The 288,358-nt window shown below is 39.6% G+C and overlaps 1 protein-coding gene and 2 long non-coding RNA genes across 56 annotated transcripts, besides 16 other annotated features; 1 reads left to right on the top strand and 2 right to left on the bottom strand.

The window, feature by feature from the left end:
- Window positions 23,616-24,231: an enhancer, noted in NCBI's record as "NANOG hESC enhancer chr9:82380198-82380813 (GRCh37/hg19 assembly coordinates)". NCBI's record gives its function as "activates a minimal SCP1, AML or CMV promoter by ChIP-STARR-seq in primed H9 embryonic stem cells {active_cell/tissue: H9 hESC(primed)}" and the evidence as "EXISTENCE:reporter gene assay evidence [ECO:0000049][PMID:30033119]".
- Window positions 57,763-58,264: an enhancer, noted in NCBI's record as "NANOG hESC enhancer chr9:82346165-82346666 (GRCh37/hg19 assembly coordinates)". NCBI's record gives its function as "activates a minimal SCP1, AML or CMV promoter by ChIP-STARR-seq in naive H9 embryonic stem cells {active_cell/tissue: H9 hESC(naive)}" and the evidence as "EXISTENCE:reporter gene assay evidence [ECO:0000049][PMID:30033119]".
- Window positions 62,632-217,549, bottom strand: TLE4 (TLE family member 4, transcriptional corepressor). Of its 51 annotated transcripts, none has more exons than XM_011518952.2 (24): window positions 216,679-217,549; window positions 215,728-215,825; window positions 214,578-214,641; window positions 213,337-213,381; window positions 176,796-176,858; window positions 162,066-162,140; window positions 139,656-139,694; window positions 138,528-138,611; window positions 136,720-136,924; window positions 135,439-135,455; window positions 84,612-84,731; window positions 83,572-83,625; window positions 82,615-82,767; window positions 82,296-82,391; window positions 81,264-81,396; window positions 80,728-80,921; window positions 79,815-79,891; window positions 71,443-71,517; window positions 70,543-70,792; window positions 69,221-69,468; window positions 67,626-67,773; window positions 66,913-67,063; window positions 66,479-66,555; window positions 62,632-64,477 (listed from the first exon to the last, which is right to left on the bottom strand). In XM_011518952.2, the coding sequence occupies exons 1-24, from the start codon at window positions 216,721-216,723 to the stop codon at window positions 64,370-64,372; spliced, it is 2,619 nt and encodes an 872-aa protein (XP_011517254.1). In that variant the 5' UTR covers window positions 216,724-217,549; the 3' UTR covers window positions 62,632-64,369. The 51 variants fall into 51 exon arrangements, 50 of the variants coding, with proteins under 50 accessions (XP_011517254.1, XP_011517255.1, XP_006717327.1 ...); XM_011518953.3 differs by lacking the exon at window positions 216,679-217,549 and adding an exon at window positions 216,144-216,337; XM_006717264.2 differs by lacking the exon at window positions 71,443-71,517.
- Window positions 125,895-128,309: an enhancer, noted in NCBI's record as "VISTA enhancer hs1360". NCBI's record gives its function as "enhancer in: hindbrain (rhombencephalon)[4/11] | midbrain (mesencephalon)[8/11] | forebrain[5/11]" and the evidence as "EXISTENCE:transgenic organism evidence [ECO:0001131][PMID:17130149]".
- Window positions 136,521-137,280: an enhancer, noted in NCBI's record as "H3K27ac-H3K4me1 hESC enhancer chr9:82267149-82267908 (GRCh37/hg19 assembly coordinates)". NCBI's record gives its function as "activates a minimal SCP1, AML or CMV promoter by ChIP-STARR-seq in primed H9 embryonic stem cells {active_cell/tissue: H9 hESC(primed)}" and the evidence as "EXISTENCE:reporter gene assay evidence [ECO:0000049][PMID:30033119]".
- On the bottom strand, window positions 165,780-176,789 carry LOC124902329 (uncharacterized). Its single transcript, XR_007061903.1, has 2 exons — window positions 175,970-176,789; window positions 165,780-174,438 (listed from the first exon to the last, which is right to left on the bottom strand). It is a non-coding gene; the product is annotated as an uncharacterized LOC124902329 (long non-coding RNA).
- Window positions 177,672-180,344: an enhancer, noted in NCBI's record as "VISTA enhancer hs1078". NCBI's record gives its function as "enhancer in: neural tube[7/8] | hindbrain (rhombencephalon)[7/8] | midbrain (mesencephalon)[7/8] | forebrain[7/8] | cranial nerve[7/8]" and the evidence as "EXISTENCE:transgenic organism evidence [ECO:0001131][PMID:17130149]".
- Window positions 205,444-205,543: a silencer, noted in NCBI's record as "silent region_19974". NCBI's record gives its function as "represses an Ori minimal core promoter by ATAC-STARR-seq in GM12878 lymphoblastoid cells {active_cell/tissue: GM12878}" and the evidence as "EXISTENCE:reporter gene assay evidence [ECO:0000049][PMID:35858748]".
- Window positions 215,938-216,177: a silencer, noted in NCBI's record as "silent region_19973". NCBI's record gives its function as "represses an Ori minimal core promoter by ATAC-STARR-seq in GM12878 lymphoblastoid cells {active_cell/tissue: GM12878}" and the evidence as "EXISTENCE:reporter gene assay evidence [ECO:0000049][PMID:35858748]".
- Window positions 215,938-216,667: a biological region, named in NCBI's record as "H3K27ac hESC enhancer GRCh37_chr9:82187809-82188421".
- Window positions 216,008-216,620: an enhancer, noted in NCBI's record as "H3K27ac hESC enhancer chr9:82187809-82188421 (GRCh37/hg19 assembly coordinates)". NCBI's record gives its function as "activates a minimal SCP1, AML or CMV promoter by ChIP-STARR-seq in naive H9 embryonic stem cells {active_cell/tissue: H9 hESC(naive)}" and the evidence as "EXISTENCE:reporter gene assay evidence [ECO:0000049][PMID:30033119]".
- Window positions 216,198-216,667: a silencer, noted in NCBI's record as "silent region_19972". NCBI's record gives its function as "represses an Ori minimal core promoter by ATAC-STARR-seq in GM12878 lymphoblastoid cells {active_cell/tissue: GM12878}" and the evidence as "EXISTENCE:reporter gene assay evidence [ECO:0000049][PMID:35858748]".
- Window positions 216,778-216,937: a silencer, noted in NCBI's record as "silent region_19971". NCBI's record gives its function as "represses an Ori minimal core promoter by ATAC-STARR-seq in GM12878 lymphoblastoid cells {active_cell/tissue: GM12878}" and the evidence as "EXISTENCE:reporter gene assay evidence [ECO:0000049][PMID:35858748]".
- Window positions 216,998-217,117: a silencer, noted in NCBI's record as "silent region_19970". NCBI's record gives its function as "represses an Ori minimal core promoter by ATAC-STARR-seq in GM12878 lymphoblastoid cells {active_cell/tissue: GM12878}" and the evidence as "EXISTENCE:reporter gene assay evidence [ECO:0000049][PMID:35858748]".
- Window positions 217,348-217,437: an enhancer, noted in NCBI's record as "active region_28491". NCBI's record gives its function as "activates an Ori minimal core promoter by ATAC-STARR-seq in GM12878 lymphoblastoid cells {active_cell/tissue: GM12878}" and the evidence as "EXISTENCE:reporter gene assay evidence [ECO:0000049][PMID:35858748]".
- Window positions 217,478-217,527: an enhancer, noted in NCBI's record as "active region_28490". NCBI's record gives its function as "activates an Ori minimal core promoter by ATAC-STARR-seq in GM12878 lymphoblastoid cells {active_cell/tissue: GM12878}" and the evidence as "EXISTENCE:reporter gene assay evidence [ECO:0000049][PMID:35858748]".
- Window positions 217,538-217,667: an enhancer, noted in NCBI's record as "active region_28489". NCBI's record gives its function as "activates an Ori minimal core promoter by ATAC-STARR-seq in GM12878 lymphoblastoid cells {active_cell/tissue: GM12878}" and the evidence as "EXISTENCE:reporter gene assay evidence [ECO:0000049][PMID:35858748]".
- Window positions 219,028-219,077: a silencer, noted in NCBI's record as "silent region_19969". NCBI's record gives its function as "represses an Ori minimal core promoter by ATAC-STARR-seq in GM12878 lymphoblastoid cells {active_cell/tissue: GM12878}" and the evidence as "EXISTENCE:reporter gene assay evidence [ECO:0000049][PMID:35858748]".
- Window positions 221,562-271,641, top strand: LNCARSR (lncRNA regulator of Akt signaling associated with HCC and RCC). 4 transcript variants are annotated; one of them, NR_184112.1, is made up of 4 exons: window positions 221,562-221,882; window positions 257,180-257,297; window positions 260,343-260,510; window positions 271,066-271,641. It is a non-coding gene; the product is annotated as a lncRNA regulator of Akt signaling associated with HCC and RCC (long non-coding RNA). The 4 variants fall into 4 exon arrangements; NR_184110.1 differs by having other exon boundaries at window positions 221,562-221,886; NR_184113.1 differs by lacking the exon at window positions 260,343-260,510.
- Window positions 271,642-288,358: the final 16,717 nt, after the last annotated feature.

Here is a 288,358-nt window from a genome sequence, read left to right as displayed (position 1 = left end):
TCAATAGATTTTAAAATTGGTATTTTTAAAATGTTCTTTTTTCTTAATAAGCAATATAATTTTTATCTCAATTTGATACATTTATCCTAAGAAAATGAGAAGAACTTTGCCTTTTGGAATAAACATCTTTATAGTTGAAGCTGGGCACCTGTGAGTGGAATATACTTAATTTTTTTTAGCACACTTATTCTACTTAGGCCCAGCATTAGGAAGACCCCAGAGACCCTCTGGAACAGAGCTTTATAGATGCTGTAGATCTACTTCCCCAAAGGCTGGAAAGAATTAACATGCACCCAGCAGTATCCAGAGCAGTGATTTCAGCGCTATTGTCTTCGTTGTGCAACATTCAGAAGGTGGAAATTATTTTAAATCATTTTGTATAATTTTTAGCAAACTGTCAAAACAGAAAGTACTAATGCAAAATCTTGGAAGGCATTTTTAAGCAGAGTCATAGAGGGAGCATCATAAAACTAAACAGGCACTGAGAGATAAATATACAAATGAACAATGGCTGGACCATAAGTAAAAGTAGAATGCTGACCCACAACCTGAAGCAACCTGCCCAGGAAACCAACTCTTTACCTATCAAAAGCAATCCAGGAAGCCAGCCTAATATAAATCAGACTTGTAGGAAGTCAGACTCCTATCTCTAGTAACAATCCAAGAAGCTTAATGATAACTTCTATAACAGCAAAAAATGGCAAGAATTTGGTTAACCTGACAGCTTCCCTCATTTCTGTCCCCATTTCTAACTTAAGATCAACCAGACAAAGCCAAATACGTACCCCTAACCAATCACATAGGATGCCCCACTTCTAGTTAGCCTGCCTACCAACTTCCCCATGCCAACAACCGTCAGTCAGAATATACCTGAACCCTTCCCTTTTTTCCACTATAGAGCTTTCCTACCCTTCTTCCTGCCTTTAAGTCTTTGCTAAAATGCAGGCAATGGTAGCTGACTCCCTTGCTATAACAATCTCTGAATAAAGAGTCTCTGCTTTTGGTTGGTCTTCACATATTTCCACACCATGGAAGAACAGAAAATTCCATGACCAACCTGTAGAAGAATTCATTGAAAGGCACAGGAATTTAGCAATTGCAAACTGTGTACATGAAATTTACACCTAAATATGACATATAAGGTAATAAACACACATACACTTTATAGAGCACTCCTTGGGGAATCACTACAGCAACTCTTTTTAAAATGCATTCTCACATACAGTGATCTTCAAGCATTTTTAATTCAGCATGCCATCAATAAATGTTTAGCAAGCATTCCAGAAATATAGATACTTATTTATACATCTTATACGCAGCAAATTTAGAAAATTTAAAAGATGAAATAAAGTGTGTGTTAGTTCACTTGTGTGTTGCTATAAATACCTGAGGCTGTGTAATTCATAAAGAAAAGAGGTTTATTTGGCTCACCATTCTGCAGGCTGTACAAGAAGCAAGGCACCTGCATCTGCTTCTCATGAGGGTTTCAGGCTGCTTTCTTTTATGACAGAAAGCAAACAAGAGCAGGCATGTGCAGAGATCACACAGCAAGAAAGAGGGAGCAAGAGAAGGGGGAGGTGGGGCCTCTTTTTAACAACCAGCTCTCTGGGGGACTAATAGAGCAAGAACTCACTCATCAACCTCAAGGACAGTACCAAGCCATTAGTGAAAGATCCACCCTCGTGACCCAAACACATCACATTAGGCTCCACCTACAACAGTAGGGATCAAATTTCAACATGAGATTTGGAGGACTGAAACAAAACAAACTATAGCAAAGTTAGATAAAACTACTTATAAACATTCTGCCAATCATGACGACTTCATACTATTAGTAGCTAATACCTTTGTTATGGGTATAAATTCACATGTCAAAAGGTCTTCTTGAAAATTTTGCAGCTTTATGTCTAAGAATTAGATAATTAGATTCTCATTGCTTTTACTTCTTAAGTGGCTAACCATGAACTCATATTGTAGGGGGTAGCAAAAATGTCAGCTCTGTCTCCTTTTTTTCTGATGCTTGCCTGTTGCTTACATCATTGTTACTAACATATTTTATTTTTGGTATCTTTGCAAGAAGCTTTTAATCCACCTCGCCATCTAAAGGTTGAGATGCACACAAGGTAACATTGTCTATAAAACCACATAAGGCTGGGAGAGGTGGCTCATACCTATAATCCCAGCATTTTGGGAGGCCAAGGCAGGAGGATGGCTTGAGCCTAGGAGTTCGAGACCAACCTGGACAAGATGGCAAGACCCCATCTCTACAAAATTCAAAAAGAAAAAGTTAGCCAAGCATGGTGGCACATGCTTGTAGTCCTATTTGGGAAGCTGAGGTGAGAGGATCACTTGAGCCCAGGAGTTTGTGGCTGCAGTGAGCTATGACTGCACCACTGCAGCCTAACCTGGGCAACAGAGTGAGACCCCCATTTCTAAAAAATTAACTGCTTACTTTTACAAAATAGAATCACTTAACAGATTGGCTATAAAATGTTGCAAGATGCTGAAAGCAAGCAAATCATCAATCGTCTACCAACATCTCCTCTTTTGTGGAACACTGAAATAAATATATCCAAGCCAACCAATAAATTAAATTTCAGTAAATTTAGTTCATTTCTCATTTTGGAGAATATATTAATAGAAGTAGAAGATTAAGAGACAAAGAGAAGCACTACTGTTTTTCTCCCATATTTCAATTGATCCCTCTGTGGAGACATGCTTTGGAGACTAGACAATCTTCCATATTATTTCCCTGAGTTTAATAAATGAACACAGCTTTTTTCTCTTTTTACAAATAAGAAAGAGAATGAAATGAGATGAAGAATGCGCCTACATTTTCTTAGCTTAAATTCACATCAGATAAGGGATTATGCATAATCCTTTTCAACTATTGGCCTTCTGAGCTAATAGTGGAAAGGGGTCAATTTAAAGAGTAAAACCATGGAGCTGGTGCCTTCAAATATTTGTTACTCAAATTTCCCTCCTTTCTTTCTTTGAAAATTGGCAGCTCCAGAGTTCAATGCATTTAGATATTTAGTTCATGTTAAATCAGCACAATTATCTTATAAAAATTATGCATCATAAGTAGTTTGGTAAACACAGTAGCTAATTCTCGTATTACCCAAGAGGAGGCATACCAACCAGATGTGCTGATATATCTAAGTTCCAAGTACAGACTGTCACTTACCTGCATTTTTGGCAGCCATGTTTGTAATTTTCTTCATTATTCATCAGTGGTCTAAACTCTCCTTCTTTATTTCTTTTCATAATTACAGAATTTAAACACTAGAAGCTCAGCCATTTTAGAGTCATTCATGTTATGCCCATCTCTACTGATTATTGAACTTTTTTAAAACTTTTATCTATTTCTTCCCTGATATATTTGTAAAAGTCCCATTATCATTATCTCCCTCTGCTAACAAACTCCATTTGCATTTTGGCTATTATCTTTTCCTTGTCAGTCATAACTAATGGGGCAGAATCTCGTTTGATTTTTTTCCATCTATTCTATTCCTGTCATGCATTTATTACCCCCTACATATAGATCTTAAAATAAGTCAAAGGAACCAGTTCATTAAAAAATTATTTGAATGCTTCTCACCGCACACAGGCTTTCATTTTGGTGTCAGTTCAGATTCCTTACCTCATTCTTATTCTCCCAATTGGGTCTTTCTCTTACCGTAGAATACAAGGAAACTCTTTAAAATAATCTTTCTTAAAAGCTGATATCCAATGTTATAATCTGTAAAACCAATCTGTATGATAGTCAGCACTGAGTTAGCCATGGTAACTGGGGAAACATTGGCCTGTCCTAATTAATGGAAAGCTCTCAAAAGAAGCTAGAATTCAGGTACAGTATAGCTCTTTACCCTCCACCAAACCTGCGCTAATATTCACATAAATATCCACATTCAAGAGATATCATTCTAAATGTGTTCATCTATTTTCCCGTAGGCATGATAATAAATATTCAATTAAGTAAAAGAAGGTCAAAAACAATAGCTGAAAAGGAAGTATAGACCACTGACATCAATTCTTAAATGTGGTTACTTCTGGGTAAGAGTGTGTGATTGAGGAGTGAGAGAGAAGATAAAAGAGGATGTTCAATTTCTATTGTATCTTCTTCTGTATCAGTGTAACATTTTACAAAAAGCATGTATTTTCTATAATTTAAAATAATATAAAGAAAAAGAAGGGGGTATATGAAAAATAATTACCTGTTTAAATTAATTACCTGTATAAACAATAACCTTAGAATATATTGTCAGCAATTTCCAACAAAGTATATACGACTGTGTGGCCAGCCACCATCCTCTTAAAGGTAGCAGGACTGAGAAGACAGCAAGGCACCATGAGCAGCTTGGGACACATGGAAGTGAGGTTGGGATTGGGTTTAGAAAAAAGCAAGCTAAAATAATAACCAAAATGTACCTGTGCCAAATGTTTGTGACTTGGATATTTTGCTAAAGGCCAACCCTACTGGAGACTTGCTGCTATATATGCTTCCACACAGTCACCAGTCACCCAAATAGACATGTCATTTTCTAGACTTCCTCTCTGCCTCAAAGGAGACAGGCACATATTTGGATCAAGCCTGGTGGGAGATGTGCTATTGCTGGTGAGACTCTGCACACTCCAGGAATTAAAGACAGGATATGCATAGCTCTTCTGTAAATGCTTTATGGGCAATTGGTATAATCACCAACATCACAGAAGGAATTTTTTTCTTATGATTTCCCAAATGAGACTATTCTCTCTTCTGGAAAAAAAAATGTACAAAGTAAATTCAGATGGAAGAGACAATGGCAGAGGTGGGGGTGAGGAGATAATCTCCTGTTGATAGTGGAGGTTTTGGAAAATGTTCTCAAGTCATACTTGGCCACAGTCCCCAGACAAAATCCTTTGTCATACGCTTCTCTCAGCAAGGTAAAAACACAAGAACAAAGTGTAAGTCAGAAGCACAGTGGAGCAAAGAGGGAGGCATCTCCTGCTTCACTCAGAAAAATTAAGTTCTGGCAATTCTGTAAATTCATCTTAAAAATGACATCTTTATTTTGATTGAGTGACAAATAACATCTTATGACTTTAAGCAGAAATTTACGTATATGCTCCCAGCAGTCAATTCTTCAGGGTAGAGCATTTGAGAATAAAAAATTTCCACTGCAGCCCCTTGCTCCTTACTAATACTGTTGCTAAGTTTGGCAGAAATGTTCCTTAATGTTCTTAGGTAACAATGGGGAAACTACACAGAGGAGCATCAGGAAAAAATGATGGGAAAAGTGTTGGGCTACCCTGATGGAATAATACAGAAACTGAAACAATGTCATCCAAGCCACAATCAAAATATCCTATCTATCCAATTGAGTTACCTGAGAAAGGGACACTCATGATTTAGACAGTATTTAAAGCAAGAAAGTCTGTAAGAGTTGGAAGGTGGCAAAATTTGATGATGATCATTTGAGTTGAGATCACTCGAAGAGTAAAAATATCTGTCCAATGGAGTCTCATCATGAAGTTAAAAACAGCCACAGCCTGGGCAAGTATGTGCCTTCATTCTCTCTTTTAGTGAATCAGTTAGTCAACATACACCACACCAAGCATCTGAATCCTTACAAATAAACTATAAGATAGGTTTGGTATCCCCATCTTAAAGACAGGAAAAATAAAACCAGAGATGTTAAAGCACTGCTGTAACTGGTTTCTCAAATGGGACAAACTCAAGAAAGACCATCTTAAATACCATCAGCTTTTCATTCCCTGTTCATTGACAATACCTGAGGTAGATTCTACAGATTTTCAGTCATTTTTAGGCACTGAAAGAGTTTCATTTTCAGATATTGAAAAGTCCAATCCAGCTGGGCACGGTGGGTCACACCTGTAATCCCAGCACTTTGGGAGGCAGAGGTGGGTGGATCATGAGGTCAGGAGATTGAGATCATCCTGGCCAACATGGTGAAACCCCATCTCTACTAAAATACAAAACATTAGCCGGGCATGGTGGCATGTGCCTGTAGTCCCAGCTACTCAGGAGGCTGAGGTAGGGGAATCACTTGAACCCAAGAGTCAGAGATTGCAGTGAGCCAAGATCACGCCATTGCACTCCAGCCTAGCGACAGAGCAACACTATGTCTCAGAAAAAAAGAAAAATCCAATCCAGTCCAAATCAAAACTTCAATCTCTTTAGCAATTAAGAACTTCTCCCGTCCTGTACCCCTAATCTGAACCCACCATTTCTCAGACCATGAGTGGACAGTAGAGGAGGCATGGTCTCTTCTCTCCCTGTCCTTAATCCAGCTCCTCACCTACTCATCCTGTTGGCTGTGGCTCCTCCACGGTCAAGAGCAGTAAGTGGAATAAGCTTTTTTCTTGGCTGATGCTTTTTTATAGTTCTTTTTTATATGCCTAATAGCTCTTGCAAAGCAGTCATTCAAACTCTGGCTCTTCTGTGGGGTTCACTGTAAATGTTTTCATCTCCTCCTCAGAGATCTCCCCACTAGACCATTTCCCCAGTGTCAGGGATGCAATTTCAAGCTTGTTTCTTTCACTCCACCTCAATCCTTACGCTCTATTTGTACACCATATGCAATCTCTTTCTGTGGGGACCCCGTCGTCCCAGCAAACATTCCTCCCGGACAGCATTTTTCCAACAGCGTTCACTTTTGATTGTCCTGCTCAGGGTCAATTAGCCTCCAGGAAACACTGTGAATCCTTGTCCCAACAAACAATTCAAGTGCAGGCCTCTGCATGTCTTCGCCTGAGTTCCCTAAAAGTAGGGCCTGAGACAGAGGCTTGCATGCAGGTAGTTAACTTGGGATTACAATCCTAGGAAGCAAGAGAGCAGGTGAGCTAGAAAGAAACAGAAGGAAGCAGAGCCACGGCAGGTATGCTTTATGAAGTTGACCCCAGTGAACGACAGGGGTGGTCATCCTGTCATGGCCAACTATGGACCTTTCTGAAATGCATCTCGGAGCTGGTTGGATGGTGGCCAGGGTTTGGGGGTGGCGGGTAAGCAGAGGAAAGCGGAAAACATTTATCTATTGTCTCTCATTCCTGGTTGACCACGTGTGGCCCCACTGGTATTAACCCCCTACATTTCCAAGTTGAGTATAAATGAGTTCAGGGTCACTATATCAGAGAAACCGAAGGCCAGGAAGGGAAGGGGATGCAGTGTGGGCCTGAGGCCAGGACCTGTCTCACTGCACCTGTAGGAAAGGGCAGCAGTGATTGGAGTGAGAGGTAGGTGGCCAAGAAACATCTGAAGTGATGCACAAGAGATGCCCAACACACTTTCTCTGTGTCCTCTCTCCTTTCCTGGCTATTAAAGAATAATTGCTTTCAAAAGGATAAAATCATCAGGCACAGTGGTTTACACCTGAAATCCCAGCACTTTGAGAGGCTGAGGTGGGTGGATTGCTTGAGCCCAGGAGTTGAAGACCAGCCTAGGCAACACAGAGAGACCCTATCTCTACAAAAACTATTTAAAAAGTTAACTGAGTGTGATGGTGTGCACCTGTAGTTCCAGCTACTTGGGAGGCTGAGGTGGGAGGATGGCTTGAGCCCGGGATGTGGAGGTTGCAGTGAGTCAAGATCACACCACTGAATTCCAGCCTGGATGAAATGTCTAAAAAAAAATTAAATAATAAATAAAAGGATGAAATCATGACTCTCACATAAATATAAATGAACATGCATAGGCCAGGCGCAGTGACTCATGCCTGTAATCCGAGCAATTTGGGAAGCTGAGATGGGCAGGTCACCTGAGGTCAAGAGTTCGAGACCAGCCTGGCCAACATGGTGAAACCTCATCTCCACAAAAATACAAAAATTAGCTGGACGTGATGGTGGGCACCTGTATTCCCAGCTACTGAGGAGCCTGAGGAGGGAAAATCACTTGAACCCGGGAAGCCGAGGTTGCAGTGAACCAAGATGGTGCCACTGCACTCCAGCCTGGGTGACAGGCTGAGACTCCATCTCAGAAAAAAAAAAAAAAAAAAAAAAGAGCATGTATAAAGATTATCTGCAAGTCATTAATTAATGAGGGAACCAGTAAGATGTTAGAATCAGTTCAAAAAAGAATCCAAAATGCAGATTTACACTTAGGCCCTTAATAATGCTGAAGTAAAAATAATTTCCTTAGATATAAAACTTGCTTCTTTGGAGAAGGGAGGGAAATCAAGCGCCTCTCCATTAGACAAAGTTCACTCGCATGTCTATGGACAGGAATAATTTGCATTACTCAGTTTTCTATAAGTTACAGCATTGTAAAGCTACTCAAAGCGGATGAAAGAGACCCCAGGAAATCACACAACTATGGAGAATGTTCTAGGAAATGTCTAGCTTTCTATTTAAAAAGACCCAGTTATCTTTTTTGCTCCTTTCAAAACCTTTTACAATTTTTCCCAACAAGGCCATCATAAGATACTCTAGTCTTTATTTTCCCATATACCCATCAGACATTCTTCCAGGAATTCATTTGTGATCCAACCAAAAGAACTAAAGGATAAATCTGTAAGTCAGGGGTCAGCAAACTATGACCCACAGGCCAAATCTGACCAGTCTATTTTTGAGGATAAAATTTTATTCGAATACAGCCATATTTATGTATTATCTATGACACCTTTCACTCTACAACAGCAGAAATGAATAGTTGCAACAAGGACCTAACGCCCACAATACCTGAAATATTTACTATTGGGCTCTTTGCAAAAAAAGTTCGCTGATCTCTGCTCTAGTCCATAAAGCAAACAACAGGATTGTGAAATGTCCATTTTTCTTTCCATCAGATGGCCCTTTTCTCTAACAATGGTTTTCCAGAGATTGAGGCCAAGAAGGGAGTACTGGAGAAAAACTCTGACATTTTCTAAGCCTGTTATGCCCTTCAATGAATCCTCCTCTTCTCTGCTGTATCACCTAACTTTTTCTTTTATAGAATGAAGCTGGGCAATGGGGACAAATTGTGAAATGATGAGTCTAGCTGCTTCCTAAGGAAGTCTACTTAGAAATGTCAGCATTTCTTGCAAAGTATGGGCACTTACCACCCATTGTTTTAGTTTATGAGACTTCATTGAAATTCCTAGATCTCAGGAAAGGTCTTATGCTACACTGTGTTCCATAACTATGCAAAGGCAAAGCTGCTTAATTAAGGTATTAGGACTGAGATTCAAATCCAGGTCTGACCTAATTCAAAGCTTGCCCCGCTCTCAGTATAGGCACAATTCATAAATAGAGAGCTCGTAGGGACCGACCTCAGGCTGACGTCATAGACTTTCAGAGCCATTTTGCTGCTATTTTAAAAGACATTGGATATGGCAAGAGCATTAGGGTGAGAAAAAATGTTTTGGGTGGAAAGCTTGATACCTCCTTTCTGCTTCCTCCGATATTCAGCAGAGGGAGGAGACATGGGTCGGCTTCCACACCAGCCTGGCAGAGGAAACAGACATCTGTCTCAGGACGGTATTTCTTACTGTCGATAGCAGCCAGGAGTGCTTTCTGATCCAAAAGAAAAAATGTGCCTCAGCTAAGAAATGTGAGATTAAAATTCAAGCATACTGAAACTAAACTTTGAATTAAGTTTCTTTCCTTTTTTTTTTTTTAAGAACTGCTTAACAACAACAACAAAAAGAATCTTCACATTTTGAAAGCACCAGGTAGAGTGTTTCTAATTTAGACTTAGAGAAAAAGCTTCCGGAAGCCAATTAGTGTAAGGTGAGGGGAGACCCACAGCATCAAGGTGCAGCATTTTCACCTTTCTTTCCACACACAGAAAAACCAGCATAGTGATTCCCTTCTAAAATTACTATTATTGTTAATATTGTTATTATTATTATTATGGTTATAATAGGAGAATGAAAGACATGGGTTTTGAGGCAATTTTTTTATAGTGCAAATAGGGACTCTCAATCTGAGTGTCAAGACTGTATCTTGGGCTGACATTCGAAAACCTTAACTTGCTTTCCTGGTTTTCTGTGAGGGTGTTTCCTCTGGTTATTTTCACCTACGGAGGTCAAATGTCACATTTAAAGCACTTGTGGGGATGTCTTGACCCACCCTTTCTTGAGTCATCGTGAAATAATCAGGGGATACCATATAAAGTACGGTGTTTGTAGAGCGGGGCAGAAAGGTATGGTGCCTTTCCTTTCCCATCAAAAGGGTCACAGCTGACACTCCTACAACAAAAAATAGATTAATACAAGAAAAGCATAACAAATGTATTTAATCCAAATTTTATGTAGCATGGGAGCCTTTAGAAATGAAGACCCAGGCTGGGCGCAGTGGCTCACACCTGTAATCCCAGCACTTTGGGAGACCGAGGAGGGTGGATCACCTGCGGTCAGGAGTTTAAGACCAGCCTGGCCAACATGGTGAAACCCTGTCTCTACTAAAAATACAAAAATTAGCCGGGTGTGGTGGTGGGCGCCTGTAATCGCAGCTACTGGAGAGGCTGAGGCAGGAGAATTGCTTGAACCCGGGAGGCGGAGGTTGCAGTGAGCTGAGATTGCTCCAGCGTAGGCGACAGAGTGAGACTTGGTCTCAAAAAAAAAAAAAAAGAAAGAAAGAAATGAAGACCCAAAGATCAAAGGAGGTTGATGGGGGGGCAGGTGGGGTGCAGAATCTATCTGTTTTTAAGCTTAGATTCGAAGAAGAATGAACAGCATGTAGAAATGTGATTGAACAGAGGGTATAATCTAATGAAAATAGACTGAGGAAGGAAGTCTGGCCAGGCCTGTCTGTTCAGATTCTTCTTGGCCTCTCTGTGTAGCATTCTTTCCCCTAGGTATGGGCAGGTCCCCTATGGAATAAGAGTCTTCAAGGGACAAGAGAGAGAGTGACCTTTCTAGGTTTTATGGCTTGCTTTGTGAGAGAGAGGTTCTATCTTCTGTGACCTCCTTGGGGAAGAGGAATTTTGGTTTCCATGTCTTGTTTTGGGGGAGAAAGACAGCGAAAGACAGGAAAGCAAGAGAAGGTTCAAGAGAACTTTTCTTCTCAGGCTGCTTCTCAGGCCCTCCAATCCGCTTTCAAAGTACTCAGGATGCCAAAGCACCATACTTTGGGGTATTTTTTTCTGAGCCCTAACATTAGTAAACTGGAAACAAGTTAAGCTTTTAGATTTGAATTTGGGGTCAAATCCTGGCTCTGCCATTTCATATCTTTGAACTTTAGTTTTCTCATCTGTGAGTTAGGGATAATAGTAACGTCTTAGTTTTGTTGTGAGATATAAATGAGAAAAATTAGGAAAATCTTACCACAGAGACTGTTACATGGTAGGTGTTTGTTTATTTGTTTGTTTGTTTGTTTGTTGAGATAGGGTCTTACTTTGACACACAGGCTAGAGTGCAGTGGTGCGATCACAGCTCACTGCAGCCTCAACCTCCCTGGACTGAGGTGATCCTCCAACCTCAGCCTCCAAAGTAGCTGGGACTACAGGTGCATACCACCATGCCTGGTCAATTTTTGTATTTCTTGTAGAGACAGGGTTTTACCATGTTGCCTAAGCTGGTCTCAAGCTCCCAAGCTCAAGCGATCTACCTGCCTTGGCCTCCCAAAGTGCATGGTAGGTATTTCTGTAAGAGTTTGTTCCTTCTCTCTCTTGCTACTCTGCTATACTCAGAAGTTATTATGCCTCAGAGAAATTTTATAAGTTTGCATATTGCCATCACCCAAAGATGCACTCCACTACATTATTAATTTCTCCTATTTTCTATCCCATTCCTATCACAGATGCATCTGTATTTCTTCTCAGGTTAGCTGGCAACTTCTTGACCAAGGAAAACAAAAGGAAACTCAAAGTAATGGCCCATAACAAAACCCATCACCAGGGTTGGGTCTGATTGAGAAATTTTTCTGTAGGTTTTAATACCAAAGGGCCCTCAAGAGAGTGACACAGTTGAAGACAATTAGTAACGACTGGCATTTGAGAACAGTGCAGAACATGGATGTAAGAAGAGGAGGCTGAGCTTTGCAAAGTTAATGGCTCTTTGTGTGTGCAACAGACCACCAGCTGCTTTCATGGAGGGTAGTTTCAGAACAAGGTCCTTGGGTGTCTTCAATTCAAAAGGAAAAAGAGTCCTAAACAGCATGATAACAAAACATATCAAATATGCAGAAAGTCTAGAAGCAAACAGTCTATGAAAAGATGTTGACTGTTTATTTTGGTTTAGATGGACTTTTCCAAATGGAAAAGTCACATAGTCGAAATAATAAATACATAGCACTGATGGGGTATAGCTTTATGTTGATTTTTCAGTTCTTCAGTGGATTGGAAATAAAAGCTACATAACAATTTAAAATGTGATTTTCTGTATTTTTCCAAGACAAATAATTTTACAAATTACACTAGGGTTAGAATTTGCTGGAGGCCGAGAATGTCCTCGTACATAACCCAAAATAAGGAATAGTATATACTCAATATAAATAACACCAAAGATGTCTGCTTTCAAGTGTACAAATGGCTTCATGGTATTTTTTCTAGTTATTCCTCTCGAAAGTCTCTATCAATATTACCAAACAACCCCAGACCAAGAAAAAAGTCTATCAAAATTAATCTAAAGTCCAGGAGCCTGGCTCACAGTGATCCAGTTTAACCAGCAACGCAGGTATGACAGCCAAGCAGACCAAACAAAGTAAGGTGATACTTCCTGGTTATTTTCTCTTGGAATCTGCTTCAAGCAGATTTTCTGCCATTAATAGCTGTCATCATAGAGGACTTCCCAATTGCATCCTACTCAGTGCAATATGTGTCAAAAGGGAAAATTATTTTCTCATCAATCATGCTACCTTAATTCCAAGAACAAAGAGCTACTCTCTCCAAGTCAAGAGACGTGGGAAATGTCTGTGGCTCAAGCTGCTAATAGTTACTCATTCTTTCCTAAACACTCATCTTCAGAACACATACTTTATGTTAATATAAATATATACAATGATACTTGAATTTTTCTGGTGATAACTGCCAGTTGAAAATAAATTTCACAAGCATAAAACCACTAAATAATTTAAGCTATAACTGTATCCCTAGCTCTTAGAAGAATGCCTGGCACACAGAAGGCGTTCAATAAAAGTTTGCAGTGTTAATGGCTGCTGGCAATAAATAGTAATTAAGCCAAAGGAGGGGATAAGCTCACCCTTGGAGAGTGTAGGGAAAGAGAAAGGAAGGGAAATATGGGAATAAAAAGGAAGACAAAGGAAGGAAAACAGGGCCTTCAAAGTAACCATGGAAACCATCAAAAAGTAAGTTAGAGCAAAAAGAGACTACCAAAAAAAAACTGAGTAAGGGAAGCCTAAGAGATGGAGAAAACCCCCAAAATACAAGACGTTGTGGAAGAGTAACATTAGACTCTTTTACGGTGGTGCACAATATTTCCTCCCTTTTAACTAGCCTTTTCCTTTCTCTATTGTCTTCTAAATAAACAAATATACCCATTTTCAACTTCAACTTTTATTCTGATCCTTTGTAATAAAAAATTTTACGTATCTATAATTTTACTGACAGTAAAATAAAAAATAGTAAAATAGAATGAATTGTGATAGAAACACTTTTCTCTCACATTGATAAAGACAGAGAATAGATAGATGAATATGTAAACCAAATTAAAATTCCAAGACCCCCCCCAGCCAACTGAATGGACCTCCCTCTCAGCCAAATGGATTCTAAAGAAACCTGAAAAACTAGCTCAGGCCATGTCAGGAAGGACGGGTCAGACATGCCTCATTATACCCTCTCCCTTCTGGATTTCAGACACAACCGATCAATATTAACATTAAAATAGAGACTCTAAGACTAACAGAACAGACTCTTTGTAGCAATAAGACCACCAACTCCAACCTGATGCTGGTATAACATCACATGACAGATAATAGGTCCTAAAGGAAATCAAAGTATTTTACCCCTAAAATCTATTTTTTGACATCTTTTGAAACGGCCCTGCAAAGCTATCTCTTGTCAGGGACATCTACGTTGTGTAGAGAATTCCCTTCACTTTCCCAGTCTTTTCCTGAGTCAGGAGAGAATTAACTAAGAGTCTGACACCTTTTAAAGTCCAATAAGAGACATTCACCATCTATCTATTCTGTCTGAAGCCTGCTATCTGGAGGCTTTATCTACATGACAAGAACCTTGGTTTCCACAACCAATTCCACCCCTTACCTTAACTCAAGCTGACTTCAACTCTTCAGGCCGGGCTTAACTCTTTCAACCAATTGCCAATTAGGAAATCTTTGAATCCACTTATGACCTGAAAGTCCCCATTTCAAGATGTCCCACCTTTCTAGGCTTAACCAATGTATACCTTACATGTATTGATGTATGTCTTTGCCTGTAACGTCTGTCTCCCTAAAATGTATAAAATCAAGCTGTAACCCAACCACCTTGGGCACATGTTCTCTGGATCTCCTGAGGCTGTGTCACAGGCCATTGTTGTTAACCTTGGCAAAATAAATCTCTAAATTGAGACTTGTCTTGGGTACTTTTTGGTAAATAGATAGGCACATAGATACTAGATAGATTATATAGATAGATGTGATATATAAATGGTTTAGCTCCTCCTTGATGGTACCAGTTTAATTTTCATAGAAAGTACCCTGAATAAAACAAGAGTGTTCTAACAACAATGCAGAAGCTGCCTCACCTTTTATGACCAGCCTTGGAAACCACACAGCATCCCTTCTGCATACTCCATTGGTTAAAGCTGTTACAAGTCCACCCAGATTCAAGAGGAGGAGAATCAGACTCAACCTCTTGATAGGAGAGGAGAAGTTCACATTGCAGAAAAGCATGAGAGACAAAAGAGATTGTAGTAGCTGTCTTTGGAAAATGCCATCTGCCACAATGGCATTCTGAAATTCCAGGTAGGGTCAAAGTTCGGGGTCCATCTTTTACTACAGGACTTAACCCTGCTGCCTTCTCTGGGAATGCCCATTACTCTCAGACTAAGAATTCTTTAATTGCCACAGACTTTCTTGCTCAGCTGGAATTGTATTCAAAACCATCAACTTAATTCCTCAATCATTCAGTCTCCTGACCACAGAAAGAAGAATTACTCTTTTATATCCAGAGCTTGTGAAATATTGCCATGGACCAAAACTCCTTCTCCTAAACACAACAGCCTGAACTCCCTTCACCCCCATCCTAATAGAAATAGGCCCTCCTTCCCTTATGCCTCATTCTGTAGCTCTTAAGATTGTTCTTATCAAATCGTATTGCAAAGGTCCTGGCTTTCCTGTCTCCCAGATGAACCCCCAAACAGCCCTTGAAAACAGGGAAGATGTCTCATTTATATTTTATATTGGTATATAATAATTGTACATAATTATGGGGTACATTTGATAAATTTGATACATGCATACAATGTGTAATGATCAAATAAGGATATTTATTAATAGAATATCCATCACCATAACTATTTATCATTTCTTTGTGTTGGGAGCATTTCAAATCTTCTCTTCTAGCTATTTTGAAATATACAACAAATTATTATTAACTATAGCCATTCTACATAGCTATTGGACACTAGAATTTGTTATTTATTATTAACCAACCTTGATTTCATGGAGGTAGAGAATAGAATAACATCTCATTTGTCTTTGTATCTCCAGGGCTAGCCCTAACTATTCATTTCTATCTTGAAAATCATAATGCTGTAACACAGAAGTCAGGACTCAGGTAGAGAACATCTGGGTTCCTAAACTAGTTATTCAGTATACCAGCAAGATGATGCTGGAAAATTCACTGAACCTCTCTGAGCCTCAATTTTCTCATTACTAACATGGGGATAAAAGAACTTGACCTGCCTGTATCACACAAGGTTATTCTGAGAATCAACTGAGCCTCAATTTTCTCATTACTAACATGGGGATATAAGAACTTGACCTGCCTGTATCACACAAGGTTATTCTGAGAATCAACTGAGATGATAAACTTTGAAATTACAAAGCATTGTTTTCCAACATTAGTTTCTAAATAAATATAGGTCTTTACCCTTTATTGCCAAAGCCTGTAAAATTTCAGTACTTTGCACTACATATTTTCTCTGCCCCATCAACCATACCAGACTTCATACACTGTTGACTTTAAGTGTTTAGGGTCATAAATCTAAGCTGCACAGACTATAACTCTTAAATATGCATTTTAATTAACTAAATAAAGGTTTAAACAGATACAGAGAGTAATTTATTCGTGGAGTATTTCATTTCAAAGCAGAAAAAAATTCTAAGTATATAAAGAAAGGATTCCTAAGAAGCACAGAGGAAATGGAAGGGGTATACTACATGGCTAGGAAAGTACTAAAGCAATATGGAGATTGCTCTTCTAGGGATTTTGCTTGGCATTTTGCATTTAGAAATAGTCTTCTTGAAAGTACTTGCCCCAAAAAATACATCATCATCATCCCTCACTCATTGTAAACTATAATTTTTAGAGAAATAAAACAATTCACCTTCAAGTCAATGAATATGTCTTACTTCAAAAGCAATAAAAATTAAGTCATGCTAATAGCTGCCCTCTCTTCTTCCAACTCCCAAACCTTATTTTCATAAAACAAATACTTATAGATCATAAAACTTTTAAGGTTACTGCATTTAACAAAAGGGGGAACCAAATTCTGAATATCCATGGTAATAAGGAATTGGCTTGATTTATCTCTGGGGGGATTTGCAACTCAAAAATGTAAGAGAATATATGATGAATCAAATACAATGTTTTTACTCATTTTCTCTAATGTCAAGAAATGTTGATTATAAAATTAAAATGCAATTGAGAAAAACAGAGATTAAATAATATTTATGTGCAATTAGTTCTCACACAGGAAAGTTTTCCAACCAATTTTCAATCTACCAAGGGGAGCTATCCCACTCACACTAACATGTATCTAACCTGTAAGAAACCCAGCTGAGGAACTGGATTGCTGTCTCTATAGCTGATATGAACCAAAAGTTTCCCAATCCTCACCGGGAACTAAGGAACTTACAATGTCACCAGGTGACAATCATACAGCCTTGGAAACCATGGCTTGAGCTACATTCCATTTCCAACCTCCTTCCTGCCATTTCTTCTGTCCATCTTCCCAACTCTCTAACACCCATTTAGCAACCTGCCTTGTTCTTCCAGCTCACCTTGTCACTCTCTCTTTCTCTCATATGTGATTTAGGTACCATAACATGCTGATATTCTCAAAGTTAACATTTACAGTTTTGACTCTTTGGAACCATGGAGTGCCAGCAAAAAGGCAAAGAAATTTGTCATGTTGCCAAAGCAGAAATTTGAATCCTATGTATTGCAAAGCCACTGTGAGGACAGAAGTCAGTTTAACAGGGGACTGTGTTCACTTAGCATCTCTGCATGGCTCTCAACACATCCTGTAGGCAATAACTCTGGTCCTCAAAAAAAATCCAAAGATTACTGCCAGTAACACAGTGAAAAGAACATGAGGAAGATTCTTATGTATTGTGTAGGTCCTTAGCCAGAAAACAGAAGCTCACCAAACATCCATGTAGTAGATTGGCCACATTACTATGTCTCTAGATCTTCACCCTTTGCCATGTAGCTTTGCATGGCTTCTGATGGTGAACAAGGTGATCTCCCTCACCCCTTCACTCTGAGCTCAGCCATGTGACTTGTTTCAACCAGTAAAATGAAGTGTAGAGTTGCCAGATCTAGCAAATAAAAAATACAGGACATCCAGGTAGAAATGAGGTGTGTGTGCTCCAAGCCTAAACCTCAAGAGTCCTTGCATATTTTATATGAGGTTGGGCACTATGGCTCAAGCCTGTCATCCCAGCACTTTGGGAGGCTGAGGTGGGCGAATCAATTGAGACCAGGAATTTAAAACCAGCCTGGCCAACACAGTGAAACCCCGTCTCTACTAAAAACACAAAAATTAACCAGGCATGATGGTGCATGCCCATAATCCCAGCTACTTGGGAGGCTGAGGCAGGAGAATCACTTGAAGCCAGATAGCAGAGGTTTGCAGCAAGCCAAGATGGCACCACTGCACTCCAGCCTGGGCAAGATGGTGAGACTCTGTCTCAAAAAATAATAATAATAATAAATAAACAAATAAAATATATCTATGGAACAGAGCGAAATCTCCACTGTCGCTACAGCTAAGGTCAGCCTCAATCACCTGTCTAATCTTTATTCAAGTGAGTGAGCCCAGCCAGATCAGCAGAACCATCTACTTGAGCCCCAATTGACCCCCTGAATCATGAGCAATACATATTGCCTGTTATGTGCCACCAAGCCTGTGGTCATTTGTATTGTAGCATTATTATATTAAAAGATAGCCAAATAGCCCATAAGGGAAATATGTGATAGTGGAACTTGTGAACTTATTGATTAGAGAAGGAATCTAGTGATTTCCCCCTAAATACAATGAATATGCTCGTCTCCCTTCCTACCACATCTCGTACATTGAAACACTAGGGAGAAAACATCCTCAAGTTTTCTGTCTCTCCCCTCACAACGAGCTAAAACCCTTCCTAAGCGCTTATTACCCTCCCCACCTCTACCTCCAAGAATTGGGTAGAAATGCTGGCATTGCCTTGTGTTTTTTGGTTTTTTTTTTTCTTTTTTTTTTTGAGATGGGGTCTCGCTCTGTCACCTAGGCTGGAGTGCAATGGCACTATCTTGGCTCACTGCAACCTCTGACTCTCAGGTTCAAGCGATTCTCCTGTCTCAGCCTCCTGAGTAGCTGGGATTACAGGCGCTGTCACTACACCCGGCTAATTTTTTTTTGGTATTTTTAGTGGAGATGGGGTTTTACCATGTTGGCCAGGCTGGTATCAAACTCCTGACTTCAGGTGATTCGCCTGCCTCTGCCTCCCAAAGTGCTGAGATTACAGGCTTGAGCCACCATGCCCAGCCGCCTTTTGCTCTTAATAAAAACGACTGGTCACCATAGTCTATTCTTCTGTGGCTTCTGAAGTTGGCAGACCCAAATGGCTTGCCCAATATTGCTGGGCAAGGGCAGAGTTAAAGGCCCATCACTTTCTAGTCAGAGCTACTTTGGGTAACATGTGCAGCCATATGTGAGAACTGAATCCTTCTAGCCTCAGCTTTGACTGGGATAAAACAACAGATACTGCATATCAAAGTGAATAAAACAAGACCTTCACCTCCATATACAAATGGGAAAAGAATATGGCCTCAAAACCTTGTCCCATGAATCTTGAACCTTCTAGCCAGATCAAAATGATAAAAGGACATCAGAGAAGGTACAAGAAGAAAACTGGCAAGGGCTTTTTTGTTTGTTTGCTAGAGGTGTTGCTGTACTGTGAACCCCCATTCTCCCTTTCTTGGGAAATTATGAGGGGACCAAGGTATAGGATGACAGGCTGGTGAAGGAGATGTCTAAAACCCCACAGTACATTTTGAAATATGTTCTCTGCAGTTGATAGAGGACCGGTTCCTGACTCATGACTGAGAAAGCCAAAGTGAACCATTGTCTAAGACCTGCCCTCCAGTGGGGAGCAAGGCACTGTGCTGGGAGCAAGGAACTGTCTCACTCTTTCATGACAAAGCCAGGAGAGTGCTCTGCATGGGGTCAGCCTGCACGCCCAGGACTTGTTGGGTAAAAGATCCTGGGGACTGGGGTGAGCCATGCCCCTGGAGAGAGATCAAGCTCATCTTGTCTTGGGTCCTGCCCAAGAGGGTAACACAGAAGGGTGGGAAGACCTCAGCAGGAGTTCAAAGGGTACAGCCGGATCCTACAGGCTGATAGGGAAGTTGCAAGTGGCCACCTGAAAGAGAGAAATCCACACAGGCAAAGGAAGCCACAGGAGAAGGAGCTCAGCAGGATACATCAAAGAGGCCAAAAAAGCATCCATGGAGAAAGGGTCTGTTTTAATCATCTTCTTATCCAAAACCTACCTCAGGACAGCAGCCTTAGGCCCAAAGATAACAGAGCTACCCAGCCTTGTAAAAACCACAATGCGCCCTTATCTCTCCTTCTCCCACCTTTGACCCTGGCAAGGAACCAGAAGGAAGAAAAAATGTATGGGAAGAAGAGGTGAGCAGGGAGAGGCAGTTGAGAAAGAGTCAACCAGAGGATGGAGCCCGATGCAGGTCAGCACTGAAGAAATGGAAATGATGCAATGCTATCACGTTCAAAGTTTTGATGAGCATCTTTACCATGACATTCTAATTACTGAATTGAGAGTGTGTTTGCAACCTGCAGTGACCTTGGAGTACCTTCTGTATAAGAATGGAGGCAAAAGCAGTAAGATCCACAGAGCTGACATCCCAAGCCAGGGGAAAATTAATCCCACTTAATTGAGCTTCAAGATATGCTGGATGAAAGACTATAATGCTGTGTTTTGCTTATAACCCAATTGATGCTTGTAAAACCCACTGGTTACATATGCGTGAAGCTGTATTTTCTACTCCTGATTTATGCTTACTGTTTTCTGATGTCTTGCCAGCACTTAGGGACAGGTGAAATTCTTGTGCTTTCAGTTACTGAATGCTGGTTGTGATCAGAAAGAGACTAGAGATGATGAAAATTCTTAAAGACCAAAGACCACTGGGGCCTGAAATATCCAAGATGGATTGGAAGGACTAGGGGACATTTCATGTCTCCTTTATTGCCCCTGTGGCCTGATTGAGATGTGTTGGATCATTCCATTCACCTGCTTCCAAATGCCTCTCTTCTCCTGCGTCTTCCATAGCCCAGACAGCCCAGCTGAGTCACCAGGAGCTGAGGAGAAACTCCTTCCCCAAGCCCTCAGACTTCCCTCTCTCTCTCTCTCTCTCTCTCTCTCTCTCTCTCTCTCTGTTTCCCTCTCTCCCTCTCTCCCCCTTCCCCAAATCCAGGCTCGTAGAGATGGGAATTATTCTCAAGAAAGAAATTGTCTAATATTTCAGTTAGGGGGCCACTGCAGATATAGAACATCCCCTGTTTTAAAACAAATGGCCCAAAACAAAATGAAAACATTAGGGTAGGAAGAGAAGAATTTCTGTATCAGCTTTTCATTTGTGAACTGTTGCGCCCAGTCCTTAAGATATACAAAAGCAAGCATAGATTATTATTTTAAACAGCAAAGGCAAGCTTTGCCTTGGGGCTGGTGAGGCTAATCCCCAACCAGCTGGTATGAAAGGAAACTTGTTGCTTACATTGTCTTATCTTCTCCTGGTGCCAAACAAGTCCAAGCCTGGTGGCCAGATGAGATTCTCCCTCACAGGGAAAGGAGGTCAGCGCTGCACTCCAGACTAAGAGAGAGGAGAGGCAGGAGAGCAGCCCTGCAGGAGCCCAGAGAGCCCCTCCCCTCCACTGGCAAAAGAAGCTCTGCTATAACCCAAAGAGAATGCCAGAAAAACGAATGCTCTTCAGTTAATCTCTGAAAAAGCAAGAAGAACAAACAGACCATATAGAAGAAAACAATGAAAATGATAGATTGCTTAGGGAGGAAACAGATCTACACGGGCTTGGTGTAGAAATCAAACTTGCAAATGTGTCTACTCCCTGGGGCCTCATCTATTTCTGCCTCAATCCACCACCCAAATCTACACATTTTCAAAAATATTTGATGTTTTCACTTCAACCTGGACTATGGCAGATTTTTAACCTGCTTCAATTCAACAAGAAGTCATTAGGCATTCACTTTGTACAAGGCACTATGAAGAGTGATATGGAGGCAGCAATGAGGAGGAAAATATGAATCCTACCATCAGGGAGCTTTCAGTCAAGGTAAGATGTGAACACAAATAATGAAGATAAATACAAGATAGTCTTTGGTGTGTGCTATAATACAGGAAGCACGAAAGAGAGAAAGACTAAATCCAGCTCCAGAGAGGAGTAAACACTATTGGAGAAGCCTTGTAGACTAGTAGCCTCTGACATGCACCTTGAAGGGTGTAAAGTATTTCAAGAGGTGGGAGAGGGAAAAGGAGGATGGAAGAGGCTGTTTGACTGCCTGAGAATAGGTGAATTCCCAATACTGCCAACCTGCATTGGACTAACCCATGCTAAGGGGCCAAATGGATGGAATTCCTAAAGGTCATGGCATTGGGGGAAAATTGGAAACACACAATGTGTTGTCACTAGACTCATGGGGTAAGAACAGAGCAGAGAATCAGACCCTGCTCCTTTTCCATCCTTAAAAACACCTGTTGTCACAGATAACTCGGCATTCTTTGGCTCATATGTGAGCAAATCCAGTGCTGTCTAGCCTGGCTCCCAGGTGGCACTTCACCTATGCCAGCTACTATAAAAAACAGCATGGTGACCACACTTGCCTAGGGTTTGAATCACTTGCCTTCATCAATTTTACCTGCCTTCCACATTCTTTCTTACTCACTTTACTCCAATTTTTCAATATTGTCTGCCAGCATCCTGACAAGAATCCCGGTTTACCATTCTACTACAGCAGATCACCTGCTTTGATCATCCCATCTCATTTCAACCAGACCCCAGCTGTAGGCATCCTACCCTGGTCATGTTGTCAATCAAATTTGAATCAGGTTCTTCTGGGTTCAAAGAGCAGGAGTGGATCCCAAATGCCGTGCACGGGCTGTTACCATGCTGCCCAAATTATTCCTAATTGTCTATGGAGTAACTGGATGTTTAATTCCACTTTTTAAAATCTTCCTTTATTTTACAGTAATGATGTGTCTTAGTCCATTTTGTGTTACTATAAAAGAATACCTGAGACTGAGTAATTTATAAAGAAAAGATGTTTATTTAGCTCACCGTTCTGTAGGCTGTGAAAGAAGCATGGCTCCTACATCTGCTTGGCTTCTGGTGAGGTCTTCTGTGATGAGTCAAAACATGTCGGAGAAGGTCAAAGGAGAAGCAAGTATGTGCGAAGAAGGGACAAACCTGGGGACACCAAGCCATTCATTAGCGATCCATTCTCATGATCCAAACACACCCCACCAGGCTATATATCTAATATTGCCACACCAGGGATCAAATTTCAGCATAAGATTTGGTGGGGACCAATAAACCATATCCAAACCAAGCACCATTCCAGAAGATATAATACGCAATTTTGGAATTTGCTTCACAAATGTATTCAAACTGGATAGACTATCAAGAGTGCTTTCAAAATCATTTGAGAAGAAATGCACATTGGTGCCTTTGCTTTGGAAGGAAATGTGAGATGTTTTACAGAACCACAGGCATGAGGTCAGAGGCTGAGAAAATATCTTAAAATTACAGGTGTACTCTATGACCGTCCAGGCCATCTGCTCTATGACATACAGGATCTAGTATCAGCGATGCCTCCCGGTGGTACTCTCCCCTACTGTCCAGATTGTCTGTCATTGTGTGAAACAAACATACTAATTGCTTAGTGAGCAAATGGTGCGGGCTAGATCATTTAGGAAAAATTCATTGGAAACTGAGACCTTCAAGTCAATAGCCGTACAACATAAAGGATCCCTAGCAATAGAAGGGTGCTAAGAAAGCTTTGCCTCTCTCTGCCTCTGTTTCTTCCTTTGTGCATTAGGGATAAAAATGCTGCCCACTTCATGGAGATGCTGTGAGGAATAAATGAGCTAAGACCTGCAGGACACTTGAAAAAATGTGTCACGTAAGTACTCAGTAAACATGCACACAGGGCAAACGAATCAAAGGCCGGCCATCAATCTTTCCAAGGAAGCCGTACTATCGGAATTAATACCAAAGGCATTAATTTCAATAGTAAGAGTGCCCCATCTGAGTGACATGGGAGTGATGAAAGCTGAACAGAATTTGATTCCAACCTCTTTTCTGCCCCAAAACCACACATGAAGAGAGATGAGAAGCCTTTCTAAAGAAAGAATTCCTCTATGGTAATAGCCTCAGCTCTCCCCTTCACATCCAAACCGACCCCCTGCACCGTGACTGCCTTATCCACAAGTATGGTTTTTTAAATGACCACATACCCCAGGAATCCCTTCCTTGGCTGGTCAGGTACCTCAGGCAAGCTCAGACTCTGCCACCTCCGATCACAATCAATAAGGAGACTGGGAAGTTAGAGAAGCCTCACCTCGAGGCACTTACAGACCTTCAGCGATCACTCCTGAACAGAATCAGATAAGTGCTATTTAGCTTTACGATTCTGCTTTAAGAGAACACACACCAACAAGCTCGCTCTGTAAGAGAAAATCTAACAATACCGAATGTCTTGCAATGAGGATTTAATACTTTTCACCTCCTGTTCCTTGATTTCCTAGGGATTTCTGCCTGGAATCTAGAGTGAAAGCATATCCATCAGGTGCTGCAGGGGACTGCTGTAAAGGCAAAGAGTGCTAATCCCGCTGAATCTCCACTATATATCAGACTCTGCTGAGCTTTTTTCTATCAATTAGTAGTCTCTAGATTTCGATATTGGCTTCCATTTGTACTTTCTCAAGTGAGTCTGGCTTTTGGCTATTAAACAGAACACGTGTAGTAAATCCTTAATCATATGGAGATTAAGTCTGAGGGCCTGAGGAAGGGGTTTCTGTTAGCTCCTGCTGACTCAGCAGGGGCTTTCGTGTATCCATTTTACTGGTGAAGAAACTGAGTCTCAATTAGGTTAAACAATATCTGAAGGTTACACCAATGCTAAGTTCACAAGCCAGGAGGATCAAAACTGCTGTCTGCCGGCTTCAAGTTCAGCACTGTCTTCCCTCCACTCAGCCGAGCAACTGTGGTTCACACAGGAACAAAACAAAAGGCAGAACAGAAAGTCGCCACCAGAGTTCATCTGCAGGGGTCTGTCATGGAGAAGAATTCAAGCTGGAAGCACCTGACCTATGATTAGGTGGGGTTCTGCTGATCATTTTTGATGCAGAGAGACTTTTTTTTAAATGTCTCTGGTGTCTGCTTGGTCCAGCATAGAGACAGATGGAGGTAGATGATAGGCCAGCAACAGTGGCAAGAAGACAAAGTGAGTCACTGCTTTAGGAATGAACCCCCGAGGGTTCTCTCTGCTTTCTTTCTCCAAGTGGAGTGACTATAGTTCAACAACCAACGTGGGGAACCTAGAAACAAGAAAAGCAAAACTCCTAATGAGCACGCTCCATTGGAATCTTGGAGAAGTACCAGGGGACTCCAGCCAGATCAGAGCTCACTGCCTTGGTCACAGGGGGAACCCCTAGACAAGGCAGGCTTGGATGAGGAGCCCTGGAAAGGGAGCATCCTGCTTTCCAGAGGCAGAGAATAAGGATGGACTGTAGAGTGGATATTCTGGGTGGAAGCCAGATGTTTGTACAATAATGATAATCATGTATGGTCTGTATCTGTGCGTGCCTTTCCCTCTGCTAACTGAATTTTGTTCCATAAACTTGTACTTAGAATGCTGGTAAAAGATTTGCCAGTCCCTGCCTATCTGGAGCAGGCATTCCCGGGGAATGGAAGAGGAGATAATAAACCTAATCCAGGGCTCTGACGGCGGTTCACAATGGCACACTTGTGGCGGCATAATCCTGTAGAGATGGTACTCAACACTTCCCAAACTTTGGTTTTGTAGCCTGGTGTGTGGACTTGGATGCCTGCCAGCACCTCTCCTCCTCATGAAGTTGCAGTGTGAGCTGCAAATGGAACTGGGGCCGCAGAGCTGATGAGTGATTTAATTGACTGCTCATGAAAAGTGGACTTCTCCATAGATTCATGGGTAAAGAAAGATGTTACATTTAAACCCAGAAAATTTTCTGCCTGCTAAGAAAAGCAACAGAATAGATAATTAAAGTAGTCCTTTGTAAGAACTCAGAAGGAAAAGACAGCCCAGATGAAAGGCTGGCTTCTCATCCTAGGCTCTTTTTCTATCCCTCTGTGTTATTAGAGGTTCAAGCTGTTAGGCATGAAGTCTGGCCCACTTCAAAAGCTGGAGGTCTTGCCTTAAGGGGTCATGATTATTTTAGTTCCAACCTTCTGTAGTATCAGCCACGGCATAAGAAGTGAAAATGCCTAGAGTTGAGGCTTTTTTTTTTAATGACATTAAAAACATACACGGTATAAAACTGTAAAGTACACAAGGCATGAACTCTAAAATGTGAAAAAAAGGTGTGTCAGAACTATGATAAAATGTAATGGAGAAGAAACGTAGAAAGCTTGATCTTGTGTGAACACCGGAACACCACTTTACTTTAATTCCCTTACTATTTCTTTAGAATATATTTATTTACTATTCCTTCAGGTTACTCATACTGCCTACTTAATGTCAAAGCAGCAACACTGAAAAAAAAAGTTAGATTGATAAAATTCCATCTATTTTATCCAGACCCAGGATGGGTGTTTGAGCTGGTCTATCTTTGTGTAACAGATGCAGTAAGAGAACATTTTCAGTGAGCAAAATTTGGGCACAGTACCGTAAATTTGTAAGGAAATGCTCCTATTTACGTGTATTTAGGTCTTTAGCAAACTACTAGGTTTTCAGTAATTATTTTGTAATGGGATCCGTCTTTTTGTAGAGGCATTATCATTCTACATATATAAATTTTCACATGCTGAGAGTTCTTACAGTGAGGGAGGGCTGAGTTTTATCATCTTATTACTTCTGATTGGCTTGATTTTTGTAAGAGTCTTGTACAATTTGTACTGCTAGTATAAAACATAACTATACGGGGCCTGACCCCATAAGTGAGAAGAGAATAAATTGGAGGCCACTGGGGTACAATTCTGTATATTAACTCACCCCTGATTTAAATTCCAGCCTAATGGAATGAAGCCATAGCTGGGTGGAGAGAAGAACGGTTTCCTGCCAGTCCATGGGGCTGCCCAGGCAGGACGAAAAGTGAGAGGACCGGAGCATCCTGGGCAATGGCTAAGGCTGAGCATGCGCGGAAGAGTTAAAGCGCTCCATGCTCACCTAGAGCCACACAGGCGCGCATGTGCACCAGCTGGATTGTAGTGCTTAGCGTAGAAATTTAGCCGTGGGCAACAAAGATCCAAAAAGAATCAGAGTTTTCAGAAAGAAATTTATTTCTCACACATAAACAGGCAATTCAAGATTGTCGGGTAGCTCCTCCTTTATCTGGGACTCGGGGTGCTTCTGTCCTTTCTCTCCTCCGTCACTGGGACATGATTACCAACCTCATGGTCCAGGATGTGATACCAGCAATCATTCCACTTTCGAAGCAGTATTACAGAAGAAAGTCTATGGGAGGAACTTTAGACTGTTTTATCTGTTCTCCTTTCCCAAGCTAATGGAAGCTGCGTGGCCACCTGAACTAAAAATCACATTCCCGGTGCTGCAACTAGAACTTCTGGCTAAGGGGACATGAGGGAGTTTCCTGGCTGTTTCATTAAAGGCAGTGTCTGCGGGCAGCTTCTTCCCGCCTTTACTCCATCTTGGACGATGAGGTCAAAGGCCCCTGGGACCTCCACTGGAGCCAGGACACCAGCCCTGCTCTGCCTATAGTAAGGCTTTTGCATGTGCATGAAATGAACTTCTATCTTTTTAGCCACTGTCCTTGAGTCTCTGTTGAATGCTGTGGAATTAAATCTTATCTAATACACCCATCTTAAGGGAAATTTCGTGAGAGGAGAAAAATCAGTATTTTAATTTACTGGAGTCCAGTTAGCCCCATAATCTGACCACTGGCCCTTTTCATTTGTGCATTTAATAAACATTTATCTAGTATCTGCAATGTGCCAGGCCCTTAAGGTGATGCAAAATGAGCGTGCCCTGATCCCTTCCCTCAAGGAACTTCATATCAAATGGAAGACAGAAAGAAGGGATTACTGGATTGAATACTAGTGATATGCCAGGTACTGCTGTCACGGTTTTCACATGGTTGTTTTTTGTTGTTGTTGTTGTTGTTGTTTTTGTTTTTGTTTTGCATTTGTATCTCATAAAATGTCTGTGTGATCCTCATCTGATAGGAGTGGACATTAAAGCTCCAAGGGGTTATAGAATGTGCCTAGGGTTACACCTAGAATAAGGTATGGAGTCAAAATTTAAGTTTAGATTTCTGACCCATGAGTCAACGATTGCACCAGGCTGCCTTATGGACATGGACATGAAAAACAAGAATACATGGCTCTATGTGACAAGTGCCCAACACATCTAATGCCTTAGCTGATGTGTAACTAACTCGTCTGAGAGGCCACTCAGATATTATAGTTTTTCCAATGTCACTATGTGTCTTACATCAAACAAGTAAAGTCTTATTCCTACCTACTCTGTAGAGAAGAATAAATTCATGTAGGATCACCATGCCTACATCATGGGCACTAAAGTGTCACCTTACAGGTTCCATTACTATGACTACAATCTGCAATTTTATATATATTTTTAATGTCTGCCAAACAAAATCACTGGAAAACTCCCCTTCTGACCATCATTTTTGCCTGCTCATTCACTTTGGTTTCTAGCCTTTTTCCCTTGGCTCATTTCTCTCCCCACATTCCACATACATAAAATAGCATTTGTGGCCTGTATTTCCCCTCATCCAATGGGTTTATTATGTGTAATCTACCCTGAAGCATAAAAAGTAGCCTGTCCAGACTTTTGCAGAATTATTATGCCATCTCCTAAATCATATCACACCTTCTGCTAAAAATACCCAGCAATTATTTTACCATTTGCAAAGGTAAACCAATGTTCAAAATTCCAGACACCCAAAAAACTCTAAATGGGATCCATTGTTTTAATCAATCAAAGCATTTTTGTTTGCCAAATTATAATACCAATTCTGAATGATCACTCAACACATGGGCAGAGCCTGGCTTGCCTAGCCACTTTAAAGGTAGTGAGAAAAGATGACAAGCCTCTTTTTTATACCAATGAGAAAGATTTGTCCTAGAGCATTATCTGAATTCAACCCAGCACAGTTCCTTGTCAGAAGTATCTTTGAAGAAAGGAACTATGATCTTTTATATTTTTTGATAGTTACTAACACTAGCTCATGAAACTAACAACCTCCAAATCTCACTGACTTCATAAAATAAAGGCTTATTTCTTGCTCACATCATCATCCAATTGGGTTTTCAGTGGCCAGCCTTCAATGTGGTGATTTGGGAACACAGGCTCCTAACATCCGGTGGCTTCTCAGAGTGGTTCCTCTGCATTTGGCTAAAAGAAAGAGACATAAGAAAGTATGAAATATTAGGCTGCTGTTCCATCATCAGGCTTGGACATCACATCCCATGTAACATGTTCCATTATCCAGAACTTAGACCCCGTAGCCCTAACCTAAGTAGCCTTGCAGTGTGCACTGGACAAGGAAATGGGGCTGGAAAGCAAAGAGCCAGTTTCTGCCCCACCTTTGGGGACAACACTGTAGAGGTTGGCTTCACCACCCAGGTCAGATGATTGGCATGTGTTTTCTCACTCCCTCAATTGCCTGGATGCAGGTGTGTCCAACAAAAATGATTGGCCATCATCCTCTGTGAAACACAAAGAGAAGGGGAGGTCCTGGGCATAAATCTGCAACCCCCAGTGGCCATGTTTTCCAGTAAGCTTGGATTTCTGTTGATATCCCTGCCCGCCATCCCCTACCCATCTTAAGTGCCACCCCAACATGACTTTCTACAATTCTGGGAAGTAGAACAGTGAGCCTTTCACCCCTGCAGATAACAGACAAAATCCATGAACTTTTATCCAGATAAGAGGCTTTTACTCCATGAGGATGACTTTTGTTTGGACTAAGAGTATCCTATCTTCAGAAGGAACTCTCTCCTAAGACTATCAAGATCATCGAGAAAGAAGCCTTTTTAAGTCAGCACTTTGTATCTTTATTAGAGTTGTAATGGAAAATAAGCACAAATGTGTGTTCTTCTAGAGCTTGGCATAGAAGCAGCAGCAATGAACTCAAAATTTGGCTGTGGTTATACGGTAGTCATTATGGCCTTTAAGTCTGTCCACAAATATTCAGGTTCTCTTTCTACAGACACAGTGAGATTGTACTTTTCTGACATCTTTGAAGTTAGCAGGGCCTTAGGGCTTGACTTGGCCAATGCAATGTGAGTGGAAGTGACATGTCATTTCCAGATAGAAACCTGAAGAGCCAGTGCTTGACTCATCATGTTCCTGTCCTCCTTCCCTGCCCCAACCCTGTCATGATCTGGTGATAACTTTACCCACAGGCAGTAATCACAGAATTTCTTTTCCCTATAAACTCTTGAGTCTGGGTCCCTGAGTTACCACAAAAATCAGAGGCCCCTGATGACTCTCATTGGACATGTAGCATGAAAGAAAAAAAAAATTTTACTTCATTAAGTCACTGAGAATTTGGAGAATAAACTAATGAGACATACAGGTCCCATGTGATTTATTTTTAGTCATACTCTTCTTTTCCATGTACTCATATTTTGTTATAAAAATTTCACACTTGCAAATTATATATAACATACCTGCCTAATTTTTAAAATGCACACATGAACCTACCACCCACTTTTAGAAATAGAACATGATCAGTTCCTTCAAGCTCCACTGGTGACTAACCTCCATTGATTGCCCCCTCCCAAAAGATGACCCAACTCACCTCCATTGATTGCCTCCTCCCAAAAGATGACCACTATTTCACTTTGTGTTAATAATTCACTTGCATTTCTTAATCATTTTATCTCACATATAGAATCTTTTTGTTTTATACATTGTTTAACTTTATGCAAATGGAATCTTCCTGTATGTATTCTTCTCAAACTTGCTTTTCAATCTAATATTAAGATTCATCCATGCTGATGCATGTAGCAGAATACTATATTGTATGAGCGTAACAAAATGAATTTACTTTTTCTCTTATTAGATGGTCATTTGGATTTACTGTTTGGGATTTTTGCTATTAAAAGCTACACTACTAAGAATATTCTTGCATATATTCTAGCGCATATATGCAATAATCTCCTTAGGGTGTACACCCAGGAGGGAAAATGCTGAATTGTGTAGTATTCAGATGCTCTACTTTATGAGATAAGATAAAATTGTTTTCCAAAGTGGCTGTGCCAATTCACACTTCCACCAGCTTGTATAAGTGTCTTTGCAACACGTCCTCACCAACACTTGGTATTGTTGGCCTTTTTCTCTTTTTGCCTCTGTGGTGGCTGCAAAATGGTATCTCACTGTGGTTTTAGTTTGTATTTTCTTTAAGGCATAATTTCATCATATATGAATTCAAGAAACCAAAATGAGAAACATTTTGCCACCTGTATCCTTAAAAACCAGAAAAACTTCACAAATTAGGCCCCTTCTTAAAGGAGAGGTTGAATAATTGGAAAAAGCACAATTATTCATTTTCTGGACATTAGAAAATACCAAAGGGCTTATGCTACTGTTTGTGTCGTAGGTTAAACAGCTGTTTCTTAAATGGCTCCTCCTAGTGGGTATTATCAAAAGCAGTGAGAAAAGCAAATACATTTCAGGGAAATCATAAACATTCCTTTTATCTTACCAGATAAAGAGATTTAGTATAAATCCTAATGCACCCACTTGGCTGTAGACAATTTATAGCAGAGGAAGAGTTTGAAACACTTTCATGTAAATAATCCTAGATTTTTTTTCCCTGAAGGTTGCTAAAAGGCTGTTTGACACTCTTTGTAAGTGGGGAACATCTCAGAGTAAGAACCAGTTCTGGTTAATATCAGAACTCATTTCCCACTAGCAAAGCAGCTCCATTAAGCACTGTTTTCATCTCTGCAGTCTTTACTTTTATGTAATGTTTACATCATTGACACCTTCTCTTAGTGAATCCCTAATATAAACAAGGGGTATATTTTAACAAGATTTAAATACATTAAGCCCTAATGTATTTTAACAAGATTTAAAAGGATGTGGCCTTGGGATGAGAATAGCCAAATGGAGTACAGACTAAAGCAAAAGTTGTATAATACTTCCATCTCTTATGACAAAGACAGCTCCATAATTTAAGTCTGGGAAAAAAATAGTCTCCTGTGTTTATTCGTCAATTATAATTTGATGGCCTCCAAATGTCATCTGACCAGCCAAATTTCGCAACACAACCTTTTAACAGAAAATTATAAACTCAGCTCTATTTGGAAGAGAGACATGAAAATAAATTTGCTTTGCTCCATAATATCTACATACTCATGGGAACTGTGAGTTTCATGAACCACAGCAGTAATACACGAAGAGCAAATCTTTGTAATTCATCATCCTAATGCAATGAGAGACAAACCATCCACCTGATCTATTTAAGCTGAGAAGGGTCATTTGAAAGTGTGTTTAGTAACTGTCTGACCAATCTAGATAGAAGAAGTGGCTTCTGATTAACTTGCATGTCCATGTCTTTATTCTCTATAAGGCTCTTGGTGTTTCCCTGGCAAAGATCTGTAAGTTCTAGGCAGCAACAGTGGCTATTCTGGATCTGAAAGGCCAGTGAACTGGAGAGGTATGGTCTGGATGAATGCTACTCAAATGTGGTCCATGGACTGGTACCAGCCCAGGGACTCATGTTACCAGTGTCCAGTAAGAAAGGTACACAAGTTAGAGTAAGTTTTTTTTAAAAAATGTTGTAGCAATTGGACATTCCTTCAGCAGGCCAGTGAGTGATCACTGGATTTGTCTTGCTGCACAAGAAGTTTTCTAAAATAATGGGTCAGTAACAAACTTAAAACAAAAACAAGAAATTTAGCTCCTTCTCCACAGATAGTTTAGAAAGCACTGGTCTGACTCATCTAGAGATCTTGTCAAAATGCAGACTCTTTACTTGACAAATAATTGTATATATTTATGGGGTTTTATGGGGTACAATGTGATGTTTTGATAAATATTTACATTGTGGAATGATTAGATCAAGCTAATTAGCATATCTATCACTACACATACTTATTTTTTGTGATTAGAACTTTTAAAATCTACTCTTCTAGCAATTTTGAAATATGCATTATTATAACTAAAATCATCATGCTGTGATGATTCTGAAATCATGACTCTAAGTTTAGATCTCTAAAACTTACTCCTCCTGTCTAACTGAATCACTTCTTTCCCTCCCTACCACTCCCTCCCTAGCCCACAAGTTCTGGTAACTATCATTCTACTGTCTACTTCTACCAGCTCGACTTTTTTCAGATGCTACAGATAAGTAAGATCATGCAGTATTTGTCTTTCTGTGCCTGGCTCATTTCACTTAACGTAATGTCCTCTAGGCTAATCTGTGTTGTTGCAAATGACAAAGAAGAATTTCTTTCTTTTTTAGAGCTTAATAGAATTCCATTGTGTATATAAACCATATACACTTTTCTTTACCCATTTATCTGTTGATGTACACTTAGCTTGATTTTATATCTTGGCTATTGTGAAAAATGCTGCAATGAACATAAGAACTCATATATCTCTTCAAACAGCAGATTTTTTTTTTTCAAATCACCAATCCCAATAATTCTGATTCACTAGATTTGGAGGGAAGCTTGTGAATTTGAATTTCTTTTTTTGTTTGTTTGTTCAAGACACAGTTTCACTCTTGTTTCCAGGCTATAGTGCAATGGCACAATCTCGGCTCACTGCAACCTCTGCCTCCTGGGTTCCAGCAAGTCTCTTGCCTCAGCCTTCCAAGTAGCTGGGATTACAGGCGTGCGACACCATGCCTGGCCAATTTTGTATTTTTAGTAGAGATGGGGTTTCACCATGTTGGTCAGGCTGGTCTTGAACTCCTGACCTCAGATGATCCACCCGCCTCGGCCTCCCAAAGTGCTGGGATTTCAGGCGTGAGCCACTGCACCGGGTTGTGAATTTGCATTTCTAACAGGATCCCAGGTGATGCTTCTGGTGGGGACCACGCTCTGAGCAGCACTGGTCTAGAGTAAACCAAATGCAAGGTGCTCCACACCATTTGTCACTGATGATTAACAAACCTGGATATTTTAATTTTGTGGTTTCAGAACATAACACCTTTTAGATATTTATATTTGCCACCTTCTGTGCTTTTAGGAGAATGCAGGAATTAGCATTTGTTATCCTCAGTGTTCTGCTCTTCAAGATTCTTCCATGTTACCACCTTCTACCCTCAGAGAATTGACGCTATGGTGGCATATTTCCTGTATTTACAAAGCTCCCTGTTTTATTTTTATTATTTGAAAGATTTGCCAATGTGTTAGCAGCATAGAGCATGCTGGGTCTAATGACCATAGCAGGCATTGCCTTCATGCAATAGACATAGATTATAACTGGTGTCAGCACTGACCTGAACTTTTAAGACATACTCATAAAAGAAGGGTAGGGGTTGATCTCTCACACAGAAAACCAATCGTGCCTGCCTATCCAAAATGCTTCAGTAACTTAAGACATCTTCTCTGAGTTTCTTTCCTATGGTTTCTAGAACACTGGCCAATCGAGGTTCCCTTCAAAATGAACAAAGCTTAGCACTTAGAAAATTAACTGCCTCGGCCGGGCGCGGTGGCCCATGCCTGTAATCCCAGCACTTCGGGAGACCAAGGTGGGCAAATCATGAGGTCAAGAAATCGAGACCATCCTGGCCAACATGGTGAAACCCTGCCTCTACTAAAAATACAAAAATTAGCTGGGCGTGGTGGCACATCTGTAGTCCCAGCTACTCAGGAGGCTGAGGCAGGAGAATCACTTGAACCCAGGAGGTAGAGGTTGTGGTGAGCCAAGATCACACCACTGCACTCCAGCCTGGCGATAGAGCAAGTCTCCATCTCAAAAAAAAAAAAAAAAATTAAATAAACTCCCTCGGCTGGGCGAGGTGGCTCACGCCTGTAATCCCAGCACTTTGAGAGCTCGAGGTGGGCAGATCACCTGAGGTCGGGAGTTCGAGACCAGCCTGACCAACATGGAGAAACCCTATCTCTACTAAAACTACAAAATTAGCTGGGCATGGTGGCGCATGCCTGTAATCTCAGCTACCCGGGAGGCTGAGGCAGGAGAATCGCTTGAACTCAGCAGGCGGAGGTTGCAGGTGAGTCGAGATCGCACCATTGCACCCCACCCCGGGCAACAAAAGCGAAACTCCATCTCAGAAAAAAAAAAAGAAAACAAAATTAACTGCCTTAGGATGGTCACCTTCTCTCCTATGTGAACAGACATCTAGGAAGTGCAACCCAGCTCTTCCCCAGACTTCAAGTCTTCCATCAGTATCTCTGGCATAGAAAAGCAGGAGCTTTCTTCGAGAGCAATTCCATTGCTAAGTCAATTACCACAGGGTGTGGCAGGCTTTTAAAAGAGATTAAACTACTCTTTCTACTGAAAGAAAATGGTGAATTCTCAAATGGGACCCCTCTAATAATCCATTTGCTCAGATACAATGTACTCCTCTTGGCCAACTATCTAGTTTCATCTACATTGTTTGAATAAATGCCTTAGAATTCTGGGAAGGGATGTACAATTCAGAAAGCAGCTTGCATACAAAAACGAGGCCAGTGTCCTAAGAGGATGAAAACATTCTCAGAAGTCCAAATAATTGAAACCAAATCTCTAAATCAAAGCCATTTAAAGAAAGTTCTGAAAGACTAAGTTTTAAATTCTGTGTATATCCCAATTGCAGTTGTTCCTTTAATTTGATTTAGCGGCTACTAAATATGTGTACATGCCTCTATGCCTCAGTTCTCTCATCTGTAAAATGCAGATAATTGTATCTACTTTATAGGATTGTGGTAAGGTTAGATAAAATAATAAATGTCAAGTCTTGAAAAACATTCCTGGTACATAATAAGCATGATACAAAACTTCTGAGGCACTAAGTTACGAAGAGTTTTATGACTTAGTGCACCCCGACCTCACCCCATACCCACACCTGGTAATTGGCATGCCTAGCCTGTGTATGAACACAATCCATGCTGAGTACAGTGGAAAGAGTGTAGATCAGCTCTGTCAAATTATAGAAACACAATGTGAGTCACCGATATGTTTTGGCTCTGTTCCCACCCAAATCTCACCTTGAATTGTAATAATCCCCATGTGTTGAGGGCAGGGGCAGGTGGAGTGGTTTTCCCAATACTGTTCTCATGGTAGTGAATAAGTCTCATGAGATCTGATGGTTTTATAAATGGGAGTTCCCCTGAACACAGTCTCTTGCCTGCTGCCATGTAAGACACAACTTTGCTCCTCATTCACCTTCTGCCATGATTGTGAGGCCTCCCCATCCATGTGGAATTGAGTCAATTAAACCTCTTTACTTTATAAATTACCCAGTCTCAGGTATGTCTTTATTAGCAATGTTAGAACAGACTAATACAGTAAATTGGTACCAGCAATGGGGTGTTGCTGTAAAGATACCTGAAAATGTGAAAGCAATTTTGGAACCAGGTAACACGCAGAGGTTAGAACAGTTTGGAGGGCTCAGAAGAAGACAGAAAAATGTGAGAAAGTTTGGAACTTCCTAAAGACTTGAAGGGCTCAAAAGACAGGAAGATGTGGGAAAGTTTGGAACTTCCTAGAGACTTGTTGAATGGCTTTGACCGAAATGCTAATAGTGATATGGACAATAAGGTCCAGGCTGATGTGGTCTCAGGTAAAGATGAGGAACTTGTTGGAAACTGGAATAAAAGTCACTCTTGCTATACAAAGAGACTGGTGGGTTTTTGCTCTGCCCTAGAGATCTGTGGAACTTTGAACTTGAGAGAGATGATCTAGGGTATCTGGCAGAAGAAATTTATTTATTTATTTTTTTGAGACAAAGTTTCACTCTGTCACCCAGGCTGGAGTGCAGTGCTACAATCTCAGCTCACTGCAACCTCCTCGTCCCTGGCGCAAGTGATTCTCATGCCTCAGCTTCCCCAGTAGCTGGGATTACAAGCACGCACCCCCGTGCCCAGCTAATTTTTGTATTTTTAGTAGAGATGGGGTTTCACTACGTTGGACAGGCTGTTTTTGAACTCCTGACCTCAAGCAATCCTCCCGCCTGAGCCTCCCAAAGTACTGGGATTACAGGTGAGAGCCACCACATGCAGCCTTTTTTTTAAACCAAGACTGAGTCTCACTCTGTTGCCCAGGCTGGAGTGCAGTAACATTATCTCAGCTCATGCAACCTCTGCCTCCCAGGTTCAAGCAATTCTCCTGCCTCAGCCTCCTGAGTAGCTGGGACTACAGGCACGTGCCACCATGCCTGGCTAATTTTTGTACCTTTTGGTTGAGGTGGGGTTTTGCCATGTTGGTCAGGCTGGTCTTGAACTCCTGATTTCAAGAGATTGGCAGAAGAAATTTCTAAGTGGCAAAAACCTTCAAGAGGAAGCAGGGCAAAAAAGTTTATAAAATTTGCAGCCTGACAATATGATAGAAAAGAAAAACTCATTTTCTGGGGAGAAATTCAAGCCAGCTGCAGAAATTTGCATAAGTAATGGGGAACCAAATGTTAATCACCAAGACAAGGGCAAATGTGTCTCCAGGGCATGACAGAGACCTTTGCAGCAGCCCCTATCATCACAGGCCTGGAGGCCTAGGAGGGAACAATGGTTTCATGGGCCAGGCCCAGGGCCCCCCTGCTCTATACAGCAATGGGACATGGTGCCCTGTGTCCCAGCTGCTTCAGCTCCAGCTGTGGCTAAAAGGGGCCAACATACAGCTCAGGTCATTGCTTCAAAGGGTGCAAGCCCCAAGCCTTGGTGGCTTACATGTGGTATTGGGCCTATGAGTGCACAGAAGTGAAGAATTGAGGTTTGGGAACTTCTGCCTAGATTTCAGAGGATGTATAAAAATGCCTGGATGTCCAGGCAGAAGTTTGCTTCAGGAGTAGGCCCCTCATGGAGAACTTCTACAAAGGCAGTGTAGAAGGGAAATGTGGGGTTGGCGCCCCCACACAGAGTCTCTACTGAGGTACTGCCTAGTGGAGCTGTGAGAAGAGGGCCACTGTCCTCCAGACCCTAGAATGGTAGATCCACTGACAGTCTGCACCGTGCACCTGGAAAAGCTGCAGACACTCAATGCCAGCCCATGAAAGCAGGCAGGAGAAAGCCATAGGGGCAGAGCTGCACAAGGCCATGGGAGCCCACATCTTGCATCAACGCACCCTGGATGTGAGAATGGAGTCAAAAAAGATCATTTTGGAACTTTAAGGTTTCACGACTGCCCTATTGGATTTCAGACTTGCATGGGGCCTGTAGCCCCTTTGTTTGGGACAATTTCTTCCGTTTGGAGCAGGCATATTTACCCAATTCCTGTACCCCCATTGTATCTGGGAAGTAACTAACTTGAACTTGCTTTTGATTTTACAGGCTCCTAGAGAGAAGGGACTTGTCTTATCTCAGACAAGACTTTGGACTGTAGCCTTCTGAATTAATGCTAAAATGAGTTAAGACTTTGGGGCACTGTTGGGAAGGCATGATTGTTTTGAAATGTGAGGACATGAGATTTGGGAGGGGCCAGGAGTGAATGATATGGTTTGGTTCTGTCACCACCCAAATCTCACCTTGAATTGTAATAATCCCCATGTGTCAAGGGTGGGGCCAGGTGGAGATAATTGAATCATGGGGATGGTTTTCCCAATACTGTTCTCATGGTAGCAAATAAGTCTCATGAGATCAGATGGTTTTATAAATGGAAGTTCCCTTGAACACACTCTCTTGCCTGACACCATGTAAGACATGACTTTGCTCCTCATTCACCTTCCACCATGATTGTGAGGCATCCCCAACCATGTGGAACTGTGAATCAATTAAACCTGTTTCCTTTATAAATTACCCAGCCTCGCGTATGTTTTTTATTAGCACTGTGAGAACAGACTAATTCAGTCACATATATAATGTTAATTTTTTTAAAGTAAAAAGAGGTGAAACTAATTTCAATATTTTAAATTTTAACCCAATATATCCAAAATATATCATTTCAACATATCATCAATGTAGACATTATTAGTGATATATTTCACATTCTTTTTTTCACAATAAGTCTCAAAATGTGTTTATTTTACATGTAAGACACATTATGGTTTAGATGTTAAGTTTTCATTAGAAATACTTGATGAGAGGCTGGATGCAGTGGACTCATGCCTGAACTCAGCATTTTGGCCAAGGTAGGAGGATCCCTTGAACTCAGGAATTCAAGACCATCTTGGGCAATGTAGTGAGACCTTGTCTCTATTTTTAAAAAAATTACCTGGGTGTGGTGTCATGTACCTGGAGTCCCAGCTACTTGGGAGGCTGAGGCAGGAGAATTGCTTGAGCCTGGGAGGTCAAGGCTGCAGTGAGCTATGATCACACCTCTGCACTCCAGTTTGTGCAACAAAGTGAGACCCTGTGTCAAAAAAATTTTTTTTTTTTTTAAGAAATACTTGATGAGGCTAGGTGCAGTGGTTCACACCTGTAATCCCAGCACTTTGGGAGGCCGAGGATAGAGGATACTTTGAGCCCAGGAGTTTGAGACCAGCCTGGGCAACAAAGTGAGAACTTGTCTTACAAAAAAATTCTTTTAAATTAGCCAAGCTTGGTGGCACACTCCTGTGGTCCCAGCTACACAGAAGGCTGAGGCAGGAGAATTGCTTGAACCCAAGAGGTTGAGGCTGCAGTGAGCCAAGATCATGCCGTTGCACTCCAGACTGGGCAACAGAGCAAGGCCCTGTATCAAAAAAATATATTTAATAAGTACTTAGATTTCATAAAATTTACCATTGAAAATGTAGATTCACTTATCCAAGTTGTTGCAAACATACTTGAAATTTTGCAGTAACTAAATTGAGTTTTCCAATAACTGAATTGAACATTGTTTTTCTTATTTAAATTAAATTAAATTATAAATTCAGTTATTCAGTCAAACTAGCCACATTTAAGTGCTCAAGAGCAACATGTGGCTGTGGGTACCATATTAGATAGCACAGATGCAAACTTTGCAAACAGATAGGCTTGCCATTGAATTGTATGGTCTTAGACATGTTAGTTGAATTGTCTTAGTCCCAATTTCCTAATTTACAATTTACAAATTTACTAATCCACAAAAAATATATATCCGCCGTGAATTATTCTCTTCAGTAGGTGAGGTAATGTATCAACCCTGCATAGCACAATAACTAACAAATTTTAGTAAGTCCTCAATAAATAGTGACTACTTTTTACTTAATATTTTAAGAACAAAACTGAAACACCACTAAAGCTAAAGAATTATACAATGAATGCCCATACACTAATTTTCTGGCTTCTATAATTGTTAACGTTTGGTTATATTTGCCTTATTATTTATGTATCTAAATATCCATTCATCAGTTCATCTTTCTTTTTCATGTATTTCAGAGTAAACTGCAGACATCAGTACACTTCACCTCTAAAACTCCAGCATGTATATCATTAACTAAAGTTTAATATTTGGTTTTGGTTCTTTCTCTTCCCTTCTTCTTTCCTTCCTTCCTTGTGTTTATCCTTTCTTTTCTTTTCTTTTTTTCTTCCTTGTTTTCTTCTCCCCCTTTGCTTCCTTCCTTCCTTCCCTCCTTCATGTTTTCCTTATTTACTTTTAGATCAAATGTGTGTCTAGTGAAATGCAAATATATTAAATGAACCACTGGCTAAGTACTGCCAATGTGCATATCTGTGTGAGCCAAATCTCTATCAAGGTATAGAACATGCCCATTATCTAGAAAGTTCCCTCACACACCTTCCTTGTTAATTCCAGCCCCACTGCACTGCCCCCCGCCCCCTGGCAATGATTGTCCCAGTTATCCTCCATAGATTAATTAAGCCTAATGTAGAGTATCAAGTAAATGGAATCATACAATATGTAGCCTTTTGTGTAAGGCATCTTTCACTCAGCATTATGTTTTTGAGACTCATTCATGTTGTATATTTACATCTTTTTACTACTGAGCAGTAATTGTGTCTATTTTTAATCAAGGGATCTGATGACCTGACCCCCCCAAACAGCTCATTCCATTCTTTCACAACAAAAAAAAGTTCTTCATCCAGTCAACCCAACATGGATCTCCCTAAAACTTGCAGGTTTTGATGCTGGCTCAACTCCTTAGTATTAATGAAATAAAAGTACTTTTTTCATGTGACATCCTCTAAAATTTACATAGAGGTAAGAACTTCTTCTGAGCCTTCTATGAAAAAGACAACTATCTTCCTAATTCCTTTAGTTTTTCTGTACACAATTGTGTTTTAGGTTCTTTCAGTTTCCTTATTCTCTCTGTTCACTCTCTTAGCACAATTTGTAATTTATATTAATTGTTTTCTTGTTTATTGGATATCTTCCCCACTAGACTGTAAGTTCCAAAGGAAAACACTGTGTCTATTTTATGCACCACTGTACACCCAGCACCTAGTACACCTAGTACAGTGCCTGGCACTCAACAAATATTTGTTGAATGAATAAGTGAATATATGAAGGAAGGAAGAAACTCACCTGTGAGCATGTTTAATTTTTGTCAATATGTTAAGTGTGTCTGGAGCAGCAAGCAGATCTTCCAGGGGCCAGAGGCTGGAATTTGTAGGAAACACTAATTCCCAAGAGATACACCTTAGGGAATACACCAACCAAATGCACTGACTTCATTCTTGACCAGAAGAAGAACCTTGAGTCGCTATCTCCATTGGTTTTTTACTGAGCTGAATGAATAGCCTGAACCAAAACCTGAAATTTCACTTAAAATCTAAAATCAATCATAATTATCTGGGCCCTTACTTTTATGTTCCAACCCCCTCAGATCTCCAGAATTAAGCAGACACTGTTCAAGAGGGTTTCGCCCACATGCCCAAAGTCCAAATGTATGAGATGATTTTCTAAACCATCGATTTATTTTGCTCTTCTTGTATTTTTCCTTCCCCTCTTCCAAGAACATAGCCAGACCTTTGTGTTCACTTTCTTGTTTGTGATCCATAAAAGCAGAAATTGTGTTTAGATAATTTGACTCTGGCTTGTTTTTCCAGAATCACAGGACTCCTGAAGGAATTATCCTAGGGATGGGGAGGAAGGAGGGATTTCAAGGTGGTAATGGAAGTAGAGATATTGCCCCCAGACTGGGAAGGGGTTGGGGTTGTCAGATTCCTCAAACAGTGTGACCCACACTCACCTCCCCCCTGCACCATAGAGGGTGGCAGGACCTCTGGAGGCTATGGATGTGGGGTCTGGGAGAATCTGGACTCCCACCACCGGGTTCTCAATGACAGACAGAGTCCTAGCTTCACAAAAAAGCTGGAGAACTGACCACCTTCAGTGAGTTACCTAGCTTGGGACCCAGGATTTCAGTGTTCAGTCTGATGTCCTGAGTGAAAGAGCCTTCTCCTGATTTCAGTGTAAGCTTTCGGATTTCTTATATGGCCCTAGAGAAAGAGAAAGAGGAAGAGAATCCCATTCTTATGCCCTCCTCCATAATGACTGAAATGGGCATATTTTTGCCATTTGAGAGAGATAGAGACTCCGAGATTAATTTAATTTGATTTTTAAAAATAAAAAACTAATTAAGCACTTGAGATTGTGGAGTAAAATTTACAAGGACAAAGAGGAGAGAAGAGATGAATACAAGGGAGAAATGGAGCCACATCTGAGGGAAGAGAAAAGAAAAGAAGGGAAAATGAGGGAAGAAAGATGGTGAAATGTGGCAAGGGTATGAATGGATGCTGCGTACCACAGAGCTAAATAATTATGAGCTAACAAACTGCCATGTAATGGCTATTCTATCCTTTTTTTGGACAAACACATATTCATAATGATAAAATGAAAAAAATTTTAAAGCTATGGTTTTTGCAAGACTGAAAGTCAACAAACTCTCAAATATGACTGGGTTTAATTACATTGTGTGTCTAGGTGTTTTCTTGATAGTCCAGCAGTGTTTGATAAGTAATAAAACAGGTGTCATTAATTCACAAATACAGTTCACAAAGTTGGTTTTTCTTGCCATTGTTTCAACAGAACACTAATTATGTTGTAATCAACACTTTCACTTATTTTGTATTCTATTGACAGTAATGCCAAAATAGATGCTTTTCTTAAAATTTTATTGTCCTAAGGTAGTTTTTTTATTACTAATTTCTATTTGGAGAACATTTACTCTGCTAACACAGTAGCAACTGGAGTTGTCAATAAAATTCCTTTATATATCATGTTCAAAGATTGTATTTGGATTGTCCATCATAGATTATTTTTACCACAGACAATATTACCAAATATTTTCATTTTAATATATAGTCATATCACAATTTTCACCATCTCTTAAAGCAACATCTAGAGCCATATACGAAAAATGACCACTTCTCACAAAATGTCTAGATGTGCAGCTATAAAGATGTAGGAGTAATTTGGATGATTTCATTTCAGAATATGCTCCTCGAACTCCATATGCTAGTGTTCTGAATGCTGCTCTAATTTGCAAATACCTGTGGAACTACAAAGAGAAGTAAGAAAGTAGTTGCTCAGCACAACTGGGAAATGATACTCGATCACACGAGGCTCTATTGCATTCATGCTATCGGAGAAAAATGATTTGACAAGTTAATTAATTTGTCTTTTCTCTTACCTAAGTGCTTCTGCCACTCAAAATCTTTTCACAGACTCTAAAGTAGTGTTCATCTCTTATGTGAGTAGCAGCAGGACAGCCCATACGTCTTTAAGGCATTTGGATAGAGGACAAGGATAGAGAAGTATTTACCTAGGGCCTGAATGGTGTTAGTCATGAGGGTGGGTATTTACGGTCACACTGTCTCAGCACTGAACACTGGATCCCAAGTGACAGAGGTGCCCACATATTCTTTAATTAATCTGTGTCTCTATGTGATGTCTAGGGCTCTCTAAACTATGGGGCAAGGGCTGGGCCGCTCTTGCCTGGTCTAGCTGAGTACTCAGAAGGAGAAGTGAGAATGAAAGAGGGAAAGAGGAGAGAGAAAAAAGGAAAGTGGATGAGAAAGAACCTGAAGTTACCTCCCACACCTCCAAGAAATTAAAACCTCTAACCTTAATGATCTCATTTAAAAAAAAAAAAACCTTCAGCACTGGTGCACCCATGAAAGAGATTCAGCTCACCTGCATTCAAAGAGTGTCTACAAATATACTTAAATATGTAAATATGAAATATATATTTACTGAAATTCTTTAATAAAATATATTGGTTAAATGTATCTATGTCCCCTTCTGTTTTTTCTATTGCAAATTAGATCATTTTCTTCTTTCCAATTCCTTTTGCTTTACTCTTCTTAGACTGTCTCCACGGATGAGTTTGGGGGGTGTAGGTGTAGGATGGTAGGGACAATAAACATATTTCACATTACAGGTTGCCACATTTAGAATTTCAGGGAACAGTGGACATTTTTTGATAATCTTGGGTATCCATCTGGAATTGACCATTTGCAGAAGGGAGAAGGTAAAATAGGTCATTGAAAACAAACATCAACCATCTGAAATCTCCATCAATTCTTGAAAAAGACATTTCTAATGCACATACAGACAATCATGAAAATATATACTTAGACTAAAGACTATTTGAATGGGTAGTTTTTTTTAAAAGAAAACTTACTTATTACACTTACTATTCATTTCTTTGTTTGTTCATGCATTTGTTGCCACAATCTGTTGAAAGTTTTATGAAAAACATGACCCTGTCTTTGGTTTATCTTTTGGGATCTGGTGCCTAGGTGTGTTCACCCAAGCAGAACCAATGAAGCTCTTACAAGTTCTCCACTGAATGACATGGCAAGAGTTTTGATACTGCAGAACACATTGTGCGTGTGTGTGTCTGTGTGTGTGTGTGGGTGAGCAGTTGGTGGGGACTTTGTTTCCAAAATTGATAGAAGTCTAGCAATGATTGAATATCACTCATTACATTGACTTTAAAACATCCCTAAGATAGTGGCCCCGAACACATCAAGCCATCAAGATATTTTTTGTTTATTTAGGCATTAAGCATAAGAAAAACAGTAGTATATACCTCTAACTTGAACCAGAGTCTAGAAAAGAAGAGAGGGAGAAACATAGACGTCACTGTGAGAAATATGGCCAGATGAACGGCACAAACTCTTGCACTCTAAATGCCCAAATGACAGCTGGATGACAACAATCCTCGGAGGAATGAATAAGGACTTTTTCCTTGCCCGGAAAATTGAAGGGCTTACAGGGCGCTGACAAATGGCTGATAATCCCCACTGTAAAGCAGGCCTGGTGCTGAACTATCCCATGTAGTCTCTCAAAAGAACTGCCCGAGAGTGGCTGGCCACTGCTGCTCACTCCCCTCCTCAGTAGAAGTTCAAGGACATAAGTGACACCCAGGCCACAGGACAAGGACTCATTTTCCCTCTTGGATAATCAGGCTTTTGGTGCAATTCACAGGTGGGCTTTTCCTCATAGGAGGAAAAGGTGGAGCGGCTGATGATGGGCGGTGAAGGTCCAGTTGAGTAAACTGATCACACCACTTACTAGTTATGAACTCTGCGCCCACCACTTTGCTTCCCGGAGCCTCGATTTCCGTGCATTTAAGCAGGGCTAGCACCACCTACATAATTGTGTTACTGTGGGCCTTTGATAAAATGTTGTAAATGCATAACCTACTCAGCAGATAGTTATCACTTTTCTTTTTTTCTTTTCTTAAAATTTATTTTTCAAATTGACAAAAATTTTATCATTTATAGTGTACATGTATTGTAGAATGACTAAATTGAGCTCATAATATACATATTGCCTCACACACTTAACTTTTTTTGTGGTGAGAACACTTAAAATCTGTTCTCTTAGCAATTTTCAAGTGTACAATGTTGTTATTAACTATAGTCAGAATGTTGCATAATAGATCTCTTGAACTTCTCATTTCTAATTGAAATTTTGTACCCTTTGGCCAACATCTCTCAATCCCAGTATCACCCCCCAGGGCCTGGTAACCACCATTCCACTCTCTGCTTCTATGAGTTCAACTGTTTTATATTCCCTATAAGTGAGATCATGCAGTATTTGCCTTTCTGTGCCTGGATTATTTCATTTAAGCATAATGTCCTCCAGGTTCATCCATGTTGGTGCAAATGACAGGATTTCCTTCTTTTTAGAGCTGAATAACACTTTTTAGAGCTGAATAGCTGAATAGTATTATATAATAGATAATAGATAATAGATATATATATTTAATATATATAATAGATTATATAAATATATATATAAGATATATAATCTATATGTGATATATTATATTATATATAATCTATATGTGATATATTATATTATATATAATCTATATATGATATATTATATATAATCTATATATGATATATTATATATAATCTATATATGATATATTATATTATATATAATCTATATATATGATATATTATATATAATCTATTATATATGCCACATTTTCTTTATTTATTCATCATTCATGGGCACATAGATTGGTACCATTTCCTAATGATCGTGAATTATGTTGCAATGAATACAGGAGTGCCAATATGTCTTTGACATACTGATTTCATTTCCTTTGGATATATACCCAGCAGTAGGATTCCTGAATCCTATGGTAGTTCTATTTTTATTTTTTTAAGGTTTTTTTTTTTTTAGAGACAAGATTTGGCTATGTTGTCCAGGCTGGTCTTGAACTTCCTAGGCTCAAGTGATCCCGCCACCTCAGCCTCCTAAGCAGCTCATACTAGAGGCACACACTACCACGTGTTATTTTAAAAATTTTAAGGAAACTTTATACTGTTTTTCATAGTGGTTGTACTGTTATCTCTTTTCAAATATTATTTTCCTGTCTGAATATGAATATCCCATGAGCCTTTCAAATTTTCCATAGGCCTATCGTCTTATAAAATGACTACCACCATCAAAAAGGGAGGAAGAGGAAGAGAATGCTTGTCACTGGGGAGGATGCATCATCGCGGAATAGCTATGGGCGTTACAGAACTCCCTAGGCCTTCCTGATAGAACCCTGAGCCACTTGCCAGCCCCCAAGTCCTGACCCAGGCATGAGGATTCCTGCTACAGGAACTATCCCAACTCCTCAAGGAGCACATTCAGAGAATGGCTATTTGCTGGGCCCTCTTCTTCTGTCACTACTTGCTGGCTCATGAGAGCTGAGCCGTCCTGTCAAATACACACTAGCTTCCTTCACACACATGCAAAAACTCCAATGGAAGCTCCCCCTCTATGGTATGAACCAGATTCCTTCTATTTATAAGCAGCAGCCCAACAGGCAGGCTTCGTTCTGTAACTTGCAGTTCTCAGCAAGCTGCACCAGAATAGAGATGTGTTCATACTTTCCAGTCACCCAGATTGCCACTTCAAAAAGAGAGTGATAGACAAATACGCTGCAACCCGTTTATAACATTTTCCCATGTTTAACTTCCAAATTGGAGAGTCTTAAGCACAGTTGCCAAAAGCAATTTTTTTTTTGAAATGCAATACTCTTTTTTTTTTCTTGGTCTCTTAGTAAATGGTAACTGAATTTTCCCCCCTACTGTTTCTTTTCAGAGGCCAAGAGTTTTTCACTCTCGGTCTGCAATACCCTGCCTGGGCTATCACCCAAATGGCTTTCACACTTAAAGTGAGAAAGAATTAAGTGCTTCTGCAATTGAAAAATGGTTCTGTCTGCCTTGGAGCCACAAAGCTCTCTTTACTGAACTATTGCTTTTAAGATTCCAAAGCTAAGTGTACCAATGAGCCTATGATGGTGCCAAGAAAGAAACTAGAGAATGAAGAAAATCCCATCAGTTCTCTGTCTGGAGCACATCTGGGTATATTCACCTAGTTTTTACTCCCAGATGTTTTGGAGGAGGATATTTAACAGCTGTTCTCTGGTTTTCATACAGTGAGCCTAGTACAACCTCAAAGGTTGTCGTCTTGACATAATTTCCACACAATAACAGTCTAAATTGGTTGTGGACTACATTTTCAAATTCAGTTGGTTAGAAGGAGATTTTTCACCTATGCTTCCAGTACAATACAATATTGAACTTACTCGAATGGCAAGAAAAAGCAAGTAAGCTATCTCCAACGATGATTATCCTCTTCAGAGGACTAAAGAAATCTCTTTACATCTCAAAAGTATATATTATCCTGTAATCTGTATATGTCTTTTACAAAGCAGGCTTGCCAAGGGGAAGACATATTTGAATCAATTTGCTTTAAACACCTTTAAGCATTTCACTAAACATTTACTTATTGTTATGCCCCTAAACAGAATGGCAATCTTCCACCTTCTAGCTAGCATTTAAGGCCAGCCTTAGCTCTGTGAACAGTGGCCTAGCAAATCCTCTGGGAGTTTGCCAGTTTGTAAGAAGCTCTGTATTACAATGCTTATTATCATGTTTTCTTTTCTAAAATGGACTGTAGATGTTCAAGTCATCGTTTCCTTTAAGTGTTTTCTCTTACCGAACTTTGAAGCAAGGCTAACAGTGTTTTTCAAAAGCAATTTAAAAAATTCGACAGGGATCAGCAAGGACACTAAAAACCAATAAAAAGTAGAGAGATCTATATTTGAAAAAGAGAAAGGGACAGCCCTGAAAATCATAGAGCAGTCAGTTTAGTTTTCATACTTGGAAAATGCTAGAACAAATCATCAAAAAATCAATTTGCAAACACCCATAAGATCACAGAATACTAGGTAATAATCAACATTGCTTTGTGAAGAACAGTCTTGTCAGAACCATCTAATTTCCTTCTAAAACAGAGTGACAGGCCTAGTAGATCAGAGGGATTAAATAGATGTAACAGAGCTTGAATTTTACAAAGCTCTTGATTCTCTCTTCCATGATATGCTCATCAACAGATGACTTCAGACCAGAAGAAATTTGCTGTAAAGGTTTACTAAAAAGCAGAGCTCTCAGTGTTTCGGCATTAAATTGGCAGGTGGGGATTTGGACAGGAGGATATTTGGTGTGATACTACTTGGCACAGGAATAAGTGGCTCCTGGACACTTTAACATGCCCATCAGCCCCAAATATAGTCTTAGCACATGCTATGTCCTCAATCAACATTCGTTCAATGAAAGAATGATTGATCAGATAGCAGCTCCTTGCTGAACTATCATGACTCTAAAATGAATGGATAGGCCTGGTGCGGTGGCTCACGCCTGTAATCCCACCACTTTGGGAGGCCGAGGCAGGTGGATCATCCAAGGTCAGGAGTTTGAGACCAACCTGGCCAACATAGTGAAACCCTGTCTCTACTAAAAATACAAAAATTAGCCAGGCATGGTGGCGGACGCCTATAATTCCAGCTACTCAGGAGGCTGAGGCAGGAGAATCACTTGAATCTCGGAGGTGGAGGTAGCAATGAGCCAAGATTGCACCACTGCATTCCAGCCTGGGCAACAGAGGGAGGCTCTGTCTCCAAAAAACAAAAAAACAAACAAACAAATAAATAAATAAATAAATAAATAAATAAAAATAATAAAAATAAAATAAAATGAATGGATAGATCAGCATTTTGTGGAGGAGTGTTTGTCTTTCCTCTATGAAGAGCCAGCTCACTACAGGCACTGGAGACTCTATTGAGTAAGGGATTTACATTGTTTGGGATAGGTTTAGTTACAGATTACTTTGACAGGTTTTACAAATATGCAGAAATGATGTGAAGTTCATATTGGAGAAAATTAAACGACATAAACTCAAACTTTATAAAATGCAAAATGAATGGTATATGAAATGCTGGTTAAGTGAAAGGTATGCCATATCTTGAAGACATCTTGGAGTGAAAATTTTGAAAAAGGTCAGGGGATACAAGGAGCCAGCACATCAAACGCAGAATCTCAAAGGCTTGGCCACTTACCAGTTGTGTGACTTTGGAAAAGTTATTTAACTTTTCTCAGGCTTCTGTGTCCTTGTATGTACAATGGGCCTCCAAAGTCTTGTAGACTTGAAGTCAGAAATATATGAAATATATATATTTAGGTAACTAGTTAGATAGGTACCTCCCTCAGAGTCAGACATTACCGGAGGCATGTAATAAATATCAGATTCTTCACTTCCATTCACACCCACATGTGAATTGGGTGATGATATTTATTACCTGCCTCCAGTATGCCAACTGAATTTAGCTAAATCTTCCTCAAGAAAGTGACCTATCAGTAGATTCAGTGACGCAGCTACCAAGTTCCTATCTTCTGCCATCATTCTGAAGTCATGGATGGCTCTCTGCTGTTCACCATGTTTCTCATCCCCCATCCCAGTTTCCATAATTTAAACACCATACCGCATCTAGCGTATGGCTTATCATGTGAAAAAGCAAACTTTTCCTGTGGGTATCTAGGGGGTTGCCTGCCCAACTGGTAGACCCTTCCCCTCCTCCCAGATGCATGGCTATGCATTTTCTGGTATCGTCAACATCTGGGCCACAGTCAAGTCATCTGCAGAGGGCACCTGAGGCAATCCAGGCCAATCATCAGCATCACAACAGACTGTTCCATGGGTGGCCATCTGATCCTCCAGACTCGGCCTTCAGAATCTCTTCATAGAATTGTTTTTGAACTAGAACTCAGAGAATTTAAGAGGAGTCAGCCTTTCCTTTGTTGATACAGTCCGTTGGACCAATGGTGATGTTTCCTACCATGAGAAAAAGGCAGTCTGTAGTAAATATAAAAGACTGCTCAAAGAGCAGCAGATGACCGTGAAGGGTATGGCCTGGAAGCCTTGGAACCCCAATTCCAATTGTTCCTGAGGCCCAGCTGCATTCCAGCTCTTCTGTAGCTCAGTTCTTCAAACCTTTCATTTCCCCCAGCCCATCAACTCTTTGTTTTTGTTTAAGACTTTTCACGTTGGGTTTCTGTTATTTGTAATTATATTTAAAAAAAAAAAGAATTCAATTAAAATCCCTTTTTTTAAAAAAATATTTGAACATACCCTGAAATATTTAGAGTAAAATGATAGAAACTGCATTGAGTCAAAGCTTATGTGCATTAAGATGATTGAAACACATTTCCAAAAAGTCTTTCAGGCCAGGCACAGTGGCTCTTGTCTGTAATCCCAGCACTTCGGGAGGCTGAGGCGGGTGGATCACTTGAGGCTGGGAGTTAGAGACCAGCCTGGCCAACATGGCGAAAGCCCATCTCCACTGGAAAAAAAAAAATACAAAAATTAGTCAGGTGTGGTGGTGCACACCTGCAACCCTAGCTACTGGGGAGGCTCAGGCACACACAAGAATTGCTTGAACCCAGGAGGCAGAGGTTGCAGATCGCACCACTGCACTCCAGCCTGGGCAATAAAGTGTGATTCTGTTTAAAAAAAAAAGCTTTCAGGATAGTTTTATCAATTTCAACTTTCATTTACAATATATGAGAATTGAGAATGTCTGTTATCCACTCTTTCCTAACACTGGAATAAAAATAATTGTTGTGGCTAGTTTGATAGGTGAAAAATGCTATCTTGAATTTGTACTCATTCAGTTATAAATTCTAATAACATTTTTCATCTTTGTTGAATAGTCCAGTTGTGTCATTTGGTACACTTTACTATTAGTTTGTAAAAGGCACTTACACATAAAAATATTAAAACTTCGCTTGTCATATGTGCTGCAAATATTTCATGCAGTTTTGTTATCTGCATGGTTGCTGTGCTTTTCTACATAACAGTCAGTTGAAGGTCAAATAAAGAACTATAATTCCCATACCTTTTTCCAGAAATATTACTACAGTTGCTTTTTTAGTGAATTCTCCAAACCAATAATACCCACTGATTCTTAAGTATCATTGAATTATTTGAATATAATCAGAACATAATCAACACTTTCAAGTTTTCTTAACTATTCGAAACCTTAGATTTTATTTCATTTTCCACCCTTCCAGGGAAAAATGTTGCAGTTGTCCTTAAAGAGTTGACCATTTTTGCAGGGAGGAAAAGCTCAAGTACTATTAGCAGCTCTGCTCAATCTTGACATCTTGACATCTCTCCATCTTGTCAACTTTTGTTCCTTCTTTCTGGCAGGTCAATTTCCCGGTCCTTTCTTTTCTCCACTATAACTTAAGAAAGTCTTCTTCATATAGTTTACTCCTTAGATGTTAAAAAATCTGGCTGGGCACAGTGGCTCACATCTGTATTCCCAGCACATTGGGAGGCCAAAGCAGGTGGATCAATTGAGCCCAAGAGTTCAAGACCAGTCTGGGGAAAATGGCAAAATCCTGTCTCTACAAAAAATACAAAAATTAGCTGGGTGTAGTGGTGCACACCTGTAGTCCTAACTGCTTGGGAGGCTGAGGTGAGAGGCTTGATTGAGCCCAGGAAATCAAGGCTGCAGTGAGCTGAGATTGCACCAGTGCACTCCAGCTTTGATGACAGAGTGAGACCCAGTCTCAAAAAACCCAAAAAACAAAAAACGATTTAATCAATCCCAAGAAGTTACAGTTACAAGACTACTAAAGTAACAGAAAAAAAAATCTAAAATTTCTGCATATGGCTAGAAATGATTTTAAGTGACCCTGAAAGTCATTGTCGGTTTAATAAGAACTTGGAGGGAGATCAGAACCAGACATGTGACGAGAAGAGCTCTGGATGATGGATTTCTCTTTCAGTGCTGGGGAAAAAATGTCAACTAGACCTGAATTACGGGTAACCTGTGTATTAGTTATCTATTGCTGTAAAACAAATTACCTCAAAACTTAGTGGTTTAAAACAGCAAAAATTATCTCAGAATGTGAGTCAGAGATCCAGGAGCAGTTTAGCCAGGTGGTTGTGTTTCAGGGTTTCCAATGAACGTGCAGTGTGTGAGGTGGGTCTGGAGGCACCACTTCCAAGCTCGCTCACAGGGCAGTTGGCCAAGCCCAAGATCCTCATCACAGGAGACTCTCCTCAGGATGCTCACCACATGGCAGGTGGCTTCCCTAGAGTGAGTGACGGGAGGGGTAAGAGACAGCAAAGCCGAAACTGCAGTCTTTTATAATCTGGTATAACCTAATATACCATCACTTTTGCCACATCCCGCTGGTGACACAGCTCAATCCTGGTACAATGGAGGAGGGCTGCACACAGAGGTGAGTCTTTGGCAGCAAGGCGGGGTCTTTGGCAGCCATCTTCTTTTTTTTTTTTTTTTTTTTTTTGAGACTGAGTTTCGCTCTTGTCGCCCAGGCTGGAGTGCAGTAGCCTGATGGCGGCTCACTGCAACCTCCGCCTCCTGGGTTCAAGTGATTCTGCTGCCTCAGCCTCCCAAGTAGCTGGGATTATAGGCGCTCGCCACCACGCCCAGCTAATTTTTGTATTTTTAGTAGAGGTGGGTTTTCGCCATGTTGGCCAGGCTGGTCTCAAACTCCTGCCCTCAGGTGGCTCGGCCGCCTCGGCCTCCCAAAAAGTGCTAGGATTACACCGCACCCGGCCTAGCAGCCATCTTATAGGCTGGTGACTACAGCCCGTGGCCCAATTATTTTAGCTCTGTTTTCTCTTCTCTTAGATCTGCCTATCTTAATTCTCGGGATTCTGTCCAAGCCTTTCCTCCCCTCACTACATACTGTGAGGCCATCTCCTTCATCCCCACGGCAGTATTTCTATGGAGATACTGACAACTATCACCTCTGCCTAGACGTTCTTCTCATGGCTCCAGACTTAATTTTCACTTTCCTCCGAGACCTTTCATGTGTATGTCTCATGGTAAATGCCATTCCCCACACCTCACTTATCTCAGAGTATGACACTGCCAGCCATTCAGCTGCCCAAGCCAGACACCTGGACCTAATGCTTGACTTTAATACGGGTGGCCATACACATCTGATGGTTTGTGTATTTACCTAGACATTAAAATATGGTCTTTCTTAGAAAGCATTACAGTAAAAACAGAATTTGCCTTTTAAAAAACTTTATCTGCCCCCAATCTGCATTGTAAAAAGTTGTGCAACTTTTCTAACCAATCTGTTTGATCGTTATCACATTTTATATGACAACTTTTATACATATTAGTCGAGTAATGGTTCCAAGAACAAATATTCACTAAGAATTCAGTCTTAGCTTAAGAGGAAGGAATCGAGGGAAGACCTCATGCTTATTACTGCCTCTGTGCCCGCCACTGGCATTGCATGCTATTGTTATGTCCAAAGCAAGGATGGAAGGAGCAAGGGGTCAACTTTCCATTCTTACATCAATCATACCTCCCTGGACAGTGGAGGTTTCAGGAAAGATTTCTCAGGAACTACAGATGAATAGGATTATAGTTTTGCAACGTCCCGAAAAGATGATCTCACTTAAAACACTCATAGCTGCCCAATTCTCCTCTAGGGAGCCAATTATGCACTCATCTAAATAGCTATGAATCCTGCAGTGGCTCTGGCAGCCCTTGTTTTTCACAGGAAAGCAATTCAGACAGTAACTTAACTGGTCCAAGTTCTGTGATGAGATCTTAATTAAAACTCTACAGTCATCTCTCTGAATTCCCTAAGTTCTTGGCAATGGGGAGAGAGTCAGCCTTCTTTAATACATGTATGTGACACTGAGCCCTCAGGCCACATAATCAGACTGCCCTCAGACTTGAGCAACAGATTAAAATGGCTTTGTGCACCCAGAATTGTGGCAATCAAGATTTCAAGCAACCTGTGTCCTTTGCCTTGAAGCCCATCAATCTATTCTGTGAACGGGGCCTCCTGTTATCTTAGTGTAACTTTAACATGACTGTAAACAATTGTTTAACCACCATGGTTGGGCCTTTATGGGGTCATGAATCAAAACACACAAAAGTAATCAAGGAGAAGCTTCCCTTGTGGCCCATCTATCATACAAGAATGTACATGTTACAAAGTACTTGTTTTTAAGAAGAAAAAAAAAAAAAGAAAGAAAAGGAAAGGAAAGAAACCAGGCCAGAACAAAAAGCACCATGTTTCTAAAAAAAAAATTATCACAAAATTGTTTATGTTTTAAAAAGCTAACCACATTTTATTGAGGATTTTCACATCGATGTTCATCAGGGATATTGGCCTCAAATTTTCTTTTTTTTGTTGTGTCTCTGCCAGGTTTTGGTATCAGGATGATGCTGGCCTCATAAAATGAGTTAGGGAGGAGGAGTCCCTCTTTTTCTATTGTTTGGAATAGTTTCAGAAGGAATAGTACCAGCTCCTCTTTGTATCTCTGGTAGAATTCAGCTGTGAATCCATATTGTCCTGGCCTCAATTTCAGAACTTGTTATTGGTCTATTCAGGGATTCAACTTCTTCCTGGTTTGTCTTGGGAGGGTGTATGTGTCCAGGAGTTTATCCATTTCTTCTAGATTTTCTAGTTTATTTGCATAGAGGTGTTTATAGTATTCTCTGATGGTAGTTTGTATTTCTGTGGGATCAGTGGTGACATCCCCTTCATCATTTTTTATTGTGTCTATTTGATTCTTCTCTCTTTTCTTCTTTATTAGTCTGGCTAGCGGTCTATCTATTTTGTTGATCTTTTCAAGAAACCAGCTCCTGGATTCATTGCTTTTTTGAAGGGTTTTTTGTGTTTCTATCTCCTTCAGTTCTGCTCTGATCTTAGTTATTTCTTGTCTTCTGCTAGCTTTTGAATTTGTTTGCTCTTGCTTCTCTAGTTCTTTTAAGTGTGATGTTATGGTATCGATTTTAGATCTTTGCTGCTTTCTCCTGTGGGCATTTAGTGCTATAAATTTCCCTTCAAACACTGCTTTAGCTGTGTCCCCAAGATTCTGGTATGTTGTCTTTGTTCTCATTGGTTTTGAAGAACTTATTTATTTCTGCCTTAATTTCATTATTTACCCAGTAGTCATTCAGGAGCAGGTTGTTCAGTTTCCATGTAGTTGTGTGCTTTTGAGTGAGTTTCTTAATCCTGAGTTCTAATTTGATTGCACTGTGGTCTGAGAAACTGTTTATGATTTCCGTTCTTTTGCATTTGCCAAGGAGTGTTTTACTTCCAATTATGTGGTCAATTTTAGAATAAGTGTGATGTGGTGCTGAGAAGAATGTATATTCTGTTGATTTGGGGTGGAGAGTTCTGTAGATGTCTATTAGGTCCGCTTGGTCCAGAGCTGAGTTCAAGTCCTGAATATCGTTGTTAATTTTCTGTCTCATTGATCTAAGTTTGGAGGAGAAAAAAAATAAAACATGGATTGAGACGTCTCCAATCAGAAAATTTTAAAGATATTTTTGATGCTGCATGTTTTTTGTTGATGTTTTCATTACCATTGAAATATACAGTTGCTGGGTGCAGTGGCTCATGCCTGTAATCCCAGCACTTTGGGAGGCCGAGGCAGGCATATCACCTGAGGTCAGGAGTTCGAGACCAGTCTGGCCAATGTGGCAAAACCTCGTCTCTACTAATAGTACAAAAATTAGCTGGGCGTGGTAGTGCCTGTCTGTAGTCCCAGCTACTTGGGAGGCTGAGGCAGGAGAGTCGCTTGAACCCAAGAGTTGGAGGTTGCAGTGAGCTGAGATGGCACCACTGTACTCCAGCAGGGGCAAGAGAGAGAGACTGCATCTCAAAAAGCAAATAATAAAAATAAAATAAAATTATCTATATATATATATATCTCTATATATATATATCTCTCTCTACACACACACACACAGCTTTTTTTTTTTTTTGAGACAGAGTCTTGCTCTTGTTGCCCAGGCTGGAGTGCAATGGCGCAATCTTGGCTCACTGCAACCTCCATCTCCTGGGTTCAAGTGATTCTCCTGCCTCAGCATCCCAAGTAGCTGGGATTACAGACGCCCGCCACCATGCCTGGCTAATTTTTTGTATTTTTAGTACAGACCGGGTTTCACCATGTTGGCCAGGCTGGTCTTGAACTCTTGACCTCAGGTGATCCACCCACCTTGGCCTCCCAAAGTGATGGGATTACAGGCGTGAGCCACCGTGCCCAGTCAGCTTTTAACAATGCCTCTCATCTAAAGATTAGATGAGTCACATATAGCATCAAATTAAAAACCAAGTTTCGCAGGGCCAAGGACACACGGTCTGTATCAAAGCCCATGCCTTACTTTGTTTTTTTTTTTTTTTAAAGAAGTATGGATTTTTTTATTGGGCATAGTGAAAAAGTAATTTTCAATGACCGATTAGAAAAGATGCAGAGAACATATGGAAGTAGTATGTGGGAGACAATACAAAACAGGGAACCAAAAGAATATTCTAGATAGTGTTGTCATCCCAGTCCCTGAGGATGACAGCACATACTGACAGTGGACAGATGCTGAGACACCAGCTCTGGCATCAGAGCAAGCTTCTGTCATTGTCCCTTGATCAAGTCACTTAACCTCTGTGAATCTGATTCCTCATCTTCAAAATGAGAACAAAAACATAGATCCACAAACTCCTTTTCAATTCCAAAATAAAAAATTCAGAGGAAGCTAGAAGTTTCTTCGTGATGCATTTGGGGACAAAACCAACCTAAACGGAGTTGTATATGTTTATAGTCATTACCTACTCCACTGAACATGAACATTCAGACGCTTTGCCCCGGAAAGATGAATGTGCTTCATTATGGGGTGCTACTAAATGGGACATGTTTGGTGCACACACAATCTGCATTACTTGGCCGGGCGCGGTGGCTCAGGCCTGTAATCCCAGCACTTTGGGAGGCCAAGGTGGGCGGAACAGTTGAGGCCAGGAGTTCAAGACCAGTCTGGCCAACACAGTGAAACCCTGTCTCTACTAAAAATGGAAAAAATTAGCTGGGTGTGGTGGCAGGCGCCTGTAATCCCAGCTATTTGGGATTAAAGGTAGAAGAGAGTTCAATACATATGAACATTTTTCAATCAAAAAGCTTGTTTCAGTTTTTCAAGGAGTAAATATCAGTTTTCTAAAAAATTAACATGCAATTTTTCACTTCCTGAAAATGTTGGATGACAGAGGTAAATTATGATGTGACAATTGTCACCATGAAAATAAGAAAATTTTTTAACAATTTAAATAGATGAAACTTTGTAAGCTTGGACAACACCAGATTGCCTTATCTTATTCTCTCCTGCAGGTCTGAGGTCAGATTATAAATTTAATGAGTTCTAGAAACCTAGTGGTATGAAATATGAAAAAGACACCATAACGCTGTATTCTGTAATTTGTGCATGAGCAAATCTTTGGCAAGAAAAGTGCACACACACACGCACACACACACGCACACACTGCAAATGCTGTGTGCTGAAGTTGGAAGAGCTGAGCTGGAAGTCTGGTTGCTAAGTCTCCTGCTCGAAGTCTATGCTGCATACAAAGCAGGATGTCTGCAAAGCACAAGCCAACCACCTCACGCAGAGCCTCTCAAGGTAAATGCAAAGGTGACTCAAAAATGTGTAAGTCTACCCCTCAGGGATTGTAGTTAAATCCTTTCACTTTCTGTCAGCTTGAGTCACCACTAACCTTCTTATTAGGGGCACTTTATGCTTTGTTTTTAAGACCATCACTCAGGAACAAGTGTCTGCAAATCAAGGCCTTTGTTCTCAAAGTAACCTTTACAACCTTCTTGTGCCCAGGAGGCTGTTCTTGCCCATACTAAAACCTGGATTCCTACAGCTGCACAGGTGGTGGTGGGATAACCATCAGCGTGGAAACCATAACTTTGAATTTCCTGACTCAGCCATAAAACCTGAAATCACATTTCATTAACACTGATTGCCTACTCAGAGGAAACATGAAAGGGGCTATGAATCTCTGACGGAGATTTAAGAGCAAGGTTTAACGGTTGATTTCTTCAATTACTCCAGAAACAAAGTCTTGTTTTCACGTATCTGGGAAGGACCAGCTGACTTCTGAGAGGGATGCTTTATTCTCGGCAGTAACAGGCTTCTCTGCATTTGGTACATTATCCAAAGTTGACCCCTAACAGGTGTTTAAGTGAATAGGTATTTGTTTAAACTCAACTCTTCTAGGGCAAAGAGGCGTCCAACTGAAGTTCTTCAAGCAATGGGAAGTCATCTTAAGGAACAGTGCTTGCAGCACAGTGGTCCTGGAGTCTCACTCCTGCCCTTGTGGTGCCTCCTGCTAGTATCTCTCCCAGTCCCTGTGCTGCTGGGACGAGGAGGAAGGACACAAGCTTGGTCTGACAGTCTTCCTTCATGGAGCCCTCATGGTCACAATGCCTGCATTTCACCCTTGACTCAGTTCCCACCACTCATTCATTCTCCTGCAACTTCCCAGCCTCCTGAGAATAAAAAGTTCCCTAGCTCATCTCATACTTTCTGCCACATAAGATACAGCCAGGGTACCAAGTATGGTAGTTCCTCTTGGAAGAGGCAGGGGGGGTGTCTAGTGGAGACTGGGTAATGGCCAACTGCTCCGTAAGTCTAGGGAGAAATGCAGGGCCATCCAGAAACACTAGGGCATGAGTTTCGTTAGATCCTACCTAAACAGAGTCCCAAAATTCTGCTGCCTAAATTTTCAACAACTTAACTACTTCGTAAGTACCTTCGTGTGTGTATTTTGCTAGACCCAAGTCAAATATGACATTTATGTGAGTTTAAATCTTCTTCCAAAATAACCTTCCCAATGTTCTCATCACCCCGCAGGGTGAAGTTAATGGGCTCCCTGCAGCAGATGCCAAGGGTCGCGCATACAGGGGACATCTACTCACACGCGAGTGGGTATCTGCATTGTACGTACCACATTCAGTCCACAGTGGGAACACACAGCACAGGAACAAAGAAGACAATTTGTGATTGATTTCAAGAGTTGTCAAAAGGTTCTGTGATGCTGAAACCAGAAGCCAGTTAATTTGTGTGAAACTGAGAGACAAAGAGCAATGAAGTGTCTTGAATCCTTCATTTCGTGTTCCAACCTGCCATGCTGGACAGACAGTACAGAATTCTGGACCACAAGTCAGGAGCCTTGAGCTTGTACCCCCGGGAGATAACGGATTTGGGTAAACACCTTTCTCCTCCGATCCTTGGTGCTCTTGTGTGTAAATTCAGGATTCTAGCGTCCACCCTGGCTAGGCCTGCAGTGAGATCAAATGGGACAACTTTCATGAAAACACTTGTGCTCATCATTTTCCTCTGGACTAAAGGCAACCCTGTGGGAACTCTCTGCAGGCCAAATATCTGAAGTCTTAGCCGAGAATTTTCTTTCCCTGAGGACAGGTAAACTAGAGTCTCCTGTGAATTCCTTTCTGGGACCCACAAGATTCTATCACAGGCTGCCAAAAATGCAAACTAAACTGCTTGCAAGGTAAGAGTTCTATCTTGATAGCATTACTCTTAAAATGTTCTAATACATGAGAGGTTTTCTAATATGCTCAGGTCATCAAAAATAAGCCATTTTCATTGTTAGTTCTGAATGTAAGTTTCAACCAAAAGGCAGATAAATGCAATTAGCTCAAAAGAACAGGGGTCGTTATGAGCTGCTGCCACAGTGAGAAACTGTTGGGCGCAGGACCTTGGAGCTTGTTGAATGCCTCTTTGCAAGTTGCAGCAGCTGGTGGTTTTGGATATGAGCATCCAAGAATATCAAATAAATAATTTTTTTGGCACTGACATCTTCATAATTTTGTAATTGCTTACTCAACACTGGACACGGAATCTCAGAACAAATTTCCATAAAACTGTCAAAAATATCAATCAACAAATACCTTAAGTTGGACACTTTGCTTCTAGGACAGCACAACTGTAAAACTTTCCAGATTGAGGCATGTCTAGAAGTAGATAAGGTGACAGTTGAGGATATTTATAAGGCTAGCATGCGCACAGCACCTCTATCCAGAATACTACTTCTGGCTGAAGAACATCAATTTCCCCTGCTTTTGGCTGCAGGAACCCAGAATTACATGGTTGTGTGTGATGGTTTGAAACCAAGTTTTTGGATATCCCAAGGCTGTGTAATTTCCAACCACTTGCAGGTATTCTGAGGCTGCAGCTAAGGTTCCAACATACACTGTTTTAGGACAAAGCTGGATCTCTTGCACCTCAGACTATGAAGCCATATTGCTAAAGAGTGGCCCAAAGCGAGGTGTGTATCCATAAATACTCTAAGGACTTAGGTTCTGTCACTCTCCATTTGACCCGCCAATCTTAGGAAGGTCATGATGCTTTCCTTACTCTGGGTTTCCTTGTAGTGTCCTGAGAGTTCTGCTGTCTTCTCTCATTGAAACTAAGCTTTCCCTGGTTCAGGGAGATTCCCATCTTTGTTCTTCTTCAGACTCTGCAAGACTACATTTGAAGCAAAAACTATGGTAACCTAAAAACCAAGTTTAAGCAATTACTTTTAACATTATAATTACAACATCAAGAACATCAAGACTGTGCACATCAAGCCAGGGCTGAGCTTTATATATAGACCTAAAAATTTAATTTGGTAATACATTAGCAGTGAAAGGAAATAGATGCCCACTTGTCTAAAAAAGTTAAATCTATGCATTCATCTCAGTTTTTTATTCCATTCAACAGCCAATGTTTTGGATTTCTCTAAAGATAACTAAAGGCATCACAGACTTCACCCATCAGATACCCAAAAGGAATTCCAACCCCTTGAGACAGGCACGTTCCACCTTCTAGAGGTGCACTGTGCATGTGTCATACTTTTGTGCCAAAGCTATTTTACTCCAAAGCTCTCTCATCTTTTAAACATTTTTAATAACGTTACACAAGAATTAATGGAGGAATACTTTAAAAGTGGGAAGAACTTACATTTCTATGCTCACTACCCTCCTAATCTGCCCAATTCAGCAAAGATTACTACTATATATATATGCTACTACTATATATAGCTGGGCACTAGAGGAGAAAGTTCACACAATCCCTGCTGTCGGGAAGGGGATGCAGTGTCTCATGTGGGGAGGGGAATCCAAGCTCTCGGAGGCCAGGTGATGCTGCCGTCCAGACCCTGGGATTGCCACTCTATGAGGGATCACCAGCTTTTCCTCTCCAAAGCCACCCAGAGCTCAGATGTTATTAGGACAATGTGTGGTCCACTGTGTCGGTCCACATGGACAACTCTGCTCTGTGCCTTACCTAGATAATCACCTCCCTCTTACTCCAGACGCCCCCAGTCTTCCAGTGTGTACAGATATACTCGATGCATTAGTACCTTCCTCAGACTTGCTTTTCCCTTAGGGTTTCCAAATCTTTGGACCATATAGGTACACAAGCTGTGAAAAACCTGAGATAATGGGTAGGTGGCTAATATTGTATGTATATATTATATATACGTATATATATAAAATATGTAATATAAGCCAGTACAGTGCTCTGTACATAGCAGATATTGAAGATTATTCCTTCCCAGTCCAACATAAACTCCATCATCCTGTCTAGGGACACATCTTTGAAGATGATCACTTACCCCCATGTTTTTTATGGTTTTTAATTTTTCAGCCAGCCTTCAATGACTTGTGTGTCATCATTTGATGTAACAACGCACATGGTATCACAATGGAAGTGCGGCTTCCAGTCCAACTGATGAATACTGTACTTAACTCAGCAACCGAAGTATCTCTTATAGATGATCCCTCCAGACTACTGTGGGGCTTCCAATCCTCCTACTTAGTAGAACCTTAAAATGTCGGATTTTTGAGTCCCAGCACTTTAGAATTCTTAATTTAAACTCCTCTTTATACTGAATCTTCATACACCCAACCAGTAGCAGCCCAAGAAGCCTGGTGTAAAGACCTCAGTGTGTTATGCTAGAAATGCTTCCCAAATCCACATGGCTGGCAATGGTTTACATTGGCTAACTTAAAGCCCGTGTTGATGTGTCTAGTCCAATACGGTAGCCATTAGCCACATGTGGCTACTTGACACTTGAAATGTAGTTTGTGTGACTGGTAAATTAGATTTCTAGTTTTATTTAACTTTAATAAATTTAAAGAGCCACAAATGCCTAGGGTAACCATATTGAACAGCATAGCTCTAAAGCATCAAGGGTTTGAGGGACATGATAACCTTTTGGTAAGCAGTATTTTTATAAATCAAAGAGGTACTCAATAAATATTTAGCACCAACTGGTCACTGTTAACTTCTATCACCTACCTTTTCTAGCTCCTCTCAAGTAAAGACAAAACCAAAACAAAAACAGCAACAGTGAAAAAAACCCACATTACTTTAACAACAAAAAAAACCACTTTACTTTAACAACAATCTCCCTTGAAAAAACTAGGCATTTTTAATATATAGGAGTGGCACAGCCAAAGATAAAAAATAAACTAATGTCATCAAGACAAAGAATTAGAAAAATAAGCATACTAGAAGTTATTTATGTTTAATGCTTAAAAGTCTGAATTCACAAACAATCTACCATTATAGAAGTACTGGTGGTCAATACAATGCATTAGAACTATGTACAACGCACAGTTTAGTATCAAAATCTTTCTACACTGTAGAGTTTTACGAAACTGTTAATGACATCAAACACTAAGCACTTAAGACACCATTTTTTTTTTTCTGCTACCACATTAGGAACGTCAATGGACAGTCCATTTCAACTTGCAGCATCCATCCATTTCTAGTATGAAATTAAGTAATTTTCTACTTATACAATAAAGTATATCTACACGGTTCTTTTGATTTTGATCCATAGCAGCAAAGGCACTGTACATCAGCAGATCCACAGACTTAAAAGATTTTTAAAGCATTCAAACAAAAAATAATAAAAAAAGAAGTCACATATTATAGTTTAACAGCAACAACAACAACATAAAAGATAACACAATGTTTCTGGCACAATGGCACAGCCTGTGTCCATTTCAGGGACATCCAACTAAGACATGGAAAGAACCGGAGGTAAAGAAAGCAAGTCCTCATCCCAGGAGAGAGTCCATTCTTTGTGTTTTTCAGAGGGAGGTCTCTGCAAACCCTCCTCTGCTGTCCTTGTTTTGTAAAAGACTTAACTTGCACAGCAGTGGGAGTCCTCCCCATAACTGTGCAGCTCCCAAAGAGCATGCCACAAAATAACCCATAATTTCTCATAACAACAAAACTGACTAAAGATATATATATCTCCTTTTGCAAAGAAATGTGGCAAAAATATCCAGAAGGGAGTAAGTTCTCTCTTTGAGGCCAAATTTAATTTGTTCATCTGCCTATAATACAACAAAAAAAGGGAACTAAAAACATATTACAAAGACACTTGTCAACGAGTCAAAAAAAGAAAAAAAGTCCAATTACTTTTATCGAATATAATCTAAAGCTATAGATATATTGGTTAACGTTGTCTAAATAGATCCAAATGAGTATGAGTTGGCCTGTTGTGTTCTAATTGTTCAGCCAAATTTCCAAAAGTCTTTAAAAGATGTAGAAAACAAAAACAAAAAAAACCTAATAACAACACAGCAACATATTGCTTCCATGTGTAATTATACATTTCACATCTCTATACAGTCATCAGTCTACACTTAGTGACATTTTAAATCAATTATTTTAAACCTTCCTTTCCCCTCCTTTGCCAAAAAAAGGGGGGGAGGGGTATCAAATACAACGCACCTTCATTATCAATGCAGGAGCAGACAGCTTTATTTAGTCAGTCATTGTTAGAAAGCCTTCTTTAAACAAAATAAATATATTACAGATATAATACATAATTAAAGATTCTTTTCACTGTTAAGTATGCTTATTCCATGTTCTTCCAAGTAGACAGCTGAAGATTTGGTATCACAGGTTTTTAATGACTATTCACAATTCAATAGCAAGTGGGAAGTGAGGTTAAGAAAGGGGATTAAACTCCACAACTGCAATGAGTATCTGAAATCCTTGGTTTTAGATGCGGGGATGGGGGTGAACAAAAAGGATGACAGAGCAAAGTGCTACCAGGAGGAGAAGTCCAGTCTGCATGAAGATTTGTCTTTAATAAATAACTTCATAAACTGTGGCCTTCTTATCCCCAGAGCCAGTGACAATGTATTTGTCGTCCACGGAGATGTCACAGCTAAGCACCGATGAGGATTCTTTGGACTAGGAAAGAAACATATAATCAAAAATGTTAAATACTGAAAGAAAATCCCATGAGTATGGAGGACTTAGAGCAAATGCAAATGTAATGTGCTCCTTGACCAAACAGAAAGCCCAGTCAAGGAAAGGTGAAAGGTGGTCATGGACAGTACTGCTGCTTTTTTTTTTTTTTTTTTTTTTTTTTTTTTTTAATAAGACAGGGTCTCCCTCAGTCACTCAGGCTGCAGTGCAGTGGTGTGACCATGGCTCACTGTAGCCTCGACCTTCTGAGCTCAAGCAATCCTTCCACCTCAGTCTCCTGAGATGCTGGGACTACGACACTGATGTGTCCAATCACACCTAATTTTCAAACTTTTTTTGTAGAGAGAGGGTCTCACTAAGTTGCCCAGGCTGGTCTCGAACTCCTGGGCTCAAGAGATCCTCTTGCCTTGGCCTCCCAAATTATGCCTGAGATTACAGGCATGAGCCACCACGTGGCACTTTCTTAAAATGGCAGAGGTGGATCGGATCCACCCTTGGCGACACCTCACCAGGTCAGTCAGGAGGCTTCTGTCCTGGGGACATCAGCTAGGCAGGCAAGCCAATGGCATGAGCACCTCTGCTGGCAAAGCAAGACCTTATTTCAAACCCTATTCTACCATTAAGACGGGGTGTTACTGGTATGAAAAACCCTCAACTTCAAACAGATGGCTTGGAGTCAGGTTGAGCTGTGGAACACGGCACAGGTCACTTAACCTGTCTGCACCTCAGTTTCCTTACAATAGCAAACAGGTAGACATTTTACCTGTCTACCACCTCAGAGGGATGCAGCAGAGTTCAGTGAGATCAGATATGAGAAATGGCACTGAGAATACATTAAAAAAAAAAAAAGAATGTAAAAATATTCCTAGTAAAAAGCCTAATGTTCCCACTGTAAAAATGTGACACAAATTTGCGAGAGGGGAGAGGTTCAACAGTTAAAAACATACCATAGAATTTTGTATACCATATTCAACTGTAGTATGAAGGATTCAATGTTAACTTTTAACTAAACTGTGCTCATTTAAAATGAAAACAACACAGGATTTTAACCAGGACTCTGAATACTTTAAACACTTAAAGACATAGTACTTATGCTTACTATAAAAAATGTACTACTCTTTTTTTAAAGTGCAGTTGGGACTATCTAACAAGTGATAATCCATGTTATGAAAAATGCTCTATTAAATTCTAAGCTTCATGACTGCAACAATTGGCGTTTTTTGTCCTACTGATTATCTTGCATACTATTTTGGATTCGATGGAATTAATCTACTTTATGATAATACCACTTGGTCAAGAAAACTGCAAGTCTATTATATTGCTTGTAAAAAAGAACACTAGGAAATAACATCCTAAATATAGAAGGTTAATAAAGGCAAGTCTTTCACCTTGCCTATGAAATTCTCACATACCAGTAGGAGAGAGGAGGAGAGCGTGTGTGTGCACGCGTGCATATATGTGTACTATGTCTACAATTTGGTCCTTCTACAAATAATTTCACAAGCTATACAAAGTTCCACTGAGTCAATAGGGAAAATAAAAGTTTATAAAACTGATTTTTATCAAACTTTTCCATAACACTCTTCTTTGGAAAAAATAAAATAAAAAAACTACTACTACTAACAAGAGTGTATTTAAGCAAAATGCTCAAGTTTTAAAATTAAAAATTACAAAAGACATACATGTATAAAATTCTCAGAAGACATAAAACCTCTACTCCAAAAAGGGATTGATGATGAAGCAACAGTGAGCACTGAATCAGGCACAGCACTGGCTCTGAGCTCAGAACACTGGGGACTATCCCCAGCTCCACGGCTTTGCTGTGACACTTAACCTCTCCTTGGACACAGTTTCCTTCTCTGTACAATGTGCATAATACTAGCTCTGACCTCCCAGGACACTTCTGCACATTATTAATCTGAGAGAATGCACAGAGAGTTTGATTAAACAAACATAAGTGGTAGTTAACAAGTTCCATGTTACCTGGAATATACTGGCCCCATAAGGTGTTCTCCAGGCATTCAGAAGGTTGTCCTTTCCAGTGCTTACAAACCATTTGCCTATAGGTAAAGGGTTTTGAAAAAGGCAATGTTTGTGTTACTCTGTCAGACACCAAGATTTGCTTTATAGAACACCAAACTATTAACAGAAAACTCATCCATTTGTAAAAAATAACTTTCACTTCAAAAATAAAGCCTATCTTTCTGGATTTAATCGAGTCACTAATCCTTAAGGTTAAAGTGGATTAATGCCAGAAAATTACATGGTGTTGGGGAAGCAGGCATGTATCAGGAAGTAATAGAATTCTGAAGAGGGGCATGGTAATGAACTCAAGGATTCGACTTGGAAATAAAAACACAGGAAGGGGGAAGGAGCAATTCTGGTTGACAGAAAATGGACAAAAGGTGCTTGCTTACCACAATGGGCAAACTTGAGCGACAGCACACAGCTCTCATGAAGATGTAGTTGGTATTTGTCTGGCTTGGTGACATGCAAAACTTCCACATTGCTGTTCTCCATCCCCACTGCAAGCCACTCTCCAGTTGGGCAGTAGCCCAGAGAAAAGATCTAGAATTAAAACAGGTGATGGTGACAGTGGCCACAGTGGACACGCTTCTTTTATCTGGGAGGTACTATCTCTTCTGTAGATACTACTTAAATTATGAAGAAAATCAAGATAATTTGAATTGTACAGGGGAGAACCAAAGTCAAATGGGCGATTTCAAAGTAATGAGACTTCAAAGTGGTTAATCCAGAGTCAAAAGTGACATCATCACACGGTAAGTGAACTGCCTCTTCTTTCAGTAGGTGATATGTTTCATAAAACCGTATCATTTTTGTTTTTTTTTGTTTTTCAGACAGAGTCTTGCTCTGTCGCCAGGCTGCAGTGCAGTGGCAAAATCTCAGCTCAGTGCAACCACTGCCTCCCGCATTCAAGCGATTCTCCTGCCACAGCCTCCTAAGTAGCTGGGACTACAGGCACATGCCACCATGCCCAGCTAATTTTTGTACTTTTAGTAGAGATGGGGTTTCACCATGTTGGCCAGGATGGTCTCGATTCCCTGACCTGGTGATCCGCCCACCTCAGCCTAAAACCGTATCTTTAAAATGCCTCAGCCACGGATCATACCTGGGAGGTGAAGTCGTGCTGCTGCAGCTGCCGCCCCTCGCGCAGGTCCCAGGACCTGACCGTGTTGTCCAAACCACCTGTCCAGAGCTTGGTGCCATCATTAGAAATGTCAATACAGCTGGCTCCATCTGTGTGGCCCTGGAATTGCCTGAAAATGTCAAAATGGAGGGAAAGCCCTTGAAAAGTTAGCTTTTAGTTAAAATCAATTTAGAATTCCTTGATGATTCAATTTCAATGCAGGCCTTATTTGTAGATTTCATTTTGGTTTATTATGGTTTCTAATTATTCAAAGTAATAACAAAGCATATACAAAGAGATGCCACATGTCCTGTACTTTTTGCTTGGTTTTGAATACTTAGGAATTCCTCAAATTACTTTTTCATGAAAACATGACTGATATTACTAATGGGAAAAAAATCTCTGAAATTAACAAAAGAAAACACGCCTACACATATATGCACTAACTAAAGATATATTCTGAGACCTATTCTATTACTGTGGTATGAGGGAGAGAGAATTTAATTTTCCCTTTAAAGAAGGACTGGGGATGGCACAGGGAGCGACAGGACCAGTCCTGCCAGTGAGCAGCAATGTGTCTGTGGGTGGCTGTGCAAGACGGAAGGCGAGGCTCTCAAGTAAGGCACCTGGAAAGACACTCAGTGTGAACTACTGGCCCAGGAATCACTCATGGCAAAACGTACCAAGGTCACCAGGAGAAAACAGGGTTAGAAGCAGCTTCTCATAAGAGGCTGCCTGATAAGCAATGAAAGTGATGATTTGTTTTGGGATCTATAGGTTTCAGTACTTTGAAATAACAGATAGTAAAGCCTTCTTCTTTTACACACCTGACTTGTAGCTACCTCTGGTTACAACCTTTTCATACCTGTAGCTGATCATTCTACTTGCTTGCTAATCTCTTAGGGTATTGACACCTAGAAAATCATTTCAGAGCTTTTCCCATCTACCAACACCAATCTTTTATAATCTCATTTGTAAAGTTATATCTATCCAACCTCAAAGGTGGGACAACAGATAATCTAGACCATTTCAGAGTGAGTTGCACCCAATACAGTGCATAGGCCCATGGGAGTTGCTAAATATCTGCTGAAGGAATGAACCTGTTAGATGTGTATGGCACTCAAGACAGTACCATACACTGTGAATCTTCTCAGTGAGGCTCTATCAACAATAATCGTTTGTTAGCAAGCACAGATGGCAAATTACAGATGTCCATGGAGCTCATGGGGTCATGGAAACTTTATGTACATTAATTATGTCAAATTGACCTCATTTTATTAAAACAAATTGGCGATGCTTTAGTATAAGTCAAGGAAGGAAAAAAGACCTCATTTTATGAAGTTCAAGTACTACAGAAAACAAGATTTTCACACTGATAATTTATTTTTAACATCTTAAAATGGACCTGTTCTGAACAATTTTTAGTAAGATAATTATATCACTTTACACACACACACACACACACACACACACACACACACACACACACACACCCATACCTATATACACAGCACTTTGGCAAAATATGGTAAAATCGGCTCCTCCTCACAACCTGGTAACAGATCCTGCTAACCTACCTCACCAAGGTCTGGTTGTGCAGATCCCACACAGCGATGTTGCCGTCGCTGCAGCATGAGAAGCAGACCTTGGAATCGGGGCTGATGGCCAGGGCATAGCAGGCGGGGGCCGAGGATGTCAGCTCTGCCTTGATGCGTGGGGTTGGAGCCGCCAGGTCCCAAATGGACAAAGTACTGGCTTCCCCTCCAACAATTAGGGTGCGACCATCAGGGAGCAATCTGCAGGAACGGATGTAGTTATCCCTGTTCTGTAGAGACAAAAACCATCAAGAGATTACTCATGAGGAAAGGAAAACAGCATTAACATGAGAGCAGAAATCCATAAAAGTATTGTGTTCCCTCCTGGTTTAATGAGCCGTTTATACTTATGACAATGATAAAGTGGATTAATGCTAGAAAATTACATGAAATTAGGGAAGTACTTAAAGTTGATCTACAAAATGTAGTACTGAGATATTTAATCTTAATTAGCATCAAAATGCAAAGCTCTAGACCCACTCCCACCACCACCAAATTAACCAACTGCTTGCATCATTTGCACACACAGATACACACGTACACTAATGCAGGAGCTCTCACAGTCTTGGAGTATCCAAACTTGGAACCTTGGTAGACTCAGGCTCAGTTCTGCTGTTGAAAGGTCCTGCTACTGATGTCAAGAAAGTTTCAGGGGGTAGATCCCTGGCAGTCTGTTCCTTTTGCCTGGGCCTGCATTACGTGACTAAAGGGCATCATGCATTTGATGAAAGCTGCACCAGAGGCAAGACTTGATCATGGAGTGTTAAGTTACAGAAAAAAAAAGTTCCTCCTAGCTCATGAGGTTACGGGAATCTTATGTATATTTAATTATGTTCAACTGATGTAGCCTCATGCTATAGCAAAAATTCTACTAAACTGACATTTCCTAAGGAACTCAAGGGAAAAGGCCAATGAAGCAGCTGAGGGGCTATCTAGTATTTGCCACATGAGGCAGTAAGTTACTCTTTACATGTGACAGATGATATTTAGGTGCACACTCATAGTCACTGTATGGGCTCTTAGTTTGCTTAACCATCAGAGAGGAAAACAAGCGGTTTGCCTTTTCCCATGGGAGGCAGAGTTAATGAAATCAGTATGGTGCACATGCCACACATGAAGAACTAGATCACTGTGTGTCTAGGAAGCAAAAGACACACCTCCAAGTGAAAGATCGCAGTCCCCTGAAGAGCAACTATCCACCTGGGATCAATACTGTGTGGTGTTGCTCATACATACAGTTCTCTCATCAGCCCCTCCTGTTTTCTGAATGAAAGTCTAAGTCTTGTTCATCCATGTTCACTCACCAGACAGTCGAGCTGGGAGACAGGACTCTTATTGCCTGGGTGGCTGATGTCCCAGACCTTGACGCAGCCCTTCCCACCCGTGTACACGTGTCTCGTGGGGTTGCTGATGGTCACCGCGCACACCACCTCCCCGTGGTTGAGGGTGTTGATCTGGCGAGCATGCCGGGGGATTCCAGGTCCGATGAGGGCGTCGGGTGGAAAAGGGACAGGCTGCATCTGACCATCTGCGCTAACATGGAAGGAGTATGCTCTAAGGCAATGGAGAGGAAAAAAGAAAGAGGGGAATGTAAAAAAATGTCACTTAACTGTTCAGTGTAATGAGATGAGAAATAAAACACCTTCAGTGCCACTTGTGATTTACGAACAAATCGAATTTGTCCATACAGTGTAAAGAACATAATTTCCAGAATCATACAGCTAGGCTGCTACAGGGCCAGATCTCAGGCTGACTCTGTACAAGCTGCTGTGGGACATCAGTAGTTACTTAGAATCTCTAAACTAGAACAGCAGTTCTAGTCTCTAAAATGAAGAGAACACTACCTATACCTCACAGAATTAAATGAGATAACCACCGTCAAGTGCAGTAGCCACCTTTCAGGGATGCCCTATAAACCTGCATTGCCTTCTCCTTTGGATGAATCAGAGGCCTGTGATGAGACCTCGCCTATAGATCAATTCATTCCCGGCAAGGGACTTACTAAGGGAGATGAGTAGGCCAAAATCAGGAAGCTTTAAGGAGTTAAGAGCCTCTAGGCTTAGACGTTGAAATGACAGATGTGCCAAAAAAAAAAAGATAAAGCCCTATTTTAAAACCTTGATCAGACTTGACAATCACAAATCCTAGTCAATCCAAATGGAATGAGAACCTAAAAAGGCATCCTGACAGCCCCAAAGGCCTACCTGTGAGTATCTCTTGGCAGTTCCATCTCCAGTTCATTTCCAGGGAAAGCCCTCAGGTGGTAAAAGCATTTGGTCCTAAAATGCAACTTAAGTAAGAGCGTCTCCCCCAACAGACTCATTTTTATTTTTAGGGCACTGAAGTCAGGAAGGGACGAGTGAGGCTGTTGTGACGCATGTTAGGTTTCTGGAAGCAGAAGACGCCAGTGGCAGGCAGGAGGCAGCTGGGCCTATCTTGGGGACTATCATAGGCAACAGCCCATTTTGGAAAAGATGCTACTCTACTTGGGCACGGAGCTTGGGAATCTGCTCTGCTTACAGAAAATAGTTTACAAAAGACATACCAAGGGAAAGCATTGTGGGTGCGTAAAGGACAGGAAGCTGGACCAAACTGCGGAAGTTGTAGAATTAAATTAAAACAGTTTATCGTTCCTTAATGCAAAAATTTACAGGCTGGCCATGTTCATCAAAATTCAGTCCATTATTGAATGGTCCTCAACTACCTGAATGCTCCCAGAAAAAATGACGCATGCATTGTGGCTGTGGAAGATGAGGGCACTAGACAGTGGCGGGCTTTTACTTCCTCCACAGACTACAGAGCGTTGTAGAAGAACATAGTATGTGAGACTTGCTGGAGGGGAAGGAGGTGGGAAGCTAGGAAGCCAATGGACAGAAGACATTTCTTGCATCAAATCAACAGGACTTGGAGATACACTGGATGTGTGACCTGAGAGAGAGATGCTGAAGAGGACCCTAGGGCTAAGAACCTGGGTGACTAGGTAGACTGCATTACCTAGTAAAGATGACAGGAAAGCATAACTCAAGGGTACACCTATGGGGAGGTGAAGGAATTGGTTTTCTTGAACTTCAGGGCAGAAATCCAAACAGCTGTGATTCAGGAGAGAGGTCAGGTTAGATATCATCCATAAAGAAGTGATGGCTGAAGCTAAGGGGACGGAAAGAAGAATCCCAGAGCAGATTATGCAGTGAAAAGCAGACCAGATACAGAATCCCAAAGAATGTGGACATTTAAGGAATCTCCGGCCAGAGTAGTTATGGAAGTAGATTATTAGCAGAGATAATAAAATAGAAAGGGGGAGAAGATGTTCAATCACATGACAATTTACTAAGATTCATTCACTTAACACATATTTCTTGAGTATGCCAGTGTGCCAAGCATTATGGTAAGAATGGAATAAGAAAGAAATGCACACACCTTGTTCTCCTGAAATTACAGCCTGAGGGGCACATTCATTAGTGAGATATGCACATAAGTAACTATCAAAATGTCAGATGGTCAGTGCAGTGAACAATGCATGGTAGTCTAGGAATTTAACAGAGTGAAAAGGACAGAGAAAATGGCAATAGGGCTGCAACATAAAGAATGGGTACGAATTGTCTGAAGACAGTATGATGATTAGGAATATGGCAAATTCGAAGGCCAGAGCAAGAAAGCGTGCTAATTATTCATTTATTCAGCAAATACTTCCTAAATGCCTCGTATGTTCCAGTTACCATCAGGTGCTGGGGAATCAGGTGAACAATACTGACAAAGTCCCTATCCTTCCACTAGTCTACATCCTAGAGAGGAAAACAGGTAACAGATAAACATAAATACCTGATAAACACCTCAGACAGTGGAAAATACCATTAAATATACACACACATTTTCAGATAAAAGAGAGTAGGGGAGCACACAGTGGCAGTCAGGTGGCCCTCTCTGAAGAGGCAGCATATGCGCGGAGAGCTGAAGGAATGACACAGGCCTTACAAATAAGTAATGGGGAACGTGCCAGGCAGAGGGAACAACAAATGCAAAGGCCTTGAGACCAGAACGAAGCAAGGAGGCCAGAGTGCATTCGGTGGAGAGCATATAGGATATAAGAGTGAAGGGACAGGCAAGGCCAAACTAAAAAGGGCCATATAGGCTGTGATGAGTACAGATATGATTCTGGAGACTTGTGCAAAAAAAGTGACATGATTCAGTTAACGTCTTCAAATGATCTTCTGATTGCTGGGTGAAGAATGGAGTGTAGGTGGCAAAACGAAAGACAACTAGTCTGGGGACTACACAGTAATCTAGAGGAGAAGCAGTGGCTAGAGCCTGGGAGATAGTGGTAAGTTGGAAATAGAACGTGGAGCACTCTGGCTGACTGGAGCCACAGTAGGTTGTACTGGATGGGACGCTTAGAATCTGGAGGTGACACAGGGGTGATGATAAGCTCTTCTTTGTGAACCTGTAAATACAGGTAACTGAAGGTGAGGAGGGCAGATGTTCACTAGAGATGAGGGGGTCCAAGACCATGATGAAGATACTGGGGGGTTGTCTTTGTAGATACCAGAGTCAACCAGGATTATGGCAGCCTCTGGGTAGTGGAAGACTCTCAGCCATGTATCAAGTCTTTAATACACTGGGGAAATACTCCCAACAAGGTGGAAGAGGGGGTAGTCCAATGGCACGAGCCTGAAAGGAGCAAGGTTTTCACCAACAGGTAGAAAAGTTCTGTTCATGGAGAGGCTGGAGAAGGGGTGGCAACCACAGCTGTTATTAACCCCACCGCTGGTGCTGAGGTCAGTGAATGAAATGGAAAGGTCACCCTGTATAGGGCTGCAAGTGAAGGGATGATCTCAGGAGACGGCCAGATTTCAGTTCAGACAAGGAGAAGGTGGCAGTAACGCTTGTGAAAGGCTGAGGTTCTGAGGGATGATGGCCGAGAAAAAGGCTAATTGATTTAGCAATTAGGAGGTCATGAAGACTAAATCTTAAAGGAAGAGAAAGAAAGATTATTCCAAGTTTAGATGGTGTTATACATTCTTAATGATAATTTATTAGAAAAGCCATCTCATTCTCTAGTCTAGAATCACTAAATGGTTATTAAAGAGCACTGAGATTTCAAATAGTTAAGAAACCAGGCACACAATTTCCTTCAAGGCCTTCAACAGGACAGCCTTCACCTCAACAACAACCACTCTGTGAGCACCTACTATGTTCCTGGCAAGAGTCCTTTCAAAGAGTCCAAATGAATTCCAAGAGCCTGCTTTCATTAATGACATTAATGTGGCCCTCTGTTTGCTATTAGTATACATAGAAGGCACTCAGAACTGGAAATAATAAAGCTCTAGTACATACTTATTATCAGATTTCGATAAACTCTTTGACTGTAACTAGCAAATACTCCTGGAAGGTATGAGGGAAGTCAACATTGCTAGGAATCAGAGAAACCGAGGCGCAAAGGGCTACTCTGTTTCTAACTAATTTAATGCACAATGTGTTAAGTACCTCCCATCCATATACTCTGACGCAAACGTCATGCTAAGGATACAAAACTAGGTAATGCACCTGGTCTTGCCCACAAGTGACTAACAATCTAGTTAGCATGATGAGAGAAAAGTACAGAAATGACAATATCAGGTCACATTCTAATGGAAAGTATTCTGAAGTGTTTTGAAAAGGAAAGAAAGTTTATGTTGGATGAGAGACAGACATGGTAATAGAGATGGGTTTTTAAAGAATGAAAAGATACCATCGAGTAAAGAGAAAGATGGAAAAAATATTCCAGATAGCAAGAATAGCAGAGAGCAAAAGTTCCAAAAGGATGAGGTAAAATGAGCTGGGAAATCCTTGAATTGGTTTTAATCCAGGAATTCATTCAATAATAACTACACAGTAGGTGGATGGAGGAACTGGCCAAGCATAGTCTGAAAAAACATACCAGATCTATATCTCTATATAATTAAAATCAATGTAATGCTATAAAAGGGAAGGACCAGAATGCCAGCCTGAGACCTTCCCAGAATTGACTGAAGAGATTTTTGAGGGATAAAGGGAGTGTGCCATTACTGGGCAAAGCTATTCATAAAATAAACTTGGTAGCAAGGAGTAGGATGGACAGGAGGAATTAAAAACAATTATTCCTGTTGGGCGCGGTAGCTCAGGCCTGTAATCCCAGCACTTTGGGAGGCCGAGGGGAATGGATCACTTGAGGTCAGGAGTTCGGAGACCAGTCAGTGAAACCTCATGTCTACTAAAAATACATAAAAATTAGCCAGGTGTGGTGGCGCATGTGCCTGTAATCCCAGCTACTTGGGAGGCCGAGGCATGTGAATCATTTGAACCCAGGAGGCAGAGGTTGCAGTGAGCTGAGATTGAGCCACTACACTCCAGCGTGGGTGACAGACCGAGACTCTCTCTCAAACAACAACAACAACAACAACAACAACAAACAACAACAATTATTCCAACAATTTAAGTAAGAGGTACTGGGGGTCCTGAACCAGGCAAGGGCAAGGATGACAAGTTAGAAGGTACAATGGATATAAAATCCTGTAGGACTAAATTGACGAGATCTGAGGAGGAGCTAGAGTAACTGAGTTTCTGAGCTCAGGAAAAAAGAAACATGGTACTTGTAGTTAACAAAAAAAGGGCAAACTGGGAAGAGGACCTAATTTACAAAAGTACTTTCTGAATATAATGAATTTGTGGTGCAAGTAACATACACCCAAGATCCCTAGCTAAGATGCCCAACAAATAACTAGAAATACAGGGCTGGAGGGAGAGGGTGCAGGGAGTCAGAGAAATAGAGTGACCTGACCTCCTCTCAACACGAACACACACACCACAGGTTAAGCTGCTACGAGCAGAGTGGCTCTCCAACAAACATGGCGATGAGAATAAGAGACAGTTGAAGAAAATGCTAGGCTTGGACTCTCTGACATAACTACACTTTAAACAATCCAGACACATGCAATTTGCTTTTTTAAAAACATGTGTGTCAAACTTGTTATATATGGATTATCATCTTGACAAAGACCCAGCATATTTAAAGAAGGTCACTGGCTTTCCCACCTTCCCCTCATTCTCCTCTCTGAGGCCCAGTTCTGTTATGCTGTGCTCATCTCTCACGCGCACAGTACCTTCTCCACATTTCCAATGTGTCACAAGATGGGCTTCGACCTTGAGGTCACAATGAGAGGTCTGGTTATTGTATTTTACATTGAAATACGATAGAAAATTCTGTTCTAAGTAGCATACAGACCAGTGAGTTAGCCAACAAATACTCGTTGAAGGTTTTTACTATGTATCAGGCATTATTCTCATTTGAAAATCTTGCTTTATAAAAATAAATCAATGCAAAAGAGTCAGATTTCTGAATTGTGAGCAGCCTATAATCCACTAACGTGAGATCTTTTATTTTTGCTGTGTTCACATGTCACATCTCATACAATTAGTACCGTGATGTTAATCAAATAGTTATACACTAGCCATAGAAGTCTCATTTGAGTAGCAGGTGAAGGAGAAGGGCCATTTTTGGCTTATGTTGAAATTAAACTATGCTGTTATTCCAACTACATATGAAGTAGAACCTCTGCTAATTCACCTGAGCAGACAAGAGGATTCAATGTGAATTATACAATAAACACCATTTTATTAATTTGGAACATGCATTTAATTATAATTTCTGATCATATCTAGCAATTCATTGTGTGAAATAATTAGAACAGAGACACATAACTTTTATAAGTCTTTCTGGAGAAAGGTAGTTACATTGTGGGTATGTATGGTGGAGGAAGACTTTAGGTGATTTTTTATTTTATTTTCTAGCACACTTAAAAAAGTTTTGTCTTGAAAAATATGCACAAGACAACATTGCACAATTCAGTATCTTATGATCTGGAGAGCCACATAACTGTTATATTCATTTCTGCTGTAAAAATCTATAATAAAAGTATATTATCTCTGTATGCATATAAGTGAATGTAACTTTATACGTCTTCATGCTCTGTTACATAAAGACACACCAATGACCCATCTTCTTGGGTCACTTCTGCCCCTAAAACACAATGTACCTCCTACTACATAAGTAGCTGAAAAATGAATAATATGCTGGGACAAAGCTGAAAGGGAAATAATGCTGGGGTTGACTAAACAGCCACCATGTAACAAATGTGGCACTGAATGAACACACAACATATTATCTTACTTCCTATCTTCACATCCTTCTTGTTGAGGAGGGGCCATCCCTGATTCATGAATGAGCTGATTGAAGCTCACAAAGAAATTGTGCATAAAGCCACTCTTCTCAGTGGTTCAACTGGCAGAGTCTAAATTCAAACTTGGATCTGTCACACTCCCAAAACCATACTCTGTTGACTGCACCACATGCTTTTTAGTAGTGTCATTTTCCTGGTAAAGTGTCATTTGCCAACTGCAGTAGATGTGACTCTGTCACTCTCATAAACAAAAATTCTCAACAATCCTCCAATCCATTAACCCACCCTAAAGGATCTTAAACATTTAAACATTTTATAACATCGAAAGTTAAAACTGATGAAGGGAAGTCAGCCCAAGACTCAGAAGCACCATCTGAGTCAGAGCAGCTGTGATTCCACAGTGGTTTAACTGGTCCAAATCCCTTAGCCAAGGTGTTTCCTTAAAGACACTTACACCCCTTGCCCCTCGAAGCAGCAGCTGAGGCAAGAAGCATCATCTCATTTGCTCTAGTGGTTATGCTGTAGCTCTGGGTACAACTGTTGGTTACCTAAGAAGTAACCAAAAAAAAGGGATAGTACTTCTTCCCTAAAGGAACCCTTCCACTTTCCCCACAAGTTCATATGGAACTTGTAGGTATCTGAGTCATTATTTGATTAATTGTATAACCTTGTTATTTAGCATTGCTTGAAATAGACCCAACTTTCACCTTCAAATACATCAAAGTTTCTTGGTCAATAAGACTTGTTAGTCAACAACTATTTGCAAAACACACACAGGTACACAGAATTTTATGGTAATTGATATTTATACCTTCAACTCTTGAGGAACTCTAATTTGTCTTTTCTCCCCTATTAATCAGCCAAATATTTACCAAGCAACTTGGCTGTGGAGCCAGCACTGTGCTTGATACAACAAAGGAAGGTTAGGATAGAGTCTGTAGAGAAGTATTAATATGCTACAAAAGGAAGAACTGAGATTTGGATTCCTCAGATGGAAAGTAAAGAAAGGGTCTAGGTTAGGCAACACTGAAGGGATGTGGGGAGAAGAGGGCACGCAATTAACACCAGGGTGAAAACTAAGTGCCCGAGTGTGTGGGAGTGAATAAACAAGCAATGGGAGGTCCGAGAAGAAAGAAATCAGCACATATCCATTCCCTGAATAAATCCATACCGTGAGCACCACTATGAACCAGGTACCATTCTAGGCAGTGAGACTGCTTCTATAACTGAATAGCAGAAAGTTCTGTTCTGTTTTCATGGAACTTATAGTCAAGAGGGAGAGGCAGATAATGGCTATAAAAAAGCATTAAAAAGGTAGTAGAAGAGGAAAGAATAGGGAGGAAGGGAAAGAGGGATAATAGGGTTGTCAGGGCAGAACGCTCTGACATAATGACATCTTAGATAACTAAATGAGACACTAAGCCACAGAAAGTTTTGCAGGAAGAAGGACAGTAAGGACAAAATACCTCAAGGCAGGCAAGCTACCAGGGAAGCCTCTGGGAGAAGGCGCCTTGAGCTGCTACTGAGGGTCAGGTCTGGATAGCCCTGGAGACTGGGGAGGCAGCACATACACGGCATGTGTAGTGACAGAGGGGATGCCCACAGAAAGAGTGATGAGAAAAATGCACACACACAGGTGACTAACAAGGCAAGGAGGATCTGCGGGGGAGGCTTCCCAAAGGAGAAGCGAGAGAAAGCAGCCAGCTGGGATTTTAAAGAAACAGCCAGTGCTACTTTATAGTAAAATCTTTGTTTCTGGGAAGATGAAGCCAATTAGCAGAGACAACTGTGATTAGGTAGTAATAAAAAGGTGCATTAGATTAAAATAAAGTATTTGGAATGAGATCCGTTCAGAGAAGGCTAGAACAACTGGTGTGTTGTGTTTTGTCTTTCCTAACTCAAGGAATCTGTGAATACAGAGGCTCCAGATGCCCAGAGCACGGTATAAGAAGCCAACTAAGCAAGTCACCTTTTCTGAAAACAGAACTAAGCATAAGAGTGCCCTTATTTCCTTTCAGCCTTTGAGGTTTGGCATGTCTTTTCCCAACATATTCAAATTTTGAACATTCAGGTTTGCACATAATAATCAGACTTTTGGAACAAAGAATTGCCTTGAAATCTGCAACAGATGTAGAGAAGACCTGACTACTGGAGATGCCTCTGCAATTTGCATTTACATATTAAAGCTCAAAATTTTACAATGCAAAACCCCACTTCATTACTTCTCTTCTTGTGCTAAGAGAAAATGAAAAATACCTTGCAAGGTAAAAAAATACAAGTCATGGGAACTCCCCCAACACTGTCTAGTGGTATTCTAAGTCTACGGGGCCAGCAAGGGACCTGAGTTTGACACACAATGAGCACAGAGGCAAAAAGGTACTCACGGTTTTCCTCCTGGAATGCCTGTCAGGTTTGGAGGTATTGCTGGCACACGCATGTGATGGTGTGGATCAAATCCCACCTAGAATTTTTCCCAAGCAAACAACAGAAATAAGCACAGTTACATTTGACTTGTTTTATCCTTCTCAAAATCTATTCTAAAACCTGGGAGAATAGATCCTTTAAAAATAAGGTTTTAGAGATATATACAGAAGTATTTATTGGTGAAATGATAACCAATGTTTAGGATTTAATGGTAACATACTTGGGGGTGGAACACAGATTAAAAAATTATACTAATGATTATTGAAGCTCATGGTAGAACCAAAGAGTCATTACATTCATTATACTATGTGATCTAATTCTGTAGGTTTGAAGTTTCCAAAATTAGTATCATTTTGGAAAATTTAAAATTAGTATTCTTTTAAAAAGACATATAAAATAAAAAAGAAACTTCTTCACCTTACAAAAGAAAATGGACCTCAAGATTATAATCACATGTAGCTTAACTTATAAATACCCACAGATCTCTAAATACCTTAGATTATATAAATTACATTAAAAAATAGATAGGCCAGGCATGGTGACTCATGCTTGTAATCCTAGCAATTTGGGAGGCTGTGGCAGGCAGATCATATGAGGCCAGGAGTTCGAGACCAGACTGGGCAACATGGTGAAACCCTGCCTCTACAGAAAATTTTAAAAATTAGCTGGGCATGGTGGCGCATGCTGTTTTTTCGAGCTACTTGAGAGGCTGAGGTGGGAGGATCGCTTAAGCCCAGGAGGCAGAGGCTGCAGTGAGCCAAGATCATGCCACTGCACTCCAGGCTGGGTGACAGAGCGAGACCCTGTCGCAATCAATCAAGCATGACAATCCTCCGTGTGCTAAAATATTATTTGTGAAGCTCACAAACGCACCACTGGTGATCTCCCATAGGCAGCAGCAGCAGCGGCGGCGGCAGCAGCTGCGCTCATCTGAGGGGAGATGTTGTGGAGCCCAGCGTAGGCCGCTCCGGGGCTGGTCAGCTCTCCGTTCATTCCAGCATGGGGCACAATCCCAAATGGAGTTGGATATGGACAAGGTACTGCCATTGGGGTCCTTAGGCTTGAGGCTGCAAACCAAAATGGATGGAAGAAAAATGAAGAACACAGGAAACAACAGTGAAGACATTTGTAAACATGTCACAAAATAGAATCTATGGTTCAAATGAGCTTATTTTAATATTCTCAAAAGTCATTCAAGCCTTCAGAATTCACTCATTCACTTTGTTCTATTGAACACTTACCATGTGCCAGACAAGGTTGGTCCCAGGTGCTCGGTTCAGGTTAAGTAACTTTGTCTAACAGCCATTCAATGCTGGTCATTAGCACTTTTAATGTACTGTACTCCTTAAATTGCTTTAAATTCTTAAAAACGAGCATAAAAATATAGAAAAAACTTTTTTCTTACTAACCCAAAGGGTCAACTCCTGGTGGTTTTCCAGGTACAGGCCTCAATCCGGGAGTAGAGTTACTGCCTGGGGTGGGCGCATCAGTTCGTGGAGTAGGGGTATTGGACTTTGAGACGGGAGTAGTAGATTTTTCATTCTAACAAGATGAAATGACATATACCAGCAATTAGAACATGGTTTTAACAATGACGTTAAACAGTAAAAAGGTAAAGAAAAGGAAAGGAGGAAAAGAAATGGAAGAGGTTCTTCAGCTTGGGCCTTGATTTTCTTTAATAGAAAAGTTAACAAAGAAACAAAAGAGTTCCTTGAGACAGCAGACCTAATATTTGGGAAGACATAAACTGAAGCTGAATTTAGAGGAGAGCAGCTCATTTCTAGGAAATTGGTCTGAGTCAGATGAGGCTCACAAACCAGGATGTCCTAACTGTGGCCACTTGCTGGTGACTTTGGTAAAGACTGGGGTAACTGTGGGCTCCTGGCAGATTGTTCATGTCACAAGAGGCTTCCTGGTGAACAGGTCACATTAGAAAACACATCCAAGCTTGAATTGTCATAGAGACTAAGCAGAGAGCAGGTGCCATTAAAAGAAGGCCAGAAGGCCAAGAGAAAATAAAATTTAAAAAAACAACACCAACAATCTAGCCCGTCGCACTTATCCCCCCTAATTTGCAGACCAAGTGAGGAATTTCCTTTCCTTTAGCTGTGAATTCCAGAGGTTATTAGAAAACTGAATTTGTCTTTTTATTCTTTTTTTAAATGTTATGTTACAAGGAAATAACTGGTGAGGAAAAAAGACACACCACACAAAGTTGCAATTAACTACACAGCCACAGAAGAATAGGGTGCAGGGAGATTATCCTGATGGGTGAGCAGTTCATTTTTGCATTTGTGATTTGTGATGTAAGTCAAGATAGACTTTTGTAAATGAGAGATTACTTTTTAGATAGGAAGGGAAAATTATTGCCGTCATATGTAGCTTGGTAATTCAAACAAAGCTAGCAACAAAATCACATTCAAGCCCCAAACTAAATTTACCATAAACCACAGGCGACAAAACCATCTCTGTAACCCCAATGTGCATTGTTCATCTTCGCTAAGACGTGTTTCACTCAATTTCCCCATATCCCTCTTCTATCCTTGCAAAAAGAATCATAAAATAAACACTCATCACCAACAAGTTAGTAAACTTATTCTGCTCTACATACTTTTGCCAATTAAACTTAAATACCGAACATATATACATTTGGAAATAAAAGTCCTGTTAAAAATGTGAGAAATATAAAGATAAAAACATCAAATTCAAACATCAAATTGGCAGAGGCCACACTCAGAGAGATGGTAAGGAGCTGCTTACAAGGCTAAGTTCTTTGGATTTGGAGGAGGGAGTACTGCTGGAAGATGCAATAGAGGCTGGACTAATCGGGGCATCTTTCTTGAGCAGGCGTGTCTTGTCTAGGCCATTCTCTCTGGGGGAATGTGCTGGGCTCCCTCGAGGGGAAGATGGATCCTACAAAGGAACATCGTGGACAGTAATGCAAGCACAGCACATTTATAATGCTGGGGTTGTTGGGTGTGGACATTTCTAGCCAAAAGCATTTAATGCATGCTTAGAAGCACAAATGTGCTAGAACAGATAACAATACTCACTGAAACTACTAACGAAAATATTCAGTATTGAGGGCCCCAAAATTATAGTATTTATAGTACTTATTTAAAACCCAAAGAAAAATCAAAACCCCACCCATCTGCAAATTGCACGTCAATGAGACCTGCAGGCTGACCACAGAGATCTGGTGTGCCTTCACTGCAGTAGAGAATGACACCTTATTCTTAATAGAATAAGAACAATGAAAAAAAAAAAGATCAATAACATATAAAATCAGTAGTACATAATTTTTATGTAAATAAAAAGTGGGTCCCTTTAGAAATCAAGAATATGTTTTGGGCCAGGTGCAGTGGCTCACACCTGTAATCCTAGCCCAGGAGTTTGAGCCCAGCCTAGGTAACATAATGAGACCCCATCTCCACAAAAAATTTAAATATGAGCCAAGCGTGGTGGCACGTGCCTGTAGTTCCAGCTACTCGGGAGGCTGAACAGGGAGAATCACTTTAGCGTAGGAGTTCAAGGCTGCAGTGAACTGTGGTCACAATACTGTACTCTAGCCAGGGCAAGAGAACAAGACCCTGCCTCAAAAAACAACAACAATAACAAAACGACAAACCTCAAGATATTTTGGATACTAATTGTTTGGGCAACTAGTCTTTGATATGGCTGGGCAAGTGCAAAAAATTAAAGTAGCCACAAACATACCTCATTGGAAACGTCAACCACCAAGTTGTCATCACTTTTCTCACCATCGCTGTCCTGCATTGACAAGTGAGAAGCATTATCTTCTCCCCTCACAAAACATACCACATTTACCCTAAGTAAGTCCAGACTAATTCCTCATATCTTATAAAGATGAGCTGTACCAAACAGTGTTAAATACTTGACAATGTCCTATTTTCTTTAATCCTCATGATGATGCTATGGAGGTGGGTAATATATTTTTCAGATTATGAGACTGATGCACTACCCACTGCACCAAGAGGGTGACCTGATTACATTTTTCAGTTACAAACTTGAAGCTGATGGTTGGCTTATTACTCTAGAGTAGAGGCTGCAAACTGACAGGCCCAGGCTAAATCCGGCCTACAGATAGGTGTGGTCTGGTTTGTTGGTATTTTAAAAAACTGCATATTGGGAGGTAAAAATCCAGATTTCCAGCTTTTCATGAGGCCTGCGGCCCTGTAGGACACCAGCAGGGAAGCAGAGCAGGGGCCGCCTGCCTCCACACTGCTCCATCCAGCTTGCTCCCCCATCTCACTCCTGTGACCTGCCCAGCCACTAAAGGAAAATGAGCTTCATTCCAGGCTAGGGATGATCTTGGATGTCTCTCCATGTTTTATTCCACAACATTTGGTATATCCTTCAGCACATGAATCCATCTAGGCATTTAAACACATTTTTTATGATTTTATATTTTTCTGCTTAACAATTCCAGCTAACCACAGAAAATCCAACCACTCTGAAATGAATGGGGAAGCAAATACACCTATAGAAACAATAATATGGATCATCCAGGTCTTCTGTTAGCTGCCCAATGAAGCATTCTATCCTCACATGCATCTGTACACACACAGGACTTCAGCTAGCCAATGGCTACAGAGCTATAAATACAATAAATGTTTTTTGTCTCCTAAAGGATGTTATCCTGTGTTCCTGTGTTGGCTGGTAATAGTCAAAGGGTAAAATGGCTGCAGATAAAAAGGCAAGCTGGCCTCCCCTAACACAAAGGTGAATGAACTTACATAACGAGCTGCAATTTCCTTTTCTTCAGTTTTCTGCTTTTTGCTCTCTGAGGAGTAGTCTGCGGAGTTTCTGTGCTTCTCAGCACCTCGGAAACTGGCTGATGGGGATACTGAAGAGCTCTGGAATTAGAAGGAGAGGAAGCATGGTTGAGAAATTATCATCTATTTAGCCGAGTGATTTTTAAGTCACTTGAGACTTTCTTTTCTTTTTATTCTTTAGCATATACTTGCAAAGCTGTTAAGAGGAGATAGGAGAAAGCGGAGGAGACGAAAGGAAGAAAACAGGGATATAAAGGGAAAGACAAGTAGCAAAAGACAAGGGGGAAAGATAATGGGAAAGAAAGAAAAAACGAGAAGAGGCAGAGAGATGGGACAGAGGGAGGAGAGGAAATAAAAAGGGTGGCAGGAATTAGTGTAAACTCAAAACAGAATGGGTTTGGTTTTACGGATATATTGTACTGTTGAAGTGCCTTTAGAAACTTGGGAAAGGGGCTGGGCATGGTGATTCACACCTGTAATCCCAGTACTTTGGGAAGCCAAGGCGGGCAGATCACAAGGTCAGGAGGTCGAGACCATCCTGGCCAACATGGTGAAACCCCATCTCCACTAAAAAGACAAAACAAATTAGCTGGGCATGGTGGCGTGCCTGCAGTCCCAGCTACTCAGGAGGCTGAGGCAGGAGAACTGCTTGAACCCGGGAGGCAGATGCTGCAGTGAGCCAAGATGGCGCCACTGCATTCCAGCCTGGGCGACAGAGTGAAACTCTGTCTCAAAAAAAAGAAAGAAAGTTGGGAAAGGAAGCATATATGAGAAAAAAGGGAAGGAGAAAAAGCCAGGTTTTTTTGTTTGTTTGTTTTGTTTTGTTTTTAAAGTTTGCTGGCTAATGGGAAGCCAGCATTTCAAGCTTCTATAGAAAAACTATAAAGTAGAGCTTTTAAGAGGTAATTAGTAAGTCAATGAAAAAAAAAGGGGGGAAAGTAATTTTGGGGGATTTGAGCAACCAAAGATGGCAGTCATGTGACATATAGGTCATATTTATGAAGTTTTGCTCAGCGCCATATGTTAGGGCCTGGAAGATACAGAGTGGCAGGAAAAACACCACCTGCAGAAATGCGTATTATTCCTTTCTCACTCCTATAGTTTTCATGAACCCACACCTTTCAATGTCTGGAAACCTAGGAATGCCACTGGGGCCAGGGAATGGAGAAAGATGCTCCATGCCTCTTGGGACCACACTTAGGCTCAGCCTGTATGCTTCACCTCTGCTTTCAAGGAGCTCTCAACTGGAGAAGTCTCCTATACACACAAGAGACGTGGGTGACAAGACCTGAAGCAGAGAATGACTCTATCTGCCATGAAGGTCAGGTGGTTATTGGGCACATTTAGATAATATGAGAGCTTAAAATCATGGATGAAGAAGTGAAAAAAGTGCCAATGAAAACTGGAACAATCTTAACAACTGCCTAGTGACTAAGCTTCAGACAGACCAAAGAAAAGATCTAAATGCAGGTGAGGTGGGAGAGCGGGAGCTGGACTGAGGGCTGCGCTATGCTGCTGAGTGGTGAATGGCAAAAACCTGAGTAACACAGTCCCTTGGCAGGGCACCAGGGCAGGGCTCCCAAGTGTGAATGACCCTAACCCAGGGTAACAAAGGGCTGATCTTGGAGAGTAGTAGAAAGAATATCTGAAAATCTCTATGGAAAAAAAGTTATAGGAAGAACAATCACCACTGGAACGTCTCTGTCTGGCATGCAAATCAATTCAGAAAACTGGTCAGGAAAGCTCTTCCTCATTTATAAATTTATTTCATATAAGACTAACTCTTTGAACGGGTTTTTTTTTTTGCTTTATCTTAGTCTGTTGGTAATAACTGATGTTTATAAAAACATACAACATTTACGAGGCCCTTTTAATTAACTATGAGAGAAAGTGTGTTACCCAGAACTTTTGGGTCTATGTTCCATTTTATTTCCACTGAGCCTTAATGTCACAATCTCTTTTGTGGCATTTCTGAACTTCCAAAGCACATTGTTAAGAAGATTGATGGTCTTTCTTCATACCTGTGGTGATGGCAACTCTTTATTACAAGCTCCAAAGATGTGCAGGTGGGAGTTTGGTGGGGGAGAGAGATGGGACCAGTGAGTGGGTGCCCACTGGGCGGGCTGGGGACCTCTAAATCCGTCCCTGCTGTGCCAGCCCCTCTTGAGGTTTTATATGAATACTCTAGCCCTAGACCTATCAAACGTTCAGCCTTAAACTTAGTGGCAGAAAAGACTGCAGGCATTATTCAGTAAGGCTGAAGATTGACACAAAACATTACGAGCCAAACGATTTTTTAAAGTGGACTACTTCTTGACTTTTGTGTATCTCTGCTGAGTTCCAAACCTCACTCCCAAGCCATGAGACTTGGGTCAACACTTCTGCTTTGCTTTCACACAACCCAATGCACTCAGTAGGTTTTCATGACCACTGAAACCATGCATGCAATCATCATCTGTGGGTTACTATCTACCATACTTCATGCCTCAATCCCGTTTCTAGTTTTCCCCTCTCCAGTCTATCCACCTCACTTCTGGAATTCATACTTCCCAAAGAGAGGTTCAGCCTGTTTTAACTCCTCTTTTAAAAGGACAGTTTCCTACTGTTCACAGGGGGAAAAAAATTCCAAATTTCTGAGTATGGCTGTTTTCCAAAGTCCTCACTCCACACCCCAATCCAGAGTCCTGGCCTTGTATCCTACATCAGCACTATAAGCCAGTGTTCCCCTGGGCTCTGTGTATTTTCGTTGCACCTGTAGCCTTTTTTCCTGGCTTATGGCAATGACTATTTTCTCAAGATCTATCTTTTGAAATCCCCCACTATCCTTAAGAATCAGCTCTAATGTCACCTTTCAAAGCTTCCTCAGATGCTGTCAGGCAGAATTAATCATTCATTCCTCTTTGTTCCCTTAACATTTTGTTCCTCCAATGAGTAAAGCACTCACAACAAATTTATTGCTGTGTTTACAAGGCCACTTCCCACTTTAGGCTGTGGGTTCCCTGAGGGTGGGGCACCTAGCATCATGAGCAGAAGGGAACTGCCCAGAAATATTTCTCAACACAAATGGCTGAACATCCCCTCTGCACGCCTCAATCTCACTCCAAATCTCTTATGATACATTCCTTTTCTGAGCATCACTAGGATGAACAATTCCATGGGAGACCATTCACTAGAGTAAGATTTGTGTTGTGGTGCCCTTGGAATCGGTAATATGGCAATTCAGCCCCTTCCTCACCTTTGCTCCTTTACTTACCTTTAGATGCACTAAATCTGGCTAATTTCATATTTTACAAAAAGAAGAAAAATGGAGTATATATATCTTTTATTAACAATTCTCTGATTCTGCTATATTCTATTGAAAGTTATTTCCACATTGTTTAAGAGGAAAAATTTCTAAACAAAACAATTTCTTAAAAATACTAAAAGGTAATGCCTATTTAGATTTAGATTTTATGTTCATTTATTGGCTCATATGTACAACCAAATACTTTATATTTTTCTTAAGCTAGCTGTTTCCGGTTTTGCAGGCAGCGTTGTATTTTTGAAGTTGACTGTAGAACAGAGTTACATGTTGGAGTTTCTTGGTAGAATGATAAAGTAGTTAATTATCACTAGCATTTAAAGGTTAAGCTGCACAGTGGGCACTGGGGCAATCAGCAATGTTCTAATAACATAATTACTCTGGAATCAAATTGGACTTGGCACAGACTCTCATCATGAATCTTGTAAGTCCACCATTCTGCCACAGGAATGCCACTTGGATCTTTGCTAGGCATGTGAATAAGAGGAATTAAATAAATACCGATAAAGTCATGCTTTTACTAGAAAAGCTTTTTATTTTATTATTTTTTATTTCTCTATTATTATTTTAAAAGCTCAATTTAGATATTTCTCAAGTTTACTACATAAGAAACTTACTGAAGCTGCATTGTGACCCTATAAATCTACAAATTTAGAAGGATTAAACACAAGTCTTTCTCACTACAGTTTGAGTGTGCGTGTGTGTGTGTATGTGTGTGTGTATCTCAGCAAATCTGTTATGATTGGAGAGTCACGGTCACAAGCAATGGCTGATCCAGAGAAAGCAAAATACCCTGAATGTGAATGTTTAGTAAAGCTCTGGATTTTAAAAGTAAACACTTATGCTGGGATATTTAAAAAGAACAGGGTAGATCTGTTTAAGAAAAAGAGCAGGAAAACAAGGAGAAACCAAGAAAAAAATACTAAAGGATTAAAAGACTTATTACATGGAAACCCCAATTGCTTTGGTAGCAAAAGGTAAGCTTTAAAAAGCTATAATCAGGTTCTAATTTCACTATGAGAAGATTCTAGTTCCTAGATTAAAGACCATCCCAGACTTTACTAGGGCTGTTGACCAAGTCAGATGGAAAACTGACACCTCCAGCAACTTGAAAGGGAAGGCCCCACCCCTCCACCTTTACTCCTCTGCCACCTCAAGATCAAAGATGACAATGTATGAGAAAGACTTCTATAAAGTAACTTCCCCCTCCAAAAGAAGATGCTGTTGTTATAATTAGCTAATTTTAATAACAGGGAGCACAGATTTTAATAGCAGGCAAGAGCATCTCTCTGGAGTCAGACTGCCTGGTGTGAGTCTAGAGTCTTCACTTAATAGCCGTAAGGGATGTTGCTTAGTCTCAGCCTCTCTTTAGTCTGGGGTAACAACACACCATTCTCAGCCCCACGGGCTGCTTTGAAGACCAAGAAAAATAATCCACATAAAGTACAACGCGCAGTCCCAGGCACATAGCCTAGCCCCTCAACAGTGCAACTTAGTCCTATCACTGTATACTGGACTCCAGTTGATTCTACTTACTTTAGAGATTGGGATGGTGACCTAGTGTGGATCTTCTATTTTAAACCTTATGTTAGGTCTTTTCTAGACATTTGTGTAGGACTTCCCCCAGCATAGATATTCTGATGCCCCATAATTATAGGGTTTTAATATGCTACTATTCACCAAAACTTTTCTCCTTTCAACAATCACGATAAGGTTTTGGTTCAATACTGCACAGAGGCAAGACTGCAAATACCATCTCCACAATGGACTTTCTAATTTGATTTCAAATGCACACCATGCCAATTTTGCTTTCCATTCACACAGGTGCAGTGCTTAGACTTCCCTGCCCATAGACGATAACAACCAGAAAGAACATGCTAAAGGTCGCATGGAAACCATGATCAAGCAGCCTAAAACTCATTCGTTATGGCTTGTTTGCTCATCAGCTATGGCCTTCAAAAATCGTATCCACACGGTACAAAAGGGTAAATCAGTTTTCAAACAGATAAATGGGATAATGAGGAGTCAGAAGGTACCACTAAAATATGTCAAGGGTAATTGCAAGTCCTGGTTTGCCCTTTCTACACCTGTTGTCCAGACTTCCCTTCACTCTCAAAAATGGCCAAGTTTAGACGATAAATTATAGTTACTCTTAACTATAGTTCAGTCACTATAGGAATTCTCAAACATTAATCAGAGTCAGGGACGATTCAAGTTGAGTTTGTTTTTGGTGATGGGGACAGGGGTGGAGGCACAGAAGACAGAAAGCTGAAGAAGGCCCCTGTAGATCCTTTACTGATGCCATAACCAAAGTCCTCAATCATATTTTCCTCTGCAACCCCTTAGAAAAGCAAAAGACCCATGTCAAAAATAAAAATGAACACTGGTGACTCTATAGTCATGAATCATCCAAAGAGTTGATCATGTTCACCAGACCACAAAGCACTGTATTTCTGTTTTTTTGGAACTACTTTGAGTAAGTTTGGAAAGTAATATCCTGAATAAACCTACGTACATCAAACTACTGTTGTACCATAACCCAGCTAGTTCTGCTTGGATTTTATTGTACAGAATTACACAAAATGTTTATTTTCCCATTCATTGAGCTCTTTATAACTGATAAAACATTTTAACATATTATTATCTCATTTACAGGGAAACCACCAGGATATACATATATATATATATATGTATATATATATAAGAAATAATCCTCAATTGGAAAAAAGTAAATATAAAACCTTTAAAATGAAAATTACTTGGTCAAAATGCACAAGTCTCACATACTAACACATAACACATGTAAATTTATGTAAATGAACTTAAAATTTATAGCATGCTGGTGGTAAAAAACTTGAATATAGTAGAGCTCTGACTGAGCCAGTCACTGGTGTCAGTTTACTGCTCATCACAGTAAGAGGTTTTTCTTTTTTATAACCTGCTTGATTAAGGAAGTCATTAAAAGCACAATCTGTATAAAACTCTCACAGAACTTGCTTTTTTCAAATTAACATAAATCAAAACTCACCTTCAAAAATGACTGGGACTTTCTAAAGCCCTGCCCTTGTTAAAAGAAGATTTAATATAATCTCCATATAAAGTAATGAATCTATTCTTAACAAATGTTTCACCTTCTGTAACATTTCATGAACAATATATTCTTTAAAATGTTCTATTGTTTTTGTCTCTGCTTCTCTACTGGTAAGAGAAACCTGGATCAAGGTAAATTTCTTTTGCAGGTAATCAAAATATTATCAAACCAGAGGAACCAACAGTCAGAAGAATAACAGAAGAGAGGCAGTGTCTACAATGGTTATGCTACAGGTATAAAAGTCAGACAGCCTTGGGTTCAAGACCAGGCTGTAACACTTGCTATGTGACCTTGGGAAAATTCATGAACCTCTTTAAGCTTCCATTTCTCCAGTAGGTAAGACGAGGGTGTTAGCAGCACTTCCTTGTAAGTTGCCATAAGGATAAAGAAGAATTCAACCTAGCATCTAGTACTAGTAAGCCCCCATAGACAGCTATTCCCTTTTGGCAAATGTGGAAACAACCGCATATTTTTTGTCTGCTTATGGACTCATTCAACAAGTATTTAACCCACTAAGTACAGAAACACATGAAATGTCTTGAATAAAATATTAATACACACCTTGAAGAATGAAATATACACCTTGTTTTTCAGTAGGGCTCCTTGAGTCAAAATACTTAGGATACAAAAGTATTACATATTTTTTTCTTCATGTGTAGTAGAAAATACAGCACTTCAATATTAATTCATTCATGTTCTGTTTTCATGGCCTCAGCATTATGTATTGCTTGGTCAGTATAAAACGCTCTAATAATTTATAAGATATCAATAAAATTGATTTTAAATTAGAACATTATCTTAATGTCCTCTCGGGGGTTTCTTCACTGTTGCTTCCTCTTCCTGGAATAAAGCTATTGGCTCCACCCCAGAAATTTCATTGAACACAGTTACTTTAGCTGACAAACTGAGCTGCTGGGACATGATGCTTTGATGCCAAAGACACAGGGTTGATTCTTATGTAGGGAGCTTAGTTGCCCTCTCTTGAAAGCTAGTCTGCATGTGGTGCAAGTGTTGGGCCACACAAGGAAGAAAGTAGATGAATGAGTTGGAACAAGTACAACCCCTCACCACTGATGGAGAGAAGAATCCAAAGTACAAGCTGAATTAATCAAGTAATCCCTCTCCTGATCATTAGAGATGGCATGGTATTAACAGTCTAACAGAAATTGTAATAAAAATTGCCAACTGCATACAACTTTGTATTGTGTTCATCGTTTAAACTACCTATCACCCCAAAGTCATTTCGCACTTTTCAATCCAATGGACCTCCTCAAAGTTTGCAAAGTCTAACATTTCTGTGTCCATTTGTTCTCCAGCAAGAATTCTCGCTCTCCTTAATACAAATTCTATAAATCTTGTATGCTAACTCTGTAAATTACAGTTACATGCACTGGCCACTTTCTTCTGGAATTATTTTTTTCAGTATATGACCTGTAAAACATATCATAAACCACTCATTCACCTACTGCTTTATAACCAATGTTACTAAGTCTCACTGGCAAATCTCATGTGGTACATGAGTTTGACTGCCCTAAAAACAAAAGTGGAGAGGGTTGGCAAAAATCTCTTTCCTGGATGTTCACGGAAGGTGCACTGGCTTTATACCTATCCCTGCACTGTGCTCTGTTTTTGAATGAAAATATCAACACAAGCATAACAGCTGCTTTGACAAAGCTGAAGTAGGGTAACAGCTCAGAGAAATAAGTTACTAAGCTTTAGGACTTGGCAAGCTGTATCTTAATGGACCAGAATCTTCATTTTAGTAACTATTAACATTTATTAGAAAAGAAAGTCTTTTCATGTTGCTATTTTTTTTTTCCAGTAAACTGCTTTAATCTATTTGAAAGGCTAAACTTTTTTTTCCAAAGAGTGTTAACTCCACAGATTCTCATATATATTCTTATGTATTCTGTATGCAAATATACTCTATACAATGTCTGAGGGTAATACAACAGGAACAAAGAAAGAAATGACAATATATCAATTTAAAGGAAGGCTGCCTAATAAGTTTTAAGGTCGCTAATCAGGAACTCTGGTCTTCTTCATATCACCACAAAAGGGCTAAACAGTTTTCAATTATCGCTTAACTGATTGGTCTTAAGGGCCTTCATTAAAATATTAAAGTTATTCTTTAGAATGGCGCTGACAGACAGAAATATAATGTGAACCACCTATGTATTTTACACTTTTCGGATAGTCAGATTTTTTTAAATGTATAACAGTAAAATTAACTGTGGTCATCTATTTAATCCAATACTTCAAAAAATACCATGTCAATACACATATTAATATGAAAATTATGTGACATTTTACATTTTTTTTAGTACTAACTGTTCAAAATCTGATGTGCATTTTATACTGACAACAGTACACCTCAATTTGGACTGGCCACATTGCTGCTGCTGAAAAGCCACATGTGGCTTGTGGTTACCATGTCAGACAACACAGGTCTAAAAGTTCTCAGAGTCACAACAGAAATCAACACCCAATAAGACAAACATCTCACACTTGATATAAGTAGCAGGTGTCATCTAGCTCCTGCCCACCTTCTCCAATCTGATCTGAAAATTTCCTTCTCAGAGCATCAGACAACCCAAACGTTTTCATCCTTCAGAGCCTCTGTGCAGACTTCTGCCAAGAACTCTCTTTCCCAGCCTGAGTGGCTAGCATCTTTTCATCTTTTATGTTTCAGCTTAAATGTCACATCTTCAGAAAGGTCTTATCTGTAATGCTATCCAAGGAGCTCCCTCCAGCCGATCTCTAACACACTCCCTTGTGTGCTTCCTTCCCAGCACTGTGGCTGTGGCTACTCTTTTGATTATTTATCTCATCTACTTGACTAGAAGCTCCATGAAGGCAAGGACCACGCCCGTTTGGATCACCACGAAAATCCAGTACTTCGGTGTTTTAATTGACAGCTGCTGAACAAATGAATGGGCACAAAACTTGGTTCTGCTCATGTATGCTTCATGTTACCATATTATGTTCATTATATTAAGATAGGAGATTATGCATTCCTAAAGGTCATGCACTATTGTGTCTTATTTCTTTGCATCCTCAGTGCTTAATATAATGCCTGTAATACAAGAACAGTGGTGTGTGTGTGTGTGTGTGTGTGTGAGATATGCATTTGTAGGCACACCAAAGGAGGGAGGCAGCCTTCAAAAATAGTAATTTTGAAAGTAATAGGGTGACAAGATAATTTTCAGAACTATGTTGAAAAGACAGTTAAAGCTGGTGCCTTTTCACTGCTGCTCTCCTCACCAATCAAGGATGCAGGCCCCTCCCCCAAGGTCAGTGCCCAGTCCTGGCCACTGGGTGGGCATGCAATGAATATTCATTGTTGGATAAATGTATGAAGGCCACCTTTTTAAAAATTGTAATAGAAATTAATCTTTCCTATAAGAGGGAAAGTTTTCAACAGGTTATCCCTTTCCTTGTCTCTCATCACACACTCCTCAGCTGTCTGTGACCACAGGGAAACAAATCTTACTTAAGTCTGACCACTGAAAAGACAGGATTTAAAGGAATCCTGCCTGACAGACCCAGGGAAGAATGCACGCATCAGCAGTTTTTCTGTGCTGCTCATTTAGAGAATAGTGACCCTGGGGAGCTCCTTGAAATGTTTATCCCCCAAGGAGGTATGTGGTAAAAGGAAAAACATCCTTAGTCCTCCCCCCTGCTTTTTTTTTTTTCTGGTTAGTAAGTCACCACACACAGATGATGAAAGAAAAAGCCAAATATAAGGCAGACAGATATAATACTTGTTTTTTAAGGAAGATGTTTACATTGGTTGATATTTAAGTCATAGATGACTACCTGGTGCTTTACGTAAATTTTTATTATGTAAAGCAACATAAAGCATTATTAGTATCAGTTGTGACTGATAGTAACTTCAGTATGCTGAGGAATGAAAATAAATGAGACATAGATACTTAAGAGATACAATTTCAGTTCATTCTACAGAAACGATTTCGAGCTTTCACATGACAACAAGATCTAAGATGCAGGAGACTTTGAGGAAACAAAAAACACTGGAAGAACAGGTTGATTCACCAAGCATGTGCCAAAATTACTCTGGTCTAACCAGACAAGAGCACTCCACTAACCAGTGCTAAAATGTTGAAAGGTAAGTCCAGTTATGATCTAATCTCTCACCCTCCCCCAGCAAAAGATCACAGGTCAGAGAACTAAATTATAAAGGACTGATGAAAAATATCTTAGCTCCATTCTACTTGCCATTTCAGACAATTGTGAGTCCTGGTCTATCGCTCCTGTTTCTCTGACCTTTCCCTCTCCCTCTTTCTCCTTCCATTCGCTTCTCTCTTTTCCGTTCTCCACACTCCCCCCTCCGCCCTTGCCCTGCCAGCAATACCTCTGTCAATACTCTGTCTTGCTGGTGGCACTGTGGGCTAAAGAGGTTGTTGACCCTTATTCTAACATGTCCTTTTAGGTTAATTACTTTTGTATACTTGGTGTACCCAGTGACATTTAATCACTACAGCGCTACTCAGTAAACAGAAATGAATGGAGCCAACTGCAATTTGGCATCAAGCTAAGTGGTGCAGTAATAGCAGCATGCTGAAAATGGACTGCAAGAAAATACTCTCACTCACCACACAGAGAAATGAGGTGAATGCCATTTGATCAATCACTATTTTATTAAAAAGAATGCTAGCTCAGTGATGCGCTTTTGCTATTTAATACTAAATATGGTTCGAAGGACATGATGCACTTTTTAATGCAAGGACAATTCATAAGTGTTTGCTGAACAAATGAAGGAAGATTAAAATAACTCAAAGCAGAGGTACAACTTTTGTGGTTGAGTTTGTCTCTCTCTTTCCATGCATGCACACGTGTGGCATGTGTGCATGCATGTCCCACCGCAGGACAGCTCTCTGCTAACACAGCCAACAGTCTGCTATCTGGTAAGTCTTATGGTTTATAAACTTCCAGGGTATAGTAATTGAAACGCAGAAGATCCCACAACCTAATGCGTACAAGCAAGTATCCAGGAGCATGGGATTAAACAAATGGCATGTCACAGACATTTGAGCCACTGACAACATTTCTAAAACAGATACCCACTGACCTTCCTCCACTGAGAATAGAGAGTAGACTGGAGAGGTTATTAGCAGGCTTGACAGGGCCAGCTAGACCACAGAGGTTGGGTGGGGGAGATTCTGCCTAAGGGTTTTCAATGCTAGCAGGCAGATGGAAAAATGAGTCTTTATTCCTCTATCTGAAGAATAACAACGACTTCACAAGCAGAGATTCACGTTGTAATACCAGAAGAATCCCGTGACATAAGTTGAATAGCTATTCTGTGTTGGTAATGTTTTAGACACTGGAAACACAACAGTGAAAAAGGCACCAGCTTTATAGCCAGCACTGAGATTAGAGAGTAGAGTCTAAAGGGAAGGGAAGGGAATACACATGCACTCATGAGGTTTCAATCCTCAGCTCCAACATTTATCAACTGTGTGACTCCTAGCAAGTTAACCCCTTGGGGCTTTGTCATACCTATAAAACGGAGATAAGGATATTTCGCCTACAGGATTGTCACTGCTATAGTCTGAATGTCTGTGTCCCATCAAAAGTCATATGGTGAAACCTAACCCCTGAGGTGATGGTATTTGGAGGCTGTGCCTTTAAGAAGTGATTGGGTCAGGAGGGTAGAGCCTCAGAAATAAGATTAGCACCCTTATAAAATAGGCCTAGAGAAGCTCCTCTGCCCCTTTCACCATGTAAGGACAGCAAGAAGGCATCATCTATGAATCAGGCACTCATCAAGCATCTAATAGAGGCACCTTGTTTTTAGACTTCCCAGCCCCCAGAACTGTGAGAAATAAATTTCTACTTAAGCTACCCAGTTTATGGTAGTTTATCATAGCACCCCGAACAAACTAAGATAGTCATGACAATTAAACGAGATAACTACATGAAGTGGAGGCATACCGCCCTTCCTTTCATGATTGTTTCTGGGATCTGTCCTAAAAGGCAATGGCCAAGTCTCTGCCAGCAAACCAATCTGGGTAGCAGGAGGCCTGGAGAGCTGCTGTGAATGTCTCCTCTAAGCCTTTGAAAGAGGGTAATGGACACTTTTTCAAGCCTCAGGACCCTGGGGAAAAGCCACTCCACTTCTCCACAGTCAAAATTTCAGACAGCACATTCCAAAGTCTGGGTATCTTCCTGCCCTCCTGGATTGGTGTTCTCTTCAGAAGTCGCGCTCTTCCTCCAACTTGCAGAATTCATGTCAAATGTGCCTTCTAGGGCAACCTTGAGTTACAATGCTAAGTGAAGACTAGGTTTGCATCCTCAACTTCACTGGAATTTGACAAATAATTCTAAAGTGCTCTAAAGTGAGTGGGGCCTCAAAACTAACATGGGGGAGGGGGGCATGCAGACACATAATCCCTTATCAATAACAAAGCAGGAGGGTTATTATATTGAGTCCCCACTATTTGCCAGGCATTCTGCTGGGCCCTAAGGCACTAGAAATACAATTAAGAGGGCGAATGGGGACCTTGTTCTCACAGAGCACTGGTTCTAGTTAAGGGACATTAAAAATCAAGTAAAACAAGCTGCTAATAACATTAATAAAAAATAAAATAAATGCGAATGGCAATGTGTTACAAAGAACATAAGATGCTGAGACTGAGAATAACTAGCAGCCAGGTGGTCAGGAAACGCTTCTGCAAAAAGATGACATTCTGGCTGACACCTGAAGCAAAAGCTGGAGCCAAACCTCCTGACAGCCAGAAGACTGTTCTAGAAAGAGGGAATAACACATGCATAGCTCTGAAGAAGCGGAAAGCTGGCAATGGCACTGGAGCACACAGGAGGACTGGGTGCTGACGTGGAGGGAGCAGGTGGGAGAGCACAGAGGGGTGATGCTGGGAGAAAGGGGGTCCACAGTGTGCAGGCCCAGCACACGGTGAGGTGTGTGTTTTATTCTAAGGGCCACTGAAGGGGACTGTTGAGATGACACACATATCCTAAAAATCATTCAGAGAGGAGGCTCGAATCACAGTAAGAATTTTTAAAGCCCATAAGAACAGAAAAGATTACACTGCCTACCTCCATCCTTTGCAATTAAAAACAACACTAAGTGTACAATATAAACCTTCTGTGTATGCTAACATTAAATAGTAGAATTCTGGTTTCAAAATTCTGAATCAGATCATCAAAGCTGAGTTTTTACCACTTTTGGTGCCCCTACTTTACTCATGCTGTTGGTGTGGGCTAAAGTGGATCTGGCAGGTAACAGAGCCTTGGAGGAGAAATGGGGGGCCAGTAAGGAGCTGTTGCTGTGGTCCAGAGGGAAATGCTGGTGGTTTAGACTGGAGGGCTACTGGGGAAGGGGGAAGAGGATGAATCTGAGACATTAGGATATAAATGAGTGACTCACTTCACACAAATGTGTGTTCCTATGTGAATACAAAATTAGAATGGAATCAAGTTTGTCAATATAATGATGCCATCTTCATGCATTTGCAATAAGATACAGGTTCTTAGTGTAAAAATGGCAGGAATCACCAGGCATGGTGGCTCATGCCTGTAATCTCATTGCTTCGGGAGGCTGAGGCAGGCAGACTGCTTGAGTCCAAGAGTTCGAGACCAGACTGGGCAGCATGGCGAAACCCTGTCTCTACAGAAAATACAAAAAAAAAAAAAAAAAAAAAAAAAAAAGCCAGGAGTGGTGGCACATTCCTATAGTCCCAACTACCTTGTGGGAAGGTTAAAGTGGGAAGATCTCGAGCCTGGGAGGCTGCAGTGAGCAGAGATGGTGCCACTGCACTCCAGCCTGAGTGAGAGTGAGATCCCGTCTAAAAATTTGAAAAAAGAAAAAAAAAAAGAAGCAGGAGTCTTAGGTAACCTAAAAGAATATTCCTATCCTTAGGGAATCAAGGGACTGCAAGATGCGTGTGAACAGTATCCTCCAGGTTTATCAAAGAAGGTGAGAAACAACTAGGAACTTCATAACTACTGATCTAATCAACCAGAATTAAATTTCCACAAAGTGGTACCCAGTACTTAAGACAGATGTTAAAGAATAAATTCTGATCCTTACTCAAAAAACTTAGATAAAGGTTAAGCCATATTTATGTGACCAAGAGAAAACTGAATTGTAAGAGCATAATGAGGCATTAGTAAGAAATGACACTTCACGTTTATGAAGAGGTGAAATTTACCCACTGACACTTCCTATGGGAGGGGTAGACCTGGAACTGCTTGGGAAGAATTAGCATTACTAGGACCCAAATCTGCACTGAGGCTATTTCAAGCATGTGCATGTGAGGTGGCTAGGCTTAGGCTAAGTCTGGAAAGAAAGAGAGGAAGAGTAAGGTATAGAGCAACAAGGACCCCCAAAAGGAGTCTTAAAATCTGGGATGGGGTCATGGTTGGAATGAGACAAATCAGCAAGGAGTAAATAATTCAAAGGACCGGGCAGTGGTTCTAAGGTCTGTCAGGGGATAAGAATCACCTGTGGAGCTTTCAAAAAGCCCCATCTGGAACCCACCCCAGAACAATTAAATCAGACGCTGTCCAGAGAGGGTAGGCTTAAGTAAGTGGCCTGGATACAGGCAATCTTAAAAGCTCCCAGGTGATTCTAAAGTTGACAACCTCTGACCTAAGGCATATTCAGATAATCAACAAGCCACTGTGATTGCTATCAATTACCACTCCTAATCAACTAGACCTGCTTACCTATCAGCACAAGTCACCTTCATCCTTTCTGAGAGCACAATTAGCTCAGCAACAAATCCCAGACTTTCTCTCCCTATAAGCCAGTCACGTCAGGATGAACTACATTTCAAAACCACAGTTGGGAGAGAGAAAAAACGCAATCATAACCATGTCATAAGATGAGGCAAGATGCTCTTTACGCACTTCTGAATACTGAATGCAGTGCTTCCATGCTTGACTCTACAATGCTGACAAAGTGATGTATTTTGAGTGCCATAATTAAAACAATAATCTCAATAAAGTGGGCATTATGAGATAATTGCCCATCCTCAGGTATTAAGCAAACTGTGGTAAAAGCCAAGGATACTCATCGCCAAGGTCAATTACAATAATTGCTTATTTGAATTACATTATTGCTATTGTAAACCCTGCCTGATTAAGAAAAAAAAAAAACAACAATAAAAATTGATGTAACACACACCACAGGGAAATTGACCTGAGAAGGAGTTCTTGTTCTACTACTGGTCATTTAAGAATTCTTATCAACTTTGCAAAGCCTCCACTTACATACGCCCTATGCCTTTAAACATACCCACACACACACATACACATTTCCTTGGTTTTGCAGTCTGAATTCATCAAGGAAATATGCCTATCAGAAATTAGAGAAGTGGCTTATAAGAGCAACATATGGAAACATATAGGAAAATGGAGTAGTGGGTCAAGCTAATAATAAAATTAGAGGGTAGAGAAATGCATTACTCTGTGAGTTCATTCATTTTTCATCAACACATTACAGAAGAGGTCATCACTGCCTTTTGCAGAAACTGAGTCTCTCAGTTATGCTGGCTTATAGCTTGGGGGAAGATATGTTGTCCTCCACATGCCACTGTCAGCTTGTCTAGATTAACACTCAGGCAGCTCAAGTAACCAATGGTCAACCAGAAAAGCTCTGAAGATGAGATGGAAGAAAACAGAATTTTTGACCTTCCTTCAGCTAATTGGAATGTATTTGGCAATTGAAGAGTATAAAACTTCTTTTTAAGTTGTGATTAAACATCGAGGCTTTGATGTTTTATACGGCATTCTTCCCCACAATTAACTTCATTAGTGCAGTTAATTAGTGGGGAAGAATATCGTATAAACATCAAAGCCTCAGTGTTTAGTGTCACCATCAGTTCAGCTAAACAGTAATAAAGAAATAATTTCTTAAAACACATTTATGCATGCTCAGCACTTCTATTTACAAGCTTAAAGTGTATGATAGGAACATATTAAAAAATATCCAAAGATGCTATCTATACTGCAATCCAACTGCACTGACAGCAACAAGACACCATTTAATGTAGTATAATTAAGTGCCCAAGAACGCCACATAAAGCAAAAGAATTGAGACATTTAATCAGTTATGAGGACTGTTATAAATCTACCATTACTGTGAAATGAAGGAATGGCAGATAACCAAGGGAAACAGTCACAAAAACTATGTAACCTGAAGGCTAATTCTAATTAGGCATTAGATAGTGGGTTTTCAGTCTTTCGGGGGTTGAAGGGGAGAAGGCCAAGCTATAAAATAAGAACTGCAGATGGCAGGTCCTTATAAGCACTATAGGACAGCACGAAGTATACTGTGACCTTTCCTTTGGTAGACAGTGTGCAGAGATGGTGAGACTATTAAAATGTGAAGACCAGCAAGGTGGGCCTTCTCAACGTGGAACAAGGGAAGGAAGTTCTCATCTTTAGGTGGGAGGGACCAGAGAAATCATCTAGCCTCTTGCTACTCAAAAAAGTGTGGTCCACTGTCCAACAGCATCTCCTGAGGGCTTGTTAGAAATGCAGAATCCCAGTCTCACTGCCAGACCTACTGAATCGTGTGCTTTTAACGCTCATTAAAAGTTTGAGAAGCACTTGTCTACCTCAACCTCTTCACTTTGAACAGGAGGAAACTTGAATCCTAGGGGACGAAGTAACTCATGCAAGGTCACAAAGGGCTGATAGTTGAAGACAGGCCTCTGATTTTAAGGACTGCCTCTTATAGGAGGCTCAGCAAATTACACTTGTGTATTGTGAAAAGAAACCAGCCTGTACAAAGAGCAGTAAGGCAACATCAAGAAAAGAGGGCAAGGAAGAGGCCAAGGAAGGGCAAGGAAGAGGCCAAGGAATGACAAGGGACTTGCTTCATTAGGGTTGACAATTCTGGATTCAAATATATTTGATGTAGGCTGAGAACTCTATCAAACATGTAAGAAGTAAAAACTACTTAAGTTCTATAAAAATGAAAGACGAGGAAAAAAGAATGTTACAAAATTTTATTTTGTTTTGTTTTCTGAAAAGATTAGAGAAGGAAAAGCTCTGAGGTCTCCACTTGAGAGATATTTTTGAAGGGAGAGACAAGGAAGAAAATCTGGCACCCATGGGGCCACCACATATGACCACACAGGATGTAGATGCTACAACTCCAGGAAACACCAGAACATCGTAGATTCATGTGAATTGCGCTTCTGTATAACTTGTACGTGGCCATGGCAACACTAACCCAAGCCCATGAGCAAGTGAGGAGCATGGTGAGCTCGTTGCATCACCCACGGCTGGATCCAAGGGCAATTACGATTCGGGGGAGAAGAAGAATGTAGGCTACATAAACGCAAACTGAGGCAATACTGTCATTATTGCTAATCTATAATTACTGTGTGTCTTCCCAGTGAAATGTGAGCTGCATGTGGGCAGAAATTTATTCAGGGTTTTCACCACAGTATCCCCAGAGCCTAAGTGCAGTGTCTGCACCTGACCAGATGATACCAAATGACAAAATTTTAAAAGCTTTTAACATGTACAGTTCTGGGGCTTATTAAACGTAGATGCTCACTGGATTTAGCATCATACAGCAAGTACTTCACTGATGATGAAACACAACTGACAGATAAACTTCGCTCTTGGGAGCCATTATTAGTTTCCTGGGGCTGCCACAACAAACCACCACAAACTAGGTGGCTTAAAGCAACAGACATTTATTTCTTGCGGTTCTGGAGTCTGCAAGTCTGAAAACAAGGCATTGGCAGGACCATGCTCCCTCCAAAGGCTCCAGGGAAGAATGCTTCTTTGCCTCTTCCAGCTTCTGGTGGTTGCTGGCAATCCTTGGCATTCTTCGGTTTGTGGCAGCACAACTCCAGTCTTTCCTCTTTGCTTTCTCATGGCCTTCCTTTCTGTGCCTCCTCTGTATCGTCAAACCTCTCTCTCCTTATAAGGACATGAGTCACTGGATGCAGGGCCAACTTGATTCCCGGATGACCTCATCTTAACTCGATGACATCTGCCAAGACCCTATTTCTAAATAAAGTCACAGTCACAGGTACCGGGGATCAGAATTTTATTACATCTTTTTGAGACACAATTCAACCCCGAAGAGAAACCAACATTACAGATGTTTTGATAATGTTTAGAAACTGGTTGTTGGTTCAAAGCTTTTAAAAAAGTTTTAAAAAGATTAATATGCCTAAATAATATGACTGATATATAAACTTTCTAAATTACAGTCATCCTTAGGTATCCATGGGCGTTTGGTTCCAGGACACTCCTCCCTCTCCCCTGCAGATACCAAAATCAGAGGGCACACAAGTCCCTGATATAAAATGATATAGTATCTGCATATAACCTAGACACATCCTCCTGTATATTTTAAATCATCTCTAGTTTATAATGCCTATTTATAGTATTACTTATACCTCTTTATAACTAAATCATCTCTATTATTTATAATATAATGTACATGCTGTATTTTTATTTGAACTTTTTATTGTATTTTTTTTCCAAATACTTTCAATCTGTGGTTAGTTGAAGCTGAGGATGTGGAACCCAGGAATATAGAGGGCCATCTGTACTTGGGAGTCAATTTGTGAATCACTAATGTCTCAATTATGAAGTTACTTCTGACGTGAAAATACCTTCTGGGTAAGTAATAAGCAAACTCAAGACATTTTTAATACAAGACAAAGTAGCTAAAAAACAAAAATCATGCACTCTTACATACTAATATCCTGCCAAGTAGTTAAGTGGGATAAGTGATGTTCAGACATATGACCTTCTGTTCAATCCAAATGAGTTATCTTTAGATATTTTGTGATGACTATCTTGTGATAATAAAATCCATGTTTTGTTTTGCTTTAGGAAAGGCTTGAATAATCCCCCTAGAGTAGTATTCTGGTGAACACTGTTAAATTATATAATTCACCAGGTTCAATTCTGTTACTACAATCACTTTCAAAGAAGATGGTTATAATACATTATCATTACAGCTATACAATCCAAGCTGAATTTTCCTTGGCTGAATTCCTAACATTTTAATGCTGAAATTGATCTGTTTTAAAAACATCATGTGAGGGGTTTTTAAATACCACACATGCCCAAGCTCTTTATTTTAAATGCTTTAGAAATGAGCTTGCATAAACAGAAAAAAAAATCTGTTCTAATCTAGCATTAAGCATATTTTAAAGAACAACGGGCATGTTTTCAAACAAACTATTGCAGTATACAAATTACCCAGCAGGAATGAGGGTAACAATGCTTCTTATATGGGTTTAGAACCCAGGGAAAGCTGACATTTCATCAAAGTCGTCTTGGAAACAATACTCTTTGTGTTATTTCAAACACAAGAGGTGTGTATTTGGGCGTGGGCTATTTCTCATGAAGCAGTCAGATGGTAAGGCTGCCACGGTTCTAGTGCAGCTATGAGAAATGAGAAGGGAAGCACTGAAATTACCAAGCCGTTCGCATGCACACGGGCCCAACCATGACGCATGTGCCAGGCTACAAGCCAGTCACCACTTGGGCAGACTTTCCTTTACCTCTAAAACTACTGTGTTAGACTGACTGCAATATTGGCTGCAATTTTTCACACCTCCCTGTATCCACATTTGGTAGGGCTCTGTCACTGATGCTAGACTCAGCCATATGACTTGCTTTGGCCAATGGCACAGTAGCACACATGATGCAAAGAGAGGCTCTCCTAGACTCTGGACTAGTGCCAAAAGAACAAGCCTTGGCTAGCCTGCTAGAGGGATACCATAGATACATGAGGGAGAGCCTGGTCAGTTGAGCTGAAGACGTTCTAGACCAGCAGTCCCCAATCTTTTTGGCACCAAGGAATGGCTTCATGGAAGACAATTTTTCCATGGACGGAGGTGGGGTGGCGGTAGTGGTTTGGTTTTGGGATGAAACTGTTCCACTTCAGATCATCAGGCAATAGTTAAGATTCTCATAAGAAGTGTACAACCTAGATCCCTGCATTGCACAGTTCACAATAGATCCCTGCATTGCACAGTTCACAATAGAGTATGCATGCCTATGAGAATCTAATGCCACTGCTGATGTGACAGGAGGTGGAGCTCAGGTGGTAATGCTCACTCAGCCGCCACTCACCTCCTGCTGTGCAGCCTGGGTTCTAACAGGACACAGGTCAGTACCGGTCTATGGCCTGGGGTTTGGGGATCCCTGTTCTAGACCACCCAGCTGACTGCAGACATATAAGCAAATTCAAGCCCAGCCTAGAGAGAAAAGCTTCCACCGCAGCCAACACAGAGACCAATCAGATGTAGCAAATGCTTTCGATTTCATACCAGTATGGTTTAGAGGAAGTTCTTAGGTAGTAATTGTTAACTAATATAACCATTTAATTGAGGATATGCATTATAGGAATAAATACTCCTTCTCATTTTTAAGACATCCATATTAGAAATAGATGAAAATAATGTAAATTAAAAAGCAACCTCATTCCTTTTGGTTCTCAGGCTTTCTATGGAATTATGGTTTGTGATATCTTAAGAAATGAGTCAGTATATGTATAAATGATAAACTGTCGTCATAAGTTCATTACAGCTTCACCAATACCATTTCTGCACGTTTCATCATTGTACATGCCCTCCACAAAACTTTATTTGGATAGTATTATTACTGCCATGTTAATGAGCAAACAGAACTCCTGTGAGATTAGGTGACTGCTTAAGGTCACAAAGCTAGAGGAGTCAAGCTAGTATTAGAATGTAATATTTCTGACTCTAGGTCTCAACTGATTTTTACTAATCTCCTAATACAAAATACGGAGAATATTTCAAGATCAGTGAGATTAACCACACCTTATCAGTTCATGGATTAAAAGGCAAGATATAAAAAGTTGTATGTTGATGTAACTTACATAATTTAGAAAAAAATAGAATGGCTCACAGTATGATTCCTAAATTATACTGATATTCCAGAATTACATAATTTAGACATGGATCATTGTTGATTAAGGGACCAGAGTAATGGTGCCTTTGTAAAATTGGCATAGGTACCATGTAAACTCTTTAACTGGTTCTCTCCACACCTGAATATCAAAATAAGTTTAAACTTCATGTTTACGCTCAATTTAATTCTACCTAAGAGTTTCTTCCTGTGTACATTTCAAAAAGGGGACATAAACCATCTTTTAGGGTTCTCATTTCATGCAAAAAAGTAACTATGAGCCCTGAATGACCACAGAGTCAGCCAACTCTTGAAGACAAAGGAGAATAGGAATGGAGAAGGAAAGAATCAATCTTAAAAATAGGAGCAGTAAGGCTGGGAGTTAAACTGATGGTCTACATCAAAGGTCGGCAAATCTTTTTGTGTAAAGTGTTTGACAGCTTGACAACAATCATTTTAGGCTCTGCAACCCACATAAGGTCTTGTACATTTTTTTCTTTGTTTACTTGTTTATGCCCTGTCAAAGATGTAAAAACTATTTTTCCCTTACAGGCCACAGAAAAACAAACTGGGAAGTAGATTTGGCCTGTGGGCCATAGTTTACTCATCCCTTTGTCTATGTAAGAGCAGGAGAATGTAGTGTATTCCTACATTTTTTTATAACCTGAAGACTGTCACCACAACGATCATAACAAGTTTCTGGCATTCTCTTCTTAGGATGCTCTCAATAGGATCCAGGAGGTGAGATAATGGCTGTGGGCATAGTGTGATCTGCAACCCCAACCAAGAGTCATTTTACCACCCTGAGATGCTTGAGCATTTTCATTCTCATGATTTTAAATGCCGGGGAAAGGTCCTAAATTGTTACTTGATAACTTCAGTTTCATCAGGCAACTGAGTTTCATGGCTTAATTTAAGCCTAGGACACTGGACAGGAAATTGCTGGCTGACTGGTTTGGAACACCTGCCTGAACATTCCTCCCTCCCTTCACTGATTTATGACAAACGACTACTACAACGCAGGCCCCTCACAGGAATGCAGGAAGGCTCAAAGCTGAAAAGGACAAGGTTTTTGACCGCTTTGCCTCTTTTCAATGAGAGTTAGAGATAAGGTAAGCACACAAGTTCCAAGGCTGGACTTGGAAAAGGCATGTCAGGAAATCCTTGAGGGCCAGATGTGCTTTAGAATTCAGTATCTGGGGAATTTCCTAAAGGCAATATGATGCATATACTCTAACAGGGGCTGGAATAACAGTCTATAATCAAACATTAATACACTTTTACATCACTTCAAGCCAGGTTCAGTTTTGTTATGAATGAGATGCAAAAAAAACCTTTCAGTTTTCAGAGCTTTCTGGATTTCAGAATAGTGGATAAAAGACTGTGGGCCTGCCTGATCTTAAAAAGAGCCTGTATATTTATTTTCTCTTTTAAAATAAAGTTTTAACTTAAGAAAACCACAAAATAGGATGCTTCCAGATCCAAACTCCAACCAACTGCCAATGTGCTGAATCTGAGTGGCCCTCTTTATGGCACCACATCTTAACAATAACAGGTTACATGAGACACCAGTGAGGTAAGTTCAAACTAATCAAGATTTCACTCTTTTGGTAACATTTTCTTATGCTATCCAAGAGTCATTAAAAAAATATCAAATTATATATAACTATATTATATACCAAATTACACACACACACACATACACACACACACACACACACACACACACACATGCACACACTCTCTCTCTCTCTCTCTCTGTCTCCCTCTCTCCCTCTCTTCCTCCCTCCTCCCTCCCTCTCTTTCTCTCCCTCCTTCCCTCCCTGCCTCCAGGAAGTAGTTAAGGAATCCTTGGAAAATATGTAGCATATTTTTCTTAAAAAGTTATCCACAGAATCACTGAACAGATCTGTATCCATGTAGCCAGAAAAGTCAGTGTATCCTTAGAATAAGGACTTAGAATGTCTAGAATGTCCTTAATGTGGACATTCGATCTTCAATTCCTGAGAGAAATGTCCTAACACCCAGTAACATGAAAGCTAGAGATCTTTCAACTTTACCAGGCATGTATGCTGTCACTCTATAAGGAAAGAGCCTATATCCAATGAACCTTCGCTTCTGCTACAACAATGTATGTGAAGAGCTCTTTACCATATGAAGCAAGCTCTTCATCAAAATCTAACAAATATATAACAGCTATTTTTATTTGTACATCTAAACATAAAAAACAAAATAACGTTACTGAGTTGGCTGATAGTGACTTCCTTTAACCACAGCAGATTAAGTATATCCAAGACTCATTCTACTTCATCAGTACATAATTTCCCCCAGAGTAAATCTTAATTTTTGGATGTATTCACAGACTTAGAGAACTCCTAGTCCAAATATTTTGGTGTTAAATACTAAGTATTAATAAAAATACAAGTGAAGGGACTTGTCTGAGGTCCTGCAGCTAGTAAGAGACACAACCGAAACAGAGAATTTTAGACCAATATCCTTGATGAACATTGATGCAAAAATCCTCAATAAAATACTGGCAAAACGAATCCAGCAGCACATCAAAAAGCTTATCCACCATGATCAAGTGGGCTTCATCCCTGGGATGCAAGGCTGGTTCAACAAACGCAAATCAATAAATGTAATCCAGCATATAAACAAAACCACAGACAAAAACCACATGATTATCTCAATAGATGCAGAAAAGGCCTTTGACAAAATTCAACAACGCTTCATGCTAAAAACTCTCAACAAATTAGGTATTGATGGGATGTATCTCAAAATAATAAAAGCTATCTATGACAAACCCACAGCCAATATCATACTGAATGGACAAAAACTGGAAGCATTCCCTTTGAAAACTGGCACAAGACAGGGATGCCCTCTCTCACCACTCCTAGTCAACATAGTGTTGGAAGTTCTGGCCATGGCAATCAGGCAGGAGAAGGAAATAAAGGGTTTTCAATTAGGAAAAGAGGAAGTCAAATCCTCCCTGTTTGCAGATGACATGATTGTATATCTAGAAAACTCCATTGTCTCAGCCCAAAATCTCCTTAAGCTGATAAGCAACTTCAGCAAAGTCTCAGGATACAAAATCAATGTGCAAAAATCACAAGCATTCTTATACACCAATAACAGACAAACAGAGAGCCAAATCATGAGTGAACTCCCATTGCTTCAAATTACAATTGCTTCAAAGGGAATAAAATACCTAGGAATCCAACTTACAAGGGATGTGAAGGACCTCTTCAAGGAGAACTACAAACCACTGCTCAATGAAATAAAAGAGGATACAAACAAATGGAAGAACATTCCATGCTCATGGGTAGGAAGAATCAATATCATGAAAATGGCCATACTGCCCAAGGTAATTTATAGATTCAATGCCATCCCCATCAAGCTACCAATGACTTTCTTCAAAGAATTGGAAAAAACTACTTTAAAGTTCATATGGAACCAAAAAAGAGCCTGCATCACGAAGTCAATCCTAAGCCAAAAGAACAAAGCCGGAGGCATCACGCTACCTGACTTCAAACTATACTACAAGGCTACAGTAACCAAAACAGCATGGTACTGGTACCAAAACAGAGATATAGATCAATGGAACAGAACAGAGCCCTCAGAAATAATGCCGCATATCTACATCTATCTGATCTTTGACAAACCTGAGAAAAACAAGCAATGGGGAAAGGATTCCCTATTTAATAAATGGTGCTGGGAAAACTGGCTAGCCATATGTAGAAAGCTGAAACTGGATCCCTTCCTTACACCTTACACAAAAATTAATTCAAGATGGATTAAAGACTTACATGTTAGACCTAAAACCATAAAAACCCTAGAAGAAAACCTAGGCAATACCATTCAGGACATAGGCATGGGCAAGGATTTCATGTCTAAAACACCAAAAGCAATGGCAAGAGAAGCCAAAATTGACAAATGGGATCTAATTAAACTAAAGAGCTTCTGCACAGCAAAAGAAACTACCATCAGAGTGAACAGGCAACCTATAAAATGGGAGAAAATTTTCTCAACCTACTCATCTGACAAAGGGCTAATATCCAGAATCTACAATGAACTCAAAGAAATTTACAAGAAAAAAACAACCCCATCAACAAGTGGGCGAAGGATATGAACAGACTCTTCTCAAAAGAAGACATTTATGCAGCCAAAAAACACATGAAAAAATGCTCATCATCACTGGCCATCAGAGAAATGCAAATCAAAACCACAATGAGATACCATCTCACACCAGTTAGAATGGCGATCATTAAAGTCAGGAAACAACAGGTGTTGGAGAGGAGGTGGAGAAATAGGAACACTTTTACACTATTGGTGGGACTGTAAACTAGTTCAACCATTGTGGAAGTCAGTGTGGCGATTCCTCAGGGATCTAGAACTAGAAATACCATTTGACCCAGCCATCCCATTACTGGGTATATACCCAAAGGACTATACATCATGCTGCTATAAAGACACATGCACACGTATGTTTACTGCGGCACTATTCACAATAGCAAAGACTTGGAACCAACCCAAATGTCCAACAATGATAGACTGGATTAAGAAAATGTGGCACATATACATCATGGAATACTATGCAGCCATAAAAAATGATGAGTTCCTGTCCTTTGTAGGGACATGGATGAAACTGGAAATCATCATTCTCAGCAAACTATCACAAGGAGAAAAAACCAAACACCGCATGTTCTCACTCATGGATGGGAATTGAACAACGAGAACACATGGACACAGGAAGGGGAACATCATACTCCGGGGACTGTTGTAGGGTGGGGGCAGGGGGGAGGGATAGCATTAGGACATATACCTAATGATAAATGACGAGTTAATGGATGCAGTACACCAACAGGCACATGTATACATATGTAACAAACCTGCACATTGTGCACATGTACCCTAAAACTTAAAGTATAATAATAATAAAAAAAAAAGAAAAACAATAATAAAGTACTTCCTTAAACTAGAGTGCCACTGAAACCTAAAGCAACGTTCAGGTGATTTTGATGAGAATTACTGACTGTGTATTGTTTTTTCTCAGATACAGTGGTAATCTTTATAAATGATAGTTATTACCAAGCTATTTTAAGAATTATTGATAGAATAAATTCATTATTTTTCTCTGATTTAAAAAAAAAGATGAAGTTAGGATTAGGGAAAGGTCTGTATGTGGTTTCCAATTCAAGCTTGCAATGAAAGTCTGCTGATAAACAAGGACATTTACTCAAATACAATGTACATAGATTAACATCTACAAAGTTTTTTGGCCTTACTGCATTAGGTTCATTATAAAGTCAGGATTATGACAAAAGAATGGTACTAATTATTGAACAGGCAGATTCACGTACATAACTTGATGAAGATCATTATCTGTGGACCTATGCATCTAGATGCTTGATGAGGCTATGCATGATTTTTTTCTGCCTCATTTAATATATTTATAGTTCACATATCTACTAATTTCTTTAACTGAGACAGAGACTGCATACGTATAAAACAGCGTACTGAATTTGTTTAGCAATGACATCACTCACTAGTTGCTTTGTTAACAAGCTACTGAATTTGATATTCATCTTTATACATAAAGAAGCATTCAAAATAGAAGAGAGAAATTACGCCAGAAGTACCTGGTAAGGCTAACCTTTCAGTACTCTTCCTTCTAAAGTTCCATAGTTTGATAAATGTGTAGAATCTCTTACACCACCCACTTCTGATTCTATAAGTAAAAGAGCATCCACAAATTGACCACATTTTTATAGATGTGAAAACAATGACAAGCCTACAAAATTCACAAACAGGATAGTTGTGAAGATGCCACATCTTAAAACTTCTGGAATAGTATAAGCTCAATTAAGTTTGTTTCCACAAAAGAAAAAAAATTGAATCCATCTCAGATTATACACAATTCAAAACGCAGAATTGTTTTACAAAAAAAAAAAAAAAATGAAGAAACAACTATAACAAGTTATCAGGACCCATGATTACCAATTCAAAAAAATTAAAAAAGTTTCTACCACGGCATCTTGTCTCTGCTGTTATCATAGTCCAATACTTTCAACTAAGTAGAGTTAACATTTTGAAGAAAAAGAGAAGGAAATCTTAGAATGAGACAACATACATAAGGCACACAGCCCAATGCCTGGCCCATGACACATGCTCAGGATGCTCTAGCAGTCTGCTTATTATTACTTCTGTCATGGATACATCTTCAAAAGGACAGAAAATCATACAGAGGCCACGAACTAAATTAATACTAGGCACTACAACTTTTAGCATGCAAATAGTTTTTGAATTAGCCAAAATTACTACTTTGAATACATGATACATTTACTGAGAATTGAGTAAAATGCCAGGCACTCTGCAATTACACACACTGTCTCATTTAATCTTTTAATAACCCAATAAGATAGATATTATTGCTGCTACTGTTACTATTAAAAAGAATCTAGTTGGGGAAAACTGAGTAACTTGCTAAGTCATCTATCTCTAGTCTGCGATTTGAGCCCAGATCTATCCTTCTGGATTTTATACCATTATACCTTCCATAATACTATGTTTTATTCATGGCTAAAACCATGGATGCATGGGAAATGCATCTTCAAACACATGAAAGAAATTAAAATACTGAACACATCTTTGATTTACATGTCTGAGGCAGCTCCAACATTTCACTGAGAATATCTATATAGAATAACATTTAGCTCAAACTAATAATTTGAGGATTTTTTAAAATAATAAAGCTCTGCTATTAAATATCAAGTAAAATAAATCATAGGGTCCATCATACATCAGAAGAACCTAAGTGGTTATGCAGTAGAGGAAACTGAGGCTCAGAGAGAACAGACGTCATAGATAAGGCTAGACGATGGCCACGCCTCCCCTGAATCTAGTCCAGTGCTCTTTCTACCATATTTCTGGTTGGCTTTTCTCTCTTTCCACATATTTTATTTAAAAAACAAAATACAATACCACTTGCATATCCTACTTTTCTTTGTTTTCCTTTCCAGTATTCCATTCCCTTTTTCCCTGCCATCTCCTCCTGACCCTCCAGAAAAGGACATCTTAGTACCTTAGTTGGGTGGCAGTCACAGAAGAAAACTTGATTCCAGTGTTATATCAAATTGTTGGGGCAGCCTAAGGAATTAAGTTGAGGGCTGCATATCATAGTGATTTATACTTTAAGAATACCAAATTGGGGCCCATGGCTTCATAAAGGCATTTTCTTATATTAATTTGTGAATCTACATGAAAACAATTAATTTAGAGTATTGAGCCAAAATAGTTTCAGTAGTAACAAAAGCAATAATTTATTTACTCTATTTGTTGTGCCCTTTGCCAGAAAGGCCTTGGGGAGGCACAGTGACTAAACAATATCTAAACAAACATGACTGGCAATTAACAGATCATCAAATATGGCAGTAGTATAAAACGAGTGTAAAGTCATTATCCCTTATTGTCACTCTACCAGGGCAATCTAGCTTCAAGCATCTTGTGTGATGCCTGTTATCTAATCAGTTCAAAGTGGCCAGTACAGGTTGAGCAGCCCACACCTGAAAATCTGAAATCCAAAGTCCAAAACTTTTGGAGCACCAACCTGACGCTCAAGGGAAATGTTCATTGCGCATTTAAAATTTCAGATTTTTCAGATTTTGGATGCTCAACCAGTGAGTATAATGCAAATATTCCCAAATCTGAAAAAAACCAAAATCCAAAACACTTCTAGTCCCAAGCATTTCGGATAAGGGATACTTAACTGGTATAAGATTCTAAGACATTATCTCTCACCTCACTTTAGCTCCCTAATGTAAAGCTGAGGACTGTGTTTAAAAGAGAAGCAAAATGACCAACCACAGTGGCAGTGACAGTGCTTAGTGAATCAAAGAAGAACCTTGAAAATGATTAAGCCACCAGTCACAAATAGTTAATGCCTACACATTCTGGATTTTAAGGATATACTGATTTCAGGATTTTATGTTTGTTTTAAAGTGGTTGGTTAAATGAAGAATAAATGAAATTTAATTTCCATGTCTTAATTGTTTTCATGTAGATTCACAAATTAATATAAGAAAATGCCTTTGTAAAGCCATGGGCCCCAATTTGGTATTCTTAAAGTATAAATCACTATGATATGCAGCCCTCAACTTAATTCCTTAGGCTGCCCCAACAATTTGATATAGCACTGGAATCAAGTTTTCTTCTGTGACTGCCACCCAACTAAGGTACTAAGATGTCCTTTTCTGGAGGGTCAGGAGGAGATGGCAGGGAAAAAGGGAATGGAATACTGGAAAGGAAAACAAAGAAAAGTAGGATAAGCAAGTGGTCCCTACTTAATCCATGCTGTAAATCTCCAAAAGTCAGCTGATAGGAAACAAGAGCCAAAACATTGCAAGTGTAAGTGCTTGTTCATCAATTAGGGAAGGGCAGAAAGGACAAAGAGATTTAAAAATTATAGACACTTAAGTTATAAAGTATTATCACTACATCTGGTTAGTGGTTATAAAAAAAACCAACCAAACAAAAACTACCCTTTTTTCTTCATGAAATAAAAATGACATCAAGCTAGAAAATCCAAATTGGGGGATTCTGTTACTGCAAGAATATTCCTATTAACCTCCAGCAAACTGATGAGGCTACAAGTTAAAATCTTTGTCAGATTTTTCATCTGCATACATTTTAATTAATCAGATAGCAGATTCTGAACTGGTAGAAGAGGAGGATACATCTGTTGGATATGAGAAATTTAACACAAAAACACGCACGGGACTGTGTGATGACATTCCAAAATGCTCCAAAGTGAAATGGTCTTGAACCGCCACTTTGAAGGTCCTAAAAATTGTGAAGTATTAAAACATCCCGCCCCACGTGACAAGTTTACACTCTAAGGACATATGACAGACAAGTCACATGAAAAGAACACATCACAACAGCACTACTACAAATACACATATACAAAATCGATACTTTGGATTTTTGCTGATCTGACAGGAAAAGGAGGAAGCTCCTATAATCTTAAGTATTTTCCTACGTGGCAGGCCCCTTGCTGGGGCTCCTCCTATCTCTAATCTTTGCATTTTGCCTACATCAAGTAAGGTACATCCAGATGAGGGTTTAAAACTGACCCTAGAATAGAGATAATGAGCATGGGCTCTGAAGACTAACTGAATCCTAGTCAGCTCATCACTTATGTTCTGGGTGAACCAGAGGCAACTTACTTAGTCTCACTGTGTCTCACTTTCCTCATCTGCAACACGGAGATAATAGCAAACTCCACCTTAATGGGCTGTTCTGATGACAGCACAGAGTATATGCACCCACAGTGCTAATTATTATTCATGTCCAAGGTCATAAAGCTAGCAGGGGCAGAGCTGTCTCCAGAGCCCATGGCAACGGCTACAAAGCACATGGTTTTCACTCTATACTAAGCAGCCTTCTAGTGGTTTTCCTTAAACATTGAGAAAAGCAATAAACCACTTCTCAACTCTTTTATCTGGGAAGGGATCCCCACTTGGAGGGAAGCCTGAAGCCTGGGAGGACTAAAGAGGGCAAGGGTAATTAGGAGGAAGAAGATCCCTGGGTTCTGAACCCAGGGACAGGTTGAGTCAGGAAACATTAAGCAGAACGGCCCTACAAAATCACCCCCCAGGAAGGCATGGAGAGGCGTGACTGGAATCAACTGACCAGGGGTCGGGGCAAAAACTACTCACATGCAGCAATGGCCATCTACTCTATTTTGAGCCTGTGTTTTGTTTCATATTTAGTGTATTTGATCAGGTTGTACCCTGTGGTTTTGGTGGTTGACAAGAAGTAACATGTAAATTATGCTACTACTTCAATAGTTTTTAGGGGGAAATTACTCTGTTAAATGCAAGAAAAACTTTTTAGGTATAAAAGTATAAGAAACTAAAATAGGCAAGGAGGAAACCAATCAGAAACCAGAATTTCATTTGGAGTAGTCTCTTCCCACAAAAACAGATACTGTAAAATGGAACTATGCAGAAAATAATTTGAAAGATAAACTACACTTTTAAAATCATATAGTTCCAAAGGTAAATAAACATTTTTGGAATCACTGCCAATTGCCTATATGAATTCCAAAAGGTAAGGAACTCATGAAAGAAAAACTCCAAGACTAACTCACATTATTTTGCCTTAATGGAATTGGGTTACATTCAATATTGTTTTAAATAAGTGGACCACTGGTTGGGGTCTAGAAATTGTTTGGTTAGAGGGATATTTTTGTTATAATATTTGTTATAATCAGATTTGATTTGTACATCTCCCAAAACAAATGTTGTGACACTATAAAAAAATTTCAGGATCTTACGCCAAACACAACTAGCTCTTTAAAAATTTCATTCCTTGCAGAATGAAAAGACTGTACAATTCTCTCTGATATTTATTCTGAATATTTCAGCGATGTATCCTCCACGTTCCTGAAAGCCAAAGGCACATAATTTATAGCAGGGTTTCTAAAACCGTGCCCTTTTCACTGGTTGCTGGCATTTAAAGCATGTTTTCACACATCTTGCAATGTTCTAAGACTATCCACATTGATTGGAATTACATTTTAAAAGCATTTTTAATTGAGTCCCTGTGCTGAGAGTTTTCTATGCTCCACCTGCCCTCACTTGCACTTGTTTCTTTAACATAACTCTAATTGTCGCTGTAGAAAGTTTCCACTTTATCTGGTCCTTCCTCTTAGGGTTTTCTGAGCTACAGAAACACATGCTCCTTTCCCTTATCTTTTAAGTAACATACATCTCTACAAAGAAACACAATTGATGCTAAGTTCTGATAAACAGAGAAATGTGAATCCCTCTTAAATCAAATTCCAAACCTGAGCTAAGCAAGCAAAAGTGGCATCTCAGGTAGGTGATAAAGAGTAACAAAGATTCAAGAATTCTCAAGCACAGCTGACCCCACAAAGGCTTCTTGGGCCTTTGGTGAAGATTCCACTTCTCTAAAAACAAAGGTCTGGCGGTTGGTAAGAATGAACCGCCTCAAATATGGCCTCATGTTTCCCAGGTCCTCTGTCTCACAAAAACAGGTCATGCAGGAAGCTGACTCTATACATCCAGAGGTAGAAAACATGTAGAAAAACAGATTCACTTGAAAGACATCTCCTAAACCTTTGCCAGACCCACCCTGGCTCATGTGGGAAGTTGAAATCCTGTCTGCTCAGGGGCCCCTCACTGCCCGCCCACAGTGGGAAACTTGGCCATGTTGGTTGGTTATTCTGGATTCTCCTGTGGGAAAACCACACTCTTCCCATGAGGGCAAACACCATCTTATGCCCAGTGTGTATCTTACTTTCCAGGACTCTGGCCCCTTTGTCATTCTTATTAAGAAAATATGAAATCTGCTAGAGCCCTGTTGGTATGACTCTTTGAGCAAGCTGAATTTCCATTCTGCGCACCCTCTCTCCCCAGGACAGGAGGGCTCCTTGACATTGTAGCTCTGGAAGACAACTATGTAGCAGGGCACTAATCACTGAAAGGGCATCCCCCCTCCCCCACCACCACCTCTGCAAAAAAAAAAAAAAAAAAAAAAAAAAAAAGTGTTTTGTTTCAATGGCCTAAAAAGCATAGGCCGTATAAAATCTTCCAGACTGACTTTTTTTTTTTTTTAACGGAGAAACTGAGGCTAATCTTCACTGAAAACAAAGCAACCAGGGATCACACTATGAGAGGCATTCATGTCTTGAGTAGGGGTGGGAGTATAGTCCTTAACCTCCCCTTGCTGAACCAGGTCTGCTGTTCCCCAGCACCCTGAATACTGCAATCACTCCCTTCCCTTCAGATATACTTCTGTCAAAGTCCATAGCAAGGCTGACTCACTGCCTTGTGAGACTCCTCAGTTAACTCGGTCTGAAGAAAAGAAGCTGCAAATAAATCAGTATTATAGTGCAGGGATGTGTGTTCTTTCCCCAAACAGCCAACCTTATTGACAGGGATTAGGTGTATGAGTAGTAAAATAATGAAAAGCAGCAAGAGTCTCTCCTGCTCGACAAGCATCTGTTGGGTATACTCCCTCTCCCCACACAATTAGAGGAATGCCAGAATTGTTATGGTTTACAACACTGGAGGGAGAAGTCCATTTTACAGATAATCTGACACGAAAATAAAAGAGGCTCTCTGCAAAAACGGTAAACTGTGAGATCACAGTCCTCGGGCCACTCGTTGAGCTCGTCAGGGTAGTTATTAGCTTTTCCTACCAGTAGAAGCACACAACACTAGCATGGCAGGTGAATGTCTTTTAAAATCAGGATTTAGACTGACAGGAACCCAGAAGGTTCTTCCTCTTTGGTCTCCAATTTCATCCATTATGAGCAGCAAGTAGTTTTGCTGTAAAATACATAAAAGTCACATTCTCAGCCAAGGTTGAACTATCCCTAAACACAAAATCCCCAATGGAATTAAATATGTGCTAGGATCAGCTAAAGTTAATTCTCAACCATCTGCATGTACAAGATCCATTTTGTAGATTTTTTTTTAGGCAAAATTTAATCTCAATAATTTCCCTGTGGCCTGGCACACTTCTAGTTTGCTCCTTTCTGCTGTTAGTTTTGTGTTTGTTTGTGGAATGCAAGTTAATTTAAATATTAACCCTCCAAAGAATAAACACAACCAGGTCATTTTCAAATTACTCATACTGTACACTAAAAAAACAAACAAAAAAAAAACCAATAAGGACCTACTATATTGGGCAACTTTACCACTCCCATGTTACACAGATAGAGAAGAAGACTGCCAAAAATCACAAGGATGGTAAATAGCATAAGGCATGATTTGAACCCAGACCACCTGGTTCCAGAGGATGAGTGTCTAGCTGGTATTGCTACACTGTTTCCTGCCTACTGGCTGTCTAGAGTTCATAGCATGCCACATGCACAGAAGTAGACAGGTCCCAACACACACCAGCTTCCCAACCTTAAGAAATGCAGTTTGAACAGAGTATGTAGAGTCACCTTGAGTCACCGTTAACAAGGGTGATATTTTAGCTTTAAAAGCACAGCAAACATGAATACCTGCTTGAGCAGTGGGAAAGGAGGGGGAGGAAAGACTGAGGCATATCTGTCTGTAAAACAGGTCTTTTACAAAAATATGCTTACCCTTGCATCTCTGGTCACTGCCTGAGGGTGCAGTGTACCAATCTTTTTGACGTGGCCTAAGTAAATTTCTCTTGAACTCATTCTTTTCATTTGTGAGCCTTTTGTTGTGCTTTTGCCCAGGGTCTCATAATTTTGGAGTCATGCTGAGTCAAGTCGGTGTAGTCTCTTTCTTTCTTCTGGCTTGTTAATGGTGATAAACTTCTTGCCTTATTGTCTTCTCAAGTTTTTTTTTCTTTCTTTTTTTTTTCTTATTTAACTGTTACTCATTTTACTCTTTAGCTATCCCCTCTAAGGTGAGTCTTTTCAAGTTTTCTACTTGCACGATTTCCCTACCTCCTCTCTTGAGTAATAAACCCTGGAAGAACTACCAACTACTTAATCACATAGATGCATTTATCCCCATTCAGTGTCTGTCATTTCAGGGGTTTCTTCCTCATGAACTTCAGATCTAGGCCTTTACCATTTGACCATCTAGTACTGAAACAAGCAAAATATCTTCTGAGAGCTGAAACGTGGGGAGCATTCATGTAACTTTTTTGAGTGGAGCACAGCCATGTAACGCATGCCCCCATTTCTGAGAAAATCCTGACCTCTTCTCACTGGTCACTGCTCTCTAGGATTAAGATGCTGCAAAGACTAAAACAATTGGGCCATTCCCACTTTTAACAAACTCAGTAAATTCCTATTCTTTCCTAGATTTGGTCACATGAAGTACTGGAACAAGCACAATTACACAAAGGTATAATCCATTCTTTTTGTCACCAGTAGCAGAGGGGAATCCAATAAATGAGGTTGGAGAACAGAATGTTGAAAGGAAGCCTTAGCCTCTTCCTTGCTCAGACACTAGGTGAAATAATACCAACAAAACAATGTGAGTGATGGTGCCCAGAGCGCCTCAGACCAAAACTGCAGGCCAAAAAAAAAGACATAGCTTAATTTTCCTGACTATTCAAATATATTTTTAGTAACTCTTCAACTATCACTGAAACGCACTCTTCCAAAAGACATTTTAATTGCCTAAATACAGTTTCTGCCTATTCTTGCCCATGTTTTTTAAACATTTTTCTGGCCTCACTACTTATTCCAAATCTTCTACTTGTCAGAGAAGGCATATTCTGTGACAATTTCCATCTATCAAACGGTGGTGAGTTTTGCTGGCTTTTAAACAACTGCCATAGACCTATTTAGATAAACTGTTCAGAGGGACCTATCTCTGAAGCCTAACCACCTCCACTGACCATGTGTGCACTGAAAATGAACTCCTCAGCTTCTGAGTCAATACTCAAGGGGAACTTTCATTTGGAGACATTTTAAAGGAAGAAAAAATATGCATACAATCCTAAGCCAGGGAGACTTTATATTTTGGTTTGTGATAGGGAAAATACATGCACAAATGAAGCCTGGGGAAGCCTAAATGCAAAATGAAATAATCGAGCAGAAGGATGGCGGGCTTCTCCGACACTCAATCATTTTCAGTCACACTATGTTGTCCAGTAACCTGCATTGATAATTCCTCATGAATAAAATGCCAGCATTATCATCTGCAGCTACATTGTTGACATGCTTTTGCTATTTCACTAAAAATACCATTAATTTTCTGGCTTCACAACAGCTGAGCTACTCTCCATTTGAATATACAAAAGAGTATTTTGTTTAAAGCAAATTAAAAGCGTTCCAGTAGATGACTTCCATTTGCTAGCTATACTATTTTAGCATATACTGTTCTTCTTAATCCTCCCCACCTCAACGTCATGCCTGTCATCTCCCCAGTCCAAAATACTTCTATTATTAAAATTTTGTTTTAAGTTGAGGAGGGGGAATCTGGAAACTATTTCTGTTGTAACATTCTTGGCCTGCAAGCCACCTGACTGGCATGGTAAAGAGCGTGGCTTTTTGAGGGTTACAAGATACGGTGACCTCCTTGATTCTCTCACCTCTGTGAGCCAAGGTACATAAGCAACAAAATTTTCCAGTTTGGTATCGGAAGGGTAAACTGCTAAACACACACACCGAATACACCTTCCACTTCCCATCTAGATACGTTCCGACATCCTCCACTTCAGTCAGAAAGAAAACCACTACTCCTGCCAAGCCCTCCTGGCATCTCACCACTTTATTTGTTCCCATTTGTATCTAATGCTTTTGTCAACAGTTCAACAAAAGTCAAAGCAAACAACCCACTGCAAACACTGGGGGTAACAGCAACAAGCATGAATCCTTCACAATTATCCAGCCCAGCTGCTCACAGCTCGTCTGGGCTGCTTTCATTAACAACAATGTCAACAAAAGACTGAAACCCACCCAGTAACTAGATGGGTCAATACCACCACTGTATACCCTCTGTAGGAGGAAACGCTGTTCTCCTTTGTTGCTTGGGCAAACATGTAGAATAATTCAGTCAGATGGACAAGTGCTTGTCTAATCATTTGTTATGTGAATTATTCAACGACTTTTCACGTAAACTACTAAATAGGGCTCTTCAAATATTTCTGTGGCACTTCCAGCTGTCCAACTGTGGAAGTGCATAAAAGGAACAAAGGCAGATGAAAAGAGAAATCATGACCCGAGTTAGTTCCCAGTGATAATCTTTAGTTTAAGAATCTCGAATCTTCATGACTAATCCTTTTAGGCCTAACCCTTGCCTGGCATTTTCACTAGCATCCAATCTTTACTATGTGGACCAGATTGAGGGTGGGGTCGTGTAGAAAATCCTGACTTCGAAGCTCCACACTATCTTTACCTTGCTCAGCTTTAAATGGTACCCCAACTCCCCACCTTCCTTTCACAAGCACTTCCAATAGGCAGGATACGCATTTCGGATTTTTAATGGAGTATTTTAAAAACATACACATCCGTAAACAGACTATAAAACACAGTGTCAAAGCAGCTGTTCCTAGAGATTATCTTTAATGTTTTATATACATATATATATGTGTATATGTATGTTATATTTTAGAATTCCCTGGATGAATTTTGATTAAAACTATTGACATTTATTTAACAAAGAATTATTTTAAGATAAAACAGTTCTAAGTTCCCTTTCTTTCCTCTTAAGTGTATAGCTTATGAAATCATGTACAAACCAAGCAGCCTGGCGAGAAGGAGAAGGGCCCCTGACGTGGGCCCTGGCCCTCAGTTGGCTGAGCAACACCCTGTAAGACCAAGGGGGCATGCCCACACACAGCCTTTGTCCGTGGCCTCTACACCATGAGCTGGGTACCCAGGACCCTGAAATTCCCTGCCCTAACACCCCAGGCCCACTTCCAGGGTTTACTCAGTCTCAGTCCTCTTCCTGAAGCCTCCCAGGGTTAGATCAAGCTGCTGGTTTGAGTGTGTCTAGATCTGGGCGCAGCTGTAGGGGTTCGATGAAGCTTTGAAGTAAGAACTAGGGTGTGTACAAGAAAATACGTGAGGACCCACGTGGTTAAAGCAATGAACTCCAAAGTGCCTGAGAATTTTAAATTCCAACCTGGTCTTTCAGGTTATCACTAAGGTGTATTTATTTATTGGATTTATAACTTTTAAATACTTCAGTGTATGGTATGAGGGCCTCCATTTGGACTCTTTCACTGTCCCTGGGTAGGCCCAACAGGTTAAGTATCAGGTACAGTTTTTGGTAGCCCAGTCTTAAAATGCTGAAGCCACTGCAATCACCAAATGTTTCCATGTAATGTTGTGTGTCTAAGAAAACAAGCAGCATTTTTTTCCCCTAAACATTTTCACTTTTATAGATACACATATCTACAACACTAATTAAAGTGCTGATTTTATTTCTATTACTGCTTTTAAAACACAGTAAGAGTAGAAAAGTTAAAAATAAAATTCAAGAATTATGGCTATTTACCAGCCTAGTACATAGGAACATGACAGAGATTTTAAGAAACTGTTAAAAATAGATGAAGGGGTGGGGCGTGATGGCTCACGCCTGTAATCCCAACACTTTGGGAGGCTGAGGTGGGTGGATCGCCTGAGGTCAGAAGTTCGAAACCAGCCTGGCCAACATGGTGAAACCACATCTTTACTAAAAAATACCAAAAACAAAAAATTATCCAGGTGTGTGGTGGCACGTGCCTATAATCCCAGTTACTTGGGAGGCTGAGGCAGGAGAATCGTTTGAACCCAGGAGACAGAGATTGCAGTGAGCCGAGATCATGACACTGCACTCCAGCAGCAGCTTGGGTGACATAGGGAGACTCCTTCTCAAAAAAAAAAAAAAAAAAAAAACAAAAAAAAAAAACCCCACCCACACACACACACACACACACACACACACACACAGATGAAGGAAACAGCAGAGATTCATACTCATTCCACCTCATTCCTGCTTCTCACTCTAGCCAGTTTACTCACTGCCACTTGTAATTGTGGAATTTCTACTTTTTACCACCAGTGTCTACAGATTTTTAGTTCTTGGCATAAAAAATTGTGCTTTCAAAAACCAAATAACAGTCCAAGACATAGAAATAAAATTTGAGAATTTTACTTCCTTCTAAAGGTCTCTAATAATCCGTGTTAACTGTTCTACTTCTGAAGCTGGCTTCAAGTAACAACTAGAAAGCTGGCAATTTTTAAAAATACTCTTGAAAGAAGAAAATATCATCAGAGCTAAATGGGAGCAGCAAAAAAACAAATAAAATTATTTACTAATTTTGAAAACAGAGAAACCACCTGAAAAGCAAGTGAGGGTATTCAAGTGCCAAAAAATCAGATGATAAATATTTTAGCTCTGTAGTTCAATTGTTTTGCCGATTCCTACAAAACACTTTCTGAATTCGAGTAAAAGGCCCATATCCCGATTGGGAGTCGACAGAACGTTGCCACTGGCATTACTGTCAGTGTTTGCTAAAGGTTCATGTTTGCATGCATTTGCACATCAGCCCGGGCAGCTTCCTGGGAAGACTGCCTTCAGAGCTAGTCCTCCCATCATCATAAACTGGTTTTATATGCACATTTTAAAGAATTCAGGACTCACCAGAAGCTCTGAGAAATGAAGAGGAACGATCCATTAATATATTTTATTCTACTCAGAAGGCAGCATATCGCAATTCCATATTTTAACAGGAACATGATTTGAAGGAAGGGATTGTATCTAATCTTTACTGTGCACCCCCAATGCAGTACAGGCCTGTTTGCCCTCCAGCTGCTGAATCAATACCTACTGATTTAAATATTTTATTTGGACTGCAAGTTCATCTGTCAATACCAACAGGTTTCAAAGTCAGGAACCATTAATATAATTTTTAGTCAGTTGTCTAACAAAAAACAAATCAGAAAAATCTCTCAGCTACATACAGAGGTATAGCTGTGCCTTTTTAATAATCAAAGGAAAACATATACAGAATTGACAAGGAGTTCTTCCCACCTAAATACCTTTCAGTACTAATGCAATCGAACTTCTGTTTTAATACATTTGTTATAAAGGAAATTTTCACCCTAACAATTAACCAAATAGACTACATCCATCGTGAAACATTTCATATGTAATATTCTTCTTTCATTTCTCCCCAGGAAAGAGGGTTGACCCATAAGGAAGAATGGAGAGAGAAAAAAAAAGGGAGGCACAAAGAGAAAAAAGGAAGAAAAGAGAAGGGAATTGAAAATGACAAGGGTGAGCAAAACAGTTTACAAGTGAACATCTGGTATTGACAGGAGGAACTGAACACAGTCTGTACAGTCATGCTGAAGTCTAGAAGGAGGATGGCAATTTGAAAAGAGGGAGGGAAGAAGTGGCAGCGGGAGGCAGGAGGAGGGAAAGAACAGAAGAGGTCAGGGGTGGGGGACTAACTAACAAAAGTACTGTTCCTGGACGCTTACGTATTTAGTCATTATTTGCTCTATTCTCCCAAAGGCAAAAATGTCACCAGCTTAGTTTAAAATTTCCCTAAATAAGGTCAGACTAGGTTACTAACAGATTTTATCATCAAATCAGATTCCAGCCTACGCATCCAATTCAGGAGTCTCATTCAGAGCAGTGACAGTCCAATATGGTTTGGTTATAATCCCTGAGGCGGGGGCTGGGCCAAGGATGTGGAATAACTCAGCTTTCAAGTCCTGATAACTGTGGTACAAACACAAGTGATTATTTCAATTTTCTCTGCAGATTATTTTTTCAGGGCAACCCAATAAACCCAATAATGCCCAGATTTACTAGAAAAATTTTTATTCATTTCCCCATGCACCAGAAAGTAAGCTAATAACATCCCGCTGAGAGTGCTGTCAGGCTAAATCCCTGCACTGCTGAATGCACTGCCGGGATAAATCTCCCTTCACTTTCCATTCCACTATCCACTTTAGGGCAAGGCCCTGGGGACTGCTCCAGATTACCCCTCTGCACGCAGTGTCACAGGCACAAGCCCGAGTGGTCCAATCAGTGCCAAGAAAAGAACAAACTAAAAAAGATTAATTCACAGATGTTCATGCATTTCACATACACTGTGCCCCGTGGCCCGTTGCTAGGGCAACGGGAGACCACCAGTGCGCGCTTTATTGGCTTTATGAAGTGCGTCTCGGGGACTATAGTCCGAGAAACGCTGCATAATAATAGTGTGGCTTTTCTGAAGCCTTGTTTTGTGTTTATCCACATTTAACCTTCTGAGTATTATAAAGAGCACCCTTATGCATAGCTTTCAAGCACTCCTCCCTTCCCCCCAAAACTGCCACAACTTTCTATCTAGAAACATTAAATTGCATCTCTTAGGGGTCCATTTTGGGAAGACCCATGTTTATATTGCTCAACCAGTTCCGTGACCAAAAAAAAAAAATCTACAACCATTTAAAGATCACTACTATATTAGTGCAGCTAACCACATCAACCACCCAAACCCGAATACACACATGCCTTGTTTTCTATGAAACCAGGGGAACCTTGCTTTTGAGTATCAGGAGTCAGTTTTAGCCAGAAGGAATGTCAGAACCAGCAAGCCTCATCAGAGTCTGTCAGAGACGCAGCATCATCCAATAGAACTCTCTGCAGCAGTGGGAAGGTTCTGTATCTCTGCCGTTTTGGCAGTTTCTACAGCCACGTGTGGCTACTAAGGACTCGATATGTGGCTAATATAACTGGGAAAATGGGTTTGAAAATTCTATTTCATTTTAACTTTAAATAGCTTCATGTGACTAGTGGCTACACCATATTGGACAGGGCAGCCTCAGAGGCTTACCAGACAACTATCTATGTTTTTAAAAGTTCCTAAAAAGCTGTCTCTTCAAGCTTTTAGTTTCTGCTTAATTCATAAAAATATAACTTCAAGTAAATGTACACAGAATGGTCTTCATGATTGCCGTTGCCGCTAGCTGTGCGAGTCCCAATCAGCCAGAGTCTTTGTGAAAAAGGCTGAGGGAACAAGACTAACTTTCCCCTCCTTCTCCACCCCCACCCCCACCCCCACCCCCACCCAGGTTGGGAGGTTAAAATCACAAATGTCACGACTCTCAGAGCAGTAGCACAGATCAAGTGTTAATCTAAAGGGAAGGGGTGGGTGAGGGGGAGAACACAGGCTTGTGGGGGCGAGGGAGGATCTGGAATGAAGAGGAGAAAAATAAAGCCAGTGAATAGATCAATAGAAGCAACAGCTTACATTCAGATTCACAGGAGAAAGAACACACGGAGACAATCATTTCCTGGGAAAAGCTCAAGCCTAATGAGAATTTACTCTGCTCCTTTATGCGACAACCAGCCCTTTTGTGGCACGGGTTTCCTGACTGACAGGAACCCGGGGCCCCTTAATAGGATTTCCATATTATTTCCAACACCTGCCCAGAAGTTATTTGTTTACATCGAAGGAGGCAAGATTCTCAAATCAGACATCTGCTTCTAGTTCAGGCATATCTTAGGAAACCATCTAGAAAGCAGCTTTGTTACCATGGTGACATTTTTATTTTCCTCCTTTAGTTGGCTCAAAACATTAGCATTTCCAATTTTATTTTGTTGTTCAAAAGGCCAAATGTCGCTCACAAAAACAGAAGTTTAAAAAAAGATAAGTGAATAGAATTCTCAAAATTCTCTAGAATAATTAAAATGACCATAAGGAGCAATAAATAACAAGGAGATCTTATTATATAAGCCTACTGGCTTCTCTCACTGGGTGGCATCACTAACTTATTTACCTCCCCTCTCCCAGCCCTCTTCTATTCTCAAATTTGAAGTCAGCAACTTGAAAAGTAGCAATTTAAAAAAGAAGATTCAAGAATCCTTCAGGATATGATACAATTAAATAATGAGTCCATTTCCATGAAAAAGAATTCCTCATGCTCACCCTTATCACCATATCTTAGAAAGTTCACTTACAACAAGAATACTTAAGACATTTTAACTTCCACCTCACTGCCTGCATTTCTGTAAAAGGGGAGGGAAAGTGTAAGCTTTTCACGAACATTTAGTGGATGCAGAGGGGATGGAATATTAAACAGTGTGAAGGAAGAAAGGTGGACCGCACGTGAGCGGATTACATGTATGTGTGTGTTGTTCTCCAGTTTCTAGTGAAGGAAAACTAGAGGCAAAACTGAACCCAGGGGTTGGGAGGAGGAGGGTACTTAACCACCAATTCCAACTATCACAAATGAGCGGGAATTTCTTATGTTACATTACAATACTAGAACTCTCAGCTTACACTGTTTTTAAGCAGTAAAATTTATTACATACAAAAATAATTGGATTGGTTCTAAATAATGAATAATCTGATAAAGTTAAAGCAATGTGACTTATTTTATTCAATATTTAGATTCAAAGAAAAACAACTAAGTATTCAATGCTAACATTTCAAGTTTTGATTTGCCAAGTCTAAGCAGCATTACTGAGTTTTGAAATAACTGTATTATCTTCATTTAACAGCAACCTTATTTAAAAGCATCAAAAACTCTTTCAGAAAGTACTACTCAGCTCCTCAGCAAACTTCCTTTCTATTACTCTCTCATGAAGCCTGAATTCTCTTCAACCCTTTCACAAGGCAGTTGCCATGGCAGTAATCAGATATGACTCTCTAAGTCCAAAATTACAGCCCTTATTAAAGTGGTGGGTCCTACGCGTAGAAAGTCTTTTAACCCAGAAGATAGCTGAGCTACTTCAAATCACCACAGAACAAAATACATAAGTTGGACAGAGGAAAGTGTTGCAGAAATAATTCAAGAAAGAAGAACAAGAGTATTAAACTACCCCATGAGTGATTTTATAATTTTTCCAGAGTGGGGTTAGTGTTACTGTAAGAATACAAAAAAAAGATGGTGAACGATTCTTTGGAATAATTCCATTGGAAGAATTATCTACATTTTGAGAAACAAATGTTTTTGAAATTCAAGCGTCAACTATTAAAACTTAAATCTTAGGCCCCTCTAAATTTTTAAAAATGTTAACTATAAACGTTATAATATTTTTGCAAGAGATGAAATGCATCCTAATTAAGAAAATTAGAAATTAACTAAACATCAGTATGAAAATGTCTAATAACTAAGAGGGATGGTTTATGGAGGGAAAGGAATAAACCATTTTGCCAAATCAGCTGGAGAAAGCCAACCTGCCAACCAGGCCGCCCCTGTTAATTAGTATTTGTTCTGCTTCAGCGATCGGCGGAGGAGGGTGCTGCAAAACAAGCGTGTCTCCCCGAGTCACTCACATCATTAATCCATTTATGCTCACCACCTGAGGACCAGCTATGCCCTAAAGATATTTATTCATCTGTTTGACAAACAAACAATTACCACACATTTTTCTAGAATTAGGACACCTGTTACGTTTCACACAGTTTACATGCCTAGAGGCAGGTATCAATTAATACTGAACAAATTACTGCATCATAGATTCATAGAACAAAACTTCTTAACTGTTCCTTGATAACTGTAAATAGTAAAATACATGGTAGAAATAAATACCTAAAAGTCTTGTAAACAAATAATTAAAAAGCAATAGCAATGCTAAAACACTTAATTTCAAATTACCATCTTATTTTGTTATTTTGGGAAATTGAAAGAGTTATAACGTTAAATGCTTGAAAGGCATACTTTATCACCCTACCACCGAACCCCTCAAATGATTTCCTCACTTCTAACCACTGTGTTTACTTGGCTAATGGTATGGCCAACTTTATTGCTGAAACATAACCTATGGTATAAGATTTTTATTTCAAAATTTGTTTCTAGGACAGGACTAAATAACACATAAGAAAATAGCTACATTCCAAATACTTGGAAGAATGCCTTGAGTTACAGCCTTGAGATCCATGGAGGTTAAGTGACTTGTCTATTGATATTCAGCTTACCCAGTGGTAGAGAGGATTGTTGCAGAACCTGGCATAGCCTTCCTACAGAATGGCTCATATTCTAAATGTTTCAGTGTGCTTCCTTGTGGTGTCAAGAATACTTCATGGTGAATTACACCAGGAAAAGCCTTTTCCTTATGATGGGAGAATGGGACAGAATGAAATCTAGGTTTGTCTGTATACATTGGTGATGAACAATGAAATGGATTTTACCAATAATCAAGGGAGTAAGATATCTAGAAATGTATGCTGACCGTAAAAAGGTAGAGTTCTATTTCTATTCTTTAACCTTGAAACACAGGCTATGATGTATTTGAAATACAAATCCACTGTCCAAATAAGTATTGCTCAAGATAGGCTTTTAAAAACATATTTTAAAATATGATTTTAAAAATATATTAAGTACTTCTATTTCCTTATTAGGTGGTATCCCTGATTCCCCATGCCCTAACTAAGTAAAGTTCTCTTCCCCTAAATTTTTAGCTTCTTGAGGGGAAGAGTCTTAATCTGCTTTGTGGAATTGTATAAGAGGACAAATCGAAGATTAGTTTGAGAAGGAAATTATGAGTTAGGGAGTGGCAAAAAACAAAAATTTTTTTAATAAGAAAGATTTATAGAGACCTAACAGAGATCACAACAAAATAAAATGAATCCTATTCGAATCTCATTTCAAGTAAACCAATTATTTGAAATAATCAAAGAAGTTTGATTATAAGCTGGGTATTAGAAGATATCAAAGAATTATTTTACTAAGTGATTAAAGGCATTATGGTTATCTAAAAAAAAAAGGGCCCACTATTTAGATAATGTGTTCATTTTGCATATTGAAGTACACAGGAGCAAAATGAGCATACAAATACTTCGGCAAAGAAAAAGTATAGATAGAAATATGGCTACATATTGATAGCTCTTGTACCTAGTTGCTGGGTGTATGAGGCGTTCTTTGTACTTTGTAGTATGTTTCAGATTTTTAATAACTGAGAATGAAACTGGGTTACCCAAAGAGCTTTCCTTTGAGGGCGGCGCTGGCTGTGTGACCTTTGACAGGTCTTCACACTTCTAAACCTTTCCTCATGTATGAAATAAGGGTAAGCATAACACCTACCTTCACCAGCAAAATCTAACCTATGAGCTATACATGCAGTGGGGGCTGCTCAGAGGAGATCAGTAGGACTGAGTGGACACTGTGGACCCACCTTATTTTTCCCTAGGTTACAGTGGATATGCTGAAGTGTTACAGCCCTTAATTAGACAACTTCTCTTCTCAGATTGCTGATTACTGAGGGGAAAACAGAAGATACCAAAAGTCCATGACTGTTTTGTTTGCTTAAACACTCTTTAGTGTTCTGTGGATTTCAATGATTTCCCCTTTTTAATCTACCTTTCTATTATTTTATGCCTTTGCCTTTTTACAATATGTACTTCTAAAGTCTGGAGTAATACAAATTTATCCCAGCAAGTTATCTCCCAAACGGTAAAACTCCTACTTAAAGGGGTGTATGAAGTAATCATTCTGTTAATTCAGACTAAAAACCCACATTCACCGGTTAACACCCAATTAATGAGGCAAAAGTGCTTTCTTGGCCTGAATCATGCCCTTCAATTTGAACATAAAAACAACCTTATTCTAATTTTCCGCTGATAAACCTTTATTGTCAACATAATAAATGGGGGATAGAAAAAAGCAATGTATGATGTTTTAGTCATCTATGCCCCAAAATACAGATGCGGCAGAATAAAAATGCATTGCCTTAAACACAAATAATGAATGAATCATTATAAAAACCTTTAAACAAAATCAAGGAATTTGCACAGGAAAAAAACAGTGTATATACCCAGAGAAAAGCATTTAGCTAAAAAATAATTATACGTAAATTAAAAAAATAAAGTGCACCATCCATACTCATTATGCCAACAAAAATTACAAAAACTATAAAGTTCCATATTGGCGGATTGTGTGGAAACATATTCAAACATTGCATTTGGCATTTTAAATTAGTACAGGGTTTTAGGAGATCAATTTGGCACTGCACAAGTCACTAAAAATGATCATACTCTTTGATGATGCATCCAGCACTCTGGGCTTGAAGACATTCCAATGAAATAACAAAAATAAAAACACCACCACTCAGATGGAAAAAATGTTTGTACTGGGTAAGCATAGGCACAGAGGAGAAAAAGTACTCGTGCTATATTTTACAGATAAAAAAGGCAAATCCCTCATAGATGTGACTTGAGAAGGCTATTGCACTCAGGATAAAACACAGGAGAACCAGGCAGATACATGAAAAGGACTTACAAAGTAATAAAGAATGCACAATAATAGCAACTTGGTTGAGGCCACGGAGCTAATGAGCATTTGGTGATAGTGAATTTTGCGACTTATATTTAAGCTGGTCTTGATTTTGGTGCCTATTTTTTGCTACCTGATATTGGAATTATGCACACATTTGGGACGGAGTGGGAAATAAGACGATTTCTGAACCTCAGATTCTTACCAAGTTTCAGGCAATTTTGGCCTTCACAGCTCTGAATCATTACCCTCATTTCAGTCACTCAGAAAAGAACTGGAGAGTGCTATGAGGAACCTAATAGCACTGGTTCAGTCTGGGCAGCTGACTCCTCTTAATGAACTGGAACCTCCATCAAGTGGGAAGCTCCTGGCAGCACAAGGGAATGTCCCCTCTGACACCATTTTAGAGCCCATCACTTTTACCCCTCAGCCCTCAATGAGAGGGGGTGGGCAATGGAAGATTCCATCACCTCAGAAAACATTTCCTTGGTGTCACTTACGACTTTTCTAGGGATGAGAGAAATGGTTCTTGATACTACATAAGATGGTGAGAACACTCCCCCTTAGCCTACGTTGGATTCTTTTTGGAGAGATAAATTTGGGCTTTCTGCCCTACCATTAAGGGTGAGAGTGGATCACAGTCTGTGTTTCTTGTCATTTTCAGGCCTCAAATGTGGGACTTACTGTTGGGCACATGGAGTCACTGGACAGCCAAGTGACAAGCAAGGAAGGCTGCAGGTGCCATGGCTCCTGACTTCAACAGCCCTACAACACACACTGGTCTAGTTTCTCATCATCAAGGAAACTGATTCTTGGGCTCCTACAGTGTTTTCTCCTTTAGATCCATATTTACATTCTCCACCTTTGTTGAAAAACTTCAGATACAGGTCTGCAAATAACAGGCTTAGGAATGAACTTGGCTACAGGAGCTATAGAAAAAGAGATCAATAAAGCCAACAGCGTGCAATTTGGTGGCCACAGAACTTCCCAGAAGAGAAAGACAAAGGAAAAAAAAGGCCCAACATGTTAACAAGTGAATTTTACTTGGCATCTAAAGGTAAAGTACCTAAATTACTTAAATCTTTACAGTAAGTTTAAATTTATAGTTTATAAGCTATTCTGAAATCTGCCCTGTTTAACAATCTGTAACGTCAAGAAAACATTTTAAAGTATCTCTCACAATCAAACCCATCTACAACCTTGTATAAATCAAAATTTTGCTACCATATCAAAATGTTCCACTGGGGCTGTATAAGATTGCCCACATCCTCATTACATGCAACACTAATTACTACCAGCAGATTCCGAATTTTCTGCACATTAGAGGCTTTTAGAGGAGCTATAAAAAATTTCAGGCACCATTAATTTAAATTTGTATTGAAATTTCCTTTTGACAGATGGCCAAAAATTACTTATTATTTAGAGTACCAGAGCTGCCTGTTTGCACATTAGAAGAGGAAAGGGAAAAATTAAAAGCAAGAAGGAAATTTATGTCACGTTCATTACCTGTTAAATGTTAAGGAGCATTATCTTGCATAAATAAATTATTTCATACAAGCTCGACTCCAGCTGCAGGCAACTGGCACGCTCTGGCTGATAAAAACCATCTAGAGTCACACAGCAGACAATCATAAAAAGCCCCTCTTAACCAGGAACCACTTATGGGAGGACGATCGATGGAACAAGCAACTACAACTGCTTCTCTGAGCATCACAGAACACATTCAGAAAAATAAGCAAACTATCTCACCTTGTAGAACTATAGGACAGTCCCAGACCTGACGTAATACAACTTCAAATTTGAGAATGGTACCCAACCAAAACATCTATTTATAGATGCCATCCCATAATAAATCAAGGCAAAATCATCAGCCTTTCTTGTTTTTCCCTGGCTTCTAGCTATACAGATACTCATTTCCAGGCTCACCCTGAATGATTATTGATGATTTCAAAACACACCCTTACTCTTGCATGAGGGAATAAGAAAATGTAATTGACACAAAAGTGTACACTGAAGTATAAATATTTTCACAGTCTTCTGGGAGTGGAGGCTTTTGTTTAGTTCACTGGACTGCCTAAAGGTATATATTTATAATAAGAAGGCAGGGAATGTTTATATTATGACCTCAGAATAACTGGACAGGCTTTCAAAGGCTGGTATCAGTTAATCCTAGCCACTGCATTTACTTACTACTTCCTAAGTACACATGTGTGAAAAACACTTAATATACTTTAAGAATGCTTTTTTAGTCTAAGTACTGATATGCATATGATACAACAAAATACACAACTGCAAATGCATAATTAAATAATTCAATGTGTTCAGTTCTAATTGTAAATGTTGACATTTACATGGGAGTGCAGATGCCCTTTCAAATTACAAAGATTCTTGAAGGGTAAAACAGATAGGCTCAAGTTTTATTTTCCATTACTTAAGGGCTCTGAAAAAAAAATTCCTTTAATTGTAAAACGACAAGGAGTAAAAAGGCATTCAAAGTGCTAGCACAGTGGTTCTGGGAGAAAATTTTAGCATTCATATACATAGCTCCATTAAAAACTGCAAGATATAACTACCTATACTCCAAAACATTCAACTGTTGTAAGATATAAAGAAATAGACAGCATTTGTACCTCGGCCAATGGTTGAGAACTGTCCTTTCCTTCTAACCAATAAGTAACACAATGGCATATGTAATACAATTACGCATAATACAATGGTGTACATATGTATGTATGTATGTATGTATGTATGTATTTTTGAGACAGAGTCTCACTCTGTCGCCAGGGTGGAGTGCAGTGGCATGATCTCGGCTCACTGCAACCTCTGCCTCCCAGATTCAAGCGATTCTCCTGCCTCAGACTCCTGAGTAGCTGGGGCTACAGGCGCAAGCCACTATGCCCAGCTAATGTTTGTATTTTTAATAGAGACGGGGTTTCGCCATGTTGGCCAGGATGGTCTCGATCTCTTGACCTCACGATCCGCCCACCTCGGCCTCCCAATATGCTGGGATTACAGGCATGAACCACCAAGCCCGGCCTACAATGGTGTATTTATATTGTGTCTGGTTCATAAGTGATCACATTAATTTTCATGCCTTACTCATTTCCTGCCATGGCAGCCTATTTTTCTTGTTTGCTTACTAAATAACTTCAGGTATCCTTAGCACATCCCATTCTGGAGGTATAGAAGCATACCCAAATCATTAGACCTTAAATACTTTTCCTCTTTCCCTACAACTTGTCTATAAAGAGATACAAAAGGCAGATAAGACAGATGCAAAACCTAAAGAGAATTAACTTGTTATACCAGATACCAAAATGTTAATTTGAAAGAAAAGTTGGTGAAAAAAATTCACTTAAATTTAAAAGAGAAAATTATTTCTAGTGGTAAAAAAAAAAAAAAATGCACCATTCACTTAAACAAATATTTTTGTAGGTTGGAGCTGTTTCCTCAAATATGAAACTAATATGTATCTCTTTACAAACCAATTTATTTAATTCATTTCATTGTTATCTTACAGCCAAAGCCTAAGTGAAGAAAAGCAGTTATTTTTTTTTCACATGGCAAATAATAAAATGAGCAATGCAAGCCAGATCTTGCAATTCAACCTGGGTCAACAAATCTGATTCTGATAGAGAAATGGGACCTTTAAAAAAAAAAAAAAAAAATCAACCACACACCTGAAAGTAATTTTAAAAATGCAGTTAACCACTACTAACCAATGAAATCATTCTCTAAATCTCAAAGAATTCTTTACTAGATTCATTCAAATCATTTACAGCCCTTTTAAGCCATTCCTTAGTCTGTAAATTTTGAGTCCTACCTTGATGGAGTCTCTGTCTATATGCAAAACAGCAGCAACACAAGCAGATAAAGTGGTGGGAAGAAGAAAAGAAAAGTACTAGTTAGTTTACATAAAATCATACTGATTTATCAAACTTGATCTCTGCTAAATAATAAATTACACAGATGTCAACTGTGCTGTAAAATTAATTATTAATACTGCACAACCAAATTCATAAAGTACCAATCTACCTTTGACACAATTTCAGAAGAACCAAAGCTGGACATTCTTATTATCTGTGCTCCTTATAGACTTTTTCAAAGTATTTACAATCATGCATCAACTCTGTACCATAGCATTAAGATAACTGGATGACAAATTACAGTGTTTTTAATATCAGAGATGGATATTTATGCATATGTGATAAAAATCACTGACTTAATATTATAATTCACAGTAAGGATGCTGAAACAGGGGTATGAGCTTTTAATTATGAAACACACCCTTCAAGCCAATGAACCACCCTTGTGCTAAGTAAATTCCCAAAAAGGAATGCTGGGAGAGACTTTTTCATCTGCATTTCTGTCATCAACTAATAAAAATTATCAGTAAGCACCAAAGAAAAACAACAGTCACATCAAAATGTTTCTGCACCATCATCTACCTTAGTGGAGGAAGGAAATCAACCTAGAAGGAGCACAACTGGCCTTTAAATCAATTAATTGCATAAACAATTATGTTGGTCTTCTAGGAAGAAATTAGTTAATTTCATGCTTCTAAACAGACTGGGTGAGAGAGAGAGTTAAACCAACAGATTTCATTAATTTGGTCTGTACCTTCTTAATTACTAAGACTACTGAAATTGTTTTCTTACCTGTGAGATTTTTACTGCTCTATATAGGCTCATTTGTTTATAAATAATAATTGATTTGGTCAAATATCAAGTGAGCATTTATCAGCAAGACATTCCCCAAAATAAATTCAGTCAAAGTTAACTATTAATGCAACATGCTACTTCAAACAGAGCATCATGGGATTTCATTACTGATTTAGACCTGGGGAACATAGAAGGTAGCAAGAAATCAAAGGCAATAACCAGAAATAGGCCCCTCTGCCTCTAGGGAGTATGTTAGCTCTTGCCAACCACTAGAATATCATTTGGCAATTGACTACTTGCAGTAATTAATTTACCTTCCAGTGGAAATCCTTTGTTTAGTCACTGGTAAAACTAAATTCAGAGAGAATAAACAATAGCATCCAGAACCTACCCTCAGCAGCAAGTAGGTCATCTCAGATTGGCATTCCAAGAGAGTTACTCACCTCTTTGGTGATCATTGTCATGGTGCTTCTTCTCATCTTTAATTGGAAGATGGGACTGACCTCCTAGAGCACTGGAGAGGGCCAGAAGCCCGGCACTGCTACCGATGGGTGGAATGGCAGGGGGCTGGAGCCCTGAAGGGTGTGGAGTCAGAGGTACGGGGAGACCATGTCCATGTGATAAATGCTGGGCCTGGAGTTGTTGCTGCTGTGAAAAATTAAACACAGATATTGAATTTGCCCCCATATCCAACCCCTGCCCCAAGAGAAACAGAAAGGAGGCATAAATCGGCAGTAAAAAAGCCAACACCGGCTGGGCACGGTGGCTCACGCCTGTAATCCCAGCACTTTGGGAGGCCGAGGCAGGCGGATCACGAGGTCAGGAGATTGAGACCACCCTGGCTAACACGGTGAAATCCCGTCTCTACTAAAAATACAAAAACATTAGCCGGGTGTGGTGGCTGGTGCCTGTAGTCCCAGCTACTGGGGAGGCTGAGGCAGGAGAATGGCGTGAACCCGGGAGGTGGAGCTTGCAGTGAGCCGAGTTCGTGCCACTGCACTCCAGCCTGGGCGACAGAGCAAGACTCCATCTCAAAAAAAAAAGAAAAAGAAAAAAGCCAACACCTACGTAAGATTTACTATTAACATATATATATTTTTAAAAGGGGGAAGGAGCAAATGAGCTGTGTAGTCAATAAATGCTACCTTTCTTATACTTGGAGGTTTTGCACATGCAATATAAATAATTTAATTTTTAAGTGGTGAAAGTATATAAGTAACTTTCAATAGTTGATATGCAAACATATTTCTTTAACAAACCTCATAAAAGGCTTTTTTTATCTCAAAAAATAAAATAAGGCCTCGCTATCATACATTTCTAATCAAAACATATACGTGAGTAACTGTTAAAGCAGTTATGTTGAACAAAAAAAGCTGAAAATTGAGAAAATTAGTGTTAAACAATTCTCCCAGAACCACTGCACAGCATGCAGGGAGAGTTAATTTGAAAGAGAAAACCTGAATTAACAACCCAGAAAAGGAAACTGGTTGCAGCCACCGTTTTAAGCCCTTTAAGTGTCCTCAGCGGTACTTGAGCAAATTACTAAAGAAAATCTAATGTAGCAAGGCTTGGGTCCTCCTGTAGGCTTGCTCAATAATGCTGAAATAATTGGGCACTCTGTGCACGTTTAGTGATGCTCGAATGAAAAGCTAGAGGCCTGCCCTTGTACTCTTCTCTAGCGGCCGACTCTGTGTTGTGACAGGTTTATTTGAGTGGGACTGTGATGCATGCACCAGTAACTGCGCTGACAAGAGTTTAAAGTCATTTTTACCAGCACACTGGCAACACATAGAGAAAGCCCTCAAGAGGCTGGAATGGGTGTGCTTGACCTCAGCTGAGGCTGCGTCAAACTCTGCTACAGGAACCGCGGTGGGCAAGCCTTGCTGCCTCTTCTGAGTGGGAAGTGGGGGAGAGGAGGAGTTGGTGGTGAAGGAAGGACATTAAATGTATTACTCAATAGGAATCCCTTCAACTCAAACCCTGCTTAGCAATATTGTATGACAACAAGTATTGAGTAATTCTCAGGTTAAATTTTGTAGTGACTGAATTTTAGTTTTTGCCTTTAAAGAAATCACATTCCAGGCCTAACCTGTGATAGCCAAATAGTCCCTTCTATAATTTTCTTTCCAAGCAAAATTTCACAAAATATCTAGAGATAGGGACAGGGACAGAGAGAGAGAGAGAGAGAGAGAGAGAGAGAGAGAGATCGATCATTCCACCAAGAAAAATCTCAAAATGCTTTTATTAATACCTCAGAGAAAAAAAGTGGACCTTTTTTTCTCCTCTCCAAATTAGGTTTATTTTCTTCCACTCCCACATGTCTTCCTATGTTTGACTACAAAAGTCCAAGTACAGTATTAATTAGTTCTTTTCTCTTACTGACTTGTACCTATGTTCTGGCTACATGCACTTAAAATATAGTCAATAGAATAAAGTATGAACACTTTGAAAAGCAAGTTTACAAGCAGAAAATGGAAAATGGGAGCCACATCCAGATACTCCACCAACCAAGCCCCACCCACGCTCCAAGTCCTGCTGAAGGTTTTCTTAACTGGGTAGTTTTGAGATAAGGTGATTCTCTTCATTTAAGTGGCCAAAATCATGTTCATAATTCTTTACATACTGTTATTCAGTGGGGATCAAAAAGTATGCACACAAAATTATATTTCCTAACAGTGCAGAAAATAACGTCTATGAAGAAAACAAAATAGGGACTTGAAGTAAATATATGGCAAATTTGTTTCAAAAACAGAAATAGCTCCAATTCTTTCTCCTCTAAATTCCCCTAATACTCCTTGTGTATGTTTTGGACACACAGCCACTTTCTACCTCAGATCAGAGGTCAATGAGCAGGCATTTATTAAGATCCTGCATGCTCATCTTTCTTACCTCCCTTCTTAGAATCTAAGCTCTATGAGTCTACATCTCACAAATCCTAGCTAACTGCAGACCCTGAAATATTCACACATTATCTTGATAGTTTTAAAAATGTATCTATTACATTAGACCAAAAAAAAACCCAAGCCTGGCGCAGTGGCTCACGCCTGTAATCCCAACACTTTGGGAAGTTGAGGCGGTCAGATCACTTGAGCCCAGGAGTTTGAGACCAGCCTGGGCAACATGGCAAAATCCTGTGTCTACTAAAAACACAAAAATTAGCTAGGCATGGTGGCGCACATCTGTAGTCCCAGCTACTCAGGAGGCTGAGGTGGGAGAATCACCTGAGCCAGGGAGGTCATGGCTGCAGTGAGCCATGATTGTGCTACTGCATCCCAGCCTGTGTGACAGAGTGAAACCCTGTCTCAAAAAAAAAACAAAAAACAAAAAACAAAAAAACAACAACAACAACAACAAAAAGCCCTCAGCCAAAGCCCAATACCTTTAATGATCCAGGTGTGTCACTTTTATTCTTTTTCTCCTACAGGATAAAAAATAAGCACCGACTCATCGTTCCATTGGACCAGAACTTTTCAAAGGCAGAAATCATAGTTATACATGACATTCACAGTAAGGCTTCCTGAGGTCCTTGTTTGGTTTTATTCTATCTCAGAACAGTTCTAAAATGAGCTTCTTCTCTTCCTCTTGTATGCTAATCTTAGAGAAGGGTCCTTTTCCTTTCAAAGGCCAGCCTCTCCACCTGCACATCATGTTTTCTTCCATTCTTTTTCACTGCTCCTTCAACTCTCCAACTCTCCTTCATCCTCAGTTGTTTCATCACTGATTTTGTCCAACATTTTGTTTAAGATGAACTGCCCATCTAAAGTCAAAAGAACTTGAGGCAGTACTTTTCAGGGGAACAGAAATCCCACTATATTTTAATCACTTTTTGTGTCCTCCACTGCCCCCTACACAGTGTCTTGCACAAAACTGGCACTTGATGTTTGTTAAATTTAACTACAATACCCTTCTTTTGCCCTCTTCAACTACTGCCTTGTTGTGTGTGTGTGTGTGTGTGTGTGTGTGTGTATGTATGTATGTCCGTCCCTGTCTTCGCACACCCAAACTTCTTCAAACACTGAGGTAAATCTGCTGCCTCCACTTCAACAAGCCCCTCCTCTACACACACACACTTACTCCTTAGACCTGATCATCTGGACTGCAGGCCCACCATTCTTATAAAACCGAGGACCACTCACACGTGACTGAGCATTTCTCAGTTTTCTTTTTCTGATGTATCTGCAGTCATAGACAGTATATCCTCCACCTGCTTCAAGAACACTGAAATCATCACGATGGCCAGCCTTTCTTTGGCTCTCTGAATGCAGCAGTTGTATATCCTTCTTGATTTTTTCTCCTTTAGCTCCTTTGCTCCTCTCTGGCCTCACCCATCTTTATCCACCTTTGACCCACAATTGTCTTCCAAACTTTGACACCCCCATTCTAACTTTTTGTCAGACAATTGTACTTGGAAGTCCAGCATTACCTGGAAATGAAAATGTGTGACACAAAACCCAACCTCTACTGGCTCAAGTTACTGGTCATCAACAATTTGTTATCCTTCTGTGCTATCCTATATTGATAATTGCCAAGTCCTGAAGATTCTCAAATAATCCCTTGTTTCTACTTGTCACGATACTCACCAGACTCATCACCTCACATGCTGATTATTTTAAGTCTCCATCAGCTTATTTTAGTTACAATGAACCCTTACTGCTTTCTCCACCTGTGGTTTTTTTCCCTAAATTCATATCCTTCTGCACCTTTTAGAACAACCTCCACATTACTTATCTAAGTTGTACTCACCTATCTCAGCTCAGCTTATGTTTCACCTGTTCCCTACAGCCTTCTCCAAGCAATCTAAGTGTCCATCATCTTATAGGGCTCCCTGTATTATTCACTGGCATATACTGCCTCATAAAGGCATTGTTATTCATCTTTTTACAGATAAGAAGACCCTGACTTGCCAGAGACTGTGAGACTTTGGAGAGAAGAGACCAGTCTCAGGCCTCTTAGTACCCCTGGCACCTAGCTCAGTTCCCTAAACATAGCGAGAACTCAATACAAAACTCTGATACTACTGAAAATAAAATACTCCTTTGATAGTTACTCTCTGGTTCCAAAAGCAACAGATCCCTTTTATTTAAAAACAAAAGTTCCAATTTCTTAGCATTCAAGACTTTCCATAAACTAGCATCAGCCTAACTCCACCCTACTGTGCAACACCATCCAGGGAACTCTCTGCCCGCAACACTAGTCTGTTTAGGGAGACATCTAAACTCCTAGGGCTCAGCTTTACTACTAATCAACACACACCCACAGAGTACTCTCTCATCTGTCTCTATATGTATAAATTCTACCCATCCTTCCAAGCTAAACTCCTGCCTACTTTCTCGGTGGAGACATCCCTCATCACCCCGGCTCAAAGTAATCTCCACCACTGTCTCTCAATTCTGACACCACTTAAGCTCAATACCATTAAGATACTTAACAATCCAAGACAAAAAAAGACTTTTTAAATACATATATATGTGCTACGTGTGTGTGTGCACAAGTCTGTGTATGCCATACCTCTTAATTAGAGCTATTTAAAAAATATTTCCCATAGTGCCTAGATATTTCTCACACTTAGTAGGTATGCAAACAGATTACCAACTAATATCAGCATGATTTTATACACTGATGAATTCTGACTCTATTTTCTTCCAGATGTTTCAAGCTTTTGAATTTAAAATTAAACTAGAAGAAATAAAAAAGCTGCTTGTACTATAAGCCTATTCTGGACATCTTAAGCAGCAATAATCTAAAATGAGTAAAACTGATATTTTTAGTGATCGAACATACAGAACTTGGTGCCCTCATATGAAAAGTGCATTTATTTTTATTGTCGGTCTTTTAATTTTTAAATTCCTAATTATGAATTATAAATGGGCTTAAATATAACTACCACTAAACTTTCCCTGAACTAATTAATGAACTCAAACTATGGTCATATGTCTCTATATATTCAAAGCTTTTAATGAGTTAAGCTTCTACTACATATAGAGTTCCCATATATTCTTTACCTACCTTTCACTAATGTTAACATTTTATATAACCATAAAATTTATCAAAACTAAGAAATTAACATCAGTTCATTGCTATTCACCAAACTAGAGACTTTATGCAGATTTCTGTAGTTGTTCCACTAATGTCATTTTTCTGTCCCAGAATCCAAACCAGCATACAACGTTGCATTTAGAGAAGCTTTTTCATTTGTTATTATACCAAAATTATAAAGTCCTTTCAAAGATTTTATGAATGGTAACAACCAACCTACAGGCATACTGCTTAATAGTATATGCCTTGATCTTAAAGAAGAATAAATGAGAGGCAGCTACCATAAATTCATGTTTATCAGTCACCGTTTTATACATATACAAAATATCAAAACAGAAAAATTATACTCAGGCATCCTGTAGAAGGGAGCAATTTTTATCAAGTGTTTTAAAAATATTAAACTATAAGATAAAATGAAATTAAGTCACCAAAAGGCATATGACAGAGATATTAAAATATTACAGTAGGCTTTAAAATGTATACATTAATAAATGAGACCCCTTTCTGTACTTAGTGGTCATTTTTAAGCTTCTTTGCAAATTTTCACCTTAGGAACTAGCCTAGAACTAGAGTAGCAGGTATTTTATAACTGATAAGGGTTAGTCAATAAAACATATTAGAAAACATCTTCTTTAAATAAAAGTAGTAAGTCACCAATGGCTAAGTAGAACTTCACCTTTTTCTCTGCTAAAATAAATGGCCTTAATTTATCAAATGTCAAGAATTCATTAAAAATATATTTCTATTAAGTCATCTTATCAACAGAGGAACTCAGGATTCCCTGGAAAAGGAGTAAGGTTTCTCTGGATATTAGTCAAGTAGCTGAGAGTACCATAATCTAATGGATTGCTCTACAGTAAAGTGAAAGCTTGCTGATGTTTCCCAACAGGGTTAAGTCAAAACTGTCCTCTGCCCTCTGCCCCATCTGGGTTAATTACAGAGCAATTAACCTGCAAAGATATTCTACTTTATCTTACAGTCCCACTAAGAAACATAAAACCCCTTGCTTTTTAAAGACCAAAAGGAAGGGAAATGTACATTAAGAGTACACAGTATAACACAGATTTGTTACGGATGTAATTTAAGATACATTATAAACTAGCAGGTTAAAAAAAATATATATATATATAGGCTTTAGAAGAAAAACAAAACAAAGATCAAGCCAAAGAATTAAAGAGGGCATAGACTAGAGTATTAAAATAAACGTACATACATAACCACCACTGAGGAAGACCTATTGAGGAAAATATGTATCATGGCAAAATTCTTCTCACTATCCTTCCTAGGCCTTTATTATCTTTGGGTGCCTTACTTAAAATTAATAATAAATAAAAACCTCTCTTATCTCAAACCACAATACAAAATAAACTACTTCTTCCTATTTCCTTGATGGGCCACTCAAGAAAATAAACATTAAAATGGAGTGAACTTTAAACTTAAGCAAGTAAGTACTCCATTAAGATAATTAATTTAATTCTGAAAAATAGCAATGATGTCTGAAAATACACAGCCATGAAGTGGCAGACACAGCCTCAATGCTGTTAATAGGTCTTTTCTGGATTCTCTGTAACAAAGATTTCCCTGCAGTTTCAAGTTTGGCACAAAGGGCAGAAAAGGACCACTGGAGAATAGAATTCACAAGAAATGTCTTTTGAAATGTTGTCTTTCTGTCAGCAAAAAGAGGAGTTCTTTGTAATCAAAGGTCCCCAACTGCTTGATGACAAGGGACTGACAAGTCATTGACCAAGCAGGAGCCAGCAAGGACAGAGCTGCAGTCACTGACATCCCTAGGAATTTTGGGCATTTCCAATTGAAGGCCAGGCAGCAGTTTCCTTGTTCACCCCCACTCCAACTCTACTACGCTATCAACAGCAGAATAATTCTCAAAAAACACGCACCTTCCTTAGAAACAACAACATCTCAGTAGCAATGAGCACACTTTGTGCTCATATTTTGGTTTCTAAAAAAAGTGCAAGTGCAAGGTGAACCTGCTATATCTTGTGCCAGAAATCAAGAAAGCTATCTAGACTAACGGATATTGTGTCAAAAGGACAATGAGCCAAATTGAAGGGATCCCCACTGGCAAAACTTGAGACAATCTCAGCATCATTAAGAATAATGACTTTATAGGTTATAACACATTTTCAAAAAACATTTTCAGGAATGGAGTTTTTGGTACCCCAAGAAAATAGGTGAAGATGTAGGGCACTCTGGGGCCAAGGACTAGAGACAGATAATGACTCTCAGGCCAGTGCCAGCTCCTAAGTTCAAGGCTGGCTGTCTCCCAAGCCCACAACCATACTACTCATCCACCAGGAGCTAGCCAAGCTGTGAGCTGCTCGCTCTGAGCACGTGTGCCTCAATCCAACCAGGAGACACTGTTCCATTCTAGGAGAGAAGTAAGGGAAGACTCAGCAGACCTTGAAAGGAGCCAAAAAGGAAGAGGCAACAGACTCTGAAATAGAGCAGCAAGCACAGGGAAGGGCCCAGGACTGGGCTGGTAGCCATACTCCTTGGCTTGTGAAGACACTATTTACTATGGACAGTTGTTCTGCTGGCCTCGCTCCTGTCTGTAAGTCGGGCTAGGTGTGAGAAAGCACAGTCTGGCTGACATTTGGGAAGCATCACAATGAAGTGGCCTCAGAGTCACTGGAATCCTTATTACCTGTTTGAACAAGTCATTTAACATTTCTGATGCTCTGTTTCTTCATGTAAAAAGCGAGAACAGTTAGTTACAAAATCTACCTCCCAAGGTTGCTGGAAGAATTGTATGACATGATCCATATAAAACCCTTAGCACAGCGTATTAGTCCGTTCTCATGCTGCTAATATAGACATACCCAAGACTGGGTAATTTATAAAGGAAAGAGGTTTGATTGACTCACAGTTAAGCACGGCTGGGGAGGCCTCAGGAAGCTTAAAATCATGGTGGAAGGGGAAGCAAACATGCCCTTCTTCACGTGGCAGCAGGAAGCAGAAGCATGAGAGCCGAGTGAAGGGGGAAGCCCCTCATAAAACCATCAGATCTTGTGAGAACTTAGTATCACAAGAATAGCATGGGGAAAATTGCCCCTGATTAAATTACCTCCCACGAGATCCCTCCCACCACATATGGGGATTGTAGGAACTATAATTCAAGATGAGATTTGGGTGGGGACACAGCCAAACCATATCACACAGTGTTTGGCAAATAATAAACACTCAATAAATGGTGACTGCTAGTATTAAGGAAAGGTACCAGAAGCCCACATTTTCATATGCACAGAGAGTGAGGGAGCGAGGAGAGGAGAAAACAGGAAAAGCTCTTCTTTACAGAATATTAATTTGAAAGGAAAGAAATAACTTAAAATTTACTGTTTTACCATGTCAAATGTATTAACTAATGCAAGACAGACTCAACCATCGATATTACAACCACTGGGTAAAAAGTTGCAGGGAAACAGGTTATTCATAGTGCCCAGGTATCACCCCATGGATCACCTAGCTTCACCAGTAATATGATACAACTGGAAATACACATCACCTAGTTAGTATTCCTACTAAAAACACTTAACCGAAATCTAAACTTGAGAAAACAATCAGAAACAAACAGACAAATGTAGACTGTGGAAGATTCCAGAAAACTGGCCTGGAATCTTCAAAATGCCAATATCTTAAAAAGCAAAATGCTTTCGGACACTGTGATTTAAAGAAGAGTAAAAAGACATGACAGCAAAGACAATTTTTGAATTGAATCCTGGATTGAATAAAAAAGTGCTATTAAGGACATTTTGTGGACAATTGGAGAAATATGATTATGAGCTGTCACACTGGTATAGGAATGTGTTAATGGTATTATGCTTATACAGGAAGATGTCCTTGTTCATAGAAGAAGCACACTGAAATATTAGGGGGTGAAACAGCATGATTGCCTTTTACTTTCAATTAGTTCAGCACATTCCAAAAAGTGCACATGTATTTGTATGAGTATATAAACAGAGACAGAAAACAAAAGTGACGATACGTTAACCGGTAAATCTAGGTGACGAGTATACAGTGTTTGCTCTACTATTCATTCAATTTCTCTGTAGTTGTAGAGGCTGGGAAAATAAGATGTGCCCTTCTTACCTTACTTTAACAAATATCTCTAGAAAAAGCTAAAGGTTAAGTGAATATATGGAAAGAAGCAAGAATAAAGAGAACAAAGGAAGAAACTTTTCAAACTAAGCTTATCTGTAACTCATTCCTGATGACTTACAACATGAGATTTACTATAGGGAGAAGACATGCATTTAGAGCAATCCAAGTAAGATTATCACTGAAAGGATAAGCTTCTCAAGCTAAACAAACCACAGATCTCTGTAGTCCTCCAAATCTCTGGACTGGTCTTAAGGGGATGGCAAGTAACAACCAAAGCAAGCAAATCATGAGATCTTTGCCAGCGGCTCCATTGTCCTAACTTGTAGTTTAACTCATGAAGTAATAATGGCAAGAAAAGAAGGAGAAAACTACAAAAACCCTGATTTATTAACTTTCCCATTAGTGATCCCGTTAGCGTATTTTATGAATTGGCCAAAAGTTTATTAGTAATTGTACTTCTAAGCAAATTAATAATGGAAATACAATTTCCCAGAAGCTTGTTTAAGCTACTTAAGAAAAATTTTTAGTCTTTAACATCTTACTGATACCAATGGTTCTATTTTGTAAGTTTTAGTCTTTAAAGTCACCAAGCTAAGGGAATGTACTCAGAAAAGCTTTCTTTAGTTACTTCAGAGTACTTTAAAAAAAAGTAAAGCTGAGCCAAGCAGAGTGGCATATATGTGCCTGTAGTCCCAGCTACTCGGGAGGCTGAGGCAGGAGGATCACTTGAGCCCAGGCATTTGAGGCTGTGGTGCCCTATGATTATACCTATGAATAGCCACTATATTCCAATCTGGGCAACACAGTCAGACACCATCTCTAATTTCTTCTTCTTTTTTTTCTTTTTTTTTTAAGTAAAGCAGCATTTAAAAAGCCTATCTGCTTTAGGTTGTTCAGTAATCCTGCATTTGATCTTAGAACGTCAGAGGTGGAATGAACCTCAGATGTCATCTAGGAGACTTGCTTTCCAAAATTTTGACCACAATTTCTGTGTGTGTGTCTATGTGCATATGTGTGTGTGTCTACATAGAATATACGTGTAAATTAACAAAGTTTACCAAACACTACTATGTGCAACATACGCTAATATTTTCTATAGTCTTCTATACCCTTTTTTAATTAAAAAAAAAAAAAGTCCACTATGCCCACTAAATAGACTTCACTGTACACTCATGAGTCTCTTGAGCTGCAATTTGAAGAACGCTAAACCAGGCCAACACTCACATGTGTGATCTCCTAGGTGAGAGAGTCAGTGGGAGATGGTATTAGCATCAAGAAATGGAGCACAAGCCCCTACCATTTAGTCCAGTGATGTACCTGCTGCCCAATTAGGACCCTTTCTCAACTAGGGTGGAAGGGGTAAGCAATCATTCATTCATAAAAATAAATGGAGGCAGCTCCTCTGGGGAAATAACCTTTGAACTGAGACCTGCAGGATGCAAATGACAGCACACTGCAGACAGCTGGGAGAATCAGAAGCAAGAGAAAAGCAGTTGAGAGGACCCAGAACAAGAGAGACGCTTGCTGTGACCAGTGAAGTAAAAGGAAGCCTAGTGAGAATCCAGTGAGCAATGGGGAAGTCGGGTAGAATACAAGTATATTCTGGGAATCAGGCTGTGCACACTAAGGGTTTTTGACTTTTATTTAAGAATAATTAGAGCTCTAGGCTACGGTGGGTTTTGGGGTTTGGTTTTGTTTTTTAAGCTGAACTTTTAGTTGCTCTTTAACTGGTATAAATCTGGATCATAATCACTTTTTGGTTACATGTGTTGCAAATAACTTCTCCTGGTTTCTGGCTTGTCTTCTCATTTTCTTTAAAGCATCTTTTGATGAACAGATGTTTTTCATTCCAAGTGAGTATTAAATACTATCAATCTTTTCTCATGGGTTGGGCTTTCTGTGACCCTTTTAAGAAATCCTACTCCAAGAAAAAAAAAAAAGATTCTTCCTGTTTTTTTTTTTTAAGTTTTAAAGTTCTTTTTATGATTCTAGGATTGACTTCTGCATATGGTGACATGTATGTATCCAATTCTTTTCCACAAGAATAACCAGGTAGCCCCACAGTAATATTTACTAGCTTCCATCTTTCTCCCCACTGATCTGCTTGTCCATTCTGACATATACAAGTGAATCTATTTCTTAGTATTTTATTCTATTTCACTGGCCTATATAAAGAAGACCACCAAGTATTTTAAGCTTGAGTGTGTAAACCAGCTTAAACTGGCCTTTATAAAGACTAGTAAGTATTTTAAGCTAGAATATTAAAAAATAATAATTTTCTGAATCTGAGAGTGGCAAGAATGAAGGGCAGGAGACCGGCTAGTAGGTAATGCAGGGGGTTCAAACAAGAAAATAATGAATGATAACTTCAGTTAGGGTTGTGGCAGTACAGGTTGCAAAGAACAGAAGGAGCTGAGTGTTACTTTGAAGACAGAACTAGAAAGACCTGGTTATGGAAGACGGCAGAGTGAGACTAAGTGGAGGAATTCAGGACACCCTGGAAATTTGGAACATAAGTAACTAGGTAGATAGTTGTACCATTTACTCAGATGGGGCAGAAGAGAGAAGGAATGGCCATATGAATAGAATTTTGTCTTATAGCTTTTTTCAGATTAGAAACTTATATGTTAAATGAAGATAGGCGGAGTGAAAAAAAAAATTAAAAGCCACACATAATCCTACCAGCCAAAGAAAACTAGTAATATCATGGTGGGCCTATCCAGTATTTTTTGAATTCATGTTAGCATTTTTAACAAAAGTAACTCAAACTATCTTGTGGTTTAACCTGTTTCTTCGTTTCCTGTTTACCATGTATTAAGAACATTTTTCCACATCCTTAATACACCTTGACTACATCATTTCTAACAGCTACATGGTATGCCATTGTATTCATATGGCCATTCCTTCTCTCTTCTGCCCCATCTGAGTAAATGGTACAACTATCTACCTAGTTACTTATGTTCCAAATTTCCAGGGTGTCCTGAATTCCTCCACTTAGTCTCACTCTGCCGTCTTCCATAACCAGGTCTTTCTAGTTCTGTCTTCAAAGTAACACTCAACTCCTTCTGTTCTTTGCAACCTGTACTGCCATACCTGAGTTCACTTAAGTAGTTCCCCAGTGTTGGGTGTTCAGGTTGTTCCCAGTATTTTGATATACATAAGTCATGACATTAACATAGAAATATATATGTATCTATCTATAGTCATACACCACTTAACTATAGGGATATTCTGAGAAATGAGTCTTTAGGCAATTTTATTACTGTGCAATTATAGAGTATATTTATCTAGATGGTATAACCTACTACACACATAAGCTATGCAATATGGCCTATTAATCCTAGGCTACAAACCTGAACAGCATGTTACTGCACTGAATATTGTAGGCAATTGTGTCAAAATGGTATTTGTGTATCTAAACACAGAAGAGGTATAGTAAAAATACAGTATAAAAGATAAAAAATGGTACACCTATATAAAGCACTTATCATAAATGAAACTGGCAAGACTGGAATTTGCTCTGAATGAGTCAGTGGTGAGTAAATGTGAAGGCCTAGGACATTAATGAACACCACTACAGACTTTATAATTACTCTACACTGCTACAAAAAAATTATTTAAAAAGTAATTTGCTGTGGTGTTACGACAGCTACAATGTCACTAGGCAATAAAATATTTTCAGCTCCATTATAATCTTATGGGACCATTGTCATATATGTGGTCTGTCCTTGACTGAAACATTATTATATGGCATGTAACTATATATTTGAGTTAAGATAGTTCCTCTGCAAGGTATAGAATACCCAAAAATGGCCTGAATTTTTTTTAAAGGAATTTTTATTTCTCACACTACAAGTCCAGGGATGGATAGATGACCTAACATTATCAGGGCTCTGGGTCCCTGATTCATGTGGCATCCCTCAAATCCCATCCCCTCCCATCACAAGATGGCTGCCACAGCTCCACACATTACCTCATGCCTTCACATAACCATATTAAAATGCAGAAGGGAGGATAATTCTCTCTCCATGGGTTTCTGTTAAGAAGAAAACCACATCTTTTTATATCTCGCTGACCTGGATAGGGTCACTTGCCCACAGTTCTTCTGTAAGGAAGCCTGCAAAGAGCTCCTGGAATGCTTTAGCCTTGATAGCAGAGGGTAGCCTCTGCCTGCAAGGGAGAACCAACAAACAACAAAGCCTGCCTCGACATCTATCTTTGCTCAGAGGCCATTCTGAAGCTATTAGCTGAAAGAAACCCAAGAACAACCTCTGAGCTTTCAATCCAAGTAGATCTCAACTTAAACTGTTTTTTCCTCTCAACTGTTTCTTCTCCCAGATATTAATTTGTGCAGAGCTGTGTCTACAAATTGCTTTGAGTCAACCCAGAAACACTCTAGGGAAATAAAGAAAAAAAGCAACATTACTGCCACTTTGCTTCGGGACCATAGTGGCACTGCCCTTGATGGTCACAGAAAACAATCTGAGCAAAGATAAACTCTCACCATTTTTATGAATCTACCAAGAAAAAAAAAAAAGCATGAGAATCACAAGGGTCAGACTAGCTATAGAGCTGCCTTAAAAAGGATTCAAGAATGTACCATTCTGAGTTTTTCTTAAGAGGTTGGGGTCAAAGGCACAGTTAGCTCTAACTATTTAGTCAAAACCATTTTTTTAAGTTTGCAATATTACTCTATCTCATGAAATAATTGTTATTCACAAGTCAGGCATACAAGGTTTTCTCAAGATAGAGAAATAGAAGCAGAGAAGTATAGAGCTTATCACAAAGCAATGAAGTAATTTCAAAGATAGAACTCCCCACAACATAATGGCAATCCCTGTAAGTTCTAACTTGTTTATATCTCCTGACTAGCCACTGGCCTGGTGGGGGCCCCTTTATGGTCTTCACCACCAGTCATGTCCCCTGCCTCACCTACTGCTGCCTGCAACTAGAGTACCAACAATAGTTCTTAATCAAGAAACCCTCCTACAAAAGTAAACTCCTGATTTCCAAGTTTCTGAACAACCATCCTAGAATGTGTCCCCACGCTGCTACGGGCAAATATTTTTTGTCTACATGCACCCCACATGATATTTTGCTATTTCATATCAGGATTTTGCACAATCCTATTCTACTAAGGCATGGATTCAAACTTGTTTGTGTCACAGGACCCTTTGTGAACACTCTCCTCCAAAAACTATACATACTCCTCTCCTACCAACCCCAAACACACACACACACACACAGGCAATTCTGCAAGCAATTCAGGCATTTAATTGACAGCCCAATGCCCAAGCATGAAATTCCAGAAGATCCAAGGACACTGGGTTAAAACACCTGCCTTAACAGCTGTGTTTATAACAACTTTCAGTTCTTGTTCATAAGAGTAAGATACAACAGACAGGAAGCAACAACGTATGAGTCAAGAGTATCCAACTGACCTGTGGAACTAATATAATTCAGACAATTTAGACTAACCACTTAGTATGTGGACCCAGCATACCCAGTTTCCATTTTCCTTCCAACACTGAGCTCTGGCTGGACAATCCTATCAGTGGATCTCAAGATAAAGAGATTATTGATGACAGTGTGAAAGAAAGAACAGAGTCAAGAGAACAAATAAGAGACAAGTGTAGCATAATGGTTAAATGTGTGAGTTCTGAAGTCAGCTGGAGTTTGGATCCCAGTCCTGCCACTCCTCTTTTGTGTGGCCTTCAGAAAATGACTTACCTCTTCAAAGCCCTTGGTTTCATTATTTGTAAAGCTGGAACAGTATTTCCTTCCACATGAGGTTGATGTGAAGATTAAACAAAGTAATGCATGTAAATGCTTAACACAGAGCGAATATTCAATAACATCTACTATATTTAGTTACCTTTTTCAGGAAAAGAATACAAGCCTAGGGAGGTGATAAACCTAGAAAAATAACTATGACACAAAAGGACCCCAAGTTTTAAAATAAAAATTCCATTAACGTCAAAATAAATAGGCCAGCTCCAGCCTTGCATTCTACAGATGAAAAAACCTAAATGAAATTCCTAATATCATACTATAAGTGAAACCCAGAACTGTATATTTTCTACCAGTCCATGCGCTTCCTTTTCTATCTTGGCTCAAAATTGTACGGAGAATATCCAAATGAGAAAATATCCCAGAGCATAGTATTTAACAAACATCTATGGAAAATTATTATGAACAAATTACTGCAAATTTATTGAACAAATAGTTACTGAATATTTATCATACAAATACGTATTGAAAATTATGAGATACCTATCGCTCTAGGCTTCATGGCTACAAAAGTGAATGAGATTTCACTAGCTAGTCAAGGGAAAGTGATGCATAACAAATCAATGGTAAGTGCAATGACGACAATAAAACAGGTTAATGGGACAGAGAATGAATTAGAAGCAAAGAGTAAAAAGAGTGCCAGCCAAGAAAGTCCTTCCTCAGGAAATAACATCTGAGCTGACACTCTGAAAAGAGGCATAAGGAAGACCACTCTAGGATCCAGAGGATGGGCTATCCAGAGGACAGAGAAGCTGGTGCACAAACCCTCAGTCGAGAACACACTTGGAGTGACCCAGGGACAGAAGAAAGGGGCCAAAGTGGCTTAAGGACAGCTGAATGAAGAACATAAGTGGTATGTGACAGCAGAAAGGCCAGTGAAAGAGGGGTCAGCTCATGAAGAATCTTGTAGGCCAAGGTTAGAAATTCAGACCTTTTTCTAAATAAAAGGGGCAGCCATCAGGTTTTCCTGGGTTTTTCATTTGCTTGTTTTTTAAATTTTTTAGAAATGAAATCCTGCTGTTGCCCAGGCTGGTCTTGAACTCTTGCGCTCAAGTGATCCAGTAGCCTCCCGAGTAGCGTCTCAGCTACTATATATAGTCTCATATATATAGACGACACCACCACACTCACTGTGGCTTTAAGCAGAGGACCAATAGATCCTATTTCTATTTTATAAGAAGGTCACTCTGGCTGCTGTGTGTAGAATGAAAGAAAGACAAATGCGGAAACATGGTAGCCTATCAGGAAGAGGCTGGAAGAGTCTAGCTAAAGGCATTACTTGGACCAGGAGGAGATGGAAAAATGCGCTCAACCTTGAGAGAAATGTTAGGAGGTGGAGCAGACACCATTTCTGATGAGAGAAAGTGTTTATACTGAGCTTAGACCCTTTCCCTTCATCCATCAGTCAGTCTTTAGTATACTGATGATAAAGACCTGAAGTGCTGAGGAGTACTGCAAAGGGCAAGGAAGAACAGGAAGAACAAGTGCAAAACGGAATGGAGAACATCAATAATGAAAGCTATAGTCATCAACACAGTATAGCACTAGCAAAAGAGACGGCAACAGTTGATTGGAGCAGTCAGAAATACACTCATACATATAAGGTTAATTGATTTTCAACAATGGTGCAAAGACAAATCAATGGAGAAAGGATAGCCTTTTCAACAAATAGTGCTAGAAAAACTGAATCCATGTCCTTGTGGGAAAAAAAAAAAAAAACCTCAACTTAATGCATATATCTTACCATAAACAAAAATTGAACTGAATTATAGACCTAAATGTAAAACTTCTACAAGAAACCCCAGAATAACATGTTTGCGGTCTTCGGTTAGGCAAAGATTACTTACAGACAACACCAAAAGTCCATAAAGGAAAAAAAAAGCCTAAGTTTAACTTTGACAATGTTAAACTATAGATTGGGAGAATTACAAAATACACAAAAAAATCCAGAAAATTAAAGAACTCTTAAAACTCAATAATAAAACTGACTGATGAAAAAAAAAGAGGCAAAGATTTGAACAGATATCAGAAAAGATACAGAGACAGCAAAAAAGACACTTAACATCATTAATTGTTATGAAAATGCATAAAAAACACAGTAAGTACTATTATGCACCTATTAGGATGGCTAAAATAACCTCCCCAAAACCTGTAATTCCAAGTGCAGACAAAGATGTAGAGGAAAGGTTTTCTTACATGTAATATATTAGTGAAACTGCAAAATAGTAGAATCACTCTGAGAAACAGTATGTCAATTACTTGGAAAGTTTAACGTGCATTTACCATGTAACTCAGCAATCCCACTTCTAGGTAATCACCCAAAAGATATAACTTACATTCACTTACTTAAAATATCCAAATAAGAATGTTTCTCGTGGCTTTATTCAACCAACTGTCCTTTAAGGAGTGAACAGATAAACTGGTATATCCATACAATAGAATATCAGTCTGCAATACACAGGCACTAACTACTGATATGAGCAACCACATGGACAAATCACAAATGCCTTATGCTAAGTAAAAGAAGAAACCTCGGAAGGCTACATGATATATAATTCCATTTACATGACATTGTCAAAAAGGCTCACTTTGGAAGAAGACACATTTTCAATGGTTGGCGGGGGCTGGGATAGAAAAAAATGACTGACTACAAAGAGTAACAAGGGATTGGGGTGGAGGGAACTATCCTGTATCTTGATTGTGGTGGCAGTTACACAACTGTATTCGGTTGTCAAAACTCAAAGACCTACACACTGGAAAGGGTAAATTTTACTTTTTGCAGATTACGTCTCATTAAATCTGATGTAATAGAGAATATCAATAATGAATTTCTAAATTCCTAATCCAAATATCTGAAAATGTATCTGCAAATATAAAAAAATACAAATCCGTAAATGTATGCTGCTTCATTCTTATGTTTTTTATTAACTATTTCTCTTTACTCTGTTATCCATGGAAACTAGCTTTATTGAAATTAAAATGCGTTAATTAAAAGTTGATTATTTGTAAGTACAATGTAATACCAGCAAGCTGACAGCTACCAAAATTTTAATAGAATGATTTAAATGTAACTTGAGGATCATTTCAGAATATATTTCAGAAGACAATTTAAAATATCACTCAAAATGAAAATAAAATATGCCCCTTTAATAGGATATTGGTGAAAGTACTCAAATATTTACTGAATGAATGAATGGACATAATCATTAAATAACTCTTGCTATTCACTAAAGAGTTCTAACCTTTTCACAAAGGTCTTAAGGACAACACTTAAGACCACACATGCATTTTGGGGTAGAAGGATTCCCAAACTGGTTTCTTAGGGAGCTTTGAGAACAGGCAACAAAAGTCCTTAAAAACCTCACCTAAGTGCTTGACAGTTAACCACTGTCAATAACCCTTTAGTTGCCTGTTTGGTGTGAGACTGTCTCTTATAGCCCATGCTTCTTCCCTCCCTCTCAGCTTCGAGGGGTACAAAGCAGTCTGACACCACAAGGAAAAAGGTCTCTGACTATACGGAAGTTGGTGATGCTGCTTGTGGAAACACTGCTGGCAGGAAATCATCAGAGAATTACAAAAGTGACACAAAACCAAAACAAAACAACCTATAAAATGGGGTAACACTCTGGAACTGCAAGCTTGCAGGTTGCCTTATTCTCTGTTTTAGCCTGTTTTTCTATATAACCATTCCTCAGACCTCTGCATAAGCTCAGCCTGCCGAGCTCTGTGGATCTGGGAGAACTACTTTCTTCTCAGTGGAAGCCAATGCCCATATCCCTTCCTCAGATACATCTACCCAGACACATTCTGCAACTCTTATAACACTTTGAACTCAACTCTACAGCGATGGAAGTGCATTCACTGGGGGAAAGGAAAGGATGGCTCAGCTCCAAACAGAAAGAAAAATTGTAGCATTGCTGGCTAGTCCCAGTTTTGGAGGTGAGAGGATTGATAGACTGGCTTCTAGAAATTTCTTCCAGAGAAGCTTTGTCATAGAAAATAACGGAGAGCACATCACAAGCACAAATCAGAAATCCTATTCCTTACCTAGTGGTTTTTGGGCGTCTCTGAAGTGCAGGCAGAGTTTTTAAATTACTTAAATATATGAGAGTCTTTGTTATGAGAGAAGGGAAATTACTGCCTCTTAGAGCCTCATCAAACCGTAGCAGAAAGATTAGATTATGAATACATCATTCAATAATGTAGTCCCCTGCTCCATGGCAAATGAACCAGTTAAGAAAAGAAAAAGAGTGAGGGGCAGGCACACCCACAGAAGATAAAGAAGAAAGAATGTGATGTAAAACTGCTTTGGTGTTCCTGCCATGTGTTTGATGAATGCAGGTGAGTAAAGCCCTCCAAGTGAGTGCATCTTCAAGCCAGCCCCTTCCCCCATTGTGCAAGCTGTGTGTGTACACGACACAGACAGTGGCCAGCATGTTTTATAAAGCCTTTAAGCTCCAGGCACACTATTCAGTAAAGACAGTAACAAAGCTGAAATAACAATCTCTGATAAATCTATTTTATAGCTCATTTTTAATTTCATTCTGTATTACATACATCTAGAAAATACCAATAGTAATCAGCTGCAAGAAGCAGAACAAGATAGAGAAGCTCACCTGTAAGTTTACTGAAAAATATTTATTTAAAAAATAACACAAAAGCTGAGTTGTACAGTTGAGCTGTTAAATATGTTTTACGCACAGAACTCACATCAGAAAACAAGCCCTGACTCTAGTACATGACTACAATTACCTACCTACACTGTAAAGCCCCCTTAAGTAGCTTGAGGCCTATGAAATCAAATCCTAAGTGTCTGCCGGGAAAGTGGAGGGAGAGGGCTTGGCTGCAGGTAATTTTGAAATGATCACAGAACAGGAGTACGGGCCTATGAATAGTGAACCACGGAAGGGGGAAAACTCAAAATAAACATGTATTATCTAGCCTATCACTACTGTGGGCAACTGAAGCTCCATCCTACTGGAACCTTTTGTGGAGTAGCATAGAAGGCATCTTACAGGTGTCTCCCCCAGAGAATGCGGGGAGCATTCCACTAACTCTGTTTCCCTGTGGGATTCAGGGTTACCCAATGCAGCTGTAATTCCTGCACTTTCCAGGCTGTGCTTGTGTAAGTGAAGGGTGGATTCCCCACAAAGGTTTCCCACAAAGCACTGGGGGAAAGCAAGCACTTCGCGCTATGGCTGACTGGAGGTGCTGTCAGGCTGTGGGACACATGTTGTAGTGGCAAGGGCTAGAGAGAAAGGAACTGAGGGGTACACGGTGGGCCCAGGAAGAATACTTTTGTAAAAAAACGTAAATTTTTAAATTTAATTTCAAGTTGTGTGTTACTGGAGGCCATGTATCCACAGGGGTATATTTCCTACACTTGCAATGTAAGGGAGGGAAACACACACACACACATTTTTATATATACCCACATATTTATATCTTTCCCTTTCTGCCTAATGGCTAAACTGTTTAAAAAGAATACAAGGAAAATGACCACGGTGGCTCATCCAAATGCCTTTGAAAGTTAAAATGGCAGTTTTGAAATCTATAACGGAAAAGAAGAGACATACATTTTTAAACAGTCATACTGCAAGACCCTCTTACCACGTTGTCAATGTAGAAAACACACACACACACACACACACACACACACACACACACACACACACATTTAAGGTTCAATCATATGACAAGGACAAGAAAACAAAATACTAAGGGGGGGACCGCAAAGGTATTGTCTTTCTTTTTTTAAACTAACTCAAACACATAGGATGGTAAAGGCAAAGTCATTTAAATCATTTCCTTAGTAATACAAGTAATATTTAAATAGATTTAATAGTGCTGCTCCAATCCAATGAATTATGGGTTTAAAACCTATTAAAATGTAATGTTTTTTTCCTGAGCTGAGAGGAAAGAGATTTAAATCCACTGAATTTTAATATTTCAGCTTGAGCTGCAGGAGGTAGAGAAAGTCCAAATGAACTATTCCATCAGCACCATTCAAGCATGAACATTTTAATCAGTTTTACTTCCTTGGAGTTCTCTAACACAGTTTACGCTGTCATTCTGAAAGCACTTAACACAGAGAGTGTGAAAAACCACCAAGGCTTGTTATTGCCTTCACAATTGATGGCAAATAATTTTGCAGACTTCCTATCATTAAAATGTCACTGCTAAAAATTGAGGTTCAGCATTTCTTGTGCTAAACTGCAATTCCTACAACACCATGGCATACCTGTTTCCTAAGGGTTTATTGGGGATGGGGGTGAGCTTTTTTCCAAACGCATACATTTCTATCATTTTTTTTTCCTCAGAATTAGGTTTAAAAAGTGGGTTAGGGGGTTTCCAAAGGAACCCACATCGTCTATTTTTATAAGCCAAACATTTTCTTTTCCACTATTCACACTGACTAAACTTTTTTTCTTAATGGTAGTTTCTTTGGTGAAATTCTTATGAGGTTCCAAGTCAGCCTCCTTTATTAAGCATAACCACATTCACACAGCATGTACTGATTATATAGTGTAATAGATTTAAAAAGCATTTTAAGATAGTCAGGTGACTCAATTTAATAATACAGGAAATGAAAACATCATTTCTAATTAGATCATATTACTGATTTAAAACTACAATTTGTGTGTTGTTCCAACAGTGTGATCTCGCAGAGATTCTAATTTAAAAACACAGTGGCTAGCAGGACACATGACAAAATCAAACTAGATCCATAACGTTCCCCTAGCCCAACTGAGGGAACTTGGGGAAGGCCTGAAGGAAATGTGTAATATCACCAATTCAAAACAAAACACAAAATATCAACGATGGGAAACCAACACAGGAATTTTCCTGGTTTTCTTCCTTATAAATAAAAGATAAATGATATTTAACTTATTTCAATCTATCAACAGTTTTAAACTGAACATGACCTGTGAAAGAAATCATTATAACTGTGTTTCATTCCATTAAACACAACCAGCTTATTGTCAAGAGAACAGCCGCCTCTCCAGATTACGGGATCACTTCAGCATTTTGCATTTAAACTGCATGGATCACTCGTTTGGCTCATTTACCAATGAAGGTAGAATAATATTGCAGAGTTAAAAAGGTGCTTCATCAGATTTCATTAAATCTGGGAACATTTGCTCTTGTCTGGATGGTGTGCATACATATAAAATAGACACATATGTAGTGATAAATAAATGAGGGTCTGCAGGGGCTTAGATGGGTCTTTGCCTCTCAAAGGAAAACTGTCATTCCTTCAGTGCAGAAAATCACTGCTGACTACATTCTAAAAACCAAGTAACAAAAATCTAAAAACTGACCCCTAGTTGTTTTTGGTAGCGTGTCAAAATACCACCAACTCAGCCAGCCATCTACGCTCAAGGGACAGAGAACAGCAAGTGCCTTTAAAATACTACAATGTTACAACTGCAAAAACTACTGGATGCAAGCACTACCATGGCTAAAAAGACAAAGAGAACCTCAGCAGCAAAAATTTGTCAAGTGAGTTTGTAACTGAGCTCTTTCCTTCTCACTTGGTTTGTGGTTCTCTAAAACTGTTGGGTTTGTTTTCCTATTTCTGCAATCTATTTTCCAGAATAGTCAGATAATGTGATTTCCGACTCCATTTTCTGCTCAGATACCAAGAGTTTGGAAGACTCATCAGATCCAACTATATCCAACTATATCCAAGTATATGCCGCGTTGATAGCACGTAACGCTGCTTTGACAGAATGTACTGCTGAGTTAGTTCTTTAAGTTTTTAGGTCACAAAATTAAGTTAGCTTTATTTTAATAATTAAATACATATAAACACAATATGTCAGTAACTTGGCTGCAGTCTAATAAATCCTCATTTCCCCAAGAAAAGGCAATCGGCCATTCCATTCCAAATAAAGTATATAAAAATGAATAAATATAAAACAATATTAAAAATATTCTTGATGTGAAGTGAAGGGAACTTGTTCTGATTTTATATCTTCCCTCATATTAAGCAACATCCAACACATAAACAAAGTGTTTTTTATTTAGCTTAATCTCTCCACTGTACAGTCATTAAAAGACTCAAAAAAAGGAAAAAAAAATAATAATAATCCATTCTGTTTTCCTAGAAAAGGCTGCCAATCACACATAAGGCAGGAGGGCTATCTGTATTTCAGCCATTCATACAAACAGTAAACGCTAAGCTAAAAATGACCCAGCAACCTCTCCTATCAGGGATCACTCTGCACATTCTCTCCATGGTAAACAGTAGAGACAGTAGAGAAATGTAGGTTCTATCCCTTCTGACCCCTGGAAGATTTGGTAACAAAAATATCCACAGTGAATACAACACCTGCACTTGTGCACACACGTCAATGGAGCACAGCTGGTTTATACATATACACACACACACACACACACACACACACACACACACTTAACTTTAAAATTAAACCTTTCTCAACTTTTAAAAATTTAATATACTGCTGTTTCCTGGAGTTTTTGGAAACGAAAACCAATTGCGAAATGTATTCGTCTCTACTATCCGTCCCTTCCCCTGCCCATCACACAAAATGTATGACAAACATTATTCATGATTCTACATGGCTTCTTCTGATTCAGCCTCTTGTTTCCAAGGGGCACTCTGGAGGAAATAAAGGTCACTCTTTTCCATTCATTACATCTGCTAATTTCCTACCAGGTTTTTTTTGTTTTTTTGGTTTTTTTTTTGGTCAGAGGGACATAAAATAGAGCTCCAAATACCCCATTAAAAAACAAGCTACAATCAGACTATGGCGCCCTCAACATCAGCAGTGATCCCAGAGTTCTGATTTCCTTGTTAAAAGACAGAGGAATAATTGAAGCAATATCTTCACTTCAGATTGATTATCAGGCGACCCTTATCCACATCTTCACTCAGCAATTTGAATTTTAATGAAAGTAAACGAAATAATTAGCATTTCAAAGTGTGTTTGATACACTGACAGAAAAAAAAAAGACTTTTGTGTATAATCTATACACAAAAGAAAGTATTTGGGAGGGGACAGAAAGAGGAAAGTGCAGTTGTAGTGTCTTCATTAGAATAACCCAAGGAACTGCTTGTACAATCTGCATAAATAGAGAGGTGAATATTATGCTCTTTACAGCTGTGATTTCTTGCCTTTATTGTTATTTCTAAGTTTCAGCACATTATTTTATTGCCTGTTACATTAATCTGAGAAAAAAAAAACATACATATATAAGCAGAGTTGAAGTGACTGCCCAAATCCATGAATTCCAGCACAATTTCTATGCAACATTAATGCCACTATTGCCAGGAAGGATTTTCTAAATGGGCCACTGATTTTTTTAAAAATAAAGTGTAGTTCATCTATTATTTCTATTTCAAATGGACACTAACCCATAAGAGCCACTCATGACAGGGGAAGGAAGAATAAGTAGAACGGGAGATGTGAAAATGTACACCTCATTAAAAATGATAGTAAGATACTCTACATGATTATTCAAGGAAAGAAAAAAGAAACCAGGTCATTTTAACGTCAGGGCAATCTATATCTCTTTTTTTTTTTGGCCTAGGTTAGCAACACAAGCTGATTGCAAAGCAAAGAAATATGAAAAAGAGCTATCCAGTCTCCTTAGAGGAGAGTTTTCATGAACACATCCACTTAAATTGGTGAGAATGTGATCCAAAGTTTCTAAGGCAGCCATCAAATTTCACAGGAGATTGAAGGCAAAGTGCTTAATTTCATTTTGTAGTCATCTATTGCTTTTTGCCCCTTTGGCGGAACAAAATGTAAAAAGAGAGAGCGAGAGAGCTGATGACAAACACTAAGATCAGAGCTAAAATGGAAAGGCCACGTACCCCAATGATGGCGTTCAGTTCTGCCATGGTCACCTGCTTGGCCCGTTCCACAGCCTGCACCACTTGTTGCTGGTGCTATAAATGAAGATCAGAAACAGAATACAATTATTTGTTTTCTACTCAGTCAAGAACAGCTTTTCCTAACATGTCCTCTAACTTCAGTTACATGCAAAACAGCATTTGGGGGATCTCCAGGTTTCCAATACAAGCCTGAGGTGATGGATGACTAGATGTCTAGGGTACATCTGGGTCCACAAAGTTGAGGAGTCACTGGGCATCCAACTGCAGGTACCATCTCTGTGACCCCATGAAGAATGCTCCTTTACAACAGCTTAAATTTCACTTAAAAGTTATGGTACACTTGGACCACCCATCTGCTATTAGTACTAACAAACAAAACAGAACCCATCCCACTTGCTTTCTTTGTACTCACTACCTTTTCTCTTTGCTATCTACATTAAAATTTTTAAAAATTGTTTCCTGGAAGTAATTATTTTTAAATTTTCTCCCGATAACGGTTAGCGAAGACACCGGAAGGACATACATAATGCAACATACATATTTCTTCTGGAAATGTGCAAATTGTTGGTGTTTTAACCCCTATCATGAGATAGGGATTAAAAAGAGATCAAAAACATAGAACTCAAGTTTAAGAACTTCAGGTATTTCTTTTAAATCCAACAGAAAAACTAAAGCCCACAAAAGTGTACGATAATTTTTTTTCTTAGAAAAACTAGGACGGACAGTACAGGAAAATCCCTCCATCCACAACTCAGTTCCAGTGAGAATAAGTAAGAACTGATGTTAGTAATTTTTGTACAGAAAAAGTAGCATGGAAGTCTCTGTATAGGGGCACTCATATATATCTAGACACAGAAGTGCTTACAAGAATTACCCCCTCCAAATATTATCTAAATATTATTTCCCATTAAAACATTTGACCACTCTAGTATCTACAGTCAATTTTGGTTTAAAATCAGTCTTACTGGGTTTCTTTCAACTTGGTTTAGTGAATGAAGAACCAAAGGAACTGCGCCGTGAAACAAGTACTCCTCTGTACATCTGAAGAGTCTTATTTTGGTTAATCTCAGTTGAGAAATTTAGCTAACTTTCTTCACTTATTTGAGATGAGTATGAAGCTCAACTACCACACTGCTTAATAATACAAAGAGCTATCAGTTCAATGTGGAATTCTCCGTGAACCACCTGGCCCCCATTCCAAAATCCTCAAATATAGTTACTGAGATTAACTAGGGTGACCATTATTTCCACCTCTGAGCTGTGTAAGGGGAGTGGGGAGGCCAGGTGGAAAAGGAAACGACTTTAATTATTTACAATGTGATGTTTTCACTCTTGGTTTCCTAATAGAAATGTGTATTTTGTGTCTATGACTAATGGGAAGAAAAATGTCAAATAATAGACCATAGAATCTTAAGCTTTTAATAGACTCTGATTATTAAACTATATACTTTTTAATGTTTTTAAATTGTATGCATTCCATTTTCAAAGCAGGAGCTTAAGAAGCAATCCCAAAATATATATAAATATATATTTATTTATTTTATATAAATATAAAAGTCTATTTATAGATATGTCCATTCCATTCTTTTATTCCTTATAATATTTGCTAACATGGAAGAAAAAAATTTCTTTCTCTGAAGCAAGTAAAAGTCTTAAGGGATTTTGAAAATATTAGAAGGAATAGAAGGGCACAGTCAATAAAATGGCCAGCAATTGTCATTTCAGGTTCCCCTAAAGCCAACCTGACCATGTATGTATGTTGAGCACTTACTATGTGCCAAACACAGAGCTCATGTTCACATTGAAGACAATTTGATTCTCTAGATGGTGAGAAATGGCAGTACTTGGAAAACAAAAAAAAAAGTAGGATAGAAATGTTTATGGGATTTTCCACCTTTTACTTTCCTATACTCAACAATGATATCAGTTAGTGTAGACACCGGAAGGACATACAGAATACAACAAACATGTTTCTTCTGGAAATGTGCAAATTGTTCGTGTTTTAACTCCTATCATGAAGGGCTGCATATTTAAAAGCGATCAAAAACATAGAACTCAAGTTTAAGAACTTCAGGTATTTCTTTTAAATCTTAAAAGAAATAGATTTAAGGCCGGGCGCGGTGGCTCACGCCTGTAATCCCAGCACTTTGGGAGGCCGAGGCGGGCGGATCACGAGGTCAGGAGATCGAGACCATCCCGGCTAAAACGGCGAAACCCCGTCTCTACTAAAAATACAAAAAATTAGCCGGGCGTAGTGGCGGGCGCCTGTAGTCCCAGCTACTTGGGAGGCTGAGGCAGGAGAATGGCGTGAACCCGGGAGGCGGAGCTTGCAGTGAGCCGAGATCCCGCCACTGCACTCCAGCCTGGGCGACAGAGCGAGACTCCGTCTCAAAAAAAAAAAAAAAAAAAAAAAGAAAAGAAATAGATTTAAAAGAAACTTAAAACTTCGGAACTGAAACAAAGGACCACACTTAAGTCACATCCAACACAGGTATCATTCATTCTACTCACGCATTCATTCATTCAACAAAAGTTTTAAAGCTCTTACTCTACCAATTCTCCCTATTGTTGAAATATTATCTGCAAGTATTCAAAGAATAGTTTCCATGAGACGGAGATATGGAAAATACATCTACTTAGTGCCATTCTAGCATGAAGACTGTTCAACACTTACTTCATGAACTAGATTCCAATTGCTAAAATGGGCAAAGATGCCTTAGGCAGCAGGGGATATCTTTCCGCACTGGCATTAAAATCAAGTGCATTTTTTCAGAAAACCGGAAACGCACACCAGTGAGCCATAACTCTGACAGCCTAAAGAAACTCCTGCTATAAAGCTAAAATGACAATGGAAGTCATGATTCAGCTTCTTCTTTTTGATGGCAATGGCTGTGGGCTGATATCTGAACTTTACCTGCAGTTCAGAATTCTACTTCCCTATTTCTGCTTACAACCCATGAATCATTCACTGTTTAAGGACCTTTTGAATAGAAGCTCCCTAAGGCAAACAATGCCTCCTCCCCTGTGTGCTCTGAAAGCACCAGAAACACCCTAATATATTAGCTCACTCAGCCACACCATGTAACATTACGCCACAGCCTGAGGAAGCACCCACCAGGGAAGGTGAGAAAATTAAAACCCAAACAGGAAGAAGGGTCAAAAGATTACACACAAAAGAGAAAAATGAACATGCAAGGAAGCCCAAAGTACTCCCATAAACTGACCCAGGAGGCTTTTTTTTTTTTTTTTTCCATTTTCGGGTTTTAACAAGTAAGCTCTCACTCAGAAAAAAACAGCAAGTTTTTCACATCTTCTTAGAACTATGAGGGCTTTCCCATTATGTCTGCCTTGTCTTCCACTTTCCCTCCCCTCCCCAATCTGTCCTCTCTTCCCACTCCACCCACATCTCATTTCCTCTTCTACTTCCTGCTTGTTCCCTCAGCCACCAAGCCAGCACTAGCACCAGAGTGGTGGGTCCAGCCAATCTGCAGAGACCAAGTGTTGTCATTCTTACTGCTCCAGCTGCTCACTCAGATACAAGTGTCCTGTTTGAATGCGCCACCAGTACCACCAAATGAAATGCCACTAAGAATATATTAGTAAGCCAAGGGTAAGAGAGGGGACCTCTAACTGGGATTTTGAAGAGACAAAACAAATGCCCAATTATTTATTCTTTAAAATGCTGTACTTTACAATTTTAAAAAAATTCTAAAAAAAAAAAAAAAAAACCCTTAGATTGTGGTGATGGTTATACGACTCTGTAAAGTTACTGAAAAGTATTGAACCATACACTTAAAACTAGGGAATTTTATGGTGTGTAAATTATACCTCAGTAAAAATAATTTTTTTAAAAAAGTGATTTAAGCAATACAAACATGGTTGCAGGGGAAAGGGCCAGTAAAATGAAATTCTGTACATTAAATCACTTGCCTTACTTCCATCATCATAAAATTATTTCTGGCATTTGTTCAGACAAAGTACTAATATATTTTTTCTATAAGAAACTAAAATAATACCAGCTCATAAGTCCAAAAAAGCCTGCTAAAAAGCAGACCTTAACAAACCAGTAATATGTGTATAGTAGGTGTTTAATATATATTTCTCAGAAGGTATTATGATGAGAATACCTGTCATGCCAATGTTTTAGGGCACAGCAACAGATGCAGTACTTCTAATAAAAAACCGTAATAAAAAGCTATAGTACACCTCAGAATTAAAAAAAAATAATAATAAAACAAAAACAAAAGAACTCCCCTAAGGAATAAATGAGACAAAAAGACAAAATGCTGATTACTGCCGATGTTTAGTATGGGTACCTGTAGGTTCAGTATATTCTCTCTCTAAAGTATGCTTCAAAATTTTATAAATTAAAATTTTAAAAAAACATTTAAAAAGTACTCCCCATATTGACTGGGGTAGTAAAAGAGTATAAGGGTAGAGATAGATATAAAATGAAACAAAATAAACTAGGATTCTCATAATGAACAATATTAATTAAAGTCTCCAACATGTGGAGAGGTGAAAGTAAGACCAATGGCCCTGCTTCTCACGTGATGAACTCATACACAGAGCACATCTTAGAGGAATACAGGATATAAAACAGAAAGAAGTTTTAGGAGGAAATGGCCAGCGCACTTCCCGCGGCATCTGGGAAGGCTTTGTTTTTTTCATCCATTCATTCAAATATTTATTAAGCACCTACTATGGCACCAGGCACTGTGGTAGGGAGATACTAAGGTTAGAGTAAGGAACAAGAACCATAGTCTTTGATCTCATAGAATTTAAACTCTATCAAGGAAAACAGTCAGTGAATTAATGCTCAAAAGGCTCTATAATTACAACTGGAGGATAATTTCCATAAGAAAAATTACAGGATGCTACCCAATCATTTATCAGGGAAATATCTTAATCTAATATTGGGGCTAGGGGAAGATTCCCTTAGGAAGCTGACCTGACAACTGAGACCTGAAGGATTTCCAGGAATTCTGTAGATGAAGAATGAGGATAAAAGAATTCCAGGCAAAGGGAAGAGAACTGGGTAGGGGCCTTATAGGAAGAGCAAGAATGTCTGTGTGGCTGGAAGAGGGAGAGCAGGTAGGGGACACAGCTGCAGACAAGCAGAGTAGAATTTCATAGGGCCTTCTTGGGTATGATAAGACACATAAGCAAGAACACTTTAAAGTGGAAAGGGTGTGCACACAAAGAAAAATAAAGGAAAATGGATGAAGACATGAGTGTAGCATGGAAATGCTTTAAAGAACCAAGTATTAGTGGGAAATGAATTCTGGCAAGACAGGAGGAGGCCAAACAGCAAAGGGCTTTGCATGACATGCAAAAAAGTTGGACTTTATCCTGGTAGGAAATGAGATGTTATTAAAAAATTTTAAGCAGCTATGTGCTATCAGTTCTGCATTTGAGTAAGATGGATCTGGGAAAAGTAAAGAAGGTGGATGGCAGAGAGGTAAACCAGATTGAAGGGTAAACAGTTAGAGGGCTGCAATATTCTAGGGTGAAAGATACTTAGGCCCGAACTTGGACCAAATGCCCTTTTGGCTAATAGAAGCCATTAGCCACATGTACTTAAGAAGCCACTCATAGAAATTCAGAACTGGAAAAGGCCTTTAGAGACCATGAGACCCAGATGCCAGAGTACCCCAGGCACTATTAACAATCAACCAACCAACCAATCAACAAAAGACTCTCCCTATCACCAAAAGCACGCAAATTTCTAAACACTGCCGGGGCTGAGCAGATTGGGATGGCGGAACTACAGTACCAACCACAGCCCAAAGGCCACTACTCTATCCAATGAATCAATCTCCTCTGTCACACCCTAACCAGTCTCTCCTTGATCACCTCCTGTGAAAGGCAATTCACTACCTCATGGACAAGCTTTTTCCATTTTGGGATAATGAGCCCTAATACTAAGTTGAAATCTACCCTGCCATTAATTCTTCCCCACTGGACCCAGTTTTGTCTTTAAATTCTCCTCCATTGACTGACACTCCAAGTATATGACAATGCATAATGCATGTTCTCAATTTTATCTCTTCTAGGTTAACCATCCTAAGGTCACTCAACAATTTCTCTGTGTCATGGGCTCTAGCCCACTCATCCATCCTTCTGGCTAGTCTCCTTGTAGTGCACATTACTCCAGGTATGGCCAAGCAGATCAAATTCAAGTGAAAGTGTCGCTCCATGTCTGCTAAGTCAGGATAAAAAATCCCACTAAAAGCCTTTTTCAGCAACTCTATTAAATTTGCTAGTACAAATCAACTTAAATTTAACCCAATCTCCCCAAATCAGCCTTTCCTATACAGTATTCAAAGAAACATTAATCTGATACAGTTTGCATATTTGTCCCAACTCCAATCTCACATTGAATTGTAATTCCCAATGCTGGAGGTGGGGCCTGGTGGGAGGTGTCTGGGTCATGGGGGTGAATCCTTCATGGCCTGATGTTGTCTTCGCAACAGAGAGTGAGTTCTCACAATATCTGGCCCTTAAAAAGTGTATGACACCTCCCCCTCAATCTCTCTCTCCTTTTCTGCTTTCACCACTTCGCCTTCCATCATGAGTAAAAAAAGCTCCCTGAGTCCTCCCCAGAAGCCAAGTAATGTTGGTGCCATGCTTGTGCAGCCTACAGAACCATGAGCCAATAAAGCCTTTTCTTTATAAATTACCCAGTCTCAGGTATTTCTTTATAGCAATGCAAGAACAGCCCAACACAGTCACCCAAGAAATTAGATATTACTTTAGATATTACTTAGACACATACATACACGTACACAAACACAGGTTTAATTTGGCAAATACCCGGTAAACTGCAGGTTATCTCAGCACCACAAAGCTTAGAGAGAGTAAATAAGTATACCTGGCTTCCCAAACAATTTTAGCTGTGGAACATGGGATTAAAGCTCTTAGGAGCACATTACTGACTGCCTACCTGGCCTTGCCTTCTCCACTCTCACTTACATGGGGACAGGGCATTCTTCACGGATAGGTAAGCTCTACAAATTCACTGCTGTCCAACAGAACTTTGGGCAATGTTGGAAATGTTCTGTATCTGTGCTAATAATATGACAGCCACTAGCCACATATGAGTGGATACTGAGCACTTGAAATGTAGCTAGAGTAACTAAGAAACTGAACTTTTAATTTTATTCAACTTTACATAGCTACTACTGTATTGGACAATGCAGCTCTACTCAAGGTACCTTCAAACTTAGCTCCACTAATAATAATCTAATCACTACCTAACTAAAAGTCAAATAAATGAGTCAGTTCTCAAACACTCATTAATTTGTTGAGACATACAGATAAAGGTTGGCATTGCTGCCTTTGGATAGAGACCCACATTTAAACCACAGGAAAAAAGTTCTACCTCCTGAGAATCATCTTTCACTTCTTGAGGTCAAACAGGCCATGATGCCACCAGATGAATCTCACCAAGCAGCCAACTGTCACCAAAATACATGGTCAGGTACAGCAAGCCAATCAGTCAACCACGGAATATGGGACAGAATTACGCTCTCTGATGGCTCATTCAGTATTATGAGAAAATATATATTTTTTAAATGAAAAGTTACCCATGCCCACAACCTAATGTGAAAATCAGAAAACTGGGCCAAATCCCCAGAAGCCCCAATCCATGTCTATTATTCATTTTAGGACATTCTTCCGATATATGGCACTGTCATAACATATTACCAAGACTGACAAAATGGCTCCAACTGGGAAGCAGACGTGCCCTGTGCAGGCTGCTGGCACTTAACACAAGCACTTTCTGAAGATGGTCTTAGGGATGTCACTGCATACTTGCCAGGGGATCTCTGCAATTTTAACCATGCTCTCCTATATCAAACCTGTTATCACAAGCCATTGATTCCTCGCAAAGTTAACAAGCAATAAGACAAGTTAACCTGGCACGACTGTAAGGCGATAACACTTCCACCAGTGCATATAACCACTGTATTTTCTTCATTTCCTCCCGAAGGCACAATATGAAAGTGACTGATCACATTTTTCAACTTTCATTTCACAATTATTCTATACATGCAAAATGTGGCTCCAAGTAATTCAGTACCATATTAACCGAGATGCCCAAGTAAACAGCATCTGAGATATACTCATATATCACAATGTAGTAGAAGGGGTTTGTTTTCCATCAAATTACATGGACCAAATTTATGGCATGTCCAAAACAGGAGTTTATGTATCGTTTGATGTGACTAGCTTTTCTAGCCTGTTGGATTTATAATTCAAATAAACTCATATTATCACTATTATGTAATTGACTATTATTTTCTACCAAATAAATGCAATGGAGAGTGCCCAAACACTACTTGGTACTACGTGTTAGAAAAGCTAACAGGGCAATACAAACCAAGTTTTAAGTTAAAATTAAATTTGCACCAGAAAGCATTCAGGTTGGTATGGAAGTTCCCTTTTCCCCAGGTAAAATAAGTATAAAAATGGAAGGTTTCCATTTTTAGGTCCTAATTTCCCTTTTATATTCTCAATATTCTAATGATCAGAGAACTATTGTTAAATATTGTAAAAAGAATAACGTCTTCTTTATTTCATTTGTTAAACCAATATTTTCTTAAAATAACTGATGCAAGGGAAAAACAGCTCCGTTCATGTGCAAGTGCAGGCCCCCAGGTGTGCTCCTCATCATTGCTGTGAGGACTAGCCTGCAGGGCTCCTCCATCAGCCTCTGAGCAGCTCGGCTTCTGTTTCGACTCAAAAAACAACCACCACCACCAAAAAAAACAGTCATGGAATTACAGGAGTGTAGAAGGAGGAAAATGTCCATCCTCCTTGGCACCCAGTGACTAGAAACAAGTCTGCTAATAACAAGGTTAAAAATGAATGCCATTTCTCTAAAGGTAACAATGACCATGAGTTTAATAAATGAGAATTAGGAAGCCACTGGTCATAAGAAACACAAATATAGACAGCCCACAGAGGCCATACTGTTCATGTAGGTTCTTTTCCATCCCCTATGAATGTATGAATGATAAATAATACCTGATGGGTGACTCTTCTCCAACATTCGAATGGTAAGGAAGAGACTTCTATAACAAGAACTATGCATTATTTTATATCTTATGTAACTGAAAAACATGAGATGTGCTAATTACATAGTCAAAGCTAGAGTTTGTTATGTAAAGATAAACCATTAGCAGTAACAATAGCCATAATTTTTATTTTGTGCATAGCATTATGTCTGGAAGCAAGTGGCAGTTGTCCCCCAGTATCCCTTCTCTTACACTGGTGTAAGTTTTAGGGGGGCATAATGGTCACTCAGCTAAGACTACATTTCTGTATCTCCCTTACAACTATCTGTGGGCAGGTAACTAAGTGCTGGCCACTGCAAAGAGGGCAACCTTAAAAGGAAATAACTTGCCCATTCCTTTCTCTTTCCTGCCAGCTGACGCTGGGGCAAGACACAATGGTGCAAGGATGATGAACGTCGATATAAAAGGAACCGAATTCACAACATCATGGAGTCACCAAATTAGCTATAGATGGCTTCGCTGTCAACTGTTACTATTACATGAGAGAGAAACAAGCTTTTTTTTTTTTTTCCTTGAAAAAACCACTGTTCCTTTGATCTCTGTTAAAGCAGCCAAACATTCAGTGAGGTCCTTTTACACTGTCACGAATCCTCATATAAAAATCCTACAGTACAGGTATCCCATTATACCGATAAGCAAACTGCAGCCCAGAAAAGTTAAGTATTTTGCTCCACATTTTAAAGAAAGCAAGTGGCTGAGCCAAGATTTAGTCCTGGGTCTGGCTGACCTCCAGCTTTTATTACATTGCCTCTTGCCTAATGTGCCTCTTCCAATGAATGTGCTCCTTGTTACTGAAGCGACAAGTTTCTGAAAAATACAACTGTACCCTGGAGAATAATTTTCAACTATAACGTAATAAACTTTTCACCTACTGACCTACTGCTTTTCAAGAGTTTGAGGTTCTCAAAGATCTTAGGAACACCTTGTGGATCACTGTGAAACATACCCTATCTTAAAAGTGATCCTTATAGGGAAACAAGAGTACAAAAAACACAACTATCCTCCAACAGGTCCTCAACTAAGTGCACAATATTTCCTGCTTAATCTAACAGGTTAAGAAAAATACCTACTGGTTTACTTAAAAAAAAAAAAATTCCCTTCCTCCTGAAAGATAACCTGTGTGGAGCTAAATGTCCATCGTTGGAAGCAGCTACTGGAGCTGCAAGGCCTAGCTAACTCTGCAGGAAGACTGCCAGCCAGCTCGTTTGAAATATTACCTTGAACTCTTCCCAGTTTTTACTAAGTCATTCCTTTCCAAATGTCTTAGGACCCCAAATAACCTGAAATAGAATCTATTTCCCTGGAAGTAAAATAGGAAAAGAGCAGGTGGGGAAACGGCACTCCCTATGCCAAGTCTGTTACATTTTGATACATATAATACACATTGTAAAGGTGGGCTTACTCTCCTTATTCTACAGGAATACTAAGGCTTAGAGAGATCAACTTTGCAATGCAAAGCTAGTGAAGAGGGAGAGCTAGCCCAATTCTAAATTAGCAGAAATGCTGTCCCTTACTGCCAGGGTGTAACAGTGATGTAGAGTTTTAGGTCCACCTTAGACTCTCTACATAGATATGTTCCTGGAATTGGGGGATGGAGGAGGAGTTGTTACTGGGATACTGGAAGCAATACAATATTTATTGGCAATCCTCAGTTTTACTAAGGACCCACTGAGGTCTAAGGGTCTATAAGCCATATCCCAAAATTGCCAATGGAAACAAAAACATAGATTTTTAGCTAGTTCAAGGCCCTGGGTTCACTTTTAATTTTCATTTTTTCTTCTATAAGGACATTAGAGAGGAAGATAATCAATTCACATTCTTCCCAAATGCAATGATTAGAAAAGGGAGGGAGGGCTGGTTCTAGCTCCTCCCAAGAGGAGACAGAGCTCCACTGCTGCTACTGTAGTTAATCCCACTAGTCAACGGCAGTAGGTGCTTATTGTGTGCTAAGCTACCTGGGTATAATCCCAAGTAATCTTCACAGACATTGGATGTGTTTCACGCTATGATTAACTTCATCATACAGATGAGGAAACTGAGGCTTAGAGAGGCACATCACTTGCTAAAGGTCACCCAGCTTAGCCCAGTTAGAGTAAACCACACGATTTGTAATAGGGAGGCCAGGACCCAGATCCAACTGTCATCATCCTGGCATCTCTTGTTTATGGAACTGCCAACTCAGAGTTGATATTTATAGTTCTTCCCCTGCAAATGAGACCGAAATAGGGAAAGAAAAGAGCTTCCCGTTTACCACCTTGAGATGGCTTTTTGAAGAATAAATTTGAGTCTTATCCATTCCTAAAAGCTAAAAAGTGAAGTGAGAGAAAAGAACAGCTTGGGACAGATGAGGGTTCACAAGGTTTTTCTAAATTCTGATATTGAGAATCCTGTGAAATTCTATGAACTCCAAGTGATGAGTACTCACTTTTAATGACAAGAGTTGGCAATATCTTTGTCAAATGCCTGTAACGCTGGAAGCAGTTGTACGTGAGTGCAACAGCACATTATTAAAGTATATATTGGCTTTAATATTTTTAAATGTTTTAGTAAACTCTAATAGGAAAATATTTTTCTGTGATTTTCATATACAGACACACTTCAAGTACTTCTGAACACAATTATACAACTCATTTCTAAAAAGAAAAAGTCTTGAAGTTAAAGCTAAATTTAATAGTTATCATTCAGTACTATATAGTTTTTTTAAGTTTAAAAAAATGCGGTAAACCAGACGCAAGCAATATTAAGCAGGTATATTAATCAACACATGGGGGCTAAATTAAAAAGAGACTTCATCTAACAGTATGTAAATATACCCCTTGTTCCTGTCAAACTCCAAAAAGCCTGACTTCAGATGCTCACAATCGCTCCAGCCAATGTTCTGTTAGCTTATGCACTACTCTTCAGGAATTGTTTTGCTTTTTCCTAAATACGATCATTTAATTTTTAAATAAAAACATTTTAAAATAAATTCTAATGCAGCAGCTGCCGTTTTGGTAGCGAGACTGTCACACAGAGAGCCGGTGTTAAAAGATCAGATTAAGAGCCTTCAGTCCTGGCACAGTGATGCTCACAGCCATGCAAGAGTGATTTTCCATGCCTCTGAAGAGACAGGAAACAGAATTCATCTTCCTCTACTAACCTGCTCCTCCCCTCCCTCCAGATTATGGTCCATCTGGCTTCAGGGCAGAAGCAAGGAGTCCAATGCTCACAGAATGCACAGAAGAAGAAACAAGGTGGACGATGTTCAGATAAAAAACATCAGAGATGCCCTGATTTGAAGGAAACAAACATGTTTGTGTCTCACACAATAAAAGATACACACATACCTTAGGAAACTAGAAAAAGATGAGTAAATTAAATCTAAAGTAAGCAAAAGAAAATATATACACAGAACTAGCATTTAGAAAACCATGGCATAGATCACGGGTGTCCAATCTTTTGGCTTCCCTGGGCCACACTGGAAGAAGAAATCACACACACATCCCATTTTATGTGGGCTACACATAAAATACACTAACGATAACTGATGAGCTTAAAAAAAATTGCAAAGAAAAATCTCATACTGTTTTAAGAAAGTTTAAAATTTGTGTTGGGCCACTTTCAAAGCTATCCTGGGCCACATGTGGCCCACAGGCCCTGGGGTTGCACAAGCTTGGCATAAATCATTATACGTGAGTCAAGGATTTCAACCAAGAAATGTCAAAGTATTTGGGAAATAAATAGTTAAGTGGTATGACAACAGTTAAGTATGACACCTTTCTTCCCAGACTAGAGCAAATGAGTTGTCAGTATCTCCCCATGGCTTTCACCTACAGGTACAACTTCCTTAGACAATTAATTTCAGTCCAGTCTTGCTCAGCACCACTACCATTATACATTCTGTTCCCACTGGGCCTGCTCACACAAACAACATAATTCATGTGGGAAAACAACTCATTGGCAAATCAGCTTCATCAACATCCCCAAGACAACCTTCTACTTCTGAACACAACCCACAGATCCTGCAGAAATGTGATGAGACCAAAGCCATACCAGCGATCATATACAGGGGTCTGTGCCTACAGAGGCCCAAAGTCTAATACCACCCCAGGGATAATTCGAACTTTTCCCTGTCACCTTAGAACATGACACCCCAGCCTGGTTACAGCTCTGTAGGTCACACATTCTTCCCATTCTCCATCTCCATAAAGCAGAGCTGCTTAAAGTAAAAAATACACACTAGTCTGGATCAGGCAGGGGGCAGTCAGGTTTCCAAAAGAAATGCAGATACACCCCTTGACTCTCATTCACCAAGCCATCTAATCTAGCCATAAGCAAATCCTAAGTAAAAACAGGCAAATGGGGACATGACTGGTGGTAGGTTTTGTGGTCACAGCTAAAGGAGGAGAAAAGACAACATACCCTTTGTTTATCAAGACCCAAAAGAGCATGTGAATTCAGAGTGTCAACAAGATTTGTGAATATGAGTGCCCCCTCCCCAGTATATACCTATGAAGGGTACCCATAGTTACTCAAGTCTAACCCAGTCCAGACCAAAGAAAAAAATCATATACAGCAATCTGCATATCTATAATACACATGCAGGCTCAAATATTGGCCACATAACATTGGCACATGCCCGCTGGCAAGCAGGTGAATGAACCTCTCTCCTGAAAAGCAGTGACACAACACACTTATAGAACAACTGAAAGGGTAGGAAGAAAAGTGCCTCTGTGCCTTCTCAGCCCACAGCACAAAGTATTGCGGCTACAAGACATGCAGATATTTCATTAGCTCCTTCCTTCTTAGAGTGGATCTTACCTGAGCAAATGAAGGCATTCAGTAATCCAGAAGCAAAAAATTATCTTTTTCCAGTATTCTCACTTCAACTTTGTAACTACCAAAAGTAAGCAGGGAGAGAAAAAAAAACCACAAGGAAGCCAACAAGCACTAGAAATGCATCGCTTTATTCCAACCTGTGCCTGTTTGCTGATGGCATGCACTTCCCCTGTAGGTGAGCAAGAGAACTAGTGAGCCGCATGCCAGGCCTTAGCAATGTGCTAAGCCTACCATCACCAAAGCCTAATTTTGAGAAAAGTGGCACTCAGAGAAACGAGTTCAATGAGTTCATCTTGCAGGTCTTTTCCCAAAAGCACAATAATATAAAGACTTAATCAGGAAACAAGAAGTAAATGTTTAAAAGTAGCTAGCCAAAAGCTTCATTAGTTTGTTTACTACAAAAAGTCTTTCCATTTGATATGTCTTCTGCCAATTCTTAATGCCCAATGACAATAGTACAGAGTAAGCTCCTGTTTTCCTGGCAATTTTTCAGTCTACCCTATTAGGTACCATTATGACAAACAAGCATAATTCTGAGCAACACGACAAAGATAGCAAAATATTTTAACGACTGAATTTTGCTTAGCCCAACTAGAAAATATTCCATTATGTAAACACATATAAATTATATCCCACAGAAAGTTACTAAGGTATACAAGTTGGAGTGAGAACACTGTTTCTTAGAAATGAAAATAAAATACAAACACCAAGAGACTGGCAAGGCCAGAGAGTCAGTTCTACAATCCCTTTTCTGCAAAACCACTAAAATGGCAACTTCTAGTCCAGTGCCTAAAATCAACTACCTTACCTCTTGGGACAGGAAAGGAATGACTTGTGCACAGATAGCATTCAGCCTCTTGACAATCTCTGCCTGCAAAAAATAAGGGAAAGGAAAGCAATAAAGAGAACAGTCAGCTGGTTACAGATTCCCCAAATATTAACAGGATGATATTAAAACATACTTTATAATTTGGCTGGCATATTTCCTAAGGAAGAGGAAAACTATCTCATCAGTAAGCCCATTAAAAGGAAGCAGTGACAACAGTGCCACATTAACAGCACAATTTATTAACCAGCATTCATCTTAAAAAGTTAACCTTCAAGCATCAGGGCAATATAAAATGGAATTTAATTTCCATGACTGGAAATCAGTTTTCAACAGCCTTCACCAGGACCCTTGCTCATACTAATGTTTTCCATAAAACCTGCAGTCTTCTAAGTCTTAAGAATTTAGATAAGTAAAGATACATTCTTTCCTACATCTCAACTCCATCAATTAGCAAATCATTGGATTTCTATATTTGTGGCCTTTGCTTTAAAAACATTGGTGCTGTGATTTTAAACTCAAGACCCTAAACTTCTGAAACAGCAGCACCCAAACAACCCAAAAAAGTTGGCTAATTCGGATTCTTACAAATTCTTGGAGAACAAAATGTTTTCTTCAACCATAAAAATTTCCAAATGTGTCCTACCAAGGTTTTCAGTGTGCAGAGGTTGAGATATGCTAAAATCTTATTACACTTAGCAGGAAGCAATCTGTATGTATCTGGAAACTATCCTTGGGAACTTTTTTTTTTTTTTTTTTTTTTTACTGTGGATATGCAAAAGTCCCAACAATGTCAAAGAACAGTCTATTCTCTAATAATTTTTATAAGTACAGACATTTTAAACCAATAAGATGCTACAGTAAGTTAAAAGAAAAACCACCACTACATGTTTTCTTTAAAAAGTTACTCACAGTTTTACCAATGTTTATCTTAATTTGTATTTTTCAGATGGTGCCTTGTATATTTTGTGATGTATAAATACACAGTTTTTTTTAATACACGTACATACAAAATAGTTTATATTTTAATGATGGAATGGAGGAAAGAGAGCTAAGAAGAATTGAAAGGCAGAAAATGTAAAGCAATTACTATCCCTAAGACATTCTTAAATTCCATCCAGGGTCAGTTCCTCATTTTATGTGAGGCCCAAAATGCCTTTTCTTGCCAAGTCATTACCAGAATGACAGTGACACTCTACTTGTGCAATCTAGGCTTCCTTCTTTCATCAGCAACCCTTCTAACTGTGTAGCTATGCAATCTTTTAAATGCCAGCACCTTAAAAACTTTACCAGCCAAAAGAAAACACAAATTCACCATGAAGTTTCAAATCCAAGCTTTCCATTCCAGCCTGCATTCCTAACAGTATGGACAAAAACCCAGCACCAATAAGCTGCAGTGAATAAGGACCCAACTGTGCTGACCTGATTTAATTTACTGCACTGGCCCCATGGAGCATTTAGCCATCCTTTAAGAATGCTTAAGCCACCATGAAGAGCTGCAATGGGAATCACCAAACCACTCTCCACCTGGACGAACATACCACAGTGGTTATGGGGTGAAATTCCAGGGTGAGCAATAAAAATAGAGTAGCATTCACCAGGCTGAAAGTACAGCATCTCAAATGCATTTGGTTGTTAAGCTTTTTGCAGGGAGAGGTGGAGGGGGAGAGAATAAAAGATAATGAGACACTTTGGGGCAGACCAAACTGATGATTCTAATGCTTAGAACCATCTGCCAAGCATATTTTCGTCATTATGTTGTTTACATAAATAAAATAGTCCCTTGCTAGGAGGGCTGAAAAATGTGTGGGCACATAAGAAAACTGAGTTCTTTAGTTCGCCTACATAATCTAGGCAATAAAAACGACTCTAAGGAAACTTATTCATCTGGTGAAATAAAATTTTGGACCTAGGCTGTATTAAGTCTGAGCAACTATTTTTTAAAAAAATTCTACATTTTCTTAAAAATAAATGTAAAAAGGAGAAGAGCCTTTTTATTCAATCACATAGGTTAACACACACACAACAGAAACGGGAGGGCAGAAACCTTCCAAACTTCCGTTAAAGATCTCCTTTTGTTTAAAAGACTTCTTAATTTCTTTAAGTTGTCATGCCAATGGATTTTCATGGTCAGGCTAATTGGCAGTGGGGGGGTGGGGTGTGTGTGTGATTTCATAAAATTAAGCAGGTCATTCTTCACTTTGAAATCTAAAGTTGCCTCGGAAACACTGCTGCTCCCATGGTCATCTAATTTCGCCTCTTTTGTCCCACAGGACCCAGCTTTAGGGAGGCATCATTTATTTACAGGCCTTTCCACTGGGCTTTAGCGATCAGCCAATAACACTGTGGACACACACTTCTAATGGCCTATGTTTTGAAACTGAGTCTAATATAATGGCGTGGGGCCCAAACTCCTTTTCCAGCACAGCCATTAAAGGATGTAGGTTATTGCTGTTGTCACCATTGATATTTGTCATTGTAATGTAATTAGGGCCCTAAAATGATGCATTACAGCCCTTGGCACAGCTTCTATTAAAATCTTTTCTTCTGCTCACTGAACTGCGACCTGCTTTCTGATGAATAACAGACAGACAGCTTTAGGGTAAGGAGCAGATTCATCAAAGAAGTATTTTTCAGCTTTGGGGAAAGAAGGAAAAAAAGGCAACCTAGGAGGAAAAGCAATAGGGGAGGAAAAGCCACAACACACATTTGAATTTCATCTGACCACTTGAAATTCTGATTGCATCTGATGAATCTTGCTTAGACAATATATTCCCAGTCTTTGAATCACATGGTTAATCAGGGCTCTAATCTGCTATCCATCAGGCTACGCCAGTACTGTTAGCTTCCAATCAAATTTATAGGTGATGTGGGTCATGCATCCCTGAGCAAGTACATTCACAGATAGCCCATTTAAACAGGCAGGGATTCTGAAATATTGCTGTTAGGGTTACTAGATATTATAATGGTATTTGATGCTTTATGGACACTGCTAAACTATTGCCTTCAGATGCTCATGATATTCTAAAATAGCATTAACAGCCCCAATAAAAGGACAATTGTTCATGTCAAAATGTAACAAAAAGATCATACTGACAGCCACACTTTGTCAAACACATTAACAATTTTTGACAATTCCATTCTATCTTCCCTATCAAGATGCTCATTTAAAAAACAATAAAAGTTGCAGATGTATTTTCCTACCCTCAACTCACTACCATTCTATTTCCTCTCTCTCAAAATTACCCACCTTTACACCATTCTCCAACAAAAAAATAAATAAAATAAAAATGATCACCATCCCTGCTAAAGAAAACCTTGGTTTGGATAAAATATCTCAGAAAAATGTAAAGACAAAAAAGGCATTCTACGAAAATCCCTTGGCTACGCACTCAACACATGACATGTGACTGTCAACAGGCTAACTCTACAGTACTGATGGACAGTGGCCTAGGAGCATGACCAGGTAGTAACGAAACAGGAAAACACAGAAAAGAATCTTTTATCCTTTATTTCTTCATACTCCAAAACTCAAGAATCATTGGAAAATTTATCATCTATCTTACATCATGGGAAAGTGATGTCATGTGTTGAAAAGAAAGCTGTAACTCAATCACTAGGTTAAAAAGTAACAAATACTAACGCACACAATACCAAATACATATTTCCTTTATCACATAACAAATTTTACTAATCATTTAAAAGACAAAAACTTAGTTAACCCTATACCTGAATTTAACTACATTCCCTGAAATAGACCTGATACAATAAAAATCTGATTTTTATTTAGATCATTTCAGCCTATATGATTTCCTTAAAAAGACATAAATTTTATTTTAAAAACATAATAAACTTGGGTGAAAGTACCAATAGCTTTATTTTAGTAATCAAACGGATATATCAAAAGCAATTGTTGATTTTAAAAACTGTTTGATGGGTTTGTCTCTCATCAAAATAGGAACAACATTACTACATATGTATTGTTGAAATAAAACAGAATAACAAAGCGTTATTAGGAAACCATTTCAGCAGCTAACTTAAAGCAATTACAGTTTTAGGAAACATTCCTGAAGAATAACTTTTTACCATTCGTTTTCTGTACAGCAGTTTCTTGCCAAAATTTTTTTAAAGATGAATCTATTTATTTTATTGAATGTTTATCAAGAACATACATTCATCCACTTTAATATCAACATTTTTTAAAAAGGTGACAAAGAAGTCCTACTTACCCTGCCTGAAATACTTTTTGGAATAAACACAAATAAATCTTGCAACCTTATCACTTCACTTCACCACTAGAGAACAAAGACTGCAATTCTTTAAAATTTCAATCAGAAAATATCTTGATTTGTTCCAAATTTTCTAAAGAAACTGTACAACTTCTGAAACTGATCTTGCCTGACCCTAGATTAAAAAGTCAGAGGACTAATGAGAAATTCTAACTTAAAATCCAGACTAAATATAAGGAAAAATTTTCAAGTAGTACTATTTCTCTAAACTGACAACTCCATTTTTACCTTATCAAAAATCAATTTTACAAAAGTGTTAATAACATGTAACACATAAAACTAATCTTAGCTATTAACTCCTATTCAACATAGTGTTGGAAGTTCTGGCCAGGGCAAACAGGCAAGAGAAAGAAATAAAGGGTGTTCAATTAGGTAAAGTCAAATTGTCTCTGTTTGCAGATGACATGATTGTATATTTAGAAAACCCCATCGTCTCAGCCCAAAATCTCCATAAGCTGATAAGCAACTTCAGCAAAGTCTCAGAATTGGAAAAAACTACTTTAAAGTTCATATGGAACCAAAAAAAAAGCCCGCATTGCCAAGACAATCCTAAGCAAAAAGAACAAAGCTGGAGGCACCATGCTACCTGATTTCAAACTATACTACAAGGCTACAGTAACCAAAACAGCATGGTACTGGTACCAAAACAGCATGGTACTGGTACCAAAACAGAGATATAGACCAATGGAACAGCACAGAGGCCTCAGAAATAACACCACACACCTATAACCAACCATCTGACCTTTGACAAACCTGACAAAAACAAGCAATGGGGAAAGGATTCCCCATTTAATAAATGGTGCTGGGAAAACTGGATAGCCATATGTAGAAAGCTGAAACTGGATCCCTTCCTTACACCTTACATAAAAATTAACTCAAGATGGATGAAAGACTTAAGTGTAAGACCTAACACCATAAAAACCTCAGAAGAAAACCTAGGCAATACCATTCAGAACACTGGCATGGGCAAAGACTTCATGACTAAAACACCAAAAGCAATGGCAACAGAAGCCAAAATTGACAAATGGGATCTAATTAAACTAAAGAGCTTCTACACGGCAAAAGAAACTACCATCAGAGTGAACAGGCAACCTACAGAATGGGAGAAAATTTTTGCAATCTACCCACCTGACAAAAGGCTAATATCCAGAATCTACAAAGAACTTAAACAAATTTACAAGAAAAAAACAAACAACCCCATCAAAAAGTGGGCAAAGGATATGAACAGACACTTCGCAAAAGAAGACATTTATGCAGTCAACAGACATATGAAAAAATGCTCATCACTGGTCATCAGAGAAATGCAAATCAAAACCACAATGAGATACCATCTCACACCAGTTAGAGTGGGGATCATTAAAAAGTCAGGAAACAACAGGTGCTGGAGATGATGTGGAGAAATAGGAAGGCTTTTACACTGTGTGGGAGTGTAAATTAGTTCAACCATTGTGGAGGACAGTGTGGCGAGTCCTCAAGGATCTAGAGCTGGAAATACCACTTGACCCAGTGATCCCATTACTGGGTATATACCCAAAGGATTATAAATCATGCTACTATAAAGACACATGCACACATATGTTTACTGCAGCACTATTCACAGTAGCAAAGACTTGGGACCAATCCAAATGTCCATCAATGATAGACTGGATTAAGAAAATGTGGTACATATACACCATGGAATACTATGCAGCCATAAAAAAAGACGAGTTCATGTCCTTTGCAGAGACATGGTTGAAGCTGGAAATCATCATTCTAAGCAAACTATCACAAGGACAGAAAACCAGACACCACATGTTCTCACTCATAGGTGGGAACTGAACAATGAGAACACATGGACACAGGGCAGGGAACATTACACATCAGGGCCTGTTGGGGAGTGGGGGACTGGGGGAGGGATAGCATTAGGAGAAATACCTAATGTAAATGACGAGTTGATGGCTGCAGCAAACCACATGGCACATATATACCTATGTAACAAACCTGCACGTTGTGCACATGCACCCTAGAACTTAAAAAGTATTTAAAAAAAAAAAAAAAACACACACACACTAATCTTAGGTATTCTTAAAAAAAAAAAAAAGCCTGACTGGAATAAAGCTTAAAGATTTAGACCAAAGGTATCGTCAGTATAGCTAGCAAGTTGGTAAACCACATGCCTAAGCTTTATTTCAGTTCAAGTGCTTGTTAAAAAAAAAAAAAAAAAAAAAAAAAAAAAAAAAAAAAACAACTACTACTGCTTAATAAAGCAATAAAACAAAGTTGATAACATTATAAGAATCGAATTAGTAGGCCATCTATCAGGTTCCTAAAGGACTGATTAAAACTAAGACTTGCTGTTTTTAAAAGCTCTGCCCATCCTACTTACTCCAGTGAGAAAAGGATACTGTCTATAACAGAGTAGTTAATTTGTATCATCTTAAACAATGTGAAAGTGTCAATATTGAATCTCTTTTCACAACCCCCATACCTCCCTTCCACTGCTTCCCCCAGGGAGTTTAACCAAAGCAATGATTCTACTAATGATGATACCACAAGCAATGTCAACTTGGTTTGTGTTTTGAACTCATATTTATGCTATTTTACTGCATGTTAAGTGTGCTTTAAAGTACCCAATGTGCGGCTCAGTTAACTGGATATTCTCAAGTGTCCCATTTATTTGTCCTAACAAGATACATGGGGCTACTGTTTGTGGTGCTCATGTGGGAATAAGCAGAACAAAGTCCTTCTTGAAGAGAATCACGGTATACCCACATTTCATGGTACTATTCCAGTCTATCCCCAGAGCTCAAGCTATATTTTACTGAAGCATTTTTACAATGGTTAAAGAAAAAAAAGAGCACCCTCTTTTTCCTCCTACCATGTGAGCTCTCTAGAGGTATATCTTTAAGAGAAATCCTAGATAGGTGCCTATTCGCCTACATGCATATTCTGGGCTCTAGTTATTGTGTTTAAATACTGCTCCAATGTTAACAGTGATCGAGAGAGATAAATTATCAAGGTTGAGAATGACGATCATTGTGCCAGACATCCAGTTACTTGTACAAGGTCAAATCATTTCAGTTCTCAAGTCTAGAAAACACTGTAACCAATGTTACCACGGTTATACTCAGTTCTACCAGAGGGGAGAGGCAGGGAAAATAGAAAGGAAGGATGGGAGGGAAAAGTGGGATGTCAGAAGGAGCAGAGAAAGAAAATTACTTTCTCTAGAGAGCTTACTTTCAGCCTGCACAGAACAAGGTGGAACCGGTCAGAGAACCTGATTACTCTGATTACTAAGACATCCAAGTTCTACCAATAGCTCTTTCCTCAGCCAGTGTGTCAGAGCAAGCCTTGCCAGCTGCCTGCTTTACATTTTATTTCTCTTCTCTCTCCCTCCCCTCCTCTTCTTCCTCCTCCTCCTTCTCTCTCTCACACACCTTCCTCTTTCCTACTGACATAAATAAATGTTTGGTTGTCTTTGAATGCTGATTTACAATTAAGCTTTTCCATACTTAGCCACAGTAGAGGGAAGAAGATACTCCTTGTTCCCAGAGTAAACGGAGATTATTCATCTTGATTTTTCCCAACATATATGTATGATCAAAATGATGTGAGAAATACCTAAAGACAAAGGAATTTTGGATACAGGAATAAAACAAAACAAAACAGACTAATCGTCCTTACTCAGTTCTCATCAAGGATGCCTACCTTCAGGGAAACAAGCCACCTTTTATACAGAGAGCCATGCTCTATTTTTTGGTCTTTCCTCTCAGGCGAGGCTAAAGCTTCCTTGTCTGTTTACTTCTTTTCTCTGTTTTTCAGGAAATCTCCATCTATCCTGCATTTCTCAGTATTTTCTTTCCTCTTCTTCCAATTCCAGCATATGGCCTCTAGTGGTTTCTTCTCCCTCCTCCCAATTATATAAAATTCCAATTCTTTGAAGCTGTCATTACCAAAACATCCTTACAATCCCTTTGATTGTTTTCTCACTATGAGTAGCTGCTCTTATCAAAACCCAAGTTTTGGCCTTTTCCTGTTTACTGAGATACCACTCTGCCATTACACTTCCACCACACTTTCAGGTGCAGGCACAGTCAGCAAGTGAATAAATGGGCCCTGGCCTGGCTAGAGCAGAGGGCATAGCAAGGAACAAGGAGACAGTCCCTCTTCCTAGCATTTGCACTTGCTGTTCCCTCTACCTGGAACCACCTTCCCCAGATCTTCCCATGGCTCATCTCCACCCATCATTTAAGTCTCAGCCCACAGGACACTCCCTCTGATGCTTTCACTTACCATCCTCAATTACTCGTCCTCCTCCCACTCTCTGGCCATTATAGTTTTGTCTTCTCGTGACAGCATCTGTAATCATCTGAAATTATCTCATATATATTTTTGTTTACATGGACTAGACTAGTGCTTCTCAAACTGTAATGCACATACTAATCACCTGGAAATGTTAAAATCCAAATTGGAAAAGGGCCTCAGAGTCTATACTTCCAACAAATTTTAAGGTGATGCTGAAAATGCTGGTCCACAGACCAGACCCCTAGTAGTAAGGTTCTAGAGAATGTAGGCTCCATGGCAGATAGCTTTGTCTTATAGCCCCAGTGGCTGGTATGTCAAAGACACTCAATACGCTTTTGTTGAATAAATAGAAGAAACTACAGTTTAGGTGGTTAGAATCTCATGAATTCTTTTGCAGGCACGCTACAATTGTTTGGGAATACAGGCATACACAAGAGATACTGTGGGTTCAGTTCCAGACCACAACAATAAAGTGAATGCTACAATAAAGCGAGTCACACAAATTTTTTGGTTTCCCAGTACATGTGTGTACTACAGTATAGTACAAACATAAAAGTTATGTTTGTACTATAGTTTAAGTGTGAAGTAGCATTATGTCTTAAAAAAAACACACACACAATACACCATAATTTAAAAATACTTTATTGCTAGAAAATGTTAACCATTATCTGAGCTTTCAGTGAGCCATGATCTTTTTGCTGACAGAGGGTTTTGGCTCAATACTGATGGCTAATCAGGGTGGTGGTTGCTGAAAGTTGGAGGGCTATGACATTTTCTCAAAAACAGACAATAATTAAGCTTGTTAGCACTGGGGGTCTTTTCCTTCCCAAAGAACTTCTCTGTAGTATGTGATGCTGTTTGACAGCATTTTACTCACAGAATTTCTTTGAAATTTCAGAGGAGTCAATCCTCTCAAACTCTGCCACTGCTTTATCAACTAAGTTGATGTAATATTCAAATTCTTTGTGGTCATTTCAACAGTGTTCACAGCATCTTCACCAGAAGTATATTCCATCTCAAGAAACTACTTTCTTTGCTCATCCATAAGCAGCAACTCCTCATCCATTCAAGTTTTATCATGAGATTGCAGCAATTCAGTCACATCTTCAAGGTCCACCCCCAAAGAACATCCTCAGGGTCTTGAACCCCTCCAAAGGCATCCATGAGGGTTGGAATCAACTTCTTCCAAATTCTTATTAATGTTGGTATTTTGACCTCCTCCCATGAACCACAAATGTTCTTAACGGCATCTAGAATGGCTAATCCTTTCCAGAAGGTTTTCAATTTACCTTGCTCAGATTCACCAGAAGAATCATTATCTATGGCAGCTACAGCCTTACAAAATGTATTTCTTAAATAGTAAATCTTAAAAGTTGAAATTACTCCTTGATCCACGGGCTACAGAATTATTAGCAGGCATGAAAACATTATCTCCTTGTACATCTCCATCAGAGCTCTTGGGTGACTAGGTACACCATTAATAGGCAGTAATATTTTGAAAGAAATCTTTTTTTCTGAGCAGTAGGTCTCAACAATGGGATTAAAATATTCAGTAAACCATGCTATAAACAGCTGTGCTGTCACCCAGGCTTTGTAGTTCCATTTATAGAACACAGGCAGGGTAGATTTAGCATAATTCTTAGAGGCGCTAGGATTTTTGGAATGATAAATGAGCATTGGCTTCAAGTTAAAGTCACCAGCTGCATTAGTCACATAACAAGGGAGTCTGTCTGTCCTTTGAAGATTTGAGGCCAGTCACTGACATCTCTTCTCTAGCTATGAAAGTCCTAGATGGCATCTTCTTCCAATAGAAGGCTGTCTTATCCACACTGCAAATCTGTTGTTTGGTGTAGCCACCTTCATCAATGATCTTAGCTAGATCTTCTAGATAACTTGCTGCAGATTCCACATCAGTACTTGCCGCTTCACTTTGTACTTTCACATTATGGAGATGGTTTCTTTCATTAAACTTAATGAACCAACCTCTGCTAGCTTCAAACCTTTCTTCTGCAGCTTTCTCATCTCTCTCAGCCTTCATAGAATTGAAGAGAGTGAGGGGTTTTGCTCTGGATTAGGCTTTGGCTTAAGGGAATATTATGGCTGGTTTGAGCTTCTATCCAGACCACTAAAACTATCCCTATTTCAGCAATAAGGCTGTTTCATTTTCTTACCACTGGAGTAGCACTTTTAATTTCCTTTAACTTCTTTTTACTTGCATTTATAACTTGGCTGTTGGGCACAACGCACCTAGCTTTTGGCTCATTGGCTTTCGACATGCCTTCCACTCTAAGGTTAATCATTTCTAGATTTTGATTTAAAGTGAGAGATGTGAGACTCTTCCTCTCATTTGTACACTTAGAGGCCCTCCCGTGTAGGGTTATTAATTGGCCTAATTTCAATACTGTTGTCTCAGAGAATGGGGAAGCCTGAGGAGAGGGAAAGAAGGGGGAATAGCATGAAGCAGTCAGAACACACACATTAATTAAGTTTGCTGTCTGATGGGGGCACAGTTCACGGCACTCTAAAACTATTACAATAGTAACATCAAAGATCACTAACCACAAATCATGTAACAGATAAAGTAATAATAAGAAAGTTTGAAACATTGTGAGAGTTACCAAAATGTGACACAGAGACACGAAGTGAGCACAGGCTATTGGAAGAACAGCTCCATTCAGGGTTGCTACAGCCTTCAATTTGTGAAAAACAGTCTCTGTGAAGCACAATAAAGCAAGACCCAGTAAAACAAGGTATGCCTGTAGCTAAAGCACATTAATATATCAACCATAAAGGAATATCTATCCAGAAAACTTGCTTAAATTCTGATATGGTTTATTTAGTTTCCCATCACACATCTTTTCTGGCATTTAGGATACCATGCTATTCAAAAGAATAATAAATTATCATAGTGTGCAACAAAAGGAAATGCAAATTCATTCTGGACAATTCCTGATGGGTGAATAAATGATTAAAGCTTCCTATCTGAAACCTTGGCAAAATATGTGTTTTAAAGATTATTTTAAAATATAATAAAGGAAATGCAGCTCAACCTCCTTCTTGAGATTATTTATACCAGATTGCTGATCACCTGACCCACTGGACTGATGGATTTGTTAGAAGCACCCTAGGAGAGCACCTTGTATACAGCGTTCATGAGAAATCTCTATAATGTTATCTCGAGTGAACCAACTTGATGATTTTAATAGCCCAAGGAAAGGGCCTACTCATGCGACGGCATCACTAGGTCCACAGGAAGTAAAAGGTCAGTTCCTGATAATTCAAGGTGTGGTGGTGGAGCTCAGGAATTATACACACTACAATGTGTAGACGAGTTCGTGCTTATTAACCCTGCTCAAAACAACACAGTTAGAGCCAGGCTTGGGGAGCCATGGGCACAGCTGCAGCATGAGGACCCCTAGAGAGAACAGGCTATTCAAATCCCTTCTGAACAAGGTCCAAGAGTTGCTGCAGCATCACGTGTTGAGCAGCAGGCAACCGAACTTGGGATTCCACATACGGATTCTGATACACAAACTGCCTCCCCACTGTCCCTGACAAACCTGTCTGAATACTCTCACACTGTAGGAGGGTTTTAATTATTAGGAAGTTTTTACTGAAATTAATTCCTTGTCTGTTTTTGTGTGTTTTTGTTGTTGGGGTGGTGTACTGCACACAAAGTCCACTACCATTCACTGATTCCTCACTCAAGTTCCTTCAATGGCTGGGGGAAGCCACCCGAGACAGGCTGAGAAATCAGAAAAAACAAGTCCCCAACCACAAACTGAAAACTCTCTATAATCAGAAAAATAACAGCATTTTCCCTATAATCAGGCTCACATCCACTTTTGTTTGTTTTCTTCTTTTTTAATACTTGACTAGGCAGGTTGAGAAAATTAAAGGTAAAGCAAACTATTGTGTTCCTATATTCCTAGTTACTTTTAAAATGTACTTCAGGTTGCTTTTAAATTAAATTCTGTAGGCAATTTAAAATATTTAAACAAATGCACCTTAGAAAAAGCCTAAACCACGAATGCATTACTGCCCGTGTATTTTTGCCCATTCAACAAATACTTATTAAATATCTACTTACTATTTGTCAGGACTATTGTAGATGCTGAATGAAGACAGAGGGGTGAACAAGACAAGTAAATCCCTGCGGTCATGGAGCTCACATCATAGGTGGAGGGAGACAGAAGCAAACATACAAGTATATAAAGAGGAATTTCAGATACTGAGAAGTGCTATGAAGACAAAATTGGGGGTGTAAGAGAGAGCCCTGGGGCAGGAGGTGGGTCTGATTTGGATGACATGATCAGGGAAGGACAAAAAAAGAAGTGACTCAAAAGTTGAGAAGTGGCTAAAAACATTTTCTATACCACATGTTGCAGATGTTATTAACAAGTATTATATACATAAAAGTGTCTCTTATCAGACGACCTCACACACTATGAAGAAAGTTAAACAGTTTTCTTTACTGTTGGGTATCTTAGAGCCTTTCATTTGATAGTGTTCGTTGTACATCTTTGGAAAGGAGCACATTAAAAGCAATTACTACTCAAGCTTCTTTGACTTTGGGACCCTTTCTCGTCAAAATTCGGAGAGGAGATGATATTCCGTGGGAAACACTGAGCTTGTCAGTAGTTTCTAGCCCTGGCCTTACATCAGCATTACTAGTGGACCTTTCACAAACACCCACACCCAGGCCTCACTCCAGACGAATTAACTCACAATCTCCAAAGACAGGACCCTGGCTTCAGTTTTTAAAGCTCCCCAGGTGAATCTAATGTGCAGGCAGGATTGAAAACCATTAAGCTAGAGCACAGGATGCATGCAATAAAAAATAGAGTGGAAAATAAGGACAGAAGAGGTTCACTGGGGTCAGACTATGGAAGGTCTTGAATGCCACACTAAGGGGTTTGAACTTTATTTAGAAGGCAGTAAGGGCCCATCAAGGTCAATTCCTAGGAAAGTTATGATAAGTACCAGACAGGTCAAGACACCACAGTGCATTTCTGTCCTCCATCCTCCTCTTGGCACTGATTATATTTAATGTTGTGGACGGAAAGAAGAGATTTATAACCACAAAACATACCACAAGAGGAAAGATGGAGGATGAAAGATAATTTCAGAATAGGAACAAAATGAATTTCCAAAGCACCTCAGACTTAGGAAATTCAACAAGATGTTTTCAGTTACTGGCTCCTACTCTAAACTAGAAGCTCTGGTAGAAACAGCAGTTCTGAATGCAAAACTGATCTGAACTCGAGGTGTTTATAATCTGGGGGGGGAAGATCAAATATAAATAAACACAATAACAAACGCCATGTGTTAAGTGCCCTAGCTACTACACAGAGGAGCCCTGGAAATCTAAGAGTGAGGAGGGGAAGAAAACCCTTCTGGCTTTGGGGAGAGAGTAATGTGAGCCATATTAATTTCATAACTTTCGATTATTGTCTGCTACTCTGCCATATACTGCATTATAGTCTGAAAAAAACAGTACAGGAACAAGATAGGACTTACAGAGTCCATAATCTAGCAAATGAGACAGACATTGAAACAAATACAGAATGCAGGGTATTTTTAAATGCTTTTTAGAGGACTATTTCCCTGAGTAACTGAGGGTAAAATGAGTCTGACACACAAAGGAGAAAGGGGCAGAGAAAAGGGTAAGACCATTCCCAGCAAAGCCTGCCATACCAGCATGGGACACTGACGTTCAAATAAAAAAGTGAAAGGGTAGTATCAGCACAAGGTGAAGGTGGAGAAGTAGATCCAAAAGAACCTAGTGGACCAGAATTATCACTATCCAGGACATACCAGTTAGGAGGCTATTGCATTACTCGTAGTGAGTCTTTTTTTTTTTTCTTTTTTTTTTTTTTGAGACGGAGTCTTGCTCTGTCACCCAGGCTGGAGTGCAGTGGCACGATCTCAGCTCACAGCAACCTCCGCCCCCTGGGTTCAAGCAATTCTCTTGCCTCAGCCTCCCGAGCAGCTGAGATTACAGGCACATGCCACCACGCCTGGGTAAGTTTTTTTTTTTTTTTTTTTTTTTCTTTTTCAGTAGAGACAGGGTTTCACCGTGTTAGCCAGGATAGTCTCGATCTCCTGACCTCGTGATCCGCCTGCCTCAGCCTCCCAAAATGCTGGGATTACAGGCGTGAGCCACCACGCCAGGCCAGTGAGTCCTTTTAAATATGGTGGCCAAGGGTGTTCACCATCCTAACATTCATGGAACGCTTGCTCTGTGCCAGATATTTCACTTAATGTTCAGAACAATTTTAAGAGGATTACTCTCGTCCCCATTTTACAGATAAAGCCAAAGAATCATACAGTGGTTAATTTACCATGATCATATAGCTGGAGAAAAGTAAACAAATGCAAGAGTAACTGGGAGTTGATACCAGAAGACCTCATGTTTGACTGGGTGTGGCTAATGAATAAGAGGGAAGGACAATAATCAGCTGCCTCTATGGGTTTCTGGCTTGAGAAATTGGGTGGATGGTGGTGGCATTTCCTCAGATAGGAATCACTAAGCAGGCTTGTGGGGGGACTATGTCATTTTGGGACCTGTTGAGTTTAAGTATCTATGAGACATTCAAGGCAAATGAGGACATACAATGGTCTCAGAGGAAGGGTCTGGGCTAGTAGAAAAAAAACCCTGAGATTCATCTACTCAGAGTGAATAAAATTACCTAAATAAAAGGGCAAAGTAAGCAGAGAAGAGGACAGAGCCATATTGGAAATACTGGTAGGATTTTCCAAGGTCAGAGAAGGGACCCTAAAAAATGACCCAACACCAAAAGGTAGATATAAAAGTAGACCGGGAGGTCCAGCAAGCCCAGATAAGAGAACAGAGAAGGCAAAGGCTGCAGACAAAAAGCCTGGAGACCACCATAGCCTCTAGTATGACAACAAGGTCTGATGGTCAGTGATGGTGACCGTGGTGAGAGCAAGGAAAGGAGGCAGGCTGCACATGGAGAACTAGCAGACTATGTGGCTTCACTAGATTAGACAACCAGGGGAGTACGGAATCAATGATTCCAGTGTGTAAAACCTGGATGATATGGTGCTTCCTACCATTCATTAAAATAGGGAAATCACAGGCTCGTGTCAAGATTTGGTTAGGGGACAATTATGGAAAGGCATGGGAAGAATTCAGAATCAAGTGACAAAACATTCTGAAAAGAACACCAAATATTACGAACTATACAGCTGTGCAGTCCCAAATCCTAGTGTGACTCTAATTTCTAGACTAGCTAAACCATGACTTTAATAAGCAAACTCCAAAATGATTCTGGACTCCATTTCTATAATCATGAAATGGGAAGAATGGCTGCCCCATATCTGGCTGACAGAAATATTTATGAGGGTAGGCTTACGAATAAAATCCCTTAAGGTAAGTAGTTCTGTTTTAAGACAGAACTGAGATTAGATAGTGCTACAAATTGAGTGGCTGTATTGTTAGGTATCGATTCAAGCTTAGGGCTCTTTCTGTCTCTCAATTAAGAAAGCATCCCTTACTAATTTATACTACACAGGGGAAGGGCTGCAAGGACCATGAGGTGGCTAGGGAACAGATCTAAAGTGGGATGGGGATGCCAGACTCACTGGTACAGTGGCAGAAGACAAGTGCCTCCTCACTGATTGGAAGGAGTGAGCTCACAGGCCTAGCCCCAGAAAATTTGCTGTTTTTCTACTTTTCTTGCACTTTTACCCAGAAAAGACATTCTCAGTATTTATGTTTTGCTACTGGTGAAGGATCTCCCTTCCTCTTTTCTTGGTGAACAGATACTTGCCCTAGATGCAGTGAATTTTATATATAGTAGTAAAGTATAAAGAATATCATCAGGCAGGAGGAGGCGAGGCAGGCTTAATTTTAAAGCTTCTCAGACAATAACATGGTCCTGAAATTTAAGACTACAGAATAAAAATTCTTTGTGACTTACAGAGGTATGTTCTCTTCGATTAAGTAGATACTAAACGGCCGGGCGCGGTTCCTCACGCCTGTAATCCCAGCACTTTGGGAGGCCAGGGCGGGCGGATCACGAGGTCAGGAGATCGAGACCATCCTGGCTAACACGGTGAAACCCTGTCTCTACTAAAAATACAAAAAAATAGCATGGCGTGGTGGTGGGCGCCTGTAGTCCCAGCTACTTGGGAGGCTGAAGCAGGAGAATGGTGTGAACCCGGGAGGCAGAGCCTGCAGTGAGCTGAGATCGTGCCACTGCACTCCAGCCTGGGTGACAGCAAGACTCCGTCTCAAAAAAAAAAAAAAAAAGTAGATGGCAAAAAATGAAAAACAAAAATTCTCTCAGATAATTTAGAAGCACTCAGAAGAATTTAAACAAGTTTTGCATTAACCAAAGCACAAACTGCAGTGCTTCTTACAGCTTCTGTAAGAAGCTACTACTTGTGAACCTGTGTTAACTGCCTTGGACTTAACTATGCTACATACGTCCAGACCACCTTGAATTTGATTCTTATCTTTAACCTAACTTGCCTTTAAATTTACTTTTTTATTTTTTAGGCTACATTTTATGAACTTCTACTTTGGTCTATTCTTAAATTATAAAATAACCTGATACAACTTTTGACCGATTAAGTATTCTAAAGCAGAAAGTAGCTAGTTCCCACATTGTTACCGATCAGCAAAAAGATAACGGTTAACTACGTTTAGTTCAATGGAGTTTTTTGTTTTGTTTTTTAAAAATAAAGACATTCTCTATGAAGAAAACAGTGAGTTAATTTTTGCACAAGTAACAAGTACCTTATCTCATTCACCCATCTTTAAGAAATAGTTCACAGACCTGCACCAGTCCATGGACCACTCTCTGAGTGTCACTGCTCCGAAGCAACATTCCCCAATCGCAAACTATAATTTCTTATTGCCTTAGACTTTAGGTGATAGGTATGTTCTTCCAAGGTAACCAAATTCTCCAACACAGCCCTAAGAAATGGAGCATTCCTTAATCTCTTCCCTGGTTTACTTACAGAACCCAAGTGTCTACAGTTGCAAAAACTACTTAAGGGTGGGTGAAGGCTTAGAATATCAGCTCTCCAGACACTACCATTCAGGGGTCTTTCTACTGGGTCATGATGCCTGCCAATGTGAGATTGAGCTGCAGCAAACAAAAATAAAGAACCACAAACTATAAATAGTATTTTCTTATTTCTAAAAACAATTGCCAAGTGATATGGTTAAAGTACAGAGTTAAAAAATGTTACAGCTTAAGTATGTTTGAGCTTTAAGTTGGAGTTTTGCTCCCTTAAACTTACGCTTAATAAATTTTCTGCAGAGAATGTACATGCATGAGAACAAAATTAAAACAAAATGCACTTCATGATTCTTTTTGCCCATTTACCCCAAAATACAAGAGGTCAATATGGGGAGGGTACCTGTTGAAGAGAGGAAAGGTGACAATACAAAAGCCTAAGTATCTGTCGGAGTGGAGTGAACGAAGAAGAAAGAAATGAAAACCCTCTTCTCTACAGCAAATATAACAACCCACCAGCCACCAGCTAGAGCTGTCAGGCTGTCTAAAGCAAGGTACTATTAAAATGACTTCAATATGAGGAATTGTTTCAAAGATGCATGAATCTCCCAAAAAAAAAAATACAAAACAAAAACAAAAATAAAGATGCATGAGTCTGGATGGAGCTTAAGCAAAGAGAGGTTGTGCAGATAATAAGATAATACACTATCAATCTTAACATACTAAATGTGAGATCTCATTCAAGCAGCACACAGACTTCATGAACTATATAAACTATACCATGGAGATACAATGTAGAAATGGAAGACATTTTGGAGATGTTTTGGCTCCTTGCTACTCAAAATGTGGTCAGTGGACCAGCAGTATCAGTATCACCTGATCTTTTTGTTAGAAATGGAGAGTATCATGCACCAACCCAGACCTACAGAAACAGAATCTGATTTCAGTGATTTGTATGCACATTGAATTTTGAGCAGCACTGCTCTAGTTCGCTGGTCCTCAACCTTGCTGTACATCAAAATCACCTCTGTAGCTTTTAGAAAAATACTGATGCCTAAGGCCCAGATCAGGGGCCTGGGAACCAACATGTTATAAAAAGTAAAAATCCAGTCCTAGACCCTTGTTTTATGGATGAGGAACTGAGACTCAGAAAAGTTAAATAATTTACCAATGTCACAGGAAGTTACTGGCTGAATTAGGACTAGATTTTTAAAAATATTTAGGATCGTATTGCCTATAAGGAGTTGAAGAAACTGTAAAGTTACCAATAAGTCAATAATAATTTTAAAGATCTGAGGTTTCATTGTATCATTAATTTTTTGTGGTATGTATTTTATGTATCACCCTTTGAACCTAGACTAGAAAAGTATTTTTTCATTTGGGTGACATGATCTCCATCAGACACAGCATATATGATGGAGACACAGGGATGCCTCTGCCTGGTCAGCAGTTAAGGCACAACTGTAGGAACATGAGTGAGTTTCTTTCTTTTGCTTTCTAAAATTCACTGAATATTGTTTAATTTTCTTTAATATTATGTTTTTAGCAAAAATACAAAGCACTTCAAACCCATCTTTTAAAGGCCTCAATCTAACTTAGACTGAAAAGTCCATGAACAAGGACAATCACTGTGTTCTGACTGTTTAGAGTTTCCAAGAGTGTAGAACTGATAATTAGCACACCAAGAAAGAAACTTTTGCCACAAGTGCTGACCCTTTTGCTTGCTGATGATTATGTCATTAGATTCAAATTGCCTATAAATTAGTACTAGATACATGGGTGTGTGGTAGGAGGTGTGGGTGGAATGAAGGAAATTAAAAGCTGCGGTCAGACTTGAAAAAAACATCCCATAAAGCAACGTATGTTTCTGACAGTTGAAACAGACTGCATGACAGACAGCAAAACCACATTTCGGTTTTCGTTTTTTTTTGGAATGGATCTGTGGCTTTATGCCACCAAGCAATATTTTGGTTTACCAAAAATGTACTCTATGGCCTTTTTAATTTCATCTTAACTTTCCTTACTATCACTGCTGTTCTCATTCAACCAAGGCAGCTTAAGACAAGTGTCTAAAAGGGGTAAAGGTTGAAAATACAGAATATGCCTCACATTAGGGAGAAAAAAAGAAGAAAATTAACCACACACAAATAATTCACATTGACTAAAGCATCTATTGTAATTTCAGTGTTTAGCTCATCAGGGACATAATGAACAATGGGAATAATTATTTCTTTTGAAACACAGTAGTTGCCCAAGACAATTATTGACTCAGCCTTATGTCTACATGAAATTTCTCAACTTAAAAAGGATACACAATCACTGATATCCAGAGTTGTTGGCCAAGTCATACAAGAAATAAAAAATGGAAGAAAAGAATGACTGCAACAAAGAGTTTCAATGATAGAAGAATAATTTTGAGTATTCTGTACCTACTTCTAATGTTAAAAATCCTTTACAGACGAAAAAGTTAAAAATCAATTGAATTTACAAATTCCACTATGTCTATATAAAGGTAATGGCAGTAACCGAGCAAAATGACAGAAACTATCTCTGGCTGGGCACAGTGGCTCACCCCTGTGATCCCAGCACTTTGCACTTTGGAAGGATGAGGTGGGCGTGTGGCTTGAGCTCAGAAGTTTGAGATTAGCCTGGGCAACAAGGCGAAACACAGTCTGTACCAAAAAATACAAAAATTGCCGGGTGTGGTGATAAGCACCTTTAGTCCCAGCTATTCAGGAGGCTGAGGTGGGAGGATCACTCGAGCCCAGGAGGCTGAGGCTGCAGTGAGCCATGATCACGCCACTGCACTCCAGCCTGGGCATCAGAGTGAGACCCTGCCTCCAAAAAAAAAAAAAAAAAGAAGAAGAAGAAGAAAGAAGAAAGAAGAAGAAGCAGAAGGAAGAAGAAGAAGAAGAAGAGGAAGAAGAAGAAGAAGAAGAAGAAGAAGAAGAGGAAGAGGAAGAGGAAGAAGAAGAAGAAGAAGAAAGAAGAAAGAAGAAAGAAGAAGAAAGAAGAAAGAAGAAAGAAGAAGAAGAAGAAGAAACTCTCTTCCACACTCCTACAAACGTCAAATAGTTCCTAAAACACATGCCCACAAAAGGCTGCCTGGCAAAGTCCACTGTGGTATACAGAAGATGTGGAAAGAATCCTTGAGGTTCTTGGAAGGATTATAAATTTGGCAGGAGAGATGAAAGTAAGGTGATGAACGAAAGCAAAAGAAGCAACAAACTCATTCATTCCCTCCTCCTCTTCCTTCTTTCACTCCCTCCTTCCTAGGTACCACACCTGGCAGCATTATCAACACCAAGTTCTCCCCTTCTAAAGTATCTTTTTCTATCAATGAATGGTACCATGACTCTGTCCCTCTGCAGACATCAATGTCTTAGGGCCTTTCCTCCTATGCATTTCCATACTCCTCACCCAATGAAATGTCAAGTCATAGGGATTCCTCCTTTCCAGTTCTACTTCCCTAGTTCAGACTTCACTTCCTCCACCCTGTCCCTCTCCAGTCACGCCCCTCTCCACTCAAATCGTTTCAACAACATTCACTGACATTTGTTCTCAGGCCTCATGCTAGCTGCTGAACAAATTAGCAAAACAGATATGGTCCCTTGACCAACTACTGATTAATCTCCCCTTTGCTTTCTTTTTATAGCCCAAGCACTACCACCAGCATTCAAGGCCTTCTATAATGCATCCCAAACCTATATTCCCAATTATTCTCTCCTCTACCACTCAATAAAGCTGGAAACACTAAACACAGCCTGAATATGCACAGCAGTTTCCAGTCTCTGTGGCTTCCACTTGGAATCCTACCCTTTCCTTTCAACCTGCCTAAGTGCTCCCCATCCTCTGAGGTCTCACTAAACTGTGCCCACCTCCTCCGTAACAGCATCCTTAATCACTCAAGGAGCCAGAAAGACCCCCTTCTCTTCCACCTATGTCACAACTGTGTATCCACTGCACTGCTTTATATTTTTTACAGTGGTCCAAATGAAGTAAAAAGACTAGATTCTCCATGGAGGCAAGCCTCCTACCTTTCCTAACTGCTAGCCCTCAAAGCAACCTGCACATAGTATGAGGTTAATTAACATTAGCTGGATGAAAGAATAAGAGCCTTTGCATTCCCTCTGAGGTGACCAGGACTACTGGCTCTTAACCAAGTAACCCTCCCAATGAAAGAATAAAACAATCTCATGAAGATTAAGTTACTTTTTTCATGTTTAAGTATTTAGGTTATAATCTTCTTAACCTTTATAATAAATCCAGTTCCAGGTATTTCCATTTGAGAAGCTAAATATTTCAGTTTAGAAAGTTAATTTGCACGGTGAGCCTCAAACAGAAAGAAAGTGGCAAAAAAGCATGATTCAAAATGTAAAATCAAGTATCTTAAGAAAGTGGGATTTGTAAATCTAATCTGGGAAGAAGGCATAAATACCACCTCACAAGTGTGCATCCTAAACTGATGCAAAATAACCTAAAAATTATTGCTTAGATTATAAAAAAACCCTCCTATCAGCTCTGCTTACAACTAAAGCAGGTCTTTACTATGAGCCTCCTAGGCTAGCCATATGGAGCCTTTGGAAATGAGCTCCCATATTACAAAAGGAAGGTTTTTGTACATAATGTACTTTGCCTGCCGCAGCCTCTCCTAAATCTGACACCTCTGAAATATAAGGAGAAAACTTACAAGCAGCCTCTCCTAAATCTGACACCTCTGAAATGTAAAGAGAAAACTTACAAGCAAGTAGGGGTGCCAAAGTTTACCTCCCCATGCCCAGAACCTAGAGAAGAGTGGAAGCTTAAGAAGCACACATTGGAATTTTGGGGACACAATTTCTTCATTAAGAAGCCCAAACAAGTGTTTTGTCTTCCCCTAGCTCACCCAAAAAATGTTCAAGCAAACAAGCAGCTACAGAACTGCTATTGTTTTTTCACTAGCCACTTTAGGTTGACTATATTTTGGGGGGGTTAACCAAGCTAGCCAGAGGTAAAACCACATTTCCAAACAGTTCTCTGTCCCCCGCAAAATCAAAAGCCTTTAAAACAGCCACCCACATTCATAGCGCAGCATAGTGAAATTTGTTGGGGGAAAAGAAGTCCAAGTAAAACAGGTTCACTGATCAGCGCCCACACATTCAAAAATAAAAACGAACCCATATTGTGGACTCAGGTTACTTACAAAACTCAAGGTTCCATTTTGTGTATTACAGTGTGATCAGGACATGACAAAGACAAATATAATGTACTTTGCCCTAAAGAGAAAGAGCAGAAGGGCTACTTTGCAATAAGATCTGCCCTAATGCCTCAGTTGGGTAGAATCAGGCCAGAAACGTCACGTTGAATTCTCAGGCAGCCCGGTCTATCATATACATCTTGGTACCAACCAGACTGGTGTCTCAGGAGAATGGTTAAAATGACTGAGAATGCCCAGCATGGACAAAGGAAGGCTAATAAAGGGCAACACTTCTGAAAAACCTAGACAAGGAGTAAGACTAATTCTAGTGACTTCGATGGGGGACAGGACTAATGGGTCTCACATAAAGAAATTTCTGCCAATCCAATACCTCCACTGAAAATGTCTTCTGCCTTGCGCAGTAGTAGCACCACAAAGATCTGGATGTTTTCAGTGGAAATCAAGCTGATTTCCAGTGAGAAGCTGAACTTAAGTGTGAAAAGTCCCTCCCACCGAGAAGGTTTATCACGGTCCCTTCTTTAGGAAAAGGAAGATTACAAAGGATCATGTAATATCTCTATTCAGAACTTAACTACCACCAACCCCACTCTGCTTATCATCATGGGAAAGGGAGGAAAAAACCTGAAAAGGTTAAGTACGTTTAAAGGATTCTCTCAAATTGACTTAACTAGAGAAGCCAGACAATGCTCATACTTGGCCTTTCTCTACTCAAAGAGGTCATTATGCCCCAAACCTATAACTCTCCGGGCCATAAAAAGGCAACAGAATTTAATAGTATTTTCTTCTCTCTGGAGCAGAGTTTCTGAGTGTTGGCACTACTGAAATTCTAGGCCAGCTAAGTCTTTGTTGTAGAGGGCTGTCCTGTACATGCAGATGTTCAGCAGCATCCCAGACTCTACCCACTACATGCCAGTAGCAACTCCAAGTTGTGACAACCCCAAATATCATCACATTGCCAGACATCCTCTGAGGAAAGGAACTGCTCCAGTTTGCAACCACTGCTCTAGCACAGTACCTCCCTAATTCTTTTGTTTGGGTTCCAGTTTCCTCATTGAACCAGTAAGGGCTATGGATTCTGCCCCCACAAAAAAGGTACACAATTATGCATATAAATTCCAGAACTATATAGAACCTTTCAAACCCAGCCAAGAACCTCCATCTCTCCTCCACCCCAGGCAGGCACTCAAAAGTTTACAGTTCCCTGAACATTCCCATGTGACACGTGGTTATAAAAGAAGGTGCCATGCCTGTTTTAGAAATCTCACAGTCAGAGGTACAAAAATATCTAGAGGCCTGTGGTTATCCAGCCACGGACAAACAGTAGAATCTGTGATAAAAGATGAACCAATGAATGAGTCCACTAATCTAGTGTGTTAATTTGCAAAACAAAATACCCAAATGATACCAGCTATTATTTTTAACATTTAAGCTCACTGTGTACAGAACACAGAAGCAGACGATTTGTTTTTTCATTTAGAAAACAAGGATAGGCCGGGCGCGGTGGCTCACACCTGTAATCCCAGCATTTTGGGAGGCCGAGGTGGGTGGGATCACGAGGCCAAGAGATCAAGCCCATCCTGGCCAACATGGTGAAACCCCGTCTCTACTAAAAATACAAAAAAGTTAGCTGCGAGTGGTGGTGTGGGCCTGTAATCCCAGCTACTCAGGAGGCTCAGGCAGGAGAATCACTTGAACCCAGGAGGCGGAGATCACAATGAGCCGAGATCACGCCACCGCACTCCAGCCTGGCAACAGGGCGAGACTCTATCTCAAAACACACACACACACACACACACACACACGCAAGGATAAACAAAGAAGTTTACCATAGTCACTTATGAGACATTTATTGCCAGTGGTTCAAAACCAGAATGTAGGTTCTCAAGCCAGAATGCCTGGCCTTGACACCCCTACTCTGTAACCTACCAGCTATATATAACCCTGGGCAAATTTCTCAGCTTCTCTTTACCTTAGTTTCCTCATACACAATAAGGATAATCAGATCCCTTCCTCAAAAGATTACAAATTAAACAAATTAATACATCTGAAGCATTTAGTGCTTTACCTGGTATCCAGTGGGCACTCGATAAATTTTAACTGCTCTTATTATCACTAACACTTGCCCAAGATATACATATGAAAAATCTGTTAACTATATGTACTTACTGATGTGCTCTTAGCCTATAGAAGGACCAGGAAGATGCAGCTACAACTGCAAAAAAAGCAACACAGCAGATGGTTCTAGGTTGTGAAACACTGGCAATATTAGGATTGTTTTAGCTGTCCACACAATAGCCTAACATTGCTCAAAGTGAGATTCTACAAAAATACAAACACAAAAACAAAAAAAAACCTGGCTGTATTTCCTCTTATAAAAATTATCTTAAAACTTAACTTACTAAAATGGCATGCCTATAGTACCGAGCAATGGAAGTAGGGATGAATTTTATTTTTAAGCTGGTCATTTAAACATCATATGATGTTAAGAGTTGAAAGATATCTTAGAAATAAATCATCTGGCAAAGTATGAATCCAATTCTAAATTTTAAAAATGCCAATCAGCAGCTCAAGGACCTGTAGCAGACTGAGATAAGAACTCCCACTCTCTGATTGCCTATCTAGGCCTTTTTTGCTCAGCATAAAGCCAGGCCCTCCCTAAGCACTCAGAAACGAAGACAGCTTATATAAAGGTGGCTGATACTCAGAATATGTGATGCTACATGAAATGCAATAAAATGAAAAAATTAAACCACTCCTTTAGCTGTTCCATCATTCATTCATTCATTTCTTCTACTATATTCCAGGCATTGTTTTAGGTGCTAGTGGTACCAGCAGTGAACAAAACATATTCTTCTGTAAACAAAAATATAGTCAGAATGAATAAGGTATAGTGTTTGATAGCATAACAGAGTGACTACAGTCAACAATAATTTATTGTACATTTAAAAGTAACTAAAAGAGTATAACTAGAAAGTTTCTAACCCACACAAAAAAAGGGAAATGCTTGAGTTGATGGGTAGTCCATTTACCCGAATGTGATTATTATATGCTATATGCCGGTATCAAAATAGTTCATTTACCCCATAAATACATACACCTACTATGTACTCTTAAAAATTAAAAATAAAAAAATTTTTTAAAACCAAAACCACATTCTTCCTTTTTGGAACTACACTTTAATGAAGGAACTTGATCTCTACTGTGTCTTTGATTTATAAACTCCAAAAGGCCAAGATTAAACATTTCTCCCTTCTTCTACTTATGATTAAGTCATTTATTTACAATGAATTTATCTTCCCTAAGGAAAGGGTCCTTGATGGGACAAAGCAAGAAAGTCCTGAGGACTTGAGATGTCAAGCTCACTGTAAGCCACAGTTTACAGACACGCTTTACCTCAAGCTAGAGAAACTGACACCTACCTTAGATTCTAGAAGAGTAACCCCCGGAGCTAATTACACAACAGGTAATAAACTGCTACATAGTCCCTTTGCACATCTTTGGAAGAAAATTATTGGATCACTTTATAATTCATACAATTTCAGAAGTCACACAATTTTCTTTTCTTTTTTTTTTTTTGTGACAGAGTCTTGCTCTGACGTCAGGCTGGAGTGCAGTGGCGCGATCTTGGCTCACCGCAACTTCTGACTCCCTGGTTCAAGTGATTCTCCTGCCTCAGCCCCCCGAGTAGCTGGGATTACAGTCATGCGCCACCACGCCCAGTTAATTTTTAGTAGAGACAGCGTTTCACCACATTGGCCAGGACAGTCTCGATCTCCTGACCTCATGATCCACCCACCTCAGCCTCCCAAAGTGCTGGGATTACAGGCGTAAGCCACGTGCCCAGCCTAAGTTTTCTAATATATGCCAAAGGAAAAGTACAAAAACTAATCACTTTAAAGACATACTGATATATTTTATGTTATATATACTTTTATATTACATGTTTTATGAAAATTGCTCTACTTCTGTGTCAACATTACTTTAGCCTGAACGCTGGCCATAAGAGAATCAGTGAATTGTAAACCACCTACTAATTAAGTGAAGAACTTTGTCATCTAACATCTGCGTCTCACTGTGTTCATCCACAGGACGGGGGGAATGCTTTATTATTGGGGTTTACATGAAAAAAAAGGATGAGAAAGTACCTTATAAAAAATAAAGTATTAATAGTATATAAATATACATTTCTACTCCTAGGCACATTGGGTAACTTTGGATTTTAAAAATTCTGAAAATAAGTGCTAAAAGAGACTTTCTAAGACTGAAAAAAAAAAATTCAATTTCTGTTCACTGGATCACAGCAACAAACCAAACTGAAATGGTCATTTTAACCAAAAGAGCTAAAAGAGATCTGGGCGTTCACTTACGCCCTAAGTTAAAGATGAGAAAAGCATGGCCCTTAAAGGTACGGTACTCAGCAATATCACAAAGCTGGTGACTAGCAAGGCCAGAACTAGAATCTGAGGCTCCGGAATCAGTCAAGCATTTGGGGGAAGGTAGTAAGTATGCTGATGGTGGAGTATTCCAAACATATCAACTGGAATAAGGCAGAAATATCTGTCATACCAGCGTTCTGACCTTGAGTCAAACCCAAGATCTATTTTACCGGCTAGCTGATTTCAAGCAAGCTATTTAAGCTCTCTGTGTCTCAGCCCCAACATACGTAAAATGGAAATAATACTACTACTATAATCTCATAAGATTGTTGTAAGAATAAGTGAAATATTATCGACACTATAAGCAATCTAAAATTGCTTACTGTTATGATTACTATTCTTTCAACAACGTTATACTATCTCTACTAATAAAAAAAATTAAGACATTTTCAAAATTCCTTGTCCCTTGAAAAGAACTAAAACCTTGCATTTTTTACTGATTTGCAGGGAAGTTAGCTAAACACACAATATAGTCAAGATCGATATTGCTCCACATTCATTCAAACCACAGGTACACAGACCTATTAATAGTAAAAGAATTATTCAGATAAACACTGACTAGTGATACAGTGACGTTCAAACTGAATTTTAAATTCTGTTTGGAATGATTCATGTTTTCATCTTTAAAAAGGCAGACTCAACATACTAAAATACATACATTCTACTTTAGCTATACTAACTTGTTCCTCAAAGGCACAGCAAGTTCGGTTGCTTTTGCTTCCTCTTTCCAAGTGTCACTTTTCCACAAACTAGTAGACAACACAGACCTAAGTATGCCTGAGATTCAGTATTTGTTATCTATCTTGCAACCTAATATACCCTTAAAAATATTAAATCACACATATTCTTGGCTAGCTCTAACTGCTATTCTCTCATTCACCAAATATTTTATTGCGCACCAGCATCTACTATGCGATAGGCACAGGGCTCAACACCGGGTACACAGCAGTAAACAATAAAAGCTCCTGTTTTCATGGAGCTTACAATCTAGCACGAGAGAGAGACAGGAAATAAACAGGTAAGTATCTAACACAGTGTGTTTGCATGGTACAGTTCAGGAATGCCAGATAGCCAGTTTTATCAAGCACTTTTCTAAAAGTGGACCTTGGCTTTATATTTCAATATTGCTGATCCTAGACTCCCTTTGGGCAGGGCAGAGGCAATGAGAGGGTAGAAGGGAGGGGAGGGAGGAGCTGTCCTCAAACACAAACACAGATCAGATCTCTCACTAGAGATGACGGTGTAACACTCTTGGACTGCCAGTAGCATCACCATGCTCCTCATGTTGCAGAAAGCCAAACACATCATAGAAACAAGCATGTTATTTGCTGTTTGGAAACAGCATGGTCAGCGAAGGGAGCCCTGGAAGGGAAGTCAAGAAACCTACTATTTCCTCTTCTGCCAGTGACTCTCACTATGCAACCTCAGGCGCATTCGCTGACCTGCGTGAACTCTGGTATCTCCACCCCCGTGCTGATCCTCCCTGACTGTGACACTGGGCTAGTCTCTTAAGCCCTTAAGCCTCAGTGTTATCTATTAAAGGAGGCCAGTAGAATGACACTGCTTGGCAAACTGTTGGGTACTCCACTGACAGAAGCTATTTAAATAAATACATGGATCCAAGCTTGCTACCTGCTTCACAGAACATAAGGAACATTAAAGAGAACATATAAAATGCCTTAAGCTCTCTGTAAAGAAAGGGTGTTACAGAGTACTAGTGCTTATAATTTCTACTATGACTATTCTTTCCAGTTATATTTTCTTGCAGTTTCAAATTCAATAACCAAAATCATCCACAGACCTTCAGAAACAGAATACATAGTTCGAAAATAAGGACAGAACCCAAATTACAATAATAATAATAATAATAATGAGTTAAATAAGCCTGCTAAGAAATGAAAAAGCCAATATCCCCCCTCCTCCTTCCCCAACCTCTCACTTTGCCTAGGTTGCTGCAAGCAACAGGGCCCTGCAGAGGTCCCAAGCACACCACAGCCAGCCCAGGTTGGGGATAGAGTATTGTCTCGCACCGGGAGAGAAGTTATCCTTTCATTCCGTGAAACGCAGAAGCTGCCTCCACCATACAATTCTTGAAATGTGTGTGGGCAAATCCTCAAAAGAGATGACAGTGCGATCCACTCACCAGAGGACAGAGTACCTAAGGGGTATCCCAGAGTACTTCTCTTCTGCTTATTTGATGAACCAGCTAAGAAAATCCACACCCTGCCCATGTGTCACCCCTGGATGGAATAAGGGTTACACGTGCAGCTCTCCAGGGATAAGTTTTGGGTCAATGATATAGAAATAGCAACAGCCTGGCATAAATGCTGGGTAAGTTCCAATGAAAAGAGAGAGGGTATATAGATTTGTGGTGATGAATGCCAGCTAAATCCCTCTCCATAGATAGAAAACAACTACCACTGAGAGCTATTACTAAGGCAAAGACAAAACAGCTCTAACTCTTGCTTCTGACTAAAACTTCTGAGGCCCTTCCTCTTTAGAGTAATAATTTCATAAACTGTTCGCAGTATACTTACTTTGAACAAGTCCTAAGCCTTGCAAACTGTCATTATCAGTGTAAATACTCCATTGCCCATGCGTAAATGTGCTGCCCCCCTGCTTCTCTCCAACAGCCCAGCTTACAAAACTGGTAATAACTTAGCTAGTATAGGACCACTGAACCTACCACCATTGCTGGAACGCTGGAGTCATTTTAAGAGGGTGTGTAGAGGGATCAAGAAAGTGCCTTCTAGAACTCACATCCCTGTCCCTCTTTTCTCTAGCCACCAAATACATTATTGCTGTCCAGAAGTGGTAAACCAAACCATCGAATCACATCAAAGGCAAAAAAAAAAAAAAAAAGCCACATTAAAAACAAACACAAATAACTTATAAATGCATTTTTTAAACATTTAATTCCCAACTGGTTTCCTCTACCTATCTTATAACACAAGAAAAAAAAGAAGAAATAAAAAAGATGTATTCTAGGAAAGCAAAGATTAAATGAAGAATGTGAAGAACAATGGGCTGGTGCTTGTATTGTCTCCTTCACCAGTGCTGCAACAGCACCTAGAGATGTAGCTCATTAGTCCGGTCCATCATTCCTACACAGATCAAAGTGATATATACCTAGATACAAAGAACTTTGCCCATCAAAATAATAAATACAAATAAATAATATCCAGCAGGGATTAAGGGGCAGTGAAAAGGAACTATCCTTTTGTTTGAATGCTGCAAAGAAATTCTTTTAACAGTAAAAGCAAAACATCTGCCTTCATTTAAAACTGAGTTGTGTGATTTCCTGCATCGACGAACCTCTTTCTAAACTACAAAGAGGCTACAAAACATCACATTTTCCCCTCCCAGCTTCCCCCTTCAAAAGCCCACAAGATGGTGATTAACAAACAGCCCCTTGTCTGTAGGCACTCTCATAAGCCACAGGAAAAGATAAAAGTTAAAGAGAAGAACAAGTTTGTAAACAAATGAGAAATAGGTTGCCTAGGGAGGAAGCAAATTCCATCTTGATAAGCAAGCAGCTTCCCTAGCCCACATGTGGGAGATTCCGAGTGAAAGCAACCTCACCCTCTCACCCACTGAAAGCAGTCTGCAAGCAGAGGGCAGGCTGAGCCATCCATGGACTCTAGGCAGTTGCAGAGAATCCCCCAACTCAAGAGGTTCTGCGTATGAGCCTAAAGTTCAGGGACTCTCTATTTCAGGAATGAACTGGGGCCTGAATCTCTAACCCATAGCAAACCCATCTCCCAGGAGATATCCTCCCACATAAATTTATTTGAAGTCCTGAATCCACCAACTATTAGCTGTATCACCTTGTGCAGAGCTGACCCTGTTTAATCAACTTTTGATTGGATATAATCCCTGTCTTAGGATCATTATGAGAACTAACGATAAGAATTTTGGCAGTGTGCCCAGACCAGTGGTAAGCGCAAGCCAGATATATAATAAATGTTTACTTCTATTGAAAGGAAATTCCAATTTCACTCAAGAATCACTGCCTTAGGTGAAAAATCCAGATATCCTCCTATGGTATCTCTAGAAAGACAAAAGAATCCATCATGGGAGAAGGAAAAAGGGAACTCCCCACAGTATTCGGAAAACACACACCCTAAAACATACACACACTGTAACAGGTTAAATTTCATCCTCCAGATCTGCTTCCCGTGCAGGTGCTGTAATAAGTAAAAGGACAGGTCACTGGGTCCTGCCCAAGGTGCTTCCACTTACTTATCAACTGCCCTAATACTAGACCTTCTGAAGGGTTTTGGGAAAAAATCTAATTTAAAACCTACACTCATTTAGATTTACTAAACAGGAGTAAATGAAGTTGGCCTCCTATTTTAAAATGCCCAAATGAGAGGTAAAGGGGAAAAAACACCACCAATACCCTTCACTCCGTTAACATTAATTGTGGAATATTATCAGCGTGTAAATAATCTTAAATTAGAAAAGGTGGCTTTAAACCTTAATGAAAACCAAAAACACAAGAACCCTTCCCACCCCCACACACATAGTCTTATAATTGTATCTGAAGTTTATGCAGACATCAAAATTTCACTTGTCATCTTTAAGATTTTATAATCTAGTAGTATCTACCCACTATTCAGGCCCTCTAGATTGTTATTTCCTAATATTTCTGAAGCAAGATAAAGTTCTGTCAGCAAAATCTTCATTTATTAGTTACTTTCAGCTAGAACACCCCATCTTCCATGATAGTTCACTCTCATTATTATACAAGAGTTCAATTATACCTATCTCTGAAAAAAAAAAAGGCACTGGGTAAGAATATAACAGACACATTTGTGCCTCCATACTAAAACACCTACTCCTCCATCTACTCTTCTAAATCTAAGAGTACACAATAAGACAGAAGATGTGCAAAAAACTGGCAAGGTTGAAAAAAAAAGTTATCATAAGGGAAATGTGGTCTAAAATGAACTTTCAACAAACTTCATAGCAAGCAGTGTCCCCAAATAAATTTACTGCACCCTAGATTCAAGTACACTCAAGGCTAGAATGTCATGCCAGTCATGTATTACTTCAATCTCAATAAATCTCTTCTTACTCTCCAAATCCTAGCTGCTTTCTAAAATAGTTCACTAAAAAACACCAACCTAATTAACAACAGCTTCCTCTGCAACAGTGGCCTTGATTTCACTTATTTACACATTAACTGCAGCCTGCTTTTGGCCAATCCAGTCTATTCTCTGTACCATGCCGAGCCTTTTATCTGCCCTGGACAGCATTTTCTCCAGCAGATGAAGTAGATGCCGATTGATTTGCTGTCGAGCATGGTAAATTAATAGCAACAAATTGCTGAGGGCCCGTCTCGCTGCTCCACCATGCTTCGGCAGTTTTGCTTTATTTGCTCCATGATGGGCAGCAGTCGGCCTCTTCAAGTCAATTTCTTCTTAACAACCTGCAATACTTTTCAATGGTGAAAATAGAGCTGTTCCTTGTAAGTCAGAAATCAATATCTTATTGCCCTTAGAAAATGCTAAACAAGCAGTATTGGCAATCCACTTGGTACTAGAGGGTATCAGATACAATGCAAATCCATACTGCTTCCCTCCTTGTAGTTATTACAGTTTGCTAAAAGGTTCCTAATGTCATTTATCATCATTTACCATCGACCAAAGAGGCTATGATTATGATATCCTATCAGTTGGCAAGGCCCTTTCATTTCTATTCAATTAATATTTTAGCAGCACTCAAATGGTTGTGGCCCAAGTCTCGTAATAAAATTTACATGGCTTTAAGTGAAACAGGAGTTTTCTTGCTTTGATTAAATATACATATATATATACACACACACACACACAAATACACACACATATAAAAATACACACATAAAACATACATAAATGTGCAGTACTTACTTTCAGATTCTATGCGTTTTAGATTTCTAAAATTTCCTGATGATTACTAAAATTCAAATGAAGAAGCTTTCACATTGTAGAATACTAACTATAAGGAAGTCATAGATGTTCTCATGCTCCCCTTTTCAAAAGATGGTATGTTCATCTCCATATAGTTCCTATAGGTTGAATTCACATACCTACTGTTCCTAATCTATATCCAATACTCACTTTTTAGAATGGTAACCACTGCTGTCAGAGTCCATCAGTGAGGACTTCTTTAATGACAGCATTACAGGTGAAAGATGGGAAGAAGCAGCATTTAGTAATGCTATCAACTCCATGCATCACCCCACTGTGCCATTTAGAAGCCACCAACCCATTTAGAAGCCACACTGTATTTACAAAGAAGAACAATCAGCAAAAAAACTTAACAACTAAACCCTGGGTCAGCTGTCTCATACAAAACAAAAAACAAAAACCATACACTTAGGGAAATCCTTAGGGAATAAGGGCCTATGTTCTTTCATTTTTAAAAATTCCATTTTGAAGACGTCACACTAAAACATGTGCCATTTCTAACCATGTCCTATTTGTCATCTTCACTTTTATGCTAGAACTTGAGACAATGGCACAGCATTAATTCCCATTATAGCCTAGAATACTTCATCCTTTTTTTTTTTTTTGCTTCATCTGCTTAGCTCTATCAATCCTAAAGATTACCAGAAATTTAGATTCATATTTTATGTTCCAATTCCACGTCATATCACCAAGTTCCCCTTTAAAAAAAAAAAAAATCCACTAATTCTACCAGACTAATGCTATTTACTCAGTTACCAAAATTTAAATTAATTATGTTCTCAAACATAATTGTTAAAAATTGGCAACATTATGCAGGCTTAATTAAGATTAAATCCAATTTACTAAATGTACTTTAATTGGTACTAATTACATTAGCTTTCATTTCAGAATGACAAATTCCCCATAGGTTTCATTTTATAGTTCTCTATCAGAATCAACACAGGGGGACTGATGATGAGCACCACATAGAAAGGGTAGGAGGGAGAACACCGACCTCCACCCTGTTTGTCTTTGCTTCATACTTTTATCTTTTTATCAGTTTGCTAAGTCACAGAGCCATGACTGCATCACAACCACCATTTTCTGTTCCAATGAAAAATTTCTCTAAAAATAAATATTCTGTGGCTAGCAGCAGCCAAGAAGAACAGGAACGTTAACCAAAAAATACACAAAGGTTTCAAATATCAGGGCCACCAATTACTAGGGTACTTCCAAGGGCTCCCGGGACTCCTACTGTTGAACCCTTCGAGACACAAATCTAATAAGTGAATAAACCTAACCCGATCTTGAGAACTAGGCCCAATTATGCCGCAGGGCAACTTCCCTGCATTATTGCTGCTTTCCATTACAAGGGTATCCAGCGAGTACATCTGGAAGAGAGGCTAAGAGGAACTAAGGCTGTCTGCCTAGGAAAACAAATAAAGACAGATATGCCTCTATGCTTAAGGGGGAGAAAGAAAGAAAATATAATAAGTAGGTGGTTTGCAGGGCTGTCTGTATTTCATAATGTGATAAACTGCCCTCAGGATTCTTGATATGATTGAATTTAAAAGGAAACGAAAAAAAGGGAAAATGTACTGTTCTCAATTTTAAATGGATGGCATTTGAGGCTAGCTGGACAAGAAGATGACAGAATTATAGCAGTATAAAATGTGTAAAATTAAGGGATTTCACATACCCCCTCGAAAAAGAAATACATACAGCCAAATACAAGCTATGTGCCTCTTAGAAATGTAGATGGTACAAGGAGACCTGGAAACTAAGTGGTTAGGGTAAACAAGATACAGAAGGAGAAATAAAGGGACTAAATTAATCATCTGGTCCAATCTTTAAAAAGACACTAATTAATTTTGGGGAGTGGGGTGCAGACAAAAAAAGAGACATACACAAGATCCAGACCTCAAAGGAAATGTAATGGGATAATTAACAAACAATATCTCTCATGTAATTTATTCCTGTAAGGTAGAACTAAGAGAAGTCCATCCACAAGATTGAACAGATTTTGTTTAAGCAGAAGATATTTACATTACTAATCTAAACAGAAATGACAAAGATGCCAAAATAAGAATTTAATTTCAACAGGCCATTCAAACTATACTATAATGCTAATATTGACATAACCAAATAGCATACAAAGTAAAACAGTATCTGAAATTAAAAGTCCTCAATGTAAGCAACGTCTCATTTTTTTCCAACTTTTTGTTTTCCAATACTATTCATCAGATTGCCTTATTGTCTAACAGCCATCTCTTAAAGATCTACTATCTGGGATGTTCTGAGCATGTAGAAAATAACTATACCCAAAAAGGAATCCATAAATAGTGAAGGCCTAATAGTATGTGCTCATTTCATATTTTCTCAACTTAGAAAGTAATGACATCCACCTTGACCATAAATAGGAAATGAAAAGCAGTAAGTTTTCCCTTGTCTTTTTCCCAGCAGACAAACACATACACACCTATTCTGAAATGGCTGATGAGACCTGAAGTGCTTCCACTAGGAGATCACTAAAAATAAATGCTTCCTAGAGGAATTACTATCGCCAAACAATATTTATATATATATATGTATGTATATATATTTGTGTGTGTGTATATATATATATAGATAGATATACCCGCTATTATTCTTCTGTCTAGGAAATTTAAGCCAAACCATTTTATTCAGTCTCCTGCACAAAAAGAAGACTGTTTGAGTCGTATCTCTCAGTGCTTTCTGACTAATCATTTTTTTTTTTTTTTGCTACTGAACTAATTGCTAGATTTCAAGACCCAATGTTGAACCTTATCACATCCTCCTATCAGGCTCATTTACTCTGTACAAATTTTGGAAGTAACGGTTATAGTTCTTGGTAAGACCCAACTAAGTAGCCTCAGGGGACCAGTACAAGGATTTTACATCAATTTCTTTTGTAGCTCCACAGATTTCATTTTCATCCTCCCAGCTCACCCTCTATCCATTCTTTCACATCAAGCCAACGAAGGCGCCACACAATTTAATTTTACTGTTTAATATTTTCCAAGAAAAGCTCTTTCACAAGACAAGTTTGCAATGCCCAAAATACATAAAGCAACTCTTTCAGAAGAATAACAAGAGGATTTTAAAATTTAGCATCCTGCTTTTGAAAGTGTACAGAGTTTAATATGTATTCAGACTTTTTAAAATAACATTTTTAAATTATAAAAATTAGGATAATATGAAAGAAAGATGGGGAGCCACACATGAAAAAACAGCATTTTCTTCACTACCCAGACTTTTAAATACAGGTAGCCACAACGGCTTGCAGAATAAAACTGCAAAACATACAATTTTCTTTTCATAGTGTCCCAGTATTACTGTCATTTAAAATGGTTATAAAGAAATAACTTACCTGCTTGTGCATTTCTATATTCAACCCATAGGACATTTCATAATACTGTCAAAGAAGGAAAAGCAATTAAATGCATGACTTTCATCAAACAATCTCCCTAGTTTGTTCAAAATGCCCCAAGTAAATCTGAAACAAACATAAAAGCCTCACCTAAACCAGTATCTTCATATAACCTATGCCAATAAATCAAGAGCCCATCACTATCTTTAACCACCTTAAGACACAAATTCTAAGAGAAAACACACAAAACTAAGAAAAATTAAATTCAAACACAGCATTCTTAACATCTCCAGTTTCTTTATACATCCCAAGCAGATGCATCAAAAAAGTCTGATGAAAATTTGGTATCCTACGGACTCTTAATTCCTAAGCACAGCAGGCAAGTTAACAGCAAAGAATGCCTTATACAAACGCTGATGTTTTGAAAGGAAGGTTGGAAAAGGTGATGCTACTTAGAGTTTGATTTCTGATTTGTTAGTGTACTGCTCATATTCACACATTCAAAGCAAAAAAGCTAGATAGAAAAATAAATGAGTGGGTTATTCTGGAGCTTTCTTGGACAATCATAAAAATATGCTTCATAATACTTCTGTAAAAGCAGATCTGGTTTTTTGAACGTGTAGTATAACTGGCATAGAAATTCTGGCAGAACACATCAGTTATACAGGAGACTACAACATTCCTCAAACCAATATAACACTACAGAAATTGAAAACATACAAATATTAATGTAATAGTAACATAAAGAGAAAAAAATTTGAAAAATGGTCTGCTGTCTTTCCTTATCCATCACTCCTTTTCAAAGAAATAAAACATTATTTTTTAATAATGTCTTTAATAATAAGACATTTACAATGTTAACAGCATACAGAAAAACTGGCAAAAATTGTTTGGAGCAAGAGCAATAAAACAACAAAGAAAGCCACTAACACAAAAACATTTTTGCTTGTGACAAAACAAACAAGGTTTTGTTTTTATTTTTTTTCGATCTGTAAAAACAAAGCACAGAAAATTATACCCCATGTGGCTGAACTTTCTGAAAATTCCAATCAAAGCCAGTTGTCAAAGGCAAGTTATAACAGCCTAGAATTACAGGTTGCTAATAGACATATTCCCACAACTTCAACTGCACTGGCAGGGTGACTGTGATCTATCTTGCAGCCCCCAGCAATTTAAACATATTCTTGTTTTTGGTATTCCAAACTAATAGGCACTTTGAATCTGTGACATGGTTTTCTTACCATGACATAATGCCGCTGCATCTCTGTCTTCTCACTGGCGAGTTTCTCACATTCCAGCTTCAGACTGTTCAAGACATAAGATACTCTAAGTACAATGATCTTAACTTACATCCTTCAACTCTTAAACGCATATTCTAAATCTCACCTACAAACAACTAAATCAACAATCTTAAATAAATACCCCCATCATTATGGAAAGGGAAGGGGAAAGGGGTGATTGGAACCAGTCTGGACTTGCCCCTTCAATAAGGATCATATATGTGGTTTTTTGTTTTTAGGATTTTTTTTTTAATTAAGTTTTAAGGAAACAAATCCTCTAATCAGTTTAATTCAGGAACTTCCTCCAGAATTGAATATTCACTTAATAAAACAAACACGAAAATAAACTTCAATAATGACTGCACATACAAGCACAAATAAGTCCTCCAAAACGTCACAAGGGAATTTCTTTAATGTTCTACAAAGAGATTAATGAAAATATGAATCAAGCATGTCTTATGAATGATATCTTGTTTTTTTCCCTCCAAAACACACAGACAAGTTGAATACCACCACCCAGGGGCAAAGTGTCAATCGGGTTCAGTGGTTTGTTTTGGTTCTTGCATTTATGAAATAAGAATTAGGCATCATTAAAAAGCCAGCTAAAGAAAAATGTCTCAAAGGCACCCTAAGTCTAAAAATCGTCTATAAGATGAAAACATTTTTTTTTTTTTTAGCATAAAAGTAATGAAATCGCTCACTCCGACTTCCCTGGGCTCTCAGCTCTTCAGTGGAATGGCAGAAAAAAGTGAGAAGGAATCAAGTCCGGAGTAATAAAGAACCAAGGATGTCAAAAGGCCCCAGAATCTTCCCAACCTTTCATTCTCCCGGCCCCAATAAATCAATATCGAAAGTTTGGCCTCAGCGTTTTCCAAGTCTCCCCAGTTTCGATTGTTCTGCCTTCTTTTTATTTACGGTAGAAGAAATGTTTAATTTATTTACACCTGCCTAAGGAAGGAGGCCTTGATTTGCCCTTTCTGCCCACCGAGAAAAAAAAATAATACCTTTGTGACGCCCCCACAAAAAAGGAGGAGGGTAAGTGTTTGTGTGTATTTGTCGGGGAGACAAGAGCTAAGCAAACAGAAGGATCAGCTAAAGTCAATATCGTTACCTGTGGTATTGAGCCTGTAAAAACTGAAACTCTTCCTTAATCCGATCACAGGATTCGGAAATTGTAAATTTAAAGGGTTGAGCAGGCTGATGCGGTGCCTGAAGAACAACAATAAAATATTTAATTAGCCCACATCACAGGCGAAGCAGGGAGACGGAGAAAACCTACTATGCGGCGTTAGCGGGGGGTGAGGGTCATCGCGCACGCAAGCAAAGAGAGATTAAAACTCTCCTCCCGCAACCCTCCTCGCGCCCAACAGCCCAGGCAGAGGCTGGTTTCGAGGTGGTCCTGGGGCCCCGCATACTCCCGCCCGCAGGCCCCCGCGCCCCGGACCCCGAGGGTTCGAGTCCCGTCTCCCCTCCCCGGCCAAAGACAGGCACCCAGGGACCCGCGCGCCGCGCCCACTCCCTCCTCACCCGGAATCGAAACTGGCCCGTCGGGGGGACCCGCGCCATGGCGTCGGGCTGCGGTCAGGCCGGGGGAGGAGGGAGGCGGCCGCCACCCTCTCGGCTCGTTCGTTCGCCCGCTCGCCCCGGCGGCCCGCGGCGCGAGGGGCCGGCGCCCCGCACTTCCAAACCGCAGCCAGCCCAGCAGCGCCGCTGCCGAGGGCGCCCTCCCCGCCCGGGCGCGGAGTCGCGCCTCCTTCATCGCTCGCCACCCCCCCTCGAGGAGTCGCGGCGCGGGGACCGCAAACGGCTCGGCGCGGCTTCCAGGGGCTTCAAAGACAACAATAAGAAAATGGCTACAACTCAATTGCCTCTCCGCACCCCCTCCGAGGGCCACCGCGCCGGGGGGTGGGGGTGATGGCGGGCGGGCTGCTCCCGGCGCGGGGCGCCGATTTCGGGCGGCTCTCCACGCCCCTCCGGCCAAAAGACACAACTCGGTGCGCAGGGGGCGACGCGGGGAATCCCCCAGCACCCGGCGAGCCCGCGCCCCGCCGCCCGCACTCACTGGGTGTCTGGTCTGCGGGTACATCTTGCTCAGGTCGCGAATCATCCAAGCCGATTTAGTTGGCTGCGCTCGGCAGAGGCGCGCGGCTCATTGGCTTTAATGACCCCGAAGAGGAGGCGGCCGCGGCAGCGGAGGCGGCCGGCTCGGTCTGAGGGGCGGCTCGGGCGGTCCCGGCCCCCGCCGGGTCTCGCGTGACACGGGCGGCAGGAACGCGCGGCGGCGGCTGGGTGCCGGCTGCCGGGCCGCTCCGCATTCCCCGCGGGCGTCACTGGCCCGCCGCGGGCATTGTCCGGCGCGCGTCTCCCAAGGCAACGCTCCGACGTTCGCTCCGCCGAGGCGCACCCGCCGAGCCCGGCGCCGCGGCCGCCGCTCACCCGGCCGGGAAAGTGCGGGCTCCGCGCCCCACCGCCCGCCGGCAGCTCCTCTCGCTCGCTCTGCGTCCCACTCCAAACTTTTTTTATTTGTCTTTTAATTGGTTGTTATTCCTCCGAATGAATGATCTTTCTTCTTCCCTAAAAGCAAACACAAACTCCTTTGGTTCGGAAGAGGTCTCGGCGGTGCTTTTTGGTTTCTCTGGAGATTTTTTTCACTTCACAGCAACGATCTTTTAAAAGGCACCTTTTAGCTTCTTTTACCACATCTCATTTCCTTATTTCTCTTCCTTCCTGTTTTCTTGTCTTTTTTTTAACCCCAAATTGAAGGGGATTATAAAAATAAAAGAGTGAAACGCTTGCGGCTTTTTTTTTTAATTCTCTCTCCTTTCAAACTCTGCGAACACCACCTCAAAATAATATACAAGTGTGTGAGAAAGGGGGAAGAAAGCAGCCAACAACCCAAACACCCGCTCAGCACAGCTCTAACAACACGCTCTGTGTAGGTGACTTCTTTGACCAAATTTAGCAGCAGCTAATCATTAACATTCTGATACATATTCACAATCTTCCGCGGGGCGGCCGCGCAGCATCCCGGGAGATGTAGTCCGCCCCGGGCGACCCTGCCTGAGAATACGGCCAGATTGACTACAATCACCGGCCCGCCATGCGAGCGCTCTGGCGAGCTCTCCAAGCGCCCCGCCCACCCCCGTTGCGGTAGGCGTCTCCACCAACCAATCAGAGGTGGCTGAACATTAATCGCCGTTCTGTGTTAGTGCCCATCATTTCACTGCTGACAAATGGCAAGCCAGCGGGGAGGAGCCAACCCAGCTGAAACCCACGTGGGGGCCGGGCGTCGCCTGTAGCTCCGACCAATTAACGAAGAGGAATGAGGTTGGCGGAGGCGGGGCGGAGATGGCCCGCCCAAGGCGGAGCTTCGCCTTGGCTGACGTTCCTTAGCGCGAGCGTTCGAACCGGGAAAACATTTGTTCAGCTGTCAATCAAAGTAACGTGGGGCTGGGAGAATCGGCGGCTGCTGCTGTTGCTGCTGCCCTGGCTGCATCTTCAGAATTAGGTGTTGGTGGTGGTGGTGGTGGTGGCGGCAAAATAAAGAGGGTGGAGGGAGCGGTGAGCCTGGGGGCTGGTCAAAAGATCTTCTTCCGAGTCTCGTCCTCCCGCCCACCCGTCTCCCAACCCAGACACCTTCGGCCCCTCGCTCCGCAGCCGCGCCAGGAATGCGGACTAATTAGGGTCCAATGTCTCCTTAAAGAGACAAGCTCGGCCTTGTGTAACGCGCCGAAACCCCTGTTGAGACAAGAGGGGGAGGATCACGCTGATCTTACTTCGTTCGGTTCACATCAATTTTACGCGCCGCTGGAGCCGGCATAATTTTCCGTGTGAACGCGACTCGGTCCCCGTTCTTGTTTAGAGCCAGAAATGGAGTCGCGAGATGCTGGCTGGGGCCGGGGCCGCGGGGTGGGCGGGGAGCTCGTCCCTCCAAGCCCCGCGGGGGCTGTGATTGCCATTTAGTTCCGAAACAGGCCTCCCTCCCTCCACCCCCGGAGGCACTCGGAGAGAAAGCGCATCCCGACGCTCCATCGGGGGTCGCGGGGGGCAGTAACCGTGGGGGCTCCGGGTGGGGCTGAAGATCCGGGAATCAGAGACGCTGGACCTCCAAAGAAACTTTGCCGACTGGGCCACGTGAACCCCGAACACGGTCGGTACTGAACAGAGCAGGCCGACGGGGCACGGGTAGAAAACGCCCCTGCGCGCCCTGGGACGTTCCCTCCCCCAGATCAGTACCAAGACTGCGCCTCTTTTTCCCGCTCTTTGGAGAAGCAAGTCAAGTTTATCCCCGTTAAAAACAGAGCAGGGTGCCACGCGGGCCCGAGAGATGGCGGAAAGGTGGGGGTGGCCCCAGGGGCAGATGCTGGAGGAGGAGAGAAAGGGGCAGCCATGGCTGAGGAGGGGCACCCCTAGGGAGGGGCCTGGGAAATGGGGGCGGCCTCCGTCAGTGCGCCTTTCCATCCTTAGTCCGTGTCCAGCTGGAGGCAGCGCCCCAGTTCAAGGGGAGGCTGCTGAGGCTCGCAGTCTTTTCTAGCGAGCGGCTAATCTTGGGGACAGGGAAAAAATTCGGAAAAAGTCAAGAAGAGTGTTGGCTAATGTAACAGGCTGGGTTTTAGACGTTTATTTCTATGCGTGCTTGCCTACTGTAACTTGACCTGTTGGTTGAGATGGTGCCGCCGGTTCGGCGTTAGTGGAAAACTATTCTTCTTAATGATATCCCTTTCCTCAGTGGATGACTCGGTGACTTAATGTCCAACCTAGCACGTTCTGTGAACCTCCTTCCGTTCTGGCCACTGTAGTGAGCTGGTGCAAAGGAAGGCTATGGTGGTCTTCACCTGCCTCTAATTTCATACTAAAAACCCAGAGCCAAAGTTCACAGAATGTTTCAATTCGGCAAATATTTTCGCCTCCATCCCCAAAATAAGAGGACAGAGAAGTCCTTTTGACAGTTTTCTGAACCTCTGCTGTTCCATACCTAGCCACATGTGACTGTTAAGCACTTGAAATGTGTCCAATTCAAAATGAGATGTGCTGTAAGTACACATATATGTGGCATTTTGAAAAAATTAATGTGAAAAAACTGCAGCTCAATAATTTATAATTATGTCAAAATTGTGATATTTTGAATAACTCAATTAAAAATATTAGTAAAATTAATTTTGTCTGTTTCTATTTATTTATTGTATTGATGGGGGTCTTCCTGTGTTGCCTAGGCTGGCCTCAAACTCTGAAGCTCAAGCTATCCTCCTGCCTGAGCCTCCAGTGTTGTTGGGACTGCAGGCACACACTTTTTTTTTTTTTTTTTTTTTTTTTTGAGACAGAGTTTCGCTCTTGTTGCCCAGGCTGGAGTGCAATGGCACGATCTCGGCTCACCGCAACCTCCGCCTCCTGGGTTCAAGCGATTCTCCTTCCTCAGCCTCCCGAGTAGCTAGGATTACAGGCATGCGCCACCACACCCAGCTAATTTTTTGTATTTTTAGTAGAGACGGGGTTTCTCCATGTTGGTCAGGCTGGTCTTGAACTCCTGACCTCAGGTGATCCGTCCGCCTCGGCCTCCCAAAGTGCTTGGATTACAGGCGTGAGCCACCGTGCCCAGCCTCTTTTTACTTTTTTAACTTTGTTCCTAGAAGATTTTAAATTATGAGGCTTACATATTTCCATTAGACAGCCCTGCCCTGAAACCTTCCCAAGAATCAAAAGTGAGAAGACTTTAGTGATACAATTTGCACACGAGGACAGCGAAGTTTCTAAGAACACCAGCAACAACCATGTTTTATTCTAAGGTTGGTTAGTTGCTTGCTCCCACTAGAGCTTTTCAATGGTTTGTGAAATCACCCACAGTGCCTCTGTAGGAAGTTCCATGTTCTCTATTTTAGCCAGAATGTTAGCAAGTTCCATGAGAACAGGGACCTGGTTGTGTTCACAGTTGCACTCCAAACTCCCCAAATTATGTCTGCCATCACTGTCTGGTAGTTGGTGCTCAGTAAATATTTGTTGATGGCATTAATGAATGAATACCTCATTGCATCCTTATAGGAAGTTTCCACATCATTTGGGTCATATTTATTGAAATTCTGTGCAGTTTTCTCTCAGGACAGGAAACGAGAATTCTAAGAATAGAACCCGAAGAACTATTGAAAGGGTCAGTGGACAAAGAGGAAACTTTGCTCTGTTAGGAAATATCAGATCACTTATAGCAAGGATCTTTCCCCTAATCTCTCTCGATGGTTTGTGTCAACAGGAAAGTGGCTAGAGAAGTCAAGATGTTTCTTTATTTTTTAAGTTCTGTATTAAAATATAGCCCTTGGATGTGTTTCACATTTTGGCCACGTGGCAGAGCTATGTAACTCACCTCAATGTCTCAGAAAGATGCAAATGCAGCAACTGGCGGCCCAGCCCTAGCCGTAACACAGACTGTAAGTGGGGCTCATGGCCACTTTTTCTCCTTTTCTCTGCTGTGCTTCTCTCATTGCACTTCTCGCTAACTGTTGAGCCAAGCTATGATGTTATCTGGAGGCCTGTCTTATCCCTACCACAGAGTGGGGGGTAGGTGGGGTGTTCCAGAGTTTTCATGTGGGAGGCACTTGGCAGCAACTTTCATGTTAAAAGCTAGGCCTGAAAGCTCCAATCTTGAAGTGACATATGCCAAGCATGCTTTTCACTTTGGTTAGATGTAAATCATTTATTTATTACTTCACCAAATATTTATTAAACCTACTATGTGCCAGAATATGGGGATTTCACAATAAAAGTGGCTATTATTAATATGTTGCCTCTTAGCTCCAAATTCATCCTCATTGCCTGCCTAGTGAAACTGAATCTGAGCCCTTTAAATATTTTCCAGCTGTTAAAAAAGCTAGGTCAATAGAAGGCGCTGGAGAGACATTGCAGGAGGAAAGGGTTTGGTTTCCTGGTTCCTGGCTCTGGTTGCATACTGGGCAGGTTCCTACAGCACAGGTAGCAAGCAGCAGCACCCAGCAGCCAGCAGCTTCCTCCAGAAGCCCCTTAGGTGGCTTTGGAGCAAGTGCCTCTAATGAGTCACCTCCCTCAGCAGCTTTCCTTGGAACCCCAGAGAATGGATTTCCAACGAGTTCTGGAATGTGGATTTCTAGCAAGTTCCAGAAGGCAGAATTCTAGCAGGGCTCTCCTGCTATTCAGAAAGTTACAACTGTGCCCTCTCCAGCAAAGTCTGGATCTCAGCCAGCCCTAAGAGTGTGTCTGTGTCTTGGAGGAGCTCTTTTTGAGATGCTGTATCTCAGCCCTAGGGTTAGTAAGTAGCTGTTCCTTATATCTCTATTTCTGTATTATTTAGAGCTCTCTTTACCTCTTACCAATCTCCCTTTGATCCAATTCCCTGTTATAGGTAATAATTTTTTATATTGAACTTTCCTTGTTGAAATTACTGTTTTTCTCTCTTGATCGGATCCCGATTGATACAGTAAACAACATAAGCAAAGTGTCTTTCTTGCTGGAGCTTACATTCTGATGGGGGGAGATAGACAAACAGTTGCATAATATGAAGGAGTGACAGGAGTAGTAGAACTAGTTCAGATGGGAGTTCATAGAAGCCTTCTTGGAGGAGGTGACATTTAAGCAGAAGCCTGAATGCCTAGAAAGAGTCAGCCAAAGCAAAAATCACTGAGAAGCAAATTTCAGGTGGATTCAAAAGCCTCATTTGAGGAAGTGTTGGTGAATGTGAGCATTTTTTAAAGACTGGTACATGCTAGACACAGAGTAATATAAGATTAGGTCATGGCTACATCACTGGGTTCTGGTCACATTGAACTTCTTATGCCTAATAAAAGCTTTCATTTTCTACTCTGATTATAATAGCCATTGTGGAGGGAGAAAGGCTCGTAAGCAGGGAGTGACAAGATCATTACAAATATCAACTTGGTATAAGGTGCCCACGTTCATACTTGACCTAAGATTAAGAAAGTACCCTTTGTCATATTAAAGAATTATCAATTGTTTTTAATTGGGGGCAGCTGATAAAGAGTACAGAAGCACATATGCTGCCCTTCCCACACACATCCTTTGGTACTGCCACTACCTCACCCCCACTAATGAGTGATGGGTCCATTTTAATTTGGAAAGAGGATGCCTATGCAAGTTTGAATGTCAAGCTCTGCATTGAATATATAGCTAGAACAGCAATGATCATAGAGAATCAAGGACATGCACATCCATTTCTAGATCTGCAATTGACTTGCTCAGAAACCATCCTCCCATCTATGTTAAGATAGAGAGAACTGGACAGAAAACTCATTATTGAAAAAGATTCAGGACATCAATGCTAAAGAGAGTGACAAATTTCTTAACTTGTCTGGTTAGGTAGAGGTTTGTTGCCAGCTGCCTCAATGTTTAGTGGTGAAGACTGCCAAGCTATCTTTGTGTTGGGATGTCCCTTCTTATCTTGATGGATAAAAGGAATGTAGGTACCCGTTGCCTTTTTGTGGGGAGGGAACTTGGCTTGGGAGTGCAGTGGACAAATTTGCATAGGTACTAAGGAGGCTTCTGGGACAAAATAACTGTCCTTATTGAAACGCTACATTATTTGAATGCTTTGAGATTATCCCTAATTAAGTCTGCAGGCAAGAAGGAGCACTGAAGCTTTCTCTTCCCTCCCGGAGATTATGGTGCAGACACAGTGGTGTATGTGGGAGGGGCTATCTAGAACGCAGCTGAAGTCAACAGGAGAATGGACCAGTGACCCAAATTCACTAGCTGCAATACAGAGGCAGGAAGTATGGATCTTTCTCATTCGGAAATAACTCTTTATTGAAGATACAAATCTCCTTTTGGATTAGACATCCTGGCATTAATGGGGTGCTTCGGGATAAATAGCTGAGTGTGTGAGGAAGATAAGGCTGCATAGCACTTTTATAGGCACACCTTATGTCAACAATGGAGCTGAGGGAGACCCTGACTTCTTGCTAGTCTGAACAGTTGTCTTGAATAGTTAAAAAGAGCTGTGAACTTATTTATACTCTATAACAGAGATCATATCTAAGAAATACACTACTAAAAATGACTCCCTTACTTGAGGAACGCTCACATTGTCTTTAATTTTCTAGAATCTAGAAGGGATCTTTAACAGCTGCTTCTGTTTCATTCCCCTGCCTTTAAGCAAACAAGATATTATTATCCCCACTTTAAAGATTAATCAACTGAGGCTCAGAAATAAGTCACTTGCCCAAGGTTATATGGCTTGTAAGTACTGAAGCAGAGATCAGAACTCTTGTCTCCTACCTCCTGATTTAATACCTTGCATAAACCTGAATTCCACAAATGAGTATTCAATTAAAGTATGTAATTTGAGCACTATCCAACTCACCTGCCTGGTTTACTCCTTTTCAAGCAGATGTTTTATTGCAAAAATGGGGGCAGAGGGTGAATCAGGGAGATGACTGTGTTGCAGCTGCCACTGTGCAAAGGCTGAAACTGAGAATTACCATGGCTGCAGGAAGCATGGCTCACTCCCTTCAGCCTCCGACCTCAGAGTGTCTGAAGGCTCAGTAAGGAAGTTCCAAAGAGATGCACAGTGCTGAAGCCCTAGTCCTTTTACTTTCAACTAACAGCAGGGTTCACACCTATGCAGCTGCTCTTGCCGTGCCTTTCCACAGGCTCCCACTCTTGCTAACTATCACAACAGCCTATAGGGCAGACATTACAGGAGAAAATCTGCGCATTTCCTTTCTGAAATGAGTGGTGCGGGAATGGGGTAGGTGTAGGAAAGTGTAAGTAAACATCTTACTGCTTTGTACAAGAAAATAATTCATAAGAGTCTAGTATTATTTTTATTTATTTATTTTTTGAGATGGGGTCTCACTCTGTTTGCTCAGGCTGGAGTCCAGTGGCGTGATCTCAGCTCACCGCAACCTCCACCTCCCTGGCTCAAGCGATTTTCCCATCTCAGCCTCCCAGATAGCTGGGACTGCAGGTGCAGGCCACCACACCTGGCTAATTTTTTGTATTTTTGGTAGAGATGAGATTTCACCATGTTGCCCATGCTGGTCTCTAACTCCTGAGCTCAAGCCATCTAACCACCTCAGCCTCCCAAAGCTCTGGTATTACAGACATGAGCCACCACGCTTGGCTGGAAAGTCTAGTATTATTTTCATTAGAACTGGGGGTCAATTCACGGTCTACCATGATCTGGCTAACTTTGGGTAACCCCTTTAACCTTTCTGGTCTCATCTATGTTGTGTTTTATCCTTAAGGGAGGTAAGTATGATCTCTAAACCCCTTTCCCCTAAATGCAAACATTTGCTGCTCTAAAAAATGTTGTATTTTATCATCTCAGAGTTGGTCATATGGAATGGATTTTGAATTAGGATCATCTGCTGAGGTTGATTATATTTTCCTTACCCCTTTTTAATACTTCTGAAAAAATTATCTCTTGCAATGAAGATTATTTGGGGGAAAGTGGCTGCAGACGCATTTGTTGAAAATTGATTAGTTGTCTCATAAAATGATCTAAACTGTAAGGAACTATATTCTTAATGCTACTATGTGGGCTCCTACTGCTATAATTCAATTCAGGACTTGTCCTCAATATTATGTAGCCCGGAACAATTCTGGTAAATCACATGACTTCCTTTAATAGCAATCCTTGTAAAATAGTGTGAGTGAGCCATCATTCACAGTGTAATATCTAGTCCAGTGCACTACTACTTTTCAAAAAGACAATGATATTCTGAGAAATTTTCATTCATGGGGACACCCTCTGCTTCTGCTCCTTGCTTTTATATAGAACAAAATTTGAATGCTTTTATTATAGGTTTTTATTAAATATGTCTGCAAGAAAGACCATTTGATACCTTATTTTTATATGAACCCCGAGTGTTTACATAGTGTTGTTACATATTATTACCTCTGGTACTATGTAAAGGTACCAGCAGAGAAGCAGAATGGGTATTATAATCCCCATTTTACAGACTAGGAAACTAGGTTCACAGAAACCAATGGCCTCTTGAAGATTATACAAGTAGTAAAGCAAACAAGTTGGGAATCAAACTTGACTTTTCAAATTCCACTTTTTTTCTATTCTACTAGAGCTGACTTTTTTTTTTTTTTTTTTTTTTTAGACAAAGTCTCCCTTTGTCACCCAGGCTGGCATGCAATGGTGGGATCTCAGCTGCAACCTCTGCCTCCCAGGTTCAAGCAATTTTCGTGTCTCAGCCACCTGAGTAGCTGGGATTACAGGCGTGACCACCAGGCCTGGCTAACTTTTATATCTTTGATAGAGACGGGGTTTTGCTATGTTGACCAGGCTGGTCTAGAACTCCTGACCTCAAGTGATCCACCTCCCTCAGCCTCCCAAAGTGCTGGGATTACAGGTGAGAGCCAGGGCGCCCAGCCTAGAGCTGCCTTTTAATGCCTTACAATGATTATTATGCTTTGTGCTTTACAAAGTGCTTCCACATGCCTTTTCCTTCCTTCCAAAACCTTGTTGGATGGGGAGAGCAGGTGGTGGTGTGACCATCTTAAAAATTTGAAAACTGTAACTCGGAGAACAGTGACTGGCCTGGCTCAGAGTTGGTGTGTATGTATCAATACAGGTACACACCAACTCTACAATCTAAGTGTGTATGTATAGAAAGGTGTTATCAGTATAACCCATATGTCAGGAAATGGATGCCCTCATCTCCAGCCTCTGCTGGATTCCTTGTTTTTATAGCTTTAGACAAGAATGACTCACCATCAACCCAAGTACAATAAGAAGTTCAACATCCTTCTCAGTAGCTCCAGGGATTGCTGTGGGAGTACCTCTGTTTCTCTGTCATTTCTTGTTTCTGATGAAAGCTTGATCTCCCTTCTATGCCCCCTGCTCATCTGTCCATTTTCCACACCAGACTACCCTTTGGGACATCCCGTACTCTTCTGAAGTACCGTGACCCAAGCCATGTGTGAATGCCTTTACTGAAGTTTTGGGGGATGGAGGGAGTTAATGAGTCAGACGGGCACACACTGAAAGTGGAATAACAACCATCCCCATCCCTTGGTTATATCTGCCCCTTTGAAATGCTCAGTAGCAGAGGCCACTCAGTCACCATTCAGTCTAGCAATTCTCCTTCCCTCATCTACTCTCACCTCATAGAAAATCTATGATTAGCATGATTGGCATACTTTTCCCCCGTACAGCTGCTACTGTGTAGTGTTTTTATAGCTTAGGGTAGATTTCTGAATCTGACTAATTTTTGCAACATCTATATGAAAGAGAGAAATGCAAAAATAACTCGCCATTCCCAATTTGTAATCCAGACTGAGGCACCTTTTATAATTTTTCCAGTGAGAAATTAAAGAGAAATTACAGTTTTTAAAAGGAAAGTCATTCTGAAAATAATCTTATAATCTCCAGGAATGACTTTCATCAAGGACTTAAAAGCAATAAAGAACTTTTTCCTTTATAAGGTTAAGAAATTTGGTCCTTATGCTTTCTTGAAAGGAAACAGTTTATTTTTAAATCCTTAGAGGAACTTATATTCTTTGAAATTTTTAACATGTGATTAATCATTCGGAAAATTATTTATTATGATCGCAATTTTCATATATAAATATATTTTCATAAGACATTGAAAATGTGAATGAATTGTCAGATATTTATTGCAAATTAAATTTGGAAACATTTTTATAACATTTACATTGCTGGCCAGCAATCCTTCTCTAACAACTTGCTCTGAAAACAGTAAACATGTGAATCATGTTGTAAAAATTAGATTCAGAGATCTCCTCTAACCTATAAAAACTATAATAATGGCCAGGTGCGGTGGCTTACACCTGTAATCCCAGCACTTTGGGAGGCCGAGGCAGGCAGATCATGAGATCAGGAGATGGAGACCATCCTGGCTAACATGGTGAAACCCCATCTTTCCTAAAAATACAAACAATTAGCCGGGCATGGTGGTGGACGCCTGTAGTCCCAGCTACTCAGGAGGCTGAGGCAGGAGAATGGCGTGAACCTGGGAGGCAGAGCTTGCAGTGAGCCAAGATCGCACCACTGCACTCCAGCCTGGGTGACAGAGGGAGACTCTATCTGAAAAAAAAAAAAAAAAACTATAATAACTGTACTGGGCAAAAAGTATGGTTAACTGTACATTTTCTATCAGTTCTAGAGCAGGATGTTTAAAATACCTGAACACAACCACATTTAACACTTAGCTTTTGAAAATTTGAGAGAACTTTAGATTTTTGATGAATGAGGGATGTTAGTCACATACATTTTTGAATTATTTATGCAATGCTTAGGAAAATGTATAATCAAAGTTGCATCAAAGTAAGTTTAATTAAATTTTTATTATCTGTAAAGCTACTGCATACACAACTAGAACTTTACTAATTATTAAAACCAAATATATACAAAGTCATAGCTTAGGGAGGAAGAATTGGCAAATAGAGTACTAACTAGTAATTCAACTGAATATTTAAATATATAAAGGGATGTATAATTTTGTTTTTGATATTATAAATATAAAGACTTAGAGTACTGGAAAGTCTCTAATATGAATCTTGCCTCACCAAGCTCTCTTATATCCTGGAAAGGACTTATATTTATTCCACAGCTAGGTTCTGTAATCAACCCCATTGGTAGCTAACATTTATTGAGTGTGCCACACATCCTAATATAAATGATTGAATACAATCCCATAATCTCCATCTCATCTTCTTTTTAAAGGTGAATCCATGGAGCCTCAGGTTCCCTAACTTGTCTAAGTTCAGCCAACCAGCAAATTCAAACCCAGGACTTTTTTTCCTCTGGAAGGGTTTGTTTTGTTTGCTGTTTTCCAAGCTGCCTTCACATCAGAAAGAAATGATATTTAGATACATAATTTTGATATGAAATGTGTTTTGCTTTCTTCATTTTGTTTTCAGGGAATAAGTTGTGGTTAATAATATATTTTATACATCTATGTTGCAAAATCTTTAGAAGAATTTTGATGTGAATTAGTAAGTCAACAAAATGGTTGCTAAATTTATATTTCCTCCATTGAACAAGGTTAAATTCTAATTCATTTGGAATTGTTTTCATGTTCTGATGAATAATCAAATGGCCTATTCTTTAAGACCACCTTTTTACTTTTAATTCTCAGCAGAGAAATAATCACTAAAATTAGTGTTTAAAATATAGAACTAGGAAACATACTTAAATAACTTTCCAAAGCCTATAGTTACCATGATACCCTGGGAACTTAGAAATAGTTTAAGTTTCAGGCATGGTAACATGCAAAAAATATTCAATCATAAAGGAAGATATCTTGACTAGCAGACACACACACACACGCGCACACACACACACACACACACAGCCCTGTGTGTGTCAGCAATTGATTTCATAGATAATTTCCTGTCCACTGATGACTGCCCCCAAATCTTTCTTTAAGGGCAAGGGAAAACTGAGAGTACTTAATAATATAGCTTAATTAGCTGTATTTCTTATATTTACACTAATAATGTTCTGATATACTTGTTTTGATAAGATTAGAAAACAAGCAAAGCTAGTACAAGGCACTATATTGTTTGAGAAGATCTTTGATACATTTTAGCTTCACTGTTCCATAAAGATTCTTTTTTCTCAGTAGGCTTCACTTGAGATAGTCTAATATAAAAAAGAATATAATATTCATAACTTTTTTTTTGCTAACAAACTTAGATTTATGAGAGACAAACATCAGAGATATCAAAATTTCATGTCAGAGTTGAGAACAGAAATAAGCCGAATTCAACTTTTGTTTTCTGAAGCCCTGCTGAATACATTGTCTGGATTGTACCACAGAATGCTGAAAGCAAAACACGGGTGGGTCTATCAAACAATCCCTGACTCTGTTTATAACAACTGAAGCTGTGCCTTTCATATCGGATTCCCATCAGAAAGGGCAGGGGGGAGGAAGAGATAAGCTCATCAGTGAAATAGTATCCTTTAACAACAACCAGTTACTTCCTGCAATCAAAACCATGCTAGCATGTGGCTTGTTCAAATAAAAATTACTGGACTGGAGCCAAACAAGGAAAAAGTAATTGATAATGTGGTTTTTCAGAAACCATCCATCCATCAAATGTGTCAGTCCTTCATAATACTTTATTTCCCTTCTGAACAAAGATCTTTAAAATTCATTGTGTGCACTTAAAAACAAAGTGTCCTTGTGCTGGTTTATAAAGATTCTCTTTTAGTTTGGGTTTGTTTTGTTATTTGATTACATTCCCTCCCATCCTGCATTTTTTTTCTCCCAGATAGTTGCTGGAAATTTCTGCCATTCTTAAACAAAGCATCTTTGTGCTGTATCAGCTTGCATTTTCCTTGGATTGTGTTTGGATGATGCCTTTTCACTGACTTCAGCACTGGAGTATTGTAGCCATAGCCTTAGTAAGTAGAGTGTAACAAACAGATTCACCAGCCCTTTTTGTGTGTTGCATCCTATTAATCGCTGGTGAGAAACACTTCTTGGAGTAAGGCACAGGGCCTATTACAAATAGAAGAAAAAACGGGTGAGGAAATATTGGATCATACTTGCAACTAGAGAAAGCCATTAATAGTCATCATAAAAAGAAATGTCCCCCTTCTAGTAATTCCTCCAATACATATGACAATCTTATAACTAAAACTTTTTATTTATTATAGGATTCTAAAGATCAGTTTGCAAAACTGATAGTACGTTAGCTCACCAGCGGTTTCCAAAAGCAACATCTATAAAGTAAATTTCAGCAACATTCACTCATTTCTCCTCTTTATGACTTCCATATTAAAGCTGGGCTTACTAGAGATTTGATGCTACACACATACACACACACACACACACACATTTTGCCCAGATATGAGCAAGATCTTGTCCATATCTTGCCATATCTTGCCCATATCTTGTCCAGATATGGGCAAGATCACACCTCAAAATGCATAAAGAGATATTAGTTTCCCAAAAATTATATTTTAAATTATAGTTCTACGATTAAAACACTGAAAATATGAGAAATAATGAAGCTTTGGTGAAGAAGAAATGCCACGTGATTGAGACTTTTTTCACTTCTTTCAGCTACCTCTTTTATAAGTCAACACAATCATATTATGATTTCTTTTGAATACTTCTAGCGCTATCAACTATTGACCTGCCAAATACTTTAGAATTGTAGTTAGATTTCGTCTTCAGTGTCTTAGCACATGCTACCAAGGAGCCAGGCCCTTAGGAGATAGTTATTCCTGGGAGGCAGCTAAATCCTGGCCAGAGAAGCCACTCGTGTTACCTCACCAGGCATCTCAGGAAAGTTTCTTTTTAAAGAATGCCAGGAAGAAAAAGTTTCAGTAACAGCACAAAACCTCTATATTACAAGTCCTGCTTCTGAAATTTCTCTTTTGGCCTGCCCCAAATTAATACTAAAAAAGTTACATTCATACCAAGATAATAATAACAATTTTTATTTGTACCTTTTTTTGCCTACGAGATGTTACTACTAGAATACCAAAAAGAAACAAATGTTCACTCCTCATCCAAAGATTGCAACACAAAGAAATACAAAGTATATAAGGCTTCAGGGTTATTTTTGGTGGGACAGATATTATTCATTTGGAAATAGCAAAGATATCAAGTACTAAGTCATCATTCCTGGTGAGTTCCTTGAAAACAAGACCTAATTTAGCTTTTTTTTGTGTGAGAAATTACAAGAAAGTCAATGATACAAATTATATTTTCAAAGGTACTCACAAAAAAGAACTAGAAAAACACATATAAATATTTTCATCCTTTGTTTTTCAGCTAGAATTTGCTGTATGTCAAATTTGTCCATTGTTTCACAGTAGGTCTTGTGAGAAGATAAAAATGAAACAGAATAACTTTTTTTTGTAATATTTTAATGTGCTTTGACTTTGTTTTGTATTTTCTCAAACTGAACTTTTCCCTATTCTGCCAGAGACATCTGAAAAACATGCCTCAGAGAATTTTTGGATTGTTATAGATATGGTTCAAAATGAAAAAAAGACCTAATATTCAATTTTTGATATTCAAAAGGGGATTATGTCACAAGTCAACCTATTGTTGAAAGCCAGGCTTTGTCAAAACAGAAATAACTTTCCAGAATAATCATATTGTGACATCAAGAGCTAGGCATGAGGCTGGGAGTGGTGGCTCATGCCTGTAATCCCAGCACTTTGGGAGGCTGAGGCGGGTGGATCACCTTAGGTCAGGAGTTCGAGACCAGCCTGGCCAACACGGTGAAACCCCGTCTCTACTAAAAATACAAAAAATTAGCCAGGTTTTGGGGTGAGTGCCTGTGATCCCAGCTACTCCGGAGGCTGAGATAGAAGAATTGCTTGAATTCAGGAGGCGGAGGTTACAGTGAGCCCAGGTCACACCATTGCACTCCAGCCTGGGCAACAAAAACAAAACTCCATCTCAAAAGAAATAGAGCTAGGCATGGGTGACTAGATAATGATTTCTTCCATGGAGAGGAGAAGCTAGGCAGTGAAGCTTGCTACCCTGGGATAGCAGAAGGATATAATGATAGGAAATGAAAAACCCCAGACTTATTCCTCTTGGTCTGAGGGTTGTGGGAGGAGAGGAAGGATAGTAGTGGTTAGGCTACCATCTTTTCTCTTGGGGCCAATGTTCCTTGGGTAGACATGTATATCAGAAACATAAATCATTTAACTGATTTAATAAATATCTTTTCACGCTTTTCCATATCTGAAATCAGGATGCATCAGGATGTGTCACAGCTTTCTGGGCATTATTATTAGGTTATTATTATGTTATATTATTAGTAGTAGGAGTAGTACATAGAACAATGGTATATCTCAACACCAATGGCATCTTAGAGTCAACGAAATGTGTTAGGTTGAGGAGAAAGGGGAAGAGAGTGGCGTCTGTGCTCCTTTCCATCTAGGACTCTGTCCTCACAGACTGCTCTCAGCAACCAGGAAGGCCATATGAAAGTAAACCCACATGTCGCCCAGGGTGAGGTAGAAAGTGGACCTCCTCCATCATTTTCTGCTTCTCCATAGCATGAATGAACTCTAGAATATCCAAGGAGGGTCTGGAAAGCTCAAGGAGAGTTAGGTAAGAACCTTCTAGGAGGAGGGCAGTCACTGTGTTAGGGGCAGCAATTGAGGACTGCCTGGCAGAGTGGCTGGGCCTGGATCTCCTGGGAGTCCTGCACCAGCAAGGGTGAACATGGGACTAAGTCACCAGGGAGGTGACCAGCTCTAGATCAAGCTGAAAAAGAAAACTGGCCATGACCTACACTAGTCCCAGGCTCTAGGACCAGGTCCCAGCAGAACCTTCTGGAAAGAAAGCAACCTTCTGTGGTCATTAGTTTCCCAGCTCATGGGTCTTCTGCAGTAGACCTCATGAGAATCCAGGGTGGACTCTGCTGTTCTGAGGACCCTGTCTCCCAACTACTACACAGAGCCACCCAAGCCCCGCCTCTTCAAATGGACACAGGAGATGTCTTGGGGAAGAACATGGAGCAAACTCACAAATCTGAAAGACTGAGCATTTCTTCCAAAATAAGCTGAGTGTTAGGTAGAAAAACTGCCAAAATTAATGAAGAAGATGAAATTTCCTGGGGTGTTAAAATAAGTTTAGCTGTTTCTTTTTTCTTGCTGCCCAGTTAGGTGTTTATCAACTAATAGAAAAATGAAAGAAACTAGTTTCTATCAATATCTGATTAGTAATATAAGTGAATGTGTAATGAAGACACTGCCCTCGAGAAGTCTAGAATCTAAAGTGATAACATGAGAACATACATAAATATAAGTTACCTTTAACACAAATGTCTATGAGAAGTAGACCAACTATCTATGTCTTTGAGAGATAGACCAATTATGCATAAATAGCAAATTGTGATTCTATGATCTGTATTGTAATAGTAACGGTGTTTTATTGGAACCAAAGGATACTGTCATTATTAGGATGATTACTTGTGTAGTAGGAGTGTGCTAGGTGAACAGGGTAGATGTCACCAAGTGGATGGACCATTGTGTCACAATGACATAAAGCACATTGGAACATCCCTTTTAATTCAAATGAATCCCCTCTTTATAAAGCTGGGCTTATTGACTAAAGACCATTATCATGTAAAGAATGAATGAGAGGAAGCCATAAAACATGCTCTTTCACCCCTTTTGTGTTTATAGCTACCCAGAAATGAACATCAATATTTAACTGTCTGGATTATTTTAGGCTTGTAAAAAACCAATTAGCTATGACTCGGTCCCAGTGTTTGGAGCCTTCGTGGAGCACAGTATGGGAGTGTTTAGTTCTTGTGGTCAGAAGCAGAGAGCTTGGAGAAAGGTTAGAGTGGCAAGGGTCATTGCTGGGTTAGTGGGGTCTCGTGGGATGTTGTATCCTGAAGGGGCAGGCCGGGGCCAGGTTACTATGCAGCAGCCCTTGTAAGGCAGTCAGAGAAGGCTTCAGCTGGATTGTTGGCAGCACACAGAACCTTTGGCCACAAGAGCTGCATCCTTGAAAATACATCACAGACTTGAGCCTTTCATTCCAGGCAGTTTAGGACCACCCCTGCCTTCGGGTAGAAACCTCCAGGCTTATAAGACCTTAGTCAGCTGGAGTAATTCTGATTCCTCTGAATAAATAAGTCCTCCTCTCCAATCAAAGCTTACATGTTTTTGTGTGAAAATAAACCCCCATCCTCAGACTTAACAGGTCTTCTGTAGGGACATCTATGTTGGGCCTGGGGCAGAGAGATTGGAGTGTGGGGGCCTGGACTTACGCTCATTAGGAAGTTCTCCTGTTTCCTTAGTGGTCCAGAGTCCCATGGTCTCTGTCTTAGTCCATTTTGTGTTGCTATAAAAGAATACCCAAGATAGGGTTCTCTATAAAGAAAAGGAGTTATATCATTCATGGTTTTGCTGGCTGAATAGTTCAAGGGCATGGCCCTGGCTTCTGACAAGGTCTTTCATGCTATGTCACAACGTGGCAGAGAAGGTCAAAGGGGAGGTAGACACATGGGAAGAGGGGGATATCTGAGGGGCATCCTGGTTTTACAACAATCCACTCTCATAAGAACTAATCCAGTCTCCTGAGAGTGAGAACTCACGTACGTGCTACAGCAAGAATAGCACCAAGCCTGTCATGACGGATCCACCCCAACCCATACACCTCTTAACAGGTGCCACCTCCCAAAACCACTGCTTTGGGGATCAAATTTAAACATGAGTTTTGGTGGAGACAAACCATATCCAAGTCATAGTAGTCTCTGATGCTCAGAGGGCCAGACTTATTGTCTATTTTTTATTAATTCTTTTTTCTCTCAGACATCATTAGTTGTCTACCCAATATCTATTTATCCATATCTTCCTTACTTATGGAATCTCATATCTATTTGTGGCAAGAAAGGAACCAGCCCCAGGCAAGATAAGTGATTTCCCAAACTTCACAGGAGCTAGAGGTCATCAAAGAGGAATAAGTGAAAGTTTTCTGGGTGATGGTTTCTGGGAGATAATTTACCTCTCTCATCAGAGGACAGACTTAGCTGGCATGGCCTTACCTGCCTTAAACTCAGACACATTGTCTGGACCTGCATTGGGGTCCTCATGTGGCTAATTAGAGCACAGAGACCAGAGGCTAGTTATAGTCCACACTTGCATTTATTCAGCAATTACTTATTGAGCACCCACCACATTTCAGGCCCAATGTACAAAATACAGACACAGAGTTCATGTTATTACTCCTATCTATGATTGCATTCCTGAAGGCTTCTGATTGTAACAGAAATCACTGCTGGTTTAAGCAATAAATACATTAAAATATAAATACAAGAAGGAAGGGGGGTATTCATAGAAGATACTGGATATGAAGAGTTTCACTGTGAGACTGAAAAACGTGATTTGAGAAACAGAGGGAAGACAAGAAAGCCAGGCACCAGGAGGCATAGCATGCTCACTCTCAGGAATGGTCAGGTCAGAATCAGAACACCACCGCCAATGCAGCCTTCAAGCAAGGCTGTGACCACACGTGCTGCTGCCGCTGCTGACTTTTGCCCGTATTCAAGAGCTAGTATCGTTGGAGACAGCATCAAATTCTGCTGAGCTTTCTCACATGTCTAGACACCAGCGATTTCAGAAAATGAGTGGAAGCTTTCCTTTTCAGAAAAGGAAAACGATGCCTCCACTGTTGCCCTATTTTTTTGTGGGTGGGGATGATGAGACCACCATTATGCCAAGGCCACAGTGTTGTGCCAAATGCTTGTAGACTCCAAAGGGATATTCCCAGGTTCAAGAGGTCAGAGAAGAGACCCAGAGCCAGCAAACAAGACATGGGGGTTTTACTGGGGGCTTACATGCGTGGGAGAGAGTCCAGTGGTGATGGGCTGGACAGGAGAACCACAACCACTTGCCAAAGGTGTGCAGTTTATATAGCATTTTCACTTAACATCCTCTCCTCTAACAACCTCCACTTGGCAACCTTTATTTAAACTGAAACAAAAGGCCTCAATCCCCTGTATGGCCTGCATTCTATAGGACAGGGCTCAGATGTTCCTCACAGATAAAGAATGGATCTCTAGGTTGACTACTCCCAGATTCCTTAGCTTGGGACTCTGAACATACATTTCAGGTGCTTCCCCCATACAAGGTCCTTCTCAGGAGATGCTCAAGTCAAGTTGTCACTGTCAGGTGTGTCTACCACTAGGCACACTCACAGTTGTAGGCAACCCCAAAGGAGATTGGAGCAACCTCAAGGGACATTGAGAGATCATTCCCCTAAAGGAAGAAGGATCAATGATAAGGAGCCAAGTAATTTTTTAAAAAAGTCCATGATGGCAAAAATTATTTACATAGAGTATTAGAGTTTTCAAGGTGGAAAGCAATAAAAATAACTTTTGTACAGTATTTTAACATTTTCAAAGTGCATCTGATCTTCATAGGACTGAGATGCAGGCAAAGCAAGTATTATATCTGAGCCTCAAAAACTCAGAATCATTTTTATAGGATATAAAGTGTTCAGTTATTGTCTGACATTTTATTTAAGAGGAAAAAGATGTGTAACTTAAGTATGCAACAGTTTCAACTGGGGATGCCTTGTAACTTTTGGAGTACAAACAAAATCTTCTGTGGACAATGTTTATTTATATAAACAAGTGAACTAGTCTTCTGAAAAGTGAAGGTATTCTACTGCGAAGTGAAGGTAATTAGTTTTCATATTAGACTCTTCCCAAATTTTATCTCAAATACTTATCAAATTATGAAATTCATATTTTTAAAAGAAAAATCCATGTAACAGACCTGATCTTAAGCCTAATTGTTATAAAATAAGGGTGGAAAACATGACGTATATCTCATTACTCTCCTATCTCTTGACCTTGGCAGACATAACTAATTAATCACTGCATTCTTTCCCGCAGAATCCAGACTGCCTCAGAATCCCTCTCAGTACAGCACTGTACGAAGCCCCTACCAATCAATCAGAGTTGGCAATTCCAGAGCAGTGTTTAATATAAAGTGGTAGTGGTTAAGGATTTGTTTTGTTTGTCCAGAAAGTTGATGTTCTGGGTAGAGCACCCTTCTTCTGGAAACAGTCTACCAAGCTTATGGCTCAAATCCTGGCAGATTTGACACTATTGGTTAAACTGTCGTCTATGGTTTCTTGGAGTTCAAACCACATGTCCATGAAGGCTGAAGTTTTAGAGAATGTGGTAGGAAAAATATCATGATAGTGAAGTGTGGGGACTTCCTCTTAGGGCATTCAGTATGGTGCTGCAAGAGGAAGCCACACTTTGCCCTTGCTGAATGCAGACTGGCAGGGGAGAGAAATAGCTTTGTTAAGCAAATCCATTTCTGTCCTTCAGGAGCAGTATTATATTGCTGAATGTCTGGTATTCATGCACTGGCAAATTGTAAAAGTCCATTTCTCAGCTCAAGCTGAAGTGGAATACTGGGAAAATCCAGACAAATTAGGAAGTCTGATCTCCAAGCCCTCCCAAGCATTATCCTGGAGTTTAAAGAAAGTTCATTTTGCCTTCCCTCTCTATCCATTCTCCCAACCACAAGACGGAGGCAGAGATATGATTCTTTAAACTCCTAAGCAGATACAAGCTAGGAGAAAAAAGTGAGGATGACGTTTAGTTCAAATATCAGGCCGGACCACATTCCTGGTGCTGGTGACTAGGTGGCTGTGATGTTGCAGAAGAAATCCCAAACCTGAATACTGGAGTCAATGATTGCTTAAGCCCCAAGGAAATCCTTAGGCCTCTGGGATTTCCTGCGCCAACTGTAGGTGAACTGGATGGATGAATTTTTCAAACTTTCCAAGGCTCTTTCCCTTCCCTTAGGGTTGTTGCAGAAAAAAAATTGAGGAGGAAAATCACCCAGCTGGCAGAACCTGAGCTACCAGCTTGGCCATTTGAAGAACTCAATATATTGCCAGGGCAACAATTCAACACACAGATGCCAGTGAGACCCACTAAGACTATCATTTATCTTATTATCCCTGTCCAGCAGGATAATTTTTGTGTTTTTTTCTGTGAAGCTGGAATTATCTTCTTACTAAGGCCATGCATGCAGTGCCTAGTGGTGACTCCCAAAAGAAATTGGAGCCCTTGGGGGCAAGGATCAATAGCATGGATCAGTGCCAGGTAGCATTGCCCCCTCATGTAGCTCTTGTTTTCCCCATGTCTAAGTGGGAAGTTTTGATTGGTATTATCCTAATTTTCTGCCATCATTAAGTACTAGTGTCAGAATAGTCACATTTGTACCTAATGGACCGGAAGAGACATAATCCCATGATACTGGACATTAAGCAATTGGCATTTAGGTGGGCTGCTTGTATCTGTGGTTATATGTAGGATTATTGCATTTTGTAAACTGTTAGCTGTATTGGTTATCTATTTCCACAAAAATTCTGCTAACATGCAGCCACAAAATTTGGTAGCCTAAAACAACAACCATTTATTTAGCTCATGAGTTTGTGGCTTGGTTGGGTAGTTCTTCTAGTCTTGGCTAGGCTTGGCTGATCTTGGCTTACTCATACATCTGTAACTTAGCTGGTGGTTTGGCTGATGGTTGGCTGGTCTAGAATGGACTCACCTAAAACAATCTGGCTCTGCATACAGGGTCTTCCCTTCATCAGATTAGCCTGGGACTGTTCTAATGTTGGTGGCAGGGTTTTAAAAGAGTAGAAGTACATAGGGCCCTTAGAAGTCTAGGCTCAGAACTAGCCCCCTGTCACTTCTGTCACTTTTATTGGCCATAGCAAGTCACAAGGCCAGTGCAGATTCAAGGAAGAGGGTAATAGACTCCACCTCTTAATGGAAGTTGCTGCAATCACCCACAGAGGCATGTGGGAAATTATTTAAATGGTAAGAAGAGAATACTGAGAGAGCTAGGTGGCCATGAAATGGACAGTGGTGGAGATTTATCTCTAAGATCAGCCCAACACTCTTTTCCAAGCCACACTCACCTTGTCTACTCTAAGAAAGGCTTATTTTAACTACAAGACTTACTTGAATGGAAGCTGACAACTTCCCATAGACTTTGCTTCCTTGGCCATACTGATTGCCAGAGATAGGTGCTTGAATCAAACTAGGTTAATCAGAGTACCCCATATCTTGCTTTAATGCTTGGTCTAGGAGTTGACAAGGCCTAATTTAGGCCATTCAAAATGCTTCTATAGGTGGGACAGGTGAGAATATATGAATCCAAGGACTGACATCAGCCACAGAAGCACAAGCAAAACAAGCCTGTGGCAATGAAATTGACATCCAAAGAGAAGCAGTCCCTGGACAGGAGGAGAATAGAACCTTGGGGGCATTCTGTTCCTGGTACAGTTATCCCTGAACCCTGTCATACCCATCCTTTCTATGAGCTGGTTTTGGAGGTCAACTTTCTCTCTTAAAAATAACTGAAGCTGGGAGCTGGTTCATTGTAACCAAAGTAGTCTGATAATAGGTATGATTTGGGAAATAGACCTCCTGCTTCAAAACTTCCTCTCAATGTGTTTGCAATTCTATTAGCAGTTGATCATTTGGGTTAGGAAGGTATATGAATAAAAAGGAGCCACACATTTTGACACCTCTATATATGGTCTGAAAATTCTGATATAGGTGTAATTTGGGAAATAGACCTCCTGCTTCAAAACTTCCTCTCAATGTGTTTGCAATTCTCTCTATTAGCAATTGATCATTTGGATTAGGAAGGTATATGAATAGGAAGGAGCCACACATTTTTTTTAATTATTATTATACTTTAAGTTTTAGGGTACATGTGCATAACGTGCAGGTTTGTTACATATATATACATATGCCATGTTGGTGTGCTGCACCCATTAACTCGTCATTTAGTATTCGGTATATCTCCTAATGCTATCCCTCTCCCCTCCCCCCACCCCACAACAGTCCCCGATGTGTGATGTTCCCCTTCCTGTGTCCATGTGTTCTCATTGTTCAATTCCCGCCTATGAGTGAGAACATGCGGTATTTGGTTTTTTGTCCTTGCGATAGTTTGCTGAGAATGATGGTTTCCAGCTTCATCCATGTCCCTACAAAGGACATGAACTCATCATTTTTCATGGCTGTATAGTATTCCATGGTGTATATGTGCCACATTTTCTTAATCCAGTCTATCATTGTTGAACATTTGGGTTGGTTCCAAGTCTTTGCTATTGTGAATAGTGCTGCAATAAACATACGTGTGCATGTGTCTTTATAGCAGCATGATTTATAGTCCTTTGGGGATATACCCAGTAATGGGATGACTGGGTCAAATGGTATTTCCAGTTCTAGATCCCTGAAGAATCATCATACCGACTTCCACAATGGTTGAACTAGTTTACAGTCCCACCAACAGTGTAAAAGTGTTCCTATTTCTCCACATCCTCTCCAGCACCTGTTGTTTCCTGACTTTTTAATGATCGCCATTCTAACTGGTGTGAGATGGTATCTCATTGTGGTTTTGATTTGCATTTCTCTGATGGCCAGTGATGATGAGCATCTTTTCATGTGTTTTTTGGCTGCATAATTGTCTTCTTTTGAGAAGTGTCTGTTCATATCCTTTGTCCACTTTTTGATGGGGTTGTTTGTTTTTTTCTTGTAAATTTGTTTGAGTTCATTGTAGATTCTGGATATTAGCCCTTTGTCAGATGAGTAGGTTGCAAAAATTTTCTCCCATTCTGTAGGTTGCCTGTTCACTCTGATGGTAGTTTCTTTTGCTGTTCAGAAGCTCTTTAGTTTAATTAGATCCCATTTGTCAATTTTGTCTTTTGTTGCCATTGCTTTTGGTGTTTCAGACATGAAGTCCTTGCCCATGCCTGTGTCCTGAATGGTATTGCCTAGGTTTTCTTCTAGGGTTTTTATGGTTTTAGGTCTAACATGTAAGTCTTTAATCCATCTTGAATTAATTTTTGTATAAGGTGTAAGGAAGGGATCCAGTTTCAGCTTTCTACATATGGCTATCCAGTTTTCCCAGCAGCATTTATTAAATAGGGAATCTTTCCCCATTACTTGTTTTTCTCAGGTTTGTCAAAGATCAGATAGTTGTAGATATGTGGCGTTATTTCTGAGGGCTCTGTTCTGTTCCATTGGTCTATATCTCTGTTTTGGTACCAGTACCATGCTGTTTTGGTTACTGTAGCCTTGTAGTATAGTTTGAAGTCAGGTAGTGTGATGCCTCCAGCTTTGTTCTTTTGGCTTAGGATTGACTTGGCAATGTGGGCTCTTTTTTGGTTCCACATGAACTTTAAAGTAGTTTTTTCCAATTCTTTGAAGAAAGTCATTGGTAGCTTGATGGGGATGGCATTGAATCTATAAATTACCTTGGGCAGTATGGCCATTTTCATGATATTGATTCTTCCTACCCATGAGCATGGAATGTTCTTCCATTTGTTTGTATCCTCTTTTATTTCATTGAGCAGTGGTTTGTAGTTCTCCTTGAAGAGGTCCTTCACATCCCTTGTAAGTTGGATTCCTAGGTATTTTATTCTCTTTGAAGCAATTGTGAATGGGAGTTCACTCATGATTTGGCTCTCTGTTTGTCTGTTATTGGTGTATAAGAATGCTTGTGATTTCTGCACATTGATTTTGTATCCTGAGACTTTGCTGAAGTTGCTTATCAGCTTAAGGAGATTTTGGGCTGAGACATTGGGGTTTTCTAGATATACAATCATGTCACCTGCAAACAGGGATGATTTGACTTCCTCTTTTCCTAATTGAATGCCCTTTATTTCCTTCTCTTGCCTGATTGCCCTGGCCTGAACTTCCAACACTATGTTGAATAGGAGTGGTGAGACAGGGCATCCCTGTCTTGTGCCAGTTTTCAAAGGGAATGCTTCCAGTTTTTGTCCATTCAGTATGATATTGGCTGTGGGTTTGTCATAGATAGCTCTTATTATTTTGAGATACATCCCATCAATACCTAATTTATTGAGAGTTTTTAGCATGAAGGGTTGTTGAATTTTGTCAAAGGCCTTTTCTGCATCTATTGAGATAATCATGTGGTTTTTGTCTTTGGTTCTGTTTATATGCTGGATTACGTTTATTGATTTTCGTAGGTTGAACCAGCCTTGCATCCCAGGGATGAAGCCCATTTGATCATGGTGGATAAGCTTTTTGATGTGCTGCTGGATTCGGTTTGCTAGTATTTTATTGAGGATTTTTGCATCAATGTTCATCAAGGATATTGGTCTAAAATTCTCTTTTTTTGTTGTGTCTCTGCCAGGCTTTGGTATCAGGATGATGCTAGCCTCATAAAATGAGTTAGGGAGGATTCTCTCTTTTTCTATTGATTGGAATAGTTTCAGAAGGAATGGTACCAATTCCTCCTTGTACCTCTGGTAGAATCCGGCTGTGAATCCATCTGGTCCTGGACTTTTTTTGGTTGGTAAGCTATTAATTATTGCCTCAATTTCAGAGCCTGTTATTGGTCTCTTCAGAGATTCAACTTCTTCCTGGTTTAGTCTTGGGAGAGTGTATGTGTTGAGGAATTTATCCATTTCTTCTAGATTTTCTAGTTTATTTGCGTAGAGGTGTTTATAGTATTCTCTGATGGTAGTTTGTATTTCTGTGGGATTGGTGGTGATGTCCCCTTTGTCATTTTTTTATTGCGTCTATTTGATTCTTCTCTCTTTTCTTCTTTATTAGTCTTCTAGCAGTCTATCAATTTTGTTGATCTTTTCAAAAAACCAACTCCTGGATTCACTGATTTTTTTGAAGGTTTTTTTGTGTCTCTATTTCCTTCAGTTCTGCTCTGATCTTAGTTATTTCTTGCCTTCTGCTAGCTTTTGAATGTGTTTGCTCTTGCTTCTCTAGTTCTTTTAATTGTGATGTTAGGGTGTCAATTTTAGATCTTTCCTGCTTTCTCTTGTGGGAATTTAGTGCTATAAATTTCCCTCTACACACTGCTTTGAATGTGTCCCAGAGATTCTAGTATGTTGTGTCTTTGTTCTCGTTGGTTTCAAAGAACATCTTTATTTCTGCTTTCATTTCGTTATGTACCCAGTCGTCATTCAGGAGCAGGTTGTTCAGTTTCCATGTAGTTGAGCGGTTTTGAGTGAGTTTCTTAACCCTGAGTTCTAGTTTGATTGCACTGTGGTCTGAGAGACAGTTTGTTATAATTTCTGTTCTTTTAGATTTGCTGAGGAGTGCTTTACTTCCAACTATGTGGTCTATTTTGGAATAGGTGTGGTGTGGTGCTGAAAAGAATGTATATTCTGTTGATTTGTGTTGATTTGGGGTGGAGAGTTCTGTAGATGTCTATTAGGTCCGCTTGGTGCAGAGCTGAGTTCAATTCCTGGATATCCTTGTTAACTTTCTGTCTCGTTGATCTGTCTAATGTTGACAGTGGGGTGTTAAAGCCTCCCATTATTATTGTGTGGGAGTCTAAGTCTCTTTGTAGGTCACTCAGGACTTGCTTTATGAATCTGGGTTCTCCTGTATTGGGTGCATATATATTTAGGATAGTTAGTTCTTCTTGTTGAATTGATCCCTTTACCATTATGTAATGGCCTTCTTTGTCTCTTTTGATCTTTGTTGGTTTAAAGTCTGTTTTATCAGAGACTAGGATTGCAACCCCTGCCTTTTTTTGTTTTCCATTTGCTTGGTAGATCTTCCTCCATCCCTTTATTTTGTGCCTATATGTGTCTCTGCACGTGAGATGGGTTTCCTGAATACAGCACACTGATGGGTCTTGACTCTTTATCCAATTTGCCAGTCTGTGCCTTTTAATCGGAACATTTAGCCCATTTACATTTAAGATTAGTATTGTTATGTGTGAATTTGAGCTTGTCATGATGATGTTAGCTGGTTATTTTGCTCATTAGTTGATGCAGTTTCTTACTAGCCTTGATGGTCTTTACAATTTGGCATGTTTTTGCAGTGGCTGGTACCGGTTGTTCCTTTCTATGTTTAGTGCTTCCTTCAGGAGCTCTTTTAGGGCAGGCCTGGTGGTGACAAAATCTCTCAGCATTTGCTTGTCTGTAAAGTATTTTATTTCTCCTTCACTTATGAAGCTTAGTTTGGCTGGATATGAAATTCTGGGTTGAAAGTTCTTTTCTTTAAGAATGTTGAATATTGGCCCCCACTCTCTTCTGGCTTGTAGAGTTTCTGCTGAGAGATCAGCTGTTAGTCTGATGGACTTCCCTTTGTGGGTAACCCGGCCTTTCTCTCTGGCTGCCCTTAACATTTTTTCCTTCATTTCAACTTTGATGAATCTGACAATTATGTGTCTCAGAGTTGCTCTTCTCGAGGAGTATCTTTGTGGCATTCTCTGTATTTCCTGAATTTGAATGTTTGCCTGCCTTGCTAGATTGGGGAAGTTCTCCTGGATAATATCCTGTAGAGTGGTTTCCAACTTGGTTCCATTCTTCCTGTCACTTTCAGGTACACCAATTAGAGATAGATTTGGTCTTTTCACATAGTCCCATATTTCTTGGAGGCTTTGTTCATTTCTTTTTATTCTTTTTTCTCTAAACTTCTCTTCATGCTTCATTTCGTTCCTTTCATCTTCCATCGCTGATAGCCTTTCTTCCAGTTGATCGCATCGGTTACTGAGGCTTGTGCATTCATCATATAGTTCTCGTACCGTGGTTTTCAGCTCCATCAGGTCCTTTAAGGACTTCTCTGCATTGGTTATTCTAGTTATCCATTCATCTAATTTTTTTTTTCAAAGTTTTTAACTTCTTTGCCATTGGTTCGAACTTCCTCCTTTAGCTCGGAGTAGTTTGATCTTCTGAAGCCTTCCTCTCTCAACTCGTCAAAGTCATTCTCCGTCCAGCTTTGTTCCGTTGTTGGTGAGGAGCTGCGTTCCTTTGTTGGAGGAGGGGTGCTCTGATTTCTAGAGTTTCTAGTTTTTCTGCTCTGTTTTTTCCCCATCTTTGTGGTTTTATCTACCTTTGGTCTTTGATGATGGTGACGTACAGATGGGTTTTTGGTGAGGAGCCACACATTTTGACACCTGCATATATGGTCTGAAAAGCCTTCTGACTCAGACCTTGCAAACCTGTTGTCACCTTTCAACACTCAGCTCATCCACATTTTGAAGTTTTTTCTCTTCCTTTTCTGCCACCTCTAAATTAGCAGGCTTTTCCTCTTTGTGCTCCTAAACTATTTTTGACACATTCCTAGGGTACAACTCATATATCATATTATATGCTCACAGCTCTATTTGCATCTCCCTAGTTAAATTGTGATTCTTTCCTTTGGGCTATACATTAAAAAAATATTGTTTACTTTTGTATTCTTGGAGCATAGTATTGCATGGCTTTTAATAAAAACACAAGTATTCTAAAGATTAGTCTATTAAAACTTTAAGCCATTAATACCTTAGCTTGAATTCACTGATAAACGTTATTTAAGAACATACTTATGCAACCATCAGTAGTTCTAAATCTTGGCTGCACAGTGAAATCACCTGGGGAGCTTTTTAAACAAATTGATGCTGGAGCCTCACCCCAGACCAATTAAATCAAAACTTCTGGGATTGGGGCCTAGGCATCAATATTTTTAATAGATTTTCAAATGGTTCAAATATGCAGCCAAGATTAAGAACTACTGCTGTGTATGCGGTTTCTGTCCTTTACGAAGAACTACAGCGGAAAAAAGATTCCATCTAGTTGGGAGGAAAGCTTCAGGAAAGTGGTGACTTTTGAATTAAATCTTAATGGGTGGGTAGAATTTCAGTAGGGAAACATAAGGGGAGAAAACAAATGTGTAACCATGGGAGAAGCAGCTATGTATAGAAGATGGGATATTCAGGTAAGCTACAGTGTAGGGGTGTCCTGAGAAATAGCATTTACTGAGTATCTACTCTGTGCTAAGCATTTTACACACATTTCTCAATTAATCATCATCATTACTTTCTGAAAAAAATAACTATTTTGTGGATGAAAACACTGAGGCATAGGTAATTTAAAAACTTGCTTAAGGTTGTATAACTAGCTGGTGGTGGATCTGGGACTTAAGCCCAAGTCTAGGCTGATCTCCAAACCAATGCATGGAGCTGGAAAGTGGGTTGCACCTGTTGGCAGCTACCTTGGTTTCCTGCCTCTGTATTCTCCAACTGAAGCTATCAAAGGCTCATAGGAGCAGGCTTATGACCATCTGACTTCTTGAGTAAATATCAACAGGGTTACTGCATTTGGCAGTGGCCTGAATTCCCCCTGCAGGTGGGGCTTTGTATGGGTTGCTCTCCAGAGTGAGCTCTGGTGGCCCAACCAATGGCTGGCTGCCTGCCTGCCTCCACCCAGGTTCAAGCACCAAAGGACCAAGGGAAGCTTACCTCTCCCTTAAGCTGCAGAATCCCGACTCCTTTTGATGACCCAGATTTACCAGAATTATGTCTCTGAAATATTTGCTCTATGTCTCCAATCTTCCATATTTATTTCACTCCTGATTTTAGAAATGACCACGGGGCACTATTCCCAGACACCACGAATGCCCTCTTCCAAGGAGGCCACAGCACCCTGACCACTTCCCATCCAAGTCCTATTTTTTCTTCCTTCCAACTGGCCTCATGCTGCTAAGCCACATGCCTGAGTCAGCCAAGTTAAGGGACAGGCCAGATTGTGCCTGTCAAGCTAAGCACTAAAGATTTATTGTTAAATGTTCTTTAACAGGAGAGTGCTAGATCAAAAGGGAGACCAATAGGGAGATTTTTCTAGGAGAATTGGAAAGTGAGACTAACTGTAGTTCAGAAATATATTATTTAGAACTCTCTTACTGCATGTGACAGAAAACGCAATTCAAACTCATCTAAGCAAATGGAAGGAGGAATTGGCTGATATGACTGAAAATTCAGTACTCATTATCTTCAGGCAAGGTTTGATCCAGGGGCTCAAACAATGTTATCAGGAATCATTCACTTTCTCTGTCTTGCATTCGTGGGCTTCATTCTTGACCTCTGTGTGGGTGCTCTAAATCTCTAAGATTATTTCATTGTTAGCACTAGTCATCCCAGCAAAAAAGACAATTTTATTAGCACGCCTTCCCAGGATTCAGAATTAACTATGTTTGAATTAACTTGGGCTTCTGCCTATTTCTAAACCAATCAGTGTGCCCAAAGAGATGGAATTTTGATGGTAGGGCAGGACTGGCTCATGTGCCCACTCTGAAAAAGCAATATGGCTAAGGAAATTCAGGGCTTAGGTAGCCTAAGCATGGATCACAAGATCCATCTCAAGCCACATGTTCTGAAATTCAGAGTGGGGCTAACTTCCCAAAGCAAATTTGAAGTATTGTACCTGGAAAAGAAGAAAATAAATATCAAAAAGGCAAAAGCAACAGATGACCACTACAGAAAGCTATTTTGGAAATCCAGGCCTTGCCCAAATAAAGTCTTTTCTAACATGTGGCAAAGACAAGGAATGTAACAGGGTTGTCTTCATCAGCCTACAGTTCTCACATCTGCAACAGCACAGACTGGTGCATGGCCGCCAGACAAATCAGACCAGTGAGGAGCCAGTGAATTCTTTCTCATCTCTTCTGCTAAATATGGGTTAAGCTATGGGGCAGTCCAAGCTTTAGGAAATTTATAGCAACTTCTCAGCATTCATGTTAATAGATATCATGAATAATTGAATCCCACTGGTAAATTCAATATGTCATTTTATATAAACATTTTACTTTTGTCACCAACCTTTTTGTCAAAGCTGTTAACAAGTCACTGAATTAACTTATTGAAGGGTTCCATTTCTACATAGTATGGACTATCATCTGATAAATAGAAAAGCAGGCCTTGCAGTCTAGAGGTGGAGAAGCATCAAGCCTGAGTAATCTACAATTGGCTATTTATCTTTTGATATTCCAAAGTTGAGTAAGAATTATTATTTATTTCTTTATAATTTTTTAATGTTTTAAGCGTTGATGTTAGGTAATATAGATAACCCCCAGGTTTGGTTGATTGGCATGTTTTACGAAAATCAGCTTGACATGTTAGTACAGCAGTTTCACACTGACAGATGCTATGTGGTCAGATGCACAGTTCCATCATATTTCTTAGAATTTCATTGAACAAAACTGACATGGGATAAATGTAAGGCCTCTGGCATACAAAACTATTAGAGCTTCATATGTAGGACTTTAATATAGATTCGACAAAGTGATCCAACTTAGCTCCCAAGTGTTCACGACACTCATTTAAGGAAAGAAAGGAAAACTGTCAGTTCAGATGGAAAGTCACAGAGAACATTTGTGAATGGTAGGAGACAACAACTAGACTGAAATCAGCTTAGAACTTTCCAAGTCCTCCATCTCCCCTCAGTTCATGCCCTCTCTGATGTCTTTTCTCTTGTTCTTTCTCCATCTTTGACAGTTTAGTATATCATTTAATTAGCTATTAAGGAAAAGTTTTAAAGATCATCAATCAACTTTCTCAATATTAAAATAAAAGATATAATATACTGTTTTCAGAAAGGCAATGGACTGCTTAAAATTGAGGGCTCTGTAGTCTGACAGCCTCCAAAAGCCCCAGTCATTTCTGGTGATATGATTTGAAGAAGTTAATGGACTTCCTTTAGCCTTAGTTTTTTACCCGTATGTTAAAAGGAGACAATAATATTACCTACTTCCTAGGTACTTTAGCACATATAGTAAGCATTCAATAAGTGATAGCTGTCATCATCATCATCACCAACACTATCATCAACAATTTATATGTCTAGAAAAAAATATCTTTTTTGAGAAATGTAGAAGTCAAGAAAGTCTCCATGAGGGCATAGGATGATTTATTAATTATATATATGATATATAAAATCTGCCACAAAAAGATGTGATCAGCAGAGTTTTTTTTTTTTAACTTTAAGTAAAATAACTTTACTTAAGTTCTAGGATACATGTGCAGAACATGCAGGTTTGTTACATAGGTATACATGTGCCATGGTGGTTTGCTGCACCTATCAACCTGTCATGCATTAGGTATTTGTCCTAATGCTTTCCCTCCCCTTGCCCCCATCCCCTGACAGGCCCTGGTACATGATGTTCCCCTCTCTGTGTCCATGTGTTCTCACTGTTCAACTCCCACTTATGAGTGAGAACATGCGGTGTTTGGTTTTTCTGTTCCTGTGTTAGTTTGCTGAGAATGATGGCTTCCAGCTTCATCCATGTCCTTGCAAAGGACATGAACTCATCTCTTTTTATGGCTACATAGTATTCCATGGTGTATATGTGCCATATTTTCTTTATCCAATCTATCATTGGTGGGCATTTGGGTTGGTTCTAAGTCTTTGCTATTGTAAATAGTGCTGCAGTAAACATATGTGTGCCTGTGTCTTTATAGTAGAATGATTTATAATCTTTTGGGTATATACCCAGTAATGGGATCGCTGGGTCAAATAGTATTTCTGGTTCTAGATCTTTGAGGAAGCGCCACACTGTCTTCCACAATGGTTGAGCTAATTTCCACTCCCACCTACAGTGTAAAAGCGCTCCTATTTCTCCACAGCTTTGCCAGCATCTGTTGTACCCTGACTTTTTAATAATCTCCATTCTAACTGGTGTGAGATGGAATTTCATTGTAGTTTCGATTTGCATTTCTCTAATGATCAGTGATGATAAGCGTTCTTCATATGTTTGTAGGCCATATAAATGTCTTCTTTTGAGAAGTATCTGTTCATATCCTGCGCCTGCTTTTTGATGAGATTGTTTGTTTTTTCTTGTAAATTTGTTTAAGCTCCTTGTAGATTCTGGATATTAGATTTTTGTCAGATGGGTAGATTGCAAAAATTTTCTTCGTTTCTGCAGGAGAGGTTTTTAGACACAGGTCTGATAAGATTCTTCTTGTTTTAAGATCCATTAGCTCTTGCTATTAATGCAAAGGATTGTGCAGGATGTCTTGGAACATTTTATTTCAGCCAAGCAAACACAGCACGGGCACTGTTGCACATAAGGAGAAATAAACATGTTTACGCAATGCTCCAGGTTTTCAGAAGTGCCTTTAGTCACATTTTTCTTCATTAGCATTAGCCTGAAGCCCTTAGCATAAGCCCTGTGTGAACCCATGTGTAAATGTACAGATCCCCTTCCTGTACTCCTCTATAACCCCTTGTTCTGCTTATTGTCCACACATCTCTCCATATCCACATGCCTTTTTTCTCTATCTCTGCCCCTGGAGAGCTGACCTGCACCAACCAGCTACCTTGTTCTTTGGCTTCATTGGGATTTATGATTAGGATGCGTCAGTACTGTGAGGTTGGGGTATCTATTCCTTAGGCTCACCCTGTCAGCATGCTGTCCATTAGCTGTTTCCCTCCCTAAGGTAGCCTTTCCATTAAGGAATGCAACCCAGCTTCCATTGACTGCTCCATCCTTTTCCCTTTGGTTCCAAGAGTGATAATAGCTCCCTGCTTGTGAGCCCGGCACTGCCCCCAGCTCCGGCAGTGCAGGGGCTGCCTGATTCCTTGCTGATTTCCCTAAATCCTTGCCCACACATTTGTGAAGAGTCTATTAAACTCCCCTCAGCAGTTTACTTTGAGTGGGCTGTTTTCTGCTGGGTTTCTTATCTATTCCCTACATATAGCTTAGTCTTATACACTACAGACAGAAAATTGACAGAAAATTCTGATAGATAAACATTTCTTCCACTTCAACACATTAAAAAACACCAATAAAACAAAAAAGGTATTTTTTCTAAGTCTTATTGCCATAATTAGTAACTGTTTTTCTACTTATTTTAAATAACATACACCAATAGCAGAAATGCAGTATTAACAGAAATCTATGTGAAAGGGAAATTTACTCATGATTTTATGACCCCACACGCTAAACTTCTTTTATTTTTTTAGGTTGTGTACTTATAGAAAAGATACATTTTCTTTTATTTTTATTTAACATAATGTTATATCATGAATTTTCCCCAGATGCTTATAATTTTAAATGTTTTTTATTATTCCATTGAGAACATACAGTGTACCTTTGACATTTTTCTTCTTGTGTATCATGAAGGTTGCAAATTATTTTTATTTAGGGATTGTTATGAAATTTTATATAGAGCCATATATGTTTCTTTGGAAAGATGTTCAAAGAATTCATTATTGGATTCAGATCTCATAATTGGAAACAAATTCACACACATCATAGTCTTTAATTAGCACATGCCAAACTTTCTCTCTTTTTACTGTTGGAAGTAACTTCGTTGATATTATGTTTTTATGCTCCTGGAAGTGGATCTCCTTATAACCTTTTTACCTGATCTCACACCCCTTTAGATTTTGTTGAAACAATTCTGCTACACAATTATAAGTGCAAAGTGGGGAAAAGAATTTCTGAAACATAGGCCAAAAAAGCTCAAATGTGAACTGAGAGAAAACAAAAGAAAAAAAGCATTTTTTGCAGAGAATAAACTTTAGTAACTTTTAGTATAGAGCACTGTATTAGTCTGTTTTCACGCTGCTAATGAATACATACTTGAGCCTGGGTAATTTATAAAGAAAAAGAGGTTTAACGGACTCACAGTTTCACATGGCTAGGGAGGCCTCACAATCATGGCAGAAGGTGAAAGAGCAAAGGCATGTCTTACATGGCAGCAGACAACAGAGTGTGTACAGGGAAACTGACCTTTATAAAACCATCAGATCTTGTGAGATTTATTGGCTATCATGAGAACAGCAGTGGGTAAAAACCCACCCCCATGATTCAATTACTTCCCACTGGGTCCTTCCTATGACAAGTGGGGATTATGGGAGCTACAATTCAAGATGAGATTTGGGTGGGGACACAGCCAAACCATATCAAGCGCATAGGTAAAAATATGGCCAGATTAATTCCCTCTGCTGGGTTGACTCACAGGCTATTTGTGTCTTTGTAGAAGACCTGTCTCTATGCAAATTTCTAAGTTGGGACAAGGCTTCACAATGGTGCAGAATCCCAAACTGATTCTCATACATTTTTCTACTAAGTAAATATATTCCTGAATTTATCAGGAATAAACAAATTTTCTACTAAGTAAACATATTCTGAATTTCTGAGAAATTCTGAAATCACCCCCGAGTTGTCTAAAATGAAGCAACAAATTGGGACCATGTTTCTTTAAATATATAATTAAAACTTATTTACAGCTGGGTGTGGTAGCTCATACTTGTAATCTCAGCACTTTGGAAAGCTGAGATGGGAGGATCACTTGTGCTCAGGAGTTGAAGACAAGCTTGGGTAGTGAGACTGCATCTCTACAAACAATTTAAGATATTAGCCAGGAATGGTGGTGTGTGCCTATAGTTTCAGTTACTTGGGAGGCTGAGGTGGAAGATTGTTTGAGCCCAAGAGTTGGAGCCTGAAGTGAGCTATGATTGTTCCACTGCACACCAGCCTGAGCAATAGAGACCCCATTTCTAAAAAAATAAAGCAAAACCAAACTTATTTGTAGTAACATATTCTTATTGATTAGTTTGCTACATGTCTTAAAACAATAACCACAAATGTAACCATTATTTTTTAGATTCTATATTGTCTAGAGTATTGCTATTCAAGGAATGGTCTGTAGACCAGCAGCATTGACATCACCTGAGAACTCTATAGAAATGCAGAATATCAGGTCCTACACAGATTTCTAAATCAAAATATGCATTTTAACTAGATTCCCAGGTGATCTGTTTGCACATTAAAATTTAAGAAGCACTGAATGTATTCATATTTATCTAATAAATGTGTTTCCTACTTATTTTCAGACATTTGGATCATAGATGCATAAAGGGATTTTAGAAATGATCTAACCCTGCATTTCTTCCCCCTGTGTATTCCATGGACAATCATTGCATAGAATGTCAGTAGGGGTTATGCTGAAAAAGTGCAGGAAATGCTACTGGTTAAATAATGCAAACAGTTTTCTTATTACTGGTTTCTCAGAATCGTTAATAAGCTAATGTGCATTGTGACTCTCCAGGGAAGGGGGATGAGATATAAAACAGTGAATGTATTGCAAAACATGTAAACATAGGACATTATTTTCACCAGATACCTTACAGGACTAGTGTACCTATCTTAGTCTGTTTGGGCTGCTACAACATAACACCTTAGACTGGGTCACTTATAAGTCATAGTAATTTATTTCTCACAGTTCTGGAGTTTTGAAAGTCCAAGAACAAGGCGTCAGCAGATTTGGTGTCTGGTTAGGGACCTCTGCTTCCAAGAGGCAACTTATTGCTGTGTCCTCACATGGCAGAAGGATGGAAGGACAAAAGGGCAAAAAGGATCAAACAGGATCCCTTAAGTTCTTTTATAAGGGCACTAATTTCATTCAAGAGAGTGTAATCCTCATGGCTTAATTACCTTCTAAAGTCCTCACCTTTTAATACTATTGCACTGGGGATTAAGTTTCAATGTATGAGTTTTGAAGGCACACATACATTTTAACCATAGCAGTACCCTTTGATACATTTTGAAAAGTATTCAGTTAATATGAATATCTCATTTAACAGACTCATATTTTTAAATTTCATCTTATTATTTGACAAATATAAGGTAATCTATTCTAACTTCTTGTTGATTTTTAATAGGAATGTGACTGCTGCTGCACTGGTTGTAAAAATAGACCCAAACTGTAATGTGTTATTCATATGAGTCCAGGGGTTTTCTAGGGTGAGAAAGTAAGCAGGTGTCAAGTACTATGAATGTCTGGGATCTTATTCTACTTGCAAGCCTACTACAAGTTAGCCCATAATAGTTTCATGGAAGTTGGCAGAAGACATGAAATTCTTGGGTCAGAGACAAATGACTTTATTACTCCTACCATAGCAAGCAACATAAGCTTCATGTTTATGTCAGTTCCCCCAAGTCGCCCAAGTCCCACAGGAGCAATATGGATTGTCCCTGGTGAGTGCTGCTCATGGAGAGAGCTTATGCCAAAGCTAAGGATGCTGGAGCTTAGAGAACCCACAACTTTTTAAATTAGCTGGAAGCATAGCTGCCTTTTGCCCCATAGGGAGATATCATCTTTATTATATGGTACAGTAAACAAATCTGTCCTTTGCTTCCAAGGGAGACCCTATCTATCTTTCAAGTTTGTTCACTACACAAACTTTCTTGAAAAGACAGCCCAGAACAAAGGGATTCTATGCCTTTTTTTAATAGCCTTGAGTCAAGAATTGCAGGGATTGAGTGCTTTTGCTCATAGGGTGTGCAAAACAACAGCAACAACAACAACAAAACAAAAAAACCTGAGAGACCCATGGAGAATTGTATCCCAAATTTTCTGGGGGTGAGAAAGGGAGTAGGTGTTCTACTGCATGAAGTTATTCAGTAATTCAGACTGATAGTGAGTCTACCATGTTCAACATGTGGCTTCTAAAGTCACTCTGGCTGTGTGTGTTGAGGTGGGGGTGGAGTTCATCATTCCTGACTGTTGGAAGGGCAAGAGTTTGGCAGTGCATACATGTGAGGTTTTATGAGCCAGGTTTGGAAGTGGTGCATACCACTTGCTAACACTCTATTCCCTAGAACATGGCCACATGGCCACAACTCATTGCACAGGAGAAGGGGAAATGTAGCTTAGCTCTGTGCACAGGAGGAAGGGGAGAACAGGTTTTGAAGGCCACTCTACAGTCTCTACAACATTGCCAATTTTGGGTGACTTAGCTATTAGTTTCTCTGCCTTCATCTCAGGTAAAAAGGTGTAAACGTACACATAAATGCCTTGGGGTGGGGCTTTATATCTCACAGAATTTGGGGACTAGAAGGGCCCTTAGAATCATTAGCTCCAGCCATCTTTCCCTCCTTTCACCTCCAGTCATTTTAGAGGGCAAGAAGAAACGGAAACTCAGAGAAGTTAAATGGCACAGCTTCATAGCTTACTAAACACAGCTGGTTAGTCAGCTGAGTTGAGATTTTCAGATCTCTGTTCCACTACATTTTGACCTAGATCAAACTTGCAAGCTCACAGGACCATTTTGTATTTTAAATTATCATTCCCCAACTACCTGTTTTTTATTTTGGGATTTTTTTTTTTTTTCGAGATAGGGTCTCATTTTGTCACCTAGGCTGGAGTGCAGTGGCACAAACACGGTTCACTGCAGTCTTGACCTCCCGGGCTCAAGCGATTCTCTTGCCTCAGCCCCCCAAGTAGCTGGGCCTACAGGCTTGTACCACCATACCCAGCTATTTTTTTTTTTTTTGTAGAGACAGGGTTTCACCATGTTGCCCAGGTAGTTCAAACTCCTGGGCTCAAGTGATCCATGCATCAGGGCTTCCCACAGTGCTGAGATTACAAGCATGAGCCACTGCTCTGGGCCTATATTTGAAAGTTTGAGTGTCGAGATTTCTTAAATCTTCAAAAATCTATGTATATTGTTCATTCATTTAGGATTATTGAACCCTATTATGGCAGACACTATTCTAGTTGCTGGGAATACAGCTGTGGATGGGCAAGGCAAGGTCCCTGTTCTTATGGAGCTAGCACTGAGGTGAGATTCCAGAATATTTAGAATATGATTGACTTTTCAACATGAGAGACATAATGGCTAGTTTATGATATAAATGGTTACATATGAATTCCAAAAACTTATACTTATTGTCAGCTTAAGTCAGATAGCATAGACCTTAACAGCTTTTAAGTTTCTTTACAACTGGTTTATAGCAAGATTCCCTTTGTATTTAATATAACTAACCTTTCAAAATAAGCCCTATGCATTACTTCTATAACAAATGAGTTATTATTATTATTTTATTGTTGCCTTTAGGTTAACAGGTTTTATTATGTTAAAGACAGCTTTATTTCAAGTCTCAAAACAGATTGGAACATTTTTAACAGAAATCTCATTCGCATGTTTTGATTTATCAAAGCATTTTATGTTTACTTAAAAGAATTCTTTCTGTTCCCTAGAGAAGTCCATAATGTACTCAGTACAAATTGAACATCAGAAATATAATGTAGTCAAATGACAGAATAAAATTCAAGAGAAACTGCTGAAGCTTTGCTCTTTAAAAGAAAAATCTGTATTTCTGTGTTACATTGTGTGTATATATTATGGAAATATCTGAAAGATACACAGCACCCATGCACAAAAATATTGTTTATGAACAAGTATATATAATGCAGTTTATTGAAAAAGAGTTCAATTTAAAGTAATAGTACATGAAATAAGCACAGTGTGGCATGTTGCAAAGTGGTCTGAATCGCAAGTCTCAAGAATCAGGATCTAATCTTGACGGTGCTTAAAAAATTACACAATATAAATATTTGCATAGCATTTTATGGCATAAAAAGCTTTTTTTTTTCATTTAACAATAGCTAGCATTACTGAGCACTTACCATGTACCAGACATGGTGATGTTATTAATTCCTACAACACCTCTATGAGGTAAGTGTCTACTCCCTCTTCAACACTCCACTCCCCAACCCCACCCTCCCTGACCCTCCCGAGGAAATCAGGACTCCCCTCTTCCCAAGCAGTGATACTGAACAGTGCCACTGTCTGCCACCAATACATGGTTCCCTCCTTCCAGGACTCAGTTCCGGTATAGAGTGCTGACTAGTTGGTGGATAGTGAAGGCCAACTAGGTACAGAGCCATATTATTAATTATTATTATTATTTACATTAAAACTTTTTTTTTTTTTTTTTGAGATGGAGTCTCACTCTGTCACCCAGGCTGGAGTGCAGTGGTGCAATCTCGGCTCATTGCAACCTCCACCTCCCAGGTTCAAGCAATTCTCCTGCCTCAGCCTCCCGAGTAGCTATGATTACAGGCGCATGCCACCAAGCCTGGCTAATTTTTTGTATTTTTAGTAGAGACGGGGTTAGCCAGGATGGTCTTATCATGTTAAACCACCGCATTAGCCAGGATGGTCTCAATCTCCTGACCTCGTGATCCGCCTGCCTCGGCCTCCGAAAGTGCTGGGATTACAGGTGTGAGCCACCACACCCAGCCTAAAACATTTTTTTAAATGAAGGGGTCTTGCTATGTTGTCCAGTCTGATCTGGAACTCAGGGGCTCAAGCAATCCTCCCACCTCAGCCTCCGCAGGAGCTGGGACTACACAGACGCACCATCATGTCTGGCTCTTTTTGAAAATTTCTGTGTCTCACCAGGGTCAACAGGAGAATTAAGCAGGCCCAGAGTTCCCCCAGAGTTCTCAGGCATTCATCCTTAAGTTACATATTTTACAGACCTCCCCAAATCCCCTTTTTATTATCTCTTTTGACTTCACCCAGGTGCAAGCCCAGAGGCAGTCTATACCCCAACTCAACTGGCTGGTCCTCAATGCTGCCTGCTTCCGTGCCCAACTTAGAACTACACATCTGCTGCCTCTTGGTAACATGTCATTATAAGGTAGGGAGTGGGTTTCCGTTCTTGGTCACACTATTATTATTATTAGAGACACAGAATCTCACTCTGTTGCCCAGGCTAGAGTGCTTTGGTGAGATCACAGCTCACTGCAGCCTCAACCTCCTGGGCCCAAGTGTTCCTCCTGCCTCAGCCCCCGAAGTAGCTGGGACTACGGGTGCGCCACCACATCTGGCTAATTTTTTTTTTTTTGGTAGAGATGGGCTTTCACTATGTCGCCCAGGCTGGTCTTCAACTCCTGGGCTCAAGTGATCCGCCTCAGCCTCCCAAAGTGCTGGGATTTGAGCCATCGCCTTGGTCACATTATTGACAACAGTGCAGCCTTTCCTGGGAGGTAACCCCAATTCTATTTTGTTTATATTTTTTGTTTGTTTACAAGTGCTTGCAAAATGTTTTTATTTTCTTGATCTAAATTGTGCAAAGATTGAAGTATTTACCTCCCATTGTATCTTCACTTCCCTTTTTCTCCCATCTGTAATGTTTACTGGATGCTAGCCTGATATTCTTCACTTCTGTCCACTTACTTCTCAATTACCATTGAACCTCTTTTTCTGTTATTTTTTTGCCTTTGGTAAGTGCGATCATACTACATTGATTCTAAGATGAATGTTTTTCACATTTTAATGTCTCTGAAATCAGCCTGCATTTCACAGTGGTTGACAACTTACAATAAATTCTAGGACTTAAAAAAGTTGTTAGTAGAACATAAAATAATTGTGCATTTTAAACAGCCCAGGGCTTCTTGGATTTGATGGAATAAAGCTAATGCAATCATAACAAAGTCTGCAGTTTAAAGAGGCCAGTTGACTTGCCCAAGATCATGCAATGGGACAAGGTGAAGCTGAACAGGACTCATCCTCAAGCAGGCTGACTTCAGAGCCCTTGCTTTGTGCTCTGTACTATAGTGGGAGAAAGCGACATTCGGAGAGGCAAGGGCACTGTGCTGCCATGTGACAGCATCAGAATTTGAATCCAGAGCCCTTTCTCACTACTATATTTGGTTCTGTGACCTCAAGGATACAGGAATTTGGTCTAGAAAATCTCTAAGGTTTCTGATTTGAAATAAAGCCAGTTTTATTTTTTAATGCATAAATATTTTAAAAATACATTTTCTAGTACAGATAATGTACACAGCACAATTTAAATTAAAAATTTTAAAATTTAAACTTAAAAAATAAATTAAATATAAATTAAAAATTTTAAAAGTAGCAAAGGAAAATAAGGAAAAGTAATTTTTCCACCTTGTGCCCCAGCCACTACTCACTCCTACTACCTAGAGATAAACACTGCTGCAACTCTTTTGTGCACTAGAGGCATTCTATGAATATAAAGCAAATATGTACATATGGCATTTTAAAGTTATCAACCATATGTTCACACTGGTATCTCTAAGCTCAATCAGTCCCATAACATGTTTCATTCTAGTTTTCTCCCACTCCAAATTTGTGACTCCCATCTTCAAAATTTTCCTCAATACATTTTCTTATTTGATCAATTCCCAGGCGCATAAACAATCTCTTGGGCCTTTGTCCTTCTCTTTTGGGGATGTCCCTGGCATCTTGCTTGGCTCTGGCACCCCATGCTAACCTGCTGCCCCCTCTGCCCCTTCCCCATGTGAATGCTCTTCCCATCCACACTGGGCTCAGACACAGAGTTGGCAGATAAAATATAGGACATCCAATTAAATTTGAATTTCAAATAAACGGTAATTATTTTATATAGGTATGTCTCAAATATTGCATGGGATATACTTGTACTAAAAATTACTCACTGTTTATCTGAAATTCAAATTTAACAGGGCTTCCTGTATTTTTATTTGCTAAATCTGGCAACCTTACATGCTGGGCCACCCATCACCACCATACCTTAGCACAGAACCCTCTTCATCTTACTGGAGTTTTAACGTGTGAAACTGAGCAGCCCTCCTCCCCACTGTGTCTTGCTCGGCCCTGACGAATAGCTTTTGGGCTGAAGTGTTAGGGAAGGGATTGAAAGGACAGGGAAAGGGACAAGGAGAAAGTGGGAAGGGTAAGAAGGAAAGAAGGAAGGAGACAAGAAGAAAAGTGAGAGGAAGAGGAAGAATGCATTACATTTTTAAAATCTAGATTTATATTTTTTTAACCTCACCTAATCTCACCTATATCTATTTTTTAACCTCACCTAAACTGTATACAGTGTAATGGCTTTAAAACCCCACAGAGCCAGGCAGATCGCTAGATATCAGGAGTCTGAGAACAGCCAGGGCAAGACGATGAAACCTCATCTCTAAAAAAATACAAAAATTCACCATGGGTGATGGCTTATGCCTGTAGTCCCAGCTACTTGGGGGACAGAGGCAGGAGGATTGCATGGGTCTAGGAGGTGGAGGCTGCAGTGAACAACTATCTCACCACTGTACTCCAGCCTGGGTGACCCAGTGAGACCCTGTCTAAAAATAAATAATAATAATAAATAAATTAAACCCCACATGGACAAAAATGCCACCTAAAGTCAAGGAATATGAAATTATAACAAGCCTAACTCAGTGAATACTAAGTTACTAAGTCCATAGAAACTATACTGGTGAAGTAAGTTTGAAAATTTGGGAGGATTATGAAGGTCTGTTTTAGGCAAAATTTTTTATTGATGTTTACTACCTCCTTACTCAGAAAAACAAACAAACAAAAAACCCTGAAAAACAACAATATCTTATGTAGAAAAAAAAATCTTGGGAGAACTAGCCTTCTTTTGATGATTGCAATGTGGGAACATACGCAGTATAAATAACATAGAAAGACTTTAAAGTCTCCTCATGCAAACCTTGCCCTCTTTGTAAGTTGAATATTACCTTTCAGAAAGGAGTAAAAATGAAACGTTGGGTTTAAATGATTCCTTTGGTCAAAAGCAGCATCTTGGCTTTTTACATACTTATTACCTATAGATAAAACAATTAATTTCAAAGCACAGGTATATTCAAAGTAAATGCTTTTCCAGGGTGATTTTGTTTTTGTTTTTTAATTTTTTGGTTTTGTTGTTTTCTTTTTGTTCTAGCCCGAAGTGGACAAAAGCAAGTGAAGGCATTCAAACAAATCATTCAAAGTTGGAAACAGGGTTTGATGGGACATCTATAGCATGTAGAAATATTTATGAAAAATGGGGAAAGGCCTGCAGGGAGCACAGTGGGGCGATTCCTTATAAAATCACTTGGAAGTGCTGGGGGTAAGTGATGTAAGCATGAGGGAGGCTGGAACTCGCTTGAAAAGGCATACAAGGCAAGATGCATGTGGACAGATCACACGCTTCCAGGCATTATCTTGCATGTAGAAAAGTGGGATGCTCATTTTGTGCCTCCCTCAGAGGAGATATTATCTGAGCACATGCAAGTATCTGGATATCACCTTCTGGGCCACAGTGAGGAACTCAAGGAGTTGAAATGGTTTCTGGAGAAAAAGAAATGCTCAGAGGTACAAGATTTTCCTTTAAACTCCACCCTCATATTTCTGTGCTGTGGGTACTTTGGACCCTGATGGAAAGGAAATAGCTGGGAGCTTCCTCTGCCCTGTCCTCTGTCTCAAGACATCTGTGGAGGAAAGAGGAGTGTGAGGTAAAAAAGTGTGGACTTCAAGCCCAACAGAATCTGACTTCCAAGTTTTGTTTCCTACTTACTAGTTGACCTAGGGCAGAGGGCAGGTTACTTAAATCTTTTTTTTTCTTTTCTTTTCTTTTTTTGAGATGGAATCTCGCTCTGTCGCCTGGGCTGGAGTGCAGTGGCACGATCTCGGGTCACTGCAAGCTCCGCCTCCTGGGTTCACGCCATTCTCCTGCCTCAGCCTCCCCAGTAGCTGGGACTACAGGTGCCCACAACCACGCCTGGCTAATTTTTTGTATTTTTAGTAGAGACGGGGTTTCACCGTGTTAGCCAGGATGGTCTCGATCTCCTGACCTCGTGATCCATCCACCTCGGCCTCCCAAAGTGCTGGGATTACAGGCGTGAGCCACCGCGCCTGGCCACTTAATTCTTCAATAAGTGTTTCTTCTTCTGTTAATACTACCCTGCTATGTTATTGAGGTGTTCAAGAGAGAAAATAAGACTGTTTCTGAAAGTGTGGTTCCTGGGCCAGCAGCATCAGCCTATCAAGGGACCTTGTTAGAAACGCAAATTATTGGCCCTACTTTAAACCTATAGAATCAGAATCACTGAGTCTATGGTTTAATGAGCCCTCCAGATGATTCCAGTGCATTCTAAAATTTGAGTTGAGGACTACTGTAAAAGGAAAAGCCACTGGCAGAGAGGTGATGAACAAAAATGGTAACTGTCCTTTTTTTTTTCTTCTTTTTTTTTTTTTTTTTTGAGACAGAGTTTCACTCTGTTGCCAGGCTGGAGTACAGTGGCACGATCTTGGCTCACTGCAACCTCCACCTCCCAGGTTCAAGAGATACTCCTGCCTCAGCCTCCTGAGTAGCTGGGACTACAGCCACGTGCCACCACACCCATCTAATTTTTGTATTTTTAGTAGAGACTGAGTTTCACCATGTTGGCCAGGCCAGGATGGTCTCTATCTCTTGACCTCATGATCCACCCGCCTTGGCCTCTCAAAGTGCTGGGACTGCAGGTGTGAGCTACAGCGCCCAGGTGGTAACTGCCCTTCTAAGCATGCTCCTTCTTCATTTGCTGTCTTCCCCTATTTATATGGCTTTCCCTCTATTTTTTATTATTAGAATATATTAATGTTGTCCTCTATCTTCTGTTGTAAAGAGAGAGTGGCTGAGAGCAGACCTTGGGGAGAGGCTGGGCTGCCACAATTAGACTCATGCCTCAGGGACCCCAACACTCACTTCATGATGCTTTATAAGTCTCCAGGATTCCCGTGAAATACCACCCTCACTGGACCCATGCACAAACCCACTAACTTCTGGAAACTCCAAAGGAGAGGAGAAGACAATGTATAGTGAAATTTTTCTTTGTCTGGCAAGCCCTATTTGGATTTGTGACATTTTCTTTCTCTCCAGTCAATCCTCCTCACTGCAGTCAGATCATTTCCTAAATAAAAAATATCTGATCCTCTCATTACTAAAATACTCTGTAACCTCCCTAAGATTTTGCCCATAATATTAGGTAAAACTCCTTACTGTAACATGTAAAGCCCTTCTCAATCTGGTCTTGAAAGACCTCTTCAGCCTTGTTTTACTTGTCTCTGTTTACTGCTGCTATAACAGAATACCACAGATTAGGTAATTTATACAAATGAAACTTTATTTGGCTCATGGTACTGGAGGCTGGGAAGTCCAAGAGCATGGTGCTGGCTTCTGGTGAGGGCCTTCATGCCACATTATCCCATGGCAGAGAGCAAGCAAGCATGTGGGACAGAAGGAAGTGGGGCCAAACTTACCCTTTTATCAAGAACCCACTCCCTCAATAACTAACCAGCTCCCAAGATAACAGCATTACTCCATTCATGAGGATGTAGCCCTCTTGGCCTAATCACCTCTTAAAGGCTTCACCTCTTAATAGTGTTATAATGGCCACTAAGTCTCTAACACATGAACTTTGTGGGGAACAAACTCAAACCACAACAAGCCTCATTGCCCATTTCCTGCCATCTTTCCTCTTCCCATTCCCAACACACATGGGTACACATGCACATGCATGACTTGTCCCTGTGAGAAAGCAAGTGGTGAGCAAAACACCACTGGTGGATGTTACCCTTGAGCTAGTCATGAGGAAAACAGAGCAAGTATTCCAGGCAAGAGGAACAGAGATGTGAAACAGCATGGGGAACTACGATGTGGCATTATGGGGAGTTTTTTTTTTTTTCCTGAAAGTGAAATTTATGAGGTAAGGTGTAAAGACAGGTGGTGCTGGAAAAGAAGGCTCAGGTCAGGCCTGGGAAAGTCTTTAGTGATATGCTAACCAAGGTGCCCAGCAAAAACCAAACAGCATACTCATATGCAAGTTTCAACACATTGCAGATTGTCTAGTAGTTACATTAGATTCTTTTTGTTCAGGTCTTGAATAAAAGTAGGCATATTATCTTTGTCAAATAGCTGAAGAAACTGAGACTCAGAAGGTAAATCATTGACTCATGGGATGCTTCCACTATCAAATGCTGAGGATATGATCCACAGCATCCTATCCTCAGCCATCACTATGCTCCCAATCACAACACCGTTCTGAAGCCAGGGCTTTCCCTGGCTCTACAAAAACTAGCAATTCACTTCAAATCTGGACTACAGCTCTAGATCTGACTCAAACCCTCTTCATGGAGGTCCTCAATTTAGATGAATTGCTTTTGTAACCTTAAGATATTTGTTTCCTTATACTTGGTGTCTTAATTGTTTGTTATTATTTATTCCTTAACAACACTAGCTAGGAATATTCTGAGATTTGGGCAATTAGTTTTTCTGTAGACTCCCTTGATAAATTCTTGGTGGAGAGCCTCTTTTGTCTGCATAACTAGTATCAATATCCACAAAGACCCTTTATGCAATTTGTCAGCTCTGTAAGTGTCAATTTCGTAGAATGGGTGTCTTTAGTGTCCTACACTTAGGTTTGAAAAAATTTTAACGAATGCCTTTACTTCTGAATTCTTTCCTGAAAAATATGTGGCAAAAAAATCTTGAAAATAATATTTTGTTCTTTAAGAGTTGGGCTATTGTTCCCTCTCCTTCAGGAACTGTTTTACAAAACTTATATCCAAGGAAGCACAGTGAAACCTTAAAGTGTAGAAAAAACCCCAGAGGAATCAGTGTGTCAAACTGCAAACTAGACTTATTTGAAGTCACCATAACAATGACAAAATTAATATATTAATAGCAACCCTAAGGCTGATAAGTTATTTTAGTAAAGTGTCTAAAATTTTGAAGGATTGCTTTTCCCTATTGGAAAAATGATTATATACACCTTAGGGAGAAAAAGGTCGATTAATTGCCTCCATTTGAACATTATCAATAGTAAAACACACATTAAATTAGAAAAAGTTTTAAATTAATTAACTTCAGCCTGCTAAATTCTCAAACTTTTATGTCCTTTGAAAGCAAAGATTATGGTTGTATTCCTTGAAATTATACAGAGCTCTCTCTACAGTAGTGAATCTAAAAATAATTGTTGAATCAATGAATGAAACATCATTAAATCAGATCAATCAACCTAAAAATAATGTTCATAAACATGTCATCATGTTTCATTGTGCACTACGTATTTTGGAACATTGTTTCCATTTAAAATTGGTTAAAATAATTTGTACTTCTAGATTTTTTTTTCAAATAAAGTAGCAATTGTGCAAAATAGCATAATTCCAGAAATAGTCATTGCAGCATAGCTTGCAATAGTGTAAGATTGAAAGCAATCTAAAGTCCATCAATAGAGAACCACTTATTTCTGTACAATGGAATACTATGCAACCATTACAAAAAATTGGCATCCCTATATATCTGATTGGTTTATACGGCTAAGATAATTGTATTCCTCTTGGCCTGTGATTGATCTAAGAGTGGGCATGTGACTCAGCTCTTGCCAGTGAAGTGTAATGGGAGGGCTAGCAGGGAGGGGTTTCTTTCCTGAACAATAATGCAAACTTGATTGAGGAGGGGGCCTCTTCATCACCTCTCTCCATCCATGTAGATAATGCCTAAAGGTACAATAGGCTTTTACAATTGCAAGCAAGAAGGTAAAAGCCAACTTTCAAGAATGGTAGGATGAGAAAACAAGATCCAGGTCCCTGATTCATTCCTGAACTGCTGACTCAATGCCAGTAACCACTGACTTCAGGGATTCTGTTGTAAGAGAAGAATAAAATGCCTATTTGTTTGGATCTCTGTAAGTCAGGCTTTCTGTTATCTGCACCTTGATTAAAGAACTCTGTTCCATAGTCTCAATCTCTACTAAGAAAAGATCATTGCTAGTATTATATCCTTCACTGCAAGATAGGAACTGCAGAATTTAAGGAAATAGGTAAGGAATCTCTTTTAAAAGACAAGTAAATGAAAGTATAGAGCAATATCTACATGTTATTTTTGTATTAACAAGTGATTAAATAATATATTCATATTTTCTTGTATCTGCATAAAGAAACACCTTAAAGGACACACACATACACACACACACACACACACACACAAACTAAATAAGCAGGGCAGGCAGAAACAGGATGAATTGGGAATGAAATTCCCTAATTGTGTGGGCATTAGGAATAAAAAGTAAACAGGAAATAGAGAAGTAAACTCATTACAAAAAAATTGAAATTTGTGTTTACAGAAAATACTTTTTTGATAAAACTACATTTTAGTTCTTTTTATGCTATTTACTGACTCAGTGATTTTGGTCAAATCACCTAAATTCTCAGGGTCTAATTTTCTTACCCATGAGATGAGAAGTCATTAGTTTTCTAATTAGACCTTTTTCACTTCGAAAGCTATACAACTCTATGAAGTATCACTCAATTATGTCATCCTATACAATGTTAAATAGTTACATTTAATAACCAGAATTATCCAAGTTAAATAATTCCAATTTGAAGTTCTTATCTGGACAACTTTATAATGAGTTGGTGGTGGTGCATTTGGAGACAGCCTGGGAATGGGTCACATTAAACATTTCTGACTGTTTCCATTACGAAATGTTAAAACTATTCATACCACTTAATACTTCAACCTTGATACTTCAACCCTTGTCTGCCATTTCTGATTTCTTTTACTCTGCTTGACTTTTTCTTTTCTCCATAGCACTTGTGTCTTCTAACATCCCCAATAATTAACCTATTAATTATGCATTATGTAAGTGATCTCTCTCACCACACTACAAACTTCATGAGGGTGGGGAATCTTTGCTTTGTGCATATCAAGTACTTGGCACAGAGTAAGCGCTCAACAAGTATTTGCTGAATGAGTGAATGAATGAAGTCATGGTAGTGCACCAGATCCCTTTGAATGTCTAAACAAGCTTTTACCACCGTGTGGGAAGAGCAGTTTGAAAGATAGCAAATCATCAGTTTTCACATTTGGATGGTTGAATGGTTTGTTAGGAAAATACACAGAATCATAGTTTACGTTTTCCTGGCTCATCTTTTATAACAGAAACTTACAAAGCAAAAGTAGGCATCTTAAGGACTCAATACAAGAAAGCAAATCTAGATATTTATTAAAAATAGAGTAGCCTGTCATTAAATTAGTGTTAACCCAAGCATGCTTGGGTGCCTAGACTGTGTAGACCTGAGAATAGGCCACTTTCAGGCTTTTACTTCTAGGTTTCAGAACTGACGAGCTCTCGCTCTTAAACAGAGAAACTCAGTCCTTCTGTTTTTTTGGGGTCTCAGTTCAGGTTTCTAAGAAAGGTGTCCTAGTTTGAAATGTACACCCCAGCTTTGCTGCTCCCCTGCCTGCCTCGGCTGCAGCTCTTTCTCAGCTTGTCCTTCTTGGTGGCTGAGTGCTGGACTGCTCTGATGCCTGCTGGCTCTTGTTGTCCCCTCTGGCTGCCCAGGCAGTTGTGTTGACCTTCTCTACCTTGAACGTGATTGAGGTGACTGCTTTCCCCACTGTGATCTGGGTAGTGCCTTCTCCCTCTTATATCCCCTGTTCAGTGGCAATGGGACAGGGAGAGGGCCACTCAGCAGAGTTGCTGGAATCTTCGGTTGTTTTTCTTTCAGATTTGCAATGTAGTTTTCAACTTCCCAGGACATAGAAACACTTTCTCTAGGTTAGTGTAGATTCTAGTAATGTCTGCTTTGTATCATGAACCACTGCTCTTGCTCCCTTCAAGCAGTTACCGAGGTTGCCCTCACTTATGAATTTCTCTCTTCTCTAACACACAGGCTTCTTGGTTGCCATCTATAACGTTGCTTCCATAGTCCCCTATATATGATGTCAGGCATACATGTCTGTATATCTGAAGTACAACAGTGGACAGGATTAAAATTATTTTCCATCCAACTTCTATGTTCTGTGAAAATTCAGGGAATATAGTTGATGTGTGTTGGTAGAGGGGCCAGGAAGGAGAAGGACAACTCCCAATTCAACATGTTACTGCGAGGGAGACATATTGACCTGGGTTTGGAGCTTGGTTCTACCTTTTGTTCATTCTGTGACCTTTGGCAATTTATCTGATCTCTCTGCAACTCATTTTTTTTCACTTCCAAAATGTGCATAATGATAATACTTACCTCGTGGAGTTATTTAATGATTAAGTATGCTAAGGGTATGCAGGGCACTTTAAACAGGACCTAAATAGGCTCTCAAATGTTGGTACATATAATCATTAACATAGTCATTCTAATTCCCTCTTCCTTCTTCTTTATAATCATCCTCACAATCAGCACCATCACTACCACTACTATCGTCATCATCTCATCATTACCATTTTGAATCTAGCTGGGACTTCTGTAACACTTCTGGGATTTCTACCAAAACTCAATTTTTTTCATCATCCCAATGTAGCAAACACAGCATTTAGTTTCTTTTGGGGGAAAAGTTTATAACTTTTGTGATAGTTAATATTAGGTGTCAACTTGACTGGGTTGAGGGGTGCCTAGATGGCTGGTGAAGTATTGTTTCTGGGTGTGTCCGTGAGGGTGTTGCCAGAGGAGACTGACATGGAGTCCGTGGACCGGGAGAGGAAGACCCACCCTAAACGTTGAGTGCACACCATCCAATTGGCTGCCATCATGGCACGAACAAAGCAGGCTGAAGAAGGGGATAAGCAGCTTGCTGTGTCTTCTCTGGCTAGCTCTCTCTTCCCATGGCCTGCGGGAGGCTTGCTTCCTCTCTTGCCCTTGGACATCAGACTCCAAGTTTTTCAGCCTTTGGACTCTGGGACTTGGACCAGTGGCCACCTAGGGGCTCTCAGTCCTTCAGCCACAGACTAAGGGCCGCACTGTTGGCTTCCCCGGTTTTGAGGCTTTTGGACTTGGACTGAGCCAGGCTACTAGCTTCTCTGTTTCCCTAGCTTGCAGATGGCCTGTCATGGGACTTCGCCTTATAATAGTTTGAGTCAATTCTCTCTAATAAACTCCCCTTTACATATATATCCTATTGGTTCTGTCCCTCTGGAGAACCCTGACTAATGTACTTCCTAAAACTCAATTGTTAATTGATTTAAAATTTTAAAACTTAAAAGAATGTAACACAGAGAATTGCTTATTATAGCTTATCACTCTAATATTGAGACCAAGATTTTCTTTTCAAAAGATATCCTACCTAGAAGATAGTCTTAAACTTTAATCATGAAAGTCAATATCTAGAATTAAAGAAAATCACACAGAAAACATGAAATTTATTGTATTACAAAACCCCTATCCTGGAAAGAAACACCTCTAATGATACCTGTCTTCCCTGCCTACCATCCAAGCCCCATGCTTTATGTCCAAACACTAGGGGGAGAAAAAGTTAATTTTCAGGCACAATTCCTCAAATTAAAATACTAAGTATTGTCTACGAATTTAAAAAATCTCTCTGTTTTTCTACATGGAAGAGATATGATATGTGGTTATATTGAGAACATTTATAAAACTTTAGACAGAATTATTTGGAAGGTGGTCTCACTGAGAAATATTAGAAAGGGTACAATCTGCCAAAATAATTCTCTGAGAAACTGGAAATCAATAAATTGAAACAGAGAAAAGTGGACATAAATTTGGAACCCAAACTTTGAGATTTATCTTCTAGGAGACAGAACTGGGTGAAATAGACAACCATTTTTCCTTGTTATATTTTGATAGTTTAATATAACCTTGAATTATTTTTTGTAGACTCTGGGTCATTGCTTCTTGTATTTGTGTGTGTATGTGTACACACACATATTTGTCGCTTTAAAAAAGAGGGCTTCCTGCTTTTTATTGAGGGGTACTGAAAATTAAGCTTTTTTCTTTTTATTTTGAAATGATTTTAAATTTATAGAAAAGATGCAGAAGCAATACAAAGATCTCTCAATCTTGATAGTACTCCTCAATCAAGTTCCCAAATATTCTTTTAGTGCATTTATTTTACCATTCTCTCTGTCTCTCTTTCTCTCTATACACACAAACAACACGCAATATACATAATATGTGCATATTACTATACACTTTTCTGAAGCATTGGAGAGTAAGTTTCAGACATGATATCTTATTACTTTCAATGTGTATTTCCTAAAAACAAGGACACTCTCCTATGTAATCACAATCAAATCTTTAAAATTAGGGAATTTACAATGATAAAATATTGCTATCTAATCCATAGACCCCATTCAAATTTTGCCAATTATAATAACATTGTTTATGAAGTCCAGGAGTTGTTATGTTTCTTCAGTTTTCTTCAATATGGAAAAGATCCTCAGTCTTTTTTTTTTTTTTTTTTTTGAGACGGAGTCTCACTCTGTCGCCCAGGCTGGAGTGCAGTGGCACGATCTCGGCTCACTGCAAGCTCGCCTCCCGGGTTCACGCCATTCTCCTGTCTCAGCCTCCCAAGTAGCTGGGACTACAGGTGCCCGCCACCACGCCTGGCTAATTTTTTTGTATTTTTAGTAGAGATGGGGTTTCACCATGTTAGCCAGGATAGTCTTGATCTCCTGACCTTGTGATCCACCCACCTCGGCCTCCCAAAGTGCTGGGATTACAGGCATGAGCGACCGCGCCCGGCACCTCAGACTTTCCTTGTCTTTATTACCTTGGTATTCTTAGAGAATATAGGTCAATTATTTTGCAGAATGTTCCAGAATTTAGTTTCATCTCATGTTTTCTTGTGATTTATACATTGTATGAGGAAGTACCATGAATTGATGTTGTGTTCTTAGTACATCATTTCTGCAGGTATGTAATGTCCATTGTCTCATTCTTGGTGCTGTTTAAGTCTTATCACTTTGTTTAGATGGTATTTTCTAGGTTTAGAATATTTAATATATGTTTTGTACATATTAAGTAATAAATAAGTAATTTGTGGGGAATAGTTTGAGACTATAAATATCTTCTTTCTCGAGCTTTCACCCACTAGTTTTACCATCCTTTGATGACTCTTGCCTACATAAATTATTTCTATAATGGGTGGTAAATTGTGATTTTGTATAATCTATCATTCCTTTTACATGTATATCATTCTACTATAAGGTAGAGCTATCTGTCCATCTATCTACCTATCCATCTATTCATCCATTCATCCATCCATATATCATTTATCTTATCTATCTGCCTACCATATATACCAGTATTGGCTCAGAATCTTCTTTTACTCAATGAGTTACACTCCAATATTGTAATTACAATACTTGATGATCAAGTTGTCCCAGGCTTTGCTAATAAAAGCCCTTTCAAGCTGGCTTTTTTGTCCTTTTGACTTGTCCTCACAATTCTTTGAACGTGCTTTTACTTTCTGGCACAAGATGTTCCAGGCTTATTTTGTTGTTTCCCTGCCCTAGTCCTTGATTCAGTCACTTACCGAGGACCTTTGGTTTTCCCTTAGTAGCGAATGCTACTTTGAAATCAACACCTGAGTACCCTGGATATTTATTTCTATCAGGGTGTCATTGCATCTAGGCCCTTTTTGCAGATAGAGCCAGAAAAGATGTGCATGTATACACACACCCACTCATGCACACCTACAGCTCTATCTATTTCTGTTTATGTATATTTAAAAACCATGATTCTACACTGACACTTCCAATTCCAATTCAGTACTGCAGGTTTAATTGCAGCATTCATCTTTCTATATTTGTAATTTCTTCTCCAAAGGTGAGAAACCTGCTTGCCATTATCATCGATTTATTCATTTATTTGTTCAACACCCCTAAGTAGTCAATATTTTGATTTCACAGGCTTCTTCATCAGCCCTAACCCTGCCAACCACTCCTGCCTCACTGAATGTGCCAACGGATTGCTCAGCTCCAACCAAGGAAAAGAAGAAGGAAGTTGGATACTTTATACCCTCTACATTGTCCATTAGCAACACAACCTAGAGCTAGGATGGAGAAAGAAAATGCCAAAATGCTAATGAAAAATGTTCAGATGTATCACATATTAAGCATACATGATCTCAAATATTTTGCCTGATTTATGCTATGCATGCTATTTTCCATGTTGTGTAGGCTCTGATGCTAGTCTACATTTACAGAAATCTCCATCAGCTGTACAAATGGCAATTTAAATACATTTAACTATGTGCTAATAATCTCATAATACAATTTATCATGTATGATTGGCAGAAGAAATTATTTGGGGCAAAAGCTATGATTGTATTGTTGTAAGTTATTATGAATGCTGGGCAGTGTAGGGCATGGCACTTGCTACCACCTCCCAGAAATGTGTAAGGGCTGTTGAAGGTGCCTTGTTCTTCTTTCTTCTTCAATATAAGCAAAGCTATTTATATCATAAAGCTGAAACTTGAAATTCCACCCTTGCCTATTCTTTTTCCTCAGAAAGATGTCTTTCTTTCTAAGAATATATTGCACTTAAGGATAGGAGGTGTCTCCTTTGGACGTCTATGTGCCAAATATGTGTTGTAAATTACTTTTGTTTCTCTTAATAACCAGGGGTGAAGTTCTCAACAGTATTTGCTGAGGATGGTACAAGATTTAAGAAGAAAACATATTTTTACATCTTTCCCTTTGGAGTGCAGTGGTGCTATCTCAATTCACTGCAAGCTCCGCCTCCCGGGTTCACGCCATTCTCCTGCCTCAGCCTCCCGAGTAGCTGGGACTACAGGCGCTCGCCACGACGCCGGCTTATTTTTTTGTATTTTTAGTAGAGACGGGGTTTCGCCGTGTTAGCCAGGATGGTCTCAATCTCCTGACCTCGTGATCCGCCCGCCTCGGCCTCCCAAAGTGCTGGGATTACAGGCTTGAGCCACCGCACCCAGCCTCCATTTCTTCATTTTAGAATGATACTATCAGGGAAATAAAGATGAAACGTAGAAACTTTGGTGAATAATTAAGATCATACACACAAGCATATCCATGAAGTAAAATATTTTCTGCAGACCTCCCCTCACCTTTCCAAATCATAGTCATAAAATACTGAAAATCTTAAGAATGTTAAAATGATATGATGACCAGAGGCCTCGAAGTAAATGGCCACTTTATGGAAGACATTACATAATTCTGTTGACAAAATTCATATTTATATGTTCGTAGTCTTTGATGACTGAATAATTACATTGAAGTAGCTTCATCTTACAGTGTAGTGTTGTCTTTTTAACTATTATTAAGAATCTATTTCAAGGAAATATATGAATGATTCCACATCCTCACATTCATTGAATACTATTTTTCTTTTTGGTAGTTAAATCTTTTCAAACAAACTGAGTCCTCAGAACAGGAATGACAATTATCATGAGTTTGTTATTCTAATGCTTGACTTTTCTTTTCTTTTCTTTTCTTTTTGGTTCTGAAAACCCATTGACTTTCTGAATTGAAAAACCTAGCTCCGGAGAATGTATCATTGAACTTAAATAAATTTGTGTAAATAATTATAAACATAATGGTAAATTTTGGCCATTGTCTATTATAATACCTACAAACCATTATTTTTTTGTTCAATACTTGGGCAGGTAGGGGAATGCATATTGTAGAACTTTGTTAATAGAGAATCTTTCTGGAATAGATTGATAAGTATCCAAGAAGCACTTGGACAGCTTTAAACAAAAATGGCTCCAGATTATAAATGGATTACTTGATGGCATCTATACTCCAATGGATCAGTCTAGAAATGTTCCATTAGTCAATTAAAAAGGAGACTTTGGATTCAGTAAGGCATTATTACAGATTGATGGAAGGTGATTAGATAGGAATATCATCAATAGCTTTTACTTTAAAAGATCATATTTTATTTTGCTTTTTTTAAAAAAAAATTTATTTATTTTGAGACCAGGTCTCACTCTGTCACCCAGGCTTCAGTGCACTGGGGTGATCACAGCTCACTGAAGCCTTGGCTTCCCAGGCTAAAGCAATCCTCCTACCTCAGCCTCCAGAGTAGCTGGGACCACAGGCGTGTGCCTTCGTGTCCGGCTAATTTTTGTATTTTTGATAGAGACAGGGTTTCACCATGTTGCCCAGGCTGGTCTCAAACTCCTGAGCTAAAGTGATCCACACACCTCTGCCTCCCAAAGTGCTGGGATTAGAAGCATGAGGCACCGTGCCTGGCCTTTATTTTGCTTTCTTTACTTACAACAATAATCCAATATATTAGTGTATATACTATAGTGTACAGCACTTTCATATATATTACTTCATATAAATCTGCATGAGCATATTTACAATGGGAAAAGTAGACTAGAACCTTCAAAAAGTTAAATTCAAATGGAAGGATTCACAAAGTAATATAATAATTTCTGCTTGCAAAATATGGTGGAAAAACTGTTTCTTAGGGTACAGCACATCAAGACTATAAGAATATCCACAATAATCTTCCAATTTAATATATTCTGCTATTTTCAATCTTTTCTTTTTTTAGTGGGCTCTTTTTGTTGTTCTTGACTTATTGGTGGTGTAGGGGGGCACTAGTTTCATTTCAGATAAAATGTAAAATATATATGATTTTATAAGATAAAATGGATAATTTTTCTTTGGAATGACAGAAGAATGAACTTAAGTTTTTAAAAAATAAATGTTGAAGAAACTTTTCCTTCATAATGATCTCTTATCGTTGGGAGTCTTATTACTTCTAGTTTTACTGATGAGAGTAAAAATTAGGCAAAAATATGACGGAGGTTCTGCACTTACAATGCCCAGAGAGCAGTCAGTCCAAGGTATGGAGGGTTGAATATTTTATGGTGTTAGGTTCAGGATTGATCATCTTGGACAGTGGCTGAGCAGTCCTGGTGCAGAATAATTGGGTGGAGAGACCTGCAGGCAACATTTCAAGGAAAAGATTCCAGAACTTTAAATTGAGGAGTTGGTTCTATTTTTATTTCACTTACGAATGCCTGATTTCCTATCCCCTGTGCTATAAACAAGAGGCTGCCAAGTTTTCCAATTAAAATGGAAAACACTCAATCAGGGTCTATGGGGCACCACATAACTGGACCAGAACTTTCCTCCTCATGGAGCCCTGCCCCTGCTCACTCAAATACTCAGAATGTTTTGTCCATAACCTGCTACACATTGGGATTTTTGGAACATTGGAGATGTTTGACTGAATGTTATAGTTTTCAGACAGATGTTTTCAATTTATGTCCAAAGTTGGAGGGTTAGCAGGGATCATTTTTTGTATATCATCTTAGGTATCTTTCAGTTTGTCTAGTGATAATATTCTTTTTACCTGTTCTTAATTTTACTAGCAAAACCAGTAGTTCCCAGAATTTTAAATCTCAGAACCCCTTTATATTCCTAAAATCTTTTGAGAACTCAAAAGAACTTTGGTTTATGGGGCTTTATCTATCAATTTTTACCATATTGAAAATTAAAACTTGGAAATTGTTAAGGTATTTGTTAAATTATTGTAAAATAGCAATAATAAACCCATGACATGTTAACATAAATAACACTTTTTTTTTTTTTTTTGAGGTGGAGTTTCTCTCTTGTTGCCCAGGCTGGAATGCAATGGTACAATTTCAGCTCACTGCAACCTCCGCCTCCAGGGTTCAAGGGATTCTCTGGCCTCAGCCTCCCGAGTAGCTGGGATTATAGGCACACGCCACCACACCTGGCTAATTTAGTATTTTTAGTAAAGACGGGGTTTCTCCATGTTGGTCAGGCTGGTCTCGAATTCCTGACCTCAGGTGATCCGCCTGCCTCGGCCTCCCAAAGTGCTGGGATTACAGGCGTGAGCCACCATGCCAGGCCAAATAACACATTTTTATCAACATAGCTATACTGTCTAAAACAAAAATATTGAGTGAGAAAATGGCACTGTTAAACATATTTTTGCAAATCTCATTAACATTTGGTTTAATAAAGGACAGCTTATTCATTCAATCTAATGTGACATCACATGCCATGTAACTTCTGGAAATCACCATACCTTTATAAGATAATGAGAGTAAATGAGGCAAGATAATATTATGATCTTAGTGTTAGAGTTTTGACCTCACAGCTCCTCTGAAAGAGTTTTGGAACCCCTTCTGGTCTCTGGACAATGCTTTGAGAACTGCTGAGATAAACCAACCTGAGAAAAATTATGATCTGTTTAAGTACCCTGGTTCAGAATGTATAAAGGTAAGAGTTTTGACTGGCTCCTTAATAGTAACCACCTAATATGGTTTTGATCTGTGCCCCATCAAATCTCATGGTGATTTGTACTTCCATTGTTGGAGGTGGGGCCCGGTGGAGGGTGATTGGATCATGGGGGTGGATTTCTCATCAGTGGTTTAGCACTATCCCCCTTAGTGCTGTGGTCACAATAGTGAGTGAGTTCCCATGAGATCTGGTCCCTTAAACACGCGTGGCACCTCCCTTGCCCCTCTCTTGCTTCTGGCTTCTGCTGTGTAAGATGACTCCTCCCTTTTTGCCTTCTGCCATGATTGGAAGCTTCCTGGCCCCCCACCCCACCAAAAGCAGAAGCTGCTATGCTTCCTGTATAACCTGAAGAACATGAGCCAATTAAACCTCGTTTCTTTATAAATTACACAGTCTCAGGTACTTCTTTACCGCAATGAGAGAATGGCCTAATACACCACCTCAGAGAGGCTACCTTGAAAGTTCTCTCTGTAATAAGCGTTCCCCATTCTCTATGTTCTGAAGTTTAATGCTGTGTTTTTTCCCTTTGTGGAACTTATTTCAAGTTATAATTTTAAAATTCACACCTTTTTTTTTATTATGTTAACTTGATTCTCTCCCTCCCCAGATAGACTATAAACTTGAGTGTTTCTAACCCATCCATTGACTATATGTAGCATTGTGCCTAGCAAAAACTACACGCAATATCAAAAACATACAAAAAATAATCAACTTACAGTTGAATTACTGAACATTTTAACCCTGAATTCGGAAAGCATAAAGATGTCAGTTATCTATATTCAGTAGCTATTTGCTGACTTAATTAGTGAATAAGTTAGTTATATTATTGCTTTTCTCACTTATCTTTTGGTTCTTTTTTTTTTTTTGAGAATCTTACTCTGTCACCCAGGCTGGAGTGCAGTGGTGCAATCTCAGCTCACTGCAACCTCTGCCTCCCAGGTTGAAGCAATTCTCCTGCCTCAGCCTCCTGAGTAGCTGGGATTACAGGTGCCCACCAACATGCCTGGCTAATTTTTGTATTTTTAGTAGAGACAGGGTTTCACCACGTTGGCCAGGCTGGTCTCGAACTCCTGACCTCAGGTGATCTGTCTGCCTCGGCCTCCCAAAGTGCTGGGATCACAGGCATGAGCCACTGCCCCTGGCCTGGTCCTTAGTTCTTACACTGAGATGACAATGAACATAGGAGACTTGTAGTAAATACATTTTCATAAATTCATTCATTTCAAACAAACATTGTTTTAGAGTGCCTCTTATATACTGGTCAAGTCTGTAGGATAAAAAGATGAGTAAGACATAGTAGCCATCCTCTGTGATATCTCTGTATAATAAGGCACACTAAAAAAAGACAATACCTAAATAGAAAAAGTAGGTCCTGGCAGGAGAAAAGCAGGTCCTGTCTCTAAAATGAGTGAAAGCTTGATATATTCAAGGAACTATAAGTAAGTCAGTACATATGAACCATATAGATTGCAAGAGGACCTGGCTCTGTAGTGCAATGGATAGTGCATTGGACTTCTAGATTGCAAGAGGGAGCTAGGAAGCAGAGTAAGGTATGAGACTTGAGAGATCTATAGATCCCAGGACCTGCAGGTCTTGGGTTCTGTATTTAAGAGTTTGGAATTTACCCTGAAGGCAAATCGTTACGTGGATTCATCATACCTATCTACAACAGAAAGCTGTGGGCTCAGAGACATGTCCACAAAGCTCTGAGCCACTGCCTCCATTCTACCACTTGCTATGAAGATCCAGGGCACAGGACAACTCATAAAACTCAAAACTCTTAGCTAAATTTTGCTCATGGATGTCGAAGCCTTATTATCGTATAAGAGACACAGCACTGAATATCAATATCCTGGTGGAAAGAGGTTATTGGCCCCTTTACAAAACATCTGCAGAAAGCCACATGATGCCACTAATTGAGAAGCAGGTACCAATTATTTTGCCAACATATATTTCTTAGTAACATAGAGGCAAAATGTCCAAACAGAATCTTTGCAAGTTAAACCCAGCAGAATGTATAAAGAATAATGGAAAGCAAGTTAGCATTGTCCAGGAATGCAAGATTAGTTTAACATTTGAAAAGTCAATTAATGTAATTCATTTCATTTATAGAATAAAGAAGAAAATGCATGATTATATCAATAGGTGTACTAACAATATTTTGTAAAAGATAACACTTATTCATAACACAATTGTTAGTATATCTAATAATGGATATCTTCAAAAATATACAAAAAATCCTTAAGGTTGAATTGTTAAAATTTTTTATCCTGAATTTGGAAAGGCATAATGATATCAGTTATCATCACTTTTACTCGACATTTTACTGGAGGTCCTAGTCAGCAAGAAAAATAAAGGGTATAAATATTGAAAAGAGAGGGGAAAAACCATATTATTTACAGACGATGAGATTGTGTACATTGAAAACCTGGAAACTCTATGTATAAACACAGAGCAATATTAAAGAAATTATTATGCTTTTATATATTAGCAACAAATTATCATGTACAAAAACTGAAAAATACACAGGTATAATAGTATGAAAAATAGGCAGGTATAATGGTATAAAAAATAAAATACACAGGGATAAATTTAACAAAGTATGTGTAAAATTTCTGCACGGAAAACTAAAAAAAGATTAATGAGATAAAATACCTAAATAAATGCTCATACTATTTTTAAGAATTAGGAGACTAATTATTGTTTAAGATGTCACTTCTTTCTAAATTTATCTACAGGTTCAATAAAATGACAATAAAAATTTCAGATTTGCCAATAGCAAAGATAATCTTGAAGAAGAGAAAGAATGTTGGAGATTTTATGTAAGCATTTATTGAGACTATATTAATTAAAATAGTATTGATGCCAAGATGGACAAATAGATGAAGAGAAAAAAGAGCCCAGTGACAGATTCACATAAATAACTATTTACAAAAAATGTGCCACAGTAGTCCAATGTAAAATGAGGTGCATTTTAGAAATAGTGCTAGATTAATTTTATATCCCAACTTAAAAAATCTTGGCCCCTAATTTATGCCATACACAAAAAATCAATTCCAGAAACATCTTAGAACTAAATGAGAAAATTAAAACCATACAGCTTCTTAGAAGAGTTTTTTTTAACCTCCAGTTAGGCAGTTTTTTTTTTCTTTTTTCTTTTTCAAGTCTAGGAGTGCTGCTAATAGCCATAAAAGGAAAGATTGATAAATTGGAATGAATTAAAATTCAGAACTTTATTTTATTAGATGACACCATTCAATAACAAAAAGACTAGTGAGAGAATGGAAGAAATTTGCCATATATCTCCAACAAAGAATTCCTATGATTTTGTGTATCTATACATGTATCTTATCTGTTAATTTATGTCTTCTGTATATCAATAAGAAATAAATAGCCAACAAGAAAATGGCCAATAATTTTAACAACCATTTTATGAAAAAGAATATTCAAGTGACCAATAAGCATATGAAAAGGTGTTCAACAGCATTAGGTATCTGGGAAATGCAAATAGAATCACACAGAGTTACTACTATACATCCACAAGAATGATTAAAACAAACTCAAACCCCAGGTCCCCAGAATATAGCAAGTGCTTGATGGTCGTAGAGTAACTGGGAATTCTCATACACTTTGGGAAACGGTTTGGCAATACCTTCTAAAAACTAACAATATACTTATCCTGTAATACAATAATTTCCCTCCTAGATATACAGTCATGCATCACTTAACAATGGGGAAATATTCTAAGAAATGCATTGTTAGGCAATTTCATCACTGGTACAGCCTACTACAAACCTAGGCTACATGGTCTACCCTATTGCTCTTGAGCTACAAACCTGAATAGCATGTTACTGTACTGAATACCGCAGGCAGTTGTACTACAAAGGTAAGTATTTGTATATCTAAACATAGAAAAGCTATAGTAAAAATACTGTATTATAATCTTTTTTTTTTTTTTGAGACGGAGTCTCACTGTCACCCAGGCTAGAGTGCAGTGGCGTGATCTCAGCTCACTGCAACCTCCACCTCCTGGATTCATGCCATTCTCCCGCCTCAGCCTCCCGAGTAGCTGGGATTACAGGTGCCCGCCACCACACCTGGCTAATTTTTTTCTATTTTTAGTAGAGACAGGGTTTCACTGTGTTAAGCAGGATGGTCTCGATCTCCTGACCTCGTGATCTGCCCGTCTCGGCCTCCCAAAGTGCTGGGATTACAGGCGTGAGCCACCGCGCCCAGCCAAAATACTGTATTATAATCTTATGGGACCACTGTCACATATGTAGTCTGTCACAGACTGAAATGTCATTATGTGGAGCATGATTGTATATCCAACAGAAATGTTAAGTATGTGCACTGAAATGTGTACAAGAATGTTTATAACACCATTATTCACCTTAGTCTCAGACTGATGAAAATCCAAAAGTCCATTACAAAGTGAATGGATTAATTCTGAAATTATAATACAATGGAATAATACTACATAACAATGAGAATAGTAACAACAACATGGACAAATCTTACAGGTAAAAGATTGAGTGAAGAAGACACAGATGAGTCTACAGTATATGAAATCTACATGATGTAATACATTTATAATAAGTAAAAAGACAGGTAAACTGATCTTTGATAATCAATTTGAGAGCTCCTTTGATGTGGGGTGGGGATAGGGTAAGTAATGATTAGAAGTGGGTATGAGAGAGGCCTCTGGTTGGCTGGTAATTATTTATATCTGGGCTGTGTGGTGGTTGTGTTTCTTTTGTAAAATTCATGAAAACAGATATTTTAAATTTGTACACTTTATGGTATGCATAATAAAATAAATTTAAAAATAGAAGAGTAAAACAATAAAAATCTTCTGTTTTATACCTAGAATACAGGCACATATTTAAGACTTCCTCCTATACTACCGATTTGTTATATTACTCTGTCTCAGAAATACTTTTATTAAAGATCTATGTTTAATGTAATGGATTCTTGATTCTCTTATGACAGGGCAGCCAGTATAGAAGAAGAGTACATTGCAGTGCTTGGCTGTGTCTGTGAATGGGAACAGACCACTTTCCTCAATTCGAAAGCTTTATCAATGAGTTTGTTGACTCTCTTGAGTCTCTAATTCTGCTGTTGCTTTGTGTTCAGCTGAACAATTCTTTCGCATAATAGCTGATAAAAAGTGTGATAGTAAACATGGCAGAAGTGGGGCAAGTAAGACTAGCAAGTGTGATTTTAAAATTCAAGGGTGATGGTGGCTTGAGGTGCTCTCAAGGGAAAAGCTTGCAGGAGGGGAAGCAGAGGCTAAAGATCAGGTCACAACTGGGATATGCAGAAGACAGGCAGACATCCCTGCAGACAGGGAGAAGGACTACAGTGGGGTGGCTGATATCCAGGAGAAATAATGTCCCATGACTTGTGATGATTTCAAGGGAGTTCAAGTGAATGGAGAATCCATTCAAATATTTATTGAGTGTCTGCTCTCGAACAGAGACTATTTCAGGCACTGTAAATGATTGAACATATGCCATATATTCAATACATAGGAACCACACCTTCACACCCTATGGTACTGATTCATTTATCATTTCCATTTCCAACAATGCATCTCCTGTGCTAATGAGAGTATGATTATATCTTTAAAAAACCATACTTTTTATTTTGAACATAATCTATTACTGACTTGTACAGAAGGCCTGGTGAGGGAACAAGGGAATCTTGATTTGTCCACATTCATATCCAGTTCCTCTGCCAGGAACGATCTGCATTTGTAAGAAATTTAGACGATTAATAGTGACCATGAATTATAGTAAAATGCACCAGCTTATACGTGACTCGTACCAATGTCAATTAAATGTAAGATTTGCCTGTATAGCACAGCATGAGTTAATCAATAATTCTGTGTTAAATGGCCAGCTTTAGAATCTAGTCTACTCGAGGTTTTTGCATTTTAAGTGGTAGATTTAATTTGTACATATCCTGAAATTATAAGTGTCATTCTGACATGATGCATTTAGCAAAGTATGTATTCTTATGCATGGAAAGTACATTTTAGAATGATGGAATGACTCCTTCAAGCACATACATGCACACACAACACTGACTGATACCATAATTATATTGTGGCAATCCCGTGCACATTGCATATTGTGAAATAGTTTCATTATGCCTGAAGATCCAAAGATTTTACAAGTAAAATATAGGCTACGGTTGGTTTCTTTTTCATTACAATATAAAATAAGTGTGTGGGCAAGCAATGTGTAGAAGTGACTCCCAACGAAGAGTCAGAAGCTAGCAATATAAAGCAGTGACCATAGGCTGGACTTGTAGTCAGAGCTGAATATGGAGCTGGGTTGAGATATTTATTAGCTGTATGGTCTTGGCAATTTACCTAACCTTACTTAGTTAAGCTCAGAAAGAAGCCTCAGTTTCCTTCGATGTAAGATGAGGAATACAATAGTACTCATCTCTTAGGGTTATCGTGAAACTTACATGAGATGAAGTATACAAAATTCCAGCCTCACCCTAAGCATTAAAAAAAAGGACTATTGATTTTTAGAAGAAGCTTCTATACCAACCAGATTAATTCTAATACTCTCTGCTGATTATAAGCGTCTCTCGTTATTCAAGGTCCAGTTATGATGAAATCCTTCTGAAAAACTGCAGGACATTTTTACATTTCCTAGAGAGGTTGGAAGCTCCTGCTACAACATCCCCACTCCTAGCCTGTATTATCTTGGGTGTCTCTGTGAGGTTTAAATGAAAAGATGACATTTTGTGCCATGATACAATTTAATCACCAAGCAAACTGATAAAATAGATTCAAGGGGATAGAGTCATTAAGAATGAATGACTGGGCTGGGTGCGGTGGCTCACACCTGTAATCCCAGCACTTTGGGAGGCCGAGGCAGGCAGATCACCTGAGGTCAGGAGTTCGAGAACAGCCTGGCCAACATGGCAAAACCCTGTCTCTACTAAAAATACAAAAGTTAGCCAGGTGTGGTGGCACGTGCCTATAATCCCAGCTTCTGAGCAGGCTGAGGCAGGAGAATTGCTTGAACCTGGTTGGTGGAGGTTGCACTGAGCCGAGATCGCGCCATTGCACTCCAGCCTGGGCAACGGAGTGAGACACTGTCTCGAATAAATAAATAAATAAATAAATAAATAAATAAATGATTGTTAGCCAAAATCCATTTCCCATCTATGTCTTTGGTAGCCAAGCCTTGAACTTCTCAGGAGCCAGTTTCATGTATGCTTTAAAATTTAACAATCTATTTCTGATTCAGTGTCCACAGTTGAGCATATGCACTAAATTTAGTTAATTTTTTTTCTAGGGCCTAATTGTATACTCCTGAGACTCCACCCCATCTATGCTCTTTCATTAATTTTGCATGTCTCATTTGAATTATTGTATCAAAGATAGAATATTCCAATCCTAAGTGAAAGGGGGAGTAGAATTCTGTCTCCTACTAAGAGTGAAGAGAAGTCACAACTGGAGAAAGCAAGCGGAGACACAAAGAAGTAAAATGAATTTCCCTAAATTTATGTAAATACTTGTTTCTATATACTGTCTTTTCAATCTTTGCAGCCTAATCCCTCCTCTTTCTACTATAGGAATTCAGACAAGGCTTTCTCTTCAAAGGTGAAGATTACTCTTCATTAAAGAGTCCTTAGAGCTTCTTGGTAGTTGGTTAAAATCCAGAAGCATTACAGCAATCTCTCATCCAATCAAGAAAGGGAGGGAGCAATTCAATCACTCATTTCTGGCTTCTCTGAGAGTATCTCTGTGCCAGCAAAAGTACCATTGCTAGGAACATCGTTACTCTGCTTTCCTTTCCTCAAGTTTCCACTTCCTTCTGGTGAAATAACCAATATATTAAGCCACTCCATCACTAATACCACTGGTACCATGGGAAAAAATGATACGGTTATTGGCAACACTTGTTTGCTCACTACTGTTTAGCTGGTTAGAAAGTGGAGAAAACAAGAGGAGACAAGCAAATTGTGTTCGAAATAAAACTGACTTTTATCAAGCCAAGGTTTGTCAAGTTTGGTATATTCTTTCTTTTGCTCTTACTCACCCCAAGTTTTCTTTGCAGTCTGAAGATTGCCATTTGAAATGCTCTTTGAGGGATGCGAAGTCAACCCTGGATCCAAAGTAGCTTTGATGTTTGTCAGGAAAATGCTGGAATTCTATACACTACAGTTTCTACAGAGCATGAAGAACTCCAACTTCAGACAACCTGCAAAAAAAGTCAGAGAGCAATTAAATATAAAAATAAATTCCTTTGATAAAACAAAAAGAATTAGTGTCTTTCTCTCGGGCTCGTCTAGAAGATTTTCCAACCTTTCTTCCATAAGAAATATGTAGGCATTAAATTTACTTATTATTTCAAACAGAACATTTATATGTCAATTGAAAGAAATATGTATAGGGTGAACTTGACTTTAATATCTTATTGAGCAATGTAACAAGAATTTGAAAATGTATAAACTAACCACGGGATGACCTTTCAAAACTGAAATGCATAGGTGTAGATGACATTTTCTCATTCAATTACTGATTTTGAAATCTAAATTAAAGCACACACAACACCAAATTAAATATCTCCTCCCTAGAGTGAATATCTCAATCATTTACAACTAAGCAACTTAAACATCCAGTAATCAACAAACATTAATATGTAAATACTTTGTTTTAATAAGCCATAAACATTAATAAGCAAATGGCTGAAATTACTCCTGCTGAAATGATTCATCTGCAACCCAAAATATCGAATAAGGGCTGCAGAGAAATAAAACTGTTAAATTTGATTCTGAAAACATTCACGTGAGTTTGCATAAATCCTCTTTATTTTCTAGTGGATTTTTTTTCAAGGTTCTTTTTTCTTCCCCCTGCTAGGAGCCTTATGAAACTGAAATGTCAAGTGAGGGTTGCTTTATATCATGTTCTGTCAATCAAAGGAAGGGAGGCTTTATGCATCTGTTGCTAGTATATTGGCACTTTTTGAAGAGTGTTTCGGTGGGAGCGAGAATAAATAAAGATCCTTCAGGCACTTTCTCATTTATGGATGAGGAATCAAAGCCGTCTGAAACTTCATTTTCAGCCGGATACCCTGAAGATTGTTGGCTGATAATTCTGGATGGAACAGCTTATCTTGGAGGATTAGGGAGAACATGGCCTTCCTATTACTTCTGGCTTCGGCCTATTCAGCTGGGTAGACTTTGTCACACAGTATCTGGGCCTTTACATATGTCACTAATCTTACCTATATCTTTTCAGCTCCTTCTGTTGGAGCTGTGGTTTCCCGTGCCTAACCCTCCCATTTCTTCATTACACCAGATGTATAGGCATTAGCCTTTCCTAACAGCCTTTCTGCACCATGTCATTCGGTAATGGCGAGTTTTGCAGACGTGCAGCTTTCATGAGCAGGTTTGGGTAGGATTTTATCCCAAATCTTGAGACTCTTACATCAGCTACATTGAAAAGCTCTCTGTAGTCTTGAAACAAACTCATTTTTCATTTTTACAAAATCTGCCTAACAAAATGAAATAATCTCCACAGCACATTATCTTGGCAACCACTAAAGATAACGTGGACATCTCCCTTGCATGCCTATGGGCACATGACAGGTTGTCACTTCTCTCCCTCAGGTACGAGAGAGTTGTTCACCTATGGAACAAATATTAAACCCCTAGTGTATGTAAGACACACTAGGGAGGGAAGAGGCCAGAGACATGATTTTAAAACTGACTCTGTCCTCAAGATGTCTACAATCTAGTGGGGGAAATGTGAACTCACACAGAAAACTACGATGTGAGGTAAAAAAAAAAATGGTGCACACCCAGGAGAGGCACATTGAGTGCTTGGATAGTTCATAAGGGGCACATAAGAAATAGGAAGAATCTGAGAATGCTGGGTGAAAGAGGTGGCATTTGAAAACCACAAAGCTTTGAATACCTGTGATGGGGATCGGGAATCTTCTAGTTTCTGTTTCCCAGTTATTTTCAGAATAAAGGATATACTTTTAAAAGTGGTAAGAGAGTTAGCAACTGAAGCCAGAAGAGATCTGTATAGTCTGTACCTTTCCCCCATCAAATATCCATTTTCCACTTTACTCTCATATTAACCTCACATTTAGCTGAGCACTCTTCTCCCCTGAAATAAAGACCACATTTGTCAGCCACCCTTGCAGCTGTGTGCGACCATATATCTGTGTTCTGGTCAGTGATACACAAGTAGAGGAAATCATTTTTAACGTGAGGGATGATCTTTTCTTCCATAAACCCTTTTGGTTTATGGAATATAGATATGAGGGCTGGATCTCCAGCAGTCATTTGGAGTGTGAAGGCCACACCCTAGGAATGGTAGAGTGAGAAGCTGGAAAAAGCCTGGGCCTCTGGCTATGGAGACTCCACACCAGTTTTTCCCAGTTGATCTCCAGCCTGCTTTTACACAAGAGAGAGACAAACTTCTGTCTTGTTTTAGAAATGATTTTTTTTTTTTTTTGGTCTCTGGTACTCATAGCCAAGCTGCCCTAATCAATACTCACTACTAAAATCCTAGTTTTTTGATCACCTATTATACAATGATACCTAATAAAGTTTCTAGTTTCCCCTTGTAGCATTACAATGACATGATGCATCATCCACAAAATATTTTTTGAGTTCCTGCAATGTTCAGGGCATTTTTCCAGGCAAAAAGAACAAAAACTATGAAACGTAGATTTTACTCAGAGGGTTAAAACATGCTTGCAAATAGGTCTATATGTAGTCACTGAGAGTATAGAGGGAGGAATAGTCCTCATAATATCATAGATATTGAGAGGAGACAACAGGCACAACTGCAGTGGGATTGCCAGATAAAACACAGGATACCCAGTTAAAGTCAAATTTCAGAATTAAAAAGTAAATACTTTTTTGTATCACTAGATCCCAAATGTTTCAGGGGACACACAGGTATTTCAAAAATTATTTGCTGTTTATCTGAAACTCAAATCCCAAGTTCAAATTCCAAATTTTAATTATCCTAAACTTTGCATGGGATATACTTATGCTAAAAAATTATTTATCAATTTTCTGAAATTGAGATTTAACCAGGAAACAGTATTTTTATTTGCTAAATCAGACAACCATCAACTGTGAGACACTGGGATGTCTTCCAGAGAAGGTCAGAGCTAAGCTGTAAAATGAGGGAATCAATTGAAAGACAGGGATAGGGCCATCTTTTGCAAAGCATGGTTCATGGCCATGTACCAGACCTCAGGCTAGGGCACCAGATAAACATGACCAATTTTCTTGCAGTGTCAATTTTACTCAAAGAAAAAAATGTGTAAATAATATTATACTGAACATTGAGTGGAATACAAAATGTGCACGTATTTTAATATAAAGCAGGGTTTCTCAATTTCAGCACTTGACATTTTGGGCTGGGTAATTCTTTGCTGCGGGGAAGTGTCCTGTGCATTGCCCAATGTTTAACAGCAACCCTGGCCTCAACCCCCAGATGCGCAATTCCAGTTGTAACAACCAAAAATGTCTCCAGACACTGCCAAATGTCCCCTGTAGTTGGGTGGAAAAGTCATGGTTGGTTGAAAACTACAAATATAAGGCAAGATACTTCTAAAAATATTTTGTGATTGTGATGAACCATTTTGGGCTTTGTCCCTAGAGTGTCAACCATATGTGTTTATTCTCCCCATCACTGAGGTCCTTTTGTGGACAACTGTGAGATATAACCAAAGAAATAAACACCTCAGTGCCAATTTAAGCAAGGATGTTACTTTTCTTTCTGATTTATTAGTTTCTTTTTCTCTAACTTTCCAGATTGTAAACTTAAGGCAAGCCCAATTCATCTACCAAAACCCCTAGACCTAGCACATGACAGGCAGTCCATCCATGTGAACTGAACTGGGGAATAAAAGTTTTCAGTTTGTTTAGAGAATCCCAGGGATGGGTGAACAAGGTGGGGAGTAGGGTTTAGTGGGAGTGGGAGGGGAGCAGCAATAGTGAGGATGGCCTTTAAAATGACCTCAGGTCAATTTCTAGGTGAGGGCAACACAATCAATATTAGCAATATGTAGGATTGATTTCAAGAGCAGAAGTTTAACTTGAATGCAATCTTGCAGATAGTTTTCCCCAGATGCTTTAACATTTGTTGTTTGGAGTTATTGACAATTGTCTGCACTTCCTATTTTCACTTGAAAATTTCTAGTCTCTCTCCACTTAGTCAGAAGCAATATTTCCTCTAAACTGTGTGGTTTTACCAGTCTTCAATTACCACCGCCTAAGGCCTCTATTTGTAATCAGCCACCCACTCTGCTTTTCTGGCAAGAAAAGCACACCTGAAATGAAAATAAGCCTCTAGGCAAATGCAGCATACTGATAAGAAAACAGCCAAAGCTTTTGACTCTGGGTCTGCACAACCAATTTCTCCATGGTGACAGGAGAATCCAAGAGAAGGATGACACTTCTAAGAAGCATGAAGATCCAAGCGGAAGCAACTTGAATGGTATAAAAAGATAAGACTGTGTGTGTCTGTGTGCATCTTTTGGTGAGTGTGTGTGTACACCTGTGCGTGTTTGTGTGTGTGTGTGTGTGTGCATGCATGTGTGTGTGTAGGCCTGTTCTCATGCACATTAAAGAGAACAATGCAGTAACTAGATTTTTTTTCTTAGACCTACTTTGTTTAACAGCTGTTCCCATAAAGATCATTAACGTAGAGAATGGATTTTGCAGGCCTAAGACGTTATGCCTGAAAACAGTTCTTCCTGCTTAAATGGTTCTCACTCTTAACTTTTATCTGCTTCTTTCTTTCTCAAGTTCATTCTTTTGGTGTCTATTCTTTCTGTCCATGCTTGCTTTCAGTCCATTCTTTGGCCATCTTCTCTCTCTCTCTTTCTCTACCCACCCTCCCCCTTTTCTCTCTGAAAGGATGTTCCTGTGGCCC

Source organism: Homo sapiens, chromosome 9 (assembly GCF_000001405.40).
Source record: "Homo sapiens chromosome 9, GRCh38.p14 Primary Assembly".
Classification (NCBI taxonomy): Eukaryota; Metazoa; Chordata; class Mammalia; order Primates; family Hominidae; genus Homo; species Homo sapiens.
This window is presented reverse-complemented; position numbering and strand designations above follow the sequence as displayed.

Excerpts from the sequence above, each read along its gene's own strand:
- TLE4 (XM_011518952.2), bottom strand. The coding sequence starts at position 216,723 with ATGATTCGCGACCTGAGCAAGATGTACCCGCAGACCAGACACCCA. Across the intron at positions 136,925-138,527 it reads GTCCACTTTTTTTCTCTGAG|CAGCAACAACTCCAGGCCCA; the intron begins GTATTAATAAAA and ends AATTTTTCACAG. Across the intron at positions 64,478-66,478 it reads ATGGGGCCAGTATATTCCAG|TCCAAAGAATCCTCATCGGT; the intron begins GTAACATGGAAC and ends TTTCTTTCCTAG.